Source organism: Hyperolius riggenbachi, chromosome 4 (assembly GCF_040937935.1).
Source record: "Hyperolius riggenbachi isolate aHypRig1 chromosome 4, aHypRig1.pri, whole genome shotgun sequence".
In the NCBI taxonomy this organism is placed as follows: Eukaryota; Metazoa; Chordata; class Amphibia; order Anura; family Hyperoliidae; genus Hyperolius; species Hyperolius riggenbachi.
Genome location: NC_090649.1, coordinates 158,668,952 through 158,912,744, shown reverse-complemented (window position 1 = coordinate 158,912,744; position 243,793 = coordinate 158,668,952). Strand labels below are relative to the sequence as shown.

Genomic DNA, 243,793 nt, shown 5'->3' with positions numbered 1-243,793 from the left:
ACCCTTACACTGCATGGAGGTGGTAAAATGAGTCAGTGATTGGCATTCCTAACTGAAAGTGTGAGAACACCTAAACACACAATCCATTTCAGCTGATCCAATCACATAAGCAATTTTTTAAAGGTATGCTTCACTGTAACCGTTAACGTGCGTTTTGCAGCAATGCACTTCGTACCACAATACATTGTAAACGTTGCATAGGTGGTGCATTGCAGTGCAGATAACTGTGTTACAAAGCATCCGTAATGCCACAACAAACCACTGTGAACGTGGCCTGAATCCAGTGGTGTAGCTAAGGAGCTATGTGCCCCAGTGCAAGTCTTACCTGGGGCACCCCAAGCACTCTATACATACCGTAATTAATACGGTGAACCAAAACCTGCCAAGGACAACCACATGTCAGAAGTGCAAGAAGATGGGGAATAGCTTGTTAATGAAAAGGAAATATGCTATTTATGCTAATAGCTAATACTGCGGTTGACGTATGGCCTCTTGAGGCCCCTCTGTCCCAAGGGCCCCAACGCGGTTGTAACCCCCTATTGCTATTCCACTGCCTGAATCAACTGAGATGTCTTAGTGAGTTTATTAGCTGGGGATTATCAATCCTTGATGGGATGAGGCCATTACTGGCCTGTATGTGGCCAGATTTACTGGCAAGTGGCCTGGCCTTTTGTCTACACTCAAACCATGAAATAAATACTCATACCCTGATTGATGGAATCTGCAATGAAGCAGACTTGTGGCTGCTAGATAAGACCTCAGTGATGTTCAGCAGACTGAAGGAGAAGGAGGAAACAATGAATCACAAAGACAATCCTGCAGCAGCTGGCTGTACCCAGTGGCTTCCCAGGAACATTTCAAAGCATTTCCCAAGTGACCTCCGCTGTCCATTGAAACATAAAATAAACATGCCAGCATCTGTGATGCTACAGAGGGAGAGCAAGCTTACCACCTGCCTGGAGATTAAAAGCTAGTGGACCGGAACACAGCGTTTCATTTAAACTTTTACAAATAATCATCATACATAATTTACACTGAAATGTACGGTAGCAAAAGGCAGCCTGTGAACAATAAAAATATTCTTAACATAACACAACTAACTATAAATTTATAGATTACAAGATGGAGACTAGAGGCTCCAGTGCTTCATGTATACGTAATAATATCTTGTGAGCATATGCATCATCACATCCAACATAAAGAGGAACTGTAACCAAGGATTGAACGTCTGTATGGCTGATATTGTGGTGAAACCCCTCCCACAGTGTGATGTCAGGACCATGGTCCTAACAGTTTTCTGTCTGTGAACCTCGTTGCCTTGTGGGAAATCGCAGCTGTTTCCAACTGCCAAGCAAGCATTATCACCCTCTGTGCATAGAACTCTAAGTAAAAACCATTCCGTACAGATCACCTGGCAGAACAAAAGATGCCGCCAACAGTAAAACATTTCAGAATGTAAATCAGGGAAAGGAAAGATTTTACTATGGGCAAACCATGACTAAATAATCTATAAATGAATATTGTAAAAAAAAAAGCAATTTTACTATTGTTTCTCTATTCTTTAGCTGGGAAACGTCCTTAGGAGAAATACACAAGTAATACCCACCAAGGGAGGGACTTCCTGCCTACGACAAATCTTGCTGAGAAAGCACATCCACCCTGCATTGCTTGACAAAAGTGGAAGAACTGTAGTAAAAATAGCACCAGTTAGACTTACCGGTAATGGTGTTTCTTTCCTGCAGCTGGGACTCTGTCCGCTACCCTACCCTATCTGTCGCATTTTCCTTGTGCCTATCTCGTTTTTAGTGGGTCACTAGGAGGTGGTTCGCTCCTCTCTTTCCTGATGTTTCCTTCTTTTACTTTTTTATATACTGGGGCTAAATGGAAGGTGGGAGCTTTTATTACTTTTCCTTGTGTTTCAACGGGTGTCTGGGCGTGCCCAAACTCCTAAGGACGTATCCCACCTGCAGGAAAGAAACACTGTTACCGGTAAGTCTAACTGGTGCTTTTTTTACTACAGTTCATCTTTAAGCACAGCCTTTTTCATATAGTGTTAACACTTGTCACATGCTACACATGCAGTGCATTGGGGTGCCAAACGCACTGAGACGGCCAAACTGTGAATGCTGCAATGCTTTTGTATTGAATGCGACATCTTGCGATACAATGTGGCCTTTACGACACACCGCAATGGCCCACTGTAAACCTCGCTTTACTGTTTTCCCCAAATAGAAATGTAAATAATTCCAACCTGCATGCAAAGGTAATAATATAGTATACAGCTTGAAATTGAGCCAATAAAAATAAAGATGGTCGTACACGTTTAGATTGCCACCCAATGTGGCAAACAGATCAATCCCTCTGTGAACTGAATCTGATCAGAGAGGGATGGATCAAATCCATTTTAAATTTATCAAGCCGCAGTGTTGCACTCTCCGATACAGTGCAACGATATTGGCCATCGATTACTGCCATGTTCCATCATCCAAAATTGTCCCACTTGTCCAGTCGTAATTTTGATTGACTTTTTTTGCTTAAAAAAAAAAAAAAAAAAAAATCGATAAAAATGATCATCTGTACAGCATGTTGAGTTATAGATTTCCAGCAGATTCAATCAGAATAAATCCAGCGAAGAAACTTCCATAGAACAAACCCGGTCACTTGGTTGGTTAGCTGTAACTTTAGAATATTTGTAAATATGTGTGCTACAGCATGTTACATGGAACTAGCTGCTTATAGGTCTGCAATTTGGATAGTGCGCTGTTTTTAGATATACTTTTGTATTCCTTCCACTGTTAATTAATTTTATGTTTTTGAGACTATGGGGAGAGCATACAAACTATACGTAGATAATGTCCTGGCCACGTTTAGCACCTGGGATTCTAGCGTTGCAAGGCAAGAGTGCTAGCCAGTGCGCCACTGTGAGATGATTCTGCTCACTCAGGAGAAAAGGTTTCTTGTAGACAAAAAGAACCAGGAAAACCTTCCGGGCTCTGCAGAATACCCACATCTGACTTGGTCACATCCCACATCTAGTAGCTCATCATCAAGTGTGGCTAAGAAAAAAATATTTTTTTATTATTATTAATGTAGTAAGTGTGATTTCTTTCTGAATTTTTTAACCTAATAAATGGTAATTGGCAGGGGTAGAGATGTCCATCATTGTCTTGTTCTGGCAGCTGTGGCCAAGCATGCCCATATCTAAATCTCAGGAAGGATTGGCAAGATAGATAAAGCAAGGCTGGCTTTTCCATTGTTCCCTGCATCTTGTAGGCCCTCCGCTCTGGCAGAGCATGCTTGCCCTGGAGTCAGGCATGTAAATTCACAGTATTAGTAAAATAAAGAGAAGACAACAAAAATTAAATAACTCATGTAAGGCTTTATTGCAGTGCCTACACAAAAACTGTAAAAAAAAAAAAAAAACCACCACCAACAAAAACCCCAAACATACAACAAGAAAACCCTTTATAACTATGTAAAGGAAAGAAGGAATGTGGATTGAAGATCCACATTGGAGCTAGCAACCAGCCATCAAAGGTTTTGCACTGTATAAAACAAAAATGTGAAAAGGACTGCAATGCACAGCAAGCACTATAATTGCCTACCTTGATTAATGCCACAAAATGTGGCCACAGACCTGGATTGCCACGCTGCACGCTTGTGTGTCACCCAGGGTTAAGTGACATCAGGGTTATTTTAAGTCATCTAATTAAAGTAACTTAAAGCAAACCTGAAGCAAAAAGAACGTATGATATAATGAATTGTATGTGTAGTACGGATAAGAAAAATAACATTAGTAGCAAAGAAAAGAGTATCACATAATTATTTTTAGTTATATAGCAGGGGTCAGGAAGCTTTTTGGCTGAGAGAGCCATAAATGCCACATATTTTAAAATGCATTTCCCTGAGAGCCATACAATATGATTCAAACTGGGACAGTGCGCATGCGCAGCAGCGGGCTCACATCCCTGTTGCCATGGTGATGTGTATACAGTTGATCCACCGGGCAGCGGAAGTGTCAGACGCGTCTTCAGCTTCTCTTGGGTTTCAGCAACATCAGCAATTTCCCTGAGAGCCAGACAGGAGAAATACCCACTAACAACTTGTGCAATTAGCTAGCTGACTTAGGGGTTGATTCACTTTGTAGGACGAGATCCCTGCACTTTGGCCCAGTAGGTTGCCTGTCAAGTGACAGACCGCCTATTGGGACAATCAAAGTGTAGAGATCTCATCCTACAAAGTCACAGGACCTGACAGAATCCAGAGCGGGACAATTGAAGCAGCTGTTAGTTTTGGGGTAGCACAAGTAAGTTAGTAATGCATGCTACAGTAGTAGCGTGTCTACTTTGAAAAGGTTACTTGCGCTGCCACACTAAGCTGCGCTGCTTGAGCGGGGCGCAGCTTAGTGAATCAACCCCTACTGATTTGTCTGTAAACCAGATGCAGCCATCAAAACAGCCACATCTGGCTCCTGTGCCATAGGTTCCCTACCCCTGTAGCTTTTTTTTTTTTATAACATTACATTACACTGTCACAGTTGCACACTCTGCGTTTCAATAAGGATGACCATTTGAACTTTCCTGCAGTAAAACCTTATTTAAAACTGTCTCTCACTGTTTCTTGGCTGATTAAGTGCTTCATTAAACATGACTGTCTTTGACCCAAATGGGTTGAATAGGTCAGAGAAGCTCTTTTGAATAGATAACTGGAGTTGTTTAACTCTTCCTGTATTTGAAAACAATAGGAGACTCTTTTCTTTGCTACTAAATGTTCTATTTTTAGCTGTTCTACACATACAATTCATTATCTCAAGAGTTTTTCACTTCAGGTTTGCCTTAAGAAAGACTGCACCAAAGCATGGCTAACTGAGAGAGTGCATTTAACCTCCCTGGTTCTAAAAGCCGTGAATTTTTTCACAAGCTTTTAGACCGCAAAAACAAGAAATAACAAAATCATACCACAGAGAGATCTGCAGCAGCTCCTGCATATAACTCATGCAGGCACGGGATTACCACTCCGAGCTGCGGATTTCCGTCCCGAGCCTGAGTCAGGATTACCTCTAAGGAGGTTAAAATATGTTAAATATATCTGTACATCTACAGCCAATCCTCGTCAATAAAGAAGAACGCAAACCTGTTCTTATCCAATGAAAAAATAGGAAAAGAAAAAACAGACAGTCGCTGTGCACATACATATAAACAATATCTATGGAATCTATGCTTATGTCCTGAATTTTTTCCAAAAGCGAACCACTGAATTGGCAAAGCTCTTTATCTTCTGGACAGTACTGCCACCAAGTATTTTATCTGTGAGAGCATTCATCCGGCTCTCCTGCTGCCAGAGACCTTTCCTTGCTTTCTGTGCCTGGACTTCAGCTTGTAACAGTCTTTTGTAGAACTTCCAGTATTGGCCGGCCTCTTCTTGTACACCAGCAATAGCAGCAGCTCTTCCCAAACCTTCTCTCAGCAACATGGTGTTCAGACATGTATTGAAGAACCCTCCCTGGACAGCCAAACACAAGCACAATTGGTATGTTATAGTAAGAATATGCAATTACAGTAAAGTAGCATTACCTACACATAACTGTGTATGAGAAGAAACAACAACAACAACAAAATTCAGCATTTATGTGTTTTATCTTCACAGTAAGTGATCACTCAGGTCATACAGCGATACAAGTACAAATACATACCAGTACATAGTTGATGAGTGGTTTGAGATATCACTAAAATGGGTACACGCTCATATGATAAATTCAGGGGCGACCCTAGACTTTTTGCCGCCTGAGGCAAATTTCGAAAAAATTGCCCTGCACCAAACCCCCCCCCCCCCCCCCGCCGAGCTGGAGGGGTAGCGGGGCAGGACGGGGTTATTGGGGCTAGCGGTGGGGAGGGTGGTCGCCCCCCCCCCCTCCCTCGCCTGGGTCCCCCGATCTGCGCTCCCCTCCAGCTTTAAATGGCGAATAAGCAGCGGACAGTAAGAGGCACGAGCGGGGGATCACTCACCTTCCTCGTTCCAACGTGCGCTCCACTGACGTCACTTCCTGCAACGCCGGCCACGTACAATACAGTGGGCGGCGTTGCAGGAAGTGACGTCAGTGGAGCGCACGCTGGAACGAGGAAGAGGTGAGTGATCCCCCGCCTCTTACTGTCCACTGCTTATTCGCCATTTAAAGCTGGAGGGGAGCGCAGATCGGGGGATCCAGGCGAGGGGGGGGGGGGGGGGTCCCCCCTCCCCACCGCTAGCCCCAATACCCCCGTCCTGCCCGCTACCCCTCCAGCTCGGCGGCCGCCCCCCCCCCGCACCCACGGACGGGCGGATGCCGCCCCTAGAAATTTGGCGCCTGAGGCAAAAGTTTCACCCCGCCTCATGAGCGGGCCGGCCCTGGATAAATTACAGCAAATGTATTTCTCTCAATAGGGAAAAGAAGTATAAATTGTGTAAGTGTAAATATCCTTTCTTCTTCTGTAACAATGGTTAATTTGCATATATTCAGCAGTGGTGCACTGGGAGACATCTCAAGCTCACTCCAACCTGAATTATCACAAATTCTTTCTGTTTTAAGAAAGCAAACTTTTGTTCTTCTGTTAGAAAACTAGTAGCAGGCTTATACTTGCTTAGCGATTTTCCCAAACATTTTTGCATGCTATACGATTTTTCTCGCAACATCGTATGACGCATGGGTGCCATGTCCGATTAAATCTTGGAGGGTTTTTTCCGCGATCGTGTAAATGACATGATCATTAATTTCTGAGGCTGCAAACAATGCCTGCGGATTTGGCCAGATGGATCGGGAACGATCATTCGTGGACAGAGATCCCCGATCCATCTGGCCGTGATCTGCCAGTGGGTACTTAGCTTAAAGGGAACCTGAAGCGAGTAAAATTATTTAAAATAAACACATGATTTAGCTGCAAATAAATATTACCTACTAACCTCACCGTCAATTCCTCTCTGAAGGTCTCCATTTTCTTCTTAAAATTATCCCTTCCAGTTCTGACAAGATTTTGTCAGAACTGAAATATACCAGTTGCTGTCAGTTACATATCAGCAGCTGTCAGTTACAACAGAATGTGCAAGGTAATGTCCATGTTTCCCTATGGCTCAAGTGGGTGATATTACAGTTTAACACTGATGACCAGGAAGCCGTTATGGGGTAATGGCCATTTTTAAAATGGAGGACGGAGAATTCATTGATCATAGTGGACAAATGGGATGCAGGAGAGGAGAAAGATATTGAGGAGTAGACTACAAAGGAAGTAAGTATGACCTGTCTATGGTTATTTTGACTTTTTATTTTCAGTTCAGGTTCTCTTTTAGGATAAAGAGAGACTGCAGATACCGAAACTCAGGTTCTGCATATCTTGTTTCAAGACTGGACATTTCACGGTTGAAGATGAGCCCCTCAGTGGGCGCCCCCACCCTCAATTGACCCAGCAACCTGCAATGTTGTCCATAAGCTGATTGAGGCCCAGCCAATATCCACAAAAAGAGATAGCCCAGATGCTGGACATCATACAAGGGTGTGTTGGGTTTGTTATCATCACTATCCTATCCTAGCTTTCAGCAAAGTTGGTGCCAAAATGCTTGAACAGTGATCAGAAGAAGGAACAATTTGAAGCATCCAAATCTGTTTTGGCCCATTTTGAATCTGGACAAGACTTTTTGGCTTGGTTAGTGTCTGAGGATGAAACCTGGCTCCACACAGATGATCCTGAAACCAAGGAAGCACCACCTCATAAACAGCTTCAGTTTCTCCTTACAAAGCAAAATCAGTCAAGCAATACATGAGCAGGACTGATCAAGCCTACTTTGAAAGCATTCTGGGGGAAAAAAAGATGTAAAAGTACAGGCTCGTCTCTGTCTGTTGTAGTGTGCTCAGTGACATCACTCTATACAGTCCTCTTACAAAGCAAGCACTTCCCCCTGCAAGCAAAGAAGGTGTAAGAGAAAGTTGAATGTACTTCAAGCCAAGGTAAAGTTTTTCTTCCTGTAAATCAGGAAAAACAGGTTCTTCCTTCTATGCTTACAGTGATATGATAATCGTGACTTTATGTAGAAAGTAAATAGAAAATAATTTTACAGAGAAGTGACAAGAAATCAACTTTTCTCAGCCATGAAAATATCTATTGAGCCCAGGAACCTCCAGAACATTATCACAGAAGGGATTTCCTATTCAGCAATGTCAGCTACTGCTATGCATTATAGAATAAGCAAAAAGTAAGAAGTATAATAGTTTAGCTGTAAGCACCTAATCCACATAGAAAGCCAGACAAATTCATATATTTTAAGCCACATATTTTTAGAGCAGTAATCATTGAATTACATGTGCAATAAAGGTGGGCAGCTTGGAAACCTAATACCATTATCAATATGATTATAGCAGTGAAGGACCAGTTGCTAGATACATCATCTGACATCAGTAAAGGGTTAAACTGACTTTATGGTCAGTCTCCAAACTTGTGGTCCAAATGTTACGGTATCTGCAGACACAAAATGTCAGTTTCCTAATATGGCTATTTTTGATTGGACCAGACAATAATTTCTCTCCTCTAAGTTCTCCATGGAGGAATAGCCGGCTACGTGGGTGTTGGGAGCTGCTGTGTATCATACAATACTTCATATTCCTCAGACATGTTATAACGACACATCTGAATATAAATAAAGGTTACAGAACTACCATAATATGTTTGATTAGGTTTGATTCACAAAAAACAAAAATTTGGTGTGCGCAAAATTTTTGCCAAAGTTTACCAAATCTATGTACCACCCATTGTACAGATAGCGCAACTCGCATTATGTACACAACATTCTAGTTGTGTATTGCACATTACCTGATTGGCAATTTTACTGAAGGTTTGTGAATCAACCTCATTGCTTCTTAACCACCCTGGCGTTCTATTATGATCGCCAGGGTGGCGGCGTAGCAGTATTTTTTTTTTTTTTAAATCATGTAGCTAGCCTAGCGCTAGCTACATGATTCCCCCCTCCCGGCGGCGTCTTACTCACCTTTCCGATCGCTTCCGGCGCATTAGCCCATCCGGAAATCCCGTTCTGAACGGGATTTATTGGAAGGCTTCCCCCGTCCCCATGGCGATGATCGTGATGACGTCGTGACTTCATCGGGCGTCCTGATCCACCCCTCAGCGCTTCCTGGCACTGATTGGCCAGGTTGCACAGGGGTCTCGGGGGGGAGAGCCTTACTCGGCGGGTAGCGGCGCATCGGCGGCGATCGTCCCCCACACGCAGCTAGCAAAGCGCTTCCCCCGTCGTCATGGCGACGATCGCGATGATGTCATCGGGAGTCCCGATCCACCCCTCAGCGCTGCCTGGCACTGATTGGCCAGGCTGCACAGGGGTCTCGGGGGGGGGGGGCTTATTCGGCGGGTAGCAGCGCATCGGCGGCGATCGTCCCCACACGCAGCTAGCAAAGCGCTAGCTGCGTGTTTTTTTTTTTTTAATTGTTTAAATCGGCCCAGCAGGGCCTGAGCGGCACCCTCCAGCGGTCATGGACGAGCTGAGCTCGTCCATACCGCCAAGGAGGTTAAAAGGAGCCTACAAACAAAATTGTCCTATCTGGCTACTTTCTTATGTCAGGAGATTGTGCTGGCTGGCAATTTTCAAAGGGAATGGATATTTACGCCTGCTCCAGTCATGATTATTCCATTCGGACATATGCAGTGAGAAGGTTTTCTCCTGACCTGCACAGGCATAAGCATGCAAGATTGGTCAGGCAAAGTGTTCATGTTTATGCAGCAGACAGTGATGCTAAAGGATGGCCAGCCTATGCCTATGATGCCTCAGCGAAAACCAGCAGTATCTTAATCAAGTAAGCGGACAGCAGGAAAACCAAGTATTAGCATGTGAAGTGGCAGTAAGGAGACATTTGATGCTCAAATATAATTCTCAAGCTGACAGACCTTCATGTTCCAGGCATGGCTGGGTAATCCTTCCTGCCTTTCTTTCACTTTTTTTTTACTTTACTATTTCATTGTGTGTGAAAATGTGTTAAAAACCAAGTCTGTAAGGCAAAAAAAAAAAAAAAATCAGGCTGCACTTCAGAACAGATCCATTTTAGTAACACTGGGTTATTTCTCACACTGATCATCATGCCTGTGTATAAACACAAAACATAGGAGGGGTTTTGTTATGCCTTACTTTAATTGTACATGACCTCCACACAATGTCTTACAGGCATCAGCTTCTAATAAAAAAAATGGGCAGCACTGGGTCCCAGGTTCGAATCACAGCTAGGGCACTATCTGTACGGAGTCTCTATATTGTCTGCATGGGTTTGCTCCGGGCACTCCGGCTTCCTCCCGCATCCAAAAACATACAGATAAGTTAATTGTCTTACCCCTAAATTGGTGCTAGACTAGGATGCATACATACATAGACATATGACAATGGTAGGGATTAGATTATGAGCCTCTTCTGAGGGATGGTTAGTGACGCTGCGGATGATGTTGGTGCTATATAAATACTAAACAATAATATCATTTTACAAATGCGTATCTATTATTTAAGTGTAGTGCACCTGTCACAGAGCTATATGTAGGCTGAATCTTGAAAACATTTTCGAATTCAGCAAAAATCTGATTGAGAATTGGTCATACCACAGTCCCTGGTTATGTTGTACCACTTGGTAGTACAAAGCTATGCTGCTCTTGAAACCTCACCAACCTTTTCATCTCTCGACAATTTACTACCATCGCTTTAAATACTTTCAATCAATACATAGGTCCTTACAAAATTCACTTATTGGCCTCGATTCATAAACAGCAGTGCGATAAAAAAATCTTGTCGGGAAAATACCGCACTCGGTATTTTCCCGGCCTGTGTGCTAATTCATAAAGATTTCCCTAGCTGCCTTTGGAGGTCGGTAAATTACCGCAGCTCATTGAGCGGTAGAGTAGAGCAGTGTCTCGATTCTCTCTTTGCCCTGCAAAAATGAATCACACAGACGGCTCTCTCTGGCTCTCCCACTGATGACTCAGACAGATGAGTCACACAGTCTTTCCCTGCCTGCTCAAATGATTCACACAGAGGGCTCTCTGGCTCTCTCCACTGATGACTCAAACAGACTTCCGCTCTCTGCACTTTTGCATTCATCAGAGCTGTCAGAGCTGTCGGTAACTTGTTATCGCCTCACTAGAGGTGTCGGTAACTACCGCCAGGCTTACCGCTTGTTGAAGGCTTTATGAATTGACATTTGCTGACAATTTACTGACATGTGTTGTCGGTAACTGCAGCCAAGTCGGTAATTAATCTCCCTGGTCGGTAATGTCAGCTTTTCATGCGGTAACAGCCTTTATGAATTGACATTTTGCTAAATGGTCGGTAAAGTCTGCTGTTTTCAGCATTACCGCATGAGGTAATGCTTTATGAATCGAGGCCATTCTCTTATGTTTTCTCCTAGGACATCATTTTTCTGTTTAAAATAACTTTTCAGCGCTTTGAAATTAAAAAAGTAGGTGAAAATGTACTTGCTTTCTGATGGCTATTGAATAGGAGAAAAAGAGAATGGAATAAGGGCCATGGTTTATGGATTTGATATGTTGGATCAATGGATCACTGGCAGATAAAATTCTGCATACTTGCTCTACAAAGCATTTACAGGCAGACGATCGGAATGCCATTCAGGAACTAGTATTTTTTTTTGTTAAGTTTTCAAGATTCAGCCTCTGTTATTTTTAGTGGCAAGGTACATTTTAAGGACTAGCTCCCACATTTAAATAGAGTTGGCAGCTTTATAGCAGTTTTAACCACTTGAGGACCTAGGGCTTTCTACCCCTTAAGGACCGGCCACTTTTTTTCCATTCAGACCACTGCAGCTTTCACGGTTTATTGCTCGCTCATACAACCTACCACCTAAATGAATTTTGGCTCCTTTTCTTGTCACTAATAAAGCTTTCTTTTGGTGCTATATGATTGCTCCTGCGATTTTTACTTTTTATTATATTCAGCAAAAAAGACATGAATTTTGGCAAAAAAAAGATTTTTTTAACTTTCTGTGCTGACAGTTTTCAAATAAAGTAAAATTTCTGTATACATGCAGCGCGAAAAATGTGGACAAACATGTTTTTGATAAAAAAAACCCCATTCAGTGTATATTTATTGGTTTGGGTAAAAGTTATAGCGTTTACAAACTATGGTGCAAAAAGTGAATTTTCCCATTTTTAAGCATCTCTGACTTTTCTGACCCTCTGTCATGTTTCATGAGGGGCTAGAATTCCAGGATAGTATAAATACCCCCCAAATGACCCCATTTTGGAAAGAAGACATCCCAAAGTATTCACTGAGAGGCATAGTGAGTTCATAGAAGATATTATTTTTTGTCACAAGTAAGCGGAAAATGACACTTTGTGAAAAAAAAAAAAAAAAAGTTTCCATTTCTTCTAACTTGCGACAAAAAAAAATGAAATCTGCCACGGACTCCCCATGCCCCTCTCTGAATTCCTTGAAGGGTCTACTTTCCAAAATGGGGTCATTTGTGGGGTGTGTTTACTGTCCTGACATTTTGGGGGGTGCTAAATTGTAAGCACCCCTGTAAAGCCTAAAGGTGCTCATTGGACTTTGGACCCCTTAGCGCAGTTAGGCTGCAAAAAAGTGCCACACATGTGGTATTGCCGTACTCAGGAGAAGTAGTATAATGTGTTTTGGGGTGTATTTTTACACATACCCATGCTGGGTGGGAGAAATATCTCTGTAAATGACAATTTGTTAATTTTTTTTTACACACAATTGTCCATTTACAGAGATCTTTCTCCCACTCAGCATGGGTATGTGTAAAAATACACCACAAAACACATTATACTACTTCTCCTGAGTACGGCGATACCACATGTGTGGCACTTTTTTGCACCCTAACTGCGCTAAAGGGCCCAAAGTCCAATGAGTACCTTTAGAATTTCACAAAAACACCCCAAAGTACGGCGATACCACATGTGTAACACTTTTTTGCAGCCTAAGTGCGCTAAGGGGCCCAACGTACTATGAGTACCTTTAGGATTTCACAGGTCATTTTGAGGCATTGTGTTTCTAGACTACTCCTCACGGTTTAGGGCCCCTAAAATGCCAGGGCAGTATAGGAACCCCACAAATGACCCCATTTTAGAAAGAAGACACCCCAAGGTATTCCGTTAGGAGTATGGTGAGTTCATAGAAGATTTTATTTTTTGTCAAAAGTTAGCGGAAAATGACACTTTGTGAAAAAACACAATTAAAATCAATTTCCGCTAACTTTTGACAAAAAATAAAATCTTCTATGAACTCACCATACTCCGTACGGAATACCTTTGGGTGTCTTCTTTCTAGAATGGGGTCATTTGTGGGGTTCCTATACTGCCCTGGCATTTTAGGGGCCCTAAACCGTGAGGAGTAGTCTTGAAACCAAATGTCGCAAAATGACCTGTGAAATCCTAAAGGTACTCATTGGACTTTGGGCCCCTTAGCGTACTTAGGGTGTAAAAAAGTGCCACACATGTGGTACCGCCGTACTCAGGAGAAGTAGTATAATGCGTTTTGGGGTGTATTTTTACACATACCCATGCTAAGTGGGAGAAATATCTCTGTAAATGACAATTGTTTGATTTTTTTACACACAATTGTCCATTTACATAGAAATTTCTCCCATCCAGCATGGGTATGTGTAAAAATACACCCCAAAACACATTATACTACTTTTCCTGAGTACGGCGGTACCACATGTGTGACAATTTTTTGCAGCCTAGGTGCGCTAAGGGGCCCAACGTCCTATTCACAGGTCATTTTGAAGCATTTGTTTTCTAGACTACTCCTCGCGGTTTAGGGCCCCTAAAATGCCAGGGCAGTATAGGAACCCCACAAGTGACCCCATTTTAGAAAGAAGACACCCCAAGGTATTCCGTTAGGTGTATGGCGAGTTCATAGAAGATTTTATTTTTTGTCACAAGTTAGTGAAAAATGACACTTTGTGAAAAAAAACCAATAAAAATTAATTTCCGCTAACTTTTGACAAAAAATAAAATCTTCTATGAACTCGTCATACACCTAACAGAATACCTTGGGGTGTCTTTTTTTTCTAAAATGGGGTCACTTGTGGGGTTCCTATACCGCCCTGGCATTTTACAGGCCCAAAACCGTGAGTAGTCTGGAAACCAAATGTCTCAAAATGACTGTTCAGGGGTATAAGCATCTGCAAATTTTGATGACAGGTGGTCTATGAGGGGGCGAATTTTGTGGAACCGGTCATAAGCAGGGTGGCCTTTTAGATGACAGGTTGTATTGGGCCTGATCTGATGGATAGGAGTGCTAGGGGGGTGACAGGAGGTGATTGATGGGTGTCTCAGGGGGTGGTTAGAGGGGAAAATAGATGCAATCAATGCACTGGGGAGGTGATCGGAAGGGGGTCTGAGGGGGATCTGAGGGATTGGCCGAGTGATCAGGAGCCCACACGGGGCAAATTGGGGCCTGATCTGATGGGTAGGTGTGCTAGGGGGTGACAGGAGGTGATTGATGGGTGTCTCAAGGTGTGATTAGAGGGGGGAATAGATGCAAGCAATGCACTGGCGAGGTGATCAGGGCTGGGGTCTGAGGGCATTCTGAGGGTGTGGGCGGGTGATTGAGTGCCCTAGGGGCAGATAGGGGTCTAATCTGATAGGTAGCAGTGACAGGGGGTGATTGATGGGTAATTAGTGGGTGTTTAGGGTAGAGAATAGATGGAAACACTGCGCTTGGGTGGTGATCTGATGTCGGATCTGCGGGCGATCTATTGGTGTGGGTGGGTGATCACTTAGCCCGCAAGGGGCAGGTTAGGGGCTGATTGATGGGTGGCAGTGACAGCGGGTGATTGATGGGTGGCAGTGACAGGGGGTGATTGATGGGTGGCAGTGACAGGGGGTGATTGATGGGTGATTGATAGGTGATTGACAGGTAATCAGTGGGTTATTACAGGGGAGAACAGATGTAAATATTGCACTGGCGAATTGATAAGGGGGGGTCTGAGGGCAATCTGAGCGTGAAGCCGGGCGATTGGGTGCCCGCAAGGGGCAGATTAGGGTCTGATCTGATGGGTAACAGTGACAGGTGGTGATAGGGGGTGATTGATGGGTAATTAGTGGGTGTTTAGAGGAGAGAATAGATGTAAACGCTGCGCTTGGGTGGTGATCTGATGTCGGATCTGCGGGCGATCTATTGGTGTAGGTGGGTGATCAGATTGCCCGCAAGGGGCAGGTTAGGGGCTGATTGTTGGGTGGCAGTGACAGGGGGTGATTGATGGGTGATAGGTGATTGGCAGGTGATTGACAGGTGATCAGTGGGTTATTACAGGGAAGGACAGATGTAATTAATGCACTGGCGAATTGATAAGGGGGGGGGGTCTGAGGGCAATCTGAGCGTGTGGGCGGGTGATTGGGTGCCCGCAAGGGGCAGATTAGGGTCTGATCTGATAGGTAACAGTGACAGGTGGTGATAGGGGGTGATTGATGGGTGATTGATGGGTAATTAGTGGGTGTTTAGAGAAGATAACAGATGTAAACAATACATTTGGGAGGTAATCTGACGGCGGGTTTGCGGGCGATCTAATGGTGTGGGTGGGTGATCAGATTGCCCGCAAGGGGCAGGTTAGGGGCTGATTGATGGGTGGCAGTGACAGGGGGTGACAGGGGGTGATTGATGGGTGATAGGTGATTGGCAGGTGATTGACAGGTGATCAGTGGGTTATTACAGGGAAGAACAGATGTAATTAATGCACTGGTGAATTGATAAGGGGGGGTCAGTGGGCAATCTGAGCGTGTGGGCGGGTGATTGGGTGCCCGCAAGGGGCAGATTAGGGTCTGATCTGATAGGTAAAAGTGACAGGTGGTGATAGGGGGTGATTGATGGGTGATTGATGGGTAATTAGTGGGTGTTTAGAGGAGAGAATAGATGTAAACAATGGATTTGGGAGGTGATCTGATGTCGGATCTGCGGGTGATCTATTGGTGTGGGGGGGTGATCAGATTGCCCGCAAGGGGCAGGTTAGGGGCTGGCTGATGGGTGGCAGTGACAGGGGGTGATTGACGGGTGATTGACAGGTGATTGACAAGTGATCAGGGGGATAGATGCATACAGTAAACAGGGGGGGTGGTCAGGGGGGGGGGGGGGGGGAGTCTGGGGAGAATCTGAGGGGTGGGGGGTGATCAGGAGGGGGCAAGGAGCAGGGTGGGGGATAAAAAAAAAATAGCGTTGACAGATAGTGACAGGGAGTGATTGATGGGTGATTAGGGGGTGATTGGGTGCAAACAGGGGTCTGGGGAGTGGGCAGGGGGGGGTCTGATGGGTGCTGTGGGCGATCTGGGGCAGGGGGGGGGAGAAATGAGTGTGCTTTGGTGCAGACTAGGGTGGCTGCAGCCTGCCCTGGTGGTCCCTCGGACACTGGGACCACCAGGGCAGGAGGCAGCCTGTATAATACACTTTGTAAACATTACAAAGTGTATTATACACTTTGTATGCGGCGATCGCGGGGTTAACATCCCGCCGGCACTTCCGTATAGCCGGCGGGATGTTGCGGCGGGTGAGTGGCGCCAGGCGGAGGATCGCGTCACTGATGACGCGATCGCGCCGCCCATGCCCCTACAAGGACCGCCGCCAATTGTCAATACGGCGGTCCTTGCGGGGTGCACTTCCCGGCCGCCAATTGTACATACGGCGGTCGGGAAGTGGTTAAGATGGTGGCTATATTCAGAACTGAGCTCCCTCAGAGCCCATGTTACTGTTAATCCTACTATCAAAGTTACTGCATGACTCACAGCTTCAGCTTAATGAACCAGTCAGACAGACCTTGGTCACATGATGGCTGACTGGACAGGGCCATTAACTCTTCATTTCCTTTTTTTAAAATGTCTCTGTGATTCATTTGTTACACCCAATTATCATGATTCTTGTGTTTGTCACAGGAACTTATAGAAGAGTATGTGGGCCCTTTTCCACTAGCAATCGCTAGTGTTCACGCTGAACGCTAGCGATTGCTGAATCACAATTACCGGCGATTCCCCGACGTTCGCGGCCGCGATTTTGCTATGCTATGCATAGCAAAATCGCGGCAAATATCGCTCCGCCGTGCGTTCGCGTTCCCGGCAAAAACGAATCGCGGTAGTGGAAATGACCTACCGCGATTCCTATGTTAAAAAGCAAACCGTAGCGATTGTAAAATCGCTAGCGGTTTGCGTTTTTGCGATTTAGCCAGCGCAAACGCGCTGGTGGAAAAGGGCCCTGTGGGTCAAATTGAGACTTTTGACCTATTTGACATTGTGCTTATATGATTTATCTTAAGTCTGGAGTTTAAAGTACCATTTATAACCCCCAATATGACTCCAACTCTCTTCTATAATATTATACTAAGGGACGTGGGCCCTAATTCAATTCACTTTTTCTTATGAGTTTCTCTAAGGTGATATTTCACACGTTATCAATAAAATGCCCTTTAAGCCTCCAGCAAGAAAGAAAATACTCTGACCAATTTTGAGAGTACTTGCTCACCTAATTTTGTTACTTTTTCAATTGCAGAGCATTGAAAAATTATTTCAACAGCAGATAAAAAAAAAAATCTCCTCTGAGAAAAATTGAATTGAATAAGCACCGTAGGGTGTTAACATTTACCACTACAATCCGCTTTAATGAATCTATTTACCCTTCAGGTGAAAAATAATTCATTGTGTCACATGAACTCTTATAGATTTGTGAAATAGCCACATATTAGCAGGTACAACTAATTAAACATATTAACACAGCATATGTTTACATTTACAGAACATTCAAGGTATATTACCATTTTGGTCCTAACGGAACATAGTGCATTATTTTGCTAGAGAAGAAACTATTATTGCTAAGCTGCTAGCCGATATAAGTGAATTCTTACCCTGTTGACAAAGATGAAACAATCAAGCCTGGAGTCATCTCGGTTCAGGAGCTGAAACCATAACCTCTGTGACGGCTGGAGATTATTCTGTAACCAAAGCTTGCCGCTTGGGGTTATTTCCACTCCAGCAAGTCTGACCAGTAGACTGCCCTGGCCATACCCTGGGGAATTCAACAGGATTTTTATTAACAGGGGATCTGCAAGCGTGACTGTCAGATCTTGTTAATGTGACAAACAAAGGCTAAAACACTGAATGCAGATTTCTGAAGCAATGGTCACTTATTTACAGTATTTTAATGAATCTATAATAATGGCTAGAGTTTGACAGATCTTGCCTTATGCAAACACCATTTCCTGTATTTACTGCAAACAATGCACTATAGACTGAAAACATACAACAAAGCTATAAACTCACAACTGCTAAGCTTCCAGGAAGCTCTGTACAGCAGGGATAACAATTTCCTCATACCTAATGCTCGCTACACACAGTGAGATTTTCTGGTAGATTTCCTGCCAGATCGATTATTTCCAACATGTCGGATCTGATTTCCGATCGGTTTCCCGTTCACTTCTATGGAAAAATTGATCGGAAATCAGATCCGACATGTTGGAAATAATCGATCTGGCAGGAAATCTGCCAGAAATTCTCATTGTGTGTACTAGCCTAGGCATAAAGAACAGTAGTTAGATGAACCTGGAACCTTTTATATAAACCAAATGATTGACTCAAAACGCAGACAGTGGCAACATACAGTACAGTTAACATGTACATGATGCAATGTGTAGATTATTACACAGCAGTTATTACATATTACAAGTGATCAGTGTAGGTTGAGTACAAGGTAAACACATTTTACAAATGAAACTGTTCATATCATTGTTGGCAGTTAAAAATGAAAATATCAGAACATAAGCTTATTATGAAAAGAATAAGGTAATGAAATTATGGGTCCCATGACTGCATCAACATCTAGCTTAAGTTTTGTGTAATGTGCAACGTGTAAATTTTTGTAACATGATGTCTGCGTGTATATCTCTGAAACAACCTTTTGTTTTCTTATGATTCTGCTGTTACCGTACCATCACCGACCCTGTATGTGCCAAAAATAATTCCGGGTACAACCCCCGTTGTACTTGGCAAAATAAATGATTCTGATTAAGTCACCTTTTTAAGTGTAAGAGTAATGGGGGATAGAGATAAAGTAGGGTCTGGGGGGGGGGGTTAAGGGGAAAGAAGGGAGAGGAGGTAAGGTAAATAAGAAAGGGAGGGGAAGGGGAAAAGGGGGAGGGGTAAAAATACAGGAGTGTCCATCCCCTAAAAGCCATGGTGCATTAAAGCCGTGTTTTATACTAAACTAGTAACCTTAGCCCGTTTAAAAATGGGCTAGGTCTGTCGGCACTCCTCCAGGCGCGCGCACGGATATCATGAGTCCACCCCTCATGTCCAGCTCCCAGCCCACACCCACTGTGAAAAGAGATGTAATCTGATAAGAATTATAGCATGCTGTCTTTAAAGGGAACCTAAATTCAACCCCCCCCCCCAGAGTTTCACTTATCTGGGGCATCTACCAGCCCCCTGCAGCCATCCTGTGTCCTCACAGTCACTCATGGCTCCTCCGGTCCCCCGCTGCCAGCTAGTTTCGTTTTTGCCGACTGGCCACCATGCGTACCTTTTTACGCATTCCCGCTGGTACAGAAAGCTATAGCGGACATTAACAAGTACATTTTTACGCGTTACAGGTGTCATGCGTAAATTTTTATGGTAGATGCCCCAGGGAAGTGAAACTCATGGGGTTTTTTTTAGTTAAGGTTCCCTTTAAAAAGAGACACTGAAGCGAAAAAATATATATGATATAATGAATTTGTTGTGTACTATGAATAATTACTACAAGATTAGCAGCAAATAAAATATTCTCATATTTTTATTTTCAGGTATATAGTGTGTTTTCTAACATTGCATCATTCTCTAATATGTGCAGATTACACAACACTCTGCATTCAAAATGATTCTTTCGAGCAGTCTGTGAACTAATGACCACTCCTCTGGCAGATAAAAAGAAAACTGTTCACTTACAGTTGAGATAATAAAAGTCAGAAGACAGCCCTCTCCACGACTTTGAAAGTCGTAGAGATTAATGGTTTTTTTGCATAGAGATAACAACTGGAGTTTCTTAACTCTTGCTGTACTGGAAACAATTACACTGATGTATCTGATCTTAATGTTTTATTTCTTAGCTGTGCTACACATACAAATCATAATATCATAATTTTTTTTTCGCTTCAGTGTCTCTTTAAGCCCCATACACATACTCAACAGCAGGTCTTTTATGCAGCACAATAATTGAACAACTTTTGTTGTGAAACAAGTTAAACAACCAAAAAAAAGTTGCTTGCTATTGTTCAAAGAACTGATAAGACGTAAATCCAACTGATGGATGGCTTATCAGTTATTTGAACAATAGCAAGCAACTTTTTTTTGGTTGTTCAACTTGTTTCACAACAAAAGTTGTTCAATTATTGTGCTGCATAAAAGACCGCTGTTGAGTGTGTGTATGGCGCTTTAGATTTCTTATCTTTACAATCATTCTGTTCTGCCTCTGCTCTGTTTATGACTTCTTCCCCAAGTGCTTTAACAAAACAAGCCTGGCTCTTAAGGCGCATACACATGCCGTACCTTTCAAACAACGGGTCCGTCAGACCCTCCCACGGGGCAGTCGTTCTGCCGACAGTTGCACGTGAGTACAAGCTGTCTGCAGACTGATAAGACTGTTTTTGACTGATCCGCCGATCAGCCTGGTTAGTGCTGCTGACAGCCAGGTGCAGTGGACACACCTTGTTCAACATTCAGTAGCTCAGGAAGGGTGCACCGCAAAGATGTAGGGCATATTGCAAATAAAAGCTAAGATCCTCTGCTTTTCAACGATATGTAGTTTTACCGAAAAAAAAAAAAGGTTTCAATCCCACTTTAAATTTATTTTGCAGTTTTCAATATTTTTCATAAAACACAGGGGCAGCCCTGATCTCCTTTACATCATTTTTAACAGAATTAAACTCATACTTTAAATATAAAACATGTCAGGCCTGTAAATTTACAGCAGTAAATCAAACAATTAAGCGTCAAGTATGCCCAGTCTGTTCTAATGATTGGGAGCAGGGATTGCTCTGCAGGGAGGCTTTGTGACACACGTTCAGCACAATGGAGACAGACAGGTTATAACATTACCAATCAGCAGCATCTGTCAAAGCACCTGTGTACAATCAAGTCAGAATGTCATCTCAAATGGCTCACCATAAACATAATCAACTTACAAATTAGACAAACATTCATTACGTGTAAATAAAACAATACTATACTCAAAATCAACCTATAAGCATGACCTGAAATTAAAATTTTAAATCTAGATAAGGAAAATGGAATAAAATAGTCCAAAGTATTATACTTTAGTAAATTTCAAGGCAAAATGTATTCGAAAATGTAATCCAAAGGCAAGGCTGCATAATCTGTCATCTTTATCCCCCCTCACCAGCTCCATCTGCAGATAGGCCCCCACCACCTAGCCTCTCCACCCACACACCTACACCAGCCCCCACCCCCCTACACCAGCCTCTCCACCCACCCATCCACCTACCTACACCAGCCTCTCCACCCACACACCTACACCAGCCCCCGCCCCCCTACACCAGCCTCTCCACCCACCCATCCACCTACCTACACCAGCCTCTCCACCCACACACCTACACCAGCCCCCGCCCACCTACACCAGCCTCTCCACCCACCCACCTACCTACACCAGCCTCTCCACCCACACACCTACACCAGCCTCTCCACCCACCTACACCAGCCTCTCCACCCACACACCTACACCAGCCCCCGCCCCCCTACACCAGCCTCTCCACCCACCCATCCACCTACCTACACCAGCCTCTCCACCCACACACCTACACCAGCCCCCGCCCCCCTACACCAGCCTCTCCACCCACCCATCCACCTACCTACACCAGCCTCTCCACCCACACACCTACACCAGCCCCGCCCACCTACACCAGCCTCTCCACTCACCTACACCAGCCTCTCCACCCACCCACCCACCCACTCCAGCCTCTCCAAACACCCACCCACCCACACCAGCCTCTCCACCCACCCACACCAGCCTCTCCACCCACCCACACCAGCCTCTCCACCCACCCACCTACACCAGCCTCTCCACCCACCCACACCAGCCTCTCCAAACACCCACACCAGCCTCTCCACCCACCCACCTACACCAGCCTCTCCACCCACCCACCTACACCAGCCTCTCCACCCACCCACCCACACCAGCCTCTCCAAACACCCACACCAGCCTCTCCACCCACCCACCTACACCAGCCTCTCCACCCACCCACCTACACCAGCCTCTCCACCCACCCACCCCAGCCTCTCCAAACACCCACACCAGCCTCTCCACCCACCCACCTACACCAGCCTCTCCACCCACCCACCTACACCAGCCTCTCCACCCACCCACCTACACCAGCCTCTCCACCCACTCACCTACCTACACCAGCCTCTCCACAGGTGCAAAGGCTGGTTTGTAGACAGGTGAACAGGAAAAAAAATTGATACATCACATAGCCTCACTTCCTTTAATGTATCGGCAGTGATGACACGACTGAAGCCATCTAATGTACAGAGCCAGGGAAGATGCTGGTGCTCATCTCCTCAGTTTATGAAACCACCAACTCAGACTCCAGGTACGCAAAAAATACTCTGACTCCACAGCCCTTCTGGTGCTATACAGTATAATCTCATTAAAATAAACTTGTGTATAGTAAACATTCCGGTATAGTACTACTACTTCTCTAGGTCCCGGCCGACCTCCATTATAAGTCTAAGGGAGCAATGCCTGGTATAGTAAACCTGGATATAATAAAACTTCTGTTACAGTAAACGTGTTTTTTTGGTCTCTACGTGACTCTGACTCTGGATATAGTAAACAGTGGGAAGCACATGCGTCATATGTCAGTGTAAAACCCATGGTCGGCTGCTCTCTTCAGGCTGGTTGCAAGTGAGTTGATGCCTGATAACATTTGAAGGATAAGAAGAATGGCACCAGCGCTGGATATACAGTACTGTACAAATAAGCAGCCTGGGAATCACAAGGAAAAATGTGAACATAAACAAAAGAGGATGCAGCATTACCATTTCCACTTTGCAATCACCAATAAAAGTATTGTCACAGTCCTCCCAGGATTGTACGCATTTCCGGGTATCTCTTCCCTTGTTAGTGATGACGCTCCTGGTAGCATGTGGAGCACAGTACAGGCTACTTTCATTTGTAGTGCAGACCAAAGCAGGTCTACTAGCTGCAAAACTAAGGAGAATGGAGAGGAGAGTGCTAAGTCCCCACCTGGAAAGGTATCGGAGCCACTTGCATTACAGATGGGAGTGGCTTGCCATGATTGGCTGCATTTTGAAGAGAGGTTTCATGATTGGCTCAAGTGTGAGCAGAAAGTTTTGCAGGACACATGCTGCAAATCCCACCCACGGAGGTATCGGAGCCACTCACAGGAAGCGAGTAACTGCCTCTATTCAGTGACGACTGCAATTTTTAAAGAAAACCTGTACTGAAAAAGTTCCCTTGGGGGGTACTCACCTCAGTAGGGGGAAGCCTCTGGACCCTATCGAGGCTTCCCCCGTCCTCCTCTGTCCCACGGTGGTCTCGCCGCAGCCCCCGGAACGCACAGGCGACAAATCCGACAGCCTGTGCAATATTTACCTTTTCGGGCTCCAGTGGGGGCGCTGTTGCAGCTCTTCTGATGGAGATAGGCGAGAATAGCTGATCTCCGTCGGGTCCACTCTACTGCGCAGGCGACTTGTGCCTGTGCAGTAGAGCGGCCCGACGGAGATCGGCTATTTCCGCCTATCTCCGTAGGAAGAGCGGATACTGCGCCTGCGCTGGAGCTACTGAGGTAAGTATTTACATTGCCGCCGCTCCGGGAGGATTTTCGCCGCCACCGTGGGACCGAAGAGGATGGGGGAAGCCTCAATAGGATCCGGAGGCTTCCCTCACCCGAGGTGAGTATCCCCAGGGGAGTTTTTTCATTACAGATTTTCTTTTAAGAAGCACTGGATACTGTACTAGCAACTTGTTCAGCCTGGCTAGGCAGTCCTAAGGTATACTTAATCTTGTAGTCCACCAAAAGTGCAAGTGCTTGTACTGAACCCCAAATGGGAGGACAGAGTCTTTAGCATTAGAGAATGTACCAGAACATGCTGAGCCATACCTAGGACAATTTCTGATACAGTAAACCATTTTCCTGGTTCCTTGGAGTATACTATAACGAGAATATACTGTATAAATAACTACAAATAACAAATACTGCAAAATCAGATTGCCACCGCAGGACCTGACAGAAGTTTCTGCAGCCTCAGTTTTTAAAACAAGTACTACAGGTAGAGCGGTAAGTTTGTATAATATACAGCCTTAAAGCACACCTGAACTCAGAACTTCCTCTCTGCTCTAAAATATATGTAACATCATAATAAGCTTTAAAGAAAAACATTTCTTTGTTACAGCAGATTTAAAAACCTGCAATAAATCTGCAGTGTGTCTACTTCCTGCTTTCATGGAAGCAGACATATTAACATCCTGTGTTTACAAATTAGCTGCTTTGCCGTGACAGAGGAGATTCCTGAGCTGACAGCGCCCGGTACCATAGTAGCGGCCGCGTTAATGGAGTATCGCGGTCACGCTAACAGTGTATGGAGTATCGCGGTCGCGCTAATAGTGTATCTAGCCGTAGTTGCTCATGCAGCAGATTACCACGCGCTGTGTATGTGTGGTAATATTACCGCAATTTCATGCATCAAGGCCATTGTGCTAATCCTTTTCTGGGAGGTGAGGGTTTTCCAGCATGTGTGTGATGCCTAAAGCTCCGCCTACACGGAGCGATGTTCCTTATCAATAGAGCCGCTAATGCGGCTCGATTGATAAGATCTGTCACGTCCGATTTTGCCGCCGCTGAATCCCTGCTCGTTCCCCACGAGGGGACAATGGAAGGGAATTGAGCGGAAGATAAGCGGCGTGGCGCGGGGACGAGGGCGGATCTAATCCGACGCACGTGCGGGCGAGCGGGGACGCGGCGGGTACGCACCGGGATGCGGAAGAGGCGATCTGGGGCTAATCGAGCCGCCAGATCGCCTCGTGTAAACGGGGCTTAAAGGCTCGTACATACGTGTGACTGAAGCCAACGATGGGTCCGTCGGCACCTCCCGCTGGGCGGGTTTTCAGCAGATCAGGTGCTCTGACTGAAGTCAGACTGGATTAGCTGCATGCTTGTTTCAGGGTGTGATTCAGCCACTATTGCAGCCACAGAGATCAGCTGGACTGCCAGGCAACTGGTATTGTTTAACAGGAAACATCCATTTCACTCTCAGTTAAGGTTCCCTTTAAATCCCCACTCCACAAGCTAACTTGGGTGGGGTAGTTGAGTTAGAGTGCATTGGACGTCTTACCCACACATTTTCGAAGGGAGCAACCCAATTGCCATGGAAGATTCTACAGACCCGAGTGAGAGTCTTATATAAATTATTCACACTTGTTGCCTTGAGACACTATACCATAGGAGACTTCTGTGGTTTATCTTGTTTTTTTTTTCTCACTCTGGCAGTCCTTCAGAACCTCACCAGAAACCTACCCCAGCACTGACTAGCTCACACCACTCTGAACCTCTCCCTTCACGTTGTATAGCACCATTCACACTGCATGCCTTTCAACATGCTATGCCATCATCCAGGACATAATGAGGGTACCAATCATTGTAGTATATAATCTTTATGTCCCACTTGTAATCCATCTGGAACTTTGGAAAATCTTCAACTGCCAATCTTTTCACTTAAAGGAGAACTGTAGTGAGAGGTATATGGATGCTGCCATATTTATTTAAGCAATACCAGTTGCCTGGCAGCCCTGGCGGTCTATTTGGATGAAGAAGTGTCTGAATCACACCAGGAACAAGCATGTGGCTAATCTTGTCATATCTGTCAAAATTGTCAGAAACACCTGATCTGCTGCATGCTTGTTCAGGGGCTATGGCTGTAAGTATTAGAGGCAGAGGATTAGCAGGATAGCCAGGCAACTGGTATTGCTTAAATGGAAACATATATGGCAGCCTCCATATACCTCTCACTACAGTTCTCCTTTAAGTGAAGAACTGCCCAATGGCCCATCCACTCCATCAGTAATATTGCTATTTACGAGCTTCCAAGACTTTCAATAGACCTTAAAGAGGAACTCCAGCCTAAACAAACATAATGTCATTAAGTTACATTAGTTATGTTAATTAAAATAGATAGGTAATATAATCTCTTACCCACACTGTTTTAACAGAACAGGCAAATGTTTGATTTCATGATGGCAGCCATCTTTTTGGTTGAAAGAAGGTGACAGGGAGCATGATACAACTGTCCTGTGTCCTGAGCACCTCTCCCAGTTGCTAGGCAACGGGAATAACAATATAGGACTCCCATCATGCTCTGCACAGCATCAAGGAAAAAAAGCCCGGGCTTTTTTTCTTTGATGGGTGGAGCTTAGCTACAAATGCAGCTAAAAATGATGCTTTGGCAAGAAAAACAAAGTTCTGATGCTGTGAAACTGTTAAAGAAACACCAAGCCTTTTCAGTTCTGCTGAGTAGATTTTTAGTCCGGAGGTTCACTTTAAGGAGAAGTATGTTTATGTAAAACGTGTGCAGATATGTAAATCCAAGCTGAATAATATTTCATTGCATTCATACCTACATCGCACAGTATATCATAAACCAATACCCTTTCCATACATACGTGAATGTGAAAAGTACATGCTGGTAGATCTGTGTGTGTGTGTGTATGTTTATGATGTCCCTCTCAGATGGCTGCTACTTAGATTATTGTCTGATGGGACTTTTCCCCTCCATTGCTGTGTGATCTTGTATTTACAGGGTATGCAACGCAATGCCCCAATGTGAAAAAAAAATCCTACAGAACAGCTATAGAAATTGTGATAATTTTAGGAAGCACAACTGACAGAAATGCCATACAACTTTTTATTGTATTTTATGTTAGTTGAGCTGATTGAGCACCTGAATAGAATGTTATATCTAAGTGGGTATACAAATAAAGTGCTTTGATTGGAAACTTGCAATGGCACGGTTCTCTCTCTTTTGTGTCTTGTAAGTTTTTGTACATTTTGTTAATAACAATATATTTGTTACTATAACAATTATATTGTCTACCACTTCTGTATTATGTACCAGTGTTTGTATTTTTATGCTCTCAAATTTGTTTTCTTACCCTGCTGAGTGCCATGGATGATGATGGTGCTGTATAAATTATTAATGATAATAATAGCGTGTGCAGATAGGGTTTTGGGAGTGCCATTCATCAGACAGTTCACTGCTGTCATGCCTGTAAATAAGCATTTGTCACGTCTGGAAAACCATAACTGGCTGCAGACTGAAATGTAATCAAAGGGTAATCTTTCACAATATTGAATTACAAATTGGCTTTTGTAACCCTGATATATGCTGACATATAACAGTTTTTCAACAAGGGCTTAGCTTTTTTAGGCATTTTCTTCATTTACAAGAGATTAATCTTGTTATTTTAGCCTTGGGCAAGCCCAAAAGCCCAACTTGCACTATTTTTCCGTATAAGCAGATGCATTTACCATAGAAGCCTGTAGCAGAGACTCTGAGGACCTCAACAGAGCACCGGTGTGGTTCTTGCGCTGGGCCTGATTCACAAAGCTTTTCTGTTAAATTATCTCACCTTATTTATCAACTCACAATTTATCTCTCCTTAAAGCGGAGAGATGAAAAACTATCTATAACAAGTAACTTGTCTATACATCTTATCTAAAGATTAGAAGTTTACACAGCAAAACTAGCTGAAAACAGCTTTAATAGAATAACATTATTTCTTCCTGTGATAGAATGACAGCAGCCATGTTGTTTGTGAACATTACACACAGCACTCAGCCTCTGAAAAAAAAACCCAATCCCCCTCCTTCTCCCCTCTGCCTCTGAAATCTCTGGCTAGTAACACCTCCTCCTCCTCCTCCTGCCCAGACTGAACTCCCATGAGTCCTTGCTACTGCCAAGGCTCTCTGAAAACCTGTGGGCGAGGCTTCTTCAGTTTATAGGGAATTAGAGTATTAAAACAAAAACAAAAAAGTATTTGGCTTGAGGAATGCCCTATAAACAATAGGAAAGGAACACAATTCTGCAATGAGTAAAAGTTAATCTCGGATCCACTTTAAATGACTTAACTCATGATTTACCTCTCCTTGTCAAACTTAACTCATGGTTAAGCTCTCCTTATTTGACTTAACTCATGGTTTAGCTCTCCTTATCTATTTATCTCATTAATTATCTCTCCTTATTTGTTTATCTCATGCATTAGCTCTCCTTACGAAAAATAAGTAACCTTAGTGAATCAACCCCACTGTCCGCTCTTGCTGGCTGTGTGCGATCTGGCAACAGCGCCCCCACTGGAGCCCGAAAAGGTAAATATTGCACAGGCTGTCGGAAGGCGGATCCAATCCGACGCACGTGCGGGCGAGCGGGGACGCGGCGGGTACGCACGGGGATGCGGAAGAGGCGATCTGGGGCTAATCGAGCCGCCAGATCGCCTCGTGTAGACGGGGCTTAAAGGCTCGTACATACGTGTGACTGAAGCCAACGATGGGTCCGTCGGCACCTTCTGCTGGGCGGGTTTTCAGCAGACAGTACAGCGTGTGTACAGTCTGTCGGCGGACTGATAAGGCTGTTTCTGAGTGATCCGCCCGGCGGATCGTTCAGAAACAGCCTTATCAGTCTGCCGACAGACTGTACACACGCTGTACTGTCTGCTGAAAACCCGCCCAGCAGAAGGTGCCGACGGACCCATCGTTGGCTTCAGTCACACGTATGTACGAGCCTTTAAGCCCCGTCTACACGAGGCGATCTGGCGGCTCGATTAGCCCCAGATCGCCTCTTCCGCATCCCCGTGCGTACCCGCCGCGTCCCCGCTCGCCCGCACGTGCGTCGGATTGGATCCGCCTTCCGACAGCCTGTGCAATATTTACCTTTTCGGGCTCCAGTGGGGGCGCTGTTGCCAGATCGCACACAGCCAGCAAGAGCGGACAGTGGGGTTGATTCACTAAGGTTACTTATTTTTCGTAAGGAGAGCTAATGCATGAGATAAACAAATAAGGAGAGATAATTAATGAGATAAATAGATAAGGAGAGCTAAACCATGAGTTAAGTCAAATAAGGAGAGCTTAACCATGAGTTAAGTTTGACAAGGAGAGGTAAATCATGAGTTAAGTCATTTAAAGTGGATCCGAGATTAACTTTTACTCATTGCAGAATTGTGTTCCTTTCCTATTGTTTATAGGGCATTCCTCAAGCCAAATACTTTTTTGTTTTTGTTTTAATACTCTAATTCCCTATAAACTGAAGAAGCCTCGCCCACAGGTTTTCAGAGAGCCTTGGCAGTAGCAAGGACTCATGGGAGTTCAGTCTGGGCAGGAGGAGGAGGAGGAGGTGTTACTAGCCAGAGATTTCAGAGGCAGAGGGGAGAAGGAGGGGGATTGGGTTTTTTTTTCAGAGGCTGAGTGCTGTGTGTAATGTTCACAAACAACATGGCTGCTGTCATTCTATCACAGGAAGAAATAATGTTATTCTATTAAAGCTGTTTTCAGCTAGTTTTGCTGTGTAAACTTCTAATCTTTAGATAAGATGTATAGACAAGTTACTTGTTATAGATAGTTTTTCATCTCTCCGCTTTAAGGAGAGATAAATTGTGAGTTGATAAATAAGGTGAGATAATTTAACAGAAAAGCTTTGTGAATCAGGCCCAGCGCAAGAACCACACCGGTGCTCTGTTGAGGTCCTCAGAGTCTCTGCTACAGGCTTCTATGGTAAATGCATCTGCTTATACGGAAAAATAGTGCAAGTTGGGCTTTTGGGCTTGCCCAAGGCTAAAATAACAAGATTAATCTCTTGTAAATGAAGAAAATGCCTAAAAAAGCTAAGCCCTTGTTGAAAAACTGTTATATGTCAGCATATATCAGGGTTACAAAAGCCAATTTGTAATTCAATATTGTGAAAGATTACCCTTTGATTACATTTCAGTCTGCAGCCAGTTATGGTTTTCCAGACGTGACAAATGCTTATTTACAGGCATGACAGCAGTGAACTGTCTGATGAATGGCACTCCCAAAACCCTATCTGCACACGCTATTATTATCATTAATAATTTATACAGCACCATCATCATCCATGGCACTCAGCAGGGTAAGAAAACAAATTTGAGAGCATAAAAATACAAACACTGGTACATAATACAGAAGTGGTAGACAATATAATTGTTATAGTAACAAATATATTGTTATTAACAAAATGTACAAAAACTTACAAGACACAAAAGAGAGAGAACCGTGCCATTGCAAGTTTCCAATCAAAGCACTTTATTTGTATACCCACTTAGATATAACATTCTATTCAGGTGCTCAATCAGCTCAACTAACATAAAATACAATAAAAAGTTGTATGGCATTTCTGTCAGTTGTGCTTCCTAAAATTATCACAATTTCTATAGCTGTTCTGTAGGATTTTTTTTTCACATTGGGGCATTGCGTTGCATACCCTGTAAATACAAGATCACACAGCAATGGAGGGGAAAAGTCCCATCAGACAATAATCTAAGTAGCAGCCATCTGAGAGGGACATCATAAACATACACACACACACAGATCTACCAGCATGTACTTTTCACATTCACGTATGTATGGAAAGGGTATTGGTTTATGATATACTGTGCGATGTAGGTATGAATGCAATGAAATATTATTCAGCTTGGATTTACATATCTGCACACGTTTTACATAAACATACTTCTCCTTAAAGTGAACCTCCGGACTAAAAATCTACTCAGCAGAACTGAAAAGGCTTGGTGTTTCTTTAACAGTTTCACAGCATCAGAACTTTGTTTTTCTTGCCAAAGCATCATTTTTAGCTGCATTTGTAGCTAAGCTCCACCCATCAAAGAAAAAAAGCCCGGGCTTTTTTTCCTTGATGCTGTGCAGAGCATGATGGGAGTCCTATATTGTTATTCCCGTTGCCTAGCAACTGGGAGAGGTGCTCAGGACACAGGACAGTTGTATCATGCTCCCTGTCACCTTCTTTCAACCAAAAAGATGGCTGCCATCATGAAATCAAACATTTGCCTGTTCTGTTAAAACAGTGTGGGTAAGAGATTATATTACCTATCTATTTTAATTAACATAACTAATGTAACTTAATGACATTATGTTTGTTTAGGCTGGAGTTCCTCTTTAAGGTCTATTGAAAGTCTTGGAAGCTCGTAAATAGCAATATTACTGATGGAGTGGATGGGCCATTGGGCAGTTCTTCACTTAAAGGAGAACTGTAGTGAGAGGTATATGGAGGCTGCCATATATGTTTCCATTTAAGCAATACCAGTTGCCTGGCTATCCTGCTAATCCTCTGCCTCTAATACTTACAGCCATAGCCCCTGAACAAGCATGCAGCAGATCAGGTGTTTCTGACAATTTTGACAGATATGACAAGATTAGCCACATGCTTGTTCCTGGTGTGATTCAGACACTTCTTCATCCAAATAGACCGCCAGGGCTGCCAGGCAACTGGTATTGCTTAAATAAATATGGCAGCATCCATATACCTCTCACTACAGTTCTCCTTTAAGTGAAAAGATTGGCAGTTGAAGATTTTCCAAAGTTCCAGATGGATTACAAGTGGGACATAAAGATTATATACTACAATGATTGGTACCCTCATTATGTCCTGGATGATGGCATAGCATGTTGAAAGGCATGCAGTGTGAATGGTGCTATACAACGTGAAGGGAGAGGTTCAGAGTGGTGTGAGCTAGTCAGTGCTGGGGTAGGTTTCTGGTGAGGTTCTGAAGGACTGCCAGAGTGAGAAAAAAAAAACAAGATAAACCACAGAAGTCTCCTATGGTATAGTGTCTCAAGGCAACAAGTGTGAATAATTTATATAAGACTCTCACTCGGGTCTGTAGAATCTTCCATGGCAATTGGGTTGCTCCCTTCGAAAATGTGTGGGTAAGACGTCCAATGCACTCTAACTCAACTACCCCACCCAAGTTAGCTTGTGGAGTGGGGATTTAAAGGGAACCTTAACTGAGAGTGAAATGGATGTTTCCTGTTAAACAATACCAGTTGCCTGGCAGTCCAGCTGATCTCTGTGGCTGCAATAGTGGCTGAATCACACCCTGAAACAAGCATGCAGCTAATCCAGTCTGACTTCAGTCAGAGCACCTGATCTGCATGCTTGTTGAGGAGCTGTGGCTAAAAGTATTAGAGACACAGGATCAGCAGGCGATTCAGGCAACTGGTATTATTTTAAAAGGAAAAATCCACATCCTTCTCAGTTTAGGTTCCCTTTAACTGGGAGGTAAGAGGTGCCCCAAATGGAAGATAACTCAAATGGATGGAAATGAATAAAGAATAAAAAGGGATTACCTGGCAGTAAACCACTATTCGTAATAAATTTGATTATTTTTATTAGCACTGAAAACAATGCGTTTCAGGAGTCTTTGCTTACTTCATAAGGTTATTACAGTGTCTTTATGGACAAATCCGTAATCCGTCAACAAGCGCTCCTATTGACGGATTACTTCATTCATGAAGACACTGTATTAACCTGATGAAGCAGGCAACGGCCTGTGAAAAGCGTTGCTTTCAGTGCTAATAAAAATAATCTAATGTATTACAAATAATGGTTTACTGCTCTCAGGTAAGCCCAGGAAACCCATGCAGCAAACAGAATGTCCATGCTCCCCTTCTGTACACAAAGTGGATGTACTGGAAAGGTGTCAGTACTGTATAAATGTATAATTTTAATATAATTAGTATTGTAAGACCAGTCTCATAGTCTTGTAAGTCTAAGTACATTTTTTTCATGAGTATTAAAAAGTCAAAACTTCTGTTTAAATAAAGAATAAAGCACACTTAAAGAGAATCTGTATTGTTAAAATCGCACAAAAGTAAACATACCAGTGCGTTAGGGGACATCTCCTATTCCCCTCTGTCACAATTTCGCCGCTCCCCGCCGCATTAAAAGTGGTTAAAAACAGTTGTAAAAAGTCTGTTTATAAACAAACAAAATGGCCACCAAAACAGGAAGTAGGTTGATGTACAGTATGTCCACACATAGAAAATACATCCATACACAAGCAGGCTGTATACAGCCTTCCTTTTGAATCTCAAGAGATCATTTGTGTGTTTCTTTCCCCCCTGAGGGGGGAGTGCATAGCAGAACCACAACACTGAAGAACTTGGCAGCCTTCCAGACACAGGCTGACAAGTCTGACAGGGGAAAGATACATTGATTTATTACAGAGACTGTGATAGTACAAAGTGCTGCAGTAAGCCAGAACACATTAGAATAGCTTTTGGAACTTGTAGGATGATAAAAAACAGGATGCAATTTTTGTTACGGAGTCTCTTTAACTTACATTTTTTCTGCAGAGGTGACAAAATGGGAACACTGATAGGAACGTGATCAATTTCTACTGCATTCTCCTTCACGCAAATTACTTTGCCACGCAACTTTACATTCTTCTTTATGAACCACTCTGGGATGTCTTTAGCATTTGAAAACTTAGTAAGCTGCCAACAGAAACAAAATAGGAAAATAAAGAAATACAATTATTGAATAGGGCAGAAAGACCAGCCTAAAGTAATACCGTAGCTGATCAGTGCATGCGTTGCAGTTTTTGGACTGGTACAAAAGATAAGTTGCACCACTTTGCACCTATTTTATGATTCCCCCCCCCCCAATCCCATTGAAGCCACTTCTAACTGGCTAAAATCCCTGACTCAGTCTGTAAGGGCCACACTGCTATTTTTAGACAGCAACCCTTTCTATCTTTGCATTTATCTTATGCTGGGCATACAAGGCTCAATTTTGCCGCTCAATACCGCAGGCGATTCTCTTATCTTCCGCTAATTTTTCTTATCTTTTTGCATTGTCTTCAATGCGGAATCGAGCGGTGAGATGATTGGACATGTCGGAAATTATCTATCGAGCCATCTAAATGGCTCAGAGTCGAGCCGTGTATTCGCAGCATTACATCTCTTTCTGTGCCATGCAAGCAGAAGCTTGTATTGCATGCAATCAGAAATAGGACAATAATTGTCAGCCTGGAGAGGTCATTCTCCTATTTAGCACAAAAACGGAGAAGTCTAAAGAGGAAAATTAAAACAATTATCACTTTCAGGCAAACTTTCTGTAGAATGAATATTCCTAGCATAATTCACTGCTCATTATACCTGATGACACTTGCTCGGTATTGGTCACCCAAAATGATTGTAATGTAAGGATCTCTGTTAATGCTGCAAGGATTAGTGGGTGTCAGTAACTCACTCCTAAATCATTACAGGTCTGAAACTCCGCCTCCTCCATCTGCAAAACTGCTGTAGCATTTTTTTCTAAAGTCTTCTGAAGTTGTGGCCATCCTCACCTGTGTCGCCTCCGCCCACCCCCAGCTCAGCAGCCACAGGCTAATAGGCAACTGCAGAGCTGGGGGCGGGCCACAGCAAGTCAGGTGGGAGTGGTTTGGAAGACTTCAGATAAAAATGGCCATGGTGATTTTGCTGATGAAAGGGGCAGAGTTTCAGACTTATAATGATTTACAAGTGATCTACTGCCGCTAATACTGGCTGATCCTTGCAGCTCTACAGAGCTTTACCATAAGGGCTCTTTCAGCTTTATATATTTACAATCTTGTTCCTCTTAAAGGGATACTGTAGGGGGGTCGGGGGAAAATGAGCTGAACTTACCCGGGTCTTCTAATGGTCCCCCGCAGACATCCTGTGCCCGCGCAGCCGCTCACCGATGCTCCGGCCCCGCCTCTGGTTCACTTCTGGAATTTCTGACTTTAAAGTCAGAAAACCACTGCACCTGCGTTGCTGTGTCCTCGATCCCGCTGATGTCATCAAGAGCGCACAGCGCAGGCCCAGTATGGTCTGTGTCTGCGCAGTACACTCCTGGTGACATCACCGGGAGCGAGGACACGGCAACGCAGGCGCAGTGGTTTTCTGACTTTAAAGTCAGAAATTCCAGAAGTGAACCGGAGGCGGGGCCGGAGCATTGGGGAGTGGCTGCGCCAACACAGGATGTCTGCGGGGGACCATTAGAAGCCCCGGGTAAGTTCAGCTCATTTTACCCCGACCCCTCTACAGTATCCCTTTAATGTAATCATTTCAGGATACAGATTTATGAATGAAGATGCAGTAGATACACACTGCTTGGCTACCTGTGTGGTTCTATAGAGAAGGGAGTGAGGAATCCAAGCAGGAAGCACCCTGCTGCAGTGACAACAGTATACAATAGAAGTCATTTGTCCTAAAAGTGGACCTGAACTCTTGCACAGGACAGAAGGAAAACATAGAGAAATGCAACCTGTATGTATTTAGAGAGTTTAGCCCTGACTATTTCCCCATCACCTGTGACTAATCACCACTGTAATTTGATCTCTCAGCTGCCAGCTCAGGAATCTCCTCTGCCACGGCAGAGCAGCTAATTTGTAAACACAGGTAGTTAACAATATGTCTGCTTCCATTAAAGCCGGGAAAAAGACACTGAAGATTTATTGCATGATTTGTATCAGCTGACACAAAGAAATGTTTTTCTGTAAAGGGTATTATGCTGTTGCGTATCTTTTCAGAGCAGAGAGGACGTTCTGAGTTCAGGTGCGCATTAAGTAATCCATCACAGTAGATGACTAAACTATGTTATGAGGCAACTACACTGATGTTAGCTTTTCACCCGAGCAATGAAAATCTAGCATACTTGCTGGCCTTTATCCTTTAGACAACCCTCATACATCTTCCCAGAGATGGTAGCCCAAGATTTTTTGCATATATTAGATTTAACATGAACTGAACACCTAAAAATAACAATAAGGCTAAAGGCCCACTACAGCTCTTTCAGTAGCGTTTATGAAAGGCTCTGGGAGTGAGTCCACAGCAGTGTTGCAGTAGTGGGCCGATTGCAAAACGCTGATGCACAGCAGCATTTTTAGCAATTGATATGCAGCGAATGTATTGAGGACAATGAGGGCCAAATCATGATTGCTCCAGAATTGAGGCAAAAATTGCAGTACTTTGGTGATTTGGAAATCGCTCTTGATTTCCAAAATGACGCAAAAAAAATCGCCGAACGCTGCCGAAAGTGGGTCCCTAGCCTAAGGAATTAAACTCTACTGCGAAACTTACCAGTCTAATACTTCTTGCACATACAATGACTCCAGCTATAGCCAAACCTGTGCTAATATTCTGTAAAAGAGAAAAGATAAAAAGTTTCCTGAATTCATTCACTGTTTAAGAAGCAAAATAAAAAACTGGCGTTTTCAGTGGCGCCCATTCACACTGTGTCCGGTGTGCTGCGTTGTCATGCAGCTGACACTGAGCACTCCCTTGGGGGGGAGGGGGAGGCTTTTCCCCTCTCTTGATAATCTTTATTGCAAGCATATAAAATATTTCATAACTGGCCTTGATGTTTATCTTAACATTCACCTTCTCCATTTCACTCCTCATCACCCCCTAGCTGAAAATGTTAGGAGATTTCTGCGTACATTCAAGCAAGCTGATTTGAGCATGGAGTTTACCGGAGGGAAAACTGGTTTTCAGGTCGCAGGAAATACCTTGGGGTAGAATATTGGTAAATTTACTGATAATCTTCTACTTAATTATTATATTATTATTATTTATTTATATAGTGCCAACATCTTCAGTATTGCTGTACAATGTGCAAAAACATACAATAGGGAGCATAGATATATGAGCAGTTCATCGTATTGTACAATCAGGACAACCAATGATACAAGTTCAGATACATACAACTGAAGTGTAGTTTGAAAAACATCAATACTGATGGATGATCATTTGAGAAAATACAAAAAAACAGGAAACCCTAGGGGGAGGCCCCTGCCCTTACAATCTAGAGGGTAATGGGGTGAAGACACTAGAGGAGAAAAGGAAGGGGTTAGCAGATAAGGCAGTGAGCTTTAAAGTGAACCAGAGACGAAACACCCTCATGTATTTCACCATATAGATCAGTGGAAACATTAGAAAAAACACCTACCCTGCTCTCTTTTTCATTCTTCACTGCTCACCCTGCTTGTTACAGCCCTGATAAAATTCCCGACTGAACATTCAGCCTGGCTTTGCTCAGGAATCATTATAGCTGGGACGGAGCAGAGCTGATGACAGAGCAGAGCTCCGCCATTCAAGCGATCCCCGCTTGAATGACGGAGCTCTGTGCGCATCGATGTGTGTGCATCCCGCACACACATCGATGTGCACAATCCCCTGCAATCTACGCCCCTAGGACTTCACGCCAATTGGCGTGGAGTGGTCCTAGGGCTGCTGCCGCGTTCACGCCAATCGGCGTGGAGCGGTTGGCAAGAAGTTAAAGCAAACCTGAAGTGAAAATAACCTTATGAGATAATGGCCTCAATTCACTAAGCTTATCTCCTGTCTTTAATAACTCTTCTAGAGCTGTTACCATGGTGATAAGGCATGTAGTATTCAGGAAACATTTTACCTCAGGCAAACCTAAAGTTAACTCTTCTGTCTTTAAGTTAACTCTTTAATCCTTAAAATAACTCCAGAGTTAAAGACAGGCTGTTCATTAACTGCGTGTGAAAATAACTACAGAGGAGGTAACTTAACTACAGAGCAGGTAAATTACCTACAGAAGAGGTAACGTAAGGAATGAAGAGATAAGATAACTCTCTTACTGTGTGGAGGTAAGCTTTCTCTTGCCTTATTATCTCCAGCATGATCTTAGTGAATTGAGGCCAATGAATTGTATGCGTAGTACAGCTACAACACTGGGTCGAATACAGTCCTGTTTTCTGAAGCACTTAAACAGCCAAGAAACAGTGAGAGACAGTTACGGTTTTAATTAAGGAAAGTTCAAAGGGTCATTATTTCTGCTTTGTTTTATAGCTTAAAAGACAGAGTGTGGTTTATGAACTGCAAATATGACAGAATGATGCAACGTTATGAAAAAAAAAAAAAGCAAAACCTACATAATTGAAAATAAAAATATGACTTTTCTTTGCTAATAATGTTCTATTTGTTATCTGTACTACACATACAATCCATTATCTCATCATTTTTTTCACTTCAGGTTTGCAGCAGAATTTGTACTTCATTTAATTCTGGAGGGTTTGTCCTCACAAGAAATGATGCCAAATGGTGCACAAAACCCAGCACTGCTTTTAGCTGCAGTGGAGTACAGAGCAGTGTGGTTCCATTCAGTACAAGTCATTGCATTACAGCAGGGGAACTGTGAATGGAGGAGACCAGACAACAACAGACTAGAGGTAGTACAGAACAGTAGCAGCACTCTGCACAGCTTAGTGATGGTTTACGCTGAATATACTGCATCAGCATGTCCATTGTTGCTCAGATATTGTGATATTCAGACCTCTTTTATGCTTCAGCTGGTACATCGCATTGCATTGCATAAAACCACCGCAGCCCATGGCAGAAGTAGTGATAGTCTCAGGGAGAACACTGTAGTCCTATGGGCTATCACACAGAACAAGATGTGACATGTTGCGCTGGGTCCCGTCGCCGCAAGTGTTACCTGTGCGCTGCAACCCCTGAAGCATGGCATACTTTCAATGAAAATTATGTCTCACTGATTGCACCGCGGCTATAATGTGCAGCGTGACTTACCAGAAGCGGTGCGATTGTTAAGGATCACACCGCACCAGGTGTAAAAGGGGCCTCAGTGTAACACGAGTGCACTCCTGCATGCACTTTTAGTACAGAGCCACAATAAAAGGCACTATATCTGTGTGTCAGTGCATATATTGATGCAGCACATTTGGTGTAAGCCTAGCCTTGTACACACGTTAAAGCGTTCTCAGCCGAGGCAGCCAATGATCTCTGCAAAAACTATAGCGTGTGTACAGTGGCCTGGATGTATCTGAGAGATCCAGTGTCTTAGATGAGCACATCGTTCTCCTCCTTGCTAGTGTCGGTGTTTCAATTCAGAATATTGAATTTGGAAACTAATCAGAGTTGCACTTCAGCATTCAAACAAGTGGACAGGGTCAAGGGAGTTCACTTATTTGTGCTTCACATGACTTCGATGCTTCCTGCTACTGGCTTGGAAGGAGGAAACATTGGCGTCATGTTATAGGACACCCGAGGCGTAAATAAACAAATGAAATAAACAATTGTATCTATCTTCCTTCTCCTAAAAATGACTTTTTAAGTGTTTTATTGTTTTTGCTCAAATACACATTTGTTGACGTATGCCAGAGCTAAAATCTATGAACTATTGACCCTTTTTATCTCTTTCCTGCTCTCAAAGCCATTTTGTGCTAGGAAAGTGTTTTATAGTTGGAATTTCTTATCAGTGAGGGTCACACTGTAGTCACTTCCTGTCTGAGTCAGGACTGAGTCAGCCACTTACATACCTGATATTTAACTCTTTCAGGCAAAGAAAGAAAAAAGAAACACAGCATAGTTATTTGTGTGCTATGCACTGTACATATCCATGTCTATCATATCATGTCAAATATCACCTCGGGTATCCTTTGAAGTGTGCCGTTCAGAGCAGATAAGTGAGCTCCCCCTGACCCTGTCCACTTGCTGGGTGCTGAAGTGCGACGTCTGGGATACGGAGTCAGAATCACGAGTTCAAACACCAACACTACTCTTTACCCCTCCAACTTGAAGCTGCTCCATCATTCACCACACAATGCCCCCCCCCCCCTCCCCCATCTATAGTAACCAAACATGTAGAGGAATCAAGTCCAAATCCCTAAGAAGGACAGTAACTGTTGTGCGTACACACATTTACTATGGGATAAATAAAGAGTAATACATGCAAAACGGAAAACACAACTTTCCTTCGTATACTGCATGGAGGTGGTGAAATTGGTCAGTGATTGGCCAGTCAAAATTGCATGTGTGTCTGTACCTTTAGACACAACAGGTTAGTTGGTTGTTGCCTAGTAAGAAGTGGCTGGATAGTGTAATGGTTAAGGGCTCTGCCTCTGAAATGGGAGACCAGGGTTCGAATCTCGGCTCTGCCTGTTCAGTAAGCCTGCACCTATTCAGTAGGAGACCTTAGGCAAGTCTCCCTAACACTGCTACTGCCTATAGAGCGCGTCCTAGTGGCTGCAGCTCTGGCGCTTTGAGTCCGCAAGGAGAAAAGCGCGATATAAATGTTCTGTGTTTGTTGTCTGTGTTGTTAGTAACGAGTCTCTACAGGACCAAATTCGAGTTAGTGAGACACACAAAAACATCTACAAGGAGTTTGTATGTTCTCCCTGTGTCTGAGTGGGTTTCCTCCAGGCACTCAGGTTTCCTCCTACATCCAAAAGCATACAGATAAGTTAACTGGCTTCCCCCTAAATTGGCCCTAGACTATGATATATACAATACACGATTAGTGATGAAGAAGGAACCCTGGGTAAGTTAACTCCTCCACACCAGCCTGCTCAGGTGTACTAATTTGCGCTTGGATTCCGAATGATTTTGAGTCTAAATCAATTCAGAATCTATTCGGAGCTCATCACCATACACGATATATACATACATAGACATAAGACTATGGTAGGGATTAGACTGTAAGCCCCTCTGAGGGACAAGACAATATATATACTCTGTACAGCGCTGCGTAAAATGTTGGCACTATATAAGTACTAAGGTTTCCACTACACGCAGATTGTATCCAGAAAAACTGACTCCAATGAATGCCTATGGGCCCGTTTCCAATAAACGCAATTTTTCTGATGCAATCTGCGTGTAGTGGAAATAATATACTTAGCAGCTTCAGTCCACATTCCTGCATTACTTGCTGACACTCACATGCACTAAATGGTAGCACTTTCTAATGGGTAACATTTGCCATCACGGCAAGTTTACATCTATCTGTGCAATCACCTATCACCAAGATTACTGAGTTTTGCAATAAGTATGCCAGGAGTGACGCTATCTCTGTACACGGACCCCATGCGACTGTAGCTATTTATACCACAAATGTGCAAGTCAACACACGACACGATCCCTACCCGCACTATATATAAATGCGAGTCAGCCAGCTGGGACAACTTGGAGATCACGTTGTCTGCGGATCCTCGACCGTCACTAGCAGGAGCCATATTCACATGAACAAGCCGGGGAAAGCATTACGCTGCAGTTCCTTGGATGAGCAGAAGGTGGCAGCAGAACTCAGGCCCGACAGGAGACGGGCGCACCACAAGCACCGATAAAGAACCTCAACTCAAGTCAAAAGGACCTGGGTGACATCACTGTCACATGACCACAACAAGAGGCGGGGCTGGTGTGGGGGACGGGTGTTGTAGGTAGTTGTGTGAGTTAGGATGTTGGCGCTGCACGGCTGCAGTCAGGAAGCGTTCCTCGTGTTAGAGCTACCTGTGCGTGTAACGCCCTCCCTTCTTTATGCTTACACCGGGTGACTCAGCAGTGTGCTCTTTCTGCTGGAGTGTGTGAAGGTGGGAGTACACGTCCAGCTGGCCACCTAATGTGGTGAACAGTTCAATACTCCTCTTCTGAATCTGATCAGAGAGGGATTGAATCGCTCATACACTGCACAGTTTTTAATAGATTTACCATGGAAAAATTCACAGCACTCTTCGAAACAGTGCTGGTTAATCTACTGCTGAATTTGTAATCCAGTTTGGCGTGGTATACACCTGCAAGCCTGGATACACAGGGGCCTATATTTTAGTAGCGGTGCATTGTGGGTAACTACAGATGTTCACTAAGGCTGGTTTCACAGTAGGACGTTGCGGTTTAGGGGACGTTATGGTCGCATAACGTGCCCCTAACAACGCCTGGTGCTCTCTGTTGTGGACATCAGAGTGAGCCGCGTTGTGCAGCTCACTCTGGCGTCCGTGATGAGTACTCTTGGACGCATGCGGCATCACGTGGTCCCGCCCGGCCAATCGCCGCACAGAGCCGCCGCTCCAGGAAGTAAACACTGCACGTCACTGAGTGCAGTGAATATTAATTAGCCATGTGCCTGGCCGCTCTCCGCTGCTCCCCAACATTACTGAGCATGTGCAAGCAGTCTAACGAGGCTCTGCCGCTTATAAAGTACTGCATGCAGTACGTTGTCTTATGGCGCAGTGTTACTAAGTAACGCAACGTGGGCACTGTGAACAGCCCATTGATTTATCATTGCTGTGCGGTGGGGTGCGTTACAGGCTGCTCTAACGTGCGCCTGTAACGTCCCACTGTGAAACCAGCCTTAGGCTGGATCCACACTATAAGCGCTTTTGTGAGCGCTTGCGTTTGATAAGAGCTTGCTGAGCGCTTGTTAAAAAAGTCGCTCCCAATTCACGGTCATTAAAATCAAATTGCCACGATCAAGTAGGCGAAAAAACTTACGCGATTGTGATGACTTTTACCGCTATTTAAATGAAAGTGAATGGGAGCGATTTTTTTAGCAAGCGCTAATCAATCACAAGCACTCACAAAAGCACTTATAGTGTGGATCCGCCCTTAAAGAGACTCCGTAACAAAAATTGCATCCTGTTTTTTATCATCCTACATGTTCCAAAAGCTATTCTAATGTGCTCTGGCTTACTGCAGCATGTTCTACTGTCACCATCTCTGTAATAAATCAACTTATCGCTCTCTTGTCAGACTTGTCAGCCTGTGTCTGGAAGGCTGCCAAGTTCTTCAGTGTTGTGGTTCTGTGATGCATCTCCCCCCTCCAAGCCCCTATCTGCACACTGCCTGTGTATTATTTAGATTAGGACAGCTTCTCTCTTCTCTCTTATCTTTTACAAGCTGGATAAATCCTCCTCTGAGCTGGCTGGGCTTTCACATACTGAGGAATTACATACAGGCAGAGCTGTCTGCACTCTGCAGGAAGAAACAGCCTGACACTTCAGTGGAAGATAGCTGCAGGGGGAAAGAAACACACAAATGATCTCTTGAGATTCAAAAGGAAGGGTGTATACAGCCTGCTTGTGTATGAATGTATTTTCTATGTGTGGACATACTGTACATCAACCTACTTCCTGTTTTGGTGGCCATTTTGTTTGTTTATAAACAAACTTTTAAAAACTGTTTTTAACCACTTTTAATGCGGCGAGGAGCTGCGAAATTGTGACAGAGGGTAATAGGAGATGTCCCCTAACGCACTGGTATGTTTACTTTTGTGCAATTTTAACAATACAGATTCTCTTTAAAGGACAACTAAAGTGAGTGATATTGAAGCTGGCATATTTATTTTTTTTAACCACACCAGTTACCTGGCTGCCCTGCTGATCCTCTGCCTCTAATACTTTTAGCCATAGTCCCTGAACAAGCATGCAGCAGATAATGGCAGTAATAATGGCAGTATTTGTATAGCGCCTTTCTCCTGTCGGACTCAAAGCGCTTGCGAGGCAGCCACTAGAGCGCACTCAGTAGGCAGTAGCAGTGTTAGGGAGTCTTGCCCAATGAACTCCTTACTGAATTACTGGCTTACTGAACAGGCAGAGCCGAGATTCGAACCCAGGTCTCCCATGTCAGAGGCAGAGCCCTTAACCAGTACACCTTCCAGCCACTACTGCAGATCAGGTGTTTCTGACATTTTTGTCAGATCTAACAAGATTAGCGACATGCTTGTTTCTGGTGTTATTCAGACACTACTCTAGCCAAATGGATCAGCAGGGATCAGGGGCAGACTGACCATTCGGGCACGGACCGAGGGCCTGTGGTCGGGGGGGCCCGCCGCCCGCCAGAGAACCCTGAGCAGGTGGGGAGGCAGCCAGTGAAAGAGGGCGATGGGCATAGCAGCGGAGAAGGGAAGTCTCCCCCCACTCACCTTGGGGCCCTTCTTCCTGGCTCTCCCCTCCGGAATGTGTAAGTGTCGCACAGTGCTGACAGCGGACGGGGACTTACCGCTGTTACAGCCGCTGGAGGAGGCGCTGATCTGTGCACCGCTAGTCTGGTCTTGAGTAGACCAGACTAGCGGTACACAGATCAGCGCTCCCTCCGGTTGCTGTAACAGCGGTAAGTCCCCGCCCACTGTCAGCCGCTGTGCGACACTTACACATTCCGGACGCTGCCTCCCCTCCTGGGGACACCTATAGAGGAGGCTGCCTCCCCTCCTGGGGACACCTATAGACCTAGCTACATATACTGGGGGCACTTATAGACCTCGCTACATATACTAAGGGCACCTATAGACCTGGCTATACTGGGGACACATACACCTGGCTGCATATACTGGGAACACCTATAGACCTGGCTGCATATACTGGGAACACCTATACACCTGGCTGCATATACTGGGAACATCTATACACCTGGCTACATACATTAGGGACACCTATCCACCTGGCTACATATACTGGGGATACCTATAGACCTGGCTACATATACTGGGAACACCTATACAGCTGGATACATATACTGAGGACACCTATAGACCTGGCTACATATATTGGGGACACCTATCCACCTGGCTACATATACTGGGAGCACCTATAGACCTGGCTATTAGGGATGGTCGCTGGATTCCGCGTAATTAAGATTTCCTGCGATTCCGGACAGAATTTGGTGATTCTGTTGCGACGGAACGGAATTGCTATAGCGCTATGGCGGAATTTCCGTGGAAAAATGTGGAATTCCGCGGAATGCACTTTTTTTTTTTTTTTTTTTTTTTTTTTTTGCCACCAAACTGATTTCTGCCTAAAAATAAGATTTTTTGCTTGCCAGACTTAAAATTTTCACACAAACCTCCCCTCCTCCGGAGGATCTTGTCTTCCAGGGAATTGTAGGATGTCAAAAGCCAGCTCACATACATTGGCCAGGAATCAAACCCAGGCCTACCGCTTGGAAGGCAGCTCTCCTCACCATTATACCACCAACACTACAATGCTACATGCTGAAGCCAGCCTAGCATGGACCATTGTGATATACCCAAGAGAAAAATGAGCTTACTCACTGAGCCTCCAGCGAAGTCTTGTAGACTTCCTGCAGCTCCTAGCGGCTTTACGGTGCTCTCCGTGCATGGAAGCCAGCTTGTCACCTGACCCGCATCAAGTCAGGTGACACGCCGGCTTCCGTGCACGAACACCAGAAAGCCGCTAGGAGCTGCAGGAAGGCTACAAGACATTGCTGGAGGCTCGGTAAGTATTTTACTGCCTCCAAATCTACCTGTAACCCCCCAAAATAAAATTCTGATCGATTATCAAATCCACCTGGAAAAATCGAGGCGTGTATGACCTGCTTTAAGCTGGCTAGGATTATTATTATTTATTTATTGTATTTTAGTGCTAATATATTACTTTTTAACTGGACAATAGATAAATAGGGCAAGAGACTACACGATCATACAACAGAGTTTGTCTTGGGCAGGGTTCATTCTTGAGTCCGCAGAAAAACAGATGCGTTTCTCTGAGAACAAATCTGCAATGTTGGCTGTCAGCCAGCTGACAGCAAATGACTGTTGGCAATAGGGAATCACACACATGCACACACAGAAAAGCACAGAAGCCTCTTTATTGAAGTTAGGAGCTCTGTGGTCACCGCGCTGGAGTACATTTGAAATCGGCGCCGGTAGACTTGGGCGCAGGATACAGCACTATATGGCTGATCCTGCTTCTGCACAAGTCCGGGCCGATTTAATTACTATTCCCCCTCCAGGGCGCCATGGATAGTGGGGGAATGAAATAATTCGGCTTCCAGCGATTGCTGGAGGCCGAATTATTGTGAATTTAAGCAACTTCGGTTCCGTCTTCTGACGGAGCCGACGTTACTCACTGAGCGCCGCTATAGACTGATTCCCATTACAGTCTATGGCGGCACTGGCTGCGCCCAAATCTAGCAGCGCTGAAAAGCACTGCTCCGCCGGCGCTGTGTTGCTGCCGCCTGCCCCTGAGCTTGGCAAACGCGGCCTGATAGGCAGCTGCTGAGCGGAGGCTGGCCGGGACACCACAGAGCTCCAATGGAGAGGCTTCAGGCTTGTGACAGGGGATGGAAGATTATGCCTATTTCCCAGCCAACAGGTGATTTGTATTCTCGTTCAATCTCCGAGGTGACATTATGGAGATCATTTATTGCTTATATTTGTATGTTAAATGACACTGAAGGTAATCTTGAAGGTGAGTACACATGCACTATTACTGTCGCCCATAGGAATCAGACCTCATTCTCTCGGGTGACAGTTCTAGGCACAAGCCTATACAGACGTGTCTTTTGGCTAGAGGTGAGCAATGCATTCTGTCACTACAGATGAGGAGAGGAGGGGGTGGCAGAGCAGTGTCCAGCAGATGGGGTAAGGAGAGGAAAAATGTGCTTGGGATCACCGATTGGGAAAACCCAATCTTTAAATGAGCTCCGGGGACACTTGTACACGTACTGGATTCTCAGCTGAAATAAACTTTGGCCAACTTCCATCTACCATGATTTTAAGAAATGGGCTGCAGCATGCTTTAATAAGGCAGCCATTTTGTCCCAGAACTCATGGACTTACGGTAACTATTTGGACCGCAAGGCTCTAGCCCATTAAGGACCAGAGCCTTTTTTCATGCAGCTGTTCAGATAATCATTGTGATTGGCTCACATTGATCACCTGGTAAGGAGCCAATGAAACTAGCTCCTTACCGATATAGGAGGAAGCTCAGTTGTCATATGACAGCAAAGTTTGCAGCTGCAGCAAACGCTTAGGGACTGCGGAAAGCGGCGGCGTAGAATCTAAGCCACATCAGAATTAAGAGCCGCAAATGCAGCGAAGATTCTCACTTCCGTGGTCCTGAACCGGTTGGCCGGTTGGTGAGCTTCCGGTGTTACTTTCTGGGAACACCTGACTCTAAGAAGGAGCTTTATAAATTCTTCAATCATAGTGGCTCCTAGAAAGGGAAGTGACGTGTGCTGATGGGGCGGAGCCAATAGGAATATATTCTTTGCACCGTGTGACAAACTTTATTTATAGTGTTGTCAGTGTGCATGCCTTTTGCCAAATGGTCACCGTGAACTAAATATTGTATTTGTTAATATCCAGTTGTTGATGCAATATTTTTAACAATATTGATTTCTTACATGTATGATGCTTAACCTCCCTGGCGGTAACCCCGTGTGTGACACGGGGTAAGCCGCCGGAGGGTGCCGCTCAGGCCCTGCTGGGCCGATTTTCATAATTTTTTTTTTGCTGGACGCAGCTAGCACTTTGCTAGCTGCGCCAGCACTCTGATCGCCGCCGGCCCCCGCCCGATCGCCGCTATTTGCTGCGGCGCGCGGCCCCCCCCCCCCCCAGACCCCAGCGCTGCCTGGCCAATCAGTGCCAGGCAGCGCCGAGGGGTGGCCCGGGACTCCCAATGACGTCCCGACGTCAGTGACGTCATCCCGCCCCGTCGCCATGGCGACGGGGGAAGCCCTCCAGGAAATCCCGTTCTATGAACGGGATTTCCTGATCGGAGATCGCCGAAGGCGATCGAAGCGGGCGGGGGGATGCCGCTCAGCAGCGGCTATCATGTAGCGAGCCCTCGGCTCGCTACATGATTAAAAAAAATTTTTTTTTTAAAAAAACTGCTGCGCTCCCTCCTGGCGGTATTTTTCATACCGCCAAGGAGGTTAAAGGGAAGGTCCAAGCAAAAAAAAAAAAATGAGTTTCACTTAACTGGGGCTTCTACCAGCCCCATGTAGCCATCCTGTGCCCTCGTAGTCACTCACTGCTGCTCCAGTCCCCCGCTGGCAGCTTTCTGACCTCGGAGGTCAGGGCCACATTGCATACATTTTTACGCATTCCAGCTAGTGCAGGAACAAAAATGTACGCGTTGCACCACTAACGTGTAAAAATGTATGTGTTAATTTTCCTGCACTAGCGGGAAAGTGTAAAAATGTACGCAATTCGGCCCTGACCTCCGAGGTCAGAAAGCTGCCAGCGGGGGACTGGAGCAGCAGTGAGTGACTGCGAGGGCACAGGATGGCTGCATGGGGCTGGTAGAAGCCCCAGGTAAGTGAAACTCATTTTTTTTTTTTTTGCTTGGACCTTCCCTTTAAAATGTACCTGTTGTGGAGGGGAGAAAATATTTTACTTGCCTGGGGCTTCTTCCATCCCCCTGAAACCCTACAGGACCCTTGTTTTCCTCTTGTTGAGCTCCTTTGAGCAGCTTACCACCCTCTTCACCCCCCCCCCCCCCCTGAAAGTTTGCTGATGCACCAATTAAGAGCTACAGCGCATGTGCTCACTAGGCACGCATGCGCAGTAGCTTGTTACGGGCGATCTTTTGGGGAGTTACAGCTGATCAACGAAGTGCAACAGGAGGACATTGAGGGACCTGTAAGGCCGCGTTCACACCTTTCTGGCAGCATTTTGCGCTTTACTGATCGCCGGCGATCATCAAAGCGCTGCTGCAGATGTAATCCTACGGCATTACTTACAGTGCAGCACAAATGCGATTTCCGCTGATTGAAAACTCGCTGCATGCCTTCGTCACATCAAGGTTAGACTACTGCAATGTCCTCTACACAGGCCTTCATAAGAAAGACCTACGCCGCCTGCAATTAGTACAGAATGCCGCCGCAAGGCTGTTAACGAGCCAACCCCGCCATTGCCACATAACAACAACCCTGTGCTCACTCCACTGGCTACCCATAAAATGATAAAATGGAGAATTCTGTTTAAGATTGGCTTACTGACATTCAAATCCTTGCACAATCTGGGCCCTGGATACCTGAAGGACTTGTTGCAACTGCATCACACACCCCACAATCTTAGATCAAAAGGACGTAACACCTTGGTCACCCCCAGAGTCCACCTCAAAACCTTTGGAGACAGAGCCTTTTGTCATGCTGCCCCTACACTTTGGAACTCCCTGCCACACCCAATCAGGGCAGCTCCATCCCTGGAAGCATTTAAGTCTAAACTGAAAACCTATCTCTCTTCAGTCTGGCATTCATGAACACCTGACTATCTCCTCTGTAACACAACCCAGCCTGCAACCCTGTACTGATCTGAGACACAACTATGCGCTTTGAGTCCTATGGGAGAAAAGTGCTTTACAAATGTTATTGTATTATTATTTTATTGTATTGTATTGCATTGCATGCAGCATTTTCTGGGCAATTGTGTTGCAGTTCTCATTTACTGGAAGGAGAATCACAAAACGCATTCATGACAAAAATCACCAAACATCTCGATGCAAAATTGTTTTGCGATTCCAAGTGTGAATGGGGCCTCGGGCTTCAGGGGGCCCCAGGTAAGTAAAATAGAACATGTTCTCCCATGACAGGTTTACTTTAAAGTAAACCTATGACTTTTAAAGGAGAAAAAAATCATGTAGTTAACTCAGAGGGAAAGCTCTGGATCCTCCAGAGGCTTTTCACCTACTCCCGACCACCGCTCGTTGGGACCCTCTGGAAGGTCACAGTCATGCTCCCTTCGGTGAACAAGCATGCCTGCAATGCACAGGCCCAGCATGCCTTACACCTGCGCAGCACAGAGCCACTCATGCTACTGTGCAGATGCCCTGCGCCATTTAGAATGTGCGAGTTCATGGCACTCTTTGACAAGCCCTTGTCGAAGAGGTTCAGGGAGGTCCCAGCACTGGAACAGCGAGGGGGATGGGGAAGCCTCTGTAAATATCTACATGAGTCACATGCAGGTACACTTTAAGGCGACGTTCTCTGTGGTGCATTGCGTCAGAAAATATAATGAAATTGCTAACTGCAATTATATTGTACATTCACGTTGGCGCATTAGAAGTGCGGTGCAACTGATCTATCAAGCATAACATGATTGATGCATGCAGTGGCAGTGAAGCATACTTTGCATATACTGTATGCTTCACTGTATGTATTGCACCACATGTATAACGCGCAATGCGACCTTTCCCCTTCGTTGTGTTCCTGTGTTTACAGGTAATGCAATGCAGCTCCCACTGTGAACCTAGCCTTACTATCAGTTTTTAAATTTCTTAGCTGGTTGCAGTCTGAAATGTAAAAATATGTTTTAATAAATTGCACAATACAAAAAAAAAAAAGGACTTGTGTAGCACAGACCTATGTTAACGGACCCTTTGAAATAACAGTAAAATTAACCCTCATCTATGTAGTTTTCTTAAAAGCTTGGGGAGACTACATTTCTCCACAAATAAAAATATAACTCAAACATAAAAAAAAAAAAAAAAAATACAAAGAAATTCATGTAATGTAAAAGCACAAAAGACATAATTGTCCATCAATTTGATTTTTTTTAATTTGCAGAACTTACTCTTATGTTTACAATCAAGCACTTTAAGAAAATAGATCATGTAACTAATGATTCCAGTTTATACAAAATGTATTATAATCGAACAAAGAAAAGTATATACTGATTTCTGTTAAAAGATCATTGATTTATCTTACAAATATTTAAAAGTATAGAAAAACACAAAATGATATTAAAATAGTCTTTGAATATAAGCTGGTCCCAGCCCGTACCAATATATGGAAATGGAGGCAAATATCTGTACAAAGTGGATAATAAGTATGAGGAATTATACATAACTATGAAAAGTACAGCTATCATAGGAACAATTCTACCTTCTTGTGCTCAAATACTATTATTCTTAACAGCTGTCAATATGACAGCAATTGGGTCTCGTCTCAGTGTAGCAAGTCATAAAAACCAGCAGATCTCATATGATATATTGTAATGCTGCAGTGTCAATAACATGCATGCCCATCAAATATTGAATTTGTGAATTGGGAACTAAAGATAGAAAGGACTAGTGGAAAACGTAAGACTGCAGAACATCATATGATCAGCAAACAAATACAGCTAGCAATATTTCCATTCACCACTCTCAGCCTGAAAACTCTTCTTTTTTTTTTAGCTTCTGCATAAAGGGGTGAGATACAGAGGAACTTAAGCGTAAAGGGGAAAAATAATACAAATAATACATCAATACATTGCAAAGTGATAAGTTGAAAAATAGAAGAGAGATCAGGAAATGGTTGATATTCGCCATGTAATTTGTTCATGTTGTTTGATCCGCAATCAGCCTGCACGTAATCATCTTTACTACTAGCAGACATGAAAAAAAAAAACCAGACAGCACCAACTGACATCCATAACCACACCCCCTTACATTGCAATAGGCTAAATGGTTTTATATATATATATATATATATATATATATATATATATATATATATATATATATATATATATATATATATATATATATATATATATATATTATGCACAGAAGGAGGTGCTGGTTGCTTGGCAATTGGAAAAGGCTGTTATTACCCACAAGGCAACAAGGCTCACAGGCAGGAACCTGTCAGGACCTAGGTGTGTGGGAGGGGTTTCACTACAATATCAACCATACAGACCTCCCCCCCCCGGTGATCTATTTGAGAAAAGGTAAATATTTCTCATGGAAAGGGGACATCAGCTACTGATCATTGGTTACAGTTTCTCTTCAAGGGCAAGTGCATATTGTCTGATGCATTGCGTTCTAACCAAGTGTACACTGAGGACATGTGCAAAACATCCATGCTTTTGTATGGATCCTTTCACACAAGTCATCTGCATTACAGTGCCACAATTTTCTGGACATGGATGCATTTGCATTCACCAAACACATGGCACAATTCTGCACCAGAGCCTGCACTAGAAATATGTATGCACTGTACTGAGAGGACACATTAGGACAAACCTTTGTGAACCAGTCCCAAAACCCCCTAGGTACAGAGACCGCTTCTTTACCCTCCTTACAGATGAGCCACACTAACAGTAATGCTGCAAGTGTCGGGATAAGAGCAGTACATCACAGAGCTGTACAATCAACGCTTCACGTACTCTTAAAGGGAACCTAAACTGAGAGGGATATGGATATTTCCTTTTAAACAATACCAGTTGCCTGACTCTCCTGCTGATCAATTTGCTGCAGTAGTATCTGGATCTCACACCTGAAACAAGCATGCAGCTAATCCAGTCTGACTTCAGTCAGAGCACCCGATCTGCATGCTTGTTGAGGGGCTGTGGCTAAAAGTATTAGCGACACAGGATTATCAAGAGAGTCAGGCAACTGGTATTATTTTAATAGGAAAAATCCATATCCTTCTCAGTTTAGGTTCCCTTTAAGGTGGCCACACACGATACAATAAAATGATCCGATTTTACAGTAATTCGATAAAAACGATCGTATCTCCCGAAAAAATCAAAAGCTTTTTTTTCATTCGACTGAAAAATCCGATCGGATTTCCCGTTTTTTGTTTTTGTTTTTTTTATTTAAATCGATCCGGATTGCCAGATATTGCTCTTCAATTTCTACTAAAGATTGTATGGTGTGTGTTGGATTGTTAATTTATTAATATACACACCCTAGCAATTTTCTCTAAGTTTCCAATCATTTTTATGATAAATGAGCAAGAAATTGAACATAGGTGTGTGGTACATTGGTCATATTTTTGAAATGTTACAATCAGTCAGAAAAATTGATTGCAATTCTTAAATTGAACAGATATTTAAAAAATTGTATGGTGTGTGGCCACCTTTAACAGTTGCTTTATTGTCTGATTGTCTTTGTTCTATGAGCAACTGGAAAGTCAAATTCCTTGTACACTTGACTGATAAAATCAAATTCTGATTCTAACATAGGATATCGCTAGATTACGATTTATTGAATAAAAAAAAATATATTACACTTAAACTCGCCATACACTATATGGCAGGCACCAGATCTGGCAAATGATCAATAGCTCCTTGACTGGAAATGAATCGCCCATCACTTAAAGCAAATCTGAAGTGAAAATAAACTTATGAGATAATGAATTGCATGTGTAGTACATTAGTAGGAAAGAAAAAAAGAAGCTCAGTTTTGCAGTACAGGAAGAGGTAAACTTCAGTCATCTATGCAGAAGAGGTCTTCGGCCCACTGGGTCCAATACAGTTTTCTGAAGCACTTGAACAGGCAAGAAACAGTGAGAGACAGCTTTAGATAAGGTTTTACTGCGGGGCAGTTCAAAGGGTTATTAATAGCTTAAAATACAGAGTGTGGTTTCTAATCTGTAAATATGACAGAATGATGCAATGTTATAAAAATAAAGCTATAAACCGGTAACGGTAACACAGTTTTCTGTGCTACTAATGTTCTACTTTATCTGTACTACACATACAATTCATTAGTACATACATTTTTTTTTCTCTTCAGGTTTGTTTTAGTTTCAACTACATTACAGCAGAACATACGATTGGATGCTCACCACAGTAACTCTGTACTAATCAATTTAGCAACTACATGCCCGTTGCTACCCCACCACTTCCTTCCCGTGCTTGGTCTATAAAAATTACTGAATTTCCTATTCCAATTTTGATTGCTATTGTCATACAAATCAGGCAACCGAAGAGGGGGGGTTGAAAATCGGTATAATATCCTTCCTTGCACCCTCCTAGCACTTATCTACAGAGCCCCATTTCCTGAAGGTGTCCTTTAGAAGTGTAGAGCCAGAACCATTTATTCAGAATATGTTAACAGGGGGCCCAGCAGTGTGCCTGTACAGCACTTGTTGTAAAACCACCTGCACGATCTTTACAGATCACTTGAGGCGAAATAAACTCAAATGTATACCAGACTCTAGTCCTGACCAGCCTTATTCTGAAATGCTAACAACAACCAAAAACTGAAAACTGGTAAATCACTGTAGATGGAACCGGGGAAAAAATATAGATTTATTTTCCTAAAAGATTTGGAACCATCTTGTGCTGAGCACACACATTAAAATCAGGTTGTATATTGAAACCGTTGATAAAATAAAATGATCACATCAATGCAAAGTCAATGAAATCTGCAGGAAAACAATCATTTAACACAATTCTATTATGATTGCTTAGAAAGAGGTCACAATGAATTCTGGCCATGCATGGCTACTATAACAAAAATCATCATAAGAAATCAACAAGAACTGCATTTATAAGCATGCCTTGCCTGAACACAGAGCTCTCAAATGAAGCACTTACAGGTATATTTAAAAATGGCGGACTAAACAGGCCACTTAGTGTAAACCTGGCACTAGCTCTGGTTTGTTGCCATGTTTTACATTGCAATGTCAGTCAGTAATACCTTATCATCATTGGCCTCTGCCACCCCCAGTGTTTGTTGCTGTATGTCACACGGAGGATTTCCATGAAACTTTTGGTATTGCTGAAGTACTGGTACCAGGCTCTATTACATTATGAATTAATCTTTTGCTGATGGGAACAGTTTATATTTAAAGCGGACCTGAACTCAGAACTTCCTCTTTGCTCTAAAAGATACGCAACATCATAATAACCTTTAAACAAAACAAAAAAAAATATTTGTTACAGCCGATACAAAATCCTAAAATAAATCTGCACTGTTTCTACTTCCTGATTCATGGAAGCAGACATATTGTTTATCAGCCTGTGCTTTCAAATGAGCTTATCTGCCATCTCTGCCGTGGCAGTCACCTGACACGGGGAGAGTTTAAATTATAACTTGTGATTAACCACAAGTAAAGGGGAATTAAACAGGCTAAACTCTCTAAGTACCTACAGGGTGCATTTCTCTATGTTTTTATTCTGTCCTGTGCAAGGAGTTCAGGTCAACTTTAATGGCTCTCAAAGTGTTTGTTTGCTATTAGCATTCAGTACCAGCCGTCTTTCTTCTCTGATTAAATATTAATCAGTAATAACCCTAACTTTCTAATAAGTGCTTATGAAACTATAAATAAAAGGAAATCTTCCTAATAAGTATAAAAAAGCAGTCTTTGGCCCACTTTTTTTGTATTCATTAAGGTAGACGAAATTAAAGTATATTGACAATTTACCAAGGTATGTAGCCTCATCTCTAAGGCCAGGTTCACACTACACTGCAAACTCAGCGTATGCGTAAACGGCGAAGTAAGCCGTCCACCTGTCCGCCAGCACTTCAGTGTACTAGCAACAGGTAGGATTATCATTGGTCCACATGAACCAATGAGAATTTTCTCTGTTGGAGGAGGATTCCCATTTGTTCTTTTGCACACCAACAGGAAGCCCTATACTTCCTGGTCTCCGGGACGAGCAGGGAGGGCCGCACCGAATTGCCATGGGACAGGTATGCGATTTTTCATGCAGCAGGAAGCCTAGTGGGAAAGGACAACGTCTGTTCCCATAGGCTTCCATTGTGTGCGGTACAGTGTTTGCAGTGTGGCTGCAGAAAAATGCAGCAGGCCGGCACTTTGTATTTGCGGTCTGGCGATAGTATTGTGCACTTATGTACTGTTTCGCAGTGTAAAACTATCCTATTGATAACATAGGATGCATTTACCATCCGGTTTTGTGTTTAACTGAGTTACGGTAAATGCAGCTTTTTTCACTTTAGTGTGAATGGGCCCTAACACATAAGTAACACCTAAGGTACAATATATTTGACCCACATCACAAATTAAAGTAAACCAGAGACGAACACTTATAAATGATTTATACATACCTGGGGCTTCCTCCAGCCCCCTCCATCTTCCTCCGTCTCCTCGTTGTCCCAGTAGAAGCCCCCTGTTCTGCGCAGACGCAGAACGCTCCCAGCCGCGGGCGCGAGCAGCCTCAGTGCTCATGCGCCGACTGGCCAAACTTACGAAGCTTCTACTGAGATGAGGAGGAAGACGGAGGAAGACGGAGGGGGCTGGAGGAAGCCCCAGGTATGTATAAATCTTTTAAAGTGTTCAGCTCTGGTACACTTGAAGTACCACTTTTCTATGACCCAAAATTTGTTTTATGTTCTTTTGCAGAGCTCAGCAAACTTATGAAATGGTCCTCTGTCCAGTCCAAAGTCTTATGAGCATTTTCAGACTATAATGAAAATAATTAGGAGTAAAAACTCCGTTACTGACCACATAGAGGGTAAAGTTATGTACACATGCTTGGCCGGGAATCTGGCTCGTTTAAGATCGTTAAATGACGCCAGCTGCCAAATGCATTATTCTCCTTCTTACCCCACCCTGCCGAAAGCCACTCCATCATGCACTGCGCCATCATCTCATAGCAACAGGAAACATCTATGCTTTAGCAGAGTGATGCGTCTGTGCAGCGTTCATATCCCTCAGTGCCACCTGCAGGATTGAGCTTGGACCTTGGGCAACACCAAAGGTACGTGTGTATGTGCCTTAACACTGTGGTTATATTTACAAGTTAAATAACATAAAGGCGCCTTTGGAATACAGTATAATCTCGTTATAGCAAACTCTGATTCAGTAAACATTTGGGTATATTAAACTAAATGTCCGGGTCCTGGCCAAGCCCAATTATGTATGTGGGAGTAACGTCTGGTATAGCAAACCTGGATGTAATGGAACTTCTGTTATAGTAAACCTGTTTTTGGGCCCCTTCGGTATTACAGTATATCACTGGCTATAGTGGAAAGTGGGCGGTCGCATGCATCATACAACAGTTGAAAACCCATGAGCCATTGCTGGCACCATACAAGTTGTATGATCACCTAATTCCAGTAACAGGACAGTTACAGTATGTGGCAAGGCTGACACATTTGGCAGAATCAGTCTTCAATACACTCTGCAGTTATGGTCCACAAACTGCTTTATAAGAGTGAGAGTTCTTGACTCGGATTCCTACTTGCCAAGACTCTGAATAGAGCAAATCTGAAAATACCTCAACAGAATTCCCTGTGAGCTGTCAGCATGTTTCTCATGCTAACAATGCAATGCTAACAATGTTGTCAAAACAACATTTGCAATATGCGACAGTGACAAATCATTTTGACGGTGTTTAGATAATAGAACCTGTAAATATAGATGAGTAAACAAGAAATGATCAATAGGGAGAGGGAAATCTGTAGCACGGGAGAGGACTGAAGACTCTTCCAGGCAGAAGCTTTGCCAATGTCTTCCAATTGTAATTTTAGGTTAACAACTATAAAATATAAAGAAAAGCTCGTTATTACATATGCATAATACATAAATGAAAAGGGTTTCACTTTGTAAGCTAGAAAATAAGCCTGTTGGTGTTTTTCACAATAACGTGACTGATACTTTCATTTTCCCTATTCTTTACTAGCTTACAATTTATAGAAAATGTGTTTGCTGGAGGAGTTGTCCACTTTCAGTGAAGAACTGGAAAGCCCCAACATCCTGCGCAGTGTGGAGATTTTCTGTGAATGACTACTATAAATAAAGAATGATTCACATACATATTGAAAGTGGAAATGCCTTTAAACAAGCAGCAAGAAGAGGGCTTGTTAAAGAGAACCTCTGGTAAAAATGACAGGCTCTTTCGTAATCATAATGGTTGGGAGGGGTCACGGGGTTAAATATTTATCTGATCCAACGTTTTTAGGTCACAGGTAACACTCCGACCCCCTCCTAGGCAGTGCATTCACAGCCATGTTTCCAAAGCATCTTCGGAAACCTCTGTCTGCATTGCTGCGGCCCGCCCCCAGTTCAGCAGCCACCAATTATTCCCATTATCTGAGGGGGTTGGAGCAATCACTTGCCAAACCAGGTAAGTTTTTAACCCTAAGCCCTGGACCCTGCAGTGGTTTCCCCGTCCCCCTTGCCGTTCAGCGCTGGGTTTCCCCCAAAGCTTGTGGCCACGCTTCTGTACACAAACAAGCAAGGCCATACTATGTGGGACGACTGGGCAGTAGCAAGGAGCCACTACTTGGGCTTGGCAGAAAAAGACATTCACGTTCAGCTCCATGCTACAGCCCAGGTGCGAGCCGCCTGCACAGTGTGGCCAAGCTGCGTTAACAATCCTTTGTGTTACTCTCCGATATATACTCTATCACACATGTTGGCTGCACTTACTCCCCCCAGATCTTGGCTCAGGCCTGGTGCACACCAGGTGTTTTTCTGAGCGTTTTGAGTTTTTAAACCTCCTGCTAATGTTATCCTATGTGTCTGTGCACACTGGAGCAATGAGATTTTGTAAAAATAAACCATAGCATTACATTGGGAAGAGCTTTTGAAACCTCTAGCGTTTGGGTGCTAGAGGTTTCAAAAGCTCTTACCAATGTAATGCTATGGGTTTTTTTTTTACAAAACCTCATTGCTCCAGTGTGCACAGACACATAGGATAACATTAGCAGCAGATTTAAAAACTCAAAACTCTCAGAAAAACTCCTCTGGTGTGCACCAGGCCTCACTTCTATCATAAGCCCAATCTACATGATACGAGTCTTTGTACGATTCGATTACGATTCTATTTACGATCCGATTAAATCAGACATGTCCGATCGGGATTCGATTCAATTAGATTTGCCATTGCAAAACAATGGAAAATCTAATTTAATCGAATCGAATCCCGATCGGACATGTCGGATTTAATCGGATCGTAAATAGAATCGTAATCGAATCGTACAAAGACTCGTATCATGTAGATTGGGCTTTAAGTAACCTGTATATACCGTATCTACTATGAGATATGTAACATGTAATTGTGTGCATCTAACAGGCTGCTCCTCGAATTGCCCTGTTCTATATATATATATCTTGATATCAATGTAAACTGTACCTGTACTTGTAATTTAATGTTATCCTTTTTGTTCAATAAACCTTTTCTTGGTTAAAAAAAAAAACAAAAAAAAAAAAACATACCTTTGTGGACAAGTTTCAGGGGGGTCCCAGCTCTGAAACGCTGAGGAGAAGAGGGGCAGAGGAGGCATCTGGGTTATGCGGAGGCTTCCTCTACTTTGGTAAGAACCCATTTGGGGCATTTTTTTTACTACAGGTAAACTTTAAAGCTATGTACACACAAAAGACTGTAGCAACCTGTAATAATCATTCATGATCATTTCAGAGGACAGCCTGCTGTGTTTAAGGGGTCCTTTAATGTTGGCCTCTTCCTCTTCAGCCATCCACTGCTGTCTGGCTGCTATCATAGTTCGGAAGTGTCCTCCTTGTTCTCCCCCCTCTCCCGATAGGATAAAACCGGCTTGGCTCAGTAGAGGCAAGTAGCATGTGGCTATGGGCAGCATTTGTAAACCGTAACCCAAAATAATTATAAAAGATGTTTTGGATGACATGCCTCAGCAGGAATGTGAGGCTTTTTATGGCTGGACTTCACCAATCCATATAGCAAATGCCCTCCTTGTTTTTAGGAGGACATGCCTTTTGTAAGTGCAGAATTTAACACTTCGATTGCAAAGCACTTAAAAAGATAAACAACAGGTGTCAGCACCTTTGCTAGTTGACTTGCACTTTGCTCATAGTAAACACTCTGGTAGCAGATCTTAGCTGTGACTGAGGACCTAATATGTGGTAATTACCAATCATCCACCAACAGCACAGCAATGATATATTCCTTTTTCCTGTGGAGCTGAGTGAAGCACTGTTCTCAGGTAGATTGACTGCCGATAAAGTAGAAGTCCATTCTTCCATCATTAACAGTAACTTCTCCTCCGCCGGCACTTCCATGAAGACTGGTCCTCATCCTGCAGCTTCTTGAAAGAAGGCCCCAGAAAGATCCACCAGGAGAATCCGATCACCACACATATAACTGACTCCACATAATAACCATCTAATGTTGTCACACAGGAGCCACCCAGCTTCGCACACAGCTGAAAGAAAGAAATGTAAAAAGAAAATTTGAGTACTTAAATAGAAGGAACCAGTCACTACTGCTGACCTAAAGAGTCTCATTTAGCCACTTCCTGCAAAATGGACAGTTACAAACCGCCTATTTGTGCACCTTTAATGCAAATAGAATATTCTATAATATAATATAAAATCCTACTATTCCACTAATGTGCCCGCATTTGGTTAATAAACTGTTTATCAAGCTGCAGAGTTCACTTTTATCTGTCAAGAAGAGCCTTTATGACCATCACTTGTGAAGTACCTGGTTAGGAGCCTTTCTGTGCACCTGGCTGCCTGAGCTGTATGCTGCAATCTTTTCAGACAGATTTGGTCCCAGTGCCTTGCAGTTTGAACAGTGGAAATGATGCACAAGAGCAGCCACACCCACAGAGCCTGAAACCTGGCACTTTCTCTTGGTCTCACAGCAGCTCTTGGTCATGTGATCTGTGACTATACGTTTAGTTGCAGAGGTTGAATTTCACATAAAAAAGTAAGATTAGAGCTCTCTGCTCTGATTCAGCTATGAGTGCTTTTAGATCTGTGCCTACATATTATGGATAAAACAGAAACTGTAATTTTTCAACCATGAGATTCACCTCCACAGCCTGATGTAACAATCAATATTGATAATGCAGCAATAACTCCTGCCCCCAGGCCTACTGTCCTGGAATAACTGATTTGGCTTTCTCATTCAAACCTCAAACTGTCACATCGACCACTGTCTTCTCCACATAAAAAAATCTCTCAAAAGAGAGCTTAAAGGGGTTCTTTCGCGAAAAAAGTAGGCAGTTAAAAAATGTGACAGATGACAGGTTTTGGGCCAGTCCATCTTTTTAAGGGGGATTCTCATGGCTTTCTTTGTTTTCAACAGCATTTCCTGAACAACAGTTGCAAAATCTAACTGACATAATAGTGTGCAAGTGATTAGGGAGGCCGGCTGGTATCTTGCTATTTTGGCAGTTAAACTGCTGTTCAGGAAATGCTGCTGAAAACAAAGAAAGCCCTAAGAATCCCCCTTAAAAAGATGGACTGGCCCAAAACCTGTCATCTGTCACATTTTTTAACTGCCTACTTTTTTCGCGAAAGAACCCCTTTAATTGCTTATGCATATCCACATATCTTGACTTGATTACTACAAGACCTTTCTCTGTGACCTGCATGTGACCTAAATGGTTTCACTCCAGCCCATTCCGATCAAGGATTAATCCACCTATTCTCTTGCTTTTCCAATGCTGCTTCTCTCTGTCAAGCCCTCCACTGAGCACTTGTTGCTTTCACAGTGCATTACAGAGTATATAGTTATATTACAGAAATCACTCTACCAATCTGGTTCCTCTTTATATAACGACACGTATATCCATTTACCATACTAAACAAAAAACTGTGCATTGCTACAACATTCTCCTTTCATACAATCTAGTAACCTGGTTCGTATTCTCAAATACCAGATTTTTCATGCTTTCCTTTGGAATCTCTTCCCACAATTTGTTCAGCACACACATACCCTTGCTATCTTCAAATGCAGCCTGTCACCTTAACTCTTCAGGCAAGCATACAATCTAACCTAGGACACTTTAACCAGCTACCAACCAGCCACCGTATTACCCTGTAGTACACAAGAAGATGCATGCTTCCAGCTCATATAAAACTCACTGACTCACCATACCTCATCTTCTACCACTTATCCCACTACATTGTAGGTTTGTAAAGGCAGTGTTCTATTTCAAATACTACTATATGTATTATGGCCAGAGCCCAAAGTCTGGCCACTTTAGGATCTGACTGGTCAATTTGAGAAGTGATCGGCTGCTGTGGCTGATAATTGAAGAATGCTTCCTTTGTTGGTCTTTGGCCAGCCAAGTCCCAAACAAAGCTTTCCTGCAAGTAGAGAGACTTCAGAAGCATTGCTCCATGACCCCCCCCCCCCCCACCCCATCACCTCTTTGCCCCCCCCTCCTCCAGGATTTATGGCACTGTCCATAACCCTCCATCTCATGCTCTGCACCTCCTTAGAACAACTCTATTCCCAATATGGAATACAAAATTCTGGCAGTTATAGGCTGGCTAAAGAAAGCTTCTGTAGCTGCAATTGGCTGAATTTCCATGCAACAGCCAAGATTGATCTGCAGCTGTGATGTTGTATCAGGCAGCTTCACATAATAGTGAGAATTTCCCCAGCTATGGTACTAATGCTACACAGAGGCGAACAAGATTAGAGGGCTCTGGAGGTACAGAGTGGGAGATAGAGGGTTGCGGACAGCGCCATTAATTCTGGTGGAGGGGGAGAAAAGAAGTAATATGGGGGGGGGGGGGGCATGGAGCAATGTTGTTGAACTCTAATTGCAGGAAAGGTTTTTTTTGGGAATTTGGCTGGCCAGGTCAGGTCGGTTTGCATTTTGGCCAAAGTCCAAAAAAGTAAGCATTCTTTGTGTAGTTGGCCACAGCAGCCGGCCCCTTCCCAAATTGGCCAGCGAGATCCTGAAATGGCCAACTTCGGGTTTTGGCTGTAACATATATAATATCTTTATGCTAGCTCTATGTACAATTTAAAAGGTGAGTTATTCAAATATATGTTATGTGCATTTTCTTTGTTTGTGCAACTACTGTATATGCTTTATAATTTTACCTATTGTAAAGCTCCACATGCTGTATAGATTATTAATAGTAGGTGTGGGTCTGTGATCACATGATCAAGTCCACGGGACAGGTGAGAGGAATTATAAAGGGGTCCAATGCTGTGTAGACACTGGGTATGTGCTTTCCTGCTTTATGCTGTATAATATGCTTGGAATATTTAGTAGATATTGGCACTGATGCGACTGTATGAAAGATGATCACCGTTTATCAGCTCTTGACATTTTTCATGGTTAAAGTTTTACTTGGCCTTTAAATGATTAGTGATCTCCTGAAAGCCTGTATCACCACACACTGCTGCATCATGCTGACTCACAGAATAGCCTGTATAACGCAATGCATGAAAGCTGCACTGCATCAAGATCTAACCATTTCATTGTTCGGCTTCAGAATTACATAACTGCAACACCCTACAAGCGTAGTGTAACCACAAATTACATTCAAACTTCTAATTTCCTGAGAGAGGTCAGATGCTACTATAAGTGGAATTTAGGAAAAAAATATATAATGCAGTTATGTTGCAATTTCTGATACAAACATTTTTCTGTATTTCAGCTTATTTGATGTAGACAGAAAAGAAATGTGTATGAGAACTGGCAAGGACATATAGATTATAAAGAAAGAAAAATTGTACAAATGAGCAGTTGGGTGTGCGTTTTTGGCTTAGGGCTGGTGCACACCAAGAGCGGTTCTGAGCGATTTTTCAAGACGCTTGCGGGTTGAAAACCGCTCGGTTAATGTACTGCAATGGGCAATAAAGCGGTTAGTTTTTTCCCCAAACGCAAACTCAGGTCCTGCAGCATTTGTGCGGATTTCTGAGGTGTTTCGGCCTCAATGTAAAGACTAGGAAAGTGGAAAATTGCTCTGAAAAGCGCTACATCAGAGCAATTTTCCAAGCGTTTTTTTGTTACAGAAGCTGTTCAGTAACAGCTTTACTGTAACAAAATATAAAAATGATACATCAAAACACTCCCAAAAACTCTAGGCATGCTTAGGAAATAGCTCCAAACATGCCTAGAATCGCTCTGAAAAACGCTTCAAGCGCCGCTAGTTTTTGCGGATACGCTAGCAGTTTTTGGTGTGCACTGGCCCTTACAGATGGTTCCGTGTTCTTGCTTAACGTAAACCTGTAGGCAAAAATAAGTGCCCTTGGCGGGGAGGACATGAAGATTCGCCGCCCGGTCACTTTGGCTCACCCTGCCGCTGCTGAAATTCCAGGCGATGTTAATTACTATTCCCCTTTCGAGTCGAAGTAACTCGGAGGGAGAAGTAATTTGAGGTCCAGGTATCGCCGGCACCCGAATTACACCGCTGTGCAGCCACAGCCAAAATAACATTATATCTATGGTGGTGCCCAGGTCAGGCGCATCACAGGGAAGAACGCTTGCCAAAATAAGCTGCCTCGCTGGTGGGTACTTACCTTGGGAGTGGGGGGCCTCTGGATCCTAATGAGGCTTCCCCTGTCCTCCTCAGCCAGCTGGATCCAGCGACGAGACCCCTGAACACTGTAGAGCCATAATATTTACATGCGCCTGCCTGCACGGGTGCACTAGCATCTCTTCGCTTGGCCTCCAGCAGAAACAGCCGAGCCCGATCGGGTCCACTCTACTCTGCATGCGCAGATGGCTCATGCCTGTGCAGTAGAGCTGACTCGATCGGGCTTGGCTCTTTCCATTGGAGTCCGAATGGAAAGCCACTAGTGCGCCAGCATGAGGCTCCCGACAACCTGCAACAAGCATTTGGGGGCAGCCAGCGCTGGATCCCCTCTGGTGAGGTTCACACCTTACAATGTCTGTCATAATTTTGAGTGTTAAAAAATGATATGCGTTTCCGATAACTATTGTGGTCAGAGCTTGTGAAAGGACTGTTTGGAAATGAGTGAGTGATTTATCAACATGTGGCAATAATATCCCATGTGCCTCTTTAATGTTCTCCTTACTTTGTAGTTAACAGCGAAGTATACAAATATGTTGTATTCAGGTACCTCAGCAGCATCGTGGTCAGCACAGCTCTGTCCATCTACTCCAGTGCATTCTTTACTTGTCAGGTGGTCCACAAACCAAAGTGCCATTGTAGCTGGCCAGTTCCCTCCAAGGTTGGAGACTGTATTTAACAGAGTCATGTAGGTTCCTCCAATCAGAGGATCGCTCACTTTGGCATTGAAAGCCATGATTGCCACAAACATACTATATAACGTGACCTAGAATGCACAAGAGGTGGTGTTAGCTATGTGATGTACATTATGGCATAACCATTATGTTATAAATCCATAACATTACCAAGAAATTAGACATTTTGAACATCATAGCATGAGTTTCATTACAGTTTGAGATCATACAAACATGTACCCTATATGTTCATTAATCAGGCCTTAGAACAGAAAGGCTATCAAGCCACCCACGTATTTTCAGTAAGAAAAATGACTTCTGCATATAATATACAGAATACAGGTAAACAGGAAGCACAAATAGTGTTAGCGCAAGTAATCCACATTAAAACACAGTTAGAGCAAACACCTTATTTTCAGCAATTCTACTAGAATATACAATTTCCCTTCTTTGTGTACATTCCAACAAAAAATGTAAAACTAGAAAATCTATATAACAAAGGCCTATGGATTTATAGATGACTAGGTGGACCAAGCCCATTAATGTAACAGGCTTTAGTCCCTCACAACCCCCCTCCTATGAACGCCGCCTGAAATCGCCGATGCCCGCCCACACACCTGCACGCACTAAACGCCCCCCCCCTCTTGTCCCAACGGCTACACATGCGCAGTAGCTAACACACATGGACACAGGGACAGGAGGAGGATGCAGGGACAGAGGGGTTTATTATATAGGATTTGCATATCACATTCTCTTTTACAGTGGTTTGCAAAAGTATTCGGCCCCCTTAAAGTTTTCCACATTTTGTCATATTACTGCCACAAACATGAATCCATTTTATTGGAATTCCATGTGAGAGACCAACACTAAGTGGTGTACACGTGAGAAGTGGAACAAAAATCATACATGATTCCAAACATTTTTTTTTACAAATAAATAACTGCAAAGTGGGGTGTGCGCAATTATTCAGCCCCCTTTGGTCTGAGTAGAGTCAGTTGCCCATAGACATTGCTTGATGAGTGATAATGACTAAATAGAGTGCACCTGTGTGTAATCTAATGTCAGTACAAATAGAGCTGCTCTGTGACAGCCTCAGAGGTTGTCTAAGAGAATATTGGGAGCAACAACACCATGAAGTCCAAAGAACACACCAGACAGGTCAGAGATTAAGTTATTGAGAAATTTAAAGCAGGCTTAGGCTACAAAAAGATTTCCAAAGCCTTGAACATCCCACAGAGCACTGTTCAAGCTATCATTCAGAAATGGAAGGAGTATAGCACAACTCTAAAACTTCCAAGACAAGGCCGTCCACCTAAACTCACAGGCCAAACAAGGAGAGCGCTGATCAGAAATGCAGTCAAGAGGCCCATGGTGACTCTGGACGAGCTGCAGAGATCTACAGCTCAGGTGGGGGAATCTGTCCATAGGACAACTATTAGTCGTGCACTGCACAAAGTTGGCCTTTATGGAAGAGTGGCAAGAAGAAAGCCATTGTTAACAAAAAAGCATAAGAAGTCCCGTTTGCAGTTTGCCACAAGCCATGTGGGAGACATAGCAAACATGTGGAAGAAGGTGCTCTGGTCAGATGAGACCAAAATGGATTTTTGGCCAAAATGCAAAACACTATGTGTGGCGGAAAACTAACACTGCACATCACTCTGAACACACCATCCCCACTGTCAAATATGGTGGTGGCAGCATCATGCTCTGGGGGGGTGCATCTCTTCAGCAGGGACACGGAAGCTGGTCAGAGTTGGTGGGAAGATGGATGGAGCCAAATACAGGGCAATCTTGGAAGAAAACCTCTTAGAGTCTGCAAAAGACTTGAAACTGGGGCAGAGGTTCACCTTCCAGCATGGCAACGACCCTAAACATAAAGCCAGGGCAACAATGGAATGGTTTAAAACAAAACATATCCATGTGTTAGAATGGCCCAGTCAAAGTCCAGATCTAAATCCAATCGAGAATCTGTGGCAAGATCTGAAAACTGCAGCTCACAAACGCTGTCCATCTAATCTGACTGAGCTGGAGCTGTTTTGCAAAGAAGAATGGGCAAGGATTCCAGTCTCTAGATGTGCAGAGCTGGTAGAGACATACCCTAAAAGACTGGCAGCTGTAATTGCAGCAAAAGGTGGTTCTACAAAGTATTGACTCAGGGGGCTGAATAATTACGCACACCCCACTTTGCTGTTATTTTTTTTTTTTTTTTTTTTTTTTTTTTTATTGTTTGGAATCATGTATGATTTTTGTTCCACTTCTCATGTGTACACCACTTAGTGTTGGTCTTTCACGTGGAATTCCAATAAAATTGATTCATGTTTGTGGCAGTAATATGACAAAATGTGGAAAACTTCAAGGGGGCCGAATACTTTTGCACACCACTGTACGTCTAGTTAACTGACTAAACTAGAGGTAATAATAACTGAAACAAATATAGAAAAATCACCTGGTGTAATGCATAGCTCAGCAGAATAGCAGCATAATAGTACAAAGGGAAGCCTCCTTCATGGCTTACTCTTGGAGTCCACCACACTAAAAAAGCAAATTCTAGACCCATAAGCAACCTTTAAAGAAAACAGGCAGAGAAAGAGTACAATTTAGAGAATACACAGAAGGTGTGGTATTATTACACACAACATAAATACAGTACTATTCTAGCTCATCTCAAATCTACATGAAGGAAGACAGTGCTTTAACACCCTCCTGCATCTGAAACTACTTACATATTATGTGTTAAGAATTTCTGCTGACTGGGTGGTCTTATACATCTTCCCAGCCAGTACACAGAATAAAAATGTGACTTGAGGTGCTGATATAGCCAGTGGCTCCTCAGATGACAGCCTGGAGCCTTCAAGGAACCACAATCACCAAGTTTGGTGTTCCATTCAGCTAAAACAAAAATTATTAGCTAAAAGAGAACACAATAGGTCTACAAAGATAATTTATCAGTTAAAAAATGTGCATACAATTTTGAAGAGATTTTTTTTTTTAATTCTTTAAATTTTGAAGATATTTTGCTCCATTTACAAAAGAGAGTGGGCACACTGGTGCCATTACTGGACTGGGGATGTCTATGATTTGTAATGGTAACTATACACAGAACCATCAAAATGAATGATAGGAGTAAATAGTGTGTAGAAAGACGAAGGCAGGGTTCACACTTATTGCGAAAAACTGAAAGTTTTTTTCGCATGTGGTTTTACCATTAAAATGTGCAGTCAGATGCAAATTTTAGCATGTAATTTTTCAGAGCAGCTAATGAAAGTCAATGGGAAATCGCATGCGATATGTGAATTTATGCTGCAAAAAGTACGTTGTTTTCACATATGTGAATTTATGCTGCAAAACGTAAGTTGTTTTCACATATGTGAAAAGATACATTTTAGCAGAAGTAGATGCTGCACTGTATCAAAACCTAAAAGTGCAACAGACAGAACTTGTGCTGCAGTCCGGCTGCATTATGCCCAAAAAGTAAAAAGAAAAAGGTGCAGCAAAATATACTTACCTTTAGGCACAGTGGTTCATTTTTGTCCATTTCAGGTTCATTCATGTATCAAAGCCATCAAATGCAAATTATCTGGGAATTCTTAAAGGGAACCTAAACTGAGAGGGATATGGATGTTTCCTTTTAAACAATACCAGTTGCCTGGCAGTCCTGCTGATCTCTTTGGCTACAGTAGTGGCTGAGTCATATACCTGAAACAAGCCTGCAGCTAATCCAGTCTGACTTCAGTCAGAGCACCTGATCTGCATGCTTGTTGAGGAGCTGTGGCTAAAAGTATTAGGAACACAGGATCAGCAGGAGAGTCAGGCAACTGGTATTATTTTAAAAGGAACAATCCATATCCTTCTCAGTTTAGGTTCCCTTTAACTTGTCTGCCTATAGTCAGTTAAAGCAGTTGAATTGCCTTTTTTCTATAACTGGTTACATCAAATAGATGACTGATTTTATGTCATGTGATAATAGCTGAAAGTATATTCATGAAATACCATGTCTCATCTGATTCTGCATTCACTAACCTGAAAGGCATGGCTCTGTGGAAGACATCTAGAGGCTTTGGTCCAGCAGTATACTTGCTTATTATTAAAGGCAGTATTATTTGCAGTGGAACCATTGGAACGGCCAAAAGAGCCAAATGTTCTTTGGGAACTCCTCTTTCTACAAGCTTAAGACCTGTGACGGCATCGGCAGCTGAGAATCCAATCTGCAATAAACAGACACCAAATAACAGTTTCAGTCGCAAAATAGAAATAAAGAGAAATACTGTAATACAATACTCACTATTCTGTGATAAAGCCATGAACAGGAGTTTGTAGTTCAAAGAAAGCCAGAGAGGATTAAAATAAATTATTGAACAAAAATATAGTTATAATGTCAAGTGATGCAAGTTGCTTGTGTGGACATGAGAGTATCTAGCAACAATATTTTACTACAAATCTGTCCACAAAACCTGTCCAACCTAACTTTCCGATCTTACTCAGGGGTACACACCTAGCCGTTCACTCCGCTCCTCCAATGAACTTCGTCTGACCTCCCCCCGTATCACCCAGTCTCATGCACGCCTCCAGGACTTCTCAAGAGCTGCTCCAACACTATGGAACTTCCTACCTCAACCCATTAGAGCAGCCGCCTCCTTCAACATCTTCAAGAAGGCCCTCAAAACTCACCTTTTCACTCTAGCCTACCACCCCTCACAAGTGCTCTAAACCCGCAGCTGAACTCTGGTCCCCACCTTTCATGTCCCTACCATCTACCTCTCCCTCTAGATTGTAAGCCTTGGGCAGGGTCCTCCTCCATTTGTGTCCTACCTGATCATGCACCTCCATTACTGTGCACCCATGCTACGCATTTGAGTGAACCTAACTTGCCTAATCTCCATGCTCCATCCAGTGTCTGACTAAGCATTACCTTGTACTCATACTGTGCTGCGTGATCTGGTTTTTCTTGTATTGTCGTATTGCTGTATGTTGGCGCTTTATATATACAATAAATAAATAAATAAATAAATAAGTTAACGTCTGAGTAGCTCAGTGCTAGCCATATGGAGGTTGATAACCCCATTGCCCGATATGAAAAGTTCTCAATCACTTCTCCATCAAAATAATTTAGGTAGTCATGATCAAGTCTACCACTTTGTCCACCAGGGGTGCCGCGAGGCACCAAGCAGACCACGCGGCCGCTTGGGGCCTCAAGGTCTTAGGGGCCTCGGCAGCTCCGTGACGTGGGCGTGACGTCACTGTTTTCCCGCAGCCCCACGGGGCTGGCAGAGCAGAGCAGGGCTACGGGAAGATGGCCGTCGCCGAAGCCCTTCTCTGGAGACTATTTATGTCTCCAGTACAAGGCTTCGGGTGGCCATCTTCCCGTAGCCCTGCATTCAATCAGCGCGGGAGATTGGAGGACGGAGGGAGCTCCGTGGGAACTGCGCGCCTGAGGAGCCGGCCAGGAGAGGAGACGGGGAGAGAAGACTACTGCCAGTGCCAGGTGAGTAAATTCTTTTCATTTTGCAGCTCTAATTGCGTTTATCTGCTGAAAATGTGCCCTAATTGCGTTTATCTGCTGAAAATGTGCCCTAATTGCGTTTGATTTCTGCTGAAAATGTGCCCTAATTGCGTTTGATATCTGCTAAAAATGTGCCCTAATTGCGTTTGATATCTGCTGAAAATGTGCCCAAATTGCGTTTGATTTCTGCTAAAAATGTGCCCTAATTGCGTTTGATATCTGCTGAAAATGTGCCCAAATTGCGTTTGATTTCTGCTGAAAATGTGCCCTAATTGCGTTTGATTTCTGCTGAACTGTGCCCTAATTGCGTTTGATTTCTGCTGAAAATGTGCCCTAATTGCGTTTGATTTCTGCTGCACTGTGCCCTAATTGCGTTTGATTTCTGCTGAAAATGTGCCCAAATTGCGTTTGATTTCTGCTGAAATGTGGCCCAAATTGCGTTTGATTTCTGCTGAAATGTGGCCCAAATTCTGTTTGTTTTCTGCTGAAATGTTGCACAAATTGCGTTTTTATTTTCTGGTGTCTGGGGTAACTGTTGCTGCATTTATTATTTAATGGTCATAGTTGGCTATATTTGCTGTGCTACGGTTAAGCTCCGCCCATACAATGTCATGGCCAAACCCATCTTTCGGTGCGGCGCGCTGCGCGCGCGCCTCAATCACCCCCACATCCATTTTTCCCCGCAAACAGCCCCGCCACAATCCGCCCTCCAGCTCCACCCACATGTCATGGCCACGCCCACTTATGCGGGATAGCCACACCCATAGGGCCACTTCCTACAGTCCGCTTGGGGCCACAAAAACCTTAGCTGCACCCCTGTTGTCCGCTCAATCTCAATTAGTTTCAGATCAAATCACTACCCTGTAGTACTTGTTGCCATGCAACAATATGCAGCCATTGATATTCTGCCGCTCCCCTCCAGGGGAGATTTGCTGACATGCCTTACCACCCGTTTGACCAATAAGCTGTCTGAAAAACATTGCTCAGACATGTTGGGGGCCACAGACCACTGGCACATTTCATCAAAGTAATTGCATCAGCTGGAAAAATTAATACATACCATATATGATCAGTGTAAGTGATAAAGATATTTCTGATTGACTTTAACCATTTTCCTTTTACTAATGGTGCTTTACAGACAGTATTTCATGATTTTCTCAGATGAAACTCTAGCATGCGTACATGTTTTCCTTGAAGACGCTGATAACATCATTACCAACAACAGACTGCTATTGTTATACTATTGACTTTCCTGCAGTGCTTCCCTCTTGTCTTCCTACCTCTCTCCATAGATCAGCGTCACGGAAGATGCTGGTGCTATATAAATCAATAATAATAATAATAGAACAGAATGGCCTGCTTTGCACACAGCCAAGCAATGTGCCTGAACCACAGTTGTCTCCCGCAACAGTCGCACGATACAATCAGAATGACAGTTTCAGGCGACAGTTATTGAGCTGTTTATAGCTGAGGTAGCCATAGAAATAATATGACACAAAACTGGCCATATCAGGTGACAGTCTCATGATGCCACAACACACATATTCTATCCCAAAGTTCTTGTGAGGAAAGAAGAGACCATTCTATGATGTGTATTACTGTAAGGTCCGCTGGATTACGTCAGCGGCGGAATGCCGAGACTCGGGCTGCAGATCCGACTTCCGGGTCCCGGCAAGCTGCTGACGTCAGTGGAACGCAGGAGGCTTCTCAGTGCTCATTGGATAGGCGGAGGACACGTTCTCAGTACGCGCTCCGCAGATGTAAGCAGTGACTCACGTTCATGATTGCGTGTCAGCTGACACGCTGGATTGCTATTGGTTTGTTTTCAATTCTGCCTTTTGTTTATTGGTGAGCTGTAGTATTTAAACCTGGTGAGCGCCCCCAGTCATCGCCCGTGACAGCATTAGCTTTGGCTTGTTGCTGGGTAGCGCTCACTGTCTCATTGGATTCTTGTTGCCGACTACTGCCTTGTATCCTGACCACGCTTATCTCTACAGGATTCCTGTTGCCAACCTTGCCTTATACCTTGACTACGCTTTGCCTTGTCGCCTGGATTGACCTTTGCTTGGACACGGATTTGCATGAACTCTGCCTGGACTGACTTCGGCTTGTTTGACTATGCTATCTCTGGAAAGTACTTATCTGGACTACCTCATTGCCACCAGGAACGCCTGGCACCTTTGCCATCTGATTCACTCTTCTGGATAGCGTCTCCACTGTGCCCATACTGCATTGCCAAGAATTATCAGGACCTGCCTGGTGGTTTAACTACCTGTCAGACTGTATGCTACATCTACCTGCAGGGTGTATTGTAGTTTGTGCTAGGCAGGAGCTTGTGCAGGTGTTACGGCCTGGGCTCTGAGTCAGTCATATGGGCATACAGTCAGAACTGTAGTTATTGACCAGACAAGCCTGACAATTACATTGACCAAGGAGGAACAACGGTCTGTCCCTGAATGCTAGACAAGTCTGTTAGCCTTCAAAGTGTCAGGAGCAACTTCCATTCTGTTTCTGACCTGCCTGACTTGAGGATCTGCATGGCAAATTAAGCCCTCCATTTCACTATAGCAAATGAAAAAAAAAAGCAGACCTGCTTACAAGAATATTAGCTTTGCTGCTTTTGTCTTTTCCTCAATCTCAGTTTACCATCCCTGACATTATAACAGCACAATGCCGGCTTAGTATTTACAGTACATCTGATCTAATCCATTAATTACAGAAGGGATATTTCATGGTCTGTATTATCCCTCATCAGTTCCAAGTTATTGAGGCTCTCCTACATGTAACAATGGCTGGCACAAGAGAGCTGTTAAGTGGTTTGTTATACAAACAATTGCCTGGTAGCAGAAGAGTGCAAACAAGTGTAGCTGCAAGCAGTTTATGGAAGCTACTCAGAGCGATCAGCTAGGAAAACGTTCACCAGTCTCTTATTAAAGTGATCAGAGAATGTATGGCCAGTGTGTACACTATATTGTAGATTTCCATGTGCTAAAAATTTATCTTATTAAACAATTAATTTAGTGGAAATGGATTTTGACAGAATAATGTGCTAATATTTGACACATCTACTCTTATAGCAAGTTAGGCCCCTTGCACACTGGCATTGTGATCCTGCGTTGCGTTACCCTTTCTTACCGCAAGGTGGAGCGAGTGCAATGTAAGTCAATGGAGCCTTGCAATCCGATCTGACACAAAGTCTGCAGCACATTAAACCACACTTACTGCACAAATCATGCATTGATGCACATCAATGGGCAACACAGGCAGTGTGCATGACAGGAGCATGGCATGCATGCGTGGACTGACGGAAACCCCAGTGACGTACTTCCTACCCGATCCTGTGCTGAGGCCTTTTCAAAATATTAGACAACAATTTTGTATCTGATGCTAGTGGCCGCGCTCCCTTCTGTGTATGAGCGCGGCTGTCCTGCGCAGACACATGCTACTGCACGGGCACAATCCCTACTAGCACCCGTGCAGTGCTGCTGCGCTCATATAATGAGGGGAGCGCAGACGCAAAGGAGAAGAGGATCCCAGGGAGAAGTGGAGATCTCGATAAGGATCCAGGGAGCCTCTGGTGGGTTCAGATTTGATTTGAAACATTTTTTAGCCAAACATCAAATAAGCACTGTGTATTATCAGTATGTACAATTTTGCCTGTTTCCACCTCTATATTGACAAACTTTTGGACAAAGTTTTTCTGTATGTTTCTGGACTCCTCTGCAGAAAATGACTACCATATGCAGATAAAGGAGTCAGGTCCACGGGTATCATTACAGTTCACACAACTCTCTCATAGGATTAAAAGGAACATAAGGTAATTCAGCAGGGACTGCTAAATAATGCCACCGAGGAATGAGAGCGTCACTGTAGACCTCAGAGCATCAAGCTTTGCAATACCTACGTCATTCTTGGATAAGAGTCTCTACTACAACTTGCTGCAATCCATGGCAAAGGGGATCTGGTGCTAAACTACACCTGACAATGCGTCTTACTGGCAACATTTCACTGTGCTTTCTTACAGTATTTATACATAGGGATATCTAAGACTCAAATATGCCAAGAATTTTAAAATGCTTAAAGCGGACCCAAACCAAACATTTTTTTTTAATTCAAAATATTTAGTTGCACCACTCTGACACATGCAAAGATAAATAAACACTCCTTCAAGCCTATGAGCATTGCAGTCATCATGCAGCTGAAAAAAGGCTGCTATTTGTTATTATAATTTAGAAAATAGATTTTATTTCTGAAATCTTGTATTTTTAATTTGGGTCCACTTTAAGGAAACATCAAGCAAAAGGAAGAAACTGAGCTTTACTTACTCGAGACTCAGGGATCCTCAGAGATCTGGGGCACTTCAGATGGAAAATGGGTGTGACCATGCACCAGAATGTGGGTGTGGTCATGGGTGGAACCACATTTTCATGAGCTTAAAAGCAGTCTAAGTAGGCCTGCCCAGCAAAATGTTGGATGAAGCCCCCTCTCTCCATTAATACAAAAACACACAAAATTGAAGCATATCTCATAAATAGGCAGTGTCACTTAAACATAACTAGGCAGTTAATTTGTTTCTGTTCTGGCTGGCCTGCTGCCAGGTTATCTGGAAATTCCCCCTTAGCATTCCATGACCTTCTAGTGGACCCCCTCCCATGGGCTACCATTGAGGCACCACAACTCCCAGCATGACCCCATATAAGAACCACAGCTCCCTGCATGCTCCCATAAAGGCATCACAGCACTCGGCATGGCACCACAGCACCCAGTATGTTCCAATAGAGGCACCACAGCACCTAGCATAACCCCAATTGATGCACCACATCTTCCAGCATGCCCACCTTTGAGGCACCACAGCTGACTCTGCCTGGGGGACATCCAAGGCACCCCAGAACAGATCCGGGGAATGTACCACTGATCCTTGGAGCTGTGAAAGCGCCCCTGCCAGGGCTTCCTCCAGCCCCTGACAGCCAACATGTCCCTCACCGCAGCTCAGGTGGCTCCTGGTCCCCTCCGTTGTGGATCCACTGCGCATGCGCCGCTGTCAATCATGCTCACATTGTCTGGAGCGTCCGGCGCAGAACTCTCCAGACAACATGAGCATGATTGACAGCGGCGCTCGTGCAAGCGCAGTTGGGGACCGGGACCACTAGAGCTGCTGCGAGGGACATGTCGGCTGCAGGGGGCTGGAGGAAGCCCCCTTTTGCTTGAGGTTTCCTTTAAAGATAGTATGCAGTCACCATGTTGGCAAGGGCCAAAACTAAAGAACTTTAAGAGACCTGCCACAAACCGAACAACTCACAGATCTTATGATAAAATCAAAAAAACATTATAATAATAATAATCATCATCACCCTCACAGCCAAAGGTTATATTCAGTAAAAACAGCAGGCTAAAACATCTAGTATTTCCAAGATTTCGTTTAGTGAAAATAAAAGCTGAGCTCTTATTGGTCATTAGTCACTTATCACATTAACAACAAAAACTAAAACAAAAACTAAATTACTAAAAAACAAAGTAACTAACATGCAAGGGTGGCACTCCTGTGAGGATTACTGCAAAACTGTCCCAGCAAGATAGTACTTGGTATCGCAACAGATGCTCAAACATATATAGTTGAAACCAATATACTGTTTTTTGTTCCAGAGTCTACAGATTAATTTGACATGTGATCATGAAGTTTTAGTAGCAGCACATAAAATAAGATGCTGAGATGAATATAACATGGACACAGACCCATGTTGGAATGGGGCCAAGTATGCCCAGTGAATCCAAAAATCAGCTTTGAGCAATTATTGCTAATGGGCAACCTAGGAATATGGAATACAGTTCTGGGCACCACATTACAGGAAAAATAATTCAGGTTTAAAGCAGGTGCAGAGATGAGCCACAAAACTGATCAAAGGGATGAAAGGTCTCACTTATCAGGAAAGGTTAGCTAAACCCGGCCTGGTACACAAAATGCAATTTCCCATCAGATCAATGGGTTGAATCGATAATTTCTGAAATGTCTCATCTGCTCCTGATCGAGAATGGGACTGAATTTGTGCAGAACTGATCTGAAAATTGATCCTGTTCTTCATTGGGAGCAAATAGTACATGTCGGAAATTATCAATTCAACACGTTGATCTGACAGGCAGGAAATTGCATAGTGTGTACAAGGCATTAAGCCCCATCTGCACGATACGATTCTTTGTGCGATTCGATTACAATTCTATTTACAATCAAATTAAATCCAACATGTCTGATCGGGATTCGATTCAATTCAATTTGGCATTGCAAAACAATGGCGAATTGAATCCTGATCGGACATGTCGGATTTAATCGGATCGTAAATAGAATCCTAATCGAATCGCACAAAGAATCGTATCGTGTAGATGGGGCTTTAGAGGAGATGTAATAAATAGGTATAAATACAGCAGAGGAAATACAAGAACTAGAGGACCATCCAGTGGCTGAAAAGTGTACTGGTTAAGGGCTCTGCAAATGAAACAGGAGACCTGGGGTTTGAATCCTCTTCCTGTTTAGTAAGTCAGCACCTATTCAGTTGGAGACCTTGTACTATACTCCCTAACACTACTACTGCCTATAGAGTGAATTCAGTGGTTGTAGCTCTGTCACTTTGAGCCAGTTAGGAGAAAAGCACAATATAAATGTTATTTGTCTTGTCTAATCTGCATATGGAGCTGAACAAGAAAATAAGAGTGAGACAGGAAAAACCTATACGTTCCGGACACCAATAATATCTCCTCATCATAAAGAACCAACTTTGAATTAACCATTTAATTAGCCTGAAAGGAGTGGTCAGATACCCCTATAGGGACAGATCAGTAAAACCTACATGCATAAATAGTTCACACAAAGATCATGCCGCATGCATTAGATAAAACAGACTGCTTGAGGCCAATAGTGGTGCCCTCCTTAGAAATAGCAATGTATAGTACCTATCAATGGAGAAACGGTCAGATAACCTGTCTGTAAAGATGTATAATGCTGGGTACACACGTTACGTTTTTTCATGCGATTTAGCCACCCGATCAGTTTTTCGGCACGATTTCACACTCGATTTCGCACTGGATTCTCTTATCTGCATTCGTTTTTCTTATATTTTTCCATTCACCACCATGAGAAATGGAGCTTGGAAACGATCAGGAGCAATATCGGACATGACGGATTTTATCTATCTGCTCCATCTATCCAACGAAAGAACATAATGTGTGTACCCAGCATTAGGGGTAACCTGTAATAGGATAGATGTTGCTAATATAAATACAATGCACTCTGTGTGCAAAAAAGACTCTCAATATATTATATCTCAGATCATAACAATAGGCTATCCAATGGTAATCCATATAGCTGAGCAGACCTAGGGCCATTTGCAATTCACTTTTTCACCTGCGTTTTCTCCTGGGAGCTAATTTTTCATCATTGATTTAAAATAACTTTTCAACTAAAAGAGTACCAAAAAGTAGGTGAAAAATTTGATATCAAAATTATTTTGAGTATTTTCTTGCTTTCTGGTTGCTTAAAAGGCATTTAATTAACAAGTTTAAAAATATCACCTAGGAGAAAACTCAGGAGAAAAAGGAAGTTGCATATGGCCCCTAGTGTCTCAAATGGTGGCAAAGAAAGACCCTGTTCAAGGTGTGAAGAGGAACACATTTTTCTTATTAGCTCTATAGTGATCAATACTAATGACCTAACCTCTGGAATGATATTTAATGGTGATTATGGCTATGTATACTTTGGTTATTCTGTGAATTTTGATATGTTGAACTGCAATGCAATGCCTGTGAAGAAGCTGCTAGACACACACACACACACACACACACACACACACACACACACACGACTTATTAATGTTTAAGTTGGTTGTATTTTACTTCTAACATACGTCTTCTAACAGCCTTGGAAACGCTGTTTGTTTGCTTTTTTCCCGATGGTTGTAATAGAATTCAGGGGTAGCCATTTAAATACACTATCAACTATCTGCTAATATTTTTTTCAACCCAACTAACTATGTAACTAGGAGGAAGACCGATATGCAAAAAACAACTGCTAAAATCTCAATAGTAGCAGTGTGATGATGGACGTGTAGCAAAGAGCAATATATTCCACAGCTGGAGAAAGTGAATGGATGAAGCCATGGGATGGACATCATATTACAGAGTAATGGTAATTAGATTAAGGATCAATTTTTCAACACATACTCAGTATAGATTGCTCAAGTTTGTGACAGGTGCACTTTTTCTTCTTATCTTCTTCTATCCATGTCAAGACCTAATGTCCCCAATGGGCAGAAATGTATAATAATAGGAGCGTAAGGCTGGAGACTCACCTTAGCTGTAAGGATCATAATGCAAAACTTCAGCACTGCAGGCATCTTGACTATCCTCACCAATAGACCATATGCTTCCTTCACACTCTGAGTTTCCTCACGGTTTTCTCTTCCTGCTGAGTTCTCTTTCTTCAGAACTGCCACTAATGTTGTAGTAATAAGAAATACGGCTCCCCAGAAGAACAAGAAGTCTAAAGACACAAAAACATACTAAGAAAATCTAGCTCTACAACAAATTTCACTTACCAAAGTTCATGTCAGATGGATTCATTTTCACTGCTGAACAATTTGAGAAATCACATTTTCAGGAAAGAATGACAGATCAGATATAAGTTGTGACTGTTGTAATAATTTTTCACCTTGCAATTGAAAATAGTTGAAAAAATACTATGTAAAATCTTTTGAATATTTTCTTGCGTACTAGTGTCTTAAAAGGTATTTTATTGACAAGGTATGAAAATATCACCTAGGAGAAAACTCAGGTGAAAAGGCCATCGTGCTCAAATCTCACCTTTTCTGTGAAACAAGGGCCCATATGTAATTCAGTTTTTCTAATGAGTTTTCTCCTAGGCGATATTTTCATACCTTGTCATAAGATGGAGCTTAAGGAGCTTCTACATAGCCAAAAACAAGCTCTGCAACGTAATGGCTACACCGACCTCAGCAAGCGCGTGTGCACAATACAGGACTTTAAGCGTTGCCCCTTATTATAATCTTTCTGTCAATTAACCCTTAAAGGGATACTGTAGGGGGGGTCAGGGGAAAAATGAGTTGAACTTACCCGGGGCTTCTAATGGTCCCCTGCAAACCACTGCGCCTGCGTTGCCGTGTCCTCGATCCCGCTGATGTCACCAAGAGCGCACAGCGCAGGCCCAGTATGGTCTGTGTCTGCGCAGTACACTCCTGGTGACATCAGCGGGAGTGAGGACATGGCAACGCAGGCGCAGTGGTTTTCTGACTTTAAAGTCAGAAATTCCAGAAGTGAACTGGAGGCGGGGCCGGAGTATCGGTGAGTGGCTGCGCCAACACAGGATGTCTGCGGGGGACCATTAGAAGCCCCGGGTAAGTTCAACTCATTTTCCCCCGACCCCCCTACAGTATCCCTTTAAGGTCATAACCATATCAGAAATCAGATTGCTGTGGGTGTCCCGATGTACAGGATTTTTCACTAATTCACAATTGGCTCAACAAGACTTAGACCAATCCAAGTTAAAGAGGAATATATAAATCTCACGCAATGTAACAGACATACCTGGAAGAGTAACCATTCCTTTAGGCTGTGGAGTAGACCTCAAGTATTTGTTGCAGAAGTCTTTAGATTCGAGTGCTAGAAAAAGCACATTACCCAGGAAGTATCCAGCTGTCTGTCCCACAGAATTGCAAGTTGAAGCATACCCCACATTTTGCCTGGACAGCATGGTGAGAGCCCAGCCATCTACAGCAATATCCTGAGTGGCAGCCAGGAATTCGAACAGGAAGAAAGTCGCAGTTAAAGCAAACATATCAGGTCCATGATCTTCACCAATGAGATCATCTACTACAAGGGACAAGTACAACATAAACAATCCTATCAGGTACTGTGTGGGAACCAACCATGATTTTCTACGGCCAAATCTCTTGATGTACAGAGAGTCCACCAGGGGAGCCCAGAGCAGCTTCAGGCTGAATGGCCAGAACACAAAGCTGAAAATGGCTTGGTCCGTATAACTGACATTTTTGCTCTGGAGAATTAAAGGAATACTCCCTGCTAGTCCAAGGGGAATACCCTGTAAAATATATAAGAAAAGCAGCAAAAGAATGTTCCCTAGCTCTCCCCTGAGACTTGACAGTCCTTCATGTACAGGTGCTTCAGAGTCCACAAGAAGTGCTTCTCCTTCATCTTCTTCCTCCATTTCACCTCGATAATTTTGGTCATTACCATTTAAACCGGGATACTGATAGTGCTGCCGGCGTTGCCTGCTGTCTTTGTGTGCAAGGGTCATCTCTGTTTCTTTCTTTGGTTTACTTGTACTAGTAAAGTGTCAGATCTAAAATACATAAAACAATGGAACAAACGTTGTATTAAATTATGTATTGCATTACACTATGCTTATTGACAAGGGTGCAGGGTTGCACTGTACATGCCAAGAAGTATGGCTGTACAGCACTTGTTCCCAAAGCACTTCTGTGTGTCAACTACACTGATTGTAAGCAGCAGAATGTTAGGCTTTCCTGATCATATAGCTGCCTGTACTTAATGTCATATTAAGTACACCACATAACACAGCTTCTTTCAGTGCTTGCTGTATAGCAGAACCCTGACTTGAGGGAGGAAGATTATTGTGATTTTTACACAGATAAAACTAATTATGGATTAAATGTAGGCATGATAATTATTTGGGTAAGAAGAAATAGGGACACAGGTTTTTTTATACTATGTATTTATTCCACTTTGGATGTTACCATGGTAGTCTGTCAAATAACGTATCAAAACAGATAAAAGCCTAATTTGCACAATAAATATTAAACATATTCTTGATTGGATAAAAACTAGGCACTGGACAACACATATTTTTTATAGATAAAGGTTTGTTTCCTACTTTATACAGCTCCACTGAATATGCTAGTGCTTTATAAATCAATAATTATAAGTCCACAAATGAACTAGTGGTGGTCAAGTGAAGGGCAGAAGTAAAGGGCACCAATAATGGAGCCTGGGAAACTCAAATGCACTCACCTAACGCAAACCTCCCACCAACTGCACACTAACTTAAAGCAACATTTGGTACAGTCCTGTACAAACACTGTAATCACCATCACTCCAAGATGCATCCAGCAACTTGCAAAACCCCTTACACACACACAGCACCTGTTTTGAGGTAGTGAAACTACAGCCTTTCAGGGGAGCTAGGGTAAAACCCAGCTGGAATTCACTGGGAACAGGAAGGAATCTTACAAATGTGACATAGATTTTTGTACACAGTTCCACACTGTGGAGTCAAGCTACAAAAGTCCCAACTAGGCCATTACTTCTTCAGCAACCTTATTGCTATGCAATCAGCAAGCACTGCAAACACCTGCTAACAGGGCCAGTGTTTTACAGAAGTAACAACTAAAGTTACAGTCAGTACAGTACTAAATATAAAGGGCCCATGTTCATTTGGGTTATGGACCCCATAATAGCTACAACCATCTTGCTTGCCAAATAGTTTTTACTGAATCACTCATGTTCTCCAAAGATGTCCAGCTGAGCAGAACTTGAATGAAGTCAAAAGTTGGCTAGAAAGAAAGGAGGAAGTGGTGAAGTCCTGTGTAAGAGTTATATGTGCCTGTATAGAAGATATAAAACAATGATCAGACACATATCTATACAGCAGCTGTACTGTGTACTGATGTGTACCAGGTGATCTGTATAAAATAACGTAGTAAAGTAGCTCCTACAGCGGTATAAACAGGTTTGTCACAGTACATTCTATTATCTGTCCTCATATGTCTATATGACTCTGCAAGTACAGTCCTAGGCTTTCTCCCCTTACCTTTCACTGACAGCTCAGCACTACCATCTTTTACCGGCCATCCTTGGAAATACAGTCCGTCCTGGAACACTTTCAGCATTCTATAACCTGTCCGGAACCAATAGGTATTTGTTTTGTTGCAGCCAGACCACATTTCGAACGTACCGTCGCTCTTCCAATCCAATGTCAGCAGTACTGGAAAAGAGGCCTGGCTCGGCTGCTACTGGGACGGCCTGGAAGCCATGTTTAGTGAGGGCGAGATGCCCATTTGTTGTTTGGAGACCGTATCACTTGCTAGGCAGAGTTAAACGCTCAGTCATGTTCTCCTCGGTGAAACCGTCTGCTTTGTGGGTCAGTTGTCACCTACATTCTCTAGCAGCCTAAGCTTTGCCAGAACAGTATATGATGAGACAGTCTTGCCTCCAGAGTGTAAGATGGCAGCCCGGGCGCTAAGGGCAAGTCCTCCTGCTCTCTGGCTCCCCTAGCGGAGGCTGGGCGGTAACAGCAGCAGTAGGAGGAGGAGGCGGGGAGACTGCGGATCATCACACGCTCGCCGCCACCATTCTATCCGCCAAAGCTCTCACACAGCTCTCCCCGCAAGCAGCCGCTCAGCCCGCGGCTACCCATGGCTCTGTGTAACGGAGACTCCAAGGTCAGTGGCGGGCGGGGCCGGGGATGAGGCTGGGCGCAGCGCTGCTGTCAGGTGACCCCTAGCCGAGGCCTTCTCTCATGCTCGGCAAGGGGAGCACCGCGGGGACCCCTCATTTGCAGCAGCCTGCGCCTCTGTCAGGGTGGTGCCGGGCGGAGGGGTGGCGCATATCCCTCTGCAGTATTGTCTCCGTAAGGGATCCCCACATCCCGTCCTCTGGTGGCAGCACCCATCAGGTACCCCCAGTCCCCCCCCCCCCTCTGTGTTCACATGACGTCACCAGGAGAGCAGCCGCTGAGGGGAGCTGTGATCACCACAGAGCAGGAACCCCTGTGATAGTGATTGGGGAGGGATGGGGGATGCGAGAATCGCTGTCCCCTGCCACACGTGGGGACATGCCTGCCGTGCCACAAAACACATGTATGCAACGCAATAGGAGATATGCACAACAAGATAATATAAATTGGTCATCACTAGTGTTGTGTCAATTTTGTTAAGAAATGCAATTGGTTTGTGTATATGAGATTTATATTTGTGGGGTATAAAATTACATAAAATAAAGCCTGTCATTATATATACACCTAATACTGTACTCCTGTTTTTAAAATTAGGCTTTAACCACTTGACGACCAGTGGCTTTTCCTATGATCTGTGCTGCGTGGGCTCTCCAGCCCGCAGCACAGATCGGGATAAAGCCAGGGCGACCAGACTTACCCCATTTTTTTCCCCACTAGGGGGATGTCCTCCTGGGGGGGTCTGATCGCCGCCGGCTTGCTGCGCATTGCGGGGGGGCTCTTCAAAGCCCCCCTCCGCAACGTTCTCGGCACTCCCTCCCTCTCCCTTCCCCTCTGAGCTGCGCAGGACGGTTATCCGTCCTGCGCATTGTAGGATAGGCTTCAGCCTATCATATGCCGGCGATCCCCGGCCAATCAGAAGCCGGGGATCGCCGATCTGCCTTACGGCGCTGCTGCCGTATGATGTAAACAGCGGGGATTTTTTCCCCGCGTGTTTACATTTTGCTGGCGAGCCGCGATTGGCGGCTCTCCGGCTGTTCACGGAGACACCCTCCGTGAACTGACATGGAAGGGCCGCTCAGTTTCCATGGTAACCCGCAGACGACCAGTTTACGCCAATCGGCGTTAGCTGGTCGTCAAGAGGTTAATCAATATTACTGTAAATTAATAGTCCAATTTCCCAAATGATTGACTGGCCAATCCAATAAGTGCGATCGGGTATACTAATGGGAAGGGAGCACATACCCAATCTGATCAATGGAATCAATCCACTTTTTGCAAATATTGACCACATTGGTTAGCGTATTGACCACATTAGTTGCTCATGGATTGGGGAACCTCACAGTGATGCCTCCTGATGAACGAGGTTCCCTGATCCATCTTCCTGCCCACAGGAACACGGCACGAACGAGAGGTCAAATGTTACCGGCACTTTATGCAATGATTCTCGGGGATCTTATATATCTGCCATGACAGTCATTATTGCAGTGCATCTCAAAGTGTTGTTCACCTAATCGAGCAGCTGAACCCACATTGCAAAAAAAGATCACTTTTAAAAAATTGTTGGTCATCAGAAGAATTGCAGACAAAATCGTGAGGTGGGCCTTTAAGCTGTTGCCTTTGTTGTAGGATTTGAGCCCTTAACCAGGGTTTGAATCCGGGTTTAAGCCATTACGTAAAACAGTAAGGAGTCTCTTAGGGCCCATTTACACTATACGCTGAGCACTACTGTTTTGCGTAGGTGATTTTACCGCTATTAGCGCTATAAAATCACTGCTCACACTTCCGTGATTCAGAGCAATCGCGGTCAGTGCTTCATATGCACTGTACCGCGATTGCTCCAGAATTGCGGCAAAATACTGCGTGTAACGTGTTTTGCGATTGGCGCCAGTTGCAAAACGCTTGTGATCAGCGCCAATCGCTGCAGTTAGACCACTGCCATAGAGTAAAATGGCACTAGCGCTTTAAAGAGACTCTGTAACATTCAAAAGATCCCCTGGGGGGTACTCACCTCGGGTGGGGGAAGCCTCCGGATCCTAATGAGGCTTCCCACGCCGTCCTCTGTCCCACGGGGGTCTCTCCGCAGCCCTCCGAACAGCCGGCGACTGTGCCGACTGTCATTTCAATATTTACCTTTGCTGGCTCCAGCGGGGGCGCTGTGGCGGCTTTCCATTCCGAACTACACGGAAATACCCGATCTCATTCGGGTCCGCTCTACTGCGCAGGCGCAGGAAACTTGCACCTGCGCAGTAGAGCGGACCCGACGGCGATCGGGTATTTCCGTGTAGTTCGGAGCCGACAGCCGTCAGAGCGCCTGCGCAGGAGCCAGGAAGGTAAATATTGACGTCACCGCTGCCCGGACTCCACGGAGGGCTGCAGCGAGACCCCTGACGGATGGAGGACGGCGTGGGAAGCCTCATTAGGATCCGGAGGCTTCCCCCACCCGAGGTGAGTACCCCCCAGGGGATCTTTTTATGTTACAGTTCCTCTTTAATAAGCGTCAGTGCTTTGGCATTAGTGGGAATTGAGTATGAAAGGGCCCTAATGATATGGGTCGCTAATGAAGGCAGCAGCTCTCACTGATGAGCATACAGACATCCACAACCCATCCCTCCTCCTGCAGTCTAGAGATAGCATTTGTGACCAGTACTGTGGCTGATTCTTATGATAATGGGCTTTAGTGCTGTTGACAAACAGTTGTTCTCTTAACCTCCCTGGCATTCAATTTCCTTTTTCCTGCGCAAAAAGCGGTTCAATTAATTCAAATAATTTTCAAGCCTTTTTTGGGGGGGGGGGGGGGGGGGGTAATTTTTTTTTAAATATGGAATTCAATACAGGTTTTTGAGCATGGTTCACAAAACTTTCACCTATTTTCCTATGTTTTTTCACCTTTTTTTTTACATTTTTAACCTCCCAAAAAGAAAAAAATATAATATAATGCAGGTAAGAAAAGTAATATTGAAATAAAGGAAATCAGGAACAACTTATGCTACATACACACTTGAAAGATAAATTAAAGATATCAGACCAATTTTACCCCCTTCCATGTAGTATGAGAGCCATACTCTACACAGTCTATTCTATTGTGCTGAACTCCCCATCAGATAAAAATCTTTGCAAGATGCTGTACATATTCAAAAGGTCATTATCCGCAAAAGATCTGTTCCTGCAAAATATACGTCCCTGCAAAATGCATTCATAGTCTATGATATCTGCAGATCCTCATACACACCTTGTTTAACAGACATTCATCTGCAGATCAGATCCACCAGGATGGATTTTCAGATCTGCAGATGATTGTCAGATATGCAGATGAAGTCTGTTAAACAAGGTGTGTATGAGGATCTGCAGCTATCATAGACTATGAATGCATTTTGCAGGGACGGATCTTTTGCAGGAACAGATCTTTTTCAGATACTGACCTTTTGAATGCGTACAGCATCTTTGTGTGCAGCATCTTGCAAAGATTTTTATCTGATGGGGAGTTTAGCTCAATAGAATAGACTGTAGAGTATGGCTCTCATACTACATGGAAGGGGGTAAAATTGGTCTGATATCTTTAATTTATCTTTCAAGTGTGTACACACCATTACTTTGAGTGATTATTTTGCTTGTAAATGCGCTGAAAGGTTATTTGTATCACTTATGTGATAAGTCATTTATGAGAAGTTTTGTGAATAGAGCCCATTGTATTGAATTCAATAAAAAAAAAGTAGTTTGCCACCAGATGTTGATGACACTGCATGGCCCTGGTGTCATTAACAATGATTGCCGGGGAACATGTCATCGCTGAGGCAGAAGCACACCGTAGTACAGATCGCTACCCACAGTGTGCCGACAGTCATCCAGCCATCCAATGGAATCCCTTACAAGTGAAAAAAGCGTAGCAGAGTAGTTTAACCCTCTGGGAGCTACAATTACATCGCCCAGGAGGAGGCGCAGCACTTTAAAAAATATATATATATATTTTTAAATCATGCAGCTAGCCCAGCGCTAGCTACATGATAGCCGCTGTGCAGCGGCATCTCCCCACCCCCTCCGATCGCCTCCGGCGATCAGCGCAAGCAGGAGATTCCGTTCAGAACGGGATCTCCTGCTTGGCTTACCCCGTCGCCATGGCGATGCTCGCGTTGACGTCACCGACGTGACGTCAGAGGGAGTCCCTATCCACCCCTCAGCGCTGCCTGGCACTGATTGGCCAGGCGGCGCAAGGGGTCTGGGGGGGGCTGCACGGCGGGTAGCAGCGGATCGGCGGCGAGCGGAAGTTACATGCAGCTAGCAAAGTGCTAGCTGCGTGTAACAAAAAAAAAATTATGCAAATCGGCCCACCAGGGCCTGAGAAATCCTCCTGCGCGACATACCCCGAGCTCAGATCGGGATTATCGCCCAGGAGGTTAAAATCTCACCTGCGACATGGCCAAGCCTGACTTGTCTTTACCGCTTTTAGCTTAATGCATCATGCTCGTCCTTACCGCTAGGGAGGTTAATGCTGGGTACACACTATGAGATTTTCTGGCCGATTCACTGTCAGTTCGATTATTTCCAGCATGTCCGATTTGCTTTCCGATCGATTTCCGAGCATTTTCCGACATATTGGAAATAATCGATCTGACAATAAATCAGCCAGAAAATCTCAGTGTGTACCCAGCATATGGTGCATACACACCTCTTGACTAATGACGCCTGTCATTGATCAGTACATCAGTTTTCAATAGATTCCAGCAAGGAATTTTGTCAATCGATCAAACTGCAGCGTTGCACTGTTCGATGCAACGCTATGGAAAATCGATCTGCCACCCCTCCTGCCCCGCAATCCACCTAGATCTTCTGTCCAGTCTGATCAATACTTTCAGTCTGTCAAGATCGCCTGAAAGTCGATCAATTGGACATTTGGGTGGTATAGATCAGTGTTTCTCAACATTTTATTGGCATGTACCCCTTTTAAAACCCTGTACTCTCCAAGTACCCCCTAGCATAGTAAACATTATCTCAAGTACCCCTTGACAAATATATATTTAACCGTAGTACATGATAATTGGTTTGAAACAATTTCCAAGCACTTACTATTGCTTTTAATTAACTAAAATACTTATTTGGTGTTGTTTAAATAAGATTTATCATTTTCTAAAACTCTTAATTGGTTATTCTTGGTTAAAGAGTAACTGTCAGGCTGCAGAAGCTAATTTAAACCTCTATTCTCCTGTGTTAAACAGTTTAGAGGGAAGCTCAAAAGCCATTAGTGAAGATAAAAATCTCAGTTACCTTTGATGTGTGCTTATCAGCAAGTCTGTTATAGACCCATAAAGACGCAAGCCGCATACTGAACTGCAAAGCATTCTGGGGCCCTCCCCTCGGCTGCTAATGAGACGTTACAGAAGCTTGTAATCAGTCCAGCGTGTAGCACTGATAAATCTCGGGGCAGAGTACTCTGCAGGAGTCAGCTATTGTTCCTAGCCACATGGCTCATTAATATTCACTGCACACTGTGTTGTTCAAGTAGGAGCTTATCTGTGATCAGGAAGCAGGCAGGACATGACGACACATTTGACAGAAAAACATGGAGCCTGCCATGAGCTGTCAGGAGCATCTATCTCTGCATATACTATATACAAATTCTGTGAAATCCAAACGTGGACAGTGAAATGCATATGTAATGTAAGTACAGCCAATCTTTAGCTACTGATATATGTGTTTATTTTCTCTGAGACCTTATACCTAACAGCTCCTCTTTAAGTATATCAAGCCTGAGTACCCCCTGGAACCTTCAGAAGTACCCCCTGGGGTACGCGTACCACAAGTTGAGAACCTCTGGTATAGATTAAGGCTCTCAGCTCTCCAGGCCATGCTATATCTAAAGGAAGATGAGACACCTTCATCTGGATGTTTTCCTGAATAATTCCGGTGATTTCTTCAGTTCAAATAAGAGGGAAGCATATCTAGACACTTATCTCTCAGGAATTATATTATAGAGTCTAGACAAGTTGTAGAGTAATTGAAACTCATTATGGGGATGTTAATTTTTCAAGTCCTTTGGCTGAAAGTATAAATTGTTGTTGAAGTGGTGTGTTCTTTACAGTTGATTGTTGCAGTTTGATATGGCCTTTTTGTGAACTAGTTTTGAGTACATGTACGGTGGCCATATGCTCATTGATTTTCTCTTTTGATTCCTTCCAGATTCGATTCATCTGCTGAGAATTGATTTTCCAAAATGTTAGATCGATGGAATTTTTATCGATTTTTTTTTTTTTTTTTTTTTGGCTAAAATCGATCAAAAGTATAGATCGGACAGTACGGAGATTTTAAAATAATCAGGGGCGATGCAAGAGCATTGACAGATCGATGGCTTATAGCTTTGCACTGCATTGAACAGAGCAACTCAGCAGTTCGATCGATTTTCAATAGATTTCCTGCTGGAATCTTTTGGAAATTGATGTGCAGTGTGTGGTAGGAATTGATTCCTTCCGAATCGATTATTTTAAGAAGGGAATCAATTGTTTTCGAACATTGAGTGGCCAGCTTAAGTGATTTGTGTTTGTTTGGGTTTTTTTTTGCTTCTTCAAGGACCACTGTAAGAAATAATTTGGCATTCTGCTAGTGCTGTAGAGTAGCGTGAAATACTTTGGGCATGATTCACAACGGTTTTTCACCTGTTTTCACCTTATCTATGTTACATTTTTAAGATCTCAAACCGCAAAAATATAACATAATTAAGGTAAGAAAAGTAATATTAAAATGAAGTTAATCAGGAACAACTTACTTTGAGTGATTATTTTGCTTGTAAATCTGCTGAAAGGTTATTTTTATTAATTGGGTGATAAGTCATGTTTGAGAAGTTTGTTGAATAGAGCCTTTGTGTCAAAAAATGCAAAGAAATGCTACTTTTCCATATCTGAATGTTCCCCACCTGTCATGGCTGCAGATGGGGACAGAAGAATCCACTCCTCATTGGACTCTCCCACCTGACAAGAAGTGCTTATACTTCACTGCTGTAGCTGCCAGATCAGCAGCTGTGTGCGGAGAAGTAATGGCTGCTACAACTGTACTGCCTAACAGTATCAATAAAAATAGAAAGCATTGATTTTCAACTCATGTAAACTGAATTTAAAGCTCTTCCACAAGCTTGAGTTTTTAATAAATGTTGTGTGGTATTTATAATAACTTGAAGCAGGGCCAGGACACGGTCCACCACCAACTGAGGCTGAGCTTCCCAAGTTTGCCCCCCCTTTCCCGAGCCACAGCCAGACAATATATGATTCAGCAGCAGCATGAAGATACATAACTCCTCAAAAACAGTGCCTACACACTGTTTTATAGTAACATTTACAGCGCAGAGGTGACTGCCTGTAGTGTCTGTGGTTTGAAACGCCACAGCGCCCAACCTGACCTGCACTCAGAGGCTGGAGGTTCCTCAGCCTCTGTCTCGGCCCGGCCCTAATTTAAAGTGCAGTTTGAGGGCTGAAACCCACTAGAACGATTTTCTGAGCGTTTAGGGAGTGATTCAAACCGCTAGTGATTTTCCCTAAACACTCAGCTAATGTTAATGGATGGGCCAATTTCCACTGGAGCGATTGCGATTATTAAATCGCAAAGCGTAGAACATGCAGCATTTTTAGCGGTTAGCGTTTCTGCAATGTAAAGTACTGTATATAAATGCTGGCCTAATCGCTCATCAAAACCAACACAGAGCGATTTTGCTAGCGTTTTGAAGTTACTGCACACTGTAAAAAAATTTAAAGGACCAATCAGAATTAAAAACGCTAATCACTACACAATCGCTGACAAAAAGCCGACACTTTTTAAAAACGCTACTGCAATCGCTCATGAAATGGCTTATACAAAATGCTAGCGATTGCGATTAGCGATAGCGTTTTGTAGTGGGTTCCAGGCCTTACACTTTGCATGTAAACCATTTTTGCAATATTCATGTTTTTACTGCCTGGCTGTCTAAGTTTGCAATGAAGATCTCCTATGCTTTTGTCAGATGCAGCTTGGCTGAATTAAACATCAGTCTAAGCTCTCAAGTCTCCTCCCTATTCCGCCGTAATGCAAAGTAGGTACTGCAATGGATGACCAGCCACATTTGTGTTCTGTGTACATAGAGCTGACCCTGCCCACCACTTTCCTGTGCTTCACAGAAGGGAGCAGAGGAAGGGGGTGGGTATGGGCAGATGTACCTGTGCACATAAACTCCAACTGTACCGGCTGTTTTGTGACTTGTGCACAGATCTGTGGTTCATGTGATTGCCCGTTCCAAAGGGAATGTCTCTAAAAGGACTGCATCAAATATCAAATATTAAAATTGGGTGAATAATTGCATAATACTTTTCACTGAACTTTTATTGCATCGTGAAAATGTGTGCTTATACTGAATTTGATGCCAGCAATGTGTTTAAAGTGTAACCGAGCAGATGCGATGCAGCAGATCAGGGGTTTCTAACATTGTCAGATCTGACAAGATTAGCTGCATGCTTGTTTCAGGAGTGATTCAGACACTGCTACAGCCAAATAGATCAGCAGGCCGGCCAGGCAACTGGTATTTTTTAAAAGGAAAAAAATATGGCTGCCTCCATATTCTTCTCACTTTAGTTGTCCTTTAAAAAGGGGGGGGGGGGGAGTGGCATGGGTTGAAAAGATAGAAATAGTGGTGTAGTGCTATTTTCCAAAAGCGGTGCATTATTTTTCTCACAAGCTTTTAGACCCTAAAAATCATACTGCTAGATCTGCGGCAGCCCTGCACATTTCACACCTCCGATGGATCCAGCTTGTGATTACTGCTCTGAGCCGCAGATTTCGAATCCCAAGCCTTACTCAGGGTTCCCGCTAAGGACGTTAAAGGAGTTATCAGCAAAATACTGCTGCCCCTTAAATACTTACCCGGGGCTTCCTTTAGCCCCTTGCAGCCGCTGTCAATCAAGTGCAAGTTTTCCGCAGTGTACTGCGCAGGCAGAATGTCCTCGAGATCGGCCTCTGCATCGGTTGGGACCCCCGGGCCGGCGGCTGCGAGCGGAGCTGCGGCGTGGGAAATGTCTGCTGCAAGGGGCTGGAGGAAGGTAAGTATATATAAGGGGGCAGCAGCATTTGGCTGATGACTCCTTTAAGGTAAACCAACCTTTGTCTTGGTGTGTTGTCTGCTTTGAAGATTTGTTAACGATACGCCAGTTTCCCAACAATTAACACCTTAAGTCATGTAGCTTGGATGATTAACATCTTCATAATGAATTTCAATTAGGCCTAATAGTCTGCTTGAAGTTAGTGAAATGTCTGTGCTTATATAAATGTCAGAGATGAACAAGCCACTGGGATTAGTGTTAAAATCTAGAGCACAAAAAATGTCCAGTTAAGGTATACCTGAGATAAAGAATAGATAAGGATTTATACTTCAAGCTGGGAACACACTAGGCAGAAATGCTAGCGTTTTATGTGTATGTTATTCAATGGGCCGCATTAAAAAAGCATGAGTTTAATAATATGCGATTTAAAAAAAACGCTGGTTTTGTTGCATATTTTCCAAAAATGCACATAATGAAAATGAAAGTCAAAATAAAGCATGCAATATGCGCATGCAAACACATTAAAATGCACGCAAAATGACAAGAAAAGGTATGTGCGGGGAAAAACCTCAAAACGCGAATGCACAAAAAGCGCACTTATACCGCAAAAACTCACATGACGGAAAACGCAACCTTTACACACTACAGCTGGCCATACACTGGCTCGATTTGCCGCCATGTCGACAGCAGATTCGATCACTGGATCGAATCTGCTGCCAATCGTTTGTAGTCCGTCTGCTTGATTGCTGTCCTCCCGATCCCTGTCGTTCTCCTGCAATGTGGTAAATTTCCCGACTGGCTCATGAGCATGTGCAGTCCCGACCGCCTGCACCCCCTGATCGTGCTTCCAGAGCTGGGAGGGTTCTGTGCATGCACAATTCAGAGAGTGTAACTGCGACTGTGCAGAACACTTCCGGTCACGGGAGTGTGGATGGGGGGAGGGGCACATGCAGCAAAGACCGCGTATGCACACTGGCCCACAACCCAGCTGGATTGCGGACTGTATCCTGGGAAGGGGGGGATTTGGGTGTTTTTTGTTTTCCAACCTAATCATAGCATGCCCCAGATGATGGATACCATCTGCCAGACGTTGACCAGTATATCATTCAGTTACTAACAAAAGTCCCACAGATGGGATGGAGTTAAAACTCCTAACAGGTTTCGCATTAGGAAGTTTTTTCTGTAGCAAAAACATAAGATTCTCAAATAGTTATATTACAGTATAGAACGGAAAATAGGTGAACAGCAAATAACATCATGAAAACCGGTTAACCTGTCACAAATAGAGACCAAGTAATGACATTGAAGCTCAATGGTAAGCGCAAGAGAGCAATACAAGTGGAAGGACTCGATTTTCTAAAGATTCAGGTGAAGTTCAGTGAAGTGATTCCTCCATAGTTAAACATATCACCCATGGGTGCTAGATAACATCAAACTTATCAACTGAATTACTCAGTCTGGCCAACATAGCCTCAATTCATATAAGCAGATCTTTAGGATTTTCATATGGATAGATAACAGAAGAAAACATGTTTAGGGTAACTACTATTATCAAATATTCCTGCTTTGAGATATAGCTGTGTATTCACAGGAATGGATCCACTACAAGGTCCCTAAAATCTCGCACAGCAAGGTCATAGACAGAAAAAGCCCTTTTGTCCTTATTCTTCTTCTTCTTATTATTATTATTCAGGTGCTTTATACTTTGTTTCCAAATTGTAAAGATGATCTATGCAGCCTTAAAAATGTCAAATTATCTTACCTAGTTAGAATAATGAAAGATGTATGAATCCTATACTAACTACTTTTGGTCACTGGATGAAAAAAGTAACATCGAAGAATGAAGGTGCCTGGAATGGAAACAAGCACTGTGTACAATTTCCAGCATTATTCCAACCATTAGTTGTCTGGCTACAGTGTTAGCCCAGATAACTTGGTGTGTCTCAGAAGGAGGCCATTGTAACTGCTGTGCTGCAGAGATAAGACAATCATGTCACCTCTGAAATGGCAGAATGTCTACGTAAGGAAAATAGGCCCTATTAAGTTAAACTATATCCCCAGCCACAGATCTGCTTATACAGACTAGCCCCCCCTCCCTCTCCTCTGAATTTTCTTGGGCTGTTTCACGTCAGTCCGTTTGTTCCGTTCAGAATGCAAGACTGTGCAGGAGGCGATAATTCCAGATATAGATCACCGACCGAATCAGTTGAAGCCTATTAGGATGGACAGTGTATATTCTCATCGGGCTGGTCGCCGCATACATTTCTTTGTTCCCTCACCTGTCTTCTGTCACCTTGGTTCGACCGCCACTCAGTCCACTGCAGGGTAGAAGCTCCAGTATTCAGACTGGAGCCAAGGCAGAAATATGGAGCTTCCCATTGGATTACAACAGACCAATGGGAATCCTCTCTGCCCCGGAGAGGATTCTCATTGGATGACAGTGGTTGACTGAGAATCCTTCCTGATGGAGTGATGCTTCCCATTGGTCTGCTGCAATCCACTTGGGAGCCCCATATGCTTCTGTCATGGCACTGATCTGTATACCCAGGGCTGTGGAATCTGTACAAAAATCATCTGACTTCTACACTTTATGAAACCACCGACTCCAACTCTGAGTCCAGGTACCCAAAAGGGCTCTGTCTCCTTAGCCTAATACTTACCAGGGCTGTGGATTTGGCACAAAAATCATTCGACTCCTCAGTTTATGAAAACCACCCCTGATCCTAGGTTCTCAACACATGGTGCACATAGCCTGGGGGAGTACTTTAGTTGGACTAAGGGGGTACTTGATCTTGTCATAATTAATCTGTTATGTTAAGTTTTGAGATGATAAAAATGATAAACTATATAAATTAACCTGAATAAGTTTTTATAATTAAGAACATCAAGGGATGTTTAAAAAGCACGTATACACAATTATGAAATACTCTTAAAGTGAACCCAAAGGGGAATGGTGCAGTAAAATAAATATACTTACTGGAAGCAGTGTTCCTCCCTGAGAGGATTGAGCTGCTACTCGATGTCCCACGTCGCTCCGCTCATCCACTGGCAACTTGTTTCACTTTTGTAAAAATAAACAAAAATGGGGTCACACAGCTTTGTGCTTTCCTCCAAGAGCATAGACAGGAGGGAAAGGGGCGGGTGAAATGTGGGAAGAGCCAGTTGGATAAGGGGCGTTACCAGGGCTGTGGAGTCGGTACAAAAATCATCCGACTCCTCAGTTTATAAAAACCATCATTGACTCCAACTCCTTAGTCTAATATGGTGTTACCAGGGCGGTGGATTTGGTAAAAAAAAAATCATCCGACTCCTCAGTTTATGAAACCACTGACTGACTCCAAGTACCCAAAATTGCTTTGACACCACAACCCTGAGCATTACACAGGAGTGCCTCTCCTGATGAGGACGCCCCTTCTCTAAGATTGCCAACAAGTTCTGTGTCGCTAAAATCTGGGGAGCTCTGGCATGCAGGGGTCACAGAGAACCGCGCTTAAGGGACACAGGCATGTCCTTTAGATGGGAACATGCCTCTGTGTCACATTTGTGCCCATTGTATCTGTCTCAGGTACACATTAGGCAATATGTATGCATCATCCCATACTTGGGTTGATGTTAATCACAACGGGGTACTTGGCCAACACAGTCTTTAAATAAATGAGTACATGCTGTAATAATGTTGAGAAACAATGTTCTAAGTAGTACTTTAAATTTCTTCTTGGATTACATGTTCACTATATTTGCTTTCCTTGGTCTATGTGAAAATGTAGGTTCCCCAGAAACAGCTATTATGCTTCCAAAGCTACCACACGCTAGATTAAACTTTGCTGAGACGACTGTTAAAGACCGCCCGGGTGAGAATCTAGTGTGTGTACAGGAGACCCCTGACGTTACCTAAAGGTTGACCATGCATCTTTAGGGATGCTAGAGTTATCCCAGAGCACATTGCTCTACCCACTTACCCTGCCCGCTGAAATCCACTCCGTCGTGCACTGCTCGTCATTCCTCCACCCCGTTGCAGGCTAACGACATGTCTGTATGGGCTTGGCCCATCGAACTGTCACCTGAGGGATGGAGTCCTAAACCCTGCTGGGCCACAGTCCTCATATATTTGTACAAGGCTTTACTGTTATATGTAGTGTTGTGGAGTCTGTACAAAAATCACCCGACTCCTAGGTTTATGAAACCTTCGACTCCAGGTACCAAAAATTGGTCCGACTTCATGACTCAGACTTCTTAGTCTAATACTTACCAGAGCCGTGGAGTTGGTATAAAAGTCACCCGACTCCTAGATTTATGAAACCACTGACTCCAGGTACCCAAATTTGCTCGGACTCCACAGCCCTGGTTATATGTACAGAGCTGATTTTCCAGGGATTGAATGATTGCTATGGACATCAAGAGCAAATGCTTTCCAAACATGGAGACTGGAGCTGCAGCCAAGAAGAGGTGGTGTAGGTTAAGACTAATGGCCATTAATCATGTCCTCAATATCAAATGACATGATGATGGTGGTTGACCAATGGGAGCAGCTTAGTGAGTAAGAATGGGACAGACACAATGTACGGTATAACTTTTCCTGAAGTCTCTTGCCATACAAACATATAAAAATAACACACAAAAAGTTTTTAGAGAGCAAAGAAAAGGGACATTGAAGTCAGACATGGAGCGATTATAAGATTGCAAAATGTATATCTTGCCATGTTGGCTTTACTTCACTGGATTTGGACACAAGATCCCGTTAAATATATTCAGCATCTTTTTTTTTATAAATAGACATAAAAGCATGTGTCAGTATTCAGTTTTTTTATGATTTTTTTTTTCTGAGCATGATTCCCTACATACAGCAAACTATGTAAGCCTCACATGAAAGGGTTGCAATACCGAATTGGGCACCTATTACCTACATGTTATATAGATGGCCACACACCATACAATTTTTTAAATATCTGTTCAATTCAAGAATAGCAATCAATTTTTCTGACCGTGACAATTCAAAAATCTGACCAATGTACCACACACCTACGGTATGTTAAATTTTTCCCCAATCATGAATAAAATAATTGAAAGCTCAGAAAAAGTTGATTGGAACTGTACATAAAGTAATTGACAATCCATCACACATCATACAATTCTTGAAAAAGTTGGTGTGAAATTTCCAACATGTCCAACCTCCCCAAAAAAAAAAAAAAATGAAAATCCGATCGGATTTATCGATCGAAAACAAAAGCTCTCGATTTTTCGGGACAACCGATAGTAATTATCGAATTGGCAAAAAATGTGGTTCTTTTAAGTGTATGGTGTGTGGCTACCTTAAGACAACTTCTGCCTTAGATTGTCATGGCCATTTAATATTACCTAAACAATAAACATGTCAAATTAAACTACTAAATTGCGACATCTGGTTCATCTCATTGCCATCATTTGCACTCACAGGTGATTAATGCTGTAAAACTAGACTTTTTGACTGTATTTAATACAGATCTTACTGGTCTAAGAGGTGGATACTGTGAAAGGGCTTTCCAGCCATGGGTCCCAAGCCCTATGATATTTTTTTGGCACAACCCCTGTTTTTATGTTATATTTTCCAAGGAAAGATTGCTATTCATGAGCTTTCTGTTATAATTTATTTTGAAACAAACCTGTAGGGAAAAGTTATGAGATAATGAATAATTGTATGTTTAGTACAGCTAAAAAATAGAACATTAGTAACAAAGAAAAGAGTCTCATACTGTTTTTCAGTACAGGAAGAGTTAAAAAAATAATAATAAAAACCTTCAGTTATCTATGCAAATGAGTTTCTCTGAGCTATTCGACATTGAATAAAGTCCTGTTTTCTGAAGCACTTAAAGGTACCCTGGACACAGAAAATACACGGAATCTGGACTTTACCTGGGGGCTCCCTCCAGCATCCCGCAGCCTGTGAGGTCCCATCGGTGTTCTCTGGGTCCCCTCTGTGGTCCCGCTGGCAGCTCTGTTAACCCTGCGACTTCGGCCGAAGTCGAGTGTGCTCCCGGAAAGGCCGAGCATGCACGACTTCAGCTGAAGTGGCCGAGTTAATGGAGCCACAAGTGGGACCACAGAGGGCGCCCAGAAGACGATAAGGCACCTTGCAGGCTATGGGAGGCTGGAGGGAGCCCCAGGTAAGTCCAGATCCCATTTATTTTCTGTGTTCAGGGTCCCTTTAACCACTTAACGACCAGCCAACGCCGATAGGCGGCGGCTGGTCGTTTGTGGATTTCCATGGAAACGTTCCATGTCAGTTCACGGCGGAGGGCTCCGTAAACAGCCTGCGAGCCGCGATAAATGTAAACACGCGGGGAAATAATGCCCTGTGTTTACATCGTACGGCACTGCTGTCACAGCAGCGCTGTAAAGGAGATCAGCGATCCCCGGCCTCTGATTGGCCGGGGACCACCGGCATCTGATAGGCTGAAGCGTAGAGGCTGAAGAGCCCACGCAGCACAGATCAATCAAAACTCGCCTGGTCCTTATGTGGTTAAACAGCTAAGAAACAGAGACAGCTTGAGATAAGATTTTACTGCAGGAAAGTTCAAAGGGTCATTAGCTCTGCTTTGTTTTACAGACAGTTTTGTTTTAACCTGCAAATGTGACAGAATGATGCAATGTTATTAAAAAAAAGCTATATAACTGAAAATAAAAATGAGACTTTTATTTGCGTCTAATGTTCTCTTCATTATCCTTACTCATTATATCATACGTTTTTTTTCTGCTTCAGGTTTGCTTTGAACAAAGCAGTCCATGTTGTAGTTTAGCAGTGAATGGTTGTAATGCTTACTGCCTTGTAAGAGTCACATTTCTGAAGAAGGTGATCTTGTGATTTTCAGCTTTTAGGGATCGGAAGGCGAGAGATAATGAGATTAGAACATGAATGCTGATTTTCTGCTTTCACGTGGTTACAAACATGGTACTCTCATATGTACTCTTCTCCCTTTAGCCTGTTTTAATTGAATTAGAACACAGTAGGGCTGTAGCTGGCCTACCACTAGTTATTTCCTCATCAGCACATAGGCTACAGAGACAACCTCATTGGTTATCTCTGCAGTTGTGGCCTTCTCATTGATGACCTTGTGTGTCTTGTGTTCCCATGTCTGCATTTATAAATGCTATCACTCTCACTGCACATCCATCCTCTGGAGTAGCATCATCAAGCTGTGTATAGGACTGCAGCCCTCCACCTGACTGGCTATTTGTTATCGTTCTACTACTTTATAATTACTCCAGCTGCCCGAACATCATTTCTTTTGCTTTACCAATCCTGCAGCTAATATAATGGAATTCTTCTGGGCGACCAGAATGGATCAGGTAAATTGTGCATGTGTATCATGAAAGAATTTACTATATATAGTTAGATGTATGTTTATATTGGTATTGTGTAGATCGTATGTACATAGTAAGATAATGGCTGTCCAGTCTGGCAATTCCCTAAAGCTACGTACCCACCGGAAGATGGACCGGGGTATCCAAGGCAATGCAACAAACGAGCATTACCAGAGCTATCTTCCCAAATAGTGTACCATGAAAATGATTGACTGATGCGATTGAGCTTTTAAACAATCACGGTAATTTGCGCAAAAGTCAATGGACATCAGAATGATCACTTGTCCATTGATCCCAGCCGTTCAGTTAGAATGACCATCACAAGGAGTTTGGAGTGTTTTAAATATATTTCTAACAAATTTTCAATAAACAATGTTACCCCATATTGTGAAAATGATCGTTCATTGTAAAAAAAAAAATAATAATTGCAAAATGCAAGTCGTGGGTGCGCACCTTAAGCCAGTCCAAAACCCTCCAAGTGCTTTATATCCGGTAGAATGGCTATCAGATTGGTTTAGCTGACCAATCTAAAGCCTCATCTACACGGTCCAATTTTCCATCAGATAGATGGATCTATTATGGTGGCCATACACGGTACAATAAAAACGTTCAATTTTCCCATTTATTCGATCTAAATGATCGAATTGAATGAAAGTTGAACATATTTTTTTTTTCGATCAAGAAATTCGAACAATTATCCCGTTTTTTCTGGAAAAATGATCGGACATGCTGGAAAAATCTTTATATTCGATCTAATGGGATAATCGAACTAAATTATCTAATTGAAAAATTGTACAATGTATGGCCACCACTAGATAGATCTAATAAAAAATTGCATTGTGTGTAGACTTCCAAATTGTTTCAGATGGATTTTGCTTTAATAAGTACCCAAAATCTATTGCAAAATCTAACGCAATCTGATTGGACCGGTTGGAAATGATCTAATAGATCCATCTAATAGATCCGATCTGACGGAAAATTGTGCCGTCTAGATGAGGCTTAACTCTTATGTGTGAATATCTTAAGCTGGGTTTACACGTGAGATAAAAGACCTTGGAAAATGAAAGATCACAGACCAAATTTACCACCTCCCTTTAGTATGAGAGTACCTACACAGTCTATTCATCAGATAAAAAAATCTTTGCAAACTGAGGAATGAATGAATGAAGATTTGAAAGACTGATTATTCTAAAGATGCTGTACACATGCAAAAGATCAGTTCCTGCAAAAGACCTAAAAAATGCTTTCCTAGTCAATTTACGTTCTTATTTTTCCTGCTTGCGTTTGCACTCAAAAATGTGGAGATCTCCAACACACCTTTCCTAAAGGAGTTATCAGGCAATCTAAAGAAAATAAGTGCTACTTACCAGGGGGCTTCCTCCAGCCCCAAGCTCCCAGCATGTCCCTCGCCGCAGCTCTCCCTTCAGCCGTTCGCCGCAGCTCCCTCCCAATCCCCAGCGATGACGTCAGGTCGGCCTGCGCGAGCGGCGCTGTCAATCACCGCCACGTGGGCCAGAGCAGACTGCGCAGGTGCAGTAGTTCTGCACCTGCGCAATCAGCTCCGGCCCACCACCGCTGTGTATATAAATGAAATACACAATTCTAAGTAACGCTTATAACTGCATTAACCCTTTAACTGCCACCAACATACTAGGTACGTTGTGGCAATTAAATGCTTTTGACGTCATCGCTGAGGACCGGGAGCGAGCTGCGGCGAACTGCTGAAGGGAGAGCTGCGGCGAGGGACATGCTGGGAGCTTGGGGCTGGAAGAAGCCCCGGGTAAGAAGCACTTATTTTCTTTAGATTGCCTGATAACTCCTTTAATGCTGGGAATACACAATGAGATTTTTCAGCAGATTCACTCTCCAAACGATTTTCAGATCAATTTCCATTCACTTCTGTGAGAAAATTGATCAGAAAATTCAGAAATCAGATCGGACCTGTCGGAAATTATCTATCGAGCCATCTATCTGCCAAAAAAAACGTTGTGTATTCCCAGCATAATGGACAGTCATGAATCTGAAAGCTTGAGTGAGAAATCTTTTTGTCTATATCTTTTGAGGTCTTTTTGTGAACTTTTTGACAAAGATTATCTGCAGATTTATCTTTGATCTTTCATTTCTGAAAGACTTTTACCTTGTGTGTACCCAGCTTTAGTATTCACAATCTGTTGGCCTTCATACTACATGGCAGTGGTAAAATTGGCCAGTCATCTGCAGATAAAAATTGGATGTGTGTATGGACCTTTAGTAGTGCTACAAGAGCTCTCTTGTAAGGGAAACATTTGATGTGCGAGATATTCATGTACACCTGTATATTTTATCTTACAGCTGGGCAAAACTGGAACAGACGCAAAAGATGGACAGCGTCATGAAGGTGCTGTGGTAATTTTAGATGCTGGAGCACAATATGGGAAAGTCATTGACCGACGTGTTAGAGAGTTCTTTGTGCAGTCTGAAATCTATCCCTTGGAAACACCAGCCTTTGCTATAAGAGAACAAGGGTTCCGGTAAGAGCTTGTTGTTCTTTGTAATCTCTCCCATTGTGCTAATATTTTTATATTGTTGTGTTTCATTGAGGTTAGTCATTCCCACATCCTTGAGAAATCTGCTTTGTGTTAATGTCTTTGGTGGAGGATTGCCTTTCTATGATGTTCTTTTTCCACCTTGGGGGATTCTTACTTCAGCCTTGAGCCTATCCTTCTGGATAACATTTGTGTATAGTTTCTGTATTGCCACTCAGTGGTGAGATTCTAGCTATGGTACATGTTGTTGTGAGAGTTTGTAGATATGTTGCAGTTCCAGAATAATGCGATCTTTGTGAGAGAGAATCTACATGGTGGGTCGTGCCATGAGATTTTATTTACTGTTCTACAAGCCAGAAGGCTGAGGGATTTTATTCCATGTGTTGTGTTATAAAACTGCTATTTTAATTTTGTATTTTTCAGAGCAATTATTATATCAGGAGGACCAAATTCTGTATATGCAGAAGATGCACCATGGTTCGATTCTGCCATATTCACTATTGGGAAGCCAGTGCTTGGGATCTGCTATGGCATGCAGGTATGTTATAGGTAAACCTATCTACCTAGCACATACTAGTGCTTTATATACTGTAGCAAAGGGGAAAATGCATTTGTGTTAAAACACAGTCCACTCAATTTAGGAGGCCGTACACATTTAAAATGCCACCCAATGTGGCAAACAGACCAATCCCTATCTGATCTGAAGGTGATCGGTTCCCCCCCATACACTGCACATAGATTTGCAATAGATTACACAAATGAAATCTATAGAACTTCAGTATCGCACTGTTTGCTCCATTGTAGTGCTATGGACCGTCGGTCTACCGATGCTTCTGGTATATCGACAGCCCCTAGCGTTACACTGTATAGAAGTAATGTGGCTCAGTTTTTTGCTGTGAATCCGTCAAACTTGCTATTGGTTGTGGCTCATTGCACTATAGCTTTCTGGCAGAATCGATCAGTGTGATTGAATCTGCTGGTAAAAATAGATGTGTGTATGGCCTGCTTTAACTCTAACTGCAAGGATTTGCAGAAAATATTATTTTAAAGGGACCCAGAGCCGATGGCTAAAATGAAAATCTGTACTTATTTGGGGGTTACTCCAGCCCCGCATCCTTTGGGTCTCGCTGGCGGCCCAGTTACGGTGGCGACTACAGCTGAAGTTGTGTGCTACTGCGCATGCGCCCGCATCTGGCTCGATCACGCGCGCATTGCCTTAATCCTCCAGCACATGAGGGGTTCTTGAATGACTACTGCGCATGCGGTTTATGGTAGCAGGTGCACGTGATCAAGACGGGCCACGCTTGTGCAGCTGTGCACAACTTCGGCTGAAGTCCCCGCACTAATGGGGCCGCCAACGAGACCCGAAGGACGCTGAGGGACCTTGCAGGCTATGGGAGGTTGGAGGAAGACCCAGATAAAGGCAGATTTTAATTTTAGTCCTCTGCTCAGAGTCCCTTTTAACTTGCTTGTTTATGTGCATGTAATACGCAGCCATTCTGCAGTCCTGACTGAGACTACTGGGAACTACCGGGAAAAAAGTGCCTGCATTTGCAGCTTGTTAATTAACTTGTGCAATTGTTAAAATGACTAGTCAAGGCTGCTTTTCAATAATATACTTCGGCAGCAAAGTAGGAATTAATGGGCAGTCTGTACTCCAAAGTACTGTTGCCATGATTACAGAGAAGGAAGTCTGAGTTTAATATTAGTTATGTAAATTATTAACTAACTGCAAACTGCAATTAAATGAGTTAAAATAACATTTAATTACAAAAATACTTTTGCAGCAATGATCAACATTTATGGCATTTTCATAATCAAAATGGAATCTCAATTGTTTGCTTATGCTGCTGAAAAATTGTAGATCTGTAATCCAAAATTGTACCCTTTGTGTAGCCTAATAGGCCATTTTAATGCAGACTTATTGGGAAAGGGTTAGAACGGACTGTGTGGTTATAATTTGGAAAGTCTATGCTTATCTGCTTTTATTCATGCAAAGCATGTGCAAAATTCTAATTCCATTTTAGAACCACCAGGAGGGTGAGCCTTCCACTTCCTTCCTCTTCCACTCTTAATGTATCACATGTTGCTATCACTACCAAGTCAGCAGATTCAGCCTGAGCAGCGCAAAATCCCATTTGTTCTGCTCATTTTGTATTGCTGGCATAAAGCTTTGGGGGCTGACACTATCAGACTTGCTTAATCTCCTGCACTACAATAAAACCTATTTTAAATAAATGAAATACACAATTCTAAGTAACGCTTATAACTGCATTAACCCTTTAACTGCCAACAACATACTAGGTACGTTGTGGCAATTAAATGCTTTAACTGCCAGCAACATTTTGGCAGTATTCTCTCCCGGGAAGCAGTGAGGAGGGGAGCCGACATCATCCCTTCCTCCACATGGCCCCACTCCTGCCTCCCTGTGTGGCTGGATGTACGGTCAGAGTGTAATTACTTACCCGATCGCTCCACCATGCTGCAGTCTGTCTGCATCTTTAAAGAGACAATGAAGTGGATTTTTGTACCTCCTTTTTATGCTGCAGGCATCTTCAGCAGTAAAATCCTGATTGTTTCACCACATCCCCTAGCAGAACGAGTGTTAATGCCCCAAGAAATGCCCTAAACAGATTCCATGACCCCTCTGGTCGCAGAATGCTTTCAGGAAGAGGCAGAGCTGTGTACAGTAGTTCTGCCTCTTCACCAGTCAATCGCCGCCTCTCCCCGCCCCTCTCTGGCCTCTTTCAGTAATCATCCCGCCCCTCATGCGCACTCCAGAACCTTTGAGACTCCTCGCATAGATAGTCTCACAGCTGCAGAGAGAGAGAAGCTGCGGGATGCACTGTTTGATCCGGTGTACAGTAGCAATGTATGTATTACACAGGGGGGCCACAGTATACATTTATAGGGAAAGAATGGGCTAACAAGATATTTTTAGCAAAATGAGTTATATGTATGCAGCGAGCGCGCACTCATTTCCATACCTGAGCCGCGACCCGGAAGTTGTTACAGGGGTCGCGGCCATTTTGGATACCGAGAAACAAATTTTTATAATGAAAAATAAAGGGGGAAGAAGAAGCTGTGGTACGGAGATAAATCTCCTCTGTCATTAGATCTTTAGGGCGATATATATTTTTTTATTTATTTATTTATTTTTTTTAGAAAATGAAATTGACTTCAGATTCTCTTTAAACTAATCTCTATGAGTGAATACAGGAGCTGCAAGACCGCCACAAGAATGCTTGTTTTATTGAATATCGCAGATCTCTTTCTGTGCTGACTGACCCCCTTCCCCACACAAGTGCAGAGGGAATAGAGCTCAGATATCTCTTGCTTGGAGGGTAGTCTTGCACACATGCTAAATGAATCTCTGCCAATAACAACCACCTCTGTCTAAATTCTAGCATGTGTACAGCTTCCCTCGATGTCTCAGCCAGCAGTCAGCCTGGTGGACTGATTCAGCAGATCACAGGCCGAGAGCATTGTTCTTCCCACTCACCTGGCCCCAGCGCATCGTCACTCCCACACCGCTCCATCTGCCCCCCGCATAGCAACAGAACAGGTCGCAAGGCAGTGACGTGTCTGTACAGCTTTGCCCCTGCAATGCCGCCCAAAGGTTCTGGGCTGCATTCCTCGTACGTGTGTGAGGCTTTAGTGTCATTCCTTCCTGCATTCATAGACTACTGAGACATGTGCTGTCATTAGATTGTACAGAGGAGTACAGCAATGCCCCAGGTTAGATGGGTCAGCATCTTTAGTCAGTGATAACACAAGACAATGATCCCTAAGTACACGGGAAATGATTTTCTGTAAGGGCAAACACTGGTTTTGGTTAAAGAATGTGTTCGCTATACAAGCTGTTTTGTAATAAAGGAACATTCTCCCAAGGCCTAGTTCACACCAGTAAAGAGTAAACTATTGGAGCAAAAGAGAAATCTGTTACTGTGTGGTTTAGCATATTTTATTTTTTGCACAAAGGCTCAGATATTGACGGTGGAAATTGCCAATGAGATGCAAATGATTGAGCTGATGCAGGATTGTGCATATTTATACAGGGAGTGCAGAATTATTAGGCAAATGAGTATTTTGACCACATTATCCTCTTTATGCATGTTTTACTCCAAGCTGTATAGGCTCAAAAGCCTACTACCGATTAAGCATATTAGGTGATGTGCATCTCTGTAATGAGAAGGGGTGTGGTCTAATGACATCAACACCCTATATCAGGTGTGCATAATTATTAGGCAACTTCCTTTCCTTTGGCAAAATGGGTCAAAAGAAGGACTTGACAGGCTCAGAAAAGTCAAAAATAGTGAGATATCTTGCAGAGGGATGCAGCGCTCTTAAAATTGCAAAGCTTCTGAAGCGTGATCATCGAACAATCAAGCGTTTCATTCAAAATAGTCAACAGGGACACAAGAAGCGTGTGGAACAACCAAGGCGCAAAATAACTGCCCATGAACTGAGAAATGTCAAGCGTGCAGCTGCCAAGATGCCACTTGCCACCAGTTTGGCCATATTTCAGAGCTGCAACATCACTGGAGTGCCCAAAAGCACAAGGTGTGCAATATTAAGAAACATGGCCAAGGTAAGAAGGGCTGAAAGACGACCACCACTGAACAAGACACACCAGCTGAAACGTCAAGACTGGGCCAAGAAATATCTCAAGACTGATGAAATGAGAGTGAGTCTTGATGGGCCAGATGGATGGGCCCGTGGCTGGATTGGTAAAGGGCAGAGCTCCAGTCCGACTCAGACGCCAGCAAGGTGGAGGTGGAGTACTGGTTTGGGCTGGTATCATCAAAGATGAGCTTGTGGGGCCTTTTCGGGTTGAGGATGGCGTCAAGCTCAACTCCCAGTCCTACTGCCAGTTTCTGGAAGACACCTTCTTCAAGCAGTGGTACAGGAAGAAGTCTGCATCCTTCAAGAAAAACATGATTTTCATGCAGGACAATGCTCCATCACATGCGTCCATGTACTCCACAGCGTGGCTGGCAAGAAAGGGTATAAAAGAAGAAAAACTAATGACGTAGCCTCCTTGTTCACCAGATCTGAACCCCATTGAGAACCTGTGGTCCTTCAAAAAAAGTAAGATGTACAAGGAGGGAAAACAGTACACCTCTCTGAACAGTGACTGGGAGGCTGTGGTTGCTGCTGCACGCAATGTTGATGGTGAACAGATCAAAACACTGACAGAATCCATGGATGGCAGGCTTTTGAGTGTCCTTGCAAAGAAAGGTGGCTATATTGGTCACTGATTTGTTTTTGTTTTGTTTTTGAATGTCAGAAATGTATATTTGTGAATGTTGAGATGTTATATTGGTTTCACTGGTAAAAATAAATAATTGAAATGGGTATAGATTTGTTTTTTAAGTTGCCTAATAATTATCCACAGTAATAGTCACCTGCACACACAGATATCCCCCTAAAATAGCTCAAACTAAAAACAAACTAAAAACTACTTTCAAAAATATTCAGCTTTGATATTAATGAGTTTTTTGGGTTCATTGAGAACATGGTGGTTCAATAATAAAATTATTCCTCAAAAATACAAATTGCCTAATAATTCTGCACTCCCTGTACAGCTTGAAAACGGACTAATCAAATTCCACCTGGATGTGATTGGTTTAGTCCCTTTTCAAGCTGCAAAAATGTGCATACCAAATTTGCATAATTCTGCATCAATTTAGAATTGGTTGCATGTCATTGGAGATATATGTGTAGATAGATAGATAGATAGATAGATAGATAGATAGATAGATAGATAGATAGATATTACTTGGGTCTGCACATTTTTATTCCAAATTATTTTAATGAAGCTGGTTTTACAATGGATTACATTTTCCTCATTTGACCCTCATTATTTTTTACAGATGATGAATAAGGTGTTTGGAGGAACTGTCCATAAAAAAAATGTGAGAGAAGACGGAGTGTTCAGCATCAGTATTGATAATACATGTTCACTGTTCAGGTAAGAGGCACTTTATTGGCTGGTAGGCCAAACCGGTATATATTGTTGGTAAGGTTAGTAGTAATATAGCATTCTGGCAGTTATTTTTTTTTCAGAACAAACAATTGCAGAAATTGGTGTGAGGTAGGAGGAGATCAAAGAAATCTGCAGGTGGTGACTGCAGCCATGAGATAAAGAGATGCTTGTTACTTGGAAGGAAAGCTATGGCATATTTGGACAAGATACTGCTGGATAGAGATGTCACTTTACCAAGATCAGGATAGTTAGAGCCGTAGTCTGCCCAGTAGTAGCATGTGGCTGTGAAAGTTGGACTATAAATAGGGTCATGCATAGAAAGATGCTTTTGAACTGTGGGTGTGGAGAAATCTACTGAGAGTTCCCTGGACTGCCAGATGATCAAACCACTCAATACGTAAAGAAATAAGGCCAGAGTGTTCACTAGAAGGGCTGATACTACTATGAAAACTTTGACATATAATGAGAAGGCTTCTTACTTTTGGAGAAATACTTAATGCTAGGAAGGCAGAAGAAGAGGGAGACAGAGGCTAAGGTGGAGAGACAGCATATGTGAAGCTATGGACATGCCTATGCAACAGCTGAAGCAGTGATGGTTAGTTCACACTCGGACCGCAAATCACAATTTTGTCTCAATTTTTCCAAAATTTTGCGTTGTGATTCTCATTTAATAGAACAATAATCGCATTCGCCCCCAAAGCGCTTTATGCAAATCGCAAACACTGCAGTGAGAATGATGGGATACATTAGCAGCAGTGCTTTGCTGATCAGTGGCTTTTGTGCTTTTTTTGATTCTCATTTCAGTGAATGAGAATCATGCCGCAATTACATGGAAAATGGTGCATGCAGCGCGTTTGCGATCAGCGCAGATCACAAGCGCTGCTGTGTGAGTAATTCCATAGGATTAATTGTCACAGTGCTTTGATGATCGCCAGCAAAGCAGCCGGAAAGCGATCCAGTGTGAATGGGGTTTTATGATGTTTTCTCTGTCTAGACAGCATCAGTGATCAGAAGAAGGAGGGGGGGGGGGGGGGAGTGATTACTTGAGAACCAGCAAGCTCAGCTGTGACTCAGCCACTCAGTGATGCATTTAAAGTGCAGGATTTTCTAATGGCTGGATAAAACACAATGAAATGTGTTCAGGATAAAAACCAGCATGTGTGCTGTTACTGATTGCTTCTGTTTTCTCAGAAGGTTGGACCATTTATTGCTGTTAGGAATATAGCTACTCACTGTTGCTCCAGATGTTATAAATAAGCCTGTATAAGAGTTATGCAAGGTGATGGACAGAAATAAAGGAGCATGCAGGGCCATCCTTGTGGCTAAATGTCAGATACAAATACATCTGAATGGAAAGAAGGCCATTAGCCATGATTTCCTACAACACGGTGCAATTTGGCATCATGGACTGTGTTGTACACGAACATTGTTTTAGGTTTCCATAGAGACCAGGAAGTCAAGTTCGGGTGCAGGAATACAAATAAAGTTGTGAAACTTTAAGAGTACTTGAGATAGGTTTATCATTTTTTTTGAATTATGAGAAGTCTTTTGACACCCCTAGTTGTTGGGGTTGCACCTCTTGTGCCTGCACTGATCAGCTTTTAAAACAAAGCAAAAAAAAAAAAAAAAAATCAGTTTTCCTATGACTAGAGCTAGTTGGCATTTTGTAGCATAGTGTGGGCTATCTGGTTTCACTGGGTGGCTGAGGTTGTTGAATGCAGCTTCATGGCAAGCTCTGAGCTGCTTAGCAATTTTGTTTCAACAGTTGATTGGTAGGCTAGAGGTGGTTCACCCCTCTACTCCACAGTGAGGGGATGACGGAGGCAATAGGTATTGTTTTATATACAAGTTTTCTGATGGCTGCTTCCATGAGTGCATAGTCGCACAAGTGATTTCTTAGTCAAATGTGACTAATTCCCTTTAACCTTCTCACATCAGTTTTGAGGGAGAAAAGGAACAGCCAGAGGTTCAATGAAGCATGAGTACATCTTGTTTCTGCAGATCAGAGGCTGCTGTGCACTGACATATTTTATATTGTAGTCATTAGATTCCATAAGCATTGACTGTATGGAAAAAATCTGCCCAAACTATAAATCCTCTCAATCGATATTCAGTTGGTTGATGAGGAAAGGCCTTTTTCAAATAAACACTGAGGGCCCTTTCACACAGGGGTGCCTTTAGGCATAGGCAGGACAGGCCATTGCCTGGAGTGCCATTGGTCCAGGGGGCGCCATATTGCTGTATTAACCACTTGAGGACCACAGTCTTTTCGCCCCTTAAGGTCCAGAGCCTTTTTTTCCATTCAGACCACTGCAGCTTTCACGGTTTATTGCTCGGTCATACAACCTACCACCTAAATGAATTTTACCTCCTTTTCTTGTCACTAATGCAGCTTTCTTTTGGTGCTATTTGATTGCTGCTGCAACTTTTACTTTTTATTATATTCATCAAAAAAGACATGAATTTTGTCAAAAAAATGACTTGTTTAACTTTCTGTGCTGACATTTTTTAAAATAAAGTAAAATTTCCTATACATTTGAGCGCGAAAGTTATTCTGCTTTTTTTGATTTAAAAAAAAACAAAACATTCAGTGTATATTTATTGGATTGGGTAAAAGTTATAGCGTTTACAAACTATGGTGCCAAAAGTGAATTTTCCCATTTTCAAGCATCTCTGACTTTTCTGACCCCCTGTCATGTTTCATTAGGTGCTAAAATTCCAGGATAGTATAAATACCCCCCAAATGACCCCATTTTGGAAAGAAGACATCCCAAAGTATTCAGTGAGAGGCATGGTGAGTTCATAGAAGATTTTATTTTTTTGTCACAAGTTAGCGGAAAATGACACTTTGTGACAAAAAAAAAATACAAAAATTTCCATTTCTTCTAACTTGCGACAAAAAAAAATGAAATCTGCCACGGACTCACTATGCTCCTCTCTGAATACCTTGAAGTGTCTACTTTCCAAAATGGGGTCATTTGTGTGGTGTGTTCACTGTCCTGGCATTTTGGGGGGTGCCTAATTGTAAGCACCCCTGTAAAGCCTAAAGATGCTCATTGGACTTTTGGCCCCTTAGCGCAGTTAGGCTGCAAAAAAGTGCCACACATGTGGTATTGCCGTTCTCAGGAGTAGTAGTATAATGTGTTTTGGGGTGTATTTTTACACATACCCATGCTGGGTGGGAGAAATATCTCCGTAAATGACAATTTTTTATTTTTTTTACACACAATTGTCTATTTACAGAGAAATTTCGTCCACTCAGCATGGGTATGTATAAAAATACACCCCAAAACACATTATACTACTTCTCCTGAGTACGGCGATGCCACATGTGTGGCACTTTTTTGCACCCTAACTGCGCTAAGAGGCCCAAAGTCCAATCAGTACCTTTAGGATTTCACAGGTCATTTTGCGACATTTGGTTTCAAGACTACTCCTCACGGTTTAGGGCCCCTAAAATGCCAGGGCAGTATAGGAACCCCACAAATGACCCCATTTTAGAAAGAAGACACCCCAAGGTATTCCGTTAGGAGTATGGTGAGTTCATAGAAGATTTTTTTTTTTTTTTTGTCACAAGTTAGCGGAAATTGATTTTAATTGTGTTTTTTCACAAAGTGTCATTTTCCGCTAACTTGTGACAAAAAATAAAATCTTCTATGAACTCACCATACTCCTAACGGAATACCTTGGGGTGTCTTCTTTGTAAAATGGGGTCATTTGTGGGGTTCCTATACTGCCCTAGTATTTTAGGGGCCCTAAACCGTGAGGAGTAGTCTTGAAACCAAATGTCGCAAAATGACCTGTGAAATCCTAAAGGTACTCATTGGACTTTGGGCCCCTTAGCGCAGTTGGGGTGCAAAAAAGTGTCACATGTGGTATCGCCGTACTCAGAAGTAGTATAATGTGTTTTGTGGTGTATTTTTACATATAACCATGCTGGGTGGGAGAAATATCTCTGTAAATGACACGTTTTTGATTTTTTTGTTAAACACAATTGTCCATTTACAGAGAGATTTCTCCCACCCAGCATGGGTATGTGTAAAAATACACCACAAAACACATTATACTACTTCTCCTGAGTACGGCGATACCACGTGTGGCACTTTTTTGCAGCCGAGGTGCGCTAAGGGGCCCAACGTCCTATTCACAGGTCATTTTGAGGCATTTGTTTTCTAGACTACTCCTTACGGTTTAGGGCCCCTAAAATGCCAGGGCAGTATAGGAACCCCACAAGTGACCCCATTTTAGAAAGAAGACACCCCAAGGTATTCCGTTAGGTATATGGTGAGTTCACAGAAGATTTTATTTTTTGTCACAAGTTGGTGAAAAATGACACTTAGCGGAAATTGATTTTTATTGTTTTTTTCACAAAGTGTCATTTTTCACCAACTTGTGACAAAAAATAAAATCTTCTATGAACTCGTCATACACCTAACAGAATACCTTGGGGTGTCTTTTTTCTAAAATGGGGTCACTTGTGGGGTTCCTATACTGCCCTGGCATTTTACGGGCCCAAAACCGTGAGTAGTCGGGAAACCAAATTTTTAAAAAATGACTGTTCAGGGGTATAAGCATCTGCAAATTTTGATGACAGGTGGTCTATGAGGGGGCAAATTTTGTGGAACCGGTCATAAGCAGGGTGGCCTCTTAGATGACAGGTTGTATTGGGCCTGATCTGATGGATAGGAGTGCTAGGGGGGTGACAGGAGGTGATTGATGGGGTTCTCGGGGGGGGGGGGGGAGTTAGAGGGGAAAATAGATGCAATCAATGCACTGGGGAGGTGATCGGAAGGGGGTCTGAGGGTTTGGCCGAGTGATCAGGAGCCCACACGGGGCAAATTAGGGCCTGATCTGATGGGTAGGTGTGCTAGGGGGTGACAGGAGGTGATTGATGGGTGTCTCAAGGTGTGATTAGAGGGGGGAAATAGATGCAAGCAATGCACTGGCGAGGTGATCAGGGCTGGGGTCTGAGGGCATTCTGAGGGTGTGGGCGGGTATTTGGGTGCACTAGGGGCAGATAGGGGTCTAATCTGATGGGTATCAGTGACAGGGGCTGATTGATGGGTGGTCAGTGGGTGATTAGATGGCAGAACAGATGTAAACAATGCACTTTGGAGGTGATCTGAGGGTAGGTCTGGGGCAATCTGATGATGTGGGTGGGTGATCAGATTGCCCGCAAGGGGCAGGTTAGGGGCTGATTGATGGGTGGCAGTGACAGGGGGTGATTGATGGGTGGCAGTGACAGGGGGTGATTGACAGGTGATCAGTGGGTTATTACAGGGAAGAACAGATGTAAATATTGCACTGGCGAATTGATAAGGGGGGGTCTGAGGGCAATCTGAGCGTGTAGGCGGGTGATTGGGTGCCCGCAAGGGGCAGATTAGGGTCTAATCCAGGCATGGGCAAACTTGGCCCTCCAGCTGTTAAGGAACTACAAGTCCCACAATGCATTTGCCTTTATGAGTCATGATTGTAGCTGTAAGACTCCTGCAATGCATTGTGGGACTTGTAGTTCCTTAACAGCTGGAGGGCCAAGTTTGCCCATGCCTATTCTAATCTGATGGGTAACAGTGACAGGTGGTGATAGGGGGTGATTGATGGGTAATTAGTGGGTGTATAGGGTAGAGAACAGATGTAAACACTGCACATGGGAGGTGATCTGACGTCGGATCTGCGGGCTATCTATTGGTGTGGGTGATCAGATTGCCCGCAAGGGGCAGGTTAGGGGCTGATTGATGGGTGGCAGTGACAGGGGGTGACTGATGGGTGGCAGTGACAGGGGGTGATTGACAGGTGATCAGTGGGTTATTACAGGGAAGAACAGATGTTAATATTGCACTGGCGAATTGATAAGGGGGGGGGGGGGTCTGAGGGCAACCTGAGCGTGTAGGCGGGTGATTGGGTGCCCGCAAGGGGCAGATTAGGGTCTGATCTGATGGGTAACAGTGATAGGGGGTGATTGATGGGTGATTGATGGGTAATTAGTGGGTGTTTAGGGTAGAGAACAGATGTAAACACTGCACTTGGGAGGTGATCTGATGTCGGATTTGCGGGCGATCTATTGGTGTGGGTGGGTGATCAGATTGCCTGCAAGGGGCAGGTTAGGGGCTGATTGATGGGTGGCAGTGACAGGGGGCGATTGATGGGTGATTGACAGGTGATCAGGGGGGATAGATGCATACAGTACACATTTCTGGGGAGAATCTGAGGGGTGGGGAGGTGATCAGGAGGGAGCAGGGGGCAGTTTAGGGTTAAAAAAAAAAATAGCGCTTATAGATAGTGACAGGGAGTGATTGATGGGTGATTAGGGGGGTGATTGGGTGCAAAAAGGGGTCTGGGGGGTGGGCAGGGGGGGTCTGAGGGGTGCTATGGGCGATCAGAGGGAAGGGGGGGCAGGATCAGTGTGCTTGGTGCAGACCAGGGTGGCTGCAGCCTGCCCTGGTGGTCCCTCGGACACTGGGACCACCAGGGTAGGAGGCAGCCAGTATAATAGGCTTTGTATTCATTACAAAGCCTATTATACTATGTACATGCGGCGATCCGGGTGCTAGTAACCTGCCGGCACTTCCGAATGGCCGGCGGGTTACAGCGTGAGGGGGCGGAGCCAGTCGCCGGCGGCTGATGGCGTCACGAATGACGCGATCGCCGCACAACCACGCCTGCCTCCGCCGATGGGCGTATTGCGGTCGTTTAGGCCCAGTCTTTGCCGCCGCCCATTGGCTGGGGGCGGTCGGCAAGTGGTTAAGCACCACCCCTGAAGGAAGCCCCACCCTTTGACGAAGCCTCGCCCCATGGGTGTTCTATTACTTGCTTCTGCAGCACCTGCTTAGCGTAAAGTTTCAGGCAGCTGCCACTGTGTACCTCTGTGCCTTGTGCATCCTTTTTTTCCCCCAATGTGCCTTCTTCTGTCTCTTTTGTTCCTTCTTCTGTCTCCTTTTGCCTCCTTCAGTGCCTTGTGCTATGTCTCCCCCTCTGTTTGTCCTTCTGTCTCCCTTTATGCCTCCTGTCTCCCTTTATGCCTCCTGTCTCCCTTTTGTTCCTCCTTCTGTCCCCATGTGCCTCCTTCAGTCCCCCTGTGACTCATCTGCCTCTTTCTGTCCACCTGTGCCTCCTTATGTCCCCTTGTGCCTATCTTTATCTCCTTGTGCTACCTCTGCCCCCCTTTTCCTCCTTCAGTCCCACTCTGCCTCCTTCTGTCCTCATGTGCCTCCTTCTGTCCTCATGTGCCTCCTTCTGTCCCCGTATGTGCCTCCTTCTGTCCCCGTGTGTGCCTCCTTCTGTCCCCGTGTGTGCCTCCTTCTGTCCCCGTGTGTGCCTCCTCCTGTCCCCGTGTGTGCCTCCTCCTGTCCCCGTGTGTGCCTCCTTCTGTCCTCTTTTGTGCCTCCTTCTGGCCCTCATGCCTTTTTCTGTCCCCCTGTACTTCCCACTGCCCCTGTGTGTCTTCTTCATCCCCCTTTGCCTCCTTCTGTCCCCCTTTGCCTCCTTCTGTCCCCCTTTGCCTCCTTCTGTCCCCCTTTGCCTCCTTCTGTCCCCCTTTGCCTCCTTCTGTCCCCCTTTGCCTCCTTCTGTCCCCCTTTGCCTCCTTCTGTCCCCCTTTGCCTCCTTCTGTCCTCCTTTGGGCCTCATGAATGTGGAGCCCTGTCTGTGTATTTTCTGGTGAAACACTGCCCACATTACATGTATTTCCTGGTGAAACTCTGCCGCAATTACGTGTATCTTTCTGGTGAAATGCTGCCGCAATAAGTGTAATTTCTGGCGAAACGCTGCCGCATTATGATTGTTTTCTGGTGAAACATTGCTGCATTATGATTTTCTTGTGAAACGCTGCTGCAATACGAATATTTTGTGGTGAAACGCTTCCACAATACATGTATTTTTCTGGTGAAACGCTGATGCGTTACGATTATTTTCTGGTGTCACATTCACATTATTTTTTGCCGGGGGGGGGGGGGGGGGGTTGCCATAAGGTTTTGTCGCCTGGAGTGACAAAATGGCTAGAGGCACCCCTGCTTTCACACATCCGTGCAATATACTGTATACGATATGTCTCTGAGATATGTTCCCCATTCACAAGGGAAATGAAAGTCTGCGAAGACTTTCATACTTATGTAATGCATTGCATTGTGATGGAGGTAGTTAAATTGCCGCAATCCTGTCGCAAAGTCAACTGTGCCTACCGCACGGAATCTGCAGTAATGCAAGTCTGTGGCGACACAGTAAGTATGAATGATGGAGTACGGACCGATAAAATCCCAGTGACACACTTCCTTTCCGGTGGGGGTTCTGAATAGGGGAGGAGGGAAGGCGGGGGCCTATGCATACGAACCTTTCAACGCACTCTACCACAGGATCATGCAGAGAGCCGGCTGCTGTGCCACGAGATCACTGCACCACAAAAGTGTGAAGCCAGCCTGAGTGTCTTGTTGTTGGCTGTAGCAGTACACAATCCTTCCCATAGCTATATACTGCATGAAGCAGCAACAAGGTAATAGCCACAGTGGTCAGATCAATGTTGCATCACATTTCTTTACCATCTGATGTGATACTGAGTAATGCACAACCGTATCCAGGGTTACTGATATCAGTCAGATATTGATTACCTGACCTATGGGTATGATGATACATGGTAACCCTTTGTGTTTCATTGTTTTCAGATGAATTTGCTTAATGAGTGGTATTTCCTTATTTTTATTTTTCAGAGGACTCCAGAAAGAGGAGGTTGTGCTGCTGACACATGGTGACAGTGTAGACAAGGTAGCAGATGGATTTAAAGTTGTGGCACAGTCTGGGAACATAGTTGCAGGTATGCGTCTTAAAGCTCTACGTGTCATTTAAAATTGTACTGTATACTTAACCCCTAATATGCATGCAGACATTTGGATACCTCTTTTGTCCTAGACTCATAAACCATGATCGCTTCACATCCATCTGCAAATAATTGTCACTGGTTTTTTCAATGACCATCAGAAACTGGTATTTTTAAAGACTTGATGGGAGCGATGCAGAGGTCCCTTTTTAGTTTGGCCTTGTGTGTTTTTGTTTTTTCAATTGCTTCGTGTGCCAAACCAATTTGCAGGTTACACATTTTCAGCAGATAATCTGTTTATTTTTGCTCCTGCTTTTTTATGTTCACCTTTCTGTTCTGTCAGGGATCAAATACACTGTTTAATGCACTCTGTAGCCCACAAGTCAATCTTGGTGAATTAGGACTGCTGTAGTCACAGTGGATAAATAGAAGCAGTTGCAAGGTTGGCACTATATGGGGCCATTTAAAGTGTAATATTTTTTATCATCAGGTGCACTTTTTAACAGGTGAACTTCAGGTGTTCTTTAGATCTTATGCCCAGTTCAGTACACTTTTATTTTTTTTTCCTTCATGAAGGTATGGGAGTTTTAGTGCGCTTGCATTTTAATGCTTTGTCTTTAGCAGTAAATACATACATTTAGTGTATAATAGTGTTGTGCACTACGAGTAGCTACGAGTATGTAGTTAATCGTAATCAAAATTTAAATTAGATAGCAGGGTTGGGGGGGAGACTTGCTTGCCTATGCCTCTGCCTACAGCCGATGTGTTCCACCCGTGGTCCACGTAGTTCCACTACTTCCTCCTTCAAACCTAGAAAGAGGAAGAAGTGGCGTTAAATGGACCATGGCTGGAACACAAGGGCCTTAGTTCTATCTAATTTAAATTTTGATTACGAATAGCTACGTACTCGTAGCTACTCGCAGTGCATTGGGTCCATCATGGAATTTCTATGGGGAATGCATACTTTTTCAATAAGCAAACAAGAACAAACCAAGTAGGTTCATACCTTAAAGCCAAGCCTGTAATGGGTTTTGGAAGAAATATTTCTGCTGCAAAATAAGTCAACTTTTTCAGTGTGCTCTGAGTACTGACTACAAAGGGATGTGAAATATTTGATAATCTTTATGTGTTATAACTAAACATGAGGAAATGTGATTGATTAGGTTAGAAAAACTCTTCCTTCCCTTCAAACGTAATTGAAAAGCTATTTTTTAATTCCCATACTTTATACAATTAATATTTTTGTTGTTTTACTATTGATGACTATTGAATTAAAAGAAATCTCATCCAAAAATCACAATCCACATTTTAGGTCAATATAAGTGATTGATCATTTTGAAATATCTCAGAAAATAAGAAAAGGTTGATAGTGTTTTTTGTTTTTTTTTTATCCGCTGTACCATGTAATTAACATGCTACTTATGCTACATGCTACTTATACAGGATAAGCTGTGGTAATTGTGTGTTTATGTATTAAACCCAAGGTATTGCTAACGAGTCAAAAAAGCTTTATGGAGTGCAGTTCCATCCTGAAGTTGGCTTAACAGAGAATGGCAAAGTGATGTTGAAAAACTTTTTATATGAGGTTGCGGGATGTAGTGGGACCTTCACTGTACAGAACCGAGAAATTGAATGTATACGAGACATTAAGGAGAAAGTTGGATCCTCCAAAGTTTTGGTGCGTATTTATATTCCAATACAATCGTCCCATGCTTCAGTTTCTTGTTTTTTGTACTGCCAAACCTGTTAAACACCAGTTTCTACAGGCAAAGTTAACTTAGACACTGTCATTTTTATTATCGAAGATATTGTAGCTTATTGTGGCAACACTCCTATTTTCAATTGAGGTGACTTTTGAGGTGTGGGCACTTGCTGATAAACTGTTGGTAGAGTGATACTCAGAAAACGGCTTCCTTTAACCTTATTGATTTGCAAACATCCAGCCACTGTAGTAGTGGTAGTAGGCGTGAAGGGATTGACAAGTTTTCTGAAGACTTTAGTTCAAAATGATTGCTATATTGTGTTGATAATGTTGATAGAAGTGTCTGTGCTTTTGCAGGTGTTACTGAGTGGTGGAGTAGATTCTACTGTCTGTACAGCTCTCTTAAACAAAGCCTTAAACCAAGACCAGGTGATTGCAGTGCACATAGACAATGGCTTCATGCGGAAACGAGAGAGCCAGTCTGTGGAAGAAGCCTTGAAAAAACTGGGAATCCAAGTAAAAGGTTTGTTATGCTTTTAGTCCATTGTATTGTTCAAGAAGTGTTTAGAAAGCCTTTTTGAGCCTGCATATAGAAAGTATGGAAACGGTGGATTTGGCTTAACTTGTTTGAGCAGCAGCACTCTACTCCACTGCAGATATTATGTGGGTGGTAAATTGGGCTTCCAAAAAGATTTATCAATGGATGGACACTGAATATTGAACAAAGACAAAAGGTGAATCTCATTTAGGGTTAGGTGATAAGGAGGGATATCATTGGTGCATGGTGAGGTGATTATTTTTCTCTGTAACTTCAGGTGCTAGGTCAGGTACAGTGGTAAGGAGGTTGGGTGTTGTTGGTCATTGGGGCAATTTCACTTAGCAGCACGTTCAGTTAGTGGTCTGCATGGAAAATGTGGTAAGGGGAGAGGAGTTAGGGTTATGCATTAAGATGGGGATTTTTATAAGTTGTTAGGTCAAAGAGGCAGATTACCTTAAGAGAGAGGGGGGGGGGGGGGGGGATTAAAGGACAACTGAAGTGAGAGGTGTATGGAGGCTGCCATATTTATATCCTTTTAAACAACACAAGTTGCCTTGAATCCCTGCTGATCTGTTTGGCTGCGGTAGTATCTGAATCAGACCAGAAACAAGCATGAAGATCTTATCAGATCTGACAATGTCAGAAACACCTGATCTGCTGCATGCTTGTTCAGAGTCTATGGCTAAGAGTAGCAGGAGAGCATCAGCAGGACAGCCACACAGCTGGTATTATTTAAAAGGAAATAAATATGGCAGCCTCCATATACCTCTCACTTTAGTTGTCCTTTAAGTGTGTGAATAGGTTTTCAGTGATTGGGGAGGTTTGGAAAATTTATTTTTATTAAAGAGAACCCGAGGTGGGGTTCTGACAATGCTATCTGCGCACAAAGGCTGGGTCTGCCTATACTGCCCAGCCTCTGTTGCTATCCAGATCCACCCTAAGCCCCCCTGTGCTCTGCTATCCCCCATAAATAACAGCCGCGCTGTCGACACGCAGCGTGTCGCATCGGGCTGTGTTTACCTATGTACTGTCAGTCTTGGCGCTCCCCCCGCCTCCTGCATAGCTCCGGTCCCTGCTGATTGGAGGGAAGGGATGCGGGCGGGGACCGGAGCTATGCAGGAGGTGGGGGGAGCGGCGAGGCTGACACTACAGAGGTAAACACAGCCCGCACAGCGCGGCTGTGATTTATGGGGGATAGCAGAGCGTAGGGGTGGCTTAGAGGGGATCTGGATAGCAACAGAGGCTGGGCTGTTTTGGCAGACCCAGCCTCAGTATGCGGATAGCATTGTCATTACCCCACCTCGGGTTCTCTTTAAAGCAGAACTACAGCTTTGTTATGTTTTTTTTTTACTTGGACTTAATGGTGTAAAAAAAAAAAAATTATAAAAAGCCTTAGATCTGACATGTTTGAAGATGAGCATGACGTTTTGTATCTTGGGGAGATTTTCCCTCATTTACTGTCCCTGCAACCCCTACAGAGCTTTGTGGCTTTAAAATAAACTGGTAGTGCGCAACACAGGAAATGAGGAAAAGCAATGAAAACTAGTTGCGGTCTCTAACTTTATTGAGGAGATTCTGGACTGAAAATGGTAGACATTCCCACAAATCGGGGATTTTTTTTCATTTACACAGTGCAGATTGCCCGGCTTTCCTGCTGAGCCTCTGTTTCTAATATTCTAAGCCATAAACCCTGAATAAGCATGCAGATCAGATGTTTGACTGGATTAGCTGCATGCTTGTTTCAGGTGTGATTTAAACTCTACTGCAGCCAAAGAGATCAGCAGGATACCAGGCAACTGGTATTGCCTAAAAGGAAATAAATATGACAGCCTCAATATCCCTCTTAGTTTAGGTGTCCTTAAAGAAAACCTGAACTGAAAATGAAAAGTCAAAATAAGCATACACAAGTCATACTTACCTTCCATGTAGTCTACTCCTCAGTGTCTTTCTCCTCTCCCGCGTTCTGTTTGTTCACTGTGATCAATGGAATTTTCCGTCCTCCATTTTGAAAATGGCCATTACCCATAACAGCTTTCTGGTCAGCACACATTTAAACTGTAACATTGCCCACTTGAGCCATAGGGAAACGTGGACATTACCTGGTACATCAGTTTTCCTCTCAGCTATAACTGACAGCAACTGATATTTTACTGACAGCAACTGATATATTTCAGATCTGACAAAATATTGTCAGAACTAGAAGGGATTATTGTCAGAAGAAAATGGTGAGCTTCTGAGAGGAACTGATGGCAATGTAACTATGTAATGTTCATTTGAAGTTACCTCATGTGTTTATTTTAAATATTTTTACTCAGTACAGGTTCTCTTTAAAGCCACTAATTAAAGCATAACTGCAAAAATGACTACTCTTATGTGTACGGTGGCCTTTTGCATATGAGGTAAAATATGTGTTGTGCTGTGAAGGGTGCTGACTGAAGTAAGGCTAAGGACCATTTTAATTTTTCACAATTGCAAATATAAGTGCTTACAGAGTTTTGTTTCTGTTTAGACTAGAGTAGTTCTTTAGTGGAATTGTCAACCATAAAACCAAAGTTCATTTATTCACTGCTATATGTTTATTATGCAGTCTACACCTTGACCCTGCATTGCAAGCATTCCAATATAACCATACATGTTTCTGCTATTATAAATCTTATCTCGGTTAGCCTGGCTCTATTTGCCAGGGGGAAGAAAGCTTATCTCTCCTCCCACATTCCTGCTTCTCAGTGATTGGCTGAATGCAGTTCACTGTGACAGGAGACTTAGAAGGGAAATACACCTCACCCCTCTGCAGAAGCTGCTGAAATACGATCACTTGTGTTTACAAAGCAAGCTAGGTATGACAGTGCAGTTTCTAGGAGGACAAAAAAGAGTGGGGGAGGAAATTACATAAGGATTGCCTTCAGTCAGAGGTAGTAAAGTTGGAAAATGCCTGAAACTGGTTTTCTTTATTTACTATATAAAATTCACTGAAATCTAAACATGGACTGTATAATACTTAAGTTATGTACGTAGAACAAGTATTTATCTACTTATATAGTGTTTTTTTTTCCCTGGGATAGTATGGCTTTCCCTGCTGCTTTAACCCTTTCCCGACCGCCTAACGCCGATAGGCTTCGAGAAGGTGGCAGTACCAGGACCGCCTAATGCCGAAAGGCATCAAGAGCGATGGGCGAAGATTAGCGGGGATCACACACACATCCCATCAGATTGAAAAGTAACGTCTGTTTCCTTTCCTTGTGCAGCGCTACGATCTAATGCAGCGCTGTGCTGGGGACAGCCGTGTCACTCTGTTGTCCCCTAGAGAGGCTCCAAATGCGGTCCCCTCTCATAGGCTGATGCCTATGAGAGAGGATCGTCCTGATTGGCTGTTGGGGGGAGGGGAGTAATAAAAATAAATAACAAATAGACATTTATTTAAAAAAAAATACAAATAAATAAAACAAACAAACATGACACCAGCGATTAGAGCCCACCAACAAAAATCTCTGCTGGTGGGCAGAAAAGGGGGAGGGGAGATTCACTTGCATGCTAAGTGATGTGGCTCTGCAGCAAGCTATTAAAGCTGCAGAGGACTAAATTGTAAAAAATAGCCTGGTCACTAGGGAAGTGTAAGCCTACGGTCCTGAACTGGTGGTACCCAAAATAGGTAAAGCTGTTCAGATCGAGTTCAACACACAACATATTGTAATGTATTCATTTAGGGTTGTTTTCACTTTCAATATTTTGAGAATTTATTTTGTTCTCCTCAGTTGTCAATGCAGCACATTCGTTTTACAATGGAACAACAACACTGCCAATATCCGATGAGGACAGAACACCACGCAAGAGAATCAGCAAAACACTTAATATGACAACAAACCCCGAGGAGAAGAGGAAAATCATTGGTGACACCTTTGTGAAGGTATTTTGGTAGTGAGTATTGATGGGCTGTGGAAGTGGTGAATGAGTGATCTTCCAGGTCTTGTAATGTGTGGGATTCTGTGTCACATGACAGTGAAGGGTTTCTGAGAATTATATGCATTTTATGTGTATATTTTTCTTTCTATTATCCTTCAGATTGCCAATGAAGTAATTGGAGAAATGAATCTGAACCCTGAAGAGGTTTTTCTAGCACAAGGCACATTACGACCAGATCTGATAGAAAGCGCGTCTCTCATTGCCAGTGTAAAAGCTGAGGTTATAAAAACTCACCATAACGACACAGAGCTTATCAGAAAGCTGAGAGAAGAGGTAATTGCACAAGCTTCTTGTGAAGATCTTTCATTCATGTTTGCTACTAGTTGTAATTTCTTAGTACCATGCGACTGCTTGAATATGTGCCGCATCCTCCAGCCATGTGCTTTGCTCAGTCTGGCGGTAGAGCCAAATAGGGCTTTTATTGACACTGTTAACATTATTGTATGCTTAGCAAAAGTTAAAAGATTTTATCCACCTATATCTGAATGAGCCTATTTACAGTGCAGTTTCTACCTTGTATAAACCAGTGTTTTGGATTTTTTTATCTTCAGGGTAAAGTAATAGAACCATTAAAAGATTTTCACAAGGATGAAGTTCGGATCTTAGGAAGAGAGCTCGGGCTACCTGAGGATATAGTCAGCAGGCATCCTTTCCCAGGTATGTGACTTGTCGCTGGAAGTACGGATATTCCGTATGTATGTATAGCCTGCTTTTCAGCTGTTTCCATGTAAATTTCACTTATTAAAAACTTTGTGTACCAGAGGAAATAAGAAAATTTGGGTGGTTCTTGGTGATGCGGAACTGCTGCTGTTATTTGCCTAAATCTCCCCTGCCATTGTCAATGTCTGTCTAGTGCACAGCTTCATGACTGTTTAGCTGAGCTTTTCCCTTTTTATTTTAGTTCATGGTCGCTCCATTTCAGCCCACTGGGATTTTTCACCTTATGCATCAGAGCAATTTCAACTCCCATTCATTTGCTAATAACTTTATCACTAATTATCACAATAAATTGATCTATATCTTGTTTTTTTCCACCACCAATTAGGCTTTCTTTGGGTGGTACATTTTGTTAAGAATTATTTTTTTCTAAATGCATTTTAACAGGAACATTAAGAAGAAAAATAGAAAAAAATAATTATTTCTCAGTTTTCAGCCATTATAGCTTTAAAATAATACATGCTACCATAATTAAAACCTATGTGTTTTATTTGCCCATTTGTCTCGATTATTACACCATTAAAATTTTTTCAGTTTTGCGTCCGTCACTATTTACAAGCTTATGATTAAAAAAAAATTCGTAATATACCCTCTTCACATGCATATTTAAAAAGTTCAGATCAGACCCTTAGGTAACTAATTTTTTATTTTTATTTTTGTTTTTTTATTGTAAATTTTTTTCATTAACAATTGTATTTGGGTAATTTTTGGTGTGGGAAATAAACAGTTAATTTTAAATGTAATAATCTGTGTTTATTGTATTAAAAATGTAGGTAGATGTAGTTTTACTATTTGGCCACAAGATGGCCACAGCAAGATTTTTTTTTCAGTCCTTCTTGCTTCCAGGAAGCATATAGTGGACGGGAAACCTTTTTTTTTTTTTTTTTTTTTTTTTTCTTTCAGAAAGACCGTGGCCTCTGATAAGAAGCTGTCGGTTTTTCTGCTGGGGACTTAGATCAATAATTGGGAACCATGATTGCAGCAGCCGCCTGGATAGGTGGCATAAATGGTTAAGCATGAAACAGGCCTCGGATCATTTTGATCACAATGGGTAATTAGATTTAGAAATTTGTCATTCTAGATTTTCTAGGCTAAATGTTATTTTTTTTTTATTGGATTACTAAAGTATTTAGTATTAAACGCCTGTTCAGTGGTCTATGGCAGGCTGTGCCAGTACAGTGATAAGTGTTGGTGCTCGAATTTGGCCCCATGTGGTTCAAAACCCAAACACACACATTTGGCACCATTTCAGCACCAAACGGCAGGACTGGGTGCCTTTCATTTAAAGGGATACTTAAAGAGGAACTCCAGTGAAAAATATGTAATAAAAAAGTGCTTCATTTTTACAATAATTATGTATGAATGATTTAGCCAGTGTTTGCTCATTGTAAAATCTTTCCTCTCCCAGATTCACATTCTGACATGTATTACATGGTGACATTGTTACTGTGGGCAGGTTATGTAGCTGCTTCTAGCTGTTTTGGCCGTTACAGACAGCTGTAAGCAGCTATTTCCGGTCTGTGAACATTGTTACATTGTGGCAGTTTGCCCAAAGTACCGCGGTCCTCAGAGCTTCTTGTGGGAGGGGTTTCACCACAATATCAGTCAAACAGCGCCCCCTGGTGGTCTGTTTGTGAAATGCAATAGATTTCTCATGTAAAAGGGGGTATCAGCTACTGATTGGGATAAAGTTAAAATCTTGATTGGAGTTCCTCTTTAAGCTAGGGATTTAAAAAAAAAATCAGTTTTACTCACCTGGGGCTTCTACTAGCCCTCTACAGCAATCGCGTGCCCGTGCAGCCACTCGCAGATCCTCCTGTACCCCGCCGCCAGCTAGTTTTCCTTTCGCCGACAGACCTGGCCAAACGTAGCCTTCTTCATGTTCCCATCTGCAATACCGTCCTGCGCAAGATGCTATTGCAGACGGGAACACGAAGAAGGAGACGCCTGCACAGGCGCAGTAAGACTGTCAGCCAGAAACGAAGCTAGCTGGCGGCAGGGGACAGGAGGATCTGTGAGTAAGTGCGAGGGCCCGGGATGGCTGCAAGGGGCTGGTAGAAGCCCCAGGTGATTAAAACTGATTTTTATTATCCCTGGCTTAGGTTACTCTTCAACTCCAATACTTTTTCTTATAAGCAGGAAGTAAGAAATATCAGAGTTAAATGAACACCAACACTAATAGTAATTGACAAAGCTTCCAACCATCTCCCGTGCATAAAGCTGAATATGGATGAGGTGGACAGTGAGCTGTGAAGCTAAAGAAACAAATGTGCCAACTATTTTCATACTCCACCTTTGTCATCGTCTTTCACCACACTTTGCTTCCACCTTCCATATCATGTTTTTACATTGTAATACTGGGGATACACGGTACGTTTCTGTACCGTGTATCGACCAGCTGATAGTATTCAACTGGCCCAATCATGCCGCTCTCGACCCCCGCCCGCTCGATTCCCGCCTGCGGACAATGGCAGGGAATAGAGCGCTGATAAGGAAGCGGGGGCGAGCGGCAATCGATCCGCGCGGACGAGCAGGGACGCGCCGGCATCGAGCCACTGGCTCGATCCGACGCATAAAACGTGCCGTGTATGCACGGCATAATGCTGGGAAATGTAGTGTGTAGTTGCTCTCCATTTTGTGGGAGTCATGGTCACCCCTGGTTGACCAGACACATAAGTATGGAGCACTGGCAAGTATATTGGACTCATGAGAAATGTAGAAGAAATCTAAAGCTTGACCGCTATCAATGGAAAATATGGTGATTGGGAGATTGGACCCAAACTACTTTTCTACTGATGACTGTTCCATTTTGGAATTGACCTTATTTTCTATTTCTGTACTGTCTCAGGGGCATGAAGTGAGTGGAAAGCTTACATTAGCACAGCAATAAAAATATAGACGCTGCGCGCTCATGTACTCCAGAAGTGGTCCCTCTTCAATATAGTGCTTAAAATAAAGAAAAAGAAACAAAAAACCCTAGCGTGACTGTGTATCAACATTAAATTGTCCTTTACATCACACCAGTGCTCCAAATGGATTATCTGTGCTCAATATCACCACCATATAGGTCTCACAGGTTCCCACCAAATAGTGCAGCTGCCAAGCCACAGACAGCAATAAAACATTTGTGACTGGAAACTCCCACTCTCTCCCTCAGCGTGCAAGTGCTTCTTAATATCACACGTGGCCTCTCACCTTATTAATATGCCATCCACATTATAAGCCAGCTCATGCACTTATTGCTCCCAGTCTGAAAACTCCCAAGGCAGCGGGATCATCCAAGAAGCAGCAAACTGAATCTAGTAACTAAAAAGCTTCTCATAGCATAAAACTGTATGTTTATTAAAAGATATTAAAAGCAATTACACTCACATGATCCCAGTGTACATAAGCATATAGTAACAAGTTGCTCCACGCCGACCACTCCACGCCTGTAAGCTCCGCCCTACGCGTTTCCTGCATGCACACTTATCAGGGGCCTAGCAGTTTTTCATGCTCTAAAGTTAAAATGTTTTGAATGGACTTAAGACTAAATGTGCATTGCAATTCAGCCATCTTTTTGCTGCGCAGCACAGTGGCATAGTGCATAGCACTCTCGCATTGCAGCACTAAGGTCACAGGTGCAAATAGGCTGGTGCACACATCCAATTTTCATTGACCTATTTTACCACCTCCATGTAGTATGAGGGCCAACAGATTTAGAGTACTATGTACTATGATTGTGTAGGTAAGCTCTCATACTACATATGAGGGGTAAAGTTGGACAATCAAAATTGAATGTGTGTACCAGGCTTATGGTAAGGATTAGGGATGCACATTTTTTAGAGTTCGTGCAGGATCATGCAATTTCTGTATGCAACTATTGGAACAGTTGAATTCCACCCACCTTTGGATTCGATTGGTATGTTTTCAAGCTGCCTAAATTGCATATATAATTTCCATAGTTCTGCATCGACTTTGAACGATTTGCATCTCATTGACCAACCTTGGGGACAACCCTGTTTTGGGGACAGTTAGTAACATCACTATGTACAAGACTGTAAAAGTGCTCAGGAAGATGTCAGCACTATATAAATACACAATAATGTGTTGGTACATTTCTTTTCCATCTATAATAAGTGGTTATCATCCTCACTCTTTTACTGAACAGGTCCAGGACTAGCCATTCGAGTAATATGTGCTGAAGAACCTTACATCTGTAAAGACTTTCCTGAGACTAACAACATATTGAAAATAGTTGCAGATTATTCAGCAAGTGTGAAAAAGGTATGCACATTTATGATAGTACTTGGTTATTATGGTGAAATTCTTACTTACAGTGTCACTGCTATGCAGAGCTCACAGTGCAAAAGTGACAGAACCAGCCAGCTCACAGTGGCCTTGTTCGAGCTTACTGACATTAGGATGCTCGATAGATATGCTTTAACCCCCCTAGTGGTATTGACGATTATACACGTCAATACAAAACATGCTGTTAACAGCATTGACGTGCATACACGTCAGTACTCTCCTGCACTGTATATTAGACCCTTGCTTGACACATTTTGGAAAGTTGGAAAAAGGTTATGAAAATTACTTTTTTACACAGAAATCCTGGGGAAATTGAACACCAGGGAGGTTAAAGAGCACCTTTTCTGTTCAGGAAGGAAATCTACGGATACATCTGATGTTATTTAACCTCCCTGGCGGTAACCCCGTGTGTGACACGGGGTAAGCCGCCGGAGGGTTCCGCTCAGGCCCTGCTGGGCCGATTTACATAATTTTATTTTTCAAACACGCAGCCAGCACTTTGCTAGCTGCATGTTTGGTCTGATCGCTGCCGCTGATGCGCCGCTACCCGCCGCGATACAGGCCCCCCCCGCATATCCCTTGCGCTGCCTGGCCAGTCGCGGCCAGGCTGCGCTATGGGGTGGATCAGGATTCCCTGTGATGTCACGATGTCGGCGACGTCACTCCATTCGTCACCATGGCGACGGGGGAAGCCCTCAAGGAAATCCCGTTCAGAACGGGATTTCCTTATGGGCTGGCGGCGATCAGTGGGTACGGGGGGACGCCGCAGGGAGGGGGGGAAGCATGTAGCTAGCGCTAGGCTAGCTACATGCTAAAAAAAATAATAATTTGAAAAAAAAAAACTCGCGCAGCCGCATTTATCATACCGCCAGGGAGGTTAATATATGGAGGCGGATAACCTTATTCCCTTTTGAAAAATCCTGATTGCCAGGCTGTCACACAAATTCTCTGCTTTTTTAATATTTTCTGACTGGCTTGTATAGAACAAGCAGACATCTGACTCCATTGGAGTGCATGTATGTACTTGGTGGGACTTGCACACTACAGAAACTGAAAGATGAGCTTGTCAGCAAGATGACTAATATTTAAAATGTCAGCTTCCTTGTTCCTCTCAATTCAGGTCACTTTAACCCTCCTGGCGGTTTGCTAAAAATCTGCCAGGGGGCAGCAAATCTCTTTTTTAAAATGTTTTTTTTTTTTTTTTATGTAGCGAGACAAGGTCTCGCTACATGATAGCCGCTGCTCAGCGGCATCCCCCCAGCCCCTCCGTTCGCCTCCGGCGATCGGAGATCAGGAGGTCCCGTTCAAAGAACGGGATCTCCTGGACGCATGGGGTCGGGGGGGGGCGCGGCCGAGGCGCGACGAATAGCGGCGGCGATCGCATTGCACACGCAGCTAGCAAAGTGCTAGCTGCGTGTAGCAAAAAAAATTTATGCAAATCGGCCCAGCGGGGCCTGAGCGGTGCCTTCCGGCCGCATAGCCCATGCTCAGCACAGGCTTACCGCCAGGGAGGTTAAAGAGTGGATGAATTTGGACAAGTAAAATTAGAGCTACAGCACTCCTAGAAATTGTTAGCAGCAACATTTTGCACATTTTTAGTACTGATATACTGGTTTGGTTATCCAATAGGGCTGCTGCTAATTGTGTAGCATATCAAGAAATCATGAGGCTCCATAGAATTCTTTGTAGCAGCTATAATCTACTGTTACAAAGCAGCAGATCCAGTGCCCATAGAGACTTATAGAAATTTCTATATACAAACCATATTGGACTTCTACTGCCAGAAGCTGTACGTTTGTATGTTTTTACCATTCTCTTATGAGGTGCTGCGCATATTGCTTTCTTACTATATGCACTTTATTTTTGTTTCACTTGACTAAAGTTTTTACTCATAAATGCTTTATCCTCTACTTCAACATCATTGAAGCTCTTATATTGCTCCATTCAATTCATGGTTGTATACTAAAGCAATGCAGATAGGAGACAAGTATACAGTGCACAAATCAATTGTACATGAAACTGGAATAGCAGTATTCAATAATAATTCAATAATACATTAAAGGAGTGAGCGCGGAAATAGCAGTAATGTGCGGGGCACGTAAGGGTAATTCAGGGTTCTGGCGATCACTGGACCCTGAATTACTTTTCCCTCCGAGTTGCTACAATTCGGAGGGCGAATAGTATTTAAAGTGAACCAGAGGCGAAGCACCCTCCATGTATTTTACCATATATATCAGTGGGAACATTAGAGAAAACACCTACCCTGATCTCTGTTCCATTCTTCACTGCTTAGCCTGCTTGTTGTCAGCCCTGATAAAATCCCAGACTGAGCTTTTAGTCTGGCTTTGCTCAGGAATCATTATAGCTGAGTCATAGCAGAGCCAGAAAGGGGCAGGCTTGGGCTTGAAAAGACATCAGAGAAGACAGACTCAGCTATAATGATTCCTGAGCAAAGCCAGACTGAAAGCTCAGTCGGGGATTTTATCAGGACTGATGAGAAGCAAGCTGAGCAGTGAAGAATGAAACAGAGAGCAGGGTAGGTATTTTCTCTAATGTTCCTACTGATATATATAGTAAAATACATGAAAGTGCTTCATCTCTGGTTCACTTCAACACCGCCAGGGATTTGATCGGCAGCAGGGTGAGCCGTCATTTGGCTCACCCTGCGCCCAGCTCACCGGTGGCGTACTAATACGTATGCTGGCTGAATGCAGGCTATGCAAGATTCCCCTCCAGTGTTGCACAGATGAAAACTTTCTGCATTAGGGCCCATTCAGATCACAAATGCGGATGGCCATGCGTGCGGAACGCGTGCGGACCGCAACGCGTACGAACGCATGGCCATCCGCGTTTGTGTGCGTTGCGTGGCTGATCCCATCACTAAAAAGTGAATGGGACAGCCACGCGTTTTAGCAAAATCTGCGTGCAGCATGCGTTTCCGGACCGCACAGGTCCGGAACGCATGCAGTGTGAACATCAGACATTGCACTCTATGCAATGTCTGATGTTGTGCGTACCGGCCACCTGCACGCGTTTCCAAATGCGGCTGGAAACGCGTGCAGTGTGAACGCTCCCTTAGGAAGTAGAAAACACATTTTTTCCAGCCAGTGTCAGAGACCAGTTGAGAGATACACAAGATGTTCTTGTCCAAGGTAGTTTCTGCATAGACCGTATTAAAGGTCTGTACACTCCAGCAGATTTCACTGATGTGCACATGTAGAAAATACTGAGTAAAGAGAAAACCTTTACTTTTGCATTTACAAATTCCTGTGGTACAGTTGTGTGCAGACCTTACATTTACCTATCACAATTTATTGCAATTTCCTGAACCACGCATCTATATAATGACAGGTTAATGTGTGCTTCTAAACCACACCAGAGGCATAAATCCCCCGCCATTGTAATAGAGATCAAGCCTGCTGTACTGTTCCATTGTGGCTGCATGTTATTGGGTGCGAGTCATCATCCACAGCTACAGAAAGCGTTCTGAAAATCAGCAGAATTTTGTGTGCAGTGAGAGAACATGACTGGAATAGAAGTACATGTCATCCTCAAAGAAGGTGAAGGTTATGGTTTTGTTAAGTAGCAAATGCAAGTTTAACCTGTAAACGTGTTCACTGAGCTAATAAACACTGTACATTCTACATTTATTAAGGGTTACTTTCTTTACAGCCCCACACCCTGCTACAAAGAGTCAAAGCATGTACAACAGAAGAGGAGCAGGAGAAGCTGATGCACCTCACTAGTCTTCATTCACTGAATGCCTTCTTATTGCCTATTAAAACTGTAGGAGTGCAGGTGAGTGTTCTGGCTTTTCTACACAATGACCTTTTCCTTTGATTGCTTAACCTCCTTGGCGGTCTGATTCTTTCCAGATTTTAGGGTCTAAAAGCGGTGCAATTTTTTTTCCACTCTTTCAGACCCTAAAACCTGAAAAATATCATTCTGGCAGGGAGATCTGCAGCAAAAAAAAAAAAAAAAAGTACCTTCCTGGGCTCCTGTGCTGCAGTTTTCTCTTTGCCCACAAGATGGCGCTAATATACATATAAACGAACTCTATATTTCTCTAATATAGAGAAGTTCTTTTTCAATATTAGCCCCGCCCCCGATGACGTCACGCTGCCACCACCGCTCTGCTGCTGCCACCACGGCTGCGCTGCTCCAACTGGCTGCCGGGTCCCCGGAAGAATAGCGGGGACATGGGGGATCCCGGCGGCCAGGGAAAGACCCCACACTGCCGGGGAGAGAGGCTGGAGTCCCGCTGCGCAGCGAGATCGCGCGCGGGACTCCAAAACTACAGGTAAAGCTCTGCAATGCCTACCCCGACCTGAGCTCAGGATCACCGCTAACAGCTTATTTTTTCTACCCCGAGCTCAGGTCGGGAAAACCGGCAAGGAGGTTAAAGAGAGTCTGAAGCGAGAATAAATCTCGCTTCAGACCTCAGAGTTAGCAGGGGCATGTGTGTCCCTGCTAAACCGCCGCTATCCCGCGGCTTAACGGGGGTCCCTGATCCCCCAAATCCCCTCTGTAATGCGGGGGAGCGCTTCCTGGTTGGGGCAGGGCTAACCGCCGCAGCCCTGCCCCACGCACGTCTGTCGGCGCATATCTCCGCCTCTCCCCCGCCCCTCTCAGTCTTCCTTCACTGAGAGGGGCGGGGGAGAGGCGGCGATGCGCGGCTGATAGACTCGAATGGAGGCAGGGCTGCAGCCGTTAGCCCTGCCTCCAGGAGCGACCAAGCCTGCGACCAAGTGTCGCAGTGGGGGGTTTGGGGGTCAAGGGACCCCCGTTTAGCGGCGCTATTGCGGCGGTTTAGCAGGGGCACACGTGCCCCTGCTAACTATGAGCTCTGAAGCGAGATTTATTCTCGCTTCAGAGTCTCTTTAAAGGATACCACAACTGAAATGTGACATAATGAGAAAGACATGTGTATGTACAGTGCCTAGCACACAGATAACTATGCTGTGTTCCTTTTTTTCTTTCTCTGCCTGAAAGAGTTAAATATCAGGTATGTAAGTGGCTGACTCAGTCCTGACTCAGACAGGAAGTGACTACAGTGTGACCCTCACTGATAAGAAATTCCAACTATAAAACACTTTCCTAGCAGAAAATGGCTTCTGAGAGCAAGAAAGAGGTAAAAAAGGGGAATTTCTTATCAGTGAGGGTCACACTGTAGTCACTTCCTGTCTGAGTCAGGACTGAGTCAGCCACTTACATACCTGATATTTAACCCTTTCAGGCAGAGAGAGAAAAAAAGGAACACAGCATAGTTATCTGTGTGCTAGGCCCTGTACATACACATGTCTATCTCATTATGTCACATTTCAGTTGTGGTATCCTTTAAGTCATATTACTGAACCAGTTGATCTGTTGGCTTTGTTAGATTGTTAATGGGCTCTTTTCAGGCAAAATAGTATCTAGAGCCTAAAAGGCAGAGTATTTTGCCAGTAACACAGCTTAAAGCGGACCCAAACCAAACATTTTTTTTTAATTAAAAATATATAGTTGCACCACTCTAACACATACAAAGATAAATAAACACTCTTTCAAACCTATGAGCATTTCAGTGCATGCTTTTCACCCTTCTCTTTTAATAACTAGGGTTATACTGGGGGCAGCCATTTGCAATTCCCCCATTGCCGGACACCACCTACTCCACCAGTTTGCCGGATTTTGTCCCGGCAATTTGAAAGGAAGGGACGGATTCCTCCAATAAATGTAAAATATTTTATATTTGTCATCATGCAACTGAAAAAAGGCTGCTATTTATTAATATAATTTAGAAAATGGATTTTATTTCTGAAATCTTGTATTTTTAATTTGGGTCCACTTTAAAATCAACACTATGCAGCTACAAATATGTCAGAGATTTGTAACCAGTAGCAGAATTGAATAGGTAGTATTTGCTGTCAACCACTATTCACAGAATCCTAATAAATTTAGTTTGTGGGTGATTATCACGGCAGTTTCTAGACTAAATTGCACCAGGGCGAGGATGTAAAAATTGCGCCACAGGGAAGCCTTGTATTGAGCAACTCCCCTCCTTCCCGCTCCAATCGCCGCTCACTTGCCACTGGTCTCTACATAGCCGGGTATACACACTATGCTAATCAGGAAGTAGAGTGTGTATACGCCAGGGCTTTGGAGTCGGAGTCGGAGCAATTTTGGGTACCCGGAGTCGAAGTTGTGGTTTCATAAACTAAGGAGTCGGAGTCGGATGATTTTTGTACAAAATCCACTGCCCTGGTAAGTATTGGACTAAGGAGTCGGAGTCGAGGAGTCTGGGCCATTTTGGGTACCTGGAGTTGGAGTCAGTGGTTTCATACACTGAGGAGTCTGAGTTTGAGTCGGATGTTTTTTGTACCGTTTCCACAGCCCTGGTATACACGGTGATGCAGAGGAGACCAGCAGCGACTGGAGTGGGAAGGAGGTGAGTTGCTCAATACGAGGCTTCCCTGTGCTTACTCTGCAGCGGTGGGGAGAGGGAGGTAGAAGTTGGGGCGCCCTCCCCGTGGCTATGTCCCAGTGAGGCCGCGGCTCCCTCTTTCCTATCATGCGCCCCCCTTATTGCTCAGGGCGGTTAAACGCCCCTCGAAACGAGGCTGGTGATTTATAAGCGGTAACCCCCTTATGCTGTCCATAAATACTGTGTGTCTATTTCTCTGGCTGCAATGAATTGTCAGACTTGCTGGACATTTATTACCTCAACATTCCTGACATACATACAATTGAAAAAAAATTCATATAAACGCATACAAACAAGAAGCATGTTTCTTCCTCAGTAAAATGAGCCATGAATTAATTTTCTCACATGTTGCTGTCACTTACAGTAGGTAGTAGAAATCTGACATTACCGACAGGTTTTGGCTAGTCCATCTCTCCATAGGGGATTCTTCGCATAGCCTATATTCTTGATAAAGACACTCCGTGAAAAAGATTTATAAAAAGATGCTGGCCAGCCTCTGTGCTCGCTGCACACTTATTTGGCAGCTGGACAGATCAACTGCCATTTACTAAGTGCTTTTGAAAACAAAGAATCCTGAGAATCCCACATGAGGAGATGGGCTAGTCCAAAACCTGTCAGTTCTGTCAGATTTCTACTACTTACTGTAAGCGACAGCAACATAGGAGAAAAGTAATTTATGACTCATTTTATCGTGGAAAACCGTACTTCTTATCTGTATATGTTTACATATATTTTAAATTTTAAGATTTTTGCGACAGTGGTCCTTTAAAGAGAACCTGAGGTGGGTTTGGAAAATCCTATTAGGACACAGAGGCAAGTGCTGTATACAATGAGCAGCCTCTGTGTCCGATTGGAGGAAGCTTACGGAGGCGGGGAGGGAAGGGACACAAGCGGGGAGCTGCGTTATAGAGGAGGCGGGGGAGTGGCGGGGGAGTGGCGGTGACCTGACAACCTTCAGGTAAACAGCCAGCTAGCGACAATCTGCATGTTGCTAGCCTGGTGGTTTTTTATGAGGGACAATAGAGCCTGGAGAGTGTTTAAGGACACAGAGGCTGCTCATTGTATACAGCACTTGCCTCTGTGTCCTAATAAGATTATTCAAACCCACCTCGGGTTCTCTTTAAAGAGTAACTCCAGTGAAAATAATGTAATAAAAAAGTGCTTAACCACTTGATGACCCAGCCTTTACCACCCCTTAAGGACCAGCGCTGATTTTGCTGATCTGTGCTGGGTGGGCTCTACAGTCCCCAGCACAGAGCACAGATCAAACACCAGGCAGAGCGACTAGATCGCCCCCTTTTTTCCCCACTAGGGGGATGATGTGCTGGGGGGGTCTGATCGCTCCTGCCTGCGTGTGGCTGGCGGGGGGGGCACCTCAAAGCCCCCTCCACCGCAGGATTCTCCCTCTCCTCCATCCCTTCCCCGGAGATCAGAGGCTGCACAGGAACGGATCTGTCCTGTACAGCCTCTAACAGGCTCCTGCCTGTCATGTGACAGCGATCCCCGGCCGCTGATTGGCCGGGTATCGCTGATCTAGTACAACGCTGCTACTGTTAGCAGCGTTGCACAAATGTAAACAAAGCGGATTATTTCCGCTTGTGTTTACATTTAGCCTGCGAGCCGCGATCGGCGGCCCGCAGGCTATTCACGGAGCCCCCCGCCGTGAATTGACAGGAAGCAGCCACTCGCGCGAGCGGCTGTTTCCTGATTAATTAGCCTGCAGCCGGCGACACGGACTTTGCCGACGCGCGTTATGAGTGAGTGGTCGGCAAGTGGTTAATGTTTACAATAATGGTGTATAAATGAGTTAGTCAGTGTTTGCCCATTGTAAAATGTTTCCTCTCCCTGATTTACGTTCTGACATTTATCACATGGTGACATTTTTACTGCTGGCAGGTGATGTCAGTTTTTTTTGGCAGTTGGAAACAGCTGTAAATAGCTGTTATTTCCCACAATGCAGCAAGGCTCCCACAGTGTGCTGCCAGAACCATGGTCCTGACATCACACTGTGGGAGGGGCTTCACCACAATATCAGCTATACAGAGCTCCCTGATAATCCGTTTGAGAAAAGGAAAAGATTTCTCATGGGAAAGGGGTTATCAGCTACTGATTGGGATGAAATTCAATTCCTGGTTACGCTTTCTCTTTAACCACTTAAGACCTCTTCATTGAGAGGTTAAAGCCCTGTTGTCCCACTCGGGCATGCTGGTTGTCTGTGTTCCAGATAACGGGGGGGGGCGCAGTTGTAGTAATAAAGTTATTGGGGAATGAATGGGAGGTGCGCTGAAATGTGAAAAATGCTCAGATGCATAAGGTGGAAAAACACTGAAGGCTGAAGAGGTTAAATTAATTTCTATGTATTATTAATGTTGATTATTGTTCAAGGCATGGTCATTTTTTTTTTAGTTTGGGTCAATTTTAAGTTCTACATATGTCCATTTACCCTGAGAGGTAGACGAAAATGTTTTTAATAGTCTTGTGTTTTCTTATAGGGTGACTGTCGCTCATACAGCTATGTTTGTGGAATATCAAGTAAGGAAGCCCCACACTGGGAATCCCTCATGTATTTATCAAGGCTAATACCAAGAATGTGTCACAATATCAACAGGTAGTTGTTTAATTCATTGAATGAGTACAAAATATATTTTGGCCACCCACAGAAGGACACATCATGTGGATAGAGCAGGGGTGGGCAAAGTTTTATGCAATCGGGCTGCATTCCTCTAGAATGCGGCCCGCTCCTAATGTGTCTCCCTTCCTACCTCTGGTGAACAAGTGATGGGAAATGATTGTGTGTAACTCACCCAATCGCCATCCCAGCAGTGATCTCCATGGTGACTGCGGTGTCATGTGACTCGCTGGTATGTAATGACAGCATGTCAAATGACGCCGTCATTGCCATGGAGATCACCGCTGGAATGACTAACTAGGTGAGTTGTTGTGTAGTGTTGTGTGCTGCATGCAACCTTGAAAGGACCATGGGAGGGAGATGATGACAGCTGAGGAATCTGGCCCTCTAGTGATGGGCCGGCTTCATAGCGGGCTGTAGGGTGATTTGTTACGGTATTTTTCTCCTTCATGTAAGATAACATTAACCAGTCTCTGCACTTGGATGAGCATCTCCAGGTGATCCTTGAGGACGCCCATTCCGTAAACCTGAGCAGAACATCTTAAAAATTGCCTGCTGTTTTATGACAAAAGATGGCAACACTGACCCCTGTCTAATAGAACATAGGGTTGCTGAAGGGTTATTAAATTGGCATCTGTGTGAGTCTAGTCTCATACATGCACCCTCAAAAAACTAGACTGCCATTGATTTATCGCGCATGTGAAGATCGATGGTAATCCCAGTCATGCCCAGCAGGGAGTACGCCACTTGAGCAAGGGCCGCGCGCTCAGTCACAGAGTCATAGGTTTGTCATTTTCTTGCATTGTGGTGGTATGTGTCAGTAGCATCGCATCTCTAGTGTGACGCAAAAACTGTGTAAAACCCTCCTCAAAGGAGCAGTGCTTAGTCTGAGCCCACTAACGCAGTTGTGTCCGCTTTTAAATTACACATCAATGTCACAGATGCTGAACAGTAGATCGAAGCGGACACAACTGTATTAGTGGGCTCAGGCCCTTACTGATGGAGTATTGATCTTCAGGACTGTGCATTGTCAGGATTGTGTTCTGTATTAAAAAATTATTATTTTTTTGCTCTGGTGGGTAATATTTTGTAATTGTTACTGATGCAGCAGGTGATACATTTCAGGTAAGGCAGCAGTTTTGTGCTATAACATACAGCAGCACATACTGCTGCTTGGATTGCAGCATCTTCTGTTCAGACTGCAAGGGGAAGGTACATGCTGAATCCTTATGGGATAATTGCTGGAAGCAACCAAGATTTGTGGAGGAAAGCCTCTCGATAGTCCAGAGGCTTCCCTATCCATCCACAAGCCCTAATGTGCACGGAGGAGAGTGCAGTCATGAACAATTAGCTGAAAAATAAGTAATTTAAAAGATGTTTTGTGAATTGACTCCTTTAAAGAGACTCAGAGCTGAGTCATACTGACATTTTTTTAACTTACCAGGGGATTCCTCCAGCCCCATAAGCATGGATGTGTCCCTCGCCATCCTCCCGCAGTCATTCCCCGGTACACGGCTCAGTCTGACTGAGTGACGTCAGCCGGGGCCTTCTGCGCTTGCGCAGTAGATCCGCACATGCGCAGAAGACCCCCCCCGCTGACATCACTGAGCCGCTTACTGGAGAAGATTGCGGCTTAATGGAGGCGCCTTCCTCTAGATCAACAGGGATATGTGAGGGAGCAGGCTGGAGTTGTACTTTATACTGGTTGAACTCGATGGACGTATGTCTTTTTTCAAACCAAAATAACTATGTAACTATGTGACAGTGAGGGACACATCCATGCTTGTGGGGCTGGAGGAAGCCCCAAGTAAGTAAAAAAAAAAGTCAGTATGACTCGGTTTAAAGAGAATCTGTATTGTTAAAATCGCACAAAAGTAAACATACCAGTGCATTAGGGGACATCTCCTATTACCCTCTGTCACAATTTCACCGCTCCCCGCCGCATTAAAAGTGGTTAAAAACAGTTTTAAAAAGTTTGTTTATAAACAAACAAAATGGCCACCAAAACAGGAAGTAGGTTGATGTACAGCATGTCCACACATAGAAAATACATCCATACACAAGCAGGCTGTATACAGCATTCCTTTTGAATCTCAAGAGATCATTTGTGAGTTTCTTTCCCCCCTGAGGGGGGAGTGCATAGCAGAACCACAACACTGAAGAACTTGGCAGCCTTCCAGACACAGGCTGACAAGTCTGACAAGGGAAAGATACATTGATTTATTACAGAGACAGTGATAGTACAAAGTGCTGCAGTAAGCCAGAACAGATTAGAATAGCTTTTGGAACTTGTAGGATGATAAAAAACAGGATGCAATTTTTGTTACGGAGTCTCTTTAAGTACAAAGGCTGAATTCCCACTACATCCAAATATCTGCTTTTTTCCCCTCGCATGAACATATACAAAAACTGCATTAGAACTGTCAGCCCATTTAAAATTACAATAGGCTATTTCCATCTAAATCTATTTTTTTTTTCAATGCAGGGAACAGACAGCATGTCCCTTTTCTAGCCACTGCACTGTCTACTTAAGTCCATACGGTGAATGTGCATGGTACAATGCATACGGACATCTGTGGTGTCCAGAAAATGTGCTCAAAAAGATGAATGCGGAAACCGCAGGCCCAGTACAAGCTCTGTTAGATGGTATTTTTAGGAGGATAGATCAGCTAACCTTTCCCTTAATTTTCTCAAAAAAATTCAACAATCTCACTATTCCGTACTGCAGGGAAATGTAGAACCCAACCACTACCACATGCATATCCACTACTGACAGATTTTACTTCTATGGAATGAAGATCATTTTTTGTTAGATTTTGAAGTACCGGTAGTTCTAGTAGCAAAAAAGTCCACTGGGGAATTGCACACCACCTCAGAGGTGCTGGATTAGCATATTCGTACAAAGAAGATCCAGAGAATCCGCACACTCTTGATGAACCTAGTTCAATGTTTTAATTCCAAAAAAGTGACACATGCCATTCCATAAACCAACGATTCGTTTCGGGGCCCCGTGGGGTCCCCTTTGTCAAGGTAACAAAACACAGAATGGTGACATTGTGTGAAGCAGCCTAACTGCTTATAAGCAATCCCTCAAAACAATAGCCACTCCCACAGTACATTCAAAATTGCCGCTGCAAGACATAATTTGCATATGTACACAAAGCCTCAAATAATTATGCATCTGCTAAACATCAGGGAAGAACACTTCCCCCCTCAAGTGTAAACAAGCACAATTACCAATTGCTGGCTCCCCCATGTCGTCCCTCGGCTCGTCATGTTGCAAGGACCCCCAAACCAGCACTCTGTTCCAACCGTTAGGGCGGAAATCCCGCCTCTCCGCTGTGAGTGAGCCTACCCGATCGGTACACCGGACTGGCCTCTGCCAGCGTCACTCAGCATCGGGCAGACTCCTCCCCGCCTCGCTCATCGGTCCGTTGCGCATCGCGGCTGCGCACTGCGATAGGGTACTGGGATGGGTCGGCACATGAGTCCAGCCCACCCACGTGACCCTCCGTCGCCATGGAAACATAAACAAAAGCGCAACTACGCGTCCCTGAGTGCCAGAGGCGTCGCTGCCATAGCAACCCCAGCCCAGGCAACAGTTCCACGTCACCGCCGATCCTAAGTGTGCAGCATCTTCCTAGAATAAACGCGTACCTGAACGCCAGCTGCCGCAGCAACCTCAGTTCAGGATAACACGGAGCTATGCTCTAAAGGTTGGCTACACATTGGTTCGAAAACGTGGGCTACATGCTTCCCTGCTAAATAGCAAGGGAGACACATAGTAAAACATGAACAGGTGTTGGTTGAAATGGCAAATCCCCGCCCCACACAAACCGGACCCGCATAGGGGAGCAGGCACGGCAATATGTGAAAATACTCATTGCAATATGGGCAGGAACATTCATTAAGAGCACCATCGGTGAGAGTAGAGAGTAAGGAGGAACTAATTACAAACCACCAGAGCATGAGAAGTGTAGAGTGACACCGTGAGAACAAGAAGAACAGGATACCAATCACCCATAGTAAAGGACAGAGGAGTCCCTGCAATAAAAGGAGCAGAATTACATACATATATACATACTATGTACAAAACAGATCATAGTTACACATCAGCATACTGCTATGGACCCTATCTCTCAGAAAGAAAACAGGTTAGAGCATTATAACTATTCAAACCCGCAGGTGCCACTGTATTCAATGTGTATATCCAAAATGCCTCTCTCTGTAATAATAAGCGTTTCCTGTCGCCACCCCTTCTGGGTGTCTGTACCCACTCAATAACCATACCCCTCAGGGTGTGGACCTGATGCTGTTGTTCTAAAAAATGTAGCGCTACAGGCCTAGTAGAATCAGGATTTTCCCCCTTCTCAACGGCTTTGTACATGGTGCGAATGTCGCTGCGATGTCTCTGAAACCGTTTTTTGAAGGGGCCCGTTGTTTTGCCCACGTATGCCATGCCGCAAGGGCACTTGAGCATGTACACAAGTGATCAGTGTCACAATTCACATAATCCCGAATGGCAAATCTCTTGCCACTATGCGGGTGATTAAATGCATTACCCGTTATAAGTGAGTTACATATGTTACATTTGTAACACTTGTAACATCCCGTGCGCTCCGAGAATTTGAATGGTTTCCGCATATACTTTTGCCAGGGATCAGCCTGGACCAAAGTGCTGCGGATGTTTCGACAATTTTTGTACGCAAAAAGTGGTCTCTCTTTAACGACCGCGGTAAGCTTTTTGTCAGCCTGGAGAATCGTTTGATTCTTCATCACTGCGCCTTTTACTTGTTTGGCCAATGGCCCAAACGTCTGAACCAACGGTATACGTTCCTGATTGTTTTGTGACCTGGGGCCCCCTTCAAATCTCGCCCATGCCTTGCTGAGGGCCTCAGCAAGGATGGATTCAGAGTATCCCCGTTCAAGAAACCTGCAGCGCATAGATTCAATCTGTTTATTCCGCTCATTGTCAGTATTGCAAATTCTCAGGACCCTTAAGAACTGAGAAATGGGCAATGAGTTGACAAGATGCGGGGGATGATGGCTCTCAGCTCGCAACAGACTGTTGCGATCAGTCGGCTTTTGGTATATAGTGGTGGAGAGGCCTCCCTCCCCCTTGCTGACCTTGATATCCAAAAACGTAATGCTATCCTTAGAAATCTCGGGATTGAACACAATACCATCAGCAACACCATTGAGAAATACAATGAATTCCTGCAATTTTTCGGTATCCCCTTCCCAAATCACAAATACATCGTCTATGAATCTTAGCCAAAGTTTTACACGTTCTTTGAATAAGTGATTGGGGTAAATCACAGTCTCTTCCAAAAATCCCATAAAGAGATTCGCAAAGGATGGGGCAGCCGAGCTTCCCATTGCTGTTCCCTTCACCTGTTCATACCAATCATTTTCAAATCGGAAGAAATTATTGGTTAATACATTGATTAATAAACTGTATGGGAGCTTGATCATTATCTGATTTGCATAAGAAGTGGTGTACTGTGGGAGTGGCTATTGTTTTGAGGGATTGCTTATAAGCAGTTAGGCTGCTTCACACAATGTCACCATTCTGTGTTTTGTTACCTTGACAAAGGGGACCCCACGGGGCCCCGAAACGAATCGTTGGTTTATGGAATGGCATGTGTCCTTTTTTTGGAATTAAAACATTGAACTAGGTTCATCTAGTAGCAAAAAAGTCTTGTAAAAGTAATACCTTTTTAATGGCTAACTGATAAAGGTAATTATGCAAGCTTTCGGGTATCTAGTCCCCTTCTTCAGGCATGTTTCCAAGTAATGTATAGAGTGTGGTTGGCACTACAGCAGGTGAACTGTACTTGAGCGGGGAGCTGTCAGAGCCCACGTTGCTTAACTCACTATGGTGTGGCTGCGTGCTCTGATTGTAGTGACAAAACTGTGCAGGAGAGAGAAGAGAATAAGATCAGCACTGCAAAACTCTGTTTATTCCATAGTGAGGCACATCATAAGCAATACACATCAAAGTGAAAATAATGCAACATACCAGTGTGGGTAGCGGTGGGTGCAGGGCACTGTTAGCCTAAGGCCAATTTGCAAGTAGTTCCACAAAGTTTGAACATGGATTAAGTGGTGTAAACATTCTTATAAATTAAAGGTGATTTATGATACATTTTTATGCAGCATCTATTACAGTGTTGCAGTATTCTGTGAAACTATGCTATCAAAAGAGCAGGAACACATTAAGGTGCCTCTTAAGGGTCCAATTGTTCCTTCATATTCGATCTTTTGAACAGTTGTAAAGCAATTTTGTGCTATCCTGTTTAGCATGGTAAGTATTTAGTTATGCATATGTTTTGCCTCTGTCTGATTGCTGAGTGTGTATTTGAGCTATATAAGCGGTGCATATGAGGTGATGAGTCATTCAGTTGCAGCCCATGTTGGTGAGCGCTTGCTTTGTTTTCTGCTGTAAAGCAATTATCGATTGTTTCCATTAACAAAATGATATAAGAAGGTTTTACATTACGTTTCACAATTTTCTGTACAGTTCGATCATAAAAATCGTGTTAAAAGATCGAATCTGAAGGAAGATTTGTGCTGTTAATGGGCACCTTTACAATGTTGTTTTCTGAGATTTCTGCATAATTTTCTAACGGTAACTGTAATATTGTGCTGCTGGGAAATGACTACTAAATGTTCATCATTTTGTTTCCAGAGTTGTGTATATATTTGGAGCGCCAGTGAAAGAGCCCCCCACCGATGTTACCCCCACATTTCTAACAACAGGCGTTCTTAGTACATTACGGCAAGCTGACTTTGAGGCACATAATATCCTGAGAGAGTCTGGTAAGTTGCTGCCCTCGGATAATTTCCTCACTGTTATTCTGGCGTGTGGGTGGCTGCTTCTATAATTGCAATGACTCACTTGTTATTTATTTAGAATCTCCTAGCAATTAGTGTTGCACATAATGCTTGGTACATTGATTTAATACAGTGTAGCTTATTGCTGCCTCGGTATGTTGAAACACCTGTGGAGAAGTGTTCATAGTCACTCAGACTCCAAGGAGCCCACCTGCATGGGGTCTGCAGTCATTCAATGCTGTTGTATAACCGTTTACCATTACATAACTTTAAACCTAGTATTGCAATGTATTCATATTCTGCACAGAGCTTTTATGTGCAGAATTTTACAGCAGTACACTTTTTAATGTGAACTTGCTAAAGGCTAAAGCTGCAATAGTTAAAGGGAACCTGAAATGAGAGGGATATGGAGGCTGACATACTTAGTTCCTTTGTAAACAATACCATTTGCCTGGCTGGCCTGCTGCTTTACTTCTACACACACACACACACACACACACACACACACACACACACACACACACACACACACACACACACACACACACACACACACACACACACACACACACACACACACACACACACACACACACACACACACACACACACACACACACACACACACACTATGGCCCCCCCAAGATTAGCTACATTATTTGTCGCTATTTCTGAGGAAACCGTAGGGAAGAGGAATTCCCTGTTCAAAACGCACGCCAGGGGCGTTCCTACAGGGTCTCCCTAGCCACTCCCCTGCCTCCCTGCGTGCTGATGAGAGAATGAATATCTATTTCCAGCATCGTGACCCAGAGGTCAGGAGCTGCGTTTTTTGCAGCTACCTGAGTCGCTCAGCCCTTGGATGAGGTAGCCTACTTTTTTTTTTATTTTTATTTTATGAGCCCACCTCAGGCTCTCTTTAATACAGTCTTAACCACATGAGTTTGGGGGGGGAGGTTTCTGTTACAGTGTCATATTTGCACACAGGATTGGTCATTAAAGCAAGTATTTTCTTTACACTAACTTCAAATAAGGGTGATGTTATCTGCATATTTACATATTGCTTAAACCAATATCTTTGCACCTTTGTGCTTTTCCCCCAAATTTTGGGATAGAGCATCTCCGAATGTCATCAAATGGCAGGAGGGGCGAGTGGAGAGAACAATGCTCAAGGCCTAATTGATTCAGGGGAGGTGATCACTGGCTGAGGCATCAGGGGGCAGCCTCTGTACATGCTAGATTCTCAGCAGTCGTTATTAGCTGCCTCAGCCAAATTTCATCTAGTGTCTGTATGAGGTATTATTTTGGAAAATGTAGTTCCTTGTACAAGGTGTACTTTAAAGGGAACCTAAACTGAAAAGGATATGGATTTTTCCTTTTAAAATAATACCAGTTGCCTGACTCTCCTGCTGATCCGGTGTCCCTAATACTTTTAGCCTCAGCCCCTCAACAAGCATGCAGATCAGGTGCTCTGACTGAAGTCAGACTGGATTAGCTGCATGCTTGTTTCTGGTGTGTGATTCAGCTACTATTGCTGCCAAGCAACTGGTATTGTTTAAAAGGAAACATCCATATCCCTTGCAGTTTAGGTTCCCTATAAAGCAGTGTTCCCCAACCCTGTCCTCAAGGCCCACCAACAGTGCATGTTTTGTGGAAATCCACAGAGGTAGTTAATCAGCTCTGCTGAGACACTAATTACCTCACCTGTGATTGTGTGTGGTTTTCTGCAAAACCTGTACTGTTGGTGGGCGTTGGGGAACTCTGCTATAAAGGATATCCGAGGGGATTAATAAAATCTAACTATTACCTGGGACTGCTTTCAGCCCCTAGAGGTCATGTGTGTCTTTTGCCGCAGCTCTGATCTTCTTCCGGGTCCCACTGGCAGTCTCTGAAATATCGCCTACCCCCAATGGGTTGAGGTATTCTGCTCATGCCCCACCCGAGAGCACACCCACGTCACCGGAAGTTGGCTTCAGTCGGGGGTCGGCGATACTTCAGAGGCTGCCAGTGTGACTCGGGATAAAACTGAACCTATGGTGAGGGACACACATGACCTTTAACCTCCCTGGTGTTACGATTATTTCCAGATTCAGGGTCGAAAAGCTGTGCAATTTTTTCACAAGCTTTTAGACCCTAAAAACAAGAAGAAAATCGTACCACAGAGAGATCTGTAGCAGCTCCTGCATATATTACTCAGTCAGGCACGGGATTATCGCTCTGAGCTGCAGATCTCCATCCCAAGCCTGACTCGGGATTACCGCTAAGGAGGCCAGCGGCTGGAAGAAGCCCCAGGTAAATAAAGCTAGATTTTATTAACTGTCTTGGATATCCTTTAACCTCCCTGGCGGTAAGCCCGTGCTGAGCACGGGCTATGCCGCCGGGAGGCATCGCTCAGGCCCAGGCCCCCCCAGACCCCGTGCGCTGCCTGGCCAATCAGTGCCAGGCAGCGCTGTGGGGTGGATCGGAGTCCCCTTTGACGTCACGACTTCGATGACGTCGGTGATGTCATCCCGCCCCGACGGCATGGCGACGGGGGAAGCCCTCCAGGAGATCCCGTTCTTTGAACGGGATCTCTTGATATCCGATCGCCGGCGGCGATCGGAGGGGCTGGGGGGATGCCGCTGAGCAGCGGCTATCATGTAGCGAGACCTCGTCTCGCTACATGAAGAAAAATTTTTTTTAAAAAAAAAAACGTATTTGCTGCCCCCTGGCGGATTTTGACAAACCGCCAGGAGGGTTAAGCTTAATAACCGTCCAAATGGCTACCGTTTTGCTATTCAGAGTCTGCTGGTAGAGGCTTGTTCACTCTACTACATTTCTTACTTGCAGCCCTGACTGCAGACTATCTAGCATGGCTTTTAGTCCCTAAGCAAATGTTTAGCTTTGTTGATGGACTTTCTTTAACTCCTCTGACCAACCCGGAACTATGATTATTTTAGCATTGTGCAAATCCTCAGTGTTTGCATCTACTTAACTAAATACATTGTTTCCTAGTTACAGCATTGAACAAATAGCAGAAAAGGCAAAAGAGCTTTAAGGCCTTTTAGTTTCCTTACCATTTTACAGCTTTATAATAATTTGGATTTAAGGGCATAACTTAGTATATACTCGAATATAATTCTGGCAATTTAGGTCTGATTCACTTCACAAAAGTATAGGTGTCGACTTATACACGAGTCACGTGCAACACTGAGCACACTGAGTAATGTGTGTACTGTTAGTGACATTCCCATTGGCAGCAATTTACCCAGTGGTAAGTTATACTTTGAGGAAAGGTAATGCCAAGAAAACAAAGGTCTGAAAGTCTTGGCATCAACCATTAACAAGGAAAGGGGCAGGGGAAAAAATACTGGGCTGCAAGAAGGGGGGTAAATAATTGTAGCACTTGGGGACCTGAAAGAGGTATTGGCTGCACTTAAGGGACAGGAGGAGTTAATGGCTGCAATACTGTATTCAGTGCAGTCAATAACCCCTCCTGAGCCCCAAGTGCAGGCATTAACTTTACGTAGACCTATACTCGAGTCAGTAAAAAAATCCTGCTTAAGAGGGTCGAATATTGGAGAGTCAACTTATACACGAGGTCGACTTGTATTCAAGTGTATACAGTAAATTGAACCTGAGCCGAAACTCAGGTACACAATCACAAACTTGATCCTAATGAGGCTTCCCTCTGCATCCCCCGTTTCCACTCGCAGACTCTCCAAACATTACTGAGTGCTTATCGGTAATGGATCGGGGCCGCCCTCCTCCTCATTCACAAGTGTGGCTGTACTGCGCCTGTGTGAATACGGCTTTGCACAGTAAGCCAGAGCGGCTTGTGCATGAGTGGCTTACTGCTACTACGCAGGTGCGGCTGCACTCGTGCCAGAAGAGGAGCGCCACCCTGATCAGCTGAAGGGTCTCAGGCAGCGACAAAGAACCAGAGGACAGCGTGGGAAGCCACATTGTGATCCAGAGGCTTCCCTCTCCTTAGGGAAGTATGTGGTTCTGGACCTTGGATCAAGAGTAGAGAAACCGAGAGCCCAATATAGTGTAGTATGTTAAGTAAAGGTTATCGTGAGAAAATTATACTCAAACGTGGGTTACCACAAAGGCAACATCTGTATAGGCAGGTAAGGAGATTAGACCTGTCTTCACTCAGGGATAAGAAGTCGCTCTCTGTAGATGCGAAAGGGGGAAGATCACCCCTCCACCAGGGGTGGACACGGTATAGCAGTAGGAGAACAGAGGCGCCAGCAGGATAAAAGGGGATAAAAACTTTAAAATTTGCTGCGAGGAAGTGGTGGACTTATCTCCATAAAGCAGACACGAAAGACTGAATAGTAGCAATCACATTTATTAAATAGTACCGCAAAAAAGTGCAACACGTTTCGCAGGCCCAGCCCGCTTCATCAGGCAATAAACATGGGGACAAAACAGAATTTCGGCAATAGCAGGTGTAGCGCTATACCTGATATTGCCGAAACTCTGTTTTGTCCCCATGCTTATTGCATGATGAAGCGGGCTGGGCCTGCGAAACGCGTTGCACTTTTTTGGGGTACTATTTAATAAATGTGATTGCTACTATTCAGTCTTTCGTGTCTGCTTTATGGAGGGAAGTCCTCCACTTCCTCCCAGCAAATTTAAAAGTTTTTGGGCTTGATTCACAAAGCCGTGCTAAACAGTTAGCACGTGAAGTGCCGTTCACGGACTTTTGCGTGCGCAAAGTGCCGCGATTGGCGCGATCACAGACTTTAACGCGCGCAAAGTGCCATTTGCACGCAAAAGTCCGCGATCGTGCGAATCGCGACACTTTGCGTGCGCAAAAGTCAGCGAACGGCACTTCACGTGCTAACTGTTTAGCTCAACCGTGCTAAACCGTTAGCACGGCTTTGTGGATCAAGCCCTTTATCCGCTTTTATCCTGCTGTCGCCTCTGTTCTCCTACTGCTGAACCTTGGATCAGGCTCTCTTAGGAGTGATGAAGTTTTGTTGCTCCACACCTTCTGCTCATTCACTTCCCTGCTGCTGAATAGTGGAGATTGATTTATTTTTTTCATTTTGTGATACTATTTTTTTTCCCATCGTTGTCCTGGTACATTTAACTTTTCTCACAGCAGATGTTTGTGATACTATTTTTTTTCCCATCGTTGTCCTGGTACATTTAACTTTTCTCACAGCAGATGTTTTTACAGGGAAGGGTGATGTGGGAGGTGTGTGTCTGGCTGTATACTAGACATTAATGATGGTTCTCATACCCTCCTCAGTCTCACATTGCAATCACTACATAACATAACCTACCTTGTGCTGCACATGTATCTGCTTGGATGTGTGAGGCAAAGAGCCACCTTGATGTAATTTGGACAAGTGTTTTCCTAGCATACTTTGCTTTTCCCATAGGTTATGCTGGCAAAATAAGTCAAATGCCTGTCATACTGACGCCACTTCATTTTGACCGCGATCCTTTACAAAAGCAGCCATCGTGTCAGAGGTCTGTTGTAATAAGGACATTTATCACCAGCGATTTTATGACTGGAATTGCTGCTACGCCAGGCAATGAAATCCCAGAAGAGGTACTGTTGTTTCTTCCATTTCCGTATATTTATTTAATGATGTTTCTGCTATAAAGATAATCAAAGGCCTCTTTCAGACGGGGAGGCTGAACTGCACTCTTGCTGGGCAGGTCAGCCACCTGCGATCGTCATTCGAGTACAATTTAAATGCAGCCGAATGGCAGGGGTTGTAACACCACGCGTGTCGAGCGCTGCCACGTGGTGGCTCTATCTGGAGAACCACAACATGTGGTGTCTGAGCTTAGCTGCGGTCGCACAGATTTGACTATTGGGGGGGAGGTGCCTTTCCAGCACTTGTGCAGGAGAGCGGCTGACAGGTAATGAATTCACCCCCTATCAGATGCGTGTCTGAAAGAGACATAACAATTCTCAAATTACCAAACCACCTCTGCTTCAGACTCTGAGGTAAAATCTGCAGCTACCTTTGCCACAGCCTGAAGAATGATTGAACTGCTGACAGTGCACCTGCCATTTGCTCTGGTCACAACAACCCACATTCTAATGCTTGAGCTCATTTATCAGGCTAGGAGAAGGGTGTACAGTGCTAAAAGGGCTCTCTGAAACATCTGCCATGTCGAGTATAATTTTATGCTGTACCAAACAAAAGGTTTACCATGGGATCTTTCAGACCATGCTCCTTATTCCATTAACTTGTTCTAGGATTTTTAATCACCAAAAAGTAGGCGTAAAAGTACTATTAAAACTATTTTAAGTATTTTCTTGTTTGCTGTTGCCTTAAAGGGCATTTTATTGATAAGATGTGAAAATATCTCATAGGAGAAAACACTGGAGAAATGATTAAATAGGGCCCTTGTGCGATACATTAAATTTGAATGTATCCGACAGTGGGTTGAAGTGAATATTTGATGCAAACATCACAGTGGCATGTCGTAATGGAGTCTTATTACTCATTCCTGTTTTTGGTGGGGTTGGGGGAGCTGCGCGTGCTTGTACCTCATTCAATAGAAGTGATTGCCTCCCATCAGCCAAAGGCACGTCTTCACCCTAATGTAAACCAGAGATCAAAAATGGCAAGAATCGATACTTACCCGGGGCTTCCTCCAGCCCCATAAGCACGTGTGAGTCCCTCGCCTTCCTTCCATAGTCTGCCGTTCAGCCGCGATCAGCCTCGGTAACTGGCTCAGTTGTGGTCTTATGCGCATGCAGACCCCGAGTAAGTATTGATTCTTGATATTTTTTGATCTCTGGTACACTTTAATTGCTTAAGTCATTTAATCATAATCCTTTAAACCCATATCACACTACATGTACAAAAATATGATGACTATCCAGTTTGTCAATCCAGAAGGCTTCCCTTTGGAGTAACATCTTGTTGGAATGTGTCCCTTCTCGTATAAAACTTCTAGGATACTTCGACTTCATTGGGATTATCATTAAACTAGTGAGATGTGATACATATTCAGGAGTAGCAGACTCCATGTTTTGGGATGTACATATTGTATTGATGATGTCTTTACGTTTGCCTCCTTCTACAGGTTGTGTTGAAGATGGTGACAGAAATTAAGAAGATCCCAGGAATTTCTCGAGTAATGTACGATCTGACCTCTAAGCCCCCAGGAACTACTGAGTGGGAATAATAAAATGTGTTTTAATCTGGTGTAAAAGTACTGTGTGCAGCTTGACGTTTATCAGAAACCATTCCCAGTGTTGACATGCAGTACTGTTCAGTTGACTGGAGCTGCTACTGTGCACCGCATCTGATTCCGTTCAGAGCCTGCACCCAAAGTATGCTTCTGTTGGGTCATACTTACATGGGGCAGAGGACTTGTACGGGTAACAACGGCAGCAACTGCCTGAGGGCAAACAACTCATCCAGCTTGCCTTTTGTCTTACGGAATCCGCCTGTTCTTCATGTGTTTCTCTTGTTGCATTTTTTCTTCTTTCTTAAAGACTTTCTTTGTTCTTTTTTTCTCGTTTTCTTTTGTAAAATGTAAAAAAGGCAGTTCATTTATATACATTTATCAAAACCATTGTAATAGCCCAATACTGTAAAATGAATAACTGATGTGACCAACAGCTTTTGAACAGATTTATTATAAATAAATATTTTGCCAAATGGAGTTGCACATGTCTGTCAGCTGTTAAGGTTACAAAGGATTGTATGTGAGCAATTACATAATTGCGTTTTCATATACTGAAAGTTTGCCTATAAAAAGTGAACTATGACATTTTTAGTAGTAGCTGGTACTACTACTTGCCTATAGAAAGACAATCGGTCAGTGTGACAACATACGTAGGGCTGAATTCACTAAGCATTACTTAATTCTGTAATGCAGAAAACAGCTGATTTTACATGTAGTCAAATAATTTACATCATCTGATACTGCATTGAAAAGTAAAATGACCAAATAGTGGGGTAAAGTTACCAACTATTGTGGTAAATTACCAACTTGTGTGGCAAATACCTCAATAATGTAAATTCACAGAGATTAGAGCATTTGATAAAACAAGTCTGATGTTCTGGTCATGTCTAGTAGAACAGTGGAGAAGCATGTGATCAGTTTGGTCAGGTGATAGATATGTAAGTTTCTGATTTGCTAGCCATGATCATGTGCTAAAGAGTTTTCCAAATCAATCAGCTTATCAAACAAATCACATAGATCTCCCAGACACTATCTTCACCACTGTTCGGTATTTTGCCTCCAGCCTCTAGCATTCAGGAAAAGGCAATGGAGACGGCCAATAGGAGTTGCCCCATCTTACTACTCGCTCCCTTTGATCCAATGTACTGCCAGGCGGGACATCAGAAAGGAAAAAAATAGCTGCAGGGTGTATTCATAGAAGGTTTCTCGTTCCCTTTAGGCCAGCGTTTTTAGTTGACCCTCAGAGTCCCATGCAGCTGATGGATTCCGGAGGCTGCACAAGACTCCAGGGGCCAGTTGTTACTCTTCTCACACACACACGTACACACACACACACGTACGTACACACACACACACACACACACACGTACGTACACACACACGTACACACGTACGTACACACACACACACACACGTACGTACACACACACACACACACACACACACACACACGTACGTACACACACACACACACACGTACACACACACACACCCACACACACGTACACACACACACACGTACACACACACACACACACACACACACGTTCTCACACACACACACACACACGTTCTCACACACACACGTTCACACACACATTCACACACACACACACACACACACGTACACACACGTACACACACACACACACACACACACGTTCTCACACACACACACGTTCTCACACACACACACGTTCACACACACACACACGTTCACACACACACACACACACGTTCACACACACGTACACACACACACACACACACACACACACACACACACACACACACACACACACACACACACACACACACACACGTTCACACACACACACACGTTCACACGCACACACACACACACGTTGTCACCTGGAGACCTGTGGGCCCCTGTTCCTGTCTACCTATACTGGGAACACCTATGCCTGGTTACCTATACTGGGAGACCCTATTCCTCCCTACCTTTACTGAGAACACCTGTGCCTGGTTGCCTATACGGTATTCAGCCCCCTTGAAGTTTTCCGCATTTTGTTACATTACTGCCACAAACCTGATTCAATTTTATTGGAATTCCACTTCAAAGACCAGTACAAAGTGGTGTACACGTGAGAAGTGGAACGAAAATCATACATGATTCCAAACATTTTTTTATAAATAACTGCAAAGTGGAGTGTGCGTAATTATTCAGCACCTTGTTTCAATACTTTGTAGAACCACCTTTTGCTGCAATTACAGCTGCCAGTCTTTTAGGGTATGTCTTTACCAGCCTTGCACATCTAGAGACTGAAATCCTTGCCCATTCTTCTTTGCAAAACAGCTCCAGCTCAGTCAGATTAGATGGAATGTGTTTGTGAACAGCAGTTTTCAGATCTTTTCAATAACTTTATCCCTGACCTGTCTGGTGTGTTCTTTGGACTTCATGGTGTTGTTGCTCCCAATATTGTCTTAGACAACCTCTGAGGCCGTCACAGACAGCTGTATTTGTACTGACATTAGATTACACACAGGTGCACTCTATTTAGTCATAAGCACTCATCAGGCAATGCCTATGGGCAACTGACTGCACTCAGCTAAAGGGGGCTGAAAAAATACGCACACCTCACTTTGCTGTTATTTATTTGTAAAAATGTTTGGAATCATGTATGATTTCCGTTCCACTTCTCACGTGTACACCACTTTGTATTGGTCTTTCACATGGAATTCCAATAAAATGGATTCATGTTTGTGGCAGTAATATGACAAAATGTACCTAATATAAGGGGCCCCAATTCCTGGTGATGTTTCTCTGCATCATTTTCATACAGGGGTTTCCTGAGATTTGAAAAAAAATTGAAGGGTTCCTCTGCTCAAAAAAATTTGAGAAAGGCTGCTTTAGACATACAGATCTATAAAGTTATACACATGTACATCTAAAAGGATGCCGGGGATAACATTTACTCTTCAAAGCTGTTGCAGGACAGAAGCAGGAACGGCTCATGCTGTAGACCACTTTTACCCGACAAATCATCACAACACATTAGCAGAACACAGGTTGAAGAGACATACTTTACAGGTGGTTAGACGTGTACATTTTACCGAGAAGGTCTTAGTTAATCGAAGCAACATTTGTTGCGGTAAATTACCAAACTATTACCGCATGTGTGGAAATCTTAGTGTATTCAGAAATAAAAGTCTAAAATAATGAATGCGGTATTTTACCGGCCTATTTTTTTTTAATCCGACATGTCTGATCAGGATTCTATTCGATTTAATCCAATTTGCCATTGTTTTGCAATGGCAAATCGAATTGAATCGAATCCTGATCGGATATGTCGGATTTAATCGGATCATAAATAGAATCGTAATCGAATCGTACAAAGAATCGTATGGTGTAGATTGGGTTGAAGGGTAGGTCAGGGATGTTCAACTGCAGATCTTTGATCTGTATGTAGTCCTCAAAGCTGGTGAGATCTTTGGCGCATTGTGGACCACACAAATCAAGGAAACTTGTTAAGCAAGGAATAAAGCCAAAACCATTAAAGCTAATTTAAAGCCAGGCCGTTTAATCGCTGAAAGGCTTCTTAATCTGATACAATGAAATGAAGCTGCTGCTATCTGCTTGTTGAAAATGTGGTTACAGTGCCATGCTGGAATGCAGTTCTGACTTGCAGTCGGCTGCCCAGTGCTGCCCCATGCTTCTGGCTTAATATCCAGCAGTTTGAGTCCTTGTTTACTTTCTGTAGGATGTGCACCCAAGCTAGGGATGCTGAATGGAATGTCCTGAGCAGTGGCCTGCAAGCTGCTCCCACAGTCTGCATACATGAAATAAAAGGGCAGGGGAAATGCCGCTAGTAGAATATTGCTAAATTTAGCAATATTCTACCGCTGGATTGCGATAGTAAAGTATCAGTAAGTTTTTCCAATATCTTATTTTGACTCGATCTAACCCTACTTTCGCACAGAACACTCCCTCTACTGATTCCTAACCCTAAGACCCAACCTGGTGGTGCCTAAAACATAAGACACTCCCCCTCCTTGGTGGTGCCTAACCCTAAGGCCCCGTTCAGACTATGTGCGTTCCTAGCCGTTTTTACAGAACGCATACGGGCAGACTTTGCGCATAGAAACGGCTACTAATGTTTTCTAATGGCCTCATTCACATGTATGCGTATGAGACGCATACGTTTCTCATCCGCATTGCTGCACGCAGATCTGTGCGTCACTCACAAACGGATGCAATGAAAGTCTATAGATGCGTATCAAAAATGCGTACTATTGCGTTTTTAGCGTGCATTTCCCATAATTCTTTTCTGTTTCCTGTGTGACATGTGTGCAAAACGCATTTGAAAACGCATACAAACGCACATGTTTTTTTACCTTGCGTTTCTTTAAATTTATACGCATTCTGCAAATGCTGACAGTCTGAACAGGGCCTAAGACCTTCCCCGGTGGTACCTAACCACCCTCTCCGTGCACCCAAATGTAACTCCTTAGCCACATTATAAAAGCAGTGATTTGCTGCAAAACTGATACATTTCTGCGCCCGACAGTGGGGCAGCTTTTACAATGGGCATCTACGGCTGCAACGCTTTTTTCGTAAGGGCTTATGCTCCCTTTGGATCTGATTCGCCATATTCCTGCAGGACTCTGAAACTAGATTTAAAAAAAAAAAAAGTCTAATAGCCTTCGTGGAATGGATAGATGCAGCTTTTCTCTTGACCTATCAGTTTACATTAGGCCTTGTTCACATTGCGTTGCGTCCACGTTTGGCGTTTTTTGATGCGGTTTTTCATTCAGATTCCCGGCGATCACCTGCTCGGTTTTTTTTTTTTTTTTTATGTGAACTGCTTTTCTAAGCATAAAAACATCTAAGGATCGGGTGGCCAACGATTGTATATAGCACCACTCAAAACTGAGGAGAGGTCAAGGTAAACACTGTACTCAAGTAACCACAAAGAAACCTTTTACTCTTCATGTGCTTATATCAAAATTCCTTTATTAGCTGCATACAAAAATTCCCAGCAAGTGTGTATCTGAACCCTCCCTTTTAAAACCACTAAAATACAATCCTGGTCATTGCATAGACATATGTGGTACCTATTGAATCATTCCCCACTGTCATTGTGACGGTTACTTCCAACTGTGATCGCCCAGCATAGCCTATGCTAATCACATTGGTCCACCAATCACCATTTGACATCTGTGGGCCCACCACCGACGCACACCATGAGGCCTCCTTTCACACTCTCCTAAATGGCCATCAACCTCAGTATTTTCGCCCCCCGCTGACAGCGGTAGTCCCTTGACCGCCTCCCCTGTTGTCTATTAGCCCATATGCTATCTGTATATTGTCCCAGCTATCCACAATGGATCCATCACGCTTTGAGAAAGCCCCGTGGGCGGGGCGAAACGCGTCAGCGGGCGGGTCCTGGTCTAGACCATGTGAGTACTCACGAATCGGAACCGCCGCCGCATGTCTGTGGACCTCCTGGGGAAACTATACGTGGTGCACCGGCTTCAAGCTGCGGGGTGACGGAGACGTCGGGCGATTGAAAGGATGTGTCCTGAGCGGTGCTCCCCCGCGAAGATGAGCAGTGAATTCCGGTAGCGGTTACGTAAGTGAAAGATCGTTCCCCACATTGCCACACACCCCATAGGCTGCAACGCAGGCTTGCCGCTCTTGCTGTTTGCGGTGGGACTTTGCCTCCAATGATTATATAGCTCTGATTGGAATATCCAGCACGAAGCTTACCAAACCAGGAAGGAGCTGCAAGCAGTATTATCCATTGTGGATAGCTGGGACAATATACAGATAGCATATGGGCTAATAGACAACAGGGGAGGCGGTCAAGGGACTACCGCTGTCAGCGGGGGGCGAAAATACTGAGGTTGATGGCCATTTAGGAGAGTGTGAAAGGAGGCCTCATGGTGTGCGTCGGTGGTGGGCCCACAGATGTCAAATGGTGATTGGTGGACCAATGTGATTAGCATAGGCTATGCTGGGCGATCACAGTTGGAAGTAACCGTCACAATGACAGTGGGGAATGATTCAATAGGTACCACATATGTCTATGCAATGACCAGGATTGTATTTTAGTGGTTTTAAAAGGGAGGGTTCAGATACACACTTGCTGGGAATTTTTGTATGCAGCTAATAAAGGAATTTTGATATAAACACATGAAGAGTATAAGGTTTCTTTGTGGTAACTTGCTTTTCTAAGCAGTTTTGCCGAGCGATTGCGTTTTTTCACTTCCTGACGCCAGTCAGAAAGTGAACTCTTTGATCCAGAAAAGAATAAATGCTATGTATTCTTAAAGAGAAACTCCAACCTAGAATTGAACTTTATCCCAATCAGTAGCTGATACCCCCTTTTACATGAGAAATACAATGCTTTTCACAAACAGACCGTCAGGTTGCGCTGTATGACTGATTTTGTGCTGAAACCCCTCCCACAAGAATCTCTGGGACCGCGGTACTTTTGGCAGTTTGTTACAATGTAACAAGGTTCACAGACAGGAAATGGCTGTTTACAGCTGTCTCTAACAGCCAAAACAACTAGGAACAGCTACATTACCTGCCCACAGTAAAAATGTCACCATGTAATAAATGTCAGACGGTAAATCGGGGAGAGGAAAGATTTTACAATGAGCAAACACTGACTAAATCATTTATACATAATTATGGCAAAAATGAAGCACTTTTTTTACTACATTATTTTCACTTGAGTTCCTCTTTAAAAACGCAAACACAATTGCTGCACAAAGCGATTTTGTGATCGTTTGCGGTTTTCCTATACCTTCTATTGAGGCAAAATCTCCTCAAAAATCGCCCATGCTCCGGTTTTCTGAGCGGATCGGAAACGAACCGCTCAGATGTGAACTGTCTCATACAGAATCATGGTGTAAGCGCTTTCAGGGCGATTTTGAAAAATCGCCAGTGCTTTAAAAATGAGAAAACCGCCTCTAGTGTGAACGAGCCCTTAGTGAGATTTACTAGTTGTGCATTTATGCTGCTGGATGTAGCTGATCAAAATGCATTAATGATTGATACTGAACTCCATTATTCCCAAATCCTTTCCAACTGCTTTTTTAAGACTTTATTAAACTGCATCCTATACAATAAAACGCAAGTGTCCCTGTGTCTGTCCCTGTGTCAGTGCTTTGCGATACTGCGCATGTCAAGCATGGACAGCCGTTGGGACAGGATGCAGGACAGGCCGGCTGAGCGGGGGTGCGCGCACTGACTGGCGGCGTGCGGAGACCTAGAGCCCGTTTTTAAACGGGCTTAGGTCAATTAGTACATTATAAAACAGTTTGATACAGACTGAGGTCCAGCGCAGATTTGCAGTATTGGTCACTAGAGATGGCCAGTTACAGTACATGCCAAGAATTCCAGCTTGGTTGCAGATTTAAAGCAAAGTTTATGCAGTTTGGATTGGTGCCAGTCAATTGAACCTCCTAATAATTTTGATTTGCCCTGTTCTATTATCTTTGCCATCTCTATTGGTCACTGTAAACAATATTTCTTGATTGTATTTGGCAGCCTTTCTCTGCACCAACACACTTCTAGGCTGTATGCTGAGGAACATGTTCTGCTCCGAGGAAAGGGGGGTGACATGCAGGAGCACACGCTGGTGAGATATAATGGCAACCGGGCATGGATTTTCAACTCGCTTGAATAATAATGACCGGTCTGTTGGGCACAGGAGGACAACTTCACACACTCTGCAAAGGTGCAACTATGTGATGCTTTGCAGCATGTCTTCAGAATGTAATATATATTTGCATACGTGTGTGTACCATGCCAGGTGAAATCTGGCTCTCTAAGTACAGGGGCTTTTTTTGAGGTACCGCATATGGATGGGAGTTGGCCCTTCACTGCACACAGTCTCTGTAGGATGCTGTCCCTTCCCACCTCTTTTCTATCAGCAGGTTCCAAAGTGAAATCACATGGGCAGGAAGAGAGCAACACTTGCAAAACCATATTTAAAGGACAACTGTAGTTGGAAGAATATGGAGGCTGCCATATTTAATGGCTATTCTGCTGATCTATTTGGCTGCAGTAGTGTCTGAATAACACCAGAAACAAACATGCAGCAAATCTTGTCAGATCTGACAGTTTTGCGCTTTTCCTATACCTTCCATTGTAGCAAAATTACCCTAAAAATGGTACAGGCAGCGCTTTGCTGATAAAACGCTCAGATATGAACTATCCCATAAGGAATCATTGCACAAGCACTTTTAGGGCCATTTTGAAAATCGCTGGCGCTTAAAAAAAACGCAAAACGTCCTAGGTGTGAACAAGCCCTTAAAGAGACACTGAAGCGAAAAAAAATATATGAAATAATGAATTGGTTGTGTACTATGAATAATTACTAGAAGATTAGCAGCAAAGAAAATATTCTCATATTTTTATTTTCAGGTATATAGTGTTTTTTCTAACATTGCATCATTCTCTAATATGTGCAGATTACACAACACTCAGCATTCAAAATTATTCTTTCAGAGCAGTCTGTGAACTAATGACCTCTCCTCTGGCAGAGAAAAAAACCTTTGTTTACTTACAGTTGAGATAATAAAAGTCAGATAACAGCCCTCTCCATGACTTTGAAAGTCTTAGAGATTAATGACTTTTTTGTATAGAGATAACAGCTGGAGTTTCTTAACTCTTCCTGTACTGGAAACAATTAGACTGATGTATCTGATCTTAATGTTTATTTCTTAGCTGTACTACACATACAAATCATAATATCATAATTTTTTTTTTCGCTTCAGTGTCTCTTTAAGGCATTGAAATTCAAAATGATACACAATCTGATCATAATATTCAATATCTGTTGACCCTTATACTACATGGAGGTGGTAAAATTGGTCAGTGATTGGCCAATTATAATTGAAAGTGTGTACCAGGCTTATGACTGAACAATGCTAATTGCTCCCTCAATGAGAGAGCCTAGAAACCATACCACCATAAAATGGAAAACATGTTCCCTCTACTAAAGCCTGGTACACACCTTCAATTTTGATTGGCCAATTGTATTACCTCCATGTAGTATGAGGATCAACAGATGTTAAATACTATGAGCAAATTGTGCAGGTAGACTCCCATACTACATGGAGGTGGTACAATTGGCCAGTGATTGTACAATCAGAATTTAAAGTGTGTACCAGGCTTTAGCCAACCCTTGCTTTCCTTTAATCAAATTTATACTTTTTTTTTGTTTTGGTTTCTTTTTTTTTTTTTTAAATCAACCACTTAACTACTTCGGCCTCCTGGACGTATTAGCTACGCCCAGGAGGCCATGTGTGCGTCTGCGCGCTCCCGCGGCCGATCGCACGCGCGCTCCCGGCCGGCGGTTCATTAGCCAGGAAATCGGTGAATCGGGCTATGGTGCCCGATCACTGATTCCTCTCCCCGCAGAAAAAGCGACAGCTTCTCTTGAAAGCTTCACTTTTTCTGGCTGTTGCGTCCCCCATGCGTCTCTCTGAGCGTATGTTACGCTTAGAGTGAAGGCATGTAAACAAACTCAAGGCCGCCATCTTGTGGCCAAAAATTAAAACTACATCTAAAAGTAAAAAAAATTAAACTCAACACTTTACATTAGAAAACTACTGTTTACATCCCACCCTCCCAAAAATACCCAAATAAAATGTTTAATATAAAAAACAAAAAACATTACAATAAAAAAAAAATGTAAATATTTACCTAAGGGTCTAAACTTTTTAAATATCAATGTAAAGATGAAATTTTTTTTTTTTAATTTTTATTTTAGAGCTCGTTTCCACTATCGCGAATCTGCATACCTCCAACGCATGCGGATTCGCACATGTAATGCAAGTGGATGGGCCTGTTTCCACTGTAGCGTTGTTGAGGTGTGTTTTTTTTCAGTGGTGAAAAAACGCACAAAAGAGCCGCAGAATTCGCCTGCGAGTGGAATGCATGCGAATCGCATGCAATGTATTTAATGTATATTCACACAGGCAGTGACATGGTTAAAATCGCAAATACCCTCACCTATGCGAATTTGCGGCAAAAAACGCATCCGCGTGCGACTTCATCAGCGGTTGAATCCAGGCGATTCCGCACCGCAATCGTGGAAACGAGCCCTTAAACTTGTAAATAGTGATAGATGCAAAACGGAAAAAATGCACCTTTATTTCCAAATAAAACATTGTTGCCATACATTGTGATAGGAACATCATTTTAATGGTGTAATAACCGGGACATATGGGCAAATGCAATACGTGAGTTTTAATTATGGAGGCATGTATTATTTTAAAACTATATTGGCTGAAAACTGAGAATTAATGAATTTTTTCAGTTTTTCTTATTCTTCCTGTTAAAATGCATTTACAGTAAAGTGGCTCTTAGCAAAATGTACCCCCCAAAGAAAGCCTAAATGGTGGTGGAAAAAACAAGATATAGATCAGTTCATTGTGATAAGTAGTGATAAAGTTATAGGCTAATGAATGTGAGGTGAACATTGCACGGATGCATAAAGTGAAAACGACTGAAGGCTGAAGTGGTTAAGTACCAGCGGTCTCTACCCCCTTAATGACGAATCGCCGCACATACTTGCCGTCACTGCCGCACATCAGGAATCTGGGCCATAGAGACAGCAGAGTGGGTGGCCCAGATTCTCGATGTGCGGCAGTTCCTGTGAGCTGGTCAGGAGCCGCTTTCATTGGCTTCTTGCTTGTTGCTTACATTTAAAGACCGGGCCAGGAGCCAATGAAATCGGCTCCTGACCCACTCACAGGGCTCTGCCGTCATAGAGACAGGCAGAGCGAATGAGCTGCGGTGGGAGACGGCGAGGATTCAGCACGAAAACGGCGTATGCACGTAGCGGTGGTGAGTTGAAAACTACACCCTGGCAGCCAGATAGTTATCAAAACCGTGTAGATTTCAACTATCAAGGTCCTTAAGTAGAGTATTTTAAGAATGCTCCATTTTATTTTCGCAAAATAAATAAGTCGGACCACCGTATAACCCTAAAAGAGTCTGAACCCTTCCAGACACGACACCACTGTTGTATTGGCTATCAGTGGGCAGTATATGCCAAATTTTACCGAGCCAAATTGTTTTACAACTAGGAATGGTCAATGACATGCAAATAATTCTGAGTTGAGGTAGGATTATGCACATTTTATATGCAAATTTATGCAGCTTGAAAACATATCAATCAAATCCCACCTCAGCAGTATTCACTTTGTCAATTTTCAGGCTGCATACATTTGCATACAAATCTTGCATAATCCTGCATCAACTCTGAATTATTTGCATCTCATTGACCATCCCTATTTACAACCAGGAAAGTGGTCTGTTGGGAGCTATGCCATTGTGATGAATGATACAGAAGAGTGAAATAGCTTCAGTAAGGAAACATTAAAGAGACTCCGTAACAAAAATTGCATCCTGTTTTTTTATCATCCTACAAGTTCCAAAAGCTATTCTAATGTGTTCTGGCTTACTGCAGCACTTTGTACTATCACAGTCTCTGTAATAAATCAACTTATCTCTCTCTTGTCAGACTTGTCAGCCTGTGTCTGGAAGGCTGCCAAGTTCTTCAGTGTTGTGGTTCTGCTATGAACTCCCCCTTCCAGGCCCCTCTATGCACACTGCCTGTGTGTTATTTAGGATTAGAGCAGCTTCTCTCTTCTCTCTTATCTTTTACAAGCTGGATAAATCGTCCTCTGAGCTGGCTGGGCTTTCACATAGTGAGGAATTACAGAGAAGGGCAAAGCTGTTTGCAGGAAGAAAAGAGCAGCCTGAAACTTCAGTGCATGAGAGATGCAGGGGGAAAGAAACACACAATGATCTCTTGAGATTCAAAAGGAAGGCTGTATACAGCCTGCTTGTGTATGGATGTATTTTCTATGTGTGGACATACTGTACATCAACCTACTTCCTGTTTTGGTGGCCATTTTGTTTGTTTATAAACAAACAAACAAACCACAAACCACAAAGTGTTTTTAACCACTTTTAATGCGGCGGGGAGCGGCGAAATTGTGACAGAGGGTAATAGGAGATGTCCCCTAACGCACTGGTATGTTTACTTTTGTGTGATTTTAACAATACAGATTCTCTTTAAAGAAAGTCACATAAAATAAATATTCTAAAGCTAAAGTCAAAAAGATGCAGTGGAGTAGGTGGAACTGGATTTTTATTGCAGATGTTAGATAAAGCTACAGAGCTGGGTGGTCCTTTGTTGGAGAGGAGCCACCAATGTGTCACTCAGCACTCAGGAAAGGAAAAAAATCCCCTGTGGAGGAAACCTCTGGGGATCCATGGCTGGGACACTGCCTGCCCTCCCAGGCATAAAAATGATCTGGTAGTATTGAAGATGTTCCTTCTGGCAGGCTGCGGAAGATGATCTGCTCGTTGTGCTCTGCTGTGAGTCTTCTCCCATCTGTTCATTCTTCCACGGCAGTCTGATCCTACAAGAAGATATGTGCAGCCACACCCGAGGGGTATAAGCCGCACAATGTGTCTGCCACAGGGCTGGATGACATGCCGTGACTATGCAGGAAAAGTGTCAGTTCTGGTGATGAAGTCATTGTCGTGGACTGTGTATGAGTGGCTGGAGCACCATATTCATTGGTGGAAGCACTGATACCGTCACACCTACACCTTGAGGTGAAGGAAGCAACATTTGCAGCTGCAGCAGCAAATATATCAATGACTTCATGAGGTCTGATCAGAGCATTCTGGTCTCATCTATGTAAGGGGGGGCCGAGCCCCACAATATTTCCGCCAAAGGGCTAGAAAGCCACCGTGACCATTCAGTAAGAAAATGCAAAGTACGGTAGTGAATGGCAAATGCAAGGAGGGAATCCCAGATGCACTCGGTATGAGCGGCTGTCTCGCCATCAGCCCTAATCCAGGAAGCGCCCCTACAACCTTTATGTATTGGTCACCTCACCTCCACTGGAAGATCCATTCAGCATCACATTCAGCAGGAAAATCGTATCCAGTGGTTTCTGTGGGCCAGATGGAGTTGAACCGGCAAGATCGCTTACATGATGAAGCAGGTAATTTGGGGGTGCAAACTTATTGATAATTTGGGCACCGCCACACATTGCAATATTAATTGCGGCTATGGCGGAACCAACTGCATAATTTTGGCCCTGGAGTTTGGCTATTCTATAGCTGAACTCCAGCTAATGTTGAGGGTCGGTAAGCAGTGGCACATAAACTGATAGCGGCGGTGCAAGAAGTTTGTCTACTATAAGTTGGGTGGGGGGAGGTAGTGTTTGGCATATGTAGCTGATTGGTTAGTGTTAGGAGTAGCAGGTTAGTGTTAAGTGTAGTTGGTTAAAGTGTAATGTGAGAGCTAACACTAACCTCCCCTTTCCATTCCTAACAATACCCTCCCCTCTCATCTGCCTAACACTAACCTCCCCCCTCCGTTACTAACACTATTCTTGCCTCCCGTACCTAACACCACCTCTCTGGGCCTAACACTAACCTTCCCTTTCCATGCCTAACACTAACCTCTTCTTCCTAACACTAACCATCCCTCTCTGCCTAACACTAACCTGGTCTCTCCATTCCTAAAACTAACCCCTCAACTCCATACCTAACACTAACCTCCCTTCTCCTCTGTCTAACACTAATATCCCCTCTCATCTTCCTAACACTAACCCCCTCTCCTTTGCCTAACAATAACCTCCCCTCCCTTGCCTAACAATAACCTCCCTTGCCTAACAATAACGGCCCGTTTCGCGGTGCGATGCGGCTACATAGACACATCACACCGCAGCTGTACTGAAACCAATGCATGGTAATGGAACAGTTTCCATTGCGTGCTGGTTATGTGGAGCGATCTGAGAATCTGCAGCATGGTGCTGATTCTCGCACAGCTGCATCTGCCTGCTTCCTCCTTGTATACCTCCCTTCTCCATACCTAACACTAACCTCTTCCTCGAGTTAGGCTTTATCGTAGCTAAATCCTATCCTTTCTCCTCATTCTAACCTTCTGACCCTGCCATTATGTGAGTTCAGTTACAGTGGAGCCAAGCTCACAGGTGATCCAACCATCGTCCCTACCACTATATCACTTCGGCTACAATGTAGCCAAACTTATTACCATTTCGTGATCCACCCCTACTGCTATAGATGTTCAATTAAGTGTAGCTGAACTCATAACCATTGCCTCTCCCCAAACTAAACCCCCAGCACACCATAGCTGCAGTTTGCATTGTGGTCTATGGTCCTGCTGAAATGCACCTGTCAACCACGCTCTCAAAATCGCTGCTTCCTAGGTCAGGTGATAGTAAAATATTGGTAACATTACCAATATTCTACTATCAGCATTAACTGGTGTCCAATTTTCCACATGCTTCTGTTTTTGGATGAAAACCTTCCAGGATGTCTCCGGCTCTCGCAGCCGCCACACAATGCTCTGAATACTTACCGCATACTTACATTGCTGGATGGTTCAGCGTGTACATCTGGGTGCCATGCTTGTAGTACATCTTTATTGTGGACAGCTTCATAGGCTTGAATGTGAGGCCTGGGTATTCGCTATAGAACAAAAGTACAAGAAAAGTACTGTTAGTATAAACAGAAATACAGTTACTCGAGATGTTGAGTAAACATTCTATAGAAACTCACTAGTTTAAATGTAGCACTGCAGCCAGTTGTACAGGTTTGTAAAGTCTTTCCTTCCCCAAAATAAAATCAATTAACGTTTCTGTTTTAATTAATAATTCCTCACATCTGTCCTCTATAAATGTATTGTAAGGACTTTGAAGGTGAAACAATAAACAATATATCACTTATTTTTCGCCATTTGGTGATGGGATCAGCTCACTGTCATCTTCTCCCTCGTCTTCCTCCTCGTCCGGTTCATCCTGAAAAATGAGAGTACAGCTAATAATCAGTGCAGAGCCTGGCTACATGGACCATTCCTCAGCAACAGAAGACCATAATGGAGAATTGACACCAGTGAGTCAACAATTATATTAATTTGTATAATCTATATGATCTTTAAAGAGAACCCGAGGTGTGTTTACAGAATGTTATCTGCATACAGAGGCTGGATCTGCCTATACAGCCCAGCCTCTGTTGCTATCCCAAACCCCACTAAGGTCCCCCTGCACTCTGCAATCCCTCATAAATCACAGCCATGCTATGAGGCTGTGTTTACATCTGTAGTGTCAGTCTCAGCTGCTCCCCCGCCTCCTGCATAGCTCCGGTCCCTGCCCCCGGCCCTTCCCTCCAATCAGCAGGGAGGGAAGGGATGCAGGCGGGGACTGGAGTTCTGCAGGAGGCGGGGAGAGCAGCAGACTGACACTATAGAGATAAACACAGCCAGCTCTGACAAGCTGCTTGTCAGCAGCGTGGCTGTGATTTATGAGGGATTGCAGAGTGCAGGGGGACCTTAGGGGAGTTTGGGATAGCAACAGAGGCTGGGCTGTATAGGCAGATCCAGCCTCTGTATGCAGATAATATTCTTCAAACCCACCTCGGGTTCTCTTTAAATGGGGAAATCACCTGTTATAAGATTGACATAAACCTAGATTGGTAATGCTCACATCTTTTTGTAATGTATTATTCTTGTGTACTTATGTAGTGCTGACACCTTGCGCAGTGATTTACAGAGTACATAGTCATGTCACTGACTGTCCATCAGTGGCTCATCTGGGTACAATAGTGCCTAATGCAAACATTGAAATAATGCACCTGCAAAAAAAATTATTTAGTCACCTGGCAGAAGTCTCCTCTCCCAGCCGGCCTCTGGCGTGCAGCTCCCCGACGATCCTCCTCCAGTCCTCCTGCAAATCTCCCGCGCTGAGAGGAATAGCAGGGCTACTGGAAGATTACACCCGAAGCCCTGTACTGGAGACACACATAGTCTCCAGTGCAGGGCTTCGGACTCCATCTTCCCGTAGCTCTGCCCTGCCTCCCAAAAGACTCCCGCAGGCTGAGCTGCGGGTTGCTGGGAAAGAACTGGCGTCAGGGCAGTTTCTTGGGCAGTGCGGGCAGGGCGACCGCACTGGGCGCAGACTAGCAAGTAGATGAAGGGGGGCGCAGGCAGAAGGACATAACCGCTAGGGAGCTGGTGATGCGCCATGCAGCCAAATGGAAGAAGAAAGAAGAATACCAGCGCAATCACCTTCCTTGACTCCTCCTAGGCTGCCTGTGTCCGACGTCAAGCCATCATCATGTCACCACTATGTGATGACACCTGATGTCTTGTAGCGGTACTGCAGGCTGTCACCCATGGAGGTGTTGGCTTTCTGGGCTCCCCTCGCCTGTGTGTTTTCCTGCTTCCTCCTGGATGAGCAGCTGGTCACTATAAAGTAGGCAGATCTACTTGTGACCTGTGGCTGTGTTTCTGTTCCTAAAGAGTAAGGGTTTCCGAGTCCACGGGGGTGGGTGGAAGTGGGCGCAATTTTTACACCCTCGCCCTGGGTGCAATTTAGCCTAGAAACTGCCCTGACTGGCGTGCGTCTATTATCCACCCCAGTAAAGGATAAGGCTGGAGTGTTGCACTGTTTGATGCAATGCAACAATATGATCCGTTGATCTGCTGCTGCTTGCAATACGGAAAGCTGGATGGATGGTAGTGGGAACCAGCCCTTAGGAACACAATCCAAATGCAACAAAATAGACATAGACTGCATTAAAAAATCAATGCAAGCCAAATATGTTGTTGAACACATTCTAAGTGTAGGATATCAGTCTTATCTGATGCATAAGATTTCATTAAATACTGTATATTTAAACCTGTGTTTCAGATAAATTCGCTAACAGCTGCTACAAATGGTTGGTGCGTCGGCAACAGGCTTTTTTTTTAAACCTGCTATCATAAAATCTTTATATTATTATTTAAATATTCTATTTACTGTACTTTATTATTGTAGATAGCACGTTTGTCCATAAAAATTGCATGAAATGATCTACCTCCTGTTTAATGTACCAAGCTAGTGTCTCTGGTGGGAAGATCGTACTCACATGTCACACATAATCACAAGTGACAGCAAGAAATCGTGTCATTGTCTGGATTCATATCAGAACATCCCACGGGGCCCAGCAGCAAAGTTCTCGGACAATTAAACCTGAAGAGTCTCATCTTCTGCAGGGTATAAATGAGGCTTGGGAGGGCGATATATCAAACAGCTCGAAGATGTTGTGTTACATTCTGCAGCTGCTGCTTTATCAGGTATGCATTTGTCAGACAGCTTTTCCCTCTTGCAGCCTAGGTGTGAGCATCATCCCAGGAATATTCCAAAGTGGCGATGTAGTTATTGGAGGGGTGTTCCCTCTTAAGCGAACAAAGAACCTGGAAAATGCTCGTTTTTCCTTTAAACCAGACACACAGATATGTGATGACAGGTGAGTGTTTACATAATGTTTAAAATAATATTGTTGTTGTATGACACCATACATGTCTACCCATGCCATTGATTTCCATGTCTTTAGCACATAGCTGCATACAGGTGAAACTCTAAAAATTAGAGTATCGTGCAAAAGTCCATTTATTTTAGTATTCCAACTTAACCTATTGCCGACCGCGTCACGCCGATGGGCGTGGCTGTGGCGGCGTCTCCGGCACGATTGCCGCTTGGAGACTGTTTCGCAGGCTAATTAGCTTGTACAGCACTGCGATCTAAGGCAGCACTGTACTGGGGACAGCCGTGTGACACGGCAGTCTTCTCTGTAGGCAGGGACGTGATCGGCTGTCATAAGCTGAAGCCTATGACAGCTAATCAGGCTGATTCACTGGCGGGTGGATGGAGGGGGAACAGTAAAAATAATAAAAAAAAACAAACACAAATTTATTACAAAATAAAAGAAATAGATATTTTTATAAAAATAAACAAACATCTGGGGAGTGATCAGACCCCACCAACAGAGAGCTCTGTTGGTGGGGAGAAAGGGGGGAGGGGGGGATCACTTGTGTGCTGTGTTGTGCGGCCCTGCAGCTTGGACTTAAAGCTGCAGTGGCCTATTTTAGAAAAAATGGCCTGGTCTTTAGGGGGGTTTAACACTGTGGTCCTCAAGAGGTTAAAAGGTGAAACTAATATATGAAATAGACTCAAACCTTAAAGAGAACCAGAGATGAAGCACCCTCATGTATTTTACTACATTTATCAGTGGGAACATGACAGTAAACACCTACCCTGCTTTTAGTTTTATTCTTCTCAGTCTAATCTATCTGTTATCAACTGTGAAAAGAATCCACTGACTATTCAGTGGAGGTTTGACCTGGAATCATTATAGCTGAGTCACTCTTCTGTGAAGTCTTTTCAAGCCCAAGCCTTCCCCCTCCTGGCTCAAATTTCATGCTTTACATACTGAGAGCTGTGATGATATGGGAGGGGCTGATGCTGCAGGAAAAATCTCTGTCTAACAGACAAGTGTGGCTGTGTGATCTGTGTGCTCTGTCTGTGCAGCCTGTCATTATTATCTACTGTATGCAGTTTCATTACTATGAGAGACACTTCCTACAGGCAGCCACAAAACATACCAGAATATGCAGTTGAAAGCACACAGATGAAAGCCTACAGCAGCCCTGCTTGTCTATAGTCTCATATAGCCTAGACAGCACATCCAGAACACCTCATAACCCGGAAGCAGAAGGAATATGAGCTGGCGGCCATATTGGATATTTCCTGGAGCAATAATGAATAAAAAGCACTCAAAAAGGCACACCAGAGTGGCGAAATTATCGGGTAGAGCATTTATTCTTTACAAGCTATCAACTGATATGTTTATTTTGTGTGAATCGTTCATCTCTGGTTCCCTTTAATAGTTGATATGACTGGTGAGTGTGCTCCCATGGAACTTCCTGTTTGTACACATTTTGTTCCAATAGTTAGTCTATCAAGTAAATACTCTATAGGGGTCTCTGGCTGACCAACTAACTAAAGCAAGAGAAAGCCTGAAAACTGATGTGGGGGGACAGGCCCAAATTTACATCACAGGAGCCTATAGGCACAGATGTCCTGCACATTAGACTTCAACCTCCGTGGACCTAGAACCCCACCTCCCCCCCCCCCCCCCCCGTTCCCGCTGAACTGCACCGCAAGTGTGCTGGCTGGACCAGCTGTCATTTCTCCCTTACTTCCCCTGCCCAGTGTGGGTAGCTACAGAAGCCCTTTAGTATTAGGTAGCCAGAAGTACCCTCAATAGTAAGTAGCTAGAGGTGCCCCTGACTCAAGGGAAATCTCCTTAGTGCAATGCTGAGAGAAGGGTGAGTAACCTCTCATTTACACTCTCATGAGGACTCTGCATAGGGAAGCAGGGAGTGAGCCACTGGGGGAGGGAAGTGAGCTGCCTTTCCATTATCAGGCGCCTGTAGGCACGTGCCTACAGTGCCTTATGGTAAATCCGGCCAGTGGGGGGAGCATGCCCAGATGTGATTCCAACTTTGGGGAACCTGTGAGGACATACTATAGGGCTAATTTGTCTGCTACCTACACTCCCTTCCAGTAATTAGGTTCTGTGGAGGTGTTGACTCATCACAATCAGGAACTTATTAAAATGAGTACATTGGACTCAATTTACAAAGAATGTGAGGTATTTTGTGAAATAGTCAAAGTGATAACATCTTCTCAATGAAATGACTTTAATACAAATAGAACATCTCCACATTCCTAATTGCTTTACAAGTAGCTGTTATCTCTACACCTCAGCTAACATTTCTTAAAGGCTACTAAGAAAAATGAAAGTGCAGCTTAATACAATAACACAATATTTAACGAACGCTTAAAAAAAAGAAATTAAAATGCATGCAGCACATATAATTGTTTACCCTCAAAGTACTCTGTAAAAGGGAAGCTCAGTGAAATTTAAATAGATAATGGTAAAGGTATTTAAAGAGGAAAATTATTTGTACTTTATACTGTGTAATGGAGCTACTGAAATAAATTAGGCCCCAAGTCAGCAACAGGGGTCATTCAGTCTCCTGTGATGCAGCAATGGTCATGCCGTCTCTTGTGCTGCAGCAGGGGTCATTCAGTCTCCTGTGCTGCAGCAGGGGTCATTCAGTCTCCTGTGCTGCAGCAGTGGTCATTCAGTCTCCTGTAATGCAGCAGTGGTCATTCAGTCTCCTGTAATGCAGCAGGGGTCATTCAGTCTCCTGTGCTGCAGCAGTGGTCATTCAGTCTCCTGTAATGCAGCAGTGGTCATTCAGTCTCCTGTAATGCAGCAGGAGTCATCCAGTCTTCCATGCTGCAGCAGGGGTCATTCAGTCTCCTGTGATGCAGCAATGGTCATGCCGTCTCTTGTGCTGCAGCAGGGGTCATTCAGTCTCCTGTGCTGCAGCAGTGGTCATTCAGTCTCCTGTAATGCAGCAGGAGCATCCAGTCTCCCATGCTGCAGCAGGGGTCATTCATTCTCCTGTGATGCAGCAATGGTCATGCCGTCTATTGTGCTGCAGCAGGGGTCATTCAGTCTCCTGTGCAGCAGCAGAGGTCATTCAGTCTCCTGTAATGCAGCAATGGTCATTCAGCCTCCTGTGCTGCAGCAGAGGTCATTCAGTGTCCTGTAATGCAATAATGGTCATTCAGTCTCCTTTGCTGCAGCAGGGGTCATTCAGTCTCCTGTGCTGCAGCAGAGGTCATTCAGTCTCCTGTGATGCAGCAGAGGTCATTCAGTCTCCTGTAATGCAGCAGGGGTCATTCAGTTTCCTGTAATGCAGCAATAGTCCTGCCATCTCTTGTGCTGCAACATGGGTCATTCAGTCTCCTGTGCAGCAGCAACGGTCATTCAGTCTCCTGTAATGCAGCAGGGGTCATTCAGTCTCCTGTGCTGCAGCAGCGGGCATTCAGTCACCTGTGCTGCAGCAGAGGGCATTCAGTCACCTGTAATGCAGCAGGAGTCATTCAGTCTCCTGTAATGCAAAAGTGGTCATTCAGTCTCCTTTGCTGCAGCAGGGGTAATTCAGTCTCCTTTGCTGCAGCAGGGGTCATTCAGTCTCCCATGCTGCAGCAGGGGTCATTCAGTCTCCTGTGCTGCAGCAGGGATCATTCAGTCTCCTGTGCTGCAGCAGTGGTCACTCAGTCTCCTGTAATGCAGCAATGGTCATGCTGTCTATTGACCTGCAGCAGAGATCGTTCAGTCTCCTGTGCAGCAGAAGAGGTCATTCAGTCTCCTTTAATGCAGCATGGGTCATTCAGTTTCCTGTAATGCAGCAGTGGTCATTCAGTCTTCTGTAATGCAGCAGGGGGCAACAAATTCTTACCCACCTTAAAGGGATACTGTAGGGGGGTCGGAGGAAAATGAGCTGAACTTACCCGGGGCTTCTAATGGTCCCCCGCAGACATCCTGTGCCCATGCAGCCACTCACCGATGCTCCGGCCCCGCCTCCGGTTCACTTCTGGAATTTCTGACTTTAAAGTCAGAAAACCACTGCGCCTGCGTTGCCGTGTCCTCGCTCCCGCTGATGTCACCAGGAGTGTACTGCGCAGACACAGACCATACTGGGCCTGCGCTGTGCACTCTTGATGACATCAGCGGGATCGAGGACACGGCAACGCAGGCGCAGTGGTTTTCTGACTTTAAAGTCAGAAATTCCAGAAGTGAACCGGAGGCGGGGCCGGAGCATCGGTGAGCGGCTGCGTGGGCACAGGATGTCTGTGGGGGACCATTAGAAGCCTCGGGTAAGTTCAGCTCATTTTCCCCAGACCCCCCTACAGTATCCCTTTAAATGTCAGTGGTTAAAGTGCATTTTGGGTGAAGTACAAATTCTGCAAGTTTATTTGGTTCAAAAATGTGTTGTGTATAGCAATATCTATTTCACCGATCAAGCACCAGCTTTTCACCTGAGACAAATACAGTTAATGGATTTATACTTACCTGGGGCTTCCTCCAGCCCCCTGTAGTCTGTTGGCTCCCTCAGTGTCCTTGCGGTCTCCTCCCTTCTCCCGCTGTCAGCCATAGTAGTCACTGACTACTGTGCAAGTGTGGCTCTGGCCTAGCACTTCCTCCATCACGCTCTTGTGACCTGGAGCGTTCTCTGCCTGCAGTTAGTTAAGGTTTGTAACTGTGCGGCTGCAGAACGCTCCCAGCCATTTGAGCACGACTGAGGAGGCAAGCAGCCTCACAAGCACAGTAGTCCTTGACCGGAATGAATGAACACCGAGGGAGCCAGCGAACTACAGGGGGTGGAAGGATGCACCTGTATTTATCTCGGGTATACTTTAAATTCTGTAATAATTGCATTTTTAAACATTAACACGAGTAAATGTATAATCTTCAAAACATTACTCCCCTTTAGTACAATGTGAAAGTCATTGAATATTGTAATTTGTTTCAATACTTCTTTATTGAGTTTTTATAACAAGTCAAGAACAGTACAGACTGATATATTGTGCAACCCAAGCGGGGCTTGGTAGACAAGTAGCATATTCTCAGTCACAGCAAAGTGGTGTTGGATATCTGAGAGCATATACCAGATAATACAGTACAATGAAATAGCAGCAGTAATAAGATTATAAAAACTAAGCCACCTTATACAGAGGTATACACCACTACTAGTTGGTGTATACCTCGACTGCTATATAACCAGATAGAGGAATGAATGGGGTAATCTGATGATGATCTGTAAGCTTGAGAAGAAACATTTCTAGGTTGATTCATCAGAACAACCAGAAGGGGGAGATGGAAATCTACTTTCTGGAATATAGAGCGAACCGAAGGTATGTAAGTGGTTTTCCAATTGCAGGCTACCTATTGCAAGTCTCCTGGCAATAAGAATGTGGGAAATAATCAAATTGTCTTCCTTAGGTATAGGCTGGGTATTCAAGTGTAAAATAGCTATGTTAGGGGTGAGAGGGCCCATATGAATATTGTATTTAAACTTCGCCTTGCAGGTGTTATCATTTTTTTCAAGAAACCTTGTGGAGACCATTGCAACAGTATGAAAAAGACAGCCAGGTTTCTCTTCTCTGTTTGTCTCATTTTCATTGGTTCATAACCCTGCACAAAGCAGGACATGAATCTTGCTTTTTTTACACCTTAAAGGGATCCTGAGCACTCATTAAAAATGAAATTGTGACTTACCTGTGGCTTCCTCAAGCCCACCATAGGCCGGAAGGTCCTCCGGCATCCTCCTATCTCCTCTCCCAGTCCCGGCTGGTGGCCCCGTTACGGTACGACTACGGCCTGAAGTTGGCAGGGCTGCTTCCAGCTTTGCCGATCCGCGTCATCACGCTGGCCGGCGTGGGAGTCCTGTGCATGTGCGGTTCTCTAATATTGAACTGTGCATGCGGAGGATTTTCTCATTTTTTACTATAGATAAATCACTAAAGTCAAAACGTGGACAGTGCAATACATATGTTATGTAAGTAGAGCAAGTATTTATCTACTTACAGTATATATGTGGGAGGTTTTCTCTGAGATAGTATGGCTGACAGCTCCACTTTAACTGCTTGCCTGGGTTTTATGTAATGGCATATTCATTATATAGGATGCCTGAGGTGAACACTGGAAGAGTGAAATGAGCCAAATTACCTCATTCTATGGCACACAGTGATTTCTGTGTCAGAATTGCAATTGCAATTTTTTTAAAACATCTTATATATAAAGGAACAGAAAATATTCAAATATTATTTGCAATAATGATTTCACATAAGGGCAGCACAGTGGTGGTTAGCATTCTTGCCTTCCTTGCAACGCTGGGTTTCCGGTTCAAAAAACAGCCTTAGCACTATCTGCACAGAGTTTGTATGTTCTCTCCATGTCTGCCTGGGTTTTCTCTGGGCACTCCAGTTTCCTCCCACATCCCAAAACACATACAGTTACGTTAATTGGCTTCCCCCTCAAATTGTCCCTAGATTACGATACATACAATACATGATACATCGATACATACATAGACATGACTATGGTAGGGATTAGATTGCGAGCATCTCTGAGGGACAGTTAAGTGGCAAGACAATATACTCTGTACAGCACTGCGGAGGATGTCATGCTATATAAATACTAGATAATAATAACATATTCTGAAGTTCTCCTTTAAAGGACAACTAAAATAAGAGGGATATGGAGGATGCCATATTTGTTTCCTTTTAAACAATTCACATTGCCTGTGTCCTGCTGATCCTCTGCCTCTAATACTTTCTGCCATAGACCGTGAACAAGCATGCAGATCAGGTGTTTCCAACACAAATCTGACAAGATGAGCTGCATGCTTATTTCAGGTGTATGATTCAGACACTGCTGATGAATGAAAGCTTATCAGAACACCAGGCAATGAGTATTGTTTGAAAGGAAATAAATATGACAGCCTTCATATCTCTCTCACTTTATGTGTCCTTTAACTAATTTAGAACACTTGAAGGTCTGTATTAAAAATAATTTTCAGTAAAAAGATCATCATAAACTTTGTCTACTTTTTAGTGTCAGTGTAAGATTTCTACCTTAATTCTTAATTTTTCTTCCCTAATCAAAAAGCCTTGTGTCAGTTATGATTTTAGGAGCTTCCGTTGGCTTAGAGCGATGATCTTCGCAATACAAGAAGTTAATGATACCCCCCACCTGTTACTGAACACATCTGTTGGGTATGCAATATATGACACTTGTGACAACATAGCTGAAACAGTCAAAGAGATGTTTAAGTTGATTTCTGGGCTTATGAATGACACCCGAGATATTCCAGGCTACCAGTGTCAAGTCAACTCCACATTAGCTGCTGTTATTGGTGAATCAGCATCTGTGATATCCATAGCCATGGCAAGAATTCTGGGTGCATATCATTATCCGCAGGTACTTTAGCAGATTATATAGCGGAATATTATATTATCTTCTATTGTGCCAGAAATATAATTACATTGTCAATTTATTGCAGCAGGGACAGCCATATGATCCCAGGGGAAAAACACATATATAAGTTTATAAATACTTATTCTACTTACATAACATATGTTTTGTACTGTCCACAGTTTGATTTCAGTGAATTTAATACAGTGTGGCATTTTCCATTTTGACTTCTTCAGATTGAAGCCAATCCTGATGTAATTTCCTCCCTTACGCTTTTTTTTTCTCTTACAAACTGCATAACTAGCTTGCTCTGTAAACATGTGAGTACAGAATAGATCAGATTTCAGCAGCTCCCTGAACTGCCCTCAGCCAATCACTGAGGAGCAAGAATGTGGGAGGGGTGATGACAAGCATCCTTCTCGTCGGCAATGTACCAAATGCTGTAGAGCTAGGCTGACTGGGATAAGATTTATTACAGCAGAAACATTTCTGATTAAATTGGAATGCTTGCAATGCAGGGTAAGGTTGCAGGCTGAATAATAAACACAGAGCAGTGGGTAAATTGTAGCTGACAATCCCGCTTTAACCACTCTGCGACCCCCTAACTGCGTCCCCCGTACATCGCTGAGTTAGATCGCAGTGCTGTACAAATAATGTTTGCCTTTCTTTTTATATTTACAGCCTTCCAGCTCCGATTGCAGCTGGCAGGCTGTTCGCGGCCATCTCCCCGTTCCTCCTGCAGTTGACTGGCACTCGCACGAGCGCTCATTCCCTGCTAATCTTGTGCATCATCAGATGATGCACCAGTGAGTGGTGGAATAACAAGAGAGCCACTCTGTGGATGCCATCCTGCGGATAGTTTTCTATGTAAGAATGACATGGAATTGTGATTTTTACCAAATTATTACATTTTTTGTTAATATTGTATTTGGCAAATTACTAAAATTGTGTTATTATTGATGTTGTTGTTATTATTACACTGTACTTATTTCTCTGTGATTTGCCCTGAACTCCACAATGCTAAAGCTGTGTATCCACTTACAGTTTTCCTCAGCTGAATCCAGGATTCCTGACTGTAGTATGTACAGGTTTCCCAGATATCATTGGCCTCTCACTAAGCAATCTGGTGGGACAGTTGGCCCTTGACTGCTACTGTTCACGCCAGGCATGGGCTTAACTTCGGGTGATACTAACCGGATTTCACCCAGTAATGGTGGGGGGGGGGGGGGGGTCAAGCTTACCCTTCTGATGTCTTCTTTGCTAGTCCCTCGGCGCTTCCCACGATGCAGTCCAATGCGCCGTCACGTGATTACAAACACTTCTTCCTTGCGGGTTGAAGGAGGAAGTGTTTGTAATCACGTGACGCCGCATTGGAACACATCGCGGGAGGCGCTGAGGGACGAGCGAAGAAGACGTCAGACGGGTAAGCTTGACCCCCGCCCAACCCGCACAGCATTACTGGGTGAAATCCGGATAGTAACTATCCAGATCACCCTAAGACGAATTTATGCCCATGCCTGGTTCATGCGAGAGTGTCCTTGAAAGCAAACCTGAGGTACGAGGCATATGGTGGCAGCTATAGTATTTTCCTTTTAAACAATATTAGTTGCCTGGTGTCCTTCTGATCTTTTATGTATCAGTAGTGTCTGCATCAAGAATCTAACCAAAAATAGCTTGATTGACATGACAAAAATCCATACAGGCACTGCCAAAGCAAGGGGACATGGGGGGGGGGGGTGTTGGAGGAATGGAAGGGGGTGGGGTAGGGGTACAATGGGTAAACAGTCCATAGACATTTTTAGGATTACAGTTCGTTTAGGGCTGGCTCACACAAAAACGCTTGGGGGCGATTACCACTAAGCGTCCAGGACTCGTCGGCTAAACGTTCCCATTCAAGTGAATGGGAGCGTTTAGCATCGTGTGGTTACCGTCAATTACCGTCGATTGTCCAAATGCTGCGTTCTGATCCCTATTTTCCCCGTCGTTTCAGGTGACCCTGAATGCTACATGCAGCGTCCAGGGTCAATTCACTGCCGCGCCTTCATGTCCCCGGGGCCGAAAAATGCTGACGCGACGGAATGCCGACAATCACCGTAGCGCCGCCCCTGAATGAGACCTCACAGGACGAGGCCACCAGAAACCGCCTGCCGCCCGTTTCAACCGGCCCTTACGCTCCTCTCAGTCTGTGGCATGCTGTGACATAGTGTGCAGCGATTGTCATTATGGATTCCTCTTGTCCTAGTAGAATGTAGAGTTTTCTCTCACACCTAAAACAAGCATGTGGCTAAACTACTCAGGCTTCAGTCAGAAACATCTGATCTGCATTCTTGTTCAAAGTCTATGGCTAAAAGGATTTGATGCTGAGGATCAACAAGACAGCCAGGCAACTTGCATAAGTAAAAAGGAAATAAATATGTTAGCCCCATATCCTTCTCACATTAGGTATCCTTTAAAGTTCCTGCAGTTGGGCACCACTTAGGACCGTTTCCATTTGCAAATGGGAGCCGATGCGGTGACGCATCACTTCTGCTCTTATTCGCGTCACTTCCACATCTCCCGATGCGGAAGTGAATGGAGGAGACAGCTGGGGGATGCGACTGTGTGAGAATCTGCAGCATGCTGCAGTTTCTCGGATTGCTCCATTGCCGTGCATTGGTTTCGGTTCAGCCTCGGTGCAATGCCACTATGTAGCCGCATCGCACCACGTACAGTGGAAATGTGCTCTTATCCATAATGCCACCCCCCCCCCCCCCCCCCGTCTATAGAGCAGAACATTTCCTGGCTGGCAGACATGCAGCTTTGAGGGTATGGATACTATTGTTAAGTTGCTACCCGAGATGAGCTGTAAATACAGTTTTGAATGGAAAGACTTTTATCTGTATGTAGCTTTATTCTAAACCAACTCAGCACTGCAGGTTCTTCATAAATACACTCATAGAGCTATCTTCTAACTTGAAATTTTTCAGAGGTTCATAGTATCTGCATGGGCTTTCATGGTGGTAGTCATTCACTGCATTCATCACCACCAACAATCTGTATACAGCACCACAAGCCATAATATGATATATTATGTGATACCTTCATATGATACAGTTGATGATTGCAAAGTTAGTGGCCTGTAGCCAACCTTAAACATATTACAGTATTATTAATCTAAAGAAAAACATAACTACACTCTGAAAAGCAACAATAAAGAAATAGATTTACGTATGCATACAGTGATGTCTAATGATAACTATCTGCATCTATAACATGAAGAACAATTTAGTCTGTATGGTATTTGTCCAAAGGTTCTCATTCATCCAGGTTACGGTATAACCAGAGTAAAATAAGGTAGCTTCAACTGAACACCTTTCTTCTGTTCCAGAACACAATTAAAAACTTCTACAGAGTAACTTCGACATTTCTAATCAGTTTGAGGAGATCCCTAAATATTTAATACAGCTAATCCAATCACTTTACAGTCTAATGGGCACTGTTATACATATGTTACTTGCAGGCTCGGACTGAGCCACCGAACCACCGATGGTCCCATCGGTGGGCCCCGACTGCCCTGCCTCCTCGGGGCCCCAGAGCTAAGAGGGATGGGGGCACAGCTTGGAAGGGGGGAAATTGGGCACAGAGCGGCGGGGAGGGGGGAAGCCTCCCCCCCTCCCTCACCTAGGGGCCCCCTCTTCCGCGCACCCCCCTCCTCCAGAAGTGCAGCCAGCAGCGAGCGGAGATAAGGCTACAGAGCTTCAGATGATGCTCGCTCCGCTCCGCATGCCGCTGCTGCCCTGCTGGTCTGTCTCCTACAGTGACACTGTCCAATCACGCTCTCGCAGTACTTCCTGTGAGAATGTGATTGGACAACAGCGTCACTACAGGAGACAGAGACCAGCAGGGCAGCAGCAGCGGCATGCGGAGCGGAGCTAGCATTATCTGAAGCTCTGTAGCTATTCTCCGCTCGCTGCTGGCTGCACTTCTGGAGGAGGGAGGTGCGCAGAAGGGGGGGCACCTAGGTGAGGAAGGGTCGGAGGCTTCCCCGCTGATCTGTGCCCGCTGATCCCCCTTCCAAGCTGGGGGGTCACTTGCATTGTGTGGGGGTATCTGCCACCAACCTGAATTGCATTGTATGGGGGTATCTGCAGCCAACCTGATTGCATTGTGTGGGGGTATCTGCAGCCAACGTGATTGCATTGTATGGGGGTATCTGCAGCCAACCTGATTGCATTGTGTGGGGGTATCTGCAGCCAACGTGATTGCATTGTGTGGGGGTATCTGCAGCCAACCTGATTGCATTGTGTGGGGGTATCTGCAGCCAACCTGATTGCATTGTGTGGGGGTATCTGCAGCCAACCTGTTTGCATTTTGTGGGGGTATCTGAAGCCAACCTGATTGCATTTTGTGGGGGTATCTGCCTCCAACCTGATTGCATTTTGTGGGGGCATCTGTCATCAACCTGATTGCATTTTGTGGGGGCATCTGTCGGCAACCTGATTGCATTTTGTGGGGGTATCTTCTGCCATTTGACTACTTTATGAATTATCATGAGGCATGTAACTACTTGAATATTTTATCTAAAATGTATCTGGTCAGACCTAATCTCTGTGAATAACACCACTACTTATTTTGTGTATTGTATTTATTTTTTTTTTAAAGGGAAGGTTCAGGGATGCTGTGAAAAAAATAAAAATCCAAATCCACTTACCTGGGGCTTCCTCCAGCCCGTGGCAGGCAGGAGGTGCCCTTGTCGTGGCTCCGCAGGCTCCCGGTCTCCTCCGGTGGCGTGCCCCGACCTGGCCAGGCCGGCTGCCAGGTCGGGCTCTTCAGCACTCCAATGCGCTCCAGAACTACTGAGCCTGCGCAGAACAGCCCGGAGGACGTCCGATGACGTCAGCGCGCACCAGTGAGCCGCACATTGGAGCGCAGAAGAGCCCGACCTGGCAGCCGGCCTGGCCACGTCGGGCGCGCCACCGGAGGAGACCGGGAGCCTGCGGAGCTGCGACGAGGGCACCTCCTGCCTGCCACGGGCTGGAGGAAGCCCCAGGTAAGTGGATTTGGATTTTTGTTTTTTTCACAGCGTCCCTGAACCTTCCCTTTAAGTCTGCCCATGACTCATCATGACCACGCCGATGTTCCAGTGCGTGGTGACCCCCATTTAGTATCGCTGCGCGCGCTGCATTTAGTCATATCCCTACTGGAGACTGTCCTTTGAATTGCTTAAAATCTATTCCCTACCATAAAGTCATGCAAAATTTCTAGAGTACATGTGTATGTGAGCCCAAAATGGGGGGGGGGGGGGAGAGGGGGGTGGGCCCCAGGCTGAAACTTCCTTGGTAGGCCCTTGGTGTCCCAGTCCGACCCTGGTTACTTGTAATGTTGCTGAAATTGTGTACTGTCTTCAAAACATCTGGGCAAGCAAGGATAAAATAAAGCATTGGGGGCCATATGCAATTAACCTTTTCTCCTGAGTTTTCTCCAAGGTGATATTTTTACATCTTATCAATACAATGGCCCATATGCAATTCACTTTTTCTCCTGAGTTTTCTCCAGGGTGATATTTTCAAAACTTGTCATAAAATACCTTATAAGCCACCAACAAGCAAGAAAATACTCAAAATAAATGTGATAGTACTTTTACTCCAACTTTTGGGTACTTTTTCAATTGTAAAATGCTGAAAAGTTAGTTTTAGTTTAAAGAGCATATGAAAATGATCTCCTAGGAGATAACTCAGGTGAAAAAGTTAATTGCATATGGGCAAATGCCTTTTAACCACTTCAGCCTACATGTGTTTTCACCTCAAGGACAGAAGCAACTTTGCACAGTCAGCGCTCCTCCCATTCATTCGCCAATAACTTTATCACTACCAGGGGCGTAACTGCAGATTTTCTGAGCGGGCCCCCCCCCCCCCCCCCGGGGCCCGCTCGCGGCCGTTTTGTGGGTGCTGGAGGGGTGGCAGCATGAGGGGAAAGCCTTGCCCACAGTCGGCGGGGAGAGGGGTAGTTCCCCCCTCTCCCTCACCTCGGGGCTCTCCCCTCTGCGCTCCCCTCCAGCTCGTAAGTGTCTGTGGGGCTGTGGTGGGCAGCGAGCGGCGGGCAGATACATACCTGCTTCCGTGCGTTCCATCGGAGACTTCTCCCTCTAGCGGCTGACGTCACTTGTGATGGAACGCATGGAAGCAGGTATGTATCTGCCCGCCGCTCGCTGCCCACCACAGCCCCACAGACACTTACGAGCTGGAGGGGAGCGCAGAGGGGAGAGCCCCGAGGTGAGGGAGAGGGGGGAACTACCCCTCTCCCCGCCGACTGTGGGCAAGGCTTTCCCCTCATGCTGCCACCCCTCCAGCACCCACAAAACGGCCCCGAGCGGGCCCCAGGGGGGGGGGGGGCGGGCCGCCCCCCCGCGGGCGCAGGGGCTGCAGGGCCTATTCCTACGCCCCTGATCACTACTTATCACACCTAAATGTTCTATATCTTTTTTTCCACCACAAATTAACCTTTTCGAGGGTGATACTTGCTTTCAGTAATTACTTTATTTTCTATGCATTTTATAGGGAAATTCCACACATTTTATTTTCCCAGTTGTCCCGGCTATCACAAAATTTAAATTATGTTCCTAGTACAATGTATGGTGACAATATATTATTTGGAAATAAATGTGTATTTTTTCTGTTTCTACCCTATCAATAATCACAAGCCCCTTATTTGCTAAAATAACAGCAATATACCCTCATTACATACATATTAAAAAAGCTCAGACCCTAACGTAACTATTTATGTATTTTTTTTAAATTGTCACTTTTGTACATGTATTTATTTTTGGAAGCTACGGAGGGTGGGGTTAATAAGATTTTATTATATATTAAATGTCTTTATTTTCATTTTTTTTACTTTTAGTTTTTGGCCACTACATGGCACTAAGCACTATACTGGCAGTTACCGGTAATTGCTTGATTTTTTTTCTTTTTGCAACTTTTTACTTTCAGTTTTATTAATCAATATGCCTGATGGTTCGAAGCATGTGGCTTTATTTACAGGGGCTTTGGCTGGCTCGAGGGAACACTTGTTTCCCTACACCAATTGATCCCCTTTAAGTGCCACCAGGAACGAGCTGCGGGAGTGCGTGAATGCGCACAGCAACAGCACTGGACGCGTATACGCATACAGATAGAGTCCACTGGCTCCAATCTAGGATTAACTGGTTAAACCACCAGCAAGCAAGAACATACTCAAAATAATTTTGATAGGATTTTTTTCACTTACTTTTTAATACTTTTTCAATTGCAGAGCGCTGAAAAGTTATTTTAAAGAGAAGATGAAAATGTATCTTCTAGGTGAAAAAGTTAATTGCAAATGGGCCATGGTGCTGAAGTCTGCCTTTCCTTTTCACTTTAAGGATAACATCTACAGACAGAAGCATAGCTGTTTTATGTAATCACCAGTGTCTCACATCCTAAACCTGTATCTGGAGGAGGTAGAAAGTAAAGCACCTTCAAACAGGTCAGGAGAATGACATCCATTTACTGGTTCAGCTACTGCACGTGTATCACATGGTCCAAATAAAAACAAGTGCTAAAAACATAAATTCATCATATGAAGGTGTTAATAGTTGACTTGGAAGACACACAATACAACACATTATCCTTCTTAGATTGTATGCGTCATGTCAAGGATGGAGTATATGTAGACATAGAAGTCTAGAGACTCACACACAGACTAGAAAAAGATGTCCAGTAGAGGACACCTTATTTTTCTTTAGATGGTATCCCGTGTCATTCATTTTCATTTCTTACTGTTATTTAATACAGCTGTCATTATGTTACTGTTCAGTAAACCGAATAATACAGTATAACCATGCCATACCATTTAATACATTTCTTATTATCTACAAATAACTGTTCAGAATAAAACATTATAGTTTCATGTGTGTCGATATGTGACAAATTGTCTTCCTCTAAGGTGAGTTACTATTCCTCTATCAATATCCTAAGCAATAAGCAAGAGTTCCCCTCATTTTTCCGGACTATACCAAGTGATATATTTCAAACCATGGCTTTGGCTGCCATGGTGGAACACTTTGGCTGGAAGTGGGTGGGCACATTAGCCGAAGAGAATGACTATGGACATCTGGGAGTACAGCTTTTCACTGAACAGGTTGCGAAACTTGGCGTCTGTATTGCATTTTCAGAAACAATACCTCTAGTGTTCTCCAGAACAAAATACGAGAAGATTGCATCCACCATTAAACGTTCTTCAGCTAAAGTTATCATTGTGTTCTCTGGGGATACTAACTTGATACCTTTAATTTGGGAAATAGCCAATCAAAACGTTAATGGCAGGACATGGCTAGCAAGTGAAGGCTGGAGTACATCAGCTTTTGTGGTAGAAAAGGATCATACCAGTTACTTTAGTGGTACCCTTGGCCTTGCAATTTCCATAGGCAGAATATCAGGTCTGAAAGAGTTCCTCCTCCAGTTGAACCCACTCCAGGATCCTAAAGATCTTATAACAAGGTCATTCTGGGAGCACATGTTTGAGTGTGTCTGGCCTGATCCTTCTAAGGCTGAGAACAGTACAAGTATCTGTACAGGCATGGAGAAGCTGACATCTGTGGATAACACGTATACAGATGTGTCACAGCTGAGGATCACCAGTAATGTGTACAATGGTATATATGCCATCGCTTATGCTCTCCACAGCTTGATTCATTGTGAAAATAAGCCATGCAGAAAAGTACATGATGTAAAGCCATGGCAGGTAATATCAGATCTAACAATGGTTTTGGGAACAAGATTTATAGATTCAATATTTGTATATAAATATTGGTTTGTATTTACTGTATATTATATCATTATTATTTATTGGGTTTATATAGCGCCAGCATATTACGCAGAGCTGGACAATAAATAAGATCACAGACAACGAAAATAGGAGTGACAAACAACACAATGCAGGTAATAAGCAGTGAGGCCAGAAACCCACTAGGAGCGATTTTCTGAGCGCCTTGCGATTTGAAAACTCTTGCTAATGTATTGCTATGGGTGTGATCCCACTTGAGCGATGTGATTTTATTAAAGTCCGCCATAGCATTGCATTAGAAAGAGCTTTTTCAAATCACTAGTGATTAGAAATCGCTCCTAGTGGGTTTCTGGCCTCAGACATACAATGTCAGATCATATACTGGAGTAGTATTCCAAGTAATTCAAGTTCACGTTATTCTGTGCACAGGATGCACAGTCAGGTAGGATACATGGAGCAGAAAATTGCACGAGGCAGGTAAATTAAAAGTTCTGTTTTTTCCAGGTTTAATTTCAGGAACTTGCCAGACATTTAGGATGAGAAGGTTGAGATACAGGACGATACCTTATCCATGGTGGCGGCGAGGTCCTTGGTATGGAGGTAGATCTGGGTTCCGTCTGTATATAGGTGGTAGTTGAAGTCCAGGGAGGGGAGGAGTTTGCTGATAGAGGCGGTGTAAAGTGAGAACAGCAAGGGGCCAAGAAAAGAGCCATGGAGGACCCCAAATGAGAGAGGGGTGGAGATTGAGGAGAAGCCACTGAATGAGGTCTTATAGGAACGATTTGAGAGGTAGGAGGAGAACAAGGCTAGGGCAAGGTCTTAGATGCCCGCAGACTGCAGGAATTGGAGTAGGGGGTGATCGACTGTGTCGAATGCTAATGAAAGGCCGAGGAGGAGGATGGAGTATTTTCCCCCGACCTTGGTGAGTGTGAGGTCATTGACGACCTTGGCGAGGGCAGACTCGGTGGAGTGGGCTGGCCGAAATCCTGTTTGTAGGGGGTCGAGCAGAGTTTTGGAGCCAAGGTATTGGGTCATGCATTGACATCTTCCACACATAGGAAAAGGTTCATTTACAGGTCCTTCTCAAAAAATTAGCATATTGTGATAAAGTTCATTATTTTCTGTAATGTATTGATAAACATTAGACCTTCATATATTTTAGATTCATTGCACACAACTGAAGTAGTTCAAGCCTTTTATTGTTTTCATATTGATGATTTTGGCATACAGCTCATGAAAACCCAAAATTCCTATCTCAAAAAATTAGCATATCATGAAAAGGTTCTCTAAACGAACTATTAACCTAATCACCTGAATCAACTAATTAACTCTAAACACCTGCAAAAGATACATTTTTTCAGCAGATAGAAGCATGAAGTGCTCCAAAATCTCCCGATAACAAGCTGCATTGACCCTGCCCTTGATAAAACACAGTGGACCAAAACCAGCAGCTGACATGGCACCCCAGACCATCACTGACTGTGGGTACTTGACACTGGACTTCAGGCATTTTGGCATTTCCCTCTCCCCAGTCTTCCTCCGGACTCTGGCACCTTGATTTCCGAATGATATGCAAAAGTTGCTTTCATCCGAAAAAAGTACTTTGGACCACTGAGCAACAGTCCAGTGCTGCTTCTCTGTAGCCCAGGTCAGGCGCTTCTGCCGCTGTCTCTGGTTCAAAAGTGGCTTGACCTGGGGAATGCGGCACCTGTAGCCCATTTCCTGCACACGCCTGTACACGGTGGCTCTGGATGTTTCTACTCCAGACTCAGTCCACTGCTTCCGCAGGTCCCTCAAGGTCTGAAATCGGTCCTTCTCCACAATCTTCCTCAGGGTCCGGTCACCTCTTCTCATTGTGCAGCGTTTTCTGCCACACTTTTTCCTTCCCACAGACTTCCCACTGAGGTGCCTTGATACAGCACTCTGGGAACAGCCTATTCGTTCAGAAATTTCTTTCTGTGTCTTACCCTCTTGCTTGAGGGTGTCAATGATGGCCTTCTGGACAGCAGTCAGGTCGGCAGTCTTACCCATGATTGCGGTTTTGAGTAATGAACCAGGCTGGGAGTTTTTAAAAGCCTCAAGAATCTTTTGCAGGTGTTTAGAGTTAATTAGTTGATTCAGAATGATTAGGTTAATAGCTCGTTTAGAGAACCTTTTCATGATATGCAAATTTTTTGAGATAGGAATTTGGGGTTTTCATGAGCTGTATGCCAAAATCATCAATATTAAAACAATAAAAGGCTTGAACTACTTCAGTTGTGTGTAATTAATCTAAAATATATGTACATTTTACATTTTACAAGTTTTTTTTGTGATAGTGGTCCTTTAAATAGAAATTCTTGCTACAGGTGCACACATACAGCTGTGATAGCACCAATTTGTTAATCTTACAATAGTCCCACCATAGCAGACTATGGCCCAAGCAAGGGCTCCATACTTTTAAACCCTCACCACCTAATAATAAGCATGTTTGTAAATTCCTTTCCCTATATGCTGAATCACTTGTTCTCCAGTTTTAATAAATCAACCAATGCATTTGTATTATGCTCTTGTATTATTTATATCACCATGAGAAACACTAACACGTTTGCATATATATATATACCTAACACTACTTTTGCTCCAACTCCGATTTTCAGTTAGTAAGAGCTTTAAAAAGAGTAAATTTCACAGATGACAGTGGAAACCAGCATTACTTTGATGTGAATGGCGATCCAGTGGCGAAATATGATGTATTAAACTGGCAGAAGGGAGAAGATGGTCTGCTTCACTATAAGACGGTGGGGAGCTACTATGGAAACACACTCAAGGAAAGTCACTTTGTCATTGATGAACAGGAAACACGGTGGAATGGGGAGCAGTCTCAGGTTAGTGTTAGTAAAAGTAATGAAGTAATGAATCCTTTTCATCACTGGCGTAACAATAGGGCCTGCAGCCCCTGCCCCCGTGGGGGGGGGGGGGTGGTCCCCCTTCCCCTGGGGTCCGCTTGGGGCCATTTTGGGGGGCTAGAGGGGTCGCAGCATGAGGGGAAAGCCATGCTGCGCTTCAGCGGGGGGGGGGCGGTCCCCCTCCTCCCTCACCTCGGGCTCTCCCCTCTGCGGTCCCCTCCAGCGTTGAATAGTTTGTGTATGCAGGCGGCAGGCAGCGGCCGGCAGATACATACCTTCCATGCGCTCCAGCGCGGGTGTTTCTCCCTCTAGTGTCTGATGCAACTTCCTGTATAAACAGGAAGTCGCGTCAGAGGCTAGAGAGAGGAACGTCCACACCGGAGCGCACGGAAGGTATGTATCTGCTGCTCCAACTATTTAATTCGCCTCTGGCGCTTTATCTGGCTCTTGACCCGACTTTGCTTCCTCCAAAAATTGTTTGCCTGAAGAAGCGGGACTGTTACCCGTGAAACATGTTGCACTTTTGGAGCTCATAATAAATGTTACTTAGTGTAGTGTAGTGCAGTGTAACTTGTGGAGGCAGCAGGGGTTAGTGTAGCTTAAATCACGGTGTGTCTTACAGTCCAGAGCATCTTATATTCCAAAAAATACGGTATAAACCGTTCCGCCAAGACACAATTAGGGCTGGTTCACGGACGGCAGGCGGCGTTGGGGTGGCCGGGAAGCAGCCGATTGTCAGCTTCCCGTCGCGATCAGCGTTTCTCGTCCCCGGGGACATGAAGCCGCGGTGGCTAGCCGGCCCTGGACGTTGCATGCGGTTTCTGGGGCTGGCTGAAACGACGCGTTAAATTGGGATTGGAACGCCGTGTTTGCGCAATCGCCGGTAATCGTCAGTAGCCGCATGATGCTAAACGCTCCTATTCACTTAAATAGGCGCGTTTAGCCGACGAGTCCCGAACGCTTGGCGGTAAATGCCTTCAAGCGTTCGTGTGAACCAGCCCTTAGGCAAAGTCCATTCCAAACCATAATTAAGCAGTGTTGTTCTAAACATAATCATCTCTTTCCCTCTTTTTTTTTTGTAGGTTCGCTTCAGACTCACTTGAAGTAAAACACATACAATGAATCATCTCATAAGTTTATTTTCACTTGAGGTTCGCTTTAAGATCGCTGGCATGCTGCAGCCTGGCTCCTTCACTCTTCAGCAGAGCTGCCAAGAATCCTCTGCACTCCAGGCTGCTGGGCCCGACTATAATGAAGTCCCAGGTGATGTGGCTGCAGCACATATCACTCCACAACACCTGAGACATCATTACAGATAGACTCAGTATGTGGGGGTTCACTTCGATGCTACTCCCACTCCAGGCTGCGCATATGAGACCCTGAGCAAGACTACATAGACACCCCCCAAAGGATCAAGGCACCACTGAAAACATCTGGGACTCGTGCCCAGAATTGAACATTAGTGATGCCATACCTCCCAACTTTTTGAGAAGAGAAAGAGGGACATTTAAGCCACGCCCCTGCCACACCCCTGATCACGCCCGTCACACCCCTAGTCACGCATACCATAAAGATTTCATAAGAAAAAGATGTTGTTTTATAATTCAAACCAAACTGGTCATCTCTATCCTGGTTCATTTTCCTTCATATTAACATTTGAAAATAAGAAATATACCCATTGAAAGGATGAGAATAAGGTTTAGAGTCATTCAAACACATTTTTCAGTAGATAAATATATATATTTACATAGAAAGAGGGACAAAGTCCTGAAAAAGGGACAAATGAGGAAGTAAGAGGTACAGAGGGACAGGGCTCCCAAAGAGGGACTGTCCCTCCGAAAGAGGGACAGTTGGGAGCTATAGTGATGCTGCTGGAGTATGCACTGTATTAACTCAGGAGACCTTGGTCCTGTCATAAATGCATCTATTTATAAAACAATCATTTCAAAACTATTAACTACATACAAATTCAATTGTGAAGGGAGATGGATATAGAGGCTGACTTATTTATTTCATTTTACACAATTCTAGTTGCCTGGCCGTCCTGCTGATCTTTTTACTGACAGACCCTGAACAAGCATTGAAATCTGACAAGATTCGCTGCATGCTTGTTTCAGGTGTGTGATTTAGACACTACTGCAGCCACAGAGATCAGGGTAGGAGGGGTTAAAGGGAACCTGAGCAGTGCAAAAAAAAAAAGGAAATCTGGACTTCCTCTAGCCCCTTGTAGCCCATGAGGTTTCCCGACATCCTTTTCGTCCCATCCGTGGTCCCACTGGCGGCTCCGGTAATCTGGTGATTTCAGCTGAAGTTGCGCATGTGCCCACCCGGCACCTCATCACGCTGGTTGCTGTTCTGTAAAGACTGAACCGAGCATGCGCAGGGTGCTTACGCTAACAGGACCACGGAAGGGACAAAGAGGTTGCCGGGGGAACTCGGGCGCTGGAGGAAGCTGCAGGTAAGTCCAGATTTACTTTTTTTTTTTTTACACTGCTTAGGGTCCCTTTGAGGTTAGTTGGGGGGGGGGGGGGGGTTAGTTAAGGTTAGGTATTGATAGTGGGAGGGTTCAGTGTGAGAATAGGCTTAGGTTTAACTATAGCAAAATAACTGTATTTAACACCAACATTTTACTATTGTTTTTACACTTTAATAGTAAAATATTGGTAAATTTACCAGGATTACTTAGAGCCCAAATTTCCAGGCACCCCTTTCTTTTTCAAATGCCTCCTTGACACTCCTCTGACATTATTATTCATATAATGATGTGTTGTGAAAGCAAGTGGTATTTTTTCTTCCTCTACTATTGACCGATATTTCATTTACCTAAAATACAGTCATATTGTTATGTAACTTATCTTCTGTCTAAGCCTCCAGTCTCAGTCTGCAGTGACAGCTGCAAGCCTGGATTCAGGAAGAGTATCTTACAGGGTCAATCAGTTTGCTGCTTTAGTTGCATTCCATGTCCAGATGGGGAGATATCAAATGCAACAGGTAATATTTGTGTAGCTTCTATGTGATACATAACACTGTACTATTATTGAAAAAAATGCGGTTGAATGTGCAGTGAAAGAAGTATGGAGGCTGCCATATTTTTTCCATTGCCGAGTATTTTACATCAGTAGATGTGGATAAAGGGACCTTGTTGGACCACTGTTGCAGTGTACAGTTATGCCTCAGTTACCAGGATCAGGAAGTCAGGGCTCTTCCTGTCTGCTTTAGGGTTCTTGTACCAAACAAGTGCTGCTGTCACTTTGTACTTAACCACTTCGCCATATCTGGACGCATATATCCGTCCAGATAGGCAGTGGTGCTGCAGCCGTGTTGTGCGCGTGCGATCGGGCGCGCGCCCGCACGCGCTCCCGCTGCCTCCCGCTGCCCCCCGATCAGTGAATGGGAATATAATTCCCATTCACCGATCTAAGTCCCCGGCAGAAATACCGACGCTTTCTCATCAGAGAACGTGGTATTTCTGCCCCCAGGAAACTTCTTCTCTTCATTTTAGTTCCTAGATGCGACATCGTTCGCATCCAGGAATTTTTTGAATGTGGCCATCTTGTGGCCAAATAGTAAACTGCACCCACATACCTGTATTGAATAAAAAAATACATTATATTACATCTAAAATTGGCTATTTACCTCCCAAACTAAAATTACCCAAATACATTTTTGTATTAAAAAAAAAATAAAAAAAATTACAATTAAAAAAAAAAAACTACATAAATAGTTACCTAAGGGTCTGAACTTTTTAAATATACATGTCAAGAGAGTATCTTATTAAATTTTTTAAAATTATAAGCTTGTAAATAGTGATGGACGCAAATTGAAAAAATGCACCTTTATTTCTAAATAAAATATCGGCGCCATAAATTGTGATAGGGACGTAATTTAAATGGTGTAATAAGCGGGACAAATGGGCACATAAAATGCATGAGTTTTAATTACTGTAGCATGTATTAATTTTAAACTATAATGGCCAAAAACTGAGAAATAATGATTTTTTTCCATTTCTATCTTAATCTTCCTGTTAAAATGTATTTACAGTAAAGTGACTCTTAGCAAAATGTACTACCTAAAGAAAGCCTAATTAGTGGTGCAAAAAAACAGATATAGATCAATTAATTTTGATAAGTAGCGATAAAGTTATTAGCGAATGAATGGGAGGTGAACATTGCTCGGATGCATAAGATTTTTGAAGCTGTAGGCTGAAGTGGTTAAAGAGGAATTGTAACCCAGGATTAAACATCCATTAGTAGCTGACACATCCTTTCCCTTGAGAAATCTTTACCTTTTTTTTCGAATAGATTATCAGGGTCTTTATGGCTGTGGTGAATATTGTGGTGAAACCCCTCCCACTGTGTAATGACAGGACCTAGGTCCTGACAGTTTCCTGCCTGTGAACCTCGTTGCCAGGGGTGCCTCTAGCCATTTTGTCACTCCAGGCAAGAAATCCTGTGGCGCCCCGCCCCCCGTGATTGCCCCCCAGTCCCATTCCCTGCACCCCCAAAACCCCTAAAAATAATCGTAATGCAGCAGCATGTCACCAGAAAATCAGAAAATACACTTATTGCGGCATGGGTTCACCAGAAAATAGTTGTAATGCACTACCTTATAGTGTGTCTGAGCCCTTATGCGTTTCACCATAAAATATACTTATTGCGGCATGCACTCACATACACCACACACAGTACACACACACACACTATACACACACTATACACACACACACGCACACACTATACACACGCGCACACACACTATACATACACACACACACACTAAACACATGCGCACACTACACACTCACTATACACACGCACACACTATACAAACACACACACACTATACATACACACACACTATTATTTATTTATTTATTGTATTTATAAAGCGCCAACATATTACGCAGCACTATACACACGTACACACAGAGTACACACTATATACACACTATAAACACGCAATGTACACACACACGCACACTGCACACTACACTATACACACACACACACACACACACACACACACACACACACACTCACACACTCACACACACACACCTACCTATGTCCTCCCCTTCAGCACCATCTCTACTAATCCCTGCTTTCGCTACCTTATAGTGTGTCTGAGCCCTTATGCAGAGAAATAATGAGGAGAGAAAAGCTGAAAGAGAGGGAAGAAGATGTTTGCCTCACCAGGATTGCACTTTTATTTAGCTTTCCTGTATGACAAGAAGACACAGCCAGCCAGCACTAGGGAAAGAGGGAAACAAAGGTGAATGAAGGAGGCTGGTGCACACCAAGAGTGCTTCTGAGCACTTTTCAAATCAACAGTGATTTGAAAAGCGCTGGGCTATTGTTACCCTATGACGATGTTCCCACAGCAGCGTTGGGATTTTTTCTAATTTTTTGGAGCGATTCTTTCAAAAATCGCTTCACAAAGTCGCATTTGCAAATTGCTAGCGATTGCTATTGCGATTTTGTCGTGCAGTAGCCCAGAGAGAGGCGGAGTGGAGAAACTTAGAATAGCCTGAGATGGAGCAGAGAGCTTATCTGTATTGTAGTCCTACATTACACAAAGACTACTTACCTGTAATAGGATTCCTGTCCCTGGTGGTCTCTCACACAAGTCAGAAAGCAGCCCTCCTGGAGTGTAGGGACTGTCAACATTTTTCCACTTGTGTAACACCTTATCTGCACAGGCAGTCATTTTAACAATGGTGAGAGACCAGACAGATGTTCTCCCACAGACCCTCCAGGCAAGCTCTGCATTATGTTGTGTATATTTACCAGCTTGCCTGCCCTCTAATTGCACTTTTAGCTGCTAGCTTAGTGTTTGACATTGCCTTACAACAACAAACCTGAATACACCAGGCACTGGACCAGCCCTAAATCACTGAATGAAAGGCGACCTGGGGGGCAGTCCATGCCTGGCTGCTACACTAAGTCTCTCTACATCCAAGTAGTTACCAGTAGCAGAAAGAGAGAGGAACTGACTTAATCAGTCAGGACTCAGAAGCTGATGCTGTACTCCCATGGATCCCTGACTGAGTGAGCTGGAACTGAGTGAGCTGGGACCAGTGCCTTCTCTCACTGACCCATTCATTACTGTGGTTCTTTGAATCATTGAGCTGAAGGAACTGAATTAATCAGCTATGAGTGGAGTCAGGCGCTGCTTTTAGCTGCTGTTGTAATCTGACCTCTGAGTGAGCTGAGAGGCATTTCTTATCTCACTACTCAGTGCAACAGCGCTCTTCCCTCCTCCTGTCGCCCTAGGCAAAAATTTATAGCTGCCTAATGGCTGAGACGGCTGTGCTCGTTGCAATATGGGAAATAACGTCTGTTTCCAACTGCAAAGCAACCAATATCTCCTATGCATAGCTATAAAAAAAACACAACCTTTCGGCCTCTCGCATTGTTAGGGGGTGTGGTTATAGATAATGGCAGTTGGTGCTGTCTGTTTTTTATTCATGTCTGCCAGTAGTAGACATGATTATGTGCATGCTGATTGTGGATCAAACAATATGAACAAATTACATGACAAATATTAATCATTTCTTTATCTCTCTTCTATTTTTTTAACTTCTCATTTTGCAATGAATTGATTTGTTTCTTCCCCTTTTTTCACTAGAGGTCCTCTTTGAAAAACATGTTCCACTATATGATGGTCTAATAAACTATTTAAAGATAAATATTATCTGTCCAAATATAGGACAGTAGGCTGGAAGGTTGCATAGGTCATTGTCTTCAGGAGGCCACCTCATGACCTTTATACTAGTAGTTTGAGGGGTATCTCCATTCTGCCTGGCCAGAGCCGCAGTGTTTGTCAAAATATTCCCTGATGAACCACAAAACAGGATTTAATGTATTCTTCTTCTTGAATTTCCTTTCTTAGATATCACTGAATGCATAAAATGCCCAATAGACACTTGGTCCAATGGAAATAAAACTGCCTGTGTTCCCAAGGAAATCGATTACCTGTCTTTTGGAGAGCCTCTTGGGATCACATTTTCCTCAGTTGCAAGTTTGTCAATCTGCCTAACCATAGTAATCGCAACTGTCTTCATCAGATACAAGGATACTCCAATTGTGAAAGCTCAGAACTTAGAGATGAGCTTCCTCCTCCTCATGTCACTGTCATTGTCTTTTATTAGTACCTTTACATTCATCGGCGAACCCTCCGCCAGTCTCTGCATCCTTAGACAAACGGTCTTTGCCATCAGCTTTGTCCTGAATATTTCATGTATATTAGTGAAGACATTAGTTGTTATTATTGCCTTTACAATGGCAAAACCCAACCAAAAAGTGATGAGGTTCTTCCAGCCGTCACATCAGAGAGCTTTAGTGACCCTAACTACTTCTGTCCAGATTGCAATCTGTGTTGGGCTCTTATCATCTGTATCTTCATCTATAAAGAAGAACAGGGAAGCCATAATGACAAAGATAATCCTGGAGTGCAACCAGGAATCTGAGTTGGTTTTTCTTGTGGCTATCGGGTATATTGGGCTTCTGGCACTGGTTTGCTTTGCTCTGGCCTTTCTGGCTAGGAACCTGCCTGATAATTTTAATGAAACAAAGTTCATTACATTTAGCTTGCTGGTCTTCGTCATGGTCTGGGTGAGCTTCATACCAGGTTATTTGAGCACAAGTGGAAAATATGTAACTGCTGTTGAAATTTTTGCTATCCTTTCATCTGCTGCTGGATTATTAGGGTGCATTTTCCTCCCTAAATGTTATATTATACTGGTACAACCATCTAGGAACTCTAAGAGGAATCTAATCAGACATTTCAATCTTACAAAGTGAATGCACAACATATAATCAGTAGTGTAGCAATAGATGATACAGAGTTAGGGTCCACACTGGGGACCATAAATTACAGGGGCCTTCCTTGAACCACTGTATTAGCTTTTCATTGGTGCTATGTGGGTAATGATCACCTACAGTATATATGTTCTTAAAATAGTGTTAATCATTAACAATTTGTTGTGTGTTTTTCCTTCATACATGAATAAGCACCGGGTTATACAGGGTCAAGGTATGATCAATGAACATTTAAGTAAATGTATATGTATTTTAGAAGTTCTGTACCTTCCATGTACACTATCACAACCTTACATTCTTCCCACATCTGAACCTAACGGAAATACCTTACTTGTCACTACAACCCTTCCTACACCCTTCCTCCTTGCCCAACATCCCTAAACTGGAGCCTAACCTCATCACATACCCTGCTTGGTGCCTAAACCTAACTTGTCACCCTTTTACTAAGCATAGCCGTAAGCAGGACTACAGGTAAAATTTCCCCTCTGCTACAGCAGGCTGAATTTGGCCACATCATTTGAAGCTTTAAAAACAACATTTTTTTTTGTTTAATAAAAAGTGTTTAACATTGGTGTTTGTGTTTCATTTTCCCTGCAGTCAAAGCAGAATAGTGAGGTGTTCAGTTTGCAGATTATTTGCTTATCTTAGAAAGCAGGAGATAGGAGAGATAAGAGAGACTGTGTGTACAAGGCAAAAAATAGAAAGCAGTGCAGTTAAGTTGAGCTTACAGATTGAAATGAATATTATACTAGATTCAATGGTTTATTTAATATGGTAGCCTCTACACCAGTTGAATGTTGCAACTATATTTTTCACTTTGCTGTTCTAAGTTGCTGTGAGTAAATACAGATGTACAATTATTTTTTGTGAGTGTCTTTATGACAAGTTTTCAAGCAACAAAATGTGAATATTTTGACTGGGTAGCTTTAAGGTGAAGAATTGTGATGTGCAGTTACGGTACTTGTCTTAGAAGGTTACTCTCAAAGAATTAGAAATGTTTAAGGAAGATGGATTAAACCAATAAAAGTGTAAGCCTCTATGGCATGGCACAGAATAGAATTGATCTCTGCAATTTGTCCTGATTTATACAGACACCAGGAAACTGATATTGTTCTGGCCATACATAAACTGATATTGTTCTGGCCACACATAAACTGATATTGTTCTGGCCATATATGAGCAGATATCTTATCAAGAACAGTGTAATATGCAAACCTTTACTCTCTTCTTAAAGCAGATCCGAGATGAAAAACTAACTATAACAAGTAACTTGTCTATATATCTTATCTAAAGTTTACATAGTTTACACAGCAAATCTAGCTGCAAACAGCTTCAACAGTTTATGATTATTTATTCCTGTGATACAATGAGAGCGGCCATGTTCTGTTTGTCACATTACACACAGGCAAGCTGCTGTGCATCTCCAGCCCTCAGCCTGTGAAAAGGGGTAAAGAGGCGCCCAAGGTGAATAAAATACATTAAAACCAACTAAAATATAAATAAATGAGGTGGCTTACCTCACTGATGACACACCCATATAGGAATGGATATTTATTAGTAAAAAAAAGCACAGGTGACGCGTTTCGTGGGAACTTGCTCACTTCCTCAGGCCAAATAAAGTGTCTACAACCATCAAGAGAGGCGCTTAGTGCTACAGTTCAGCATTATAACAAACATATAGGTTAATAAATACATATATAATATATAAATAAAAAACAAAAATTGCAAGTAGAAAAATTAATGCGACATGAGGATACAATGGATGCATACAAGTCTGCGATCAATAAGTAGCTGATATATAGTTAGTAGAATTGCTATGAACTGGTTTGCAGGGGTATTTAAACAAATAGTTATGATAAATGGTCACTCAAATAAAAGAGCTAGTAAATCTCGTAGTTGATGAGACGAATAGATTTGAATGCAATATATTCAGACACAGAAAATTTGTGCAAATGATAACGCACATTGACGTATCTCAATGCGTATGTGCATAGAAATAGCTAGGGAAGCAAGTCCATGGGGTGCTCCTACACCTGACCACTGGTGGTCACTGACACTACCTAGTTTGCCAGTGTGTAAGAGTTTTTTCAAGAAAGCAACCTTCGCCAGGTCTCCTGGTACCACGAGTGGAGTCGGGTTTGTGCATCTCCACTTGCCTGCAGGGGTCGGTTGCCCTTCTGCAACCCGCCTTTGTGAGTATTATTTCAACACCATTTAATTTATTCATCAATCTCTGTGACGTTCTGCACCATCTGGGCTCCCGTTGTCTCTGTTTTTCTTTCCATAGTGTGCATATACTCACCCTCAACCTTCTTGTACTCAGCCTGTGAAAACTTCACTCCCCTCCTCCTCTCCCCTTCCCCTCTGCCTCTGAAATCTCTGGCTAGTAACCTCCTCCTCCTGCCCAGATTGAGCTCTCATAAGCCCTTGCTACTAAGGCTCAAAGTGCCAAGGCACTTTGAAGAAGCTGTGGGCGAGGCTTGTGTAGTTTATAGGGAATTAGAGTATTAAAACAAAACAAAAAAAAGTATTTGGCTTGAGGAATGCCCTATAAACTATATGAAAGGAATACAACTATGCAATGAGTAAAAGTTTATCTCGGATCCATTTTAACGGTACACTGGTCCAGGTTGCCAATAGATAGATCCCTCTCTGGTCATAGAGCAATTTGTTTGATCGAATCCCTCCACACACTGTACACAGATTTTGATTTTCAGTAAATCTCAGCATGAAATTGATTGAAGGTCTGTGTCCATTGCCTGCTGGATCTCCGTCTTTGTGCCCAATTCTGCTGGGCAGCACAGAGGGTCGGCGCTACCATAGAGGCAAAGGGGGAAATTGCCCCAGGGCCTCTGAGCACTGCAGGGCACTCCAGGTCTCCCCCTGACTTGTGCCCTCTGAGATCCCTGCACTGATTTGTCATTAATAGCAAGTAACCTATCCCGGCACACTGCTTTATTCATGCTCCCTTTCCTCATTCCACTGTCTGCCTATTCTCCACGACCAGTTATTATGCAATGACAAGCCCAGAGTCATGGAAAATAGGTAGAGGGATGAAGACAAGGAGCATGATTGGAGCAGTGCGCCGGGATAGGTAAGTTGCTATTCTGACAAAAACAGTGCAGGGACCCTGGGGAACACAGTAAAATTGAAGGGGGCGAACTGGAGGGCGGCAGCAGCTGGCTTAGGAGTCCTGGGGATGAATGTTCTGGGGAGGGGGCCCCCAAGTACATTTTGCCCCAGGGCCCCATTGTGATTTGAACCGGCCCTGGCAGCACAGAGTGTAAGTAGCTGAGCTTACACTCAGTTGTCTGCCAGCACATGTCTTCTCTCCACCCCTGGGAGCTCCTCCCTGTCTATAGAATTCTCTCCTGAGCTGCCTGTGTCCTGTGATTGAATGTTAAGGGACAGACACAGAGCCGGATTAAGGCTAAATGGGGCCCTAAGCAAAGTAACTGATTTGGGCCCCCCATCATGTCGTAATAGAATCAGAAGATGCAGCTGCACAGCAATATGCCGCACACACCGGGCAGCCGAGCTACTGGTTGCTATGGGTAACAGCACGCTTTCCTCTGTGGGTGCACAATGCAGGGAATAGCAGCGACAAAATGCAGAGTGAGAGATGAATGGCTGGGACATTTGCACTCAGGGGCTGGGGCACCCCTGTGAAGAGGGCGCCAGATATCACAGCAGCAGCACTTTCCCCCTGCATCTCCAGCCTGGCAATAGCAGAAAGCTCTGGACACCGCCAAACCGGAAGCCGTTCCCCAGACAGAATTACATAACCACCCCCACCACCGAACAACCGATTTCCTCCCAAACTAGACAGCCACCATGCAGCCTCCATCCCAGTGAATACGATAGTCCAGCAAAGAAGGCAGCCGCAGCGGGGGAGAATGACAGCACCAGATGACTCACATTCACCTATTGCGATCCAAGCAATAGAGGTCCCGTCATCCGGAGCCCATCTGTCTCCTCTAGAGTTCTGCCGCTCTGTTACTGCTACTATTACTTCTTCCTACTTCCTGTCTGATCTGAGAATCAGGAAGTTCAGAGCGAGCGGATGCACTGTAGAAGAGATAGATGGGTTTCAGATGACGGGATCTCAATCGCTTGTATCATGGATAGGTGAGTGAGCGTTTGCCATCTGCTGCTATCATTCGTGCTGCAGCTGTGGTTCTCTGTGGGAAGGGCGGGCAGAGTGGGCAGCGGCAGAGCGCACAGTAGCAGAAGGGGGACCTAGGAGGAAAGCCTGGCTCTGAAGACAATCAGCAGCGCACGGCATCATTTGACAAGACAAGACAAATAACATTTATTTTGCGCTTTTCTCCTGGCGGACTCAAAGCGCCAGAGCTGCAGCCACTAGGACGCGCCCTATAGGCAGTAGCAGTGTTAGAGAGACTTGCCTAAGGTCTCCTACTGAATAGCTGCTGGCTTACTGAACAGGCAGAGCCGAGATTCGAACCCTGGTCTCCTGTGTCAGAGGCAGAGCCCTTAAAGGGACTCCGAGCAGTGCCTGTGGGTATGCCTTTAAGCATACCCACAACTAATTAATTACATCCTCACACCTACCAGCATGATGTTTGTAATTATATCCCCCTGGGTTCCTTATATTTCATTGCATTAGGCTGAATCGAGCTGCCGACTTTGGAGAAAAGTCGTCCTGTGGCCGTGATTTCGATCGCGAAAATAGCGAAAACTAAAAGGCATAGGGTTTATATATCATTGGAAAGAGGAGAAAGAGAGCTTTAAAATGATATGCATCTTTCCATAGTTACTGCACTGCTCAGAGTCCCTTTAACCATTATACCATCCAGCCACCGTTGACAGGATGGCGAGGGCTGGTTAATGTGCTGATGGGGCCCCTTTGACTCTGAATGGGGCCCCAAGCGATTGTTGCCTGGTCGGTAATCCGGCCCTGGACAAACACTAGATCCACTGTGGTACATAGCTTACATGACTGCTAGAGGCCTCTAGTGTTTGTCATGTGACACAGGCAACTGGGAGGAGCGCCTGTCAGTGGAGAGAAGACATGGGAGAAAGTGCCAGCAGACAGGGGAGAGTAAGCGCTGCTGTGTCAGTCGTTTCAAACTCAAATACCACTAGTGCCACCGGTCAAGCAATATCATCTGTCAGACATGATCAACCAAATCGATTGGTTTCAGGTGGAAATCTGTCAATCCTGAATCATTTGCAGCATTGATTTCTAGCATATTCAATAAAATGATTGAATAGGTCAGATATCAATGGAAAATATCGACAAGGGTATGGCCATCTTTACAGTCCTTTTTGGTTTATGTTACCATGCTTTTGGAGTATTGCACACCGGCTGGAATATTAGAAATCTCAGTGCATTATTTCCATTGCCATTGCTGCTATGTGTTTTTCTGCACATGCTGTCCCTGCTGCATTTTTTCAGCAGTTGAGTTGGGGTCAAAAGGGAAAAAAATAAAAGGGAAAACAAAAATTGCATACAAAACACAGTGCTATGTGATTTTCTTGCAATTTCCATGTTATTTTTTTTTGCTAGCAAAATGCATTGACAAAGGCATATGCATGGTCAAATATAAAAATCTCATGCAAATTGCACAGAAAGTAATGGAAAAAAACAAGTTAAAGTTACAAACAAAAACAAAGTTAAATGCACAATTACATCACAGTGCAGAGGGAAAAGGCCACTGGATAAATGAATGTGAAATCTGTTCAATTCCTTAGCCACCAGAAACATTTTAGAAGCCAGCACCACTGACAGCAGCTTAAAAAGTTCATCTACCGGTACTTTTAGGACTTGTCTAAAACTCAGGTCACTTTCATATAAAAATACTGACCATTTTAAAGGATCACTGAAGTGAGAAGGATATGGAAACCATGTTTATGTCCTTAGAAACAATACCAGTTGCCTGGCTGTCCTACTAATCTCATTGACTGCAGTAGTGTCTGAATCACACACCTGTAACAGGCATGCAGCTAATCTTCTCCATTTTTGTGTTGTTTGTTTTTTCTGTCAGAAACACCTGATCTGTATGCTTGTTCGGGGTCTAAAGGTGAAAGTATTCGAAGCAGAGGATCAGCAGGACAGCCAGTCAATGTGCATTGTTTAAAGGAAATAAATATGGCAGCCTTTATATCACCCTCACTTCAGGTATCCTTTAAAGGGTTCTCAAACTTCCAAGCACTACTGCATAAACAAACCCGAAAAAGGCAGTTTCACACTGCAGCACAGAATGGTTCATTTTGTCACATTGCAACGGATTTAAAAAACTGACATTTATCGGATCCTATATTATTGATCCGTTCACACGTGTCAGTCTGGAACAGATTGGTTTCATGTGGCCCAGTAAATGCAACATAAACTCCTGACCTGCATGATTTTGTTCTGGACAGATGCTTGGACCCATAGGCTTCTGCATGAAACGCATCCGCTCCAAGCTCCAACCGGACACAAATCACCATCATAGTGGGCACTGCAATGTCCTCTCTAAATGGCAGCCCTTCTGCCATTCACATCAAATGCACTGCGCAACAGTATAATGCGCTATGATGCGCTTGCGTACTGCCGCCTGCATGTTGCCCGCAAGCGCAGAGATGACCCATCACTGTCAATGGATGGGATCAGCAGCGCAGCGGGTAGCAGCACAGATGGCGTGCGATCATATGCGTTGCGTTCTGATTGCACTGCCATCTGCGCTAGTAGATGTGAACGTGGCCTAATACTACAATACACATATACAGGATCTTCTCAAAAAATTAGCATATTGTGATAAAGTTCATTATTTTCTGTAATGTACTGATAAACATTAGACTTTCATATATTTTAGATTCAAATACACACAACTGAAGTAGTTCAAGCCTTTTATTGTTTTAATATTGATGATTTTGGCATACAGCTCATGAAAACAAAAAAAGTCAACCTTCAAATAATTATGTTCAGTTATGTACTCAATACTTGGTCGGGAATCCTTTTGCAGAAATGACTGCTTGAATGCGGCGTGGCATGGAGGCAATCAGCCTGTGGCACTGCTCAGGTGTTATGGAGGCCAAGGATGCTTCGATAGCGGCCTTAAGCTCATCCAGAGTGTTGGGTCTTGCGTCTCAACTTTCACTTCACAATATCCCACAGATTCTCTATGGGGTTCAGGTCAGGAGAGTTGGCAGGCCAATTGAGCACAGTAATACCATGGTCAGTAAACCATTTACCAGTGGTTTTGACACTGTGAGCAGGTGCCAGGTCATGCTGAAAAATGAAATCTTCATCTCCATAAAGCTTTTCAGCAGATGGAAGCATGAACCCACTTTTGAACCAGAAACAGCGGCAGAAGCGCCTGACCTGGGCTACAGAGAAGCAGCACTGGACTGTTGCTCAGTGGTCCAAATTACTTTTTTCAGATGAAAGCAACTTTTACATGTCATTCGGAAATCAAGGTGCCAGAGTCTGGAGGAAGACTGGGGAGAGAGAAATGCCAAAATGCCTGAAGTCCAGTGTCAAGTACCCACAGTCAGTGATGGTCTGGGGTGCCATGTCAGCTGCTGGTGTTGGTCCACTGTGTTATCAAGGGCAGGGTCAATGCAGTTAGCTATCAGGAGATTTTGGAGCACTTCATGCTTCCATCTGCTGAAAAGCTTTATGGAGATGAAGATTTCATTTTTCAGCATGACCTGGCACCTGCTCACAGTGCCAAAACCACTGGTAAATGGTTTACTGACCATGGTATTACTGTGCTCAATTGGCCTGCCAACTCTCCTGACCTGAACCCCATAGAGAATCTGTGGGATATTGTGAAGAGAAAGTTGAGAGACGCAAGACCCAACACTCTGGATGAGCTTAAGGCCGCTATCGAAGTATCCTGGGGCTCCATAACACCTGAGCAGTGCCACAGGCTGATTGCCTCCATGCCACGCCGCATTGAAGCAGTCATTTCTGCAAAAGGATTCCCGACCAAGTATTGAGTGCATAATTGAACAATTGAATAATTATTTGAAGGTTGACTTTTTTTGTTTTAAAAACACTTTTCTTTTATTGGTCGGATGAAATATGCTAATTTTTTGAGATAGGAATTTGGGGTTTTCATGAGCTGTATGCCAAAATCATCAATATTAAAACAATAAAAGGCTTGAACTACTTCAGTTGTGTGTATTTGAATCTATAATATATGAAAGTCTAATGTTTATCAGTACATTACAGAAAATAATGAACTTTATCACAATATGCAAATTTTTTGAGAAGATCCTGTAGTGTGAAATGAAGCCAGGTAATACATAAGGCAGGAGCTCCCCCTGGTGGTTTTCATATATGTTCCATCTTGAACATAGATGGAAATATGGGATATTACTACTACAAATATCCACAGAATCTTAATAAAAATTAAAGTGTACCTGATACGGCCCCTAAAATAAAATGCATACTTACCAAGGTAGAGGGAAATAGAAATAAAACATCTAATGGATATTCAAGAAGGTGGGTATATGCAGGTACAGCACTGGTAAATAACATAGAAAAAAAGAAAAGAAAAAAAGGACAAACCAGTTTCTGCTGTTCAAAACTGCATGATTTATTGAATAATTAAATTTACCAACAGCAATAAGTTAACAGAAAAATTTGTGTCAGTTTTATACTGGCACCAAAATTAGTTAGGTATTTAAGGTTGTCAGCATGTAATTACACATAAACTAGGCTGACCATGCGTCCCCTTTTGCCCGGACAGTTCCACTTTTTCAGACCTGTCGGGCTGTCCTCCCGGATTTTTGAAATGTCCGGTGAAGTGAAGAGAGCCGAACACACTTGCAGAGATCCACTGAGGCTGAGATGAGCCGAACACTGTGAGCCCGAACGGCAGAAGAACCGGTTGCAGAGATCCACTGAGGCTGAGATGAGCCGAATACTGCAAGCCCAAGCAGCAGAAGAACCACTTGCAGAGAATCTCTGCAAGCGGTTCTTCTGCGGCTTGGGCTCACAGTGTTCGGCTCATCTCAGCCTCAGTGGATCTCTGCAAGCTGTTCTTCTGCCGCTTGGGCTCACAGTGTTCGGCTTATCTCAGCAGATCTCTGCAAGCTGTTCTTCTGCAGCTTGGGCTCGCAGTGTTCGGCTCCTCTCGATCGGCTCCTGACTCAAACAGCTCTTCCTGGCTTGGCAGTCAGTCAACAATCCCTTCCTGCTGCTCTGCTCCTCCTCCGGCCGCCCCCATCCACTGAGACAGAGCAAATTGTGGAGCAGAGGATGGGGGGGGGGGGCGGAGACAGCCAGACGGCCTGAGTTCAGTGGGACTCACGCTAAGCTGATCACTGGTGCTGTTTGTGTGTGACCTGGCTGTGGGAGCAGCGCAGCCTGAGCCCTGAGTTCAGTCTGTCAGTGTCAGTGAATTGATTCAAGTTACGCTGGTGCTGTGTGGGCGGCCTGTGGGAGCATAAAGGCCTGAGTTAGCAGTGAAGTCACTCTGCTGTGTGGGCGGCCTGTGGGAGCAGTAATGCTGAATACACACGTTGCGATTTCCCGCGGGATCGATTCGATTATTTCCAACATGTTCGATCGTGTTTCGATGGATACAGCCGTCGATTTTGCTTATTAAGTATGCAAAATCGACGGCAGTATCCATCGAAACACGATCAAACATGTTGGATCCCGCGAATCGCGCGGGAAATCGCAACGTGTGTATTCAGCATTAGGAGGCCGTGCCGATCGTCCACTTTTTTGGAAATCAAAATATGGTCACCCTACATAAACCTCACATATGAACACAGTGTCTCGCTGCTATGAATAGGAATAAAATATCCTCCCAGACATAAATAGCAAATTCACCTAATATATCAACTTAGGGTATTACACCTAGTACCATAAAGTGTATCGGGAGCACCCAGTCATCAGTGTTTCCATATGGAGGTAATCCATATGTATCAAGGTGTATGTAAGGATTATAACTACTCACAGAGGATAGCTGGGTACGACCAATATGATCAAATTACCTATTCATAGAATAAAAAGGAAAGCCGCGCGGAGCAAAAATGTGATATAATGAAATAGCGCCCTGCACGTGCAAAGAATTCAGGCACCATATACACTAGTTTGCTGATATATATATTCATAGTCCATCACACCAGTAATGATCCCTGTCTGTGCTTATAGATTCCAAAACTGATGCAAGCTCGGCTGCAAGAGCTATATAACTGGTGATTATAGAAAATATATTGTAAAAATCGATATAGCAAAATACAGAGTCCTCCAAACGCCAGTCAAAGTTACCGTATATCACTTGTGTGCAAATTCCATAATGCAACGTTGTTTAGTTCAGATGATATTGACCCGATCATAAAGCATAATATATGGCAACTTGTAGATGCAGCGCCAATCTCACGCTGGGTCAGAGATTCATATCACTTGTATACAAGTTCCTGAATATAACGTTATTTTGATCAGATTATGTTAAACTGAGCTCTAAGCATGACATGTACCAACTTTTTTTTTAATTTTTTTTGGAACCCCTCATCTGTGGAGCCAGGTATAGGTGCCTGCAGTATATGTTAGCCAGGTCTAGTTGCACCCAGTATAGGTAGACAGTTATAGGTCCCCCTAGTATAGGTAGCCATGCATAGGTGCACCAGTATAAGTAGCCAGTATAATTGCCCCCGAATAGGTTAGCCAAGTAGGTGCCTTTAGTATAAGTAAACAGTATAATTGCTCCCAGTATAGTTTAAATAGGCAGATGCCTCCAGTATAGGTTAGATAGGTAGGTGCCCACTGTATAGGTAGCCAGCCCAGTATAGTTAACACCAGTGTTGGTTAGATAGGTAAATGCCTGCATTATAGGTTAGATAGGTCCTCCCGCCCTAACTCTGCTGGGCAGTCCTCAATATAGTTAGTGTAGCGGTAAGCCTGGTAAGAGGAACTCTCCTTCCTTTTTGCTTCATTTGCTGCTGATGTCCGTCTGTGTAGCCGCAGATAGACACACTAGTTCCTGCTAATGGGGAAGAAGCATGTTTAGTAGTGGTTATTCAGAGTAGAGTAGTGAATGGATTAAGCAGGAAGGTGAGTTTCTTACCATGCTTTCCGTTGCGATAACTCTGTATGGAGTGGGGAGCACAGAGGGCAGCCCTGGGGTGATGAAGTGAGGGAGAAGTCTGGCCTCACTCCCCATCGATTATTGGGGCGGGCTACCTAACAATGTATCCCTCTCCCTTCATTTTTATCTTGTTTCCCAACTCTCTATTTGTTTTTCTCTGTGAGCTCCTTATCCCTTCATTTGTTATCCTCTTTGTACTATTTTTTTTGGTCCGCCCCACTGGTCAAGATTTAGGTGTACACGGTCAGGGCCGGCCTTAGGTTTCACAGCGCCCTGAGCGAAACCTGATTTTTGTGCCCTCCCCTTCATCCTCTTCCCGCGTGCACGCACGCAAACACGCTCACACACACACACACACACACAGGCCCATACAGTGGGTTGCAGAACTATTCAGCCCCCTTGAATTTTACCACATTTTGTCACATTACTGCCACAAACATGCATCAATTTTATTGGAATTCCACGTGAAAGACCACTACAAAGTGGTGTACACGTGAGAAGTGGATCGAAAATCCTACATCATTCCAAACATTTTTTAAAAATAAATAACTGCAAAGTAGGGTGTGCGTAATTATTCGGCCTCCTGAGTCAATACTTTGTAGAACCACCTTTTGCTGCAATTACAGCTGCCAGTCTTTTAGGGTATGTCTCTACCAGCTTTGCACATCTAGAGACTGAAATCCTTGCCCATTTTTCTTTGCAAAACAGCTCCAGCTCAGTCAGATTAGGTGGACAGCGTTTGTGAACAGCAGTTTTCAGATCTTGGCACAGATTCTCGATTGGATTTAGATCTGGACTTTGGGCCATTCTAACACATGGATATGTTTTGTATTAAACCATTCCATTGTTGCCCTGGCTTTATGTTTAGGGTCGTTGTCCCGCTGGAAGGTGAACCTCCGCCCCAGTCTCAAGTCTTTTGCAGTCTCCTAGAGGTTTTCTTCCAAGTTTGACCTGTATTTGGCTCCATCCATCTTCCCATCAACTCTGACTAGCTTCCCTGTCCCTGCTGAAGAGATGCACCCCCCGAGCATGATGCTGCCACCACCATATTTGACAGTGGGGATGGTGTGTTCAGAGTGATGTGCAGTGTTAGTTTTCCACTACACATAGCGTTTTGCATTTTGGCCATCTGACCGGAGCACCTTCTTCCACATGATTGCTGTGTCCCCCACATGGCTTGTGGCAAACTGCAAACGGGACATCTTATGCTTTCTGTTAACAATGCCTTTCTTCTTGCCACTCTTCCATAAAGGCCAACTTTTGTACAGTGCATGACTAATAGTTGTCCTATGGACAGAGTCTCCCACCTGAGCTGTAGATCTCTGCAGCTCGTCCAGAGTCACCATGGGCCTCTTGACTGCATTTCTGATCAGCGCTCTCCTTGTTCAGTCTGTGAGTTTAGGTAGACGGCCTTGTCTTGGTAGGTTTACAGTTGTGCCATACTCCTTCCATTTCTGAATGATCGCTTGAACAGTGCTCCATGGAATGTTCAAGGCTTTGGAAATCTTTTTGTAGCCTAAGTCTGCTTTAAATTTCTCAATAACTTTATCCCTGACCTGTCTGGTGTGTTCTTTGGACTTCATGGTGTTGTTGCTCCCAAGATTCTCTTAGACAACTTCTGAGGCTGTCACAGAGTAGCTGTATTTGTACTGACATTAGATTACACACATGTGCACTCTATTTAGTCATTAGCACTCATCAGGCAATGTCTATGGGCAACTGACTGCACTCAGACCAAAGGGGGCTGAATAATTGCGCACACCCCACTTTGCAGTTATTGATTTTAAAAAAATGTTTGGAATCATGTATGATTTTCGTTCCACTTCTCACGTGTACACCACTTTGTATTGGTCTTTCACGTGGAATTTCAATAAATTGATTCATGCTTGCGGCAGTAATGTGACAAAATGTGGAAAACTTCAAGGGGGCCGAATACTTTTGCAAGCCACTGTATACTTAAAAATAAAGACTAGAACCTTTCAGGAATATTAATAAAAACAATCAGTGGGACAGTTAGTGCCCCCCCCCCCCTTTTAGAATGATAGCACAGCAACGACAATTTGCACCACGCATTATAGCCGCAGTGCGTCCCCCCCCCCAAAAAAAACGCCCTCAGACTCAGTATAGGTGCCCCCAGTATAGGATCTCATGTGGTCTCCATTGCCCCCATAGGTAGCCAGGTATTGGTGCCTGCAGTATAGGTAGCCATGTGTTGGTGCCCTCAGTAAAGGTAGCCAGCTATAGGCGCCCCCTTGGAAGCCGGCGCCCTGAGCGACCACTCTGGTCGCACAGGTCAAAGGCTGGCTATGTACATGGTATAGGTTAGACAGGTCCAGTTGCACCCAGTATTGATAGCCAGCTGTAGTCCCCACACCCCCAGTATAGGTAGCCATTATACTTGCCCCCTGTATAGGTTAGCCAGGTGGGTGTCTTTATTATAGATAGGTAGTATAGTTGTACCCATTAAAGGTTAGATAGGCAGATGCCCTCAGTATAGGTTAGAAAGCTGTGTGCCTCCAATATAGTTATACAATATAAATGCCACCAGTATAGGTTAGATTCCCTCAGTATTGGTTCAATAAGTAGAAGTCTTTAATATAAGTAGTAAGTATGGTTGCAACCAGTATAGGTTAGATAGGTAGGAACCCCTATTATTGATTTGCTAGGTTTGTGTCTAAGGGGGCCACCCTTCATGCAGAGTTTGTGTAGTGGGAAACCTGGTAAGAGGAACTTGTCTTCTTGTTAGCCTCATTTGCCTATGCACTATCTCAGCATGAAAGAAGGGAGCATGTTGGGAGGTCCAGGAGAGAGGGATGGAGAAGTCTGATCACACACAACCTTTGCATGTAGTCCCAGAATGTCTGAGACTTGACCCTCAAATTCTGCACCCAGATTTCCTTAGCGCTCATGGCGTTCGCATACATTACATGAATCAAACTTATATCACACCTTGAGTGTCTGTCTCAATTTTGGTTTTCTAGAAGACCTCTTTTGTATTTAGATCATTTTAATTTTGAAATGTTAATTTTTTTTGAAGGTTGTTTGTGGTTTTTTTTCTTTTCCATGTGATACATTTTTTTTCGTGTATGGTATGCACCAATGGGGGAAACATTGGTGCATACCATACACGGATTTACAGTGGGATTGCACTAACACGGTGATTGCACAATGGATGTGGATATTGAGAATACAAGTGCAGTTTTTGCCTACACACAGGATGATGCAGCACGTATTCTGGCACCAGTGACTGGTAATCGCCAATTTTTACAAAAACCGGATGAAAAGTTACTCAAACGTGACCTTGAAAATCTATGTAAAACGAAGATCAACCTGGAATTACATGCTGCCACGTTGGCAGAATATCATCAGCAAAAAAAGATACCACGCTCTATCAGAGCTCAAGTGGCACCAACAATGTTCCCTAGAGATAAGATCTTTTGTGGAGTATGGGAAAGAATTTGGAACAGAGCCTCATTCGATGCAATGCTACATACGATGGCACGGATACAACAGGAGATTCCTGTGTTAGAGGCCAAGATCACCACATTGGAGAGAGACCTGAATAGGCTATTGTCACCTGCTGCTGGACAAAGTTACTCCGATGACCTAAAAAGTAAACTGGCTGTTTACCGGACAAGTGTGGAGGACACTAAGAGGTCTAAATATCATCGTGACTCGATGGACTATACAAATGGATATGTATATACCTGGCAGAAGGAAGGCTTTATCCCTAGGCGGAAAGGAAGGAATCCATTCAATAAGAAAGGGAGGAGACCACGACAGATCCCCCCGGATGGAGAAGCTGGATCCTCTGATTTTTTAACAACCTCCAGGGACAGTTCCCCAGTGTCAACACACGACACCGAAGGAGAGGAGGGAGGAGGTTCCAGCGGAAAAGGGAAAGGCAAAGATCGAAAGAGCAAAGTCCCCACCAATCGGATGAACCTACGTCAGAAAACCCAGAGGATCAATTAGTGGTGAACCTATCTAGTCATGTCCTTACTGCCAATGAAAAGAAAGTTTTAAACCATGGACTGGGATTTTGCCCGACATATGGGCCCGACTTTTTCCAACTGGATCTGGACCTATGTAGATTCTTTAGAAACATCAAGTTGAAGCAGTATTTTTCTTGTGTTCCAAGATGGCCGGGGTCACATACCACAGAGGAGATTAGTGAACTCTCTCTTAAGCCTTTGGGCCTTCGCAATAAAAGCACCTTCAATCCCCCAAGTCATCCCATTATTGACCTGTATGTAACCAAGGTCAGACAGGACTTACAGATGCTGGAGAGTAACTATTTAAAGAAACCTCCATATGTTACACCCAATCTCTCGAAAGAAGAGAGAAAAGCACTTAATGATCTACGGGAGAATGAACAGATTGTGATCCGCCCCGCAGATAAGGGCGGGGCGGTAGTTATCTTGAATAGTGATTATTATAAGAAAGAGGTCTTGCAACAGCTCTCTAATGAGATGGTCTATGAGAAATTAGACGTTGATCCTCTATTTGAGATACAGAGAAAAATTCAAAGGGTGGTGGATGATGCTTTGGAGAAAAACATTATAGATGCGGAGTGTAGTAGATTTCTTATTAAACAGCATCCGGTGACCCCGATTTTATACACTCTGCCAAAGATACATAAGAGTCTTGAAGCCCCCCCTGGTAGGCCGATAGTCTCAGGGGTGGACTCCATTTTTGTCCCGTTGGCTCAGTTTGTGGACAAGATTCTACAGCCCTTGGTGCATACTTTAGAATCCTATCTACGGGACACTAAAATGTTCATTAACAAATTACAGTTTTTTTCAGGTTTGGAATCGGATTGTCTGCTAGTCACATTGGACGTTGAAAGCCTCTACACCTCCATCCCACATGATGGAGGTGTAGAGGCTGTAGAGTGGTTTTTGATGGTCTGTTCAGATCTGACCAATCCCCAGAGGAAATTTGTTATTTCACTGTTACGGATTATCTTGCATGAGAACTATTTTCTATTTGATGGTCATTTTTATGCACAACGTAGAGGGACAGCAATGGGTTCGAACGTGGCCCCGTCCTATGCAAATCTATTTATGGGACAGTATGAAGAAAGCTTTGTTTATACTAATAATCTGTTCCACCAGCATGCCAAATGCTGGTTTCGTTATATAGACGATATTTTTTGCATATGGGCGGGGCCGCCTTCGACATTGGAACTCTTCATAGAGGAGTTGAGACAGAAGTGTCCCTGTATCAGATTAACAGCACATGTGGAAACACATGAGGTACCCTTTTTGGATACATTGGTGTACAGGTCTGGTGATCGTCTACTCACGGACCTGTACACCAAACCAACGGATAGAAATTCCATTCTTGAATTTCGGAGCTTCCACCCCAAACATATCAAAGAAAATATCCCACAGGGACAGGAGATAAGGGTAGAGAGCATTGTAGCTGACCCAGTTAAATGTGAGCTGAGAATTGCACAAGTACGTGAAAAATTCTCTAAGAGGGGTTACCCTGTAGAGTTATTTGGGAAGAGGGGAGCCCATAAGAAAAATGGAGCTAGTGGACCTAGGGTGCCCTTTGTGAGCACCTTTAACAGTCAGAGCCAACAAATCAGCAAGATTTTAAGAAAACATTGGAGAATTTTGAAAGAGTCCTTCCCACAGGTACAGGAGTTTAGATACCCGCCCCTTATGTCCTTTCGCAAACCCCCAGCTATTAGGGATAAGGTGGTGCATACTTATTCTGGAGACACCAGGGGAGAAACTTGTCGAAATGGAACTTATCCATGTCTGCACTGTCATATGTGCAATAATGTGACAAAGGGTGATACGTTTACCCATCCCTCAAGTGGCTGTAAATTTTCCATTAAGGGTTATTTTACATGTGAATCTACATACATAGTATATTTGATCAAATGTCCGTGTGGTTTAGGATATGTTGGGAAAACAACACAGCCCTTGAGGGATAGGATCTCCTCACACAAGACTACTATTAGAGGGGATAGTCGTGAACAATCTGTAGCTTGTCACTTTAAGGAATATAGACACAATGTATCCCAATTAAAGGTACAGGTAATTGATCAGGCCCCCTTAGGACTCCGGAGGGGGGACCGACACAAGGTACTATTGAAAAAGGAGGCCATGTGGATTAGAAAATTAGGTACTTTCGGGAGGGGAGGGCTGAACAAAGATTATGATCTTTTTCCTTGCATTTAGAAATACTGCTGCTTGTCTATGGTGTGGGCATGAATATTTATACTTGTGTACTTTTGTGTTTTTGACAGGTGATGGGTAGCGGATCGATTGGGGTGCGTGTGACCCCTGGCTTATACAAGTTGCCCAAGGGGGTTTTCTTAACATGCTGCTGGAGGGGGTAAGTGATGGGGACGCTCTGTCCATCTCCATACGTCTGGTTCTATGTATCCGACGCTGTTAGCGCCGGGTTGCTTAGTTGCGCTGTAGCCTAGCAACGAAGGCGTAGCTTGGAAGGAGGGGCCCCGTTGGCCCATTCAGCTGCGCCTGTATTGCGGATGGATGGAGGAGGCGCGGCCGCTGTGATGACGGCGCGTGCTCCTCTATTGCAAGCCGGAGCACACGTGACTGGGATCACGTAGGTTGGACGCGTCATGAGTGACGCTGGATATGCGGAAGTGAGATGGCTGGGACGTCCGCTGAGCTTGCCTTACTGCAGCGGCATTGGCGGTGAGTAATACACCGCGTTTTTTATGCAAATCGTTAGCATATGGTTGCCTCCCATGGGGTGTGGGTCTGTTTGGTCCTACTTTACATATTACTTTATGGGGTTTCCAATCAGGTCCGCCGGGTGTCGCATGACGCTGGTTGGTCGGCTGCTGATCACCTGACACATGAGGTTGATTATTTAAACAGCTGATGTAGTATGGATCAGTGTGGATGTTATGCTTTTTGCAGCTTGAAAAAGGGTGGATGACCCGAAACAGCGGAGCTGTCGCTGTACTGCTATACACCATGCTGTTCTTCTTTTAACTTTTGAGATGGAATAAAAGAGCTATTTTATACAGAGACGGTGCTGACTCAATTGGGACTGGATACATTTTTTTTCAAAAATAAAAATTTTAAAAATGTAACTTTTATTTCATCAGTTTTAGGAGGTCTGAAGGAAGATGGGAGGTCAATAAGTCCAAATACCTAAATGATCTGGTGAAGAATATTTCTAGACTGTAATTACACCCCTTGGATTGTGTATAAAACATCGTTACTGTTGAATATACAGTTTATTTTGTGAAAGGAAATTCAATGAACATTGGCTTTTAGAAAAGGACTTTAAATAAATCAATATTTGAAAGAGAAAAGATGTATACAACTTCAGTTATCTGTGCTATTTTTAAAATGTTTTAATTAAAATTGTGAAATTGAGCAATTTTAAATTGGAAAAGTATTAATCAAATGTAATATCCCTCAATTCAACTAGGAATGTCTGAGTTCCATTACACATCATAGTCATAATGAAAGCTGTGTTACATAACTCCCTACTGTTCTTTCTACTTCCGGTTTAAAAGAGGAAGCGTGGGAGTGAGTCATGGAAAGCGGGTTTCATTACACCTATGACGCATAGTGGAATGCAGACATGCCTGAAGGATTCTGGTTAACTTAACTCCTTGATGCTTGTGGTCACACGTGAAGTTAGACTTCATTTGAATTCCAGTAGTAAAATAGTGTGTGCTATTTTTAAAAATTTTTAATTAAAATTGTGAAATTGAGCAATTTTAAATTGGAAAAGTATTAATCAAATGTAATATCCCTCAATTCAACTAGGTTTTCTGAGTGTGATGTCAATAGTACCTAGTACCTACATGTTGACAACACAATTAAAGTTGATACAACACATTATTTGCAAAACAAAGAGTCCTGATGATTTATTATAATAAAGATAATGATTTCTCATTGGGCTGAAAGTTACAACTGATTTGGAAACAGTTCATTTGTAGATTACAGTTCCTCATTGAATTTTTGTTTTTGTTTAATTTATAAATTTGAATGAGTTCAAGGGATTAGAAGTATGGATGTTAACTGTTTTGTGAACAATTAATGTTATTTTACTTCTTTTTTAAATAAAATTAAGCATGTAATTTATGTTTTGTTTAGTTTTTTTAAGTTTTATTATGTTTTGCTGTATTGTTAGAAATTTGTAAAATAAAAAAAATTATTTTTTTTACAATGTGAAATTAAGTATATAAATACATTTTTTTTTAAAAATGTGTATATTATAAAGTTTTAACATTTCCTTTTTTTGTATACATATTTTAGTAATTTTGAAGAAATATACCTTGCCAAATAGAGTATTACTTAAAGAAGATAGCGGTTAGTAAATTTAATTTAGTGAAAGGTACGTTTTTAAACAGTATTATTTATAGAATAGATTTTTTAAATCAATAGTAAAGTCAAATTAGAGCTCATGGTGGGTAAAATATTTTTTTTTTCAAAAAAAAGGCTACCTGCTCTCTGTGTATAATTGGATCTGGCAGTTTAAAATAAATCATCCTTTCCCTGCCTCCCCTTTGGGCCGCACTGGCAAAATTTCACTAAAGTAGCCTATACATTATTACATTAAAAGGACAAACTGTGCGTCTGGTGCAGGGGATCAGCCAGGGAGAGAGCTGCCCAATGGTAGGTCTGGAAACCCGACAATAACACCCCTGGAGGGCATTTTGAAAAGGGAATACCTCTCCCTCTAACCACTGAAGGACCGCGGTGTTAAATCCCCCTAGTGACCAGGCCATTTTTTTTGTTAATTAGGCCACTGCAGCTTTAAGGCCAAGCTGCACAACAAAGCACAAAAGTGATCCCCCCCCTTTTCCCCCCACCAACATAGGTTACTATTGGTGAGGTCTGATCCGCCCCACCCCCCATTCAAGGACCGCGGTGTTAAATCCCCCTAGTGACCAGGCCATTTTTTGTTTATTGGGCCACTGCAGCTGTTATGTCAAGCTGCAGGGCCACACAAAAAGCACACAATTGTGTCCCCCTTCCTTTTCTCCACACCAACAGAGTTTCCTGTTGGTGAGGTCTGATCTGCCGCCCCCCTCCCCCCCAACACACACACTAATATTTTTTTACAAAGTCTGTTTTTTTAAAATACATTTCCTTTTTTCCCCCTAACCCCTCCCTCCCCCCGCTAGCCAATTACTGTGATCGGCTGACATAGGATTCAGCCTATGACAACTGATCACCACCGACACTCTGGAGGGGACAGCAGTGTTCCCAGTAAAGCGTTGCTGCAGATTGCACTGTGCTAGGTTATTACAAGGAGATTTCGCCGTCTAAAAGTGTTCGAGAGGCAATTGCGACTGAAGGCGGAGCTCCGCCTTCCAAGCTGGAGATCTGCGCGCGCTATTCTGCTAGTCCCATAGAAGGCAGTTAACTCTAATCAGCATGGAGCGGTCCTGGGGCTGCTGCACTGCTCACGCCAATTGACGTGGTGTATTCTGCAACAGGATAAAAAAAAAATCATTTGAAGAACCTGTGTAACAGTAAGCATTAATGGTGAACTGTTGTGATGCTCTCAGTTCTTCATTGTCTCTACTTTCATATCTAAAGTGCCTTTGTTATCCTCCTTTGGTTTGTTGAATTTTTACATCACTGCACTAGGGCTAGCTAAACAAGGTGTGTTTATGGTGTATAAGCATGTGGTGGCTCATGAGTTGATGTTGTGGTCAGGCATGGTCGGAACAATTCCGCATTCCGACATATAGAAATTCCGTTACCGTTCCATTCCGACGGTATACCGGGGCAGTTCCGCGGAATTCCGTCGGAAAAATTTTAAAATCTCTCTCTCTCCTCCTCCTCCTCCTCCTCCATCCATCCAATGCAGTAGGGAATTGCAGATTTTCAAAACAGCTTATATACCATAGCTGGGATTTGAACCCAGAACCTAGTGTGTAGTAGGTATCTGTCTTACCCTCTAGACCATGACCCACACTACATGCTAAAGCTGGCGGTAGCATAAACCATACTTCCATTATGATCAATTCGATAGAAAAAGTAGCATGATTAAGGATTTGTACTTTTTGAAAAGCATGCTTATATACCATAGCTGGGATTTGAACCCAGAACCTAGTGTGTAGTAGGTATCTGTCTTACCCTCTAGACCATGACCCACACTACATGCTAAAGCTGGCGGTAGCATAAACCATACTTCCATTATGATCAATGACCAGGGGTCCCCAAACATTTTGGGTTGAGGGCCGGGACAACATACTTCAGACCGCTGGTGGGCCGGAGTAAACATAAAATGATGTAGAAGTCTTTGCGGACCAGACAGTGAAGCATACCCAGGTGACAATCTGCAAGCCAATTGGACAGCAGTGTCACCTGATGTGGAATTTGATTGGAAACCAGCAAAATTTCTGCTTTCTGGCTTCCATGTGGATGGGGGGTGCTGCACTGCTATTCCATATGTGGACCACCAATATTTAAAGATGTAGCTGACTGCATTTATAAGCAATACATTTTCTGTGTGGGGGGCCGGTAAGAAAGCCTTAGGGGGCCACATTCGGCCCGCGGGCCTTAGTTTGAGGACCACTGCTCTAGACCATCAACCACACTCAGGGCCAGGCTTTAGCATGTAGTGTGGTCAGAGGTGGGACAAGGTCCTTCAGCACCCAAGGCTGAGACAGCAAAGTGCGCCCCCCCATCCCTCCCACCCCAGCTGTCACACACTGATTGCTATTACACTAAGAGGTGCCCCAGGGCCCCCACCCCCAACACCTTAATCTCTACTTATCTGGCTTGCTGTCGCTGCCATGTATCACCTTTTCTTATTTCTTTCTGCTTCAAACACAATTGGGAATGACAGCTGAATGAATTGTGCACCCCCTCCTACACTGCGCCCTGAGGCTGCAGCCTCTCCAGCCTCAGCCTTACTAGTGGGTAAGACAGATACCTACTACCATGCAGTGTGGTTCATGGTCTAGAGGGTAAGACAGATACCTACTACACACTAGGTCCTGGGTTCAAATCCCAGCTATGGTATATAGGCATGCTTTTCAAAAAGTACAAATCCTTAATCATGCTACTTTTTCTATCGAATTGAACATAATGGAAGTATGGTTTATGCTACCGCCAGCATTGTGTTTTCTGGAAAATTCCGTCGGAATTATAAAATTTCCGCTGAATTCCGTTTGAGAGGTATAGGAATTCCGATTAGACTACCGGAATCGGAAATTAACCTAATTCCGGCCGGAATCACGGAATTTATAATTCCGCGGAATTTTCCGAGCATCCCTAGTTGTGGTTCTCAACTTATTGCTTCCTGAGTTAAAAATAGTAGTCATTTATCTGGAGGGGGTGCAAGCATGGCTCCCTGCCACCACTAATTCCTCCTGGCATCAGATCACGGCAACCGGAGAGGTGGTGAGAAGCAGAGCAAGGGAAACACTTCAAAGAGTAATTGACGTACTTCATTACTTATGCATGTGAATTGTGGCCAGGTAGTATGATCCCTGCTCTTCATATCGGCGCCTCTACAGATGCCCTAATCTTAGGTCTATAAGTAGTGCAGACAGTAAGTGGTGGGTTTTGGATTAGTTTACTACATTAATTTCAATTTTCAAATGAATTGGAATAAATGCTCTTGTGAGTACAGGCAATGGGGAGTTTACTTACCTTGAAGCCTTCAGGGATGTCTGAGTTCCATTACACATCATAGTCATAATGAAAGCTGTGTTACATAACTCCCTACTGTTCTTTCTACTTCCGGTTTAAAAGAGGAAGTGTGGGAGTGAGTCATGGAAAGCGGGTTTCATTACACCTAAGACGCATAGTGGAATGCAGACATGCCTGAAGGATTCTGGTTAACTTAACTCCTTGATGCTTGTGGTCACACGTGAAGTTAGACTTCATTTGAATTCCAGTAGTAAAATACTCAAAAGGACATCACTGCAGATAGAACTTAGGCAATCCCCTAGGCTTGCAAACATGCTCAGCTCTACAAAACTCCCAACAAAGCACAGTCCTGCAAAGTGGCCATTACAATAAATTCCTTTTGTCCGATAATAAAAACTTAGAAATGAGCCACATTTCCAAAAATATTCTCTGGAAAAGAGAGAGGCATATTTTACACTAGTTGAGAAAAACATACATAACAGTACATGCAATATAGGTGGCCAGGCAAAGGTACACCTAGTGTAGAAAATCAGGCTTAGATATTTGTGGAATAGGTAGGTAATTATTGTTAACTCCCATTGTAGTGGTTGAAGTCCAGTGTTGTTGAATCACATATTTGGTTGCAAAGATTGTAGACAGGCATTTGTCAACTATGGCAGCGTCGGATGTGGTGGAGCCACATACATTTATGGAAACCCAATAGACCTATTTTATGGAATGAACATTCGTCAATGGAGTAATAGTGCTGTGGCTTTTTCATGCATCATTCAAAAGCTTATAAGTACATCTGGACTTTGAGACACTTGGCACAGCCATAGCTCTATTGCATGTCTCTATCTTATATTGCTGCCCACGCACACCTTTAAAGACCACTTTATGCTCATAGGTTTGTAAACAACTCCTACATAACAGATGCAGGCTTGTTTGCCCAAAACGAGACTGCAGTTTTAGTAGCCAAACACATGAAATATCATATTTTGCTTAATCAACAATACTTACACAGCCGCAATATAGTGAGTTTAGAAAGCGGTGGGGAGATTAGCTAATACAGGAATGCACAGAAAACATGTAACCACTCGTTAATGCTTTCAAGCATTGAGATTATCTAATATGTATTCAAGAGTAGTGGTAGGCTGGCTTGTGTCAGGCATTAAAGAAAACCAGTAACAAAATAAACCTCCCCTGGGGGATACTCTCCTCGGGTGGGGGAAGCCTCTGAATCCTACTGAGGCTTCCCCTGTCCTCCTTGCAGGGTCGGACTGGGACACTAAGGGCCCACCGAGGAAGTTTCAGCCTGCCCCCCCCCCCCCATCCCATTTTGGGCTCACTTATACATGTACTCTAGAAATTTTGCATGATTTTATGGTAGGGAATAGATTATAAACACTTCTGAGGACAGTGTCCAATAGGGATATGTCCACATTGATGAGTGTCGCCACGCACTGGAACATGGGCGTGGTCATGATGGGTCATGGGCAGACTTTAAGAAAAAGAAAAACCACACAAAATAAGTAGCGGTTTTATTCACAGAGATTAGGTCCGACCAGATACATTTTAGATAAAATCAACAAGTAGTTACATGCCTCATGATAATTCATCAAATAGTCAAATGGCAGCAGATTTTCCGACAAAATGCGATCAGATTGGCGGCAGATATCCCCACAGAATGCAAATAGATTGGCGGCAGATATCCCCACAAAATGCAATCAAATTGGCGGCAGATATCCCCACAGAATGCAAACAGATTGGCGGCAAATATCCCCACAAAATGCAATCAAATTGGCGGCAGATATCCCCACAGAATGCAAACAGATTGGCGGCAAATATCCCCACAAAATGCAATCAAATTGGCAGCAGATATCCCCACAGAATGCAAATAGATTGGCGGCAGATATCCCCACAAAATGCAATCAAATTGGTGGCAGATATCCCCACAGAATGCAAATAGATTGGCAGCAGATATCCCCACAAAATGCAATCAAATTGGCGGCAGATATCCCCACAGAATGCAAACAGATTGGCGGCAGATATCCCCACAAAATGCAATCAAATTGGCGGTAGATATCCCCACAGAATGCAAATAGATTGGCGGCAGATATCCCCACAAAATGCAATCAAATTGGCGGCAGATATCCCCACAAAATGCAATCAAATTGGCGGCAGATATCCCCACAGAATGCAAATAGATTGGCGGCAGATATCCCCACAAAATGCAATCAAATTGGCGGCAGATATCCCCACAGAATGCAAACAGATTGGTGGCAGATATCCCCACAAAATGCAATCAAATTGGCGGCAGATATCCCCACAAAATGCAATCAAATTGGCGGCAGATATCCCCACAGAATGCAAACAGATTGGCGGCAGATATCCCCACAAAATGCAATCAAATTGGCGGCAGATATCCCCACAGAATGCAAATAGATTAGCGGCAGATATCCCCACAAAATGCAATCAAATTGGCGGCAGATATCCCCACAGAATGCAAACAGATTGGCGGCAGATATCCCCACAAAATGCAATCAAATTGGTGGCAGATATCCCCACAAAGTCAGGTTTCTCTGTTAGTGGGGGCCCCCATGCTGGAAGGGGGTGCAGTGGGCACAGAGCGGCGGGGAGGGGGGAAGCTTCCCCCCCTTCCCTCACCTGGAGCTCCCCCCTCCCTCACCTGGAGCCCCCCCCCCAGTTTAGGTAGGCAGGTCACAGGTGTCCCCAGTTAGGTAGGTCTAATATCCCCCCCAGCTTGGTAGGGTGGGCAGTGGGCACACAGAGCGGCGGGGAGGGGGGAAGCTTCCCCCCCCCAGTTTAGGTAGGCAGGCCGCAGGCGCAGGTCACAGGTGTCCCACAGTCAGGAAGGGGGGAAATTGGGCACACAGAGCGGCGGGGAGGGGGGAAGCTTCCCCCCCTCCCTCACCTAGGGGCCCCCCCTTCCGCGCTCCCCCTTCCGCACTCCCCCTCCCTCCAAAATGTCAGCCAGCGGCAGCGAGCGGAGAATAAGCTTACCGGCATGAAGACATCAGTCATCAGAGGAGATGCACTGACCAATCACGCTCTTGCAGTACTTCCTGTAAGAGCGTGATTGGTCAGTGCATTGCAGCCTTGCAGGAGAGACGGAGACCAGCCAGCGGCACGCAGAGCGATGGATCTCCTCTGAAGACTGATGTCTTTATGCCGGTAAAGCTATTTCCCGCTCGCTGCCGCTGGCTGACATTTTGGTGGGAGGGGGAGTGCGGAAGGGGGAGCGTGGAAGGGGGGGGCCCCTAGGTGAGGAAGGGGGGAAAGCTTCCTCCCTCCCTGCCGCTCTGTGTGCCCAATTTCCCCCCTTCTTGCGCTGTGCCGGCTCTGGGGCACCCTGGGGCCCCCAGGAGGCGGGGCCCACCGATGGAATCATCGGCAGTTCGGTGGGTCAGTCCGAGGCTGCCTCCTTGGTCCTACTGTGGCGGCAATAAAACTCCCGGAACATCGGGCATGTAAATATTTACCTTGCCGGCTCCAGCGCAGGTTGAAATAGTGGATCGCTGTCGGCCCGCTCTAATGTGCAGGCTCAAGTCTCCAGCGCCTGTGCATTATAGAGGATCCAACAGAGGTCGTCTATTTCCGCCTTTCTCCGTACAGAGAGCTGCATCAGCGCCCTGCTGGAGCCAGGGAAGGTAAATAAAGCAGCGCTTGACAGTCTTGTCGGGGGAGAATTTCGGGTCGCTTCAGCGGAAGCCAACGCTGGACTGCCTGCAGCTACTGGAGTGGGGGAAGCCTCATTGGGACCCTGAGGCTTCCCCCTCCCGAGGTGAGTAACCTCCAGGGGAATTTTTTTTCTGTTACAGGTTCTCATTAAAGGGGCTCTCTGGTGTATTTTGCAAATATAAAACTGACAGTTAACAGGGGTTTCTATCGGCCCCTTGCAGCTGTAATGTCCCGCACAGTCATCCTCCTATACTCCGTTCCCTGCTATAATTATTAGTCTAACTAGAAGAACGTAAGTACGGCAGCATGGCCGTGCGCTTGCTCACTATCATGCACGTCATTAGAAGCTCATTGAACAGGCACAGTACTGTGCATGAGCAGTAAGCTCCTGTTGACAAGTGGACACGGCCGTGCAGCCACACTCTACTCGTCCAGGTAGATGAATAATTAACAGGCTACCGGCGGTGGGGAACGGATCATCAGATGAGAATAACGTGGTACATTACAGCTGCAGGGGGACAATAGCATCCATAGGTAAATGTCAGGTTTTTGATTTTTAAAATGCACTGGAGACATTTTTTAAAGTTGGAGTTCAAATGAAATTTTTTTGGTAGGAGAACCGGCCATAACTCAGTTTTGACTTTAAGAAGATTTAATTTTTTACTCCTTGCTTTTTGTTGGAGATATATTGCTTGTCATTGTTTAAAAAATACATTTTGATATTTGTTGGACAGGTTTGGAATAGAAAACTTTTACATGGACTTTAGAAAAAAATTGAAATGAAGTCAAGCAAAGTGTGTTTGACTGCTTAATACTGTTAATTTTAAATTGTTTTTAAACATTTCAGTAAATGTATTATTTATGTAATATAAGATTGTAATGAGAGAAAATAAAACAGAAATGTTGAAAATCAACTTTATTTCAGTTTATATGACTTCAGAGATGAATTTTACTCTCCTGGGGCTTACTCCAGCCCTAAGCAGCAGTATTAGTACCTTGCCACATTTGTGGTCCTCATTAGTATTCTTTCTGTCCACTTGCAGTGTTGTCAACCACTCAGAAAAGGTTTGATCTTCTGAGCCTGCCCTGCTACTAGTGCCCATGAATTCATATATTGCATTTCATTTGTGTGTAGTAGTTTTGAGTAGGCAAAGTATGCACAGCATGATGTTAACTTAACGCAAGAACACAGTCGCAGTAGAGTTGACCCCACCACTGGATTGTCTTCACTACAGGCAACCAGCAGGCAAACAGAGAAGCTCCTGGGATGTGGTGAAGGGCTGAGACTGCTGATCAGTGCTGGAGGAAGCCATAGGACAGTAAAATAGTTTGTGTTTGTAACAGTCAAATTATAAAAAGAATTCAAAGGTAAATTTGTTTGACAAAAAAGATACTTTAAATGGAACATTTGTAAAAAAAAAAAAAAAAAAAAAAAAAGAAAAAGAAAAAACAACAACATTGTACATTGAACAAATTTCAATGAACTATGAACGTTATAACTCTGTGTTCTTAAAATTAAAAAAAAACAAAAAAACAAATTACATGAAATTAAAACAGTTGAAAAACATATAAACGTACTTCAATAAGCACCATGAGGTTTATATGTTACCTTGACATTTTTCCTAATAAAATCTATTCTACCACTATGTGACTGTGAATATGAAAGCAGGTCATTTGTGGCCAGTCGTGCACTTTAGAACAAACATGGACAAGTTACACATAAGCCATGATAACAGGGAGCATTCTTCGTTTGTACAGTAATCTAGCACAGAATATGAACCCTCCAACCTGTCTTCAAAAGGTGGTGTGTGTGTGTGTGGGGGGGGTGGGGGTGGGGGTAAGGGGGAGCAGGGCCGGGACAAGGTCCACCATCAACAGAGGCTGAGCTGCCCAAGTGCGCCCCCCCCCCGTCCATCTCCGCAGTAAGCAATGGGGAGGGTTGTCAAGGGCATCGCATGATGCCCATGGTACGGGGCTGGATTTCTACTTTCCAGTACCCAGGGCCCACTTTTATTAACTGCCCCCTCTGAGTCTAAAAGTATACACACAAACTATAACTGTCTCTTGTAGGGACCAGAATCCAATTCCCAGGGTGACAACAAGCTTATACAGACACATCTCTTGGCTACAGCTAAAGTGATGAGTGCTGTTGCTGTGGGGAAGGGGAAGAAGGAACACAATGTAATGACTTCTAGCTGGTGGGGTAAGGAGGAGAATAATGCATTCAGCTGTTGATTAAATATCTAGTGTGTGCTATATAAATACATAATAATAATATGGTAGGACATTAGCATTAGACTATGACTATGGTAGGATTAGATTGTGAGCTCCTCTGAGGACAGTCAGTGACATGACTATGTACTCTGTAAAGTGCTGCAGAAGGTGTCAGTGCTATATAAATACATAATAATAATATGGTAGGGCATTAGACTATGACTATGGTAGGGATTAGATTGTGAGCTCCTCTGAGGACAGTCAGTGACATGACTATGTACTCTGTAATGTGCTGCAGAAGATGTCAGTGCTATATAAATACATAATAATAATATGGCAGGACATTAGACTATGACTATGGTAGGATTAGAGTATGAGCTCCTCTGAGGACAGTCAGTGACATGACTATGTACTCTGTACAGTGCTGCAGAAGATGTCAGTGCTATATAAATACATAATAATAATATGGTAGGACATTTCACTATGACTATGGTAGGATTAGAGTGTGAGCTCCTCTGAGGAGTCAGTGACATGGCTATGTACTCTGTAAAGTGCTACAGAAGGTGTCAGTGCTATATAAATACATAATAATAATAATATGGTAGGATATTAGACTATGGTATAATTAGATTGTGAGCCCCTCTGAGGACAGTCAGTGGCATGACTATGTACTAAGTGTATCAGTAATGACCGCTTTAAAGCGGACCTGAACTTCCTCTCTGCACTAAAAGATAGGCAACAGCATAAGAACCTTTAAAGAAAAACATCTTTGCTGCAGCTAATACAAATCTGATACAAATCCTGCAATAAATCTGCACTGTTTCTACTTCCTGCTTTCACGGAAGCAGACATATTGATAATATCCTGTGCTTTCAAATGAGCTTATATGCCTTATCTGCCATGGCAATCAGGTGGCACAGGGAATAGATCAAATTACAACTTTGTATTAGTCACAGATAATGGGGAATTACAAGCTTAGCTCTCTAAATACATACAGGGTTCATTTCTCTATATTTTCCTTTTGTCGTGTGCAAGAGTTCAGGTCCACTTTAAAAGGCAAGCACTGATGGGATGCATCTGGAGAGAGAGATATTTGAGGGAAGGAAAGATAGGCTAAAGGCAGAGAGGGGTAGAACGTTTAGAGACAGGAGGGGGGGGGGGGGGGTTAAGGGGAGATATAGAACGAGAAGAGAGGAATGGAGAATGATAGGGAATGGGAGAGAGAGGAAAGAGGCATAGATGTTGACATAGAAGCCAGAATCATCACAGACCTGACACACAGCTGATAGCTACTTCCCCCTGTGTGCTCTTCTTTGACCCAGGAAGCCCAGCTCTGGCCTATAATGCTGCAGTTATTCCTGTTATCTATCTAGAAATAGAGTTGGGCCGAACGGTTCGCCTGCGAACGGTTCCATGCGAACTTCCGTGGTTCGCGTCCCGCAGGCGAACCTTTGCGGAAGTTCGGTTCGCCCCATAATGCACATGGAGGGTCAACTTTGACCCTCTACATCACAGTCAGCAGGCCCAGTGTAGCCAATTAGGCTACACTAGCCCCTGGAGCCCCACCCCCCCTTATATAAGGCAGGCAGCGGCGGCCATTACGGTCACTCGTGTGCTGCCTGCGTTAGTGAGAGTAGGGCGAGCTGCTGCAGACTGTCTCTCAGGGAAAGATTAGTTAGGCTTAACTTGTTCCTGTCTGGCTGCATACCTGTGCTGTGAACCCACCACTGCATACCTGTGCTGTGAACCCACCACTGCATACCTGTGCTGTGAACCCACCACTGCATACCTGTGCTGTGAACCCACCACTGCATACCTGTGCTGTGAACCCACCACTGCATACCTGTGCTGTGAACCCACCACTGCATACCTGTGCTGTGAACCCACCACTGCATACCTGTGCTGTGAACCCACCACTGCATACCTGTGCTGTTAACCCACCACTGCATACCTGTGCTGTTCAGTGGACCCGCCACTGTATACCTGTTCATTGAACCCACCACTGCATACCTGTGCTGTGAACCCACCACTGCATACCTGTTCTGTGAACCCACCACTGCATACCTGTTCAGTGAACCCGCCACTGCATACCTGTTCTGTTCAGTGAACCCGCCACTGCATACCTGTTCTGTTCAGTGGACCCGCCACTGTATACCTGTGCTGTGAACCCACCACTGCATACCTGTTCTGTTCAGTGGACCCGCCACTGTATACCTGTTCATTGAACCCACCACTGCATACCTGTGCTGTGAACCCACCACTGCATACCTGTTCTGTGAACCCACCACTGCATACTTGTTCTGTTTAGTGAACCCGCCACTGCATACCTGTTCTGTTCAGTGGACCCGCCACTGTATACCTGTTCAGTGAACCCGCCACTGCATACCTGTTGTGTTCAGTGGACCCGCCACTGCATACCTGTTCTGTGAACCCGCCACTGTATACCTGTTCTGTTTAGTGAACCCGCCACTGCATACCTGTTCTGTTCAGTGGACCCGCCACTGTATACCTGTTCAGTGAACCCGCCACTGCATACCTGTTGTGTTCAGTGAACCTGCCACTGCATACCTGTTCTGTTCAGTGGACCCGCCACTGCATACCTGTTCTGTGAACCCGCCACTGTATACCTGTTCTGTTTAGTGAACCCGCCACTGCATACCTGTTCTGTTCAGTGGACCCGCCACTGCATACCTGTTCTGTGAACCCGCCACTGTATACCTGTTCTGTTTAGTGAACCCACCACTGCATACCTGTGCTGTGAACCCACCACTGCATACCTGTTCTGTTCAGTGGACCCGCCACTGTATACCTGTTCAGTGAACCCGCCACTGCATACCTGTTGTGTTCAGTGAACCTGCCACTGCATACCTGTTCTGTTCAGTGGACCCGCCACTGTATACCTGTGCTGTGAACCCACCACTGCATACCTGTTCTGTTCAGTGGACCCGCCACTGTATACCTGTTCAGTGAACCCGCCACTGCATACCTGTTGTGTTCAGTGAACCTGCCACTGCATACCTGTTCTGTTCAGTGGACCCGCCACTATATACCTGTGCTGTGAACCCACCACTGTATACCTGTTCTGTTTAGTGAACCCGCCACTGCATACCTGTTCTGTTCAGTGGACCTGCCACTGCATACCTGTTCTGTGAACCCGCCACTGTATACCTGTTCTGTTTAGTGAACCCACCACTGCATACCTGTGCTGTGAACCCACCACTGCATACCTGTTCTGTTCAGTGGACCCGCCACTGTATACCTGTTCAGTGAACCCGCCACTGCATACCTGTTGTGTTCAGTGAACCTGCCACTGCATACCTGTTCTGTTCAGTGGACCCGCCACTGTATACCTGTGCTGTGAACCCACCACTGCATACCTGTTCTGTTCAGTGGACCCGCCACTGTATACCTGTTCAGTGAACCCGCCACTGCATACCTGTTGTGTTCAGTGAACCTGCCACTGCATACCTGTTCTGTTCAGTGGACCCGCCACTGTATACCTGTGCTGTGAACCCACCACTGCATACCTGTTCTGTTCAGTGGACCCGCCACTGTATACCTGTTCATTGAACCCACCACTGCATACCTGTGCTGTGAACCCACCACAGCATACCTGTTCTGTGAACCCGCCACTGCATACCTGTTCAGTGAACCTGCCACTGTATACCTGTTCTGTTTAGTGAACCCACCACTGCATACCTGTGCTGTGAACCCACCACTGCATACCTGTTCTGTTCAGTGGACCCGCCACTGTATACCTGTTCAGTGAACCCGCCACTGCATACCTGTTGTGTTCAGTGAACCTGCCACTGCATACCTGTTCTGTTCAGTGGACCCGCCACTGTATACCTGTGCTGTGAACCCACCACTGCATACCTGTTCTGTTCAGTGGACCCGCCACTGTATACCTGTTCATTGAACCCACCACTGCATACCTGTGCTGTGAACCCACCACAGCATACCTGTTCTGTGAACCCGCCACTGCATACCTGTTCAGTGAACCTGCCACTGCATACCTGTTCTGTTCAGTGGACCCGCCACTGCATACCTGTTCTGTGAACCCGCCACTGTATACCTGTTCTGTTTAGTGAACCCGCCACTGCATACCTGTTCTGTTCAGTGGACCCGCCACTGCATACCTGTTCTGTGAACCCGCCACTGTATACCTGTTCTGTTTAGTGAACCCACCACTGCATACCTGTGCTGTGAACCCACCACTGCATACCTGTTCTGTTCAGTGGACCCGCCACTGTATACCTGTTCAGTGAACCCGCCACTGCATACCTGTTGTGTTCAGTGAACCTGCCACTGCATACCTGTTTTGTTCAGTGGACCCGCCACTGCATACCTGTTCTGTGAACCCGCCACTGTATACCTGTTCTGTTTAGTGAACCCGCCACTGCATACCTGTTCTGTTCAGTGGACCCGCCACTGTATACCTGTTCAGTGAACCCGCCACTGCATACCTGTTGTGTTCAGTGAACCTGCCACTGCATACCTGTTCTGTTCAGTGGACCCGCCACTGCATACCTGTTCAGTGAACCCACCGCATCAGTGCGCATACCTGTGCAGTTAAGTGAACCCACCTACCTACGTGAGTGCACACAGTGTGATATACCACTCCGTGCATACCCGATATGGACAAAACAGGTAGAGGAAGAGGTAGTGCCAGAGCCAGAGGAAGGCCACCCGGCAGGTCTGCGCGAGGTCGTGTAAATGTAATTTCGTGTGGACCTGGCCCACAGTACAGTGCTCGGAAGAAGGCACGTCCCATCACCTCCCAAGATTGTCAGGACGTGGTTGAGTATTTAGCGACACAGAACACCTCATCTTGCTCAGCCACCAGCGCTACTACTAGCACCACTTCCGCTGCATTTGACACTTCGCAAGAATTATTTAGTGGTGAAATCACTGATGCACAGCCATTGTTGTTACAGCCAGATGAATTTTCACCAGCTCATATGTCTGAGTTACGCGGCAACATTATGGATGTAACGTGTAAGGAGGATGAAGGACCTACTGATGGTGCATGTTTGGATTTGTCTGAGGCAAGCGAAGCTGGGCAGGATGATTACGATGATGACGATAATAAGGATCCTCTGTATGTTCCCAGAGGAGATGAAGAGGGGGACAGTTCAGAGGGGGAGTCAGAGAGTAGTAGGAGGAGAGAAGTTGCTGAAAGAAGCTGGGGCAGCTCTTCGTCAGAAACAGCTGGTGGCAGTGTCCGGCACCATGTATCGCCACCTATGTACAGCCAGCCGACTTGCCCTTCAGCATCAGCTGCTGAGGTCCCCATAGTGCCCACATCCCAGGGTGGCTCAGCGGTGTGGAAATTTTTTAATGTGTGTGCCTCAGATCGGACCAAAGCCATCTGTTCGCTCTGCCAACAAAAATTGAGCCGTGGAAAGGCCAACACTCACGTAGGGACAAGTGCCTTACGAAGGCACCTGGAGAAAAGGCACAAACAGCAATGGGATGGCCACCTGAGCAAAAGCAGCAGCAGCACACAAAAGCAAAGCCACCCTCCTTCTCCTCTTCCTCCTCCATCAGGTGCATTATCTGCTTCTGCCGCTTTCTCCCTTGCACCTTCACAGGCACCCTCCTCCACTCCGCCTCTGCCCTTGAGCGGTTCCTGCTCCTCTGCCCACAGCAGCAGTCAGGTGTCCGTGAAGGAAATGTTTGAGCGGAAGAAGCCACTTTTGGCCAGTCACCCCCTTGCCCGGCGTCTGACAGCTGGCGTGGCGGAACTGGTAGCTCGCCAGCTGTTACCATACCGGCTGGTGGACTCTGAGGCCTTTCGTAAATTTGTGGCCATCGGAACACCGCAGTGGAAGATGCCAGGCCGCACTTATTTTTCGAGAAAGGCCATACCCCAACTGCACCGTGAAGTTGAGAGGCAAGTGGTGTCATCTCTTGCGAAGAGCGTTGGGTCAAGGGTACACCTGACCACGGATGCCTGGTCTGCCAAGCACGGGCAGGGCCGCTACATTACCTACACAGCCCATTGGGTGAACCTGGTGGTGAACGATGGCAAGCAGGGCGCAGCGGACCAAATTGTGACACCTCCACGGCTTGCAGGCAGGCCTCCTGCCACCTCCTCTCCTCCTGCTACATGCTCTTCGCTGTCCTCCTCCTCCTTGGCTGAGTGGCAGTTCTCCTCTCCAGCTACACAGCCCCAGCTCCGCAGGGCCTATGCTGCATGCCAGGTACGACGCTGTCACGCCATCTTAGACATGTCTTGTCTCAAAGCGGAGAGTCACACTGGAGCAGCTCTCCTGGCTGCTCTTAAGAAACAGGTGGATGAGTGGCTGACCCCGCACCACCTGGAGATAGGCAACGTGGTGTGCGACAACGGAAGCAATCTGCTTGCCGCTTTGCATATGGGGAAGCTGACACACATACCCTGCATGGCACATGTCATGAATCTAGTGGTTCAAAGATTTGTGGCAAAGTACCCTGGCTTAGCGAATGTCCTGAAGCAGGCCAGGAAGTTCTGTGGGCATTTAAGGCGGTCTTACACAGCCATGGCACGCTTTGCGGAAATTCAGCGCAAAAACAACATGCCGGTGAGACGCCTCATTTGCGATAGCCCGACTCGCTGGAACTCGACCCTGCTCATGTTCTCCCGCCTGCTAGAACAGAAGAAAGCCGTGACCCACTACCTCTACAACTACAGTAGAATGAAACAGTCTGGGAAGATGAGGTTGTTCTGGCCCGACAACTGGACACTGATGGAAAATGCATGCAGGCTCATGCGGCCGTTTGAGGAGGTGACCAACCTGGTGAGCCGCAGTGAGGGCACCATCAGCGACTTAATTCCCTACGCTTACTTCTTGGAGCGTGCTGTGCGTAGAGTGGCGGATGAAGCTGTGAATGAGCGTGACCAGGAACCGTTACGGCAGGAACAGGCATGGGACCAATTTTCATCAGACCCAGCTGTTTCCTCAACACCTGCGGCAGCACAGAGGGGGGAGGAGGAGGAAGAAGAGAAGTCGTGTGCAGAAGATGAGTCAGACTCAGAGGATGATGAGCAAGGTGTTTCTTTGGGGGAGGAGGAGGAGGAGGGGACAGCGGCAGGAGAACAACCTCAGCAGGCATCGCAAGGGGCTTGTGCTGCTCAACCTTCCCGTGGTATTCTTCGCGGCTGGGGGGAGGAGGTTGACTTACCTGACGTCACTGAGGAAGAGCAAGAGGAGATGGAGGGTACTGGATCCGACTTTGTGCAGATGTCGTCTTTTATGCTGTCCTGCCTGTTGAGGGACCCCGTATAAAAAACCTCAAGGGGAATGAGCTGTACTGGGTGGCCACACTACTAGACCCTCGGTACAGGCACAAAGTGGCGGACCTGTTACCAACTCACCGGAAGGTGGAAAGGATGCAGCACATGCAGAACCAGCTGTCAACTATGCTTTACAATGCCTTTAAGGGTGATGTGACGGCACAACGCCAGCAAGGTACCACTGCCACTAATCCTCCTCCCGTGTCCACGCAGTCAAAGACAGGACGCTCCAGCGATCTCATGGTGATGTCGGACATGCGGACGTTCTTTAGTCCAACGCCTCGCCGTAGCCCTTCCGGATCCACCCTCCACCAACGCCTGGAACGGCAGGTAGCCGACTACCTGGCCTTAAGTGTGGATGTAGACACTGCTGTGAACAGCGATGAGGAACCCTTGAACTACTGGGTGCGCAGGCTTGACCTGTGGCCAGAGCGGTCCCAATTTGCCATCCAACTTCTCTCCTGCCCTGCCGCAAGCGTCCTGTCAGAAAGGACCTTCAGCGCAGCTGGAGGCATTGTCACAGAGAAGAGAAGTCGCCTAAGTCACAAAAGTGTTAAGTACCTCACCTTTATCAAAATGAATGAGGCATGGATCCCGGAGGGCTGCTGCCCGCCCCAAGACTAAGTCAGTCCCCGCACACACAGCATCTCTGCCTGCACGCCGTGTGACTGGCTGCCTGGCCTGCCCCAAGAAGACTAAGTCGCTCCCAGTCCCTCCACACAGCATGTCTGCCTGCAGGCCGCTTGACTACCTTCTCCGCCACCACCAACAGGGTCCGGGACTCCAGGCGGATTGCTGAATTTTTTAGGCCGCTGCTAGCAGCGGCCGCTGTAATAATTTTTCTGGTGCGTGTACATGACTGCCTAATTTTTCTGGCTGCACTGCGGGCAGCTGCAACAACAAAAGAAAAGGCATGTACATGCGCCCATTCCCCTTCGTGATCATTACCTTGCCATGGTGAAGGGGCTTGCGTATCACAATGAAGCAATGACCGGCGCCTAGATGAGTGTCTCGGGGGGCACACCCACGATAATAAGGTCGTTGCCTCATTGTGGTCAGACCAAATTTGATCAGCTGGACAGTTACTGTTCTGTCATTCAGCTACATCAGCCAGGCGACCATATGGGCTGTAAAGCCACCAAAACCTGCACTCTCGCCATGGTGCGCACCAGTCCAGCACGGCCGTCACTACACAAACAGCTGTTTGCGGTGCGTTACACGGTGAGTTTGGTGTGTCAGTGTGAAGCAGTACCTTAATTACACTACCTGATTGATGTATACACATGCAAGATGTTTGAAAGCACTTTAGGCCTGTCATTTAGCATTCAATGTGATTTCTGCCCTTAAAACGCTGCTTTGCGTCAAATCCAGATTTTTCCCGGGGACTTTTGGCATGTATCCCACTCCGCCATGCCCCCCTCCAGGTGTTAGACCCCTTGAAACATCTTTTCCATCACTTTTGTGGCCAGCATAATTATTTTTTTTTTTCAAAGTTCGCATCCCCATTGAAGTCTATTGCGGTTCGCGAACTTTAACGCGAACCGAACCTTCCGCGGAAGTTCGCGAAACAGGTTCGCGAACCTAAAATCGGAGGTTCGGCCCAACTCTATCTAGAAACCCCCACATAGTAATGCAGCAGCTTCAGGGGCAGGGAAGAAGGGGAGAGAGAGAGAGAGAGAGAGAGAGCTCCCAGCTGTGAGTGTCTCATGTACACTCGTGGCAGCAGCAGCATAAGGGAAATGGATCCATCAGTAACAGGCAGTGTGTGCTGCATGTGAGCAGAATCATGCCTGCATGCTCTGCTGTGAACACTTCTCCCCCTTCCTCACAGAGCCTCTCCCCCCCCCCCCCCACCTTCCCCCGCATAGCTACCTGTCTTCCGTCTCCTTCATTCTTGAATTGCCCGGGTTTCTCTGTGCTCAGCCCCGCCCCCAGTGTCACAGAGGAGAAGACAGGAGGGGAGGGGCGCTCTCCTCTCTACGCACACAGGAGAGGCTGGGGACAGCGAGCAGCACTGCAGCAGACAGCTGATTGATCTGCTCCTCTCGTCTTCCCCATCAGCCAGCCAGCATTGCAGCCAGTAAAGTGGTGACTGAACGCAGCATAAACACAGCGGGGGTGCTGGGCGGCAAGCCAGGCACAACACAGGCCTGCTCCTTGCGCCCCACCCACACTGAAGTAAGCTCCGCCCCGAGGCTCCAGCCTCTCCAGCCTATGTGTCGGCCCGGCCCTGAGGGGGAGGGGGGTGGAGAGACTTATGTAGCCATGCATGTGTTGTTGACTTTTGTAAAACCTTTTTACTGTGTATAAGAGAACCTTTACTCATGGTGGTTACTTGTGATTATAATGAATTGTAATTTGTACAGCAGAGTGGCTGTATGTGGCGGAGTTATTTGCCCATAATGCTGTCGTCCACCCTGGGTTACAAAGAGTTTGCAAGTCTAGTTATGGTGCACTTCCTTCTTGAAGATGGAAGTAGGAAGTGCACTACAGCAAGGTTTGCAACGCGACCAATAGGTCGCTTGAGAGCTCTTTGAAAGGCAGGGCAGACGGCAACATTATGGGTAATGGACCTCACTGCATACAGTCACTCAGCTGCGGCAATTAAAACTCATAAGAATTATAAGTAACCACCATGGTTGGAAAGGGATGCTCAGAGATGGAAAGCCACCTCACGAGGCCTTGGGGTATGAACTATTGTGTGATGGGGAGGGGGGTAGGGATGGTTTATATAGGTTCATGAAAATTCAAACAAAGATGCACATTGGAAAGATGTCAAATCAAAGGTTATGGAAAAGGGTATTGATTACCCAGTTGGGGGCTTCCATAGTTCCACAGAACGGAAGAGCATTCCAAACTATGCATAACTTTCAATTAACTAAAGGACATTACTTATGGGGGAGAATAACAATACTTATTCTCCTGGTTAAAACAAAGTTCTGTGAAGTAGGGAGGATACTTTTTTTAAAGGGCAACTGAAGCAAGGGGGATATGGAGGCTGCCAATTAATTTACAAAGAGACACGCACACCAAGCCAATTTGAATGCTTATAAAAGTGTATTCACAATTTATACATTAATAGTGCTACATGCTGGTCTGAACTCTCAGTACCAGTGGAAAGATTCATAACATACATAACATACAAGATTGACATACAAAATACAGTATATGGGATGACACACAGATAACTGGAGAGATGCTAAAGCAGCAGTATGAACTCATATAAACATAGTCCAAGGCATAGGGGCTATCTGTAGTTCAAGAAAGCATCTAACCAGAATGGGTCCCTAGGAGAACCAAGTTCCCTGTAATGAACGTCCAGAGACAGAGTCCCAATGTGAGCATAAGCGTGGAACAATATAAACAAGCAGAATGAGATGAGGTGCTGTAACCCTCAACTTTTTACCCAGACGTCGGCGTTTCGGAAGTATTTCCTTTTTCGATGGGTTCAGAGCAGAATAAGTTACCACAGCAAGGCGGATGGGAGGCAGCGTCCTGATGGTTATGGAGTCCAGTGCGCATTTAAATACACGCACATTGTGCGGAGGCAGAGGGCGGAGGCAAGTCGTCACACCGGGGCCGGCCCAGTGACGCGATGACGTCACGCGGCGTGCGCCGCCGCGTCATCGCGTCACATGCTGTATCCAAAACGTCACTGGGCCGACGTCTGGTTCTCCTAGGGACCCATTCTGGTTAGATGCTTTCTTGAACTACAGATAGCCCCTATGCCTTGGACTATGTTTATATGAGTTCATACTGCTGCTTTAGCATCTCTCCAGTTATCTGTGGGTCATCCCATATACTGTATTTTGTATGTCAATCTTGTATGTTATGTATGTTATGAATCTTTCCACTGGTACTGAGAGTTCAGACCAGCATGTAGCACTATTAATGTATAAATTGTGAATACACTTTTATAAGCATTCAAATTGGCTTGGTGTGCGTGTCTCTTTGTAAATTAATTAGTGTTTGATTTTGGACACAGCACCCCGATGTTATTGTGAGACATATATATGCCTATCACTGGTACAGGTGTGCAATACCTAATCTATTGTTTATGGATATGGAGGCTGCCATCTTTATTTCATTTTAAGCAATGCCAGTTGCCTGGCTGTCCTGCTAAGCCTCTACCTCTACAAGCATGCAGCAGATCAGGTGTGTCTGACATTATTGTCAGATCTGAAAGTTTAGCTTCATGCTTGTTTCTGGGATTATTCAGACACCACTGCATCCTAATATACCAGCGTCCTGCTGCCAGGCAACTGGTATTGTATAAAAGGAAATAAATATGGCAGCCTCCATATATTTTTCACTTCAGTTGTCCTTTAAGAAACAGCTCTAATGAAAGGTAATAAGGTGAACAGTGTCAATTCTGATCCAATTGAGGAAGAAAAAAAATAAAGTTGTTTATATAGAACAGTAAGATAAAAAAAAACTGTGGACTGTGGACAAAAGGAGAAATGTTCCTGGCAAAAATAAATAAAGTAGAATTGTAATGTAGTATCCTCAGTAGCTTCCAGCTTCACCGTAGATAGAGACGCATTCTGTGTATTAAATTTTGGATAGTTTATATGTGCTATTGTTGAAAGCTTGACATTAGTAATATTTTACAGTTTGGAACTTCTTAAAATTGTCCTCCTGAGGAAGATGACTGATGGTGTGTATTTTGGTTCATCTTTTCCTTGTTGTATAATCTGTAAAACAATTATTTCACCAGAAAATGTATAATTGTTTGATTAATGTAATATAATAATTCAACTATAAAAATGTAAACCTTACAAATGCTCAACCAGTTATCATTAACACACTCATACTAAAGACATTAGAAAATGAGGACCTCATTCAATCTTAAACATTTTTGCCTTTGCCATTTGAGGTCCACTGTGTTAAACCCCCTTAAAGAAAACCTGTAACCAGGAAAACCTCCACTGGGGGGTACTCACTTTGGGTGAGGGAAGCCTCCCAATCCTATCGAGGCTTCTCCTGTACTTCTGTGTCCAGTGGTGGTGGTGGTGGAAAAGCTCAAAGAAGGGCGGGGATGTAAATATTTACCTTCTCTGGCTCCAGCGCAGGAGTAGCATCAGCTCTCTGCTCGGAGATAGGTGGAAATAGCCTATTGCTGGTGGGCCGCTCCACTGCGTAGGCTCAAGTCTATTGCGCCTGTGTAGTAGAGCGGACCTGAAGAAAATCATCTATTTCCGCATATCTCCATGCTAAGAGCCGCAACAGCGCCCCCGCTGAAGCCAGGGAAGGTAAATATAGCAAGTCTTTTCAGGCTTTATTTGCATGAGACTTTGGGGGAGCCAGCGCTGGATTTCCTGCAGCTACAGTGTTATTGGGACCATGTGGCTTCCCCCTACCAAGACAAGTACCCACCAGCAGAATGTATTAATTTTTTTTCCCACACATTCACTTTAAATACCTGGTCATTTTTTTTAACTAGTTAAGCCACTGCAGCTTTAAGACCTCACTGCAGGACTGCACAACTCAGCACACAAGTGATTCCAATTTTTTTTTATTATTAATATCTATATATATCTATATATCTATATATATCTATATATCTATATATATATATATCTATATATCTATCTATATATATATATATATATCCCTATATCCCATCTCCACCCTCCTCCAATCACTGTGATTGGCTGTCATAGGCTTCAACCTATTACAGCGGATCACCCCTGAGTCTACCAGGGGGGCAGACGTGTCACACGGCTGTCATCAATACAGCGCTGCTGTAGATAGCAGTGAATTACTAACTAAATAGATGCAGGGCTGGATTTGCCATAATGCACTGTAGGGCGCCTGATGATGGAGGTGCCTGAAGGTGTCTCTCTCCCCTCCCCGAGTGCCTCTCCCCCTCCTTCCCTATGCAGAGTCCTGATGATAGTATAAATGATGTTACTCACCCGGCTCTTGGCATTGTACTGAGGAGATCTCCCTTTAGTCATGAGCATCTCTAGCTACTCAGTACTAAGGTTTCTCTAGCTACTTAATAATTGGGGGGCACCTCTAGCTAATTAATATTGAGAAACTTCCGGCTGTAAATAATACTAAGGGGCACCTTTAGCTATCTATGATGGGCAAGGGAAGTAAGGGACAATTGACAGCTGGGACAGCCAGAACACCTGCGGTGCAGTTTGGTGGGGGGTTGTAGGTTAATGGAGGGTAAAATCTAAGGTGCCTGGACATCTGTGCCTATAGAGTCCTGATATGTAAATCCAGGCCTGAATATACGGCACTGACTTTCGCCGTTTAACATTCTCCTAGAGGCGATTGCCGCTGGGAGGCTAATGGCGGAGATGCGTGTGCACGGCCATCTGTGTTATGCGGTTGCCAAGAGGTAGTGGGCTCAATTTGTTTCAATTGTAAAATATAAATCATGATAGCTCTATTAATAGTCTTTAACAAGGATTCATATTTTGTAAATGTACTTCAATTTCTAGAAAGCAGTGACTCTATATCTACCGCCCGAGGAGCTGGATATAAGCTTCATTGTTGCCGACGCCGAGTCACCATGGCCCTTTCTCTCTCTGTATCTACTGTTGATGCATCCCAAAGGTGAGTTGCAAACCCTTCCCTACTTGCCCACCAGCAGCCAGACTCCAATCTGAGCCACCCTCCCCAACAGCTTCTGGCCTGACCCACTCCAACAGCCTGACCACCTAACCACCCACCCACCAGCCTGACCACCTAACCACCCACCCACGCACCAGCCTGATCACCTACCCCATCACCCACGCACCAGCCTGACCACATACCCCACCCGCCTGACTACCTACCCACCTACCCCACTAGCCACCAGCCTGACCAACTATCCACCAACCCACCCCACTAACTTAAACCAATTACCCACACAGCACACTTAAGTGTAACTTTCCCTTTACACCCAGCATGACCTTAGGGCCCTTTTCCACTAGATGCGATCTGCATCAGAAAGCGGATGCCAAAAGGTAGAGGGCTCAATTTGTTTCTAATGCAAAAATAAAAATCAAGATAGCTCTATTAATAGTCTTTAGCAAGGATTCATATTTTGTAAATGTACTTCAATTTCTTGAAAGCAGTGACTCTATATCTACTGCCCGAGGAGCTGGATAGAAGCTTCATTGTTCACGACGCCGAATCACTGAGGCCCTTTCTCTCTCTGTATCTACTGTGCGTGCATCCCAAAGGTGAGTTGCAAACTCTTCCCTACTTACCCACCAGCAGCCAGACTCCAATCTGAGCCACCCTCCCCAACAGCTTCTGGCCTGACCCACTTCAACAGCCTGACCACCTAACCACCCACCAGCCTGACCACCTAACCACCCACCCACCAGCCTGACCACCTAACCACCCACGCACAAGCCTGACCACTTACCCCATCACCCACGCACCAGCCTGACCACCTACCCCACCCACCCCACCCGCCTGACTACCTACCCACCTACCCTACTAGCCACCAGCCTGACCAACTATCCACCAACCCACCCCACTAGCCTAAACCAATTACCCACACAGCACACTTAGGTGTAACTTTCCCTTTACACCCAGCATGACCTTAGGGCCCTTTTCCACTAGATGCGATCCGCATCAGAAAGCGGATGCCAAAAGGTAGTGGGCTCAATTTGTTTCAATTGTAAAATATAAATCATGATAGCTCTATTAATAGTCTTTAACAAGGATTCATATTTTGCAAATGTACTTCAATTTTTAGAAAGTAGTGACTCGGTATCTACCGCCTGAGGAGCTGGATAGAAGCTTCATTGTTCATGACACCGAGGCCCTTCCTATCTCTGTACCTAGTGTGCATGCTTCCCCAAGGTGAGTTGCAAACACTCCCCTCTTGACCTCCAGCGGCAAGACTCCAATCTGAGCCACCCTCCCCAACAGCTTCTGGCCTGACCCACTCCACCAGCCTGACCACCCACCCACCAGCCCGGCCACCTAACCGCCCACCCCACTAGCCACTAGCCTGATCACCAACCCACCCACCCCACTAGCCTGAATACCTACCCAACTACCCCACTAGCAACTAGCCTGACCACCAGCCCCAGTAGCTATAAGACGCAATCACGTGTAGTGGAAATGATAGTTTGCGATCAAGCTTCCTAGTGGAAAAAGGCCCTTACTTCACCACCCGGCTAATTTTTCATGCCACCCAGCTGGAAAAAAAATTCTGGGGAAAACACTGCTGTTTATCAATTACATTAGTTTGCAGTACAACCTTCATTTGCACCGGTAAGTAACTTGTCAAAATTGTAAACTTTAAAAAAAAAAAAACAGAGGTATGTTGGTATCATGTTATATGTTTTTAAACATTTATTACTACAATTAACCTTATTTTATTTAAAACAAAAAATAACAATAATACTTTTTTTATTTTTTTTTAAATAAACCTGAGCCATAGCTTGGTTTGAAAATCAATACTGTCATGATGAGAGGTAAACATCTGGATTCCATGGAGACTTCCCATGGTTTTCTACAGCCCCCCTTGCAGAGAGTTGTCTCCCAATTACACAGTAAGAAGAAGCCCACTGCTTAGTCTAAATGTTCATGTGTGGCCAAAATGTTTCTATTATGCGGCCATGATTCAGGAAGATAAGCTGTGTTGTCCGGATGAGTTAAGCAAAAATACATTGTTATTTCTGTGCCCATGACTAGAATTTAAAATCTGCACAGTTTGCCAATAACCAAAACTACACAACTACTGGTACCCTCAAGTCTAGATATCTAGTAGAGTTGTACTCAATATAATTTATTTGCCCTTTTTTGGTATCTCCACAATAGGCAATTTGTAAAAATAACTTTCTTGTATGTATTGGTGCCTCCAGAAAAATAGTAGCAGCAGAGACAAGAGCATGCAGCAAAGAATCACCTTGCTTCAGCCCACACGTGGAGAATATCTTATTCCTCCTAGACGTTGTTAAGATGATAACGCCACTTTTTGATGACATACGGCTACTTCAAAACGGGGGGCTAGGGTTAAAATAGAATGAAATTCCATGGTATTATAACCAATAAAAATGAAATAAAATAAAAAATTGACGGTATAATTAAATTATTTGAACCCTGGCCCTCTATGAATAATGTGGCCCGTACACCAGTGTGGGGTGGCCCACTCCCTTGGCATACATAATAATCATCCACATATTTTGGTTCATCAGATAAAACTGTAAAAAGGCTCACCCTGCAGCCACTAATATGTAGCCACAGGATAGGTAGCCAGTATTAGGTGGCCACAGCATATGTAGTAATGAGTAGGTGTAGCCAGTAGGTGGCAGCAGCATAGGAAGCCAAGGATAGTTGGAGCCAGTAGTAAGTGGCCGCAGCATAGGTAGTCAGGGATATATGTAGCCAGTAGTAAGTGGCCGCAGCATAGGTAGTCAGGGATAGATGTAGCCAGTATTAGGTGGCCACAGCATATGTAGTAATGAGTAGGTGTAGCCAGTAGTAGGTGGCAGCAGCATAGGAAGCCAAGGATAGTTGGAGCCATTAGTAAGTGGCCGCAGCATAGGTAGGTAGGGATAGATGTAGCCAGTAGTAGGTGGCCACAGCATAGGTAGCCATTCGTAGGTGGCTGCAGCATAGGTAGCCAGGGATAGGTGTAGCCGGTAGTAGGTGGCCACAGCATATGTAGTCAGGAATAGGTGTAGCCAGTATTAGGTGGCCGCAGTATTGGTAACCAAGAACAGTTGGAGCAAGTAGTAGGTTTGCCACTGCATATGTAGCAGATCTAGTTGGCCGCAGTGTTGCCAGCCAGGGGTAAAGAAGCGGCAGGGAAAATACTCACTTGCCAGCAACTAGGTGCTCTATGCTGTTCTGGCTTCACTCTCTCTCCAGTTTTTGCTTCATATCCTTGCAATATTGCCCAGTGGGCGAGGTTTCAAGGAAATGAGACAAGAACAGGAAGTAGAATGTATTTAGTGAAGCACAGAGGACATAGTTGCCAGCGAATATTTACTTATCCCCGTCGCTGTTTGTGCTTCCGCCGCTACGACCCCCCTCCCCCTTAATCCAACCCCTTCCCCCTCCCCCAATTTTTTTTTTAAAGTTAGTACTTATTTTAAACACCATGCTCAATTAAATTGCGGTATACTTTCATAATGCAGCAATACTACTGGGGCCATAATCAATGTAAAGACACCTGAGTGGAGGAAGATAGTCACCGTATGTGGGCTGAGGGAAGGTGGGTTGTAACTAGCTGCTCTTCAGGAATGTGAAAAGGTGTTTTGCGCAAGCAAGCATGATACAGACAACAAGAATCACATACTTAACAAGACAACTTTAAAAGTTGCCATATATCAGGTGACTTGGCAGCTGATCGTCCATCCAATTTGATTATCATAGTGAAATTGATTGAAAGTCAGTGCCGACAACTGCATGATCAACCAACAATAATCAATTTCTGTCCTGAAATTAGATGCTTTGTTCATAGCTTATGTTGCCAGATGTTGGGACAAATTTCTTTGGTTGGGTGCGTGGTGGGAATTGCGTGAAATTTCAAAATAATCAACGCAACCATTCACCGCCTTGATAAAGTACAGTACATACATTATCTATATACACCCTTCGCTTGTCCTAACGCTACTCCAAACGCATTATCCTCTTCCACATACACTCTCACCCCACCTGGTTTCCTGGTAAGTAGGGATGCTCATTCGGATTCCGCGGAAATGCAATTTCCAAAATTCCGATCGGAAATTGCATTTCCGCATTGGAATGCGAAAATCGGTAATGCAAGTGCCGCAGGCAGATTTCCGCCGGAAATTTAATCGCGGAAATTCCACCCGACTTTAACATCGATTTTCTTAAAAACTATAAGGTCTTTTTGAAAACTTTTTTTGCATATTGTTCACAAGATTCAGTTTAATAAACCCTAAAAATTTGGCGGGTTTTTACTGTAATGTAAAATGCAGAAAATCTGCATCTGCCTATTTTCTGCATTTTACATTACAGTAAAAATCCGCTGACTTTAGCGGTTAATAGCAAAGCCCCCGTAAGTCCTAGAAACACCAAATTTTCAGGGTTTATTAAACAGAATCTTCTGAACAAGATGCAAAAAAAGTTTTCAAAAAGACCTTATAGTTTTTGAGAAAATCGATGTTAAAGTCAGGCGGAATTTCCGCGATTTCCGGCGGAAATTCTGCATTGGAATGCGGAAATTGGTAGCGGAAAGCGGAATCGGTAATTGGTACATGATGGAATGCGGAATTACCGCGGAATCGGAAATCATTATTCCGACCATCCCTACTGGTAAGGGCACGTGTGTGACATCACACATGTGCGCCCTTACTAGAAGACCAAATTGGGTGTGCATTTATGTGCATAGGAAAATAAGCATGGAAGCCAATGGTGGAGAATCATAGGCCATGGACTGGTAATGTATCATTTTTGCACGGTGTCCATTAGGGGGCCACAGCGGTGATGTAGCACTCAGGTACAATTTCAGTATAAAATTGTTTGCAAATAGGCAGCTGATAGTTCTCTTAACAGATTTGTCTAGGTTGATTCTGCCCATACTACGGTAGATGTATGGCTATAGTATAAAACTTCTTAATTTATATAATCTTGTACAATTTTTCTACAATTCATTATTTTATTTTATTTGTATTGTTTTTGTTTTTTAGATGCCTCAATGTTTCCTCCCAAGTTGCAAAGTTAAAAGTGGATGCAAAGAGAATTTTCCTGATGTTATTGTACATGTATTTCCAAGAGAATGTGAACAAATCAAAAGATGGCTCCAAAAAAATGGGGTTCACATTTCTTGCATCGAACAAATGACCAAATTAGTTATGAGAGATATCAGGCAGTACACATTTTGTGTATGCTCTCTACATTTTAGTGAAAATGACCATACTTTTAAAGTATCTCAGAAATATCTTAAAAAAGATGCAGTACCATCCATTTTCACACAACCTGCATATAGAGAGAACAATATTGATTATTGGGTGCATGCATTTCAGAAAATAGAGAAGAAAATCAGAAAATTTACGGTACTGAACCTCAAAAAGACTATGAAGATCCTTCACAAACAGCCAAAGATAAATGCATATGTCCCAAGACTTTTACAGTAGACGTTTCAACTCAAACTTCTGCTGATGATTTTTACACTTTGAATTTCGGGGACTCCAATTTCACAACAGATACAATTACGAAAGCATACCATGACCATTCCTACAACCAAACCTATGATATTGCCAGCACTAATGACATTTATTCATTTAGTTGTAACGAAAATTATATTTCAATCAACACAGAAGAAATTGTAAATATTTCCAACTTCATTGAAAATGAAATTAACAATTCAGAGGTCCAGTCGACGTTCATGAATGTCAACTTAAACTCTTCTAATTTAGAAGAGTGTAATGAGGAGCCATTTGAAACATTTTCAGAAGAAGAAAACAAAGATAGTGACTTCTTATACATCCCATCTGACATAGACAATGAATCGGATGACAATATGGATATTTCATTTACTCAAACTCTTCCCTCAGATGTGACACCACCAATTTCAAATACAGAGCAGCTCATTTAAGAAAAAAAAATACATTGTTTTTGAACGATGCCTTGATCAGTTGTTCCAAAATTTGCATTGTCCTAAGCAAGACTGTTTTGAGGAGGTTGTAACAGTAGAAAAAAAAATATACGGCACGCTCCTTGTAGTGTACACAGTTTGCAAAGAGGGGCACAAAAACAAAATGTGGGAGAGCCAACCAAGAGTAAACAAAATAGGTGCTGGAAATCTACTAATGGCTTCGGCCATTATATGTAGTGGATCCAGTTTTACAAAGGTCCACAAATTGTACTCCTCCATGTCTCTTCAATTGTTCAAAAAATCGATGTTTTACATTTACCAGGCAAAATTTGTATTCCCATCAATAGAAAATAATTGGAGTTTAGAAAAACAGTCGATGATATCCTCATTTGCCAACACCCCTTTATTTGTTTGTGGAGACGGAATGTGTAACAGTCCGGGACATTCTGTGAAGTACTGTTGCTATACAATCAATAATCAACGCAACCATTCACCGCCTTGATAAAGTACATACATTATCTATATACACCCTTCGTTTGTCCTAACGCTACTCCAAACGCATTATCCTCTTCCACATACACTCTCACCCCACTTGGTTTCCTGGTAAGGGCACGTGTGTGACATCACACATGTGCGCCCTTACTAGAAGACCAAATTGGGTGTGCATTTATGTGCATAGGAAAATAAGCATGGAAGCCGATGGTGGACAATCATAGGCCATGGACTGGTAATGTATCATTTTTTCACGGTGTCCATTAGGGGGCCACAGCGGTGATGTAGCACTCAGGTACAATTTCAGTATAAAATTGTTTGCGAATAGGCATGTGATGTATGGGCAGCTGATAGTTCTCTTAACAGATTTGTCTAGGTTGATTCTGCCCATACTATGGTAGATGTATGGCTATAGTATAAAACTTCTTAATTTATATAATCTTGTACAATTTTTCTACAATTCATTATTTTATTTTATTTGTATTGCTTTTGTTTTTTAGATGCCTCAATGTTTCCTCCCAGGTTGCAAAGTTAAAAGTGGATGCAAA

General features: G+C 44.1%; 4 protein-coding genes across 8 annotated transcripts; 2 read left to right on the top strand and 2 right to left on the bottom strand.

The window, feature by feature from the left end:
- Nucleotides 1-3,359: 3,359 nt before the first annotated feature.
- C4H3orf33 (chromosome 4 C3orf33 homolog) lies at nucleotides 3,360-41,761 on the bottom strand. Of its 2 annotated transcripts, XM_068280861.1 has the most exons (5): nucleotides 40,993-41,758; nucleotides 36,167-36,226; nucleotides 33,403-33,556; nucleotides 17,879-18,039; nucleotides 3,360-5,502 (listed from the first exon to the last, which is right to left on the bottom strand). In XM_068280861.1, the coding sequence occupies exons 1-5, from the start codon at nucleotides 41,080-41,082 to the stop codon at nucleotides 5,221-5,223; spliced, it is 747 nt and encodes a 248-aa protein (XP_068136962.1). In that variant the 5' UTR covers nucleotides 41,083-41,758; the 3' UTR covers nucleotides 3,360-5,220. The 2 variants fall into 2 exon arrangements, with proteins under 2 accessions (XP_068136962.1, XP_068136963.1); XM_068280862.1 differs by lacking the exon at nucleotides 36,167-36,226 and having other exon boundaries at nucleotides 40,993-41,761.
- A 15,317-nt stretch (nucleotides 41,762-57,078) lies between these two features.
- Nucleotides 57,079-150,672, top strand: GMPS (guanine monophosphate synthase). 4 transcript variants are annotated; one of them, XM_068280855.1, is made up of 17 exons: nucleotides 57,079-57,142; nucleotides 98,532-98,572; nucleotides 100,919-101,097; nucleotides 101,536-101,650; nucleotides 106,989-107,086; nucleotides 115,801-115,904; nucleotides 117,392-117,585; nucleotides 117,967-118,132; nucleotides 121,900-122,051; nucleotides 122,207-122,380; nucleotides 122,659-122,764; nucleotides 126,975-127,090; nucleotides 130,787-130,912; nucleotides 136,070-136,185; nucleotides 142,898-143,028; nucleotides 148,419-148,591; nucleotides 150,088-150,672. In XM_068280855.1, the coding sequence occupies exons 1-17, from the start codon at nucleotides 57,094-57,096 to the stop codon at nucleotides 150,187-150,189; spliced, it is 2,142 nt and encodes a 713-aa protein (XP_068136956.1). In that variant the 5' UTR covers nucleotides 57,079-57,093; the 3' UTR covers nucleotides 150,190-150,672. The 4 variants fall into 4 exon arrangements, with proteins under 4 accessions (XP_068136956.1, XP_068136958.1, XP_068136960.1 ...); XM_068280857.1 differs by lacking the exon at nucleotides 57,079-57,142 and adding an exon at nucleotides 81,962-82,188; XM_068280856.1 differs by lacking the exon at nucleotides 57,079-57,142 and adding an exon at nucleotides 98,120-98,174.
- On the bottom strand, nucleotides 58,235-82,310 carry SLC33A1 (solute carrier family 33 member 1). The gene is made up of 7 exons (XM_068280860.1): nucleotides 81,558-82,310; nucleotides 79,295-80,069; nucleotides 78,043-78,233; nucleotides 68,227-68,411; nucleotides 66,653-66,770; nucleotides 64,083-64,298; nucleotides 58,235-59,445 (listed from the first exon to the last, which is right to left on the bottom strand). Exons 2-7 carry the CDS (start codon nucleotides 80,022-80,024, stop codon nucleotides 59,269-59,271), a joined length of 1,617 nt encoding a protein of 538 aa, XP_068136961.1. The 5' UTR covers nucleotides 80,025-80,069; nucleotides 81,558-82,310; the 3' UTR covers nucleotides 58,235-59,268.
- A 12,494-nt stretch (nucleotides 150,673-163,166) lies between the features above and the next one.
- LOC137504721 (extracellular calcium-sensing receptor-like) lies at nucleotides 163,167-194,360 on the top strand. Its single transcript, XM_068233306.1, has 7 exons — nucleotides 163,167-163,206; nucleotides 173,208-173,350; nucleotides 174,530-174,895; nucleotides 182,831-183,628; nucleotides 186,310-186,537; nucleotides 189,426-189,549; nucleotides 193,450-194,360. Exons 1-7 carry the CDS (start codon nucleotides 163,167-163,169, stop codon nucleotides 194,358-194,360), a joined length of 2,610 nt encoding a protein of 869 aa, XP_068089407.1.
- The last annotated feature ends 49,433 nt before the right edge of the window (nucleotides 194,361-243,793 follow it).

Coding starts and splice junctions, on each gene's coding strand:
- C4H3orf33 (XM_068280861.1), bottom strand. CDS start 41,082: ATGGCTCCTGCTAGTGACGGTCGAGGATCCGCAGACAACGTGATCTCC. Junction 33,557..36,166: donor GTGCAAGAAGTATTAGACTG/GTAAGTTTCGCA, acceptor TTCTGTTGGCAG/CTTACTAAGTTTTCAAATGC. Junction 18,040..33,402: donor GTCACCTCTGCAGAAAAAAT/GTAAGTTAAAGA, acceptor TGAATTCCCCAG/GGTATGGCCAGGGCAGTCTA.
- GMPS (XM_068280855.1), top strand. CDS start 57,094: ATGCCTTTAAACAAGCAGCAAGAAGAGGGCTTGTTAAAGAGAACCTCT. Junction 57,143..98,531: donor CTTGTTAAAGAGAACCTCTG/GTAAAAATGACA, acceptor CCAATCCTGCAG/CTAATATAATGGAATTCTTC. Junction 115,905..117,391: donor GTCTGGGAACATAGTTGCAG/GTATGCGTCTTA, acceptor ATTAAACCCAAG/GTATTGCTAACGAGTCAAAA.
- SLC33A1 (XM_068280860.1), bottom strand. CDS start 80,024: ATGACCCTTGCACACAAAGACAGCAGGCAACGCCGGCAGCACTATCAG. Junction 68,412..78,042: donor TTATGATCCTTACAGCTAAG/GTGAGTCTCCAG, acceptor TGTTTATTGCAG/ATTGGATTCTCAGCTGCCGA. Junction 59,446..64,082: donor CTGACCACGATGCTGCTGAG/GTACCTGAATAC, acceptor TCTTTCTTTCAG/CTGTGTGCGAAGCTGGGTGG.
- LOC137504721 (XM_068233306.1), top strand. CDS start 163,167: ATGGAGTTGAACCGGCAAGATCGCTTACATGATGAAGCAG. Junction 173,351..174,529: donor GCGTCATCACGCTGGCCGGC/GTGGGAGTCCTG, acceptor TCTACTTTTTAG/TGTCAGTGTAAGATTTCTAC. Junction 189,550..193,449: donor GGAGATATCAAATGCAACAG/GTAATATTTGTG, acceptor TTCCTTTCTTAG/ATATCACTGAATGCATAAAA.